This window comes from Monodon monoceros, unplaced genomic scaffold (assembly GCF_005190385.1).
Source record: "Monodon monoceros isolate NGI ecotype Baffin Bay Population unplaced genomic scaffold, NGI_Narwhal_1 Super_Scaffold_22, whole genome shotgun sequence".
Classification (NCBI taxonomy): domain Eukaryota; kingdom Metazoa; phylum Chordata; class Mammalia; order Artiodactyla; family Monodontidae; genus Monodon; species Monodon monoceros.
This window is the reverse complement of record NW_021703779.1, coordinates 10,758,170-11,011,892: the sequence shown is the minus strand read 5'-3', so window position 1 is coordinate 11,011,892 and position 253,723 is coordinate 10,758,170. Positions and strand designations below refer to the sequence as shown.

Here is a 253,723-nt window from a genome sequence, read left to right as displayed (position 1 = left end):
GTACATATATACAATGGAAGATTACTCAGCCATAAAAAGGAACGAAACTGAGTCATTTGTTGAGACGTGGATGGATCTAGAGACTGTCATACAGTGAAGTATGTCAGGAAAACAAAGATCGTATATTAACGCATGTATGTGGAACCTAGAAAAATGGTACAGATGAACCGGTTTGCAGGGCAGAAGGTGAGACACAGATGTAAAGAACAAACTTATGGACACCAAGGGGGGATAACCACGTGGGTTGGGGATGGTGGTGTGCTGAATTGGGCGATTGGGATTGACATGTATACACTGATGTGTATAAAATTGATGACTAATAAGAACCTGCAGTATTAAAAAACAAAGCAATACTAAACTTTCTTTAGGTTATTTGTATGGAAATACATTAATATAAATGTTTCAGACATTACATGAAATTTCTAAAAATCTTATAAGTTCTGGTATAATGTTATGTCACAATTCTAGTTATTAAAATGTGTATCTCAGAAATAACTAAATTTCCTTGTCAACTGCATTATTATGAACTTTCATCAAATCTTTAACCGTGGCCATTTTTAAGTCTTTTGTCATTTACAGAGCTCTGGGTGTACTCTGATGCTTTTGCAAAAATGTTCCTATAAAAGGGTTTCATCTTCAAGGAATTCATGGAAAAGACTCTGACAAGTACAGGTTTCTGGTAACTGACTATACTGCTGAACTGAATGAATGCGCATTTTCAGAACTCTAATAGAAAACTGATGAACTCATAAAAGTGGTAACAAAAGATCAAGATGGAAAAAAAATTAATTACATGGGACTGAGTGACATGATGAGGAAGATTATAATTTGTGACTTTGTTTGAATTTAAAAAACAAATCCCAACAGGGAAAAAAAGACACAACTTATCAAAATATGTGAGACAAATCTGAAGCACTTAGAATTTATTTTACTAAGTGTATATAGACAAAAAAGACTTCTAAATCAAACTGATTTAGTTACTTTAAGTAACTAAAAATAGCAAAACCGAAAGCAAAAAAAAGAGGAAACATAAGAAGAGAAACTGGATGCGCAAAATAATAACACAAAATTCTAGCTCTTAAAAAATAAAAGTTAGCAATATTTACAAAGACAATGCACACAAAATCACAGAACGCCAACAATAAATTAGACAGGGTATCTCTATACATCCTGTACCATTAAAAGGGTAATAATGAAAGTAGAAAAAAATTAACTTGTAAAACATGGAACAATTCCTCAAAAATGGTAGTCACTCTGGGGCAAAAAATTTTAACTAAATGTGCAAAGACTATACAACCTAGTAACTGCCCTTGAACATGATCCCAGAAAAATAAAAACGTATATCCACACAAAGACCTGTACATGAACACAGTGACTTTATTCATAACAGCCCCAATATGGAAACAAAGTTCTTTGATGGGTGAATTGCTAAATAAATTGTGGTACATCCATATCATGGACTGCTACTCACCAGTAAAAGCAAAAAAAAAGAAAAAAAAAATCCAGATACAAGCAACAACGGGGATACATCTCCAGGAATTATAGCACGTGAAAGAAGCCCTTCCCAAAATATGGCCTATTTTATGATTCCATTTGTAAAATATTCTTAAAATTTACTAAATTACAGAAATAGAGAACATTCAATGTTGCCAGTGGTCAAGTACAGGTAAAGGAGAAAATGAAGGTGGGTTTTAATATAAAACGGATCCATGTGGTGAAGTACAAATTCTATATATTTGCCATATCAATGTTAGTAACTTGTATATGATCCTACACTGTAGTTTTGTAGAATGTTACCACTGAGGGGACGTGAGTAAAAGTACATAGGTTCTTTGCATTATTTTCTTACAATTCCATTCCAATCTCCGATTAAGTGAAAATAGAAACTTTACTGAGGGGCTTCCCTGGTAGTACAGTGGTTGAGAATCTGCCTGCCAATGCAGGGGACACGGGCTCGAGCCCTGGTCTGGGAAGATCTCACATGCCGCGGAGCAACTAGGCCCGTGAGCCACAACTATTGAGCCTGCGCGTCTGGAGCCTGTGCTCAGCAACAAGAGAGGCCGCGATAGTGAGAGGCCCGCGCACTGCAATGAAGAGTGGCGCCCGCTTGCCACAACTAGAGAAAGCCCTCACACAGAAACGACCCAACACAGCCAAAAATAAATTTTAAAAAGCTTAACTGAAACAAAATACACATTGTTACCCTAGTTATAGGCTATCAAATTCAAAATCAGCATAATGAAAAGACTCCTCAAACACAAAAGCCTTGTAAACATTTAGCAATTCCAAATTTGCTATTGTGGGAGACAAAAGCACTTTACTCAGACAGCCAGAATGAGTTTCTACTCCTCCATCCCTTAGTCCCTTGTTAGGATGAAGATAGTTTCTACCTCAGAGGAACTGTGGGAGTCAGGTGGGAAAATGCATGGAAGTCCTTTGTACAATATTACCCACAAGTGCATAATAAACGGTAATTCTCTAGCATATACCAAATACCAACGTGCTCTCATAGGGGGATTTCTGGACATAACCGACCACACCACTCTCAATTTCATAGTATTTCCCCTAGAATGGCAGTCTTTACTACAATTACTTCACTAAGCAGCTCAGATTAATGTCACTTGCTATGCTAATGTCTTTTCACTTTATATCTTTTCAGGATAATGGGGACTCGGATGTTCCAAAAATTCTAACTTGACCAAAATTACCACTCGTTCTTTTAGTTTTTCTCCTCTTCTCTCATTTCTCCCTTCTGAGTTGTAGTTCCAAGGTACATTTGGTCTTTCTCTCAACTTTGTTACCCTAACTTGTAACTTCCAGCCCAAACCACTCAATTCCAGACCCACAAATCGTTTATTAACAAATTAAAATTACTTAGATGGTCTAATGACACTGTAACCGTGCTGTGCCGTCTGAATTTGTTAAAAGCACTCGAAGACAACCAAATGTGGCTTGTGGACTTTATTACCCCAAATGCTTCCCAAATCTGAGCCTTTGAACTCCATTCTCATCTGAACTCAAAATTTTGAGTTTAAGCCCAAAGCATTTCTTGATCTTCTATTTTTAGAAATATCCCTCCAGGAAGTGTGTAAACAACAAATGGAGCATGTTAAACAGGAAGAATACTGCAAATTTAATATTCTCTTGTTTAAAACCTGTCGAAAACTCCATTTCTTAACTGCAGCTGAGACTTTATATTATAGAAGTATTATACGGGCTTCCCTGGTGGCACAGTGGTTGAGAGTCCGCCTGCCGATGCAGAGGACACGGGTTCGTGCCCCAGTCCGGGAGGATCCCACATGCCGCAGAGCGGCTGGGCCCGTGATCTATGGCCGCTGAGCCTGCGCGTCCGGAGCCTGTGCTCCGCAACAGGGGAGGCCACAACAGTGAGAGGCCCACGTACCGCAAAATAATAAAAAATAGAAAAAATTAAAAAAAAAAAGTATTATACCTCTATTTTTTCCAGTAGTCTGTTAACTCCCTCAGTGCCTGAAGTCATGCCAAAATACTTGAAGTTCCCAAACATTCATGTTTTGTGAGGTATGAAAAAAGTAGATGACTTAAATCTGTCCTGAAATGCGAATCTTAAAAATACTTATTATTTGATATATTTACATGTATCTCCCAAATTAGTGATAAAACTCTTGTGTGTAAGGACAGCAGGAAAAGTCCACATCTTTTCCATACTTGTCTTTCAGGAAATGGTAAAGAGGCAGTCATTAATAAAAATATGTATCACAGAAACATAAAAGAGGAAAAAGAAAAAACCTTACAGCACAGATCCTACATTTATCTAAATTCACATTATGAGCTTAAACTTCAGCTGATCAAATACAACTATTTTAATATTTCATTTTATTTTAAAAAAACTACTTTATTAAGGTATGATTCACATATATAAAAATCCTAATTTTCAGTTTACACCTTTGGAAAAGTGACTTAGGTTTTATTCCAAAATGCAAAAGCCAGGATATTTTGTAAATGATAATTTAAGCAAGTTGAATTGCACATTCATGTTGGAAATGTAAACTAATTTTCACACCACCAAGAAAAGTTCTTATTAAATTGGCAACATAGAGAAAAGAATGACTTAGTTACTGCTTTCTGAATTAGTACCCTGTTTTATGCAACTTATGGATTAGGTTCTTTTTCTAAATAATGTGCTATTATACAAATCTGTTTAATTAAAAGGTACTAGGGAGAACTGTACAATTTGGCTAAGCATAAAGACCCTGAGCTCACCTCCTACTATGAGCACACCCAAATCACAAGTTTTTGCACAACTTTTTGCATCTTCTTCAACTAAACATACAAAGGAACAACAGGGAGAAGGGTAGGAGGGGCAGAATTGTGATACGGTCAAACCCCATAGCCCTGGGTGGTCTACCCACAAATGGGAGACAATTTACAAATGCACAGGTTCTTCCAAATGAATGAGAGGTCCAAACCACATGTTGGACTACCCAGTGTAAGAACCATGCACCAGGAAGACAAGACCCCAGAGCATCTGGCCAGTAGGAGTTACTTCCAAGAGATCCACAGGGCTGTGGGAAAGACTCCACTCTTAAAGTGTGCATAGAAAATCTCACAGTCTGTGATTCAGGGTAGAAGCAGTAATTTAATAAGAGCCTGGGCCAGAACTACCTGGTCACCTGGGAGTCTCCCAGAGAGGCAGGAAGCAAATGGAACTCACCCTGGGGACAAAGACACTGGTGGTTATAAAGCAGAAACTAACACACCATTGTAAAGCGATTATACTCCAATAAAGATGTAAAAAAAGTTGGGAGTCCTTTGGAGTCAACCCCCTAGTTTATCAGCCCCAGGACCCAGCCCTACCCAAGTCCAGCAGCCACTGGCACCAGTTACAGAGGTGTCTCAGGCCAAGCAACTAAGTGGGCATAGACACAGTTGACCCATCAACATTCAGGCTGCCTTAAGACCCCCTAAGCCCATAAGCCACCTTTGGACAGAGCCATACCATGGACCATGAACCTATGCAACAGTGGGAAGGCACCAGGCTCAAGACCTCCATGACCCTCCAGCCAGAGACCCTGGGAACCAGCTCTACCCATCAGAGGGCAGACACCAGCTTCAAGTAAACCACAGCCCTGCAGTCTGTGAACATGGTCTGCACATCAGTTGGCCAGACATTGCCTGGGACCAGCTGTATCCGGACCCCACCCACTAGCAGGCCAACACAAGCTTCAAGACACCCCGAGCCAGGCATCAAGTTATATAAGTAACCAGCCCCACCTACCATTTCACACCAGCTGCTCTTGGGACCCCTGGGCCCTGCAATCAAACCCCAGAACACAACTCTGCATACCAGTGAGCCAGTACTAGCCCAAAGGCTCCCTATGGTTCTGCAGTTAGCCATCCCCATGACCCGGTCCGGTCAAACAGTGGCTGGCACCTTCTGCAAGAGGCAGTGCCTGACAACCAATTGGACCCAGAGCCAATCAAACCTACCAGAACACCCACACAGTGTACCACAATGAATGCAGCCCTCCTAGGGGGCATCACTACAGCATACAGTTCTGGTAACCAAAGGCAAGTGTGCTGCTGGGACACAAAGGACATCTAGAAAAGGCCACGTCTCCAATGATGGTAAATGCAACCAACCTGCCAGATACATACAAATATGAACAGCAAGTTAGGCAACATGAGGCAACAGAGGAACATGCTCCAAATTAAAGGAGAAGATAAAACTTCAGAAAAAGTTAGTGAAGTGGAGATAGGCAATCTACCTGAGAATGAGATCAGACAAGTGATCACAGAAATGACCAAAGAACTCAGGAAAAGAATACAGGTACAGAGCAAGAAGACACAAGATTTAAACAAGTTTTAGAAAATATAAAGAACCAAACAGAGATTAAGAAATCAGTAAGTCAAACAAAAAATACACTTAAGACAATCAACAGTAGACTGATACAGAGGAACAGATGAAAGAGCAGGAAGACAGAGTAGCAGAAATCACTGATGCTGAACAGACACAATGAAAAGAAATGAGGACACTTTAAGAGACCTCTGGGACAACATCAAGCTCACTAATACCCACATTATACGAGTCCCAAAAGGAGGAGAGAGAAGGGCTGAGAACATAACTGAATAACAACTGAAAATTTCTCTAACCTGTGAGGGGAAACTGTCAGCCAAGAAACACAGCCCAAACTGGATTAACTCAAAGAGGAAAACTGTAATAAAAATGACAAAAACTAAAGCTAAAAAGAGAACATTTAAAGGTAAGGGTAAAAAAATTAATAAAAGTGAGGGTAACGTAATAAATGACATACAAGGGAACTCCCATAGGGCTATCAGCTGACCAAGAAGACTCTACCCAAAAAGGCTCTTGTTCAGATTTGGTGGAGAAACCAAAAGCTTTACAGACAAGCAAAAGCTAAAACAGTTTGGCACCACAAAGCCAGCTTTACAACAAATGTTAAAGGCACTCTTCTAGGTGAAAAATAAAAGGACACACGTGAAAATCACAAAAGGAAAAAACTCATCAGCAAAGACAAACACAGTAAAGATAGGAAATCATTAATGCACAAAACCAATGTTAAAATTAAAAGAGTATAAACTAGTAAAATCATCTATATCCACAATAAGCAGTTAAGGATACACAAAACAAACAAGATGTAAAATATGATATCAAAAACAGTAATCCAGGTTTCCCTGGTGGCACAGTGGTTAAGAATCTGCCTGCCAATGCAGGGGACACAGGTTCGATCCCTGGTCTGGGAAGATCCCACATACTGCAGACCACAACTACTAAGCCTGCGCTCTAGAGCCTGAAAACCACAACTACTGAGCCCACGTGCCACAACAACTGAAGACTGTGCATCTAGAGCCTGTGCTTCCCAAGAGAAGTCACGACAATGAGAAGCCTGCACACCGCAACGAAGAGTAGCCCCCCTCCACCACCACAACTAGAGAAAGTCCACACGCAGCAATGAAGACCCAACGCAGCAAAATAAATAAAATTTTATTAAATAAAAAAACAGTAATCCTGAGAGGGAGATGAAAATGAAGGACTGTAAAAATGCATTTTAAATTAAAAGATCAGAAACTTCAAACAATCATATGCATATGTATGCATCTGTGTGTACTTATATATAAACCTCAGGGTAACCAGAAGTCAACAATCTGTAACAGATACACACACACAAACGAAAAGAAATCCAAACATAAGTAATTAAGGGGCTTCCCTGGCGGTTCTGTGGTTAATACTCCATGCTTCCACTGCAGGGGGCGTGAGTTTGATCCCTGGTTGAGGAATTAATATCACATGGGCCACGCCATGCAGGCAAAAAAGAAAAAAGAAGTCATTAAATCACAAGAGATGAGAACAAAGAAGACCTATAAAAAACCCCACAAACGGGGCTTCCCTGGTGGTGCAGTGGTTGAGAGTCCGCCTGCTGATGCAGGGGACACGGGTTCATGCCCTGGTCTGGGAAGATCCCACGTGCCGCGGAGCGGCTTAGGCCCGTGAGCCATGGCCGCTGAGCCTGCATGTCCGGAGCCTGTGCTCTGCAACGGGAGACGCCACAACAGAGGCCCGCATACCGCAAAAAAAAAAAAAAAAAAAAGAAAAAGAAACCCACAAACAACAAAATGGCAATAATAACATACACTTCAGTGATCACTTTAAATGTAAATGGACTAAATCTTCCAATCAAGAGAGATAGGGTGGCTGAACTGATGTGGAAACAAGACCTACCCACAAGTTGCCTACAAGAGACTCACTTCAAATCTAAAAACACATGTAGATGGAAAGCATGGGGATGGAAATGGTATTCAAAACAAATGGAAATCAAAGGAAAGCTGGGGTAGCAAAACCTGTATCAGACAAAATAGACTTTAAAATAAAGATTGTTACAAGAGACAAAGAAGGACATTCATTACATAACGATTAAGGATTAATCCAAGATGATGTAACAGTTATAAATATACATGCACCCAACACAGAGCACCTAAATATAAAGCAAATATCAACAGACACAAAGAGAGAAATCAACAGTAACACAGTAATAGGAGAAGACTTTAACACTCCACTTACATCAGTGGACAGAGCACCCAGAGAAATCAGTAAGGGAACACTGGCCTTAAGTAACACGTTAGACAAAGTGGACTGCATAGATATATACAGAACATGTCATCCAAAAGCAGCAGAATATTCATTCTTCTGAAGTGCATATGGAACATTCTCCAGAATAGATCACAAGCTAGGCCCCAAGACAACTAGAAACCATAAAACCCCTAGAAGAAAACGGAGGTGGAATAGTCTTTGACATAAATCATAGCAATATTTTGGATCTGTCTCCTAAGGTAAAAAAAATACAACCAAAAAACCAAACAGAACCAGATTAAACAGAAATGCTTTAGCAGAGCATTCATTTTCATCAACAAAAAGATGACCCAATGAATGGGAGAGACTATTTACAAATGACATTGTTCATAAAGAATATACAAAATATATAGAGTTCTTACAAATCAATATCAAGCAACCCCCAAATAACCCAATCAAAAAATGAGCAGGGGGCTTCCCTGGTGGCGCGGTGGTTGAGAGTCTGCCTGCAGATGCAGGGGACATGGGTTTGTGCCCCGGTCCAGGAAGATCCCACATGCCGCGAGGCGGCTGGGCCCATGAGCCATGAACGCTGAGCCTGTGCATCCAGAGCCTGTGCTCAGCAACAGGAGAGGCCACAACAGTGAGAGGCCCGCGTACGGGAAAAAAAAAAAAAAAGGCAGAAGACACATTTTCCCAGATGAACAACAAACACAGGGGAAGATTGTTAACCACCACAGAAATGTAAATTAAAACCACAATGAGGTATCACTTCTTGCCTGTCAGAATGGCAGTCATCGAAGAGACCACAAGTCACCAATGTTTGTGAGGATGCAGAGAAAAGGGGACCTTCCTACACTGTTGGCCGGAATGTAAATTGGTGCAGCCACTATGGAAAATGGTTTGGAGGTTTTTCAAAAAACTAAAAAGAGAACTACCATATGATCCAGTAATTCCATTCCTGGTTATATATATGCAACAAACCCCAAAACACTAATTCAAAAAGATACATGCACCCCAATATTCATAGCATTATTTACAATAGCCAAGATAAGAAAGCGACCTAGGTATCCTTTAAGAGATACGTGTTTATAAAAAAGATGTGGTATACAGAAACAATGGAATACTACTCAGCTATACAAAAAAAATGTTGCAACAACATGGATGGGCTTGGAGGGTATTATACTAAGTGAAGTAAGGCAGACAGAGACAAACACTGTATATCGTTTATATGTAGAATCTAAAAAATAAAACTAGTAAAAATAACAAAACAGAAAGACTCACAGATACAGAGAATAAACGAGTGGTTACCAGTGGAAGAGGTGGGGGGAGGGCAAGATAGAGGTAGGGAACTAACAGGTACAACTTACTATGTACAGAATAAATAAGGTACAAGGATGAATACACAGGGCATAGCCAATATTTTATAGTAACTATAAATGGAATATAACCTTAAAAAACTGTGAATCATTATGCTGTACATCTAAAACTTACATAATATTGTACCTCAACTTTTCGAAAAAAGGTACACTGGAAAAAAAAAGGCTTGGGTGGAGTCTATGTTAATAAGTCTTACACCTCCTGCAGTAAAATAACAACCACCTCCAAAATCCAATTTATAAAGGATATTAAACTGATGAAAGAAAATAGGAAACAGAAGACTTCTTTCATGTAGATATACTTCTAAGTGATGGTGGTATATTTGATTTCATGTCCTGTTCTCTACTGCTTTAAAGACTGTAAAATTCTGTGAAGTAAAATTCTTGACAGGCAATCCAAATAGAACTAAGGATTTTTTATGTGCAGGTAAATACAGTAAGTTCAATTTATACGAACCTTGGCAATAAATCATCTCAAAAAGAGATGAAACAGTAAGATGCTATGTAAGAAATACAAAATAGAGCTAGTTAAAAAATTCAGATGTAGCACTAATACATTATAATATAAACGTAATACTTTATAAGTCTCCTGATGGTTAAATTTTGAACTTTCATTTCAAAATAGTCTGTCTTGAGTTCTATCATATTTTGACTTTTGGACAAAAACCATTTACATGAAAATCAGAAAATATAGTTGTTAAAATAATATGAGTGGCATTTGCTAGTTTTCTTAACTAAAATGGAATTATAATCACTTCCTTTTGAAATTATATATACATGTGTATACATATGTGTATCTATATGTATGTATATATATATATGATTACTGTTCAGATTTCAATTACTGAAAAACTGTTACCTAAATTTAATAAAATATGCACAACTTTTTGTCTTTAAATTATTTCTAGAAAGTTATTTGAAAAAAGTACTTCATTAATACAATCATAAAGGCATTTCACCAGATAGGATTATAAATTCTCTAGACATTTGCGTAACTTCATTTGTAGAACCTTACCAAAACTCCCTGGAACACTGTTATAAAGAAAACTGTGATAAAATGAGAATACAGGCCAAAAGCTTCAGCACGTACAGGTAGAAAACAAGGAATTCTTACAAAATGGTTAATAGTTATTAATTAAGAGTAGTTTGTTCATATGAAGTAAAAACCTTCACTTTGTTAAAATTTACTAGTGATACAGAATTTGAATATATTCCCCCCTCCCCTTGCTGAACCATGTTGTACAGGCAGAAAATCATGAAATTTTAAGTCATGTAATCCAGAAAATAAGTCACTTAATATATTTGTTCTTAGAGTGGAGACCATCATTCTGAATCTCCTCTTCATAATAAACAAGATTTATCAAACCTACATCATGTTCTCTTTAAAATCTTAACTTCACTATTCATTTTCTACACTACACTTTTCTGGTACTTTTTTATTGGCCATCACTGCAATAACTGAAACCTAACAAATCAGATGAAAGACATTTACTTTCAAAATAAACATACTTTTGCAAGTAATACTTTACAGTAGGCACCTCAGAAACTATCATATATGTGAAAATTCAAAAGTTTTCTTTATCTTTTTACAATTATATATTGTATTATATATGTTATACATGTGTGTGAATATATATGCACATATAAAATATATATAATCAGATTTGAAAATGAATAAAATCTGGGTCTTTACAGAAAGTCTTTCTACAACTCAAACAGTGGAAAACCTCTAAACATTAAACAACTTTAACAAAAGATTCTGTACAATGCTAAAGTTTTATTTACACATACAAAATGTAAAAGGAGTAGTGTTTAAAGTTACAGAACTCCTTAATATTTAACAGCAGGCAATCTCAAAAAAAAAAAATAACATTCCATTCACAAATATTTTCAAGCAATAAATATGTATTCATAAATAGTGTAAATCTGTATTAAGATTAGAAACAAAATCACAAATTTAAAGTTTATTCCTTAGTTTATGTGCAATCGATTATCTTTGTATCTTTTGTTATTAGGCTACTAAATTTTTTAAAAAGTTTTAATTTGGAACCATTATGGCCTCAAAACAATACAGAAAAACTTAATGCAGTTAAAAAATATTTTTCTCCTTTAATTTTTCACATTAAAAAAGTTAACCAAAGATTTAAATTTATTAACTATCTTCGCAAACAAATGGCCAGTGAGGACAGTGTATCTTCCCCAGGAAACTTCTGAAAGGATAAAATATAGATGAAAACTAATTTATCAGTCCAGAAACAGAGAAACAACAAAAAAGGTATCATCGAGTCAGTAGTCTGTTGGACAATGCCAGTTTTGTCAGATACCATAAAACATGTGATAATTATTACTAAGTAAAGCTGGATCATCTTGGAGCAGAAAAGTGCTCTCCTACATCCAGTTGTTTGACAATATTCTTGGAAGGTTGCATAGACATTAGCTTTTAGTCAGCACTCTTAAGAAGCAGCTACAAACCCAGTGGTGCAGAACTTTCCTGAAGATCAGAAAAGGTGTCATTTAATATTCATGGAACAATATCAAGAAGAGGAGGATGATACTGAAGGAGCCTAAAATTAAAAGTGAGGTGTATTAATTATTTTAGTATATCATTAATCCTTAAAAGTGTTCTCTAGTTCATGGCTATAAACAATATACAGCCTACTTATGAAGTGAGTTAGAAAGAAACACCAAGTCTTAAAAAAGTTCAATAGCCTGCTAATTGATGTGCTTTTATTGTGTCCTTTAGGACCATATTTCTAAGAGTTCTAAATTATTACCCTCATTTTTCTGTACATCATTTAGTCACAAAAACTTACAGGACATACCAAACTGACTGCTAAAACATAGAATTTGTGAAAAACTTTAAAAATTTTAATTAAAATTTCACTAGTTATTGGTTCATGAACATTTCTCAGCTAGAGTATATATTGCACATATTTCTCATAATTTTTCTCTTTTTTAAGCAATCCTAACCACCATTCAATTAAAAATACTACAAACTAAATTTCAATATTTAGAACAAAAGGCACTTGACCAGTATTAACAACTCATGAATAACTGTAATTCCCTTCATAAAGCCATTCTAAGTCAAAAGTAAAGGTTGGCAACCTGTCTTTGAAATTAAAACATGCAGAATTCACAAACCTCTGAATTTAGTTTCATGCATCTTATAAACTGTACCATTAGTCAAAATCCATCAAATATTTCCATGAGTTTAAAAGATAACAAGAACTAGGTCTTAAATAAATACAATTAAGCTCTGAAAATAGAAGAATATTAAAAACATAATGATTTTTCTTTAGATCATACCTACAGAATTAAGTAACCAACATTTGGTTTTATCAATTAAGCCAAGTAGCATAAAGACTATGATAATATTCTAAAAGTACACAAAGATTTTTAAATGTAATTATTGTTATTATTTAGGCCATTCCCACTGAAAAGGACAAACAGTAATATATATTAATTTGATAAAAGGCTTCCAAGTATGAAAAAGAGGAATATTTTCTTACACATCATCTATTGAACCAATGGAACCAATATACATCTTATTAACCAATATACATCTTATTAACCAATATATATCTTATTAATCCTTATTAACTAGTTAGCAAAAACAAACACTGCTGCTTCACAACCCAGCTAACTATGTACTCTCACATGATGAATTCACTTACTAATGTAAACTGGTCATATACTTGCATGAGGTCCTCCATTTTGTATTCTTCTAGCACCACAAAATTGTTCAGATTTCCACTTGTTTTTCGTGCACAGTCATGGCAATGTACTATGTATGTCTTTTGAGAATTGCTTTCATTAGTGACAAAAAGAAGATCAAAAACCTCCACCTATTTTATAAGAGAAAAAGCACTGAACAGAGACAGTTGAATTTATTTGCACAACTTATAAAACTATGGAATTCTACTTTACATGAAAATGTGGACAGTTATTTTTTGTCTAAATGCTGGGACTTAAAAAAGCCACAGGGTTGTATGTTTGAGATACCAGGTTTATTTTGTAGGACACCCAAAGACAAGGGTAATGTTATACACTTAGAGATTAAACTAACAGAATGAAATCCTTGTTATAATCACTAATTAAAGTTTAATCAAACATTTATAAGGATCAGCCTATTTTTATTTTCCCCAGAATATCAGAACAAAAATAGAAAAAAGTGATAATAATTTTTCTACTTCTTCATGATAGTATTCATAGTGTTCTGGTTTTGTTTGTCTCTCTCTCCTCATATTGAGCTCCACAAATGTTGTGACTAAACTATTTTATTCATTTTTGGACTCTTAGATGTCATAGTGCTTAGTCTGGAAGCAAACCAAACCAAAATAATAATAATAATAAAAGTAAAGGAAAAAAAGAAAAATGGAAAAGCAAAGGAAAAAAAGGAAACAAACACTTGAATGAACATGATGAGATTATTTTCAAGAGCCCAAAACTCATAGATGACTAATAAAGGGTGTTCACTTCTAAGCCTACTATATTAAGGAAGATAAGTACAGGGTGTATTCATGAACTTTACCATACGGAGAGACAATAAGTGCATCTTAGAAAGAATGTTGAGTTACAATGACTCCGCCAGGAAAATGGATAATAGACAGAATACTTGTTTTCATATACAGAATAGATTCTTATATATCTGAGGTATAATACCTAACCAGAATCTGTTTGGCCTTATAATAATATACTTCAATGAGGCTATACAATAGTAAAACAGCCAACAGATTTAATCAGTATATCTCATAAGTGTAACACAGTTTCAAGATCTAGTTCAGACCTTTCCAAGTTCTAGGCAAGTGATCTGACTTCTGCTTGACTTGTTCAGTGATTAGAAACTCATCACCTCAAATCGTCTTGGAACAACCTAATTAAACTTAAAAGCTTTTGCACAGCAAAAAAAACCCCATAAACGATACGAAAAGACAGCACTCAGAAGAAAATATTTGCAAATGAAGCAACTGACAAGGGATTAATCTCCAAAATACACAAATAGCTCATGCAGCTCAGTATCAAAAAAACAAACAACCCAAACAAAAAATAGGCAGAAGACCTAAACAGACATTTCTCCAAAGAAATGACCATACAGATGGCTAAGAGGCACATGAAAAGATGCTCAACATCACTAATTGTTAGGAAATGCAAATCAAAAGTACAATGAGGCATCACCTCACACCAGGTACAATGATCATCATTAAAAAATCTACAAACAATATATGCTAGCAAGGGTGTGGAGAAAAAGGAACCCTCTTGCACTGTTGGTGGGAACGTAAATGGATACAGCCACTGTGGAGAACAGTATGGAGGTTCCTTAAAAAACTAAAAATGGAACTACCATATGACCCAGCAATCACAGTACTGGGCGTATACCCTGAGAAAACCATAATTCAAAAAGACACATGCACCCCAATGTTCACTGCAGCACTATTTACAATAGTCAGGACATAGAAGCAAACTAAGTGTCCAATGACAGACGAATGGATAAAGAAGATGTGGTAAATACAGTGGAATATTATTGAGCCATAAAAAGGAATGAAACTGGGTCATTTGTAGAGACATGTATGGACCTAGAGTCTGTGACACAGAATGAAGTCAGAAAGAGAAAAACAAATATAGTATACTAACACATATACATGGAATCTAGAAAACTGGTACAGAAGAATTTATACACAGAACAGGAACAGAGATGCCACATAAAGAATGGGTATGTGGACACAGGGGAAAGCGGAGGGTATGACGAATTGGGAGATTAGGATTGACATAAATACACTACAATGTGTAAAACAAATAGCTAGTGGAAACCTGCTGTATAGCACAGGGAGCTCTGCTCAGTGCTCTGTGGTGACCTCCTAGCTGGGTGGGATGGCGGGGTAGAAGGGGGGTCCAAGAGGGAGGGGATATATGTATACATATAGCTGATTCACTTCATTGTACAGCAGAAACTAACACAACACTGTAAAGCAATTACAAAAAAAATACAGAGTTCATAAGGTTTTCTATTACTATGAACAGGCAGTAACATACTTTAGGGAGCCCAGTAAAAAGGTTGCGTTTCTTCAACTTGTCATCATTTGCCATTTGATCAACTATCCTGTTGATTTTATTTTCTAAACACTTCTCCCTTCCTTCTCCCTTTATTTTATATCCCTAACACTACCTATGAGTCTCAGCCCTCAGTTAACTTCTCTTAATACCATTCTAGGGATTTCCCTGGCAGTCCAGGTTAAGACTGTGCTTTCACTGCAGGAGGCATGGGTATGATCTGGGAACAAGATCCCACATGCCTTGTGATGCAGCCAAAGAAACAAACAAAAAAACAAATAAACCAAACACACTACCCATTCTGTAGTCTCCCAGCTAGGCTCTTCACTTTCTACCTCCATCCTCTTCAATGATCAACTACCACTCTCTGAAACACGTATCATGACTTGAGTCCCTTGCTCTAAAACTTTTAATGACCTTAGAATAAACATCAGATTCCTTAAATTCAAGATGCTCGCAAGCTACACACCATCTCTTACACATTCTGAAAATATGTGCTACATTTTCTAGCCACACTGAACTACTTAACCTCTTTATTATGTACACTACTTGTTTCCCCATCTGTAAAACCTAATGATGCTTTATTCTCCAATTCAAGCCATTTTGCGCCTGCTGAAATCAAATTCATCCTTCAAGGGGCTCCGATGGTAATGTTAGAAAGTCATTTTTCGTAAATATTTGTATAATAGTCTGTATATATGACCATAGTCATTACGGTTTCATATATATCACATTTAGTTGTTAACAAATTGTATTATCCAAGTAGAATATAAGCTCCTCCAGAACAGCTACCACATCTTTATCTTTGTACTTTTTAAAAGTCTTGGTCACAAGAGAAAAAAATTAAAATTTTATGAAATTAACTACAAAGGACTTAACACTTATCAGCCTAGACCTATACTGAAATAGAGCCAGTTTGCTGGCAACTGTGTACTTACTACGAATTGTTCCTGATTTAAAATCTGAGATGATAATCATCTGGTAAGAAGGTATAACACAAATACCACTGTTAGAAGATACTTCTGAGTTAATATTTGATGAAATATTATACCATCAAATGAAAATTTAATACAATTGCTATGATAGTCAATTTCAATAAAATACATTAAAGTATAGGTAAATTTATAATTAAAAAACAAAAGAAACCAAACCCTAGAGAAACCACAACAAAACTGTCAATAAGAAGTTACCTCGCAAATGCTACAGTAATGCGCTGGTTCATGATTTGTCCGCCCATGCCATATAACCTCTTTTCCTGCTGTAATAAGAGCTTCCCTCAGTGTCTGACATTGCTTTAGAATTTTCATAAGACAATACCTATTATGGAGAAAAATTATTGTGACAACTGAATACTGAGTATTCTTAGCACAAAAGAAACACCAAATAGAAATAACTTTGACATTCTTGGTTCTAAGGTCTATTCACATAATTTTCCTTTTTTCAATTTTTCATATCTAGTAGGCCTAACAATGATAATACTAAAGCACTGAAAGTTGAGAATATTTGAATATAAAAATACAATGCTGCCTACCAAAAAAAACCTCACATCTTATTTGAAGATATATTCTTACTTTTTACTTCGATTTAGACAACTGAGAGAGTTTCCCTAAGAGTCAATTTCTTCATCTTTGAAATGAACAGTCTGAACTGCAAGCTGACTCTTTTTTTTTGGGCTCCGGACGCACAGGCTCAGCAGCCATGGCATGTGGGATCCTCCCGGACCAGGTCACAAACCCGTGTCCCCTGCATCGGCAGGCAGACTCTCAACCACTGCACCACCAGGGAAGCCCAGGCTGACTCTTGATTATAGTAAGGTAAGAAGGTACATATTTACATCTAGATACAACAGAATTATTTTTATATAATTGATTTTAAAATTCTGGATTATGTAAAAAATTATCTATGAATTATGATATAAAATTAGTTTAACTATAGTACTAAAGGAAAAAAGGGTATTATTGTTTCAATTTTAATTTGAAGGTAGTAAAATGGAATCTTTATATTAACACAAACTTTTTTGTAATTTACACTTTCCTTACGTGCATACTTCTGATGCTAACAATATATTAAATTCTCACAAAAAGTGCTAATTTTTCTATAATTTGCTGTCACCGCTCAGAATTGTCTATTACAGTTGCCACAAATGTGTCTCAAAGTTCTCCTTTGAATGCACAGCTGGACTAGTTGATCTAGGAGGTACATTTCAACTCTAAAATTATCCTAAAAAGCACAAAATTGGTTTAGCAAAAATGATGTCACAACAATGTCTGTGAATAGTATAACCGCCTGGAATCATGATCAGATTAACTTGGACCTCTTTGATATACTGAATTGCTACTAACTTAGAATTTGGAATGTATTATTATTACATAAACCATTATTTGAAAGAAATGATATTACATTAACAGTATCTGAAACTATCTTCCTTATCTTTATAGGCTTTTAGTCTTTTTTTCCCATTAGAATGTAGGATTAATTAGAGCAAAGGCTTTGTCTATTTTGTTACCTGCAGTAGGACTGTGCCTGGCATAGAGTAGGTATATAACAAATATTTGATTACCAAGCAAGAAAGTAAATTCTACAATATGATAATAGCAGATTTAGATTCCCTTAATTTATATTTCTATGCTATTTGTTATTTACCAGGTTAAACTATTATTATCCATTTTTTAAAATCAAAGAATAAGTCTGGAATAAATTTAAGTAAAATCTTGTTCATTTATTTAAAAACACAAAAAGTATAATAATATTAAATCCAAACTTGCATGAAAATTTTCTTAAGTACCATATAAAATCATACCACTTTCAATTTGCCTAGACAAATTCTTTTCAGTTTTTAAGAAACAAAGCCATGCCTTACCTGTATTTGGATATCGAAATAAGAAAAGCTCTGTAGTGTGGTGTGGTGTGATTTTGCGTGTGTGTTTGAAAGAAGTGCTAGGACAAGCAAGAAGTAAAAATTCAGTTCTGGAAAGAAAATATATATCACGCTAGACATAGCGTTTCTTGATGTCCTCCTACTACCCTTCTCCACTATGGTTTAACCTCTGGGACCAGACACCTTTTCACATAAATACTGCTTCAAAATATTTATTTCACAGAAAAATGATGACTAAAACTCTGAAAATTTTTATTTGCACAGACAGCAATGCTCATAAACTTAACAATGCTATCATGTGGGAAAATAAAATGTTAATATTTTATTCATGAAGATAGCATTCATGAAGGGTTACATACATTAGGCCACCTAAGTTTTATGCTACCTAAGCCCACGGTCAGAGGCATTACTGTCTACCCCATTTTACAAACAAGGAAAATGGACAACAGAAGGGTGAAATTTCCCAAAATAAGATCCCACATGATGCAAATACTGGAATAGATGAAAGTTAGGCTGACTCAATATTAAAGTCTCTCTGACAACAATCTCAGACTGTCACCACAATTTTAGTAGATGGTATGGAAATTAAAAACCAAGAGATGCCTTGCCTTTTCCAGCCTACCTTACTGATAGAGGCATGTACAAAAAGTGAGCCTAATATATGGTGATAATTGTGGGCATACTACGAATCATTGTAACTGGCTTCATTTACCATTCAACTACATAAAGAACGCTTGATATTTATATTACAAAGTTGAATCAGTACCAAAAGATCTCATCTACTACATTATCGTTTAATTCCTTTCAAGGATTTTATCAAAAGGAATGCTCTAATATTAATGACCATATGAGTTGCATGAAAATGAAGAAAATCAAAGCACTGTAATAAATGTAATAAATTTCAAATATCTTCAAACATTAATTATAAATTGAAGAGTGAGGATTCCCTTAAACTTTCAATCAACTCATTTTTTAATTAAAACCAAGAAAGGAGAAATATTTATTTTGGAGACTACAGATAAAAATCAAGAATAAACAACACCTCCATTAACTGTATTTTAAGCTTTAAAGTACATATTTAGTGTCCCCTCATTATACAAAAATAATACTTAGAAATAGGGAAGGAAATTATTTTTCAGCTATCCAAGGAAAAATATACACACTCAACTTAACCCCAATCTCAAATAGTGACCAAAGAAACAGTATTGTATATCTCCTGATATGATACAAATAGAAAACACATTATCTCTTTTCAAAAATGTTTAACCTGAATCTAATATAAGGAAACAACCAGACAAACCCAAAATGTGAAACATTCTAAAACGCACCTGGCCTGGTTTCTTCAAATAAAAAGACAATGTCATTAAGAACGATTCTTAAAAGAGACCAAAAAGACATGACATGATTGAACGACTCCAAAAAGAACAGCCAAATACTATATTCAGTGTGAACTCTGAATGACTCTAAATTGGGAATAAGAGTGGACTAAAAAGAAGCAATAGCTTTTAAAGAACTTTTTGGACAGGTGATAAATTTTAACTACAGATAATATGATATTCTGATTTTAGTTATCTTAGGTGTGACAAAGCTACTATGGCTATGAAGGGTAAGGCCCTTATTTTTAAAAGATGTAGAATAAATTAGGCAGGCTTCCATAGATAGTAAGTAAATGTGGCAAAAACTTAAATGGTAAACTAAGATGAAAAATCTATCAGTATTCACTGTACTATTCTCCAACTTTTCTGCAGGGCTGAAAAAGTTTATACAATAATATAATTCAACTTGTGTAATTCAATTTTTGTAGTGCAGCTATGTTTTGTGGTAAAATTTACATTAAAAATATATATCTTAATATGGAAAGATACAGGAGTTGAGTAAATTAAAATATCAGTGGACTTAAACTTTAAGTACTATTAATGCAGTCTTTCTGTGATGTTTTAAAAATAGCTAATAGTTCAGAAACTTCAGCATCTCAAATCTTAGCAGGGATTATATATAACCTAGCTCCAGCTATCAGTCCTCTATACTAGGCAACAGAGCTATCTACCCCTCTGAGTGTTTATAGAAATTTTTCTTTAAACATTCTATGAAGACTTTAAATTCTGCATGTTGAAAAACCCAGGCTGTAACATCATTATCAATATCTAACTCATTCCTCTCCTTATTCTTTAGCCACAATCTCAGTGACAAGAGCAAATGCTGTGTTATAATCCCGAATCAAGCAAAACAGATTCCTCCCTTACCTCAACCATTCAACCATGAAATAGATCTTATTTTATTCTCTAAATTCTGGCTGCCTCTTGTCTGAACAGCAGTAATTACCTTTCAATTCATGCCTATATTCTTCCTATCTTCATCATACTGTGGCCAACTGATCTAACTTGCAAATTTGATTATTTTTACTTCCAAAATTAAAAACTTTTCTCATTAGCAACTGTTGCTGATGTGAAACATACCTGAAATTTTAAGCCAAACAGTTTATATATGTTCCAAAACTATTATGAATGAACAAGTTGAGCTTAACTGCAAAGACACAGTTTTAATTCTGATCCACATCAGGAGAAATTCAGTTCAGTTGTAACATACAGGATTTGTGAAAAAGTTTTGACAGTAATTTAAGTCAAAAGAGAAATTTATACACTGAGATCAGTTATTACAGTGATTCCTCAGGGTTTAGGATTAAAATCTTTGAAGTCAAGTCCATTGCATTCTAAACTGACAATGATAATCAACATAATGAATATGCTTTTCACTCATGATTCTCCTTGCTGCCTTTTTTAGGTGGTATCTGGAAGAATATGAAGTAAAGTACAAATGAAGATTAGTCCAATATAGTAAAATGGCTAAGTTGTAGAAATCTGAAAAGATGTACTAAATCACTAAGTCACACAACAGGCTTTCTGGCTTTAGAATGCACTGATACCAAACTTGAACTAACTACAAAGGAAAAAAAATTAAGCATCTTATAGAGTAGTTTAAGAAAAGAAAGATAATTCAGTCTTAAACCAACAAAAAAATCAGTAGTTGGAAAGTGGAAATACCCTTGCCATTTTAAAATCACACAGTGCAAATACAAGCTAAGTGGCAAAGCACTTATAGTTTAGTTACACCAAGTATTCCTGTTTGTAAAACTCATTTGGTGTTTAAATCAGGCTACTATAGTTATTACGTAGCTCATTTACAGTGCCCATTCACATTTCACTACAGAATTATTAATATGCTTAAGAATGCTGTCCTATACCCTGCTGGTATGGGTGGTAGGGAAAAATATGTATTTTTAAAAAAAATTTTTTGGCTGCATTGGGTCTTTGCTTCTGCGCCCATACTCCCTCTAGTTGCGGTGAGCAGGGGCCACTCCCCACTGCAATGCTCGGGCTTCGCCGGCTTCTCGGGCTTCTCATTGTGGTGGCCTCTTCTGCCGTGGAGCACAGGCTCCACGTGCGTGGGCTTCAGTAGTTGTGGCACACAGGCTCCAGAGCGCAGGCTCAGTAGTTGTGGCTTGCAGGCTCTAGAGCGCAGGCTCAGTAGTTGTGGTGCACAGGCCCAGCTGCTCTGCGGCATGTGGGATCTTCCCGGACCAGGGCTTGAACCCACATCCCCTGCATTGGCAGGCGGATTCTCAACCACTGCACCACCAGGGAAGCCTCAAAATATGTATCTTTTTAAAACCAAAGAAAATCTGAAATCTAAAAGACATCTGGCCCCAAGAATTCAGGATAAGGACTATAACCTAGAGTATTTCCTCTGTAAAGTCTTTCCTGAATTCTCTCTTGAAAGAGCCATCCTCTATGCTCCCCCATTATACCTTAGCAACAGTTCCATTAAAGCAAAGAGCACATTTTTCAATAGCTGTGCAAAGAGTACATTGTTTCTAATAGCACCCTAAAAATTGATCACACCTTTCAAAGCATCCTGCAAAGTACCTAGGCACCCAGTTGGTTCACAATAAACACTGACTGAATTAAAGAATAGAAAGACCTATTTATACCTCAGTAGATGATACTGGTAAGTATTCCTTATTTTCTTTTTGGTTGATTTGCTATACTTAAGCATACTGTATTTAGCTACGAACCAACTATAAAGAGGTTTAAAATAGTAAACATAGTGGTAAAAATAGAATATTTAAGCATACATCTAAAAGTAGTAGTGTGAGAAATGACTATCAAGACAGGTGGAGGTGGGGGAGTGTCAAATTCTTTCAGAAATTCATGTGCTAGGCTTAAAAATGTAGATTCTCAAGAATTCTACAATTGTGATGTCTTATATTTAAAATGGCTGGTCACTGGTTACCTCAACCAAGTAGTTTCAGGGATACATCAGAGTCAAAAGCCATACTGCTATGAATGGAGGAATGAAAAAGAAGCTCAAAGCTAACACACGAAATGACTCAAAGGGAAGAATTACAAGAAAGAAACTATTTAGGAATCAACACAGCACATAAAACAGGTTAAATTAATACCACCTCCTTTTGACAGGATTTGAGGACAAAAGCAATGATATGGATACAATAATTAAACAGCAAAAAATCTTCTGGGAAGACAACAAAAACGATAAATCTTTGTTATTTCTTTAACAACATATTCTAACTGCTCTTCTGCCTCTCTCCGTCATTCTCTTATTTAGTACCTCATTTTTCCTGTTCGTAAATACAACTACTCTTTGAAGCTCTATTCCTCATTGTTAGTTCTCTTCCTGTAAAGGTAATCATCACAAAATAGTAGGTAAAACACTCCACAGTTAGTTGGCTCCTGTTTTGCTCTCTAAAGTTATTTCCAATAGCTTTTTCTAAAATCTGTTTCCATTTTCTCAGTCTTGCTACTGTCCCACATGAAGTGATGTGTCACAATTACAAACAAAGACCTTCCTACTGAACCCATATAGGTGTTTTAAAATGCTGATTCTGCACCTAACTAGATAGGTGACCTAAGCCTGGTGTAACTGAAATAATTTTTGTTCAGCACTTAGAATAAAACTTAGTAAGATTACAAAGTACTACTGGACATCTAAAACCTACTTAATATGGAAACCCAAAGGGATATTTCATTCATTCTTTTCCCACATCAAGTTCTCTACTCATTCCTTCTCCTATACCTTTGTGCTTCACATAAATTACCTTGCTTTTCCAAAGAACAGCTCCCCCCAAACATCCCTGATTCTGTAAGATCCAAGATATATAACATTAACATTTTTAAAAATTAGGATATTATTTTTTTTTACTGAGTTGTAATTGATGTCATTGATACATTTTAAAATCTACAACTTTTAATCCACGTATTTACATGCTCTACAACTTTTGCCCTCCTACCTCCACTGTCTCTCCCCATCTTCCCTAAATGAAGACAGGAATTTGCACAGAATATTAATAAATCTTCAGGGCTCAGCCCAGTTCCATCTATTCAGCTAGTACTCAAATATTTATCTATTAAAGGAAAGACACTGCAAATAAGCATTGGTGGTGAATGAAAGTACATTTTGAGAGGTGGCTGAATGACCCTGGTCAACATTTTTTTCTTTTTGCGGTACGCAGGCCTCTCCCTGCTGTGGCCTCTCCCGTTGCGGAGCACAGGCTCCGGATGCGCAGGCTCAGAGGCCATGGCTCACGGGCCAAGCCGCTCCGCGGCATGTGGGACCTTCCCAGAACGGGGCACGAACCTGTGTCCCCGGCATCGGCAGGCGGACTCTCAACCACTGCGCCACGAGGGAACCCCCCTGATTAACATTTTTAATCAGAGTGATAACAAAAAGAGGAGCTAATTCAACATGAGACAACTAAAGTTGGAAGTAGAATTCTGAAATTATAATAAATGCAGTCAATATTCAAAATGATTCCATATTCTATAAGGAAGTATTAAAAAACTCTACAAGAAACACAGCACCAATAAGTAAATACATTCACTTAGGGTATTAAATATATTTTTTTAAATGTGTAAGGAAAATATGGATGAAAACTATATCCAGTAATTTAAATAGAAGGAAACCTGAATTTGTATATTCAAGTCCAATATTAAGAAAACTGCTACGACAAAGACAATGTAATTTAAAATGCCACTACAGAAAAATGGGAACATTTCCATTCATGGAAGGCAAGTTTTGGTGTCCTGCATTTTAAATACTGATAGAAACACTGACACACTGGAAGGGTTGAGAACAATGAGGGTAGAGAATGAAAATGACCGAAGTGAGAGAAGTTTTAAGTTTATGAACTAGAGATAACAAAAACACAAGATGATAATCATCTTTTCTTGCTTCCTTTTTCCTTATCTCACTATCCAATCTATGTGTAAACATCTGAAAATAGACTGCAGTGTGATACTTCTTTCCAGTTCCACTGCTACAATCACAATCCAGGTTAGTCTGGATTTCTGCCAATTGACTTATAACTGTTCTCTTTAGTTCTAATCCTTCATTCTCCAATCTTTTTCCACAAATAGATTCACATTTTTAAAACGTAAATCAAAATCTATCCCTCTCCTTCTTCTACACACATAGAATTAGTACCTAAACTATTTAACAGTGCCTACATCTATAATTTCGTACCTCACCATTTTCATGAACTCATTACCACAGCTATTGCCCTCCTTCATTCTGTTACAGCCATTTCTGTCCCATAAATACACCAAAGTTGTTCTCATTTAAGACTTTCACTTGTTTTGGGGGACTGAAATGCTTTATCCTAGCTCTTCTTTTTAGTTGTCTCCTTTTTATGATTCCGATCCAAGTATGGAAACCATGCTCTCAGAAGCCACTTGAACAAAAGTGCAACATTCTTCACCCCCTAACCAAAAAACAAACAAATTTGCAAAAATAAATTTTACTCATATTACTTAACAGTAACTTATTTATCTGCTTGGGAATCTGTCTGTCTGGCTTCACTACAGATTAAATCTCACAAAGGAAGAGATTTCGTTTTATACTCTGCAGTATCTATTTTATTGCCAAGAACAGCATCAAGCATAGTGTATGTGGTTCTGAAATACTAGTTGAATGTTATTTGTTTTGCATAAGTCCTAAAATAATCTGGGGCATTGAGACAAAAAGTACATTTTGGATCAGCCTTTGAATATATTCATGAATTAGAGCTGAGGTAATGACCATACTGAAGAAGTTACCAAATGACCACCCATAAATTGTGGATTTTTAATAGGAATTATTCTGTTAGTTAAGAATTTGAATAACATTCTTTCAAAATTTTCTAACTTTACTTCTCAAACATTTAACAAAAACAGAATGTGTCAATAAGTAAAACAGTGCATAGGCACATTACCCTGACCCTGCAATTTCTGTCTGGATATATTGGTTAGAACAAAATTTTGAAAATAAATTTGAAATTGTTTAAAATTAGCCAGCACTATTTTTAAAGATACTGGTTTGGGAGACACTGTACATCTTCCTCTCCCATTCACAAAGTTCATGAACATAATATACAGGCCCTGAAGGGACTTAAGAACAACTAAAAAAATTACTGGTTTAACTATTTAGCCTGTAATTTCCCAAATTCATTTCAGCAGTTATTTTTCATTAGTGATGGAGTTGGGGGAGGAGAAGGGCAAGAAAAGCATGTAAATTGAAATCTGGAGAAGCACTAAGTGGCACTGCCTGAAAAAATGTACAAGAAGAAACATCATGGTTCCATTCCATACCACTGCAATAAAGCAAATATTGCAATAAGGCAAGTCACAATTTTCTGGTTTCACAAAAGTTAGGTTTACTATGTATGGTAGTCTATTAAGTCTGCAATAGCAGTATATCAAAAATAACAATGCATACACCTTAATCAAAAATACTTCATTGCAAGAAAAATTGCTTATCAGCATGTGAACCTTCAGCAAGTCATAATCTTTTCACAACAGTAACATCGAAGAGCACTAATCATAGATCACTGCAGGAAATATAGTAATAAAGAAAAAATCTGAAGTATTGTGGGAATTACCAACATGAGACACAAAGAAAGAAAGTGGGCAAGTGCTCCTGAAAAGATGGTGCTGACAGACTTGTTCACAAACCCTCAATTTGTAGAAAACAATATCTGCAAAGAGCAATAAGGCAAAGAGCAATAAAATGAGGTATGCCTATATTCTAAATATACCTACAAAAGAAATGGAACAGAAACTAGGCTAATAAATCAGAAATTACTAGAATATATATATATTCAAATTGTTTATCTACTAAATTTGTAATGAGTTGTTCAAGAAGATAAGGGAATGATTTAATTATGGCAGAAAATTTAAATAGTTAAAACACTATTTTAAATGCTAATTTCTTTACGAGATATTTTTATTTTAGTATCATTCTCACTCCCTGTGCTGCAGGCAGACATCAAATGCTAAAACTAAAGATATCCCAGGACGTCACTTTGGTCAGAGGGTAAGGGAAAGCACAGATGTGTGAATTTACTGGTAAAGAATCATGTATGCCTTCACTCCTCTTTGTACCACAACAATCTATTTGGAAAGAAAAAATATTTTTTTACATGTGAATGCTTTTTGTCAAGATATCTGAACCACTTTATCATCTGATGTCAACTGATGTAATTCTTTGGGGTAAAAATAATCATTAGGAAACACTCTTCACCATATTCCCTATCCCTACCACCAACCCCACATGAGGAACTATAGCAATTTTGGAAAGTACTTACTTAATCATTTCAAAAAGCTTGGGATCTGAGACTTTGATATTTCGTGCCATATTCCAGGAGAGATGAACCATGGGTACCACTGACTTCACACTTTGCAATTTGTTCCACTCATACCGTTCTACTGCCAGTTTATACTGGCAGGCTAGGAGGAAAAAAAATTTTTTTAAGTTATAAAGCAAACTAACAAAATATATGAACATAATCATTATAACCTCTTAGGTGACCATTTTAACAGCAATTCTGAAAAACTAAAAGCACTAAAAAACTATTTTATAAGTTGCAGGATACATAATTAATGCACAGAAATCTCTTGCATTCTTATACACTAATGATGAAAAATCTGAAGGAGAAATTATGGAAACACTCCCATTTATTATTGCAACAAAAAGAATAAAATACCTAGGAATAAACCTACCTAGGGAAACAAAAGACCTGTATGCAGAAAACTATAAGACACTGATGAAAGAAATTAAGATGATACCAACAGGTGGAGAGATATAACATGTTCTTGGATTGGAAGAATCAATATTGTGAAAATGACTATACTACCCAAAGCAATCTACAGAATCAATGCAATTCCTATCAAATTACCGGTAGCATTTTTTACGGAAAAAGAACAAATCATCTCAAAATTTGTATGGAGACACAAAAGACCCCAAATAGCTACAGCAGTCTTGAGGGAAAAAAAAAGAGCTGAAGGAATCAGACTCCCTGACTCCAAACTGTACTACAAAGCCACAGTAATCAAGACAATACTGTACTGGCACAAAAACAGAAACACAGGTTAATGGAACAAGATAGAAAGCCCAGAGATAAACCCATGCACCTATGGTCACCTAATCTATGACAAAGGAGAAAAAGATATACAATGGAGAAAAGACAGTCTCTTCAATAAGTGGTGCTGGGAAAACTGGACAGCTACACGTAAAAGAATGAAATTAGAACACTCCCTAACACCACACACAAAAATAAACTCAAAATGGATTCGAGACCTAAATCTAAGACTGGACACTATAAAACTCTTAGAGGAAAACATAGGAAGAACACTCTTTGACATAAATCACAGCAAGATCTTTTTTGATGGACCTCCTAGAGTAATGGAAATAAAAACAAAAATAAACAAATGGGACCTAAACAAACTTAAAAGCTTTTGCACAGCAAAGGAAACCATAAACAAGACGAAAGACAACCCTCAGAACGGGATAAAATATTCACAAACAAATCAACCGACAAAGGATTAATCTCCAAAATATATAAACAGCTCATGCAGCTCAATATTAAAGAAACAAACAACCCAATCCAAAAATGGGCAGAAGACCTAAATAGACATTTCTCCAAAGAAGACATACGGATGGCCAAGAAGCACATGAAAAGCTGCTCAGCATCACTAATTATTAGAGAAATGCAAATCAAAACTACAATGAGGTATCACCTCACATCAGTTAGAATGGGCATCATCAGAAAATCTACAAACAACAAATGCTGGAGAGGGCGTGGAGAAAAGGGAACCCTCTTGCACCGCTGGTGGGAATGTAAATTGATACAGCCACTATGGAGAACAGTATGGAGGTTCCTTAAAAAACTAAAAATGGAAATACCATATGATCCAGCAATCCCACTACTGGGCATATACCCAGAGAAAACAGTAATTCAAAGAGACATGTGCCCCCAATGTTCATTGCAGCACTATTTACAATAACCAGGTCATGGAAGCAACCTAAATGCCCATCAACAGGGGAATAAAGAAGATGTGGTCCATATATACAATGGAATGTTACTCAGCCATAAAAAGGAACGAAACTGAGTAATCTGTTGAGACATGGATGGATCTAGAGACTGTCATACAGGGTGAAATAAGTCAGAAAGAGAAAAACAAACATCGTATATTAACACATGTATGTGGAACCTAGAAAAATGGTACAGATGAACCAATATGCAAGGCAGAAATTGAGAAAGAGATGTAGAGAACAAATGTATGGACACCAAGGGGGGAAAACGTGGGGTGGCAATGGTGGTGTGCTGAATTGAGAGACTGGGATTGACAAGTATACAGTGATGTGTATAAAACTGATGACTAAAGAACCTGCAGTATAAAAAAAGAAACAAACAAACAAAAAAAACAAATAATACTAAACTTTCTTTGGCTTATTTGTATGGAAATATATTAATATAAATGTTTCAGACATTACATGAAATTTCTTAAAATCTTATATGTTCTGGTGTAAGTCATAATTCTAGTTATTACTTTAAAATGTATATATCAGAAATAACTAAATTTCCTTGTCAATTGTATTATGAACTTTCATCAAATCTTTAACTGTGGTCACTTTTAAGTCTTTTGTCATTTACAGACTGTTCTGGGTGTATTCTGATGCTTTCGCAAAAATGTTCCTATTTTCATCTTCAAGGAATTCATGGAAAAGACTCTGACAAGTACAGGTTTGTGGTAACTTGACTATACTGCTGAACTGAATGAACAAGCATTTTCAGAATTCTAATGGAAAACTGATGAATTCATGAAAGTGCTAACAAAAGATCAAGATGAAAAAAAAAGGGACTGAGTGAACTAATGAGGATGATTATAATTTTTGTGACTTAGTTAATAAAAAATTAAAAAAAAAGTTTTATAAGAATTACAGTTAAAAATTATCATTAAAGAGCACTTACTATGTGGTAAGCATTGTGCGTGGCTCTTTTCACATCTCATTAAATTCTTTGAAACCCTCATTTTGTCAGACTAAAAGAATTTCTCATTTTTCAGATTAAAAGAATGAGGCACTGAGATTTCAAAACACTTATCCAAAGTCACAAAACTAACAAGGACCAGATTTTTCATCTTACATATATTAGACAGAGTTTGACATAAGACTGTTGATGTGATATATCAGAAGAAATAAAAGTCTAAAAAATAACTATTCTGCTTTGTTTTTCCCTATAAAAGATTTCCTTTATAAAAAAGACACACAACAGTCTAAAATATCAAAAGTATATCCTCTATGACTACAAAAGCATAATTTGTTACTTGCTACATCCATTTCTTAAGTTGAATTTACTCTCTGTACTAACCATTCAGATTTTTCCTTGGACACAATTTTTCAATTTTTGTGAGTTATTTTCTAATAGAAAAATAATACATATTAGAATTCTTTAAAATGTAAAACCTGTCATTATTTATAATACCTGTAAGTGGACCAACATTCCAAGCAATATTGTTGCACCAGCCAACAGCCTGAACCCAGTGCACAGTGCCTGCATTTATCCAAACCAAATCTCCAGGTCTTTGAATAAACCTATATACAGGAACATTAGCTTCATAAAGATCTTCAAGATTGGGCCACCAAGAACTCATTAAAAAATTCAAATTATTTCTGAAAAAAATAATGAATAATGTTAATGGATAAAGTTTTTTTAATGTCTCATCAAAAATGGAGAGATAATTTCAAAAGACTAAAAGATACTCTTACTGTATACTTCATTAAAACTTTACTGTAACAAGAACTATATATTTCAAAACTGAGAGCTCTAAAATATAAGAAGCAGTCCTGAAAAAAATTAATAGGAGATGAAAATAGGTATACTTTTTCAAAGATCTGTACCATATGCCTAAACTTACTTTTCAAAAGTATAAATGTTAAATTTTCAAGTTATACTTAAATATTAAATAAACTGATTTTTTGGTTTAATGTCAGTTTGATTTAGATATAATTCACATACAATAAAATTCACCCATTTATGAGTGTTGACAAGTGGGTAAGTACCAACACAAGACAGAATATTTTCTTTAAGATTTGGGGCACTATGATTTCAGTAGCAATTGTTCAACTGTGTCAGTAAGAAAGCAGCCATGTATACAATACATAAACAAACAGGTGTGGCTATGTACTAGTAAAAATTTACAAAAGAGTTGGCAGGCCGGAACAAACTAATTTTTAAATTTTCTTTCAATAAGGAATATTTTGATTTACTCCTTCTTCTTAAAGAACCTCTTTAATATCTAGGAATCTGTTAAACAGGAAATTTAGAGACTACTTCTTACCTAGAATCCTATGGCAGATATAAGAGCAAAGATCTTCCCTCAATACTTCTTACCTAGAATCCTATGGCAGATATAAGAGCAAAGATCTTCCCTCAATTCAACAATGGAAGAAGACTCCTGCCTCTTGTTTTCTCCCAAGAATTTGAGAGAAGGTCCTTGTTCTTACATGAATCAACACTACCAGCAACACCAAAGCAGGTAAACCAAATTATTAAGCTTTTATTTAAATTCTGGTTTTTTATTATTCTCCTTCATTACAGTATTAGTTTTTTTTTTTTTTTTTTGTGGTACACAGGCCTCTCACTGTTGTGGCCTCTCCCGTTGTGGAGCACAGGCTCCGGACACGCAGGCTCAGCAGCCATGGCTCACGGGCCCTGCCGCTCTGCGGTATGTGGGATCTTCCCGAACCGGGGCACGAACCCGTGTCCCTTGCATCAGCAGGGGGACTCAACCACTGCGCCACCAGGGAAGCCCACTATTAGGTATTTTAATGAAACTATGTTACCAATTTTTCTACTAGGAATACTAAGATTAACAATTTCAAATTAATTTTTTTCAATAGAAAAAATTCACATGGTAGGACTGTTCCTTTCTGAATATCCAAAAAAAGCTTTTGCTCTATTTCTATGTTTTCTCTGAAAAAATATGACAGAGGGTGCCTTTGAGTTGTCTCTAAGAATCCACCTTCTATTCCTCCTAAAATGGAAGGATTTTCTTGAGACAAGTCTGACTGACATTGACATTTAAGGGCTAAACACTGGTTCTTTTTTGGTATAAGGTTTCAAATACTGCGAGGAAGGGGAGGGAAGAGGGGAGGGGAGAGGAGGAAGGGAAAAATGATGAAAGAAAAGAAAAAAGTATAAGCACGGTACAAACCCTAGCCCTAATTCACCCAACACTGCCAACATGAAACTCTCCATAAAAATTTCTCCATAAAAATTTTAAAAACTCTCCATAAAAATAAAAAATAAAAAAATAATAAAAGAAAAAAAAAAATAATAGAAGAAAAAAAAAAGAAACGAAAGCCAACCATGGCATATAGATCAAGCATTTTTTTCAAAAGGTCTAAACAGGGATTGATTTTAACATAACATGTTATCTGGAATCATAAAATAAACTACAGAACTTACAGACATTAGAAGCAATATCCTTCTGCAAAACAATATTAGAGTAAAAAGCTGAGAGGACAAGTGGCATTCTGCAACTTAAGATAACCTGATTATTTTTATTACTCTGGAGTTTAAACTTTGGGGATATCACCTATCTTTTCCAACTATACTTGACCTAAGATATTTGAAAGCAAAGAAAGTTAAACCCTGAAAATAGTTTCTACTCAAAATAATAAGAATCACTATATTGTATGTGTAATAACTACCACACAATATAAGAAATAAATGCTTTCTGCAGCACAATGGAGATTTCCCATATGACAATTCTTCCCCCCTGCTTATTAAGTCACTAGTTTCCTGGTGGACAAAAGTTCAGATAGATGATTATACTATTTTCCTGGGGTGGGGTGTGGGGTGGGGGAGATAAACAACACAAAAAGAAACAAGAAAGATTATACTGTTTTCCTGATCAATTTTAAAATTTAAGAAATTTCACCTTCCTTATCATAAGGAAAACATACATAAGACATTAAAAACTGACTATATCTTGACAGTAATTAGGAGAAGTTTGGAGTATTGTTCTTGTTAACCACTATGACATACTTTTTACTAAATAAACTATGAATAAAGACCCTCTATAATGTTAAAGATTTTAGTATATGAAATACGTGTATTGATTTTAAAATAATCACACATGAAAATTTTGAGAATTATATCCAATTTTTAATTGTTTAAGTATATGATGTATAATATACACTATAGCAGTATCATTACCAACTCTGAAAACAGCAGGTAATTTGCTTGCTACTGGACACTGATAATTTTAGGCTGAATTTACAAAGATACACAATCTTGAGTTATAAGTAAGGTGATTAATTTTGGAATTCCTGCCACTTCTAAATTCAATTATAATGAGCCTAATTTTTCTTTAAAGCACAATTTTCAAATGAATGTATGTTTTAAAAATTAACATAAAAAACAATTCACTCCGTAGTCTCTGAATTCGTGGCATCTTTCATTTGATATAAGAAAATAGAAGAGGGCTTCCCTGGTGGCGCAGTGGTTAAGAATCTGCCTGCCAATGCAGGGGACATGGGTTCAATCCCTGGTCCCAGAAGATCCCACATGCCGTGGAGCAACTAAGCCCATGAGCCACAATTACTGAAGCCCGCAGGCCTAGAGCCCACCCTCCACAGTAGGAGAAGCCACCATAATGAGAAGGCCCCGCTCACCACGACTAGAGAAAGCCTGCGCGCAACAACGAAGATGCAATGCAGGCAAAAATAAATAAATAAGATAAATTTATTTAAAAAAAATTCAAGATCAGACTTTGTTCTTTACAATAACTGTTTTCTCATAATTACTTTAAAAGAAAATTTAGTTCAGAAACCTACTTTTCACAGAAGTCATTCAGAACACCCCAATAATCCTCAGGAACAACAAACCATTCACAATCACCTGGACCAATATTTATATTAACAGAACAAAAGTTGTTATTTTCTTGGTGACCTGAAATGTAAAAGGAAAAAAAAAATCATTATTACACTGTAAATTCAATGAGAGAAATGTGCCTTTAAATCACTGAGTTGTTTTGAGGATTAGGTGAAAAATAAATGCTTATAAATCAATGAAGAGCATATGAATAAGCAATAAATATTAGCTATTATCACTATTACTACATCCACCTCTAAACTATCCCAACTCACAAAGAGTACAGAAAATTAATGAATGAGGTATGGTTTTCAAAATGTTAACTGGCCCCTTAGCAACTTGGAACTACAATAAACATCCCAATTTGATGCTTATAACTCTCCCACCAGAGATAGAGAATGTGGGCTGAGAGCAAACTAAATTTTTCAGAACACATGTAAAGGCCATGTCAGAATGTAAACTGTTATAGCGCATACCATTTCTTTTACGTATCAATAAGTAAGAACAGTAACTTTACCAAACAGGAACTTAACACAATGTTTGTTTGAATTATACAGAGCAGACTAAAACATATCACAAATTTCTTCTAAGGAACTCCTTAGAGATCCATAGGATAATACTGCGGAACTAATGACATATGAACAAATGAAACACCCCAAGAACTTTTAGGCACAGAGGTAATATACTAAATTTGGCTTCTGCCCCTAGATTTTAAGTGAAAGAAGACATTTTCTATTTCCTTTGATTCATTTCATTTTCACATATTTACTTTTACAAAATATTCCAAACAGGATGAAATAATTTTCAAATACAAATGAATCTTAATAGATCTAGTCCAGCGACTTCCCTGGTGGTCCAGTGGTTAAGAATCCACCTTCCAATGCAGGGGATATGGTTCAATCCCTGGTTGGGGAACTAAGATCCCACATGCTGCAGAGCAACCAAGCCTGTGTACCACAACTAGAGAAAAGCCCACGAGCCACAACAAAAGATCCTGCATGTTGCAGCTAATACCCGACGCAGTCAAAAAAAAAAAAAAATCTAGTCCAATACTATACATACATTTAAAAATCTTGAAAGGTGAAATTCTTGCCTGGTATTATGAAGTTATTAGTGACAAAGAAGGCCAAGATATTAAATCTTTTTTCAATTATTAGTATTTTGCATATTTCTTTCCACCTGACCCAAATACTGACAAAACAGTATCATGTAAAGTGAATTTCCAATAACAGCCTAGGAATAAACATTCCAACCAGTGGGTTCTATGCCTGGCTGTATATCAGAATCCCTGAGGAGCTTTTAAAAAGTACTGACATCTCATCCTCAAAATGATTCAGTATTTCTTCTAAAAGCTTTCCAGCAGATTCCAATGAGCACACAAAGCGGGGCACCCTAACTCATTTACATAAAAGCAACAACCCATTTTAAAAAATTAGTTGGCCACTTTACAGTGAGAATGTGGTGAAGAAGAAAGAACTATAGCTGCTGCAAGAAGAAAACAGAAAAACAAGAAAATGGCATGTATCCTGTATATATCAGCATATAGCTGAACTGGTTGTTTCCTGCTAAAGTCTGAGCTAACTTCCAGAGACTGGAACTTACAAAATTACTAAGTATCTAGACTGTCACCTATGACTTAAGCAATGTCAACACAAAGGGAACAAAGATGATTTTATATTTGAGTTGAATGAAACTTTATGATTTTAAATCAGGAGATGACAAACTACAGCCTCTTGGCCAAATACCTGTTCTTATAAATAAAATTGTTGGGATGCAGATAAGTTTATTAGTTTATGCTCTGTCTACAGGTGTATTCATACTACAACATCAGAATTAAGCAGTTATAACAGAGACCTTGTGCACTCTCATAACTTCACACTGCTGTTGGCAAACTATATACAAATTGCCTTAACACAGTTATAACTCAATATAGCATCTTAACTGGAGAGCATATCATCATACTTCAACATTTCATTTCTTTTAATTACAAGTGCTTAACCATAATGTGAAGAGAAGAAAAACAAATGTCAAATGTAACACTTTTAAGGTATTTAGGAATGTGAATGATTTACTCCATTTAACAGGAAAGCACTGTACTTACCATGTAATGATGTTCTTTCTGTGCTAAAATATTACTATGTTCCTTGAAACTACCAAACCAAATGATCATTACATTATGTCTCATATGGAAACAGTGAAAGAAAAATTAGAAAACTTAAAATGCATTATATGATCATGGCAGAAATTTTCACCAAACAAACAAACAAAAAAACCCAAAAAAAACCAAAACCGAGGCTGAACCAAAGTTTGTCTCTGGGCAGGCAAGTAAAGCTGTTTACAGATAGCATGTTAATCAAATCATGTTTGGTTGTAGCAGTAAAAAAACATTTCTAGAGAAAATAAAATGTTTCCACATGATTAGCCTTTTGTTGAGAACAGCTACTCAATGAAGATGATGGAAGTCACATATATAATCAACTAAAAAATGTAGTAAATAACTTTTGAGGGAACATCAATGATCAATTAAAAACAAAGAAAATAATTTCAAGCAGTTTTTCTTGAAATAATTTCAAGCAGGCCCTTCATAAGTCAAGTATTACTACTACTACTCAATTGGTATTGTTTACTTGAGGAGTCAATGCCAAATGTGAAGTCACTGAAGATTTTGTCTCTAAAAGTGATCTTCACAGGACCAACTGTTAAGTGAGAATATTTTCAAAGTTGCAAAAATATTCAATCAAGTACTTCTGAATTGGAATCTGCTAAGAAAAATTACAACTAATGGTAGGGAAAATATGTCTAGGAGAAAAACGTGTACTTGGAAAATTAACAAAGTCTGTGAAAATGTTCAGGTACTAGATGCCTGTGGTTTTTCACTGTACTATTCACTGACAGATACTTTACGAAAATTGTGTGTGTGTGTGTGTGTGCGCACCACTCTAAAAGACTTAATACCAAATCTATGAATTTGTGACAGACACAGAAGCCAACTGTCCTTCCCCATCATGGCTTTGCAGTGGTGACACTGTGCTCTAATTTTTAGAAACTGGAAATTTTTTGAATGACGCCAACTGTCAGCCACTGATAAAGGTACATTATCTCTACTGTGGGATTTAAAATTAAATAAAATGCTACATATTCTTTCCCTTAAACATTTGTTGCAAACCCTAAAGCAAGTGAAGAGAACATTTCCATATTGCAAAAGCCTTCTACCTGACCTTCAACTGAAAAAACTGCATCTGAAATGCAATTAAATAAAAAACGAAAATGTAAAGTAAGACAAAAACAAAAACAACAAAAAACCCTAACAGAATTCTGTAAATGACTGCCAACTAGTTGAATGCAGTCAATAAAATATGCTCATAGATTAATAAGAATATCTGGCAGCATCTATTTACATGAAAAACATTTTTAAAGATGAAACATGTAAAAATCTCATTACATAAAGCTTTAACAGATGTATATTTGTAGCTGATTCTGAATACAGGGATATTGACTTTGAGCCCCAGTAAGGTAAAATGTTATTCCCCCTTTAGGGTTATTTGTATTTTGTCAATTATTTGTCTCAAGTTTGTCTCAACTATTAGGTATTTTGACTTTCATCAATGAACAGACATGGAAGTAAGTTTTTTCTATTTTTACATATGTATCTTCATAATATTCTCAATTTTACCTCTTGGCTTATAAAGCATAAAATACTTACTATTTAACTTTTTAAGTTACCTGACTTCCGCATTAGTTTCTGAATTACATTTTAAGAAATATAATGGGACAGTTTAGCAAATAGTAGTGCATCACAAATTTTAAGTATTTTCAGTGAAGCTTTTATTACATGTAGTATACATACTAGTTAATTATTAGTAAGAACTGTAACTGTGATGAACAAGAAGTGGAAAACTGACAATCTGCAGTCCATGGAATCAAGACAAAGCCTCTCAAGTGCTTTAAGTGCCTTTACTCAATGAGCAACTTAATGTCCCCTTGCTAGGTTAAATTTTTCTGATCGTATTAATGTTTACATATAAAAAGGATAAAAGTCACACTGACAGAACAAATTAATATTCTCAGCTTTAATTACAAATTATTTTTGCCTATTAGAAAGAATTTTAAAATCCTTTTGGCTTTATTAGTTATAAACAGGAAACTGATTGCAGGTGCATCTATCACATTTAACTAAATAACTCTTTTTTTCAACTCTACAAGGGAAGTTATTTCATAAAAATAACCTGGTGTCCGACTCCCTGGAACTTTCATGTACAGCTGAACTGTATTCATGCCCAGTACGGTATGACCGAGGTGGCTTAGAAGATTTCCTGCTGATACAACACGTACAAAAGCCGGAAGTTTAGTCAGTTCATGTAGCTGCAACTTCCACCTGAAATACAGTAACAGATTAGAAGTGTAATCCTGCAGCAAATATTTATGAGAATTAACCATGTCCTCAAAAATCTTGTGATCCAATTAGAAAACATTTAAATCTCTAAAATAATACTTTTAAGATCAAAAGAACTAGTATTTAACTTTTTCCAAAAAAAAAGTCCTAAAGCAGGTTTACTTAAAAAAAATCATAAAAATTTATGATAATCTTTATAAATGAAAGAAATAATTTTTATTTGTAAATCTGTAAAACTGTTTTGGCACTCTTTGGTAACAAAAATCTAAATTCATAATCTAGGGACTTCCCTGGTGGTCCAGTGGGTAACTCTGTGCTCCCAAATCAGGGGACCTGGGTTCAATCCCTGATCAGGGAACTAGATCCCAGATGCATGCCACAACTAAGAGTCCACATGCCACAACGAAGACCCGGTGAAGCCAAAATAAATAAATAATGTAACAAAAATGATTCTGTAACACTAGCATTTTTAGCTAGAACTTCTTTGTGAACACACACACACACACACACAGTATAACTACTGGATTAAAGAAAATATGAAAGTAGGCAGTTTCCAATCCTGCAATCCTATTTGTACTTCATGGAAATAGAACAGGAGGCCTTACTTTTTGCCATCAGAGAGGTCAATGTTAGTCCCAAATTTTATAGTTTTAAAAGGTCCTTTCCTTCTCTTTCCAGAACTTTAAAAAAAAAAAAAAATTAAATTAAATTCATGCCTTTTGGACAGAAATAGAGTGCACACTAAAATTTACTTACTTATCTGAACATGTGGATTCATTATCTGAATATTCTTTATGTTGCATTCTTTTCTCATTTTCTTCCTATAGATTAAGCAAATACATTCACACTTAGTATTGTGCTACAGACTATAGTTCCCGTTACACAACTGAATAAAAGTCATATCTACATGAGTGCTACTGGTTACGATCTGAAAACTAATTTGCTATAGGCACATTTCACCAAAAAGCAAAGTTTGTTTTTCCCTATATATACTCTCCAATAAGAATGAAATCTGCAGGTTCTTGTACTTGCCACAAATTCAAAATGATAAAAAAAAATTAAAGCAAGATTCTGTAATCTTGCTAAGTATCAAAATTACTTATGGGGCTTCCCTGGTGGCGCAGCGGTTGAGAGTCCGCCTGCCAATGCAGGGGACATGGGTTCGTGCCTCGGTCCGGGAAGATCCCACATGCCACGGAGCAGCTGGGCCCATGAGCCATGGCCGCTGAGCCTGCGCGTCTGGAGCCTGTGCTCCGCAAAGGGAGAGGCCACAACAGTGAGAGGCCCGCGTACCGCAAAAAAAAAATTACTTATGAATGCCAAGAATGAATGCTGAAGCACATATTCTAAATTGGCAGAAATGTGTGTGCCTATAAAAACAACAGTTATGAGATGTATAGGGTAAGAAATTCAAGACTGTCTATTATTAACTATAGATTTCTTTTGTTATTCTGACTTTGCCTGTGGGGAGAACACAAAGAAAATTAAGGGAATATAAAGAAGTTCTTCACAGACTAAATTACTGACACAACAAATTCCATATAAATAATAAAACACATAGCACTAGTAAGGAAATTAAATGCTGAATAAAAATGTGTTATTCTCTTGACAAAGGTGTTAATATAATTCTATGAGGAAATGGTACTATAACTGGAAATCCACATTTAAAAGAATGATGTTAGGCCCCTACCTTTTACCAAATAGAAAAATTAATGGATCAATGACCCAAATGTAAGAGCTACAACTATAAAACTCCTACAATAAAACATAAGAGTAAATCTGAATGACCATGTAATTAGGCAAAGATTCCTTAGCTCTGACACCAAAAGTAAAGCAACTGAAAAAAAAAAAAGTATTCACCTAAACTTTAAAATTCTGTACTTCAAAGGACACCATCAAGAAAAAGTGAAACGACAACTCATAGAATAGGGAAACGAATCGCAAATTAAATACTTTACAAAATGACTTTGTCAAACACGTAAGAAGCTTGGAAGTAGCCACCGCATCCTAACCACAAGTACAAACCGTGCAATCAGTAATTCTCAGATTACTTAAGAGAAGTGAGAACACATGGCAAACTGTTACCCACAAAACTGGAGAGAGGGATAAATAATGGAAATCAAAACTAATGGGAGCAGAAACCTCCATGGATACCTATGCTGAAAATATCAGAAAAAATCCCCTTCTGAAACATACCAGGGCATTATTTTCTTCTTAGCAAGATCTGCCCTCTGGAGAAACTACTTAACCAGAGCCTAATTTCTGGAATTTTATCAGACCTGCATCTCCAGAGAGGAGGGAAATACCCATCTCCAGCTCACTCTAGCCATCCAGTCTTACTCAAAGAATGGGGAAAACAAAAACCCAAAGATGAAGCACTACTGAAGTTCACAGTATAGAGGCACAGGCTCACAAAGACGGAGACCAAATCACAGGATAATAGAATATTTCCCCTACCCCAATATTTTTTACGAATAGGTTACTAAAGCTTATTTACAGCAGTTCTGTTTACACAGCACATCATGTCTGTCTTTCAACAAAAAATTACAAGGTATAATAGAAGTCAGAAAAATAGCATGAAGACACACAGCAAGCACTGGGAACAGTCTCTGACATGGCGCAAATGCTGGAATTTTAAGACTAATAATTTTAAATTGTAGTTTATTACGCAAAGAATTCTAAATGATAAGTAGAAATCATACTAAACACATGGGCAATGTAAGCAGGGAAATGGAAATTTTTAAAAAGAATCAGAAAGAAACGCCAGAAGTCAAAAACATGAACAGAACTGAAGAATGCTTTTCATGGGAGTATTAAAAATGGATACAGGTAAGGAAGAAATTTGAGTTTGAGGATATCTGAAATTTCCAAATCTGAAAAAGAAAAAAAAAATTCACAACCCTCCCCCCCCCCCAAAGAAGCAAAGACCGGAGGAAAATTATGAAGATGTAACGTATACAAACTGGCAATGTAGAAATAGAAGAAATATATGAACAAGCAGGAATTCCGAGTGGTACAGTATTTAGAACTCAGAACTTTCACTGCTGGGGCTGCGTTCAATCCCTAGCCTAGGAACTAAGATCCTGCATCCTGTGCAGTGCAGCAAAAATAAATAAATAAAAATAAAAAATAAGTAAATAAATAATCTCCTGCTCCGCCTCCCCAAATGAAGAGATATTAAACCACAGAACACAGAAGTTCTGAGTAAAATGAAGAAGGATAAATGTCCAAACCCTAAAGCTAGGTGTACAATACTCAAACTACAGAAAATCAAAGATATGGGAAGAGCTGAGAACTGGAGCCTGAGAAAATGAAAACATCTCATTTATACTGGATCAAACGCAAGGATTAATAACCAACTCTTCTTTAAAAACCATGCACGCAAGAAGACAGTGAAGCTGAAAAATAAAAAGAAAATCACACTAGAATTCTGTACCCTCAGAAATGACCCTTTAAGAGTAAAAGAGATGTAAAGGCTTTTTGGGTGAACAAAAATTTACAAACACTGCTGCCAGAAAAACTGCCTTTTAAGAATATTTAGTTCTTTAGAGAAGAAAAATGATACAGGTCAGAGTTTCTGATATACAAAAATAAAAGCAACCAAAAAAGGAGTAAATGAAAGAAAATAAAAATATTTCTTATTTTTGTTTTTATAATTGATATAAATAACATGTAACACTGTATCATGTTTAGGTATACAATAAATGATTTGATATATGTATGTATTTTAAAATGATTAAAATAAGTTTAGCTTTTATTGTCTACACACACACACACACACACACATTTTCTTTAATCTCTTCATCTGTGATGGACACTTAAGTTTCTGCCATTTTTTGGTCTTGTAACTAATGCTACAATGAACAAGGGGGCAGCAGATACCTTTTTGAGATAGTCATGATATTCTTCAGGTATTTGGCCAGCAGTCCAACTACTGCATCCATGGCAGGCCTATTTTTAGTTTATTTGAGGAACTTCCATATTTTTCTCCATAGTGACTGTGCCAGTTTACCTACCCACCAACAGTACACAAGCATTCCTTATTCTCTACATCCTCACATATCTCTAGATTTTTTGATGATAGCCATTCAAACAGGTGTGAAGGTAGTATTGCACTGTGGTTTTTATTTGCATTTCCCTGACGATTAGTAATGTTGAGAATTTTTAACATGAACCGGCTGGCCATTAGTCTAACTTCTTTGGAAAAATATCTATTGCAATCCGCTCCTCATTTTAAGTGGATAATTTCTTTGTTTTCTGTTGAGTTATATGAGTTCCGTATATACTTTAGATATTAATACCTTATAAGATATAAGATTTGCAAATATTTTCTCCCATTCTGTAGGTTACCTTCTTGTTTTGTTGATTGTTTCCTTTGCTATGCAGAAGTTTTTTAGTGTTGCCTTTGCTTTTAGTGTCAAATCTAAAAAGTCACTGCTGAGACCAATGTCAAGGAGCTTACTGCCTACTAGGAGGTTTATGATTTCAGGTCTTACATTCAAGTCTTTAATCCATTTTGATCGTCTAATATTCTTCTTATTCTTAACTAATCTAACAGTTTACACTTTGCTCAAAACAATAACAGAAACAGGTATTTTGATTATGTATGCAGATATATATATATATATATACACACACACACACACACATATATGAAATGAATGACACCAATGGTTCAAGGAGCAGGAGTGAAAACATTGGCATACTGTGTAATAAGATACTCATGCAGCCCCTGCAGCTGTACAGTGTTACTTGAAAGTAGAACTGAATTAGTTGTAAAGGTATATTGCAATCTCTATGGCAACCACTAAAAAAAAAATTTTAAGTATAACTGATGTGCTAAGAAAGCAGAGAAAAAGTATCATATACTATGCTCAATTAAAGTTTTTAAAAGGCAGAAACAGTGAAAGAAAAAAATAAAGCAAAATATTAGTACAGGGCTTCCCTGGTGGAGTAGTGGTTAAGAATCCGCCTGCCAGTGCAGGGGACACAGGTTCGAGCCCTGGTCCAAGAAGATCCCACATGCCACGGAGCAACTAAGCCCATGGGCCACAACAGTTGAGCCTGCGCTCTAGAGCCCATGAGCCACACCTACTGAGCCCGCATGCTGCAACTACTGAAGCCTGCGTGCCTAGAGCCCGAGCTCTGCAACAAGAGAAGCCACCACAACGAGAAGCCCGCACACCACAACGAAGATTAGCCCCTGCTTGCCGCAACTAAAGAAAGCCCTGCGCGCAGCAACGAAGACCCAACGCAGCCAAAAATTAAAAAAAAAAAAAAAGCAGCAGCCAACCCACAGCTGCAGCCAGTTAAAAAAAAACCAAAAAACCCCAAAATATTAGCACAAAAAAGTAACGGAATTGTAGGTATTAATCAAACTATACCAGTAAGCACTTTGAATGTCAATGGTCTAAACACACCAATTAAAAGACAGAGGTTGTCAGAGTGGATAAAAATTAAGACCAAATACAAGTGGTGTATGAGGAACCCACCATGTTACATATAAAGACACATACACATTAAAAAAGAAGTAGATGGCGAAATATATACCATGCTAACACTAATCAAAAGAATGTGGGAGTAGCTAAGATTAATTTCAGACAGGTTATACTTTGGAACAGAGACAAAGCACAGCAATACACAATGATAAATGGGTGAAGTCTTCAATAAGACAAAAATAATGCTTAATGTGTATAAGCCTAACAACAGCATCAAAATACATGTGGCAAATTTTCTTTTTCATGTGGTGAAAACTGATGGAATTGCAAGGAGAAACAGATGAATCCACTACTAGAGTTGGAGATTTTAATACCTTTCAATGAGGAATATCTTCAGCAGGCACACAACCAGTAAGGACACAATGGAACTCAACAGCTCTATCAATCAACTGAATGAAATGGACAATTATAGACTACTACATCAAAAACTACACATTCTTCTCAAGTTCACATGGAACGTTCTCTAAGACCACATTCCAGATCACTAAACGCACCATTGCAAATTCAAAAGACACAATACCTTCTGTCAGATTAATAGTGGAACTAAACTAGAAATCAGTAAAACAAAGGTAGACAGAAAATCCCAAAACACATGGATACTAAACAACACATGGTCAAAAAGAAAAATCTCAAAAGAAATCAAAAATTATTTTGAACCAAATTAAAATGAAAACACAAAAGTCATAAAATTTGTGAGATGCACCCAACCCAGTCGTTGGCGAGACATTTAGAGCAATCAGTACACATCCTTCTGAAAAGAATCTGAAATCAATCATCTAACTTTCCACTATACAACAAAATTAAATCCAAAAGAAGAGCATATTAAAACCAATGTAACAGGAAGTATTAAGAATTAAAAATGAAGGCAATAAAACTGAAAATAAAACTCAAAAGAGAAATACCAATGAAACTGAAAGTTGGCCCTTTGGAAAGATCAACAAAATTGATAAGGCTAGGATGAGGGAAAAAATGAAAAAAACCCAAAAAACAACAACAACAAACCACAGGACAAAAATTACTAATAACATAAATAAAAGGCAGAACATCATTACAAACCCCATGGTCATTAAAGCATAATAAAGGAATACTATGAACAACTGTACACCCACAAATTTGATAACCTAGATGAAATGGACCAACTGCCTGAAAGACACAATCTACCACAAATAACACTGGGAGAAAGAGATAATCTGAGTAAACCTGTAACTATTTAAGCTGAATAACAATAACTTTCCAGAACAGGAAGCACCACCATGCCCAGATAAATTCACTGATGAGTTCCACCAAAAATTTAGGAAGAAATTATGCTAGTGCTCTACAATCTATTCCAGAAAATAGAAACAGAGGCAGTATTTCAACTATACTATGAGGCCAGGAAAACGATTACCCTAATAGCAAAACATTACAAGACATTACAAGAGAACTACAGACTAATATTACCTCAACAAAAATCCTCAACAGTTATCAGCAAATCATATCCAACTATGTAGAAAAAGATTTATACACGATGTCAAACTGGGATTTATCTACTATATGCAAGGTTAACTCAACATAAGAAAATCAATTGTTACAATACATCACACACCCACAGACCTAAAAAGAAAAATCACATGATCATGATAACAGATGCAGCAAAAGAAGTGACCAAAAATTGAACACTTGGTGCATGATAAAATTACTGTCACTGAACTAGGAATAGAGAGGAACTCCCTTCATTTGATAAGAATATTTACAAAAAACCTGTAACTAACACCATATGTAGAGGGGAGAAATTCAAAGCATTCCCCAATAGGATCACAAACAAGGCAAGGCATATATTTTGAGATGTTTTTGTAAATTTCTGCTTCTTTTGTAATCTTCTTTAGAGACTATGAATGACACAGAAAGAGTACTAATGATTCCCTATGGATCTTTCAAATAAAACAAAAGGGAAACACCTTTTCATAGACCAAATAAACACAAGAGCACTACTCAGGTAATATTCTTCATATTAAAATCACTATGGAACTATTATGTAGACCTACTTACTTTACAATTTTAAATAAAAACATTTCAAAAACAGGGAAATCTTGTAAAACAGTACTTTCTCTATTAACAGTATGTATTTTTGCTAATTGTAACTTTGTTTAAACATTTAAAAGTTTAATAATTTGTACAGTTATAAAACCTAATTCTATTAACTGAATACACTGTTAGAAAAGTAATGTGCATTTAATTTAGCAAAATAATCTCCATGAAATAAACACTTACTCTCAATGATTCCTGGAAGGAGGAGGCCTGGTACTGTGCATACTTAGCAATTGTAGTATGAGATCTGTTACTTTCACAGTGCCAGATTTTCTTTGTTCCAGTGGGATCCCAGTTTTCATCTGCTGGTTGCAACAACTGTGTCCTCACCTCTACTTTGTGTTCATTGTTAGCTTCTACCAAAGTTTTGGTAGAGAAAAGTCCAAGATCTTCATGAATAAATAAATTTTGTTAATAAATAAAATTGTATTTGGTACAATGAATGTTTCAAAAGTACTTGAACAAACCTGCACAGCAGTCCCATGAAGCATTACATCTAACCATCATGACAGGGTATTAACAAGGGACTGAAGGAAATAGCAGGATCTAATTTTACCTACATTTTACATGCAAAAGGGCTTCTATTATCTAACCAAAATCACTCATGATGCCTAATAATACCAACTTAAAAACCCACCCAAAATTTGCCAATAGCCAATAGAGGCATCATGTTAAAAGTGTGCTAAGGAGACAGAAAGGAGGGGAGAACATTAAAATAAAAACTGAAAAAACTGGGAAAAAACGCATTTCTGCCAGTGTTTTAACAAATGCAAGACAGGAAAAGAAATGTTCCAAGTTTTTTTTTAAACCTTACCCAATTTAAGAACTCCAGCAAGGCCACGTATTACTGTAACAGGGTTTTTGGGATTTATACAAAATTGATGTAATGGAGGAAAGAAAGCATCACGCTTATTTTCCAACTGTAAAATTCAAATATTGTGTTAGATTTCAGAAAATGACTAAATATAATCCTGACAATATGTTTTCATTTTTTTGTCAGGCATTTTTACATTAACAATGTACCTTAAACATTGAATGCTACATATTACAGTATTTTATCATTAGTCCTTTCAGGAAAATCCTATTAGGAGAAAATCACCACATAAGTTTTTTTTTTTTAAAATGCATTTAAAAAATTCTGAAATGATGTTATTAACTTTTGATATTGCACTAGCATTCACAAAATGATTTAAATAGTTTAATAGTTCAAAGGTATTTCACAAGTTTACTTATCAAGTGTACTTCCTTAATTCCTGTATAGAAGAGGTAAAGAAGTAAAATTTTAAATTCAACATCATAAGTGTTTTAAAAACTATTATCAAAATAAAAAAATGATTTGATAAGATCCACAAAAGATAAATTGCCATTTTGCATTTCTTCCCACAAAGTTCAGTTTCAGAGGCTTAGTTTCATCTTTATATCTGGACCTTCCTTCACAGCAAGCTATCAGTAAAGTTTCATTTGGTAAAGGATTTACACAATGTCTGGTTAAAAAAAGGGCCAGATTTCCAAAATGCTCTCGTATCTATAACATCATTCTAAATACTTCAATTTTTTACTTCTGTCTTAGAAGGTGATTGGAAGGACTTTTTTTTTCAGAAACTCTAAAAAAAAAAATCATAGAAACCTTTGATTTAACTAATACCAACCACATTTCTTTACCAAATGCCTAAATTTCTGAAAAGTAAAAACACTTAGCTTCAAACTGAAAATTTATAATTAACTACTTATATTTAACCTTTTCACTAACATGCACTAAACATCATTTTTATACCCTCAACCACTTTTTTAGTTACAAAAAATTCTTTTTTAAATTGAACCATAACATCAAGGTCCATATTATCAGCAGACGGCAGAACAGAGATTTAGAAGCATGTTAACAAAAAACACATAAAACCAATTACCTATTGCTACTCAATTACCTATTGCTATATAATCCCAGTTCATAAGTGAGAAGACATTTTAAGTTTAAATATTCTCTTCAAAAAATCTTTCTTGAATACATCTGTGGTCAGTAACTTTTTCTACAAAAAGACAGATGGTAAATATCTTTTGTTCTATGAACTACCTATGCTCTTTTGCTACTAGTTAACTCTATCAGCCTAGTGCAAAGCAGTCAGACAACATGTAAATAAATGAACATGACTATGTAACAAGATTTCTATTCACAAAACCAGGCAGTGGACTGTATTTAGATTGAAAGATATCATTTGTGATCCTCTGGGATACAAACATCGTTTTCCAAAGTTTGCAACTTTTGAGAAAAAATTAAATTTTCCCTAAAAGGATCTATACTGGTTTAAAAATATTTCTATAAAGATAGACAAGTTCAGGCACTTGACATTTCTAGTTAGTTGATGAGACTCACATAAATACTAGGTGTGGGTGGATTCAACTTGTCCTTTGGCAAGGGTGGGTACGGTGAAGACGGTGGTCTTGGAGGTGGACATTTATCCAACAAAATGTGACCATTAGATAGGCCATTTTTATCTAGATTCCTAGAAAACAATTAGAAGAAAAATATCAGTTTTATTGTAATTTTAAAAACACAACATTAAAACAAGAGAAAATCTTAAGTTCTGTGTATACGGCATTTTAGTATATTCATATCCATTCAGAAAAAAAGTTAATTTCAAAGAATAACTAAATATACTATATCCACATAACATCAATCATTCACAAAATATTTTTCCTCATAGTTTTCCAATTTATTTCCTCATCTAAAGAATATGAACTCCATTTCTTTCATATTTCACCTTTCGATTTGTTTCATTTAATGTTAAAAAAACAACTTGAACCAAAATATTTTAACTACCAATAATTTCACAGTAATATTTATCTCTTTTCCTACATCATATTTCCAGATTACCTTTGTGACTACTTTCAAATCTAGGAAAACCATTTGTTTTTTATTATCAAAACTGATTTTCTGTGCAGCTCCCTAAGATTAAGCAAGAATCCAGTCTACTATAGTTACAGACTATAATTTTTAAAGTGATTTGTATAGTTGCTAAACATTCTCACATTATATATAATTATTACGTGATGGTATTTGGATTATTTTTTTCATTCATTGAAAGGTATCATATTTGGTAAGTTATAAATTCTTAAAATGTAAGAATATTGCTTCCAAACTCACTCTTTTTAATATAAACCCATTATGGGGATATTTTTAAATTCTTAAAATTTTAAACTCAGAAAACAAATACAGAAACCTGTTAAGCTTTTGAAATCATTCAAGTTGTCATATTCAAACACTTAAAGTAAAAACTAATCAATGAATTAAAATACATAAGGAAAATAGCACTTAAAAATATTAAATTTCAGATAAGAATCCAAAAGCTCTACTTTGGAAACTGAAATAACTATACACTATATTTCTTCAGAACAAATAACCGTATTTCTGAAAAACAAATTATATTTTAAATTTTCAAATTATACCATTACACAGCTGAAGCAAAATAACCATTCCTTGTTTAGCTTTACTTTAGCTAAAGGGAAGAAAAGCCTGAAAATCAGGATATTTTGATGGGACTAATGAAAACTAAAGTTTCAAATGGATTAGTTATCAACTTTGAGATGCCGTAATAAACAGCTTCCCGCGTGTATAACCTATTTTTTAGCAACAAAGAGTTGTGATTTTTTTTCCCCCTGGCTGAGCCCTGTGTGCCTGCGTCCTGGGTTGCTTCCCTGACCAGGGGTCAAACCCAGGACCTTGGCAGTGAAAGTGCGGTATCCTAACCATTGGACAGCCAGGGATTTCCCTTGGACGGGGTTTATAGTTATGAATTAGAATGAAAATGCAGATTTCTCTATTTTTAAAGAAAAGAATTTACAAATATGAATTACATTAAAATTTTATACTTAACCACCAATTAAGTTTAAATGCTAAATCAGCATCTAGGTTTCATTATCTGTCCACAAGGCATAATGACCCATGTGCTTAACGTTTTTAAATTTAAAAACAGAATTGATCCTAATTTATAAAATCCACAGAACTGTTGCTTACAACAAAAATACATATCTGAATCTAACAGAGAAAAAAATTCAAGTGTCCTCGTTAGGCCAATGCAGTAAGACTCAATTATCTCTGTATAATAAAAGGAATCAGTTTCAATGCTGAATTACTTATCTGTCACTCTGTGTATTTTCCATGAAATGATTCAGTTTGGTTACAAAAACTTGTTTTCCAGAGACAGAGATATGATACAATATAATATAAATATTTTATAATACCCTAATATATGGATCAAGTGTTTGTGCTTAAAAAAATTTTTATAAGCTTATTTAACATCCTCTATATGAAAAATGAGACACAGTGACAGGAAGTGACAGCTTGTATAATTCTGCCTGTATGGATTTTATGGTCCTGTAACAGAATAAAGTATGAATATATAGAAAAGTCAAGTAATGGAAAGTAAAAATAGATTTGAAAATTGGTATGGCGGGGGAGATGAAGCATGATCAAGGGAGCCAAAACTAACCAATCACTTGAAATGCTGAACTTACATTTTAAAATCTAAAATCTTAACAGAAGCAAAGATGCTACAAATGCAACCAAAAGGAATGAAACAACAGCAATTTAAAATTTTAACAATACTTAAAAAACTGGTGAGAAATGTAGACAGAGAAAACTGCTCAAATAGTTCAATGAAATAAAATCTAATGATTCCTTAGTATGACCCTATCAATGGGGGTCAAATCAGACTACACAGATATTTACCAAAAAGAACTAATAAATGTTTTTGAAAATAAAGGAACCATACGTTTTCTTCTCTGTTAAAATACCTATCAACACTAATGCATAAGGATAGGGCTGTGAATAACAGAAAACAGATTAACTTTTAAATAGGTATGACTGCTTTTTTTTTAATGTGGATTATTTTTTGAATTTATTGAATTTGTTACAATATTGATTCTGTTTTATGTTTTGGTTTTTTTTTGGCCAAGAGGGATGTGGGATCTTAGCTCCCCAACCAGGGCTGGAATCTGCACCCCCTGCATTGGAAGGGGAGGTCTTAACCACTGGACCATCAGAGAAGTCCCTGACTCCACTGCTCTTCAAGAGAAACTTTTTACCATAAAAATCCAACAAGGAAAGAAATGAAGTTGGGAAAAAAATGGAAGTGGGAAAGACTAAGGGTACCTCATTATTGCAGAAATGTATTACTACATAAAAATTATTTTTTAAATATCTTACTTTAAAATATCTTATTTTAAATTTACTTTTACTATTCTTTTTTTTTTTGGCGGTACGCAGGCCTCTCACTGTTGTGGCCTCTCCCAGTGTGGAGCACAGGCTCTGGACGCGCAGGCTCCGCGGCACGTGGGATCTTCCCGGACCGGGGCACGAACCCATGTCCCCTGCATTGGCAGGCGGACTCCCAACCACTGCGCCACCAGGGAAGCCCTAAATTTACTTTCAAATACAACATTTAAATACAAAAAAATGAAAGGTGCTCTACAGATAACTCATATACAATTTAGATTTTTTCCTCAATAAGCTTCTTAGATTACACTCTCACACTTATGATTCTTTGAACTAATCTGAATGCTGAGTCCTGAAAAGAACACACCACTATCATTTAATACAACTGGTCCCCATAGGACAGTTATCATTTGCTGTCTTGGCTCTTTCTCTAAGCTGGATAATAATTTTATCCTCAATTTTCAGAACCTGTCCTTTTATTCTCTTTCCTCCACCCTTTCTTTTCTTTTCTTTTCCTTGCTCTTAGCTTTACAATTGTTGGAGATGGTGAAAGGTTATATATACCTTCACTAGTAAGTTGGTAGGCATATCTACTGGAAAAACCAGGCATCCACAGGAATCTATGGCATTTTAAAGTTATTTGCAACTTATAAAAACAAATTTACACATCTGCAATAATAAGGCAAAAGTCCTTTTACTACTTTCTGAGCCAAAAATTAAGAATGTTACCCTGAATTAAATGTTTACATACATTTCATATATAAGGTGAGATTAAAATTTAATCCACAATGAAAGACAAAAACTTCTTAATTTTAATTATATTTTCACAAAATAATAATTATTTCCATTTCTCTATTACTCTACCCTAGGACACTGCAAGTACAAACTATATAAATATTTAAAAGTCTTTCAGTTTAGAATTTTGTCAGTAACACATACTCAATGGTTGACTGGTGATGCCTTCTAATAAAATCATTTAAGTTCCTCAAAAATCTCAACATGTGGGGCTTCCCTGGTGGCGCAGTGGTTGAGAGTCCGCCTGCCGATGCAGGGGACACGGGTTCGTGCCCCGGTCCGGGAAGATCCTACATGCCGCGAAGCGGCTGGTCTTGTGAGCCATGGCCGCTGGGCCTGCATGTCCGGAGACTGTGCTTCCGCAACAGGAGAGGCCACAACAGTGAGAGGCCCGTGTACCGCCAAAAAAAAAAAAAAAAAAAAATCTCAACATGTTTTAGTTTCAGCAATACATAAGACACATAAAACCTCCTAGTTTCAGGAAGAGATAGTTACTAATCAAGAATATTTTTTAGGGGCTTCCCTGGTGGCGCAGTGGTTGAGAGTCTGCCGTTGCAAGGGACACAGGTTCGTGCCCCGGTCCGGGAAGACCCCACATGCCGCAGAGCGGCTGGGCCCGTGAGCCATGGCCGCTGGGCCTCTGCGTACAGAGCCTGTGCTCTGCAACGGGAGAGGCCACAACAGTGAGAGGCCTGTGTACCGCCAAAAAAAAAAAAAAAGAATATTTTTTACATTTGACATTCAAAACCTGCATTAAAGAAAACAGTCAAGGTAGATTAAAAAATAATCTTTAGGTCACATAATAGTATATATTTTCTATTTTATTTCATTTCAACCTTAATTAGAAAGACCTTTTTAAAACTTAGTATATTATTATTCAAATTTCAAATGTTATGTTCTAGAATATTGTACAGAAGCATTACCTGTGGTATTCTAACAAACCTTCATACTGGTTTTATTCTCCTATACAGAACATTTATGAGTAACTGTGAGAAATAAAGTAATTTATTATTTAATTTTAGATTAGATTTTGTGTTTAATATGAACAGAATAAAAACACTACTTTAAAAATTGTATAACAGGTGCTGAAAAATTCACTGTGGTGATGGTTGGCACACATCTGAAAATACACTAAAAACCACTGCATTGTACATTTCAAAGGGACAAATTATGAGGTATATGAATTATCTCTCAATAAAGCTGTTTTCAAAAAAGGTGGATTTGAATCTACAGAATGTGGAAATCTACAGTTTCACAATATCCAAGAAAGTGTTCCTCATTCTTAGTCTTCTTTTTTGTGTGAAGGCAATAAAACCAATTAAAAATAAATTTTTGAGGTCCATTCTTCTAAGAGTAGCAGAATATGGCTTCTCTTCCCAGGTAGTCTATTAACATTTCTCAATCCTTTCTTCCTTTCTCTTGTCCCTCCTACTTATTAGTTTATAACCTCTTCTAGAGTCACACAAAATGTTACCAGAAAGAAAACAAATAGTAAGGTTTCCCAGGCTTTGCTGTTTTCTACCAAGTATCATTTAATCCATTCTCTGGTTTCAATCCCCAGAGTAAGGTCAATCACAGAGAAGCCAATAACAACTCCAATAACAGATCAGTAAGGCTACAGACATGCCTCTCAGAGAAAGCAGGTTGTAGAAAAATGTTTTTCACATGTAACACACTGATATAACCATAATACTGACGTACAACAAAGTTAGATATGAAAGTTATTTTAGACAAGTGACTATATTATCACCTTTTACATAATTTTTATTTCTTATAAAATCAAATATTATTTCAGTTTTCTGATCAAGTCAGGAGTCAACTATTTTCACTTTGTGATACACTTTTTCATACTAACCTGCATGCCTTCAGAACTTCTGTGGAATTTGAGTATATGGACACAGACACTGATGGTATGATCTGATGATCAGTTTTGTGGCTAATTGTAGGCAGGTCTGTTTTATTAGAGCTCCGTGAGTTCGCTAGCCCCTCTCCATTAATTGTTTGTAACCTAATGTGAGCACTGTTAAGGCTTGTAATACCATGTGTGGTTGTCTGCTCAGTGGATTTTGGAGAAGGTGTTGTGGGAATGACTGAAGAGGGTGAAGAGGCAACAGAAGTATTAGTCTTTGCATGACTTTCTGGGTGAATATTATTGACTTTGTCACAAGCTCCAGTCACCATACTGTCACTGCCTTTTCCAACCAACAAGGTAGAGATCTGAGGATTGTATGAAATTAAATTTGGTGATGTAGAATCTCCATGGTTTGGACTGCAAACAGGTTCTGCCATCAGCTGCTGAACATGATTAGAAAGTCCCTTGACACTAGCACAGCCATTCAGTGTGTCTCCAATGTGCCTGCTTATTTCAGGCACTGAAGATCTACTTCCTGAAGATGTGCTATCTTTGGTAAAGGTAATGCCTCGTTGTCCACCTGAGGTAGCAATATGAGAGTAGAGGTGATTGAAAGCAGTTCCCTGTGTTGAACTGCTAGGCAGCATTCTATGTCCAGTCTGTTTTTGAATACCAGTGCTAGCCGCCTGGAGATACTGGGCAGGACCAGTGGAAAGTGAAGGTTGTTCATCATTAGATCCTGCTAAATGTGAACTCTGATCTTTGTGAAGCCCCTAAAAAAAAGGAAATAAGACTTTAAAAACCCAATGCTGTGGGTTTCAAATGAATATTATGCAAACTCCCAATGCATACAAAAACAATATTGAGGGTTAAAAATTTTAAATAAAAGGAAAGCAAACAAAATTGTGAAACATAATATAACCAAAATCCTAACAATTATTTTTAAAAGTCTCCATAATCTGCTGACTGAAGTGGTTAGTAATCTTTAGGTAAAATTATATAACTGGGCTGCTTAACTGATTTCATTTATTAGTGTGGCAATATGTTTCTTCACATAAGCCTTTGAGAATTTTTATTATTCAATTCAGATACTTACATTTTCATCTTAAGAGAAATGTATCAGTAAATTTAGATATGGAAAACCATGCATATGGTCATTACCAATTAAAGCCATGAACACTAAATAAACCAATCTACAATGCATTATGTTAAACATAGAAAGTACAGGGGCTTCCCTGGTGGCGCAGTGGTTGAAAGTCTGCCTGCCGATGCAGGGGACGCGGGTTCATGCCCTGGTCCGCGAGGATCCCACATGCCGCGGAGCGGCTGGGCCCGTGAGCCATGGCTGCTGAGCCTGCGCGTCCGGAGCCTGTGCTCCGCAACGGGAGAGGCCACAGCAGTGAGAGGCCCGCATACCGCAAAAAAAAAAAAATCATAGAAAGTATATTTATTAATCCTTTAAAATTACCACTGAACCTATAATGTAGATCTAGGAGCTATCCTCAAAGAAGCAAAACTATAAAATTTATGAATTTATTCCAAGGAATAACTTATACAGATTTCCATCCTCATTCTCTGACACCCCACAATCTTAAAAGACATTCTAAGTGCAGTGTCCCCACTGCACTTGACTGGAGGATAGTACTTTTCCTGAAATTCACATAATTAGGAGAATATATTGATCCTATTAAAACATTTTGGTGAGACAGTTTTTCAAAATTAGAAGTTTGAAACCAGAGAAAAGATATTTCACAGAACAAAAATCATGCTATTTTTACCTGAAATTTGTCCTTGATGGCATAAACTGCCCTAAGAAGATTCTCATTATATTTTATTGACAAAGTAACTAAAAAAATAATTACCAGCAACACTAATTAAAGTCATGGGAACAGTAAAAGAATAATTTAATAGTTTCCAGACATGAAAACTAGTAACTTCTCTTAAGTTAGAAATATTATAATACACATATATTTCGTACTGAAAACTCCATATTAAGTGGTACCTCAGAGCCCTAGAGAAAATTTTAGAATTGCTACTTCCTGAGATAGTAATTAATTCCATAACAAGGCTAAAAGCCTTTTTCTTCATTGTGAAATGTGTCAGTAATAACGTGCAAATTAATAAAAAATGAACTCACAAGTTATAAATATACAAACGTCACTGTCAATCATCTACTTAAAATTTGACATCAGGCCGAGTTTGAAAATCCAGTATCAAGCTCTACCATTTAAAACACGTTGAACAAATTTTTAATCAGAAATATTATCTATACACTAACCATTTTCACATTGGACACATTAAAAATGGATGTCGGTAGGGAAATCCAAAGTTCATTCATGATCATCAAAACTGACAAATGAAATAATTAGAAAATAAGCAGCCAGGTTAAAAAGTAACAATTTTATTACTCCTCAACCTATAAATCAAAGTATTTTAAGCTGATAAATTCTTTTACAGGGAATCCATGGTACAGTAAAGCAAAGGGAAAACCTGAGAACTAACTGCAACTTTCAATGTATTCCTGAACTGACGGTCAATATTCAAATGAAGGACTGTAAACACAACACAGAACCTAATAATTAGCAGACCACTAATCTATTATGTACAAGGGGGAAAATCAGTAAAATTTAAAAATAAAAACAAAAGATAATGGCTACAAATTTCAGGGGACAGCCCTCAACAAGCAAGTTACTAAGATGGAGTTTTTAAAAGGTTAGAAAGAGAAAACAGAAAGGTTATTGATTAAAAATGACCAGTTATCAAATAAAAAATGGCTAAGTATAAAAGAACAGACTTCCAAACACAATATATGAAGAACCCAAAGCAGAACACTTCTCATACTGATGAAAAACATTGTTACAAAAAGTTCAGAAAAATGCTAAGTACCATAAACACAACTGTACCTAAAACATCATAATAAAATTGCTAAAATGCTACAAAGAGAAAATCCAGAGGCAGCAAAGAAAATGACATCATATTAAAAGGTAAAATGATCTCATAAACAAGACTCTCATAAAACATGAAATCTAGTAATCAGTGGAATAATATGTTCAAAATACTCGTAAGAAAATGAACGCTAAGTGAGAACTCTATGTAAAGTGAAAGTATACTTCAAAGATAATGGTGAAAGAAAGACACTTCTAAAAAAAAGGCACCAGCAAGCACAGAGTTAAAGGAACATTAAAAAAATATGAACAGAGGGCTTCCCTGGTGGCGCAGTGGTTGAGAGTCCGCCTGCCGACGCAGGGAACATGGGTTCAAGCCCCGGTCCGGGAAGATCCCACATGCCGCGGAGGGGCTGGGCCCGTGAGCCATGGCCACTGAGCCTGCGCGTCCGGAGCCTGTGCTCCTCAATGGGAGAGGCCACAACAGTGAGCAGCCTGAGTACAGCAAAAAAAAAAAAAAAAAAAAACTAACAAATAATTCAGCTGAAAGCAAATGACATTACATAATATCTCAGGAACACAAAAAAGGAACAGCAGAAGAAATTTTAAAATGCTGATAGATGTAAAAGACTGTGCGTGTGTATATTATTTTAAATTACTTTTCTTTTAAACATACAAATGTTAACGCAATCAAAACACTGCATTATTATCTTTATACACATTTAGTAATACACATGGCAATAAAATCATAAAGAAGGCAGACAAAATGAAAGCTGCTATTCTATATTTAAATAATTCAAAGATATACCAACAAATATTTGCCAAACACAAAAAAGGCAGTAAGTATGGAAGAGAAGATCAGAAAACAGATGGGACATAGCTAGAAAACAAAGAACAAAGAAGGCAGTAGAAATTAAGACAACGTTAACAACATTCAACATAAATAGACTGAACATTCTCCCCGCCAATGAGCAAAGACTGTCAGACTGGTTAAAAACATCAATATCCCACTATATGCAGTATGCAAGAGACATTTAACTTCAAAGATACAAAAATGCTGAAAGTAAAGGAATGACAAATGATATTTAGTGCAAACAGTAACCAATGCAAGTTGGTGTTAATAATACCAAAGAACACATTACTTTTAAGTTCACATGACAGTCTAGGAGAAAAAACAACTCTTACTAAAATTATAAGAATTAAAATCATACAAAATACATTTCCTGAACAAAATGGATCAAAAATAAAATCTCAGAAATAATGAAATTCTGATTAATACAGAATTCTAAATACCCCAAATTAGGAAATTACAACAGTAACTATAAAATACCTTGATTTGAACATAAATCAAGAATATAACTGTATTCATAATCACATAAAAACATGGCTGACAAATTAAAAGAGAACTAAGTAAATGGAAAGCTACTATGTTCATGGCTCAGAAAAATTAATAATTTGACTTATATATACAACACAATCCCTACTAAATGCCAGTAGGCACTTTTGGTACAAACCAACATGCTGAGCCAAAAAATTATATGAAGGTACCAAAAAGACAGCAAAATCAAATCAACTTTTAAAATAACTAAAATGTTAGAGCTATATCATCCAAATTCCAAAACATAAAGTTACAGTGATAAAGACAATATAGGATTATTAAGAAAAATAATATTGATTAGCAGAACAAAACAGTTAAAAAAACATTTAAAAACTTTTTAAGTTAGTTTCTGACTAAGTTGGCAAGGTGGAAAGAATAAAAGTTTTTCATAAATTATGCTGAAATAACTGGATATTCACAGACAAAATATACAAATACTAACTCAAAAAAAACCAGAAGTGTGAAATAGAACTGTAAATATTCTGTAACAGGATACAGCAGAAAAATTTTCAAACCTTGGTTTTGGCAAGGATTTCTTATATGTAATAATAAAAACATTAAATTTTAAAACCTTTGAAAAAAGATCTTCAGCAAAATTAAATATTTCCATTTTAAAAGACATTACTAACAAAGTGAAAATACAACTTAAACAACAGAAAGATATATTTGCAAAACCTATGTCTCTTGCAAAACCTATGTCTCAAACAAAACTTGCACTCAAAACATAATGAAATTTACATCATCATCATTTTTAAAAAGGCCTAAATACAAAAACTGCAAATAAGCACATGGAAATATTAGTTACTAGAAATATATAAATTAAACCTTATCAAGAACCATTATACAGCTAGAATAAAAAACTATCAATATCAGGTGTTGACAAGTATATGGAATAAGTGTGGCCTCATACATTTGCTATTACAAATGAAAATGGTTCAGTCACTTGGATATGAGTTCAGAAAATCCTTAAACAGTTTAAACATTTTATCATCTAACTCAGGGACTCCACTCATACAGACTCCAAGATATAGAAATGAAAACATATTCACAGGAAGATTTTTATACAAATGTTCATATCAGCACTGCTGATAATTTTTATGACTGAAAGCAGAAAAGACAAATACTAAGTTAATAAATAGATAAAAAAATAAAATATATTCATGCAATGCAATAATAAAGCACCACATACACGAAAAGGTAGGATTCTGTTCATTTTGATCCCCATAAAAGTAAATGTTAAAGACATAAAGCAAATTTTTGGTTCCCAAGGACAGGGACTGAAGAAGGAATGGATTGCAACTTACGAAGAAACTTTTTTAAACAGCATTACAGCAACAGACATACAACAATAACATTTACCAAATATATTTTGTTGTGTGTCTATTATTTGAATAGGTTTATTAAAGTGTACATAAACTGTACCTCAACAGACTATTAGAGAAAAATAAACACATATCATTCATCCATTCAAAGCTCTCATACATTTTTCCCCCTCACAAAAACTGAAACTCAGTATCTTTATAAACATGGATATAAGTAAAAAAGGTCTACCTAACCGTTCTTACTCAAAACTAATAAAGCTATTTATCCATCCCTAGGTCACAATACTCAGCCATACTGGCCATCTTGAATATGAAAACACAAACTCATAAAATTTGTGAGATGCACTCAAACCAGTTGCTGGCGGGAAATTTACAGAAATCAATACATATGACAGAAAAAGAAAAGAATCATTTAAGTTTCCACTATAAAACAAAATTAAATCCAAAATAGCAGCAAATTAAATCCATTGTAAGAGCATAAGAAGTGTTAAGAATTAAAAATAAAGTCAATAAAATTGAAAATAGAAGAGGGCAAATGGCAAAAGCAAGAATAAGTACAATCCTTCAGCTTGTGCAACAAAAACCACATTCAAAGAAAGGCAGACAAAATGAAAAGGCAGAAAACTATGCACCATATGAAGGAACGAGATAAAACCCCAGAAAAACAACTACATAAAATGGAGATAGGCAACCTTACAGAAAAACAATTCAGAATAATGATAGTGAAGATGATCCAGGACCTCGGGAAAAGAATGGAGGCAAAGGTTAAGAACATGCAAGAAATGTTTAACAAAGACCTAAAAGAATTAAAGAACAGAGATGAACAATAGAGTAACTGCAATGAAAAATACACTAGAAGGAATCAACAGCAGATTAACTGAGGCATAAGAACGGATAAGTGACCTGGAAGACAGAATGGTGGAAAACTCACTGCCAACAAACAGAATAAAGAAAAAAAAAGAAAAGAAATGAAGACAGCCTAAGAGACTTCTGGGACAACAATAAATGCACCAACATTCGCATTATAGGGGTCCCAAGGCAGAAGAGACACAGAAAGGGCCTGAGAAAATATTTGAAGAGATTATAGACGAAAACTTCCCTAACATGGGATAGGAAATGCCCACCCAAGACCAGGAAGTGCACAGAGTCCGAGGCAGGATAAACCCAAGAAGAAACACACCAAGACGAACAGTAATCAAACTGACAGAAATTAAAGACAAAATTATTAAAAGCAACAAGACAAAACTAACAACATACAAGGGAACTCCCATAGGTTAACAGTTGATTTCTCAGCAAAAACTCTACAAGCTGGAAGAGAGTGGCACAATATATTTAAAGTGATGAAAGGAAAGGACCTACAACAAAAATCACTCTACCCAGCAAGGATCTCTTTCAGATTTGACGGAGAAATCAAATGCTTTACAGACAAGCGAAAGCTAAGAGAATTCACCACCCCCAAAGAGCGCTACCACAAATGCTAAAGAAACTTCTCTAAGTGGAAAACACAAGAGAAGAAAAGGATCTACAAAAACAAACCCAAAACAATTAAGAAAATGATAATAGGAAAATACATATTGATAGTTACCTTATATGTGAGTGGATTAAATCTCCTAACGAAAAGACACAGGCTCACTGAATGGATACAAAAACAAGACACAAATATATGCTGTCTTCAAGAGATCCACTTCAGTCCTAGGTACGCATACAGACTGAAAGTGAGGGGATGGAAAAAAAGCTGTTCCATGCAAATGGAAATCAAAAGAAACCTGGAGAAGCAATACTCGTATCAGACGAAACAGACTTTCAAATAAAGAATGTTACAGGAGACAAATAAGGACACTACATAATGATCAAAGGAACACTCCAAGAAGAAGATATAACAATTATAGATATACATGCACCCAACATAGGAGCACCTCAATACACAAGGCAAATGCTAACAGCTTTAAAAGAGGAAATTGACAGTAACACAATAATAGTGGGGGAGTTTAACACCTCACTTTCACCAATGGACAGAACATCCAAAATGAAAATAAATAAGGAAACAGAAGCTTTAAATGACACAATAGGTCAGACAGATTTAATTGATATTTATAGGACATTCCATCCAAAAACAGCAGATTACAGTTTCTTCTCAAGTGTGCATGGAACATTCTCCAGGATAGATTACATCTTGGGTCACAAATCAAGCCTCAGTAAATTTTAAAAAACTGAAATCACATCAGGCATCTTTTCTGACCACAACGCTATGAGATTAGAAATAAATTACGGGAAAAAACGTAGAAAACACAAACACATGGAGGCTAAACAATATGTTACTAAATAACCAAGATAACGCTAAAGAAAACAAAGAGGAAATAAAAAATTACCTAGAGGGCTTCCCTGGTGGTGCAGTAGTTGAGAATACACCTGCCAAAGCCGGGGACACAGGTTCAAGCCCTGGTCCAGGAAGATTCCACATGCCGCGGAGCACCTAAGCCCGTGCCCCACAACTATTGAGCCTGTGCTCTAGAGCCTGTGAGCCACAACTACTGAACCCACATGCTGCAACTACTGAAGCCCGTGTGCCTAGAGCCCGTGCTATGCAGCAACAGAAGCCACCACAGTGAGAAGCCCACACACCGCCAAAAAGAGTAGCCTCCGCTCTCCACAACAGAGAATGGCCACACACAGGAATGAAGACAAAACACAGCCAAAAATAAATAAAGTAAATAAATTAAAAAAAAACAACCTAGAGACAAATGACAACAAAGACATGACCGTCCAAAATGTATGGGATGCAACAAATGCAGGTCTAAGAGGCAATTTTATAGCAATATAATACTACCTCAAGAAACTAAAAGAATCTCAAATAAACAGCCTTAAAGCTAAAGGAACTAGAGAAAGAAGAACGAACAAAACGCAAAGTTTGTAGAAGGAAAGAAATCCTAAAGATCACAGCAGAAATAAATGAAATAGAAACAAAACAACAGCAGAGAAAAGTAAAACTAAAAGCTGGTTCTTTGAGAAGATAAACAAAATTGATAATAAACCTTTAGCCAGACTCATCAAGAAAAAGAGGGAGAGGACTCAAATCAATATAATTAGAAGTGAAAAATAGAAGTTACAATGGACACCACAGAAATACAAAGCATCAAAAGAGACTACTAAGGGAGGAACACTCCCAAATTCCTTCTACGAGGCCACCATCACCTTGATACCAAAACCAGACAAGCATGTCACAAAGAAAGAAAACTACAGGCCAATATCACTGATGAACAGATGCAAAAATCCTCAACAAAATACTAGCAAACAGAATGCAACAGCACATTAAAAGGATCAAGTGGGGTTTATTCCAGGAATACAAGGATTCTCCAATATACACAAATCTATCAATGTGATAAACCATATTAACAAACTGAAGGAGAAAAACCATATGGTCATCTCAATAGATGCAGAGAAAGCTTTCGACAAAATTCAACACTCATTTATGATAAAAACCCTGCAGAAAGTAGGCATAGAGGGAACTTTCCTCAACATAATAAAAGCCATATATAACAAGCCCACAGCCAACATCATCCTCAATGGTGAAAAACTGAAAGCATTTCCACTAAGATCAGGAACAAGACAAGGTTGCCCACTCTCATCACTCTTATTCAACATAGTTTTGGAAGTTTTAGCCACAGCAATCAGAGAAGAAAAGGAAATAAAAGGAATTCAAGTCGGAAAAGAAGAAGTAAAGCTGTCGCTGTTTGCAGATGACATGATACTATACATAGAGAATCCTAAAGATGCTACCAGAAAACTACTGGAGCTAATCAATGAATTTGGTAAAGTAGCAGGATACAAAATTAAGGCACAGAAATCTCTGGCATTCCTATATACTAATGATGAAAAATCTGAAAGTGAAATCAAGAAAACACTCCCATTTACCACTGCAACAAAAAGAATAAAATATCTAGGAATAAACCTACCTAAGGAGACAAAAGACCTGTATGCAGAAAATTATAAGACACTGATGAAAGAAATTAAAGATGATACAAATAGATGGAGAGATATACCATGTTCTTGGATTGGAAGAATCAACACTGTGAAAATGAATCTACTACCCAAAGCAATCTATAGATTCAATGCAATCCCTATCAAACTACCACTGGCATTTTTCACAGAACTAGAACAAAAATTTTCACAGTTTGTATGGAAACACAAAAGACCCCAAAGAGCCAAAGCAATGTTGAGAACAAAAAACGGAGCTGGAGGAATCAGCCTCCCTGACTTCAGACTATACTACAAAGCCACAGTAATCAAGACAGTATGGTACTGGCACAAAAACAGATAGATCAATGGAACAGGATATAAAGCCCAGAGATAAACCCACGCACATATGGACACCTTTGATAAAGGTGGCAGGAATGTACAGTGGAGTAAGGACAGTCTCTTCAATAAGTGGTGCTGGGAAAACTGGACAGGTACATGTAAAAGTATGAGATTAGATCACTCCCTAACACCATACACAAAAATAAGCTCAAAATGGATTAAAGATCTAAATGTAAGGCCAGAAACTATCAAACTCTTAGAGGAAAACATAGGCAGAACGCTCTATGACATAAATCACAGCAAGATCCTTTCTGACTCACCTCCTAGAGAAATGGAAATAAAAACAAAAATAAACAAATGGGACCTAATGAAACTTCAAAGCTTTTCCTCAGCAAAGGAAACCATAAACAAGACCAAAAGACAACCCTCAGAATGGGAGAAAATATTTGCAAATGAAGCAACTGACAAAGGATTCATCTCCAAAATTTACAAGCAGCTCATGCAGCTCAATAACAAAAAAACAAACAACCCAATCCAAAAATGGGCAGAAGACCTAAGTAGACATTTCTCCAAAGAAGATATACAGACTGCCAACAAACACATGAAAGAATGCTCAACATCATTAATCATTAGAGAAATGCAAATCAAAACTACAATGAGATATCATCTCACACCAGTCAGAATGGCCATCATCAAAAAATCTAGAAACAATAAATGTTGGAGAGGGTGTGGAGAAAAGGGAACATTCTTGCACTGCTGGTGGGAATGTGAATTGGTTCAGCCACTATGGAGAACAGTATGGAGGTTCCTTAAAAAACTACAAATAGAATTACCATATGACCCAGCAATCCCACTACTGGGCATATACCCTGAGAAAACCAAAATTCAAAAAGAGTCATGTACCACAATGTTCATTGCAGCTCTATTTACAATAGCCCGGAGATGGAGACAACCTAAGTGCCCATCATCGGATGAATGGATATAGCAGATGTGGCACATATATGCAATGGAATATTACTCAGCCATAAAAAGAAATGAAATTGAGCTATTTGTAATGAGGTGGATAGACCTAGAGTCTGTCATACAGAGTGAAGTAAGTCAGAAAGAAAAAGACAAATACCGTATGCTAACACATATGTATGGAATTTAAGAAAAAAAAAATGTCATGAAGAACCTAGGGGTAAGACAGGAATAAAGACACAGACCTACTGGAGAACGGACTTGAGGATATGGGGAGGGGGAAGGGTGAGCTGTGACAGGGCGAGAGAGAGGCATGGACATATATACACCAACAAACGTAAGATAGATAGCTAGTGGGAAGCAGCCGCATGGCACAGGGATATCGGCTCGGTGCTCTGTGACCGCCTGGAGGGGTGGGATAGGGAGGGTGGGAGGGAGGGAGATGCAAGAGGGAAGAGATATAGGAACATATGTATATGTATAACTGATTCACTTTCTTATAAAGCAGAAACTAACACAGCATTTTAAAGCAATTATACCCCAATAAAGATGTTAAAAAAAAAAAAAAGGACTACTACAAGCAACTCTATGCCAGTCAAATGGACAAACTGGAGAAATGTGCAGATTGTTAGAAAGGTATAACCTTCCAAGATAGAACCAGGAAGAAATAGAAAATATGAACACGACAATCACAAGCAATGAAACTGAAACTGTGATTAAGTCTTCCAACAAACAAAAGTCCAGGACCAGATGGCTTCACACATGAATTCTATCCAACATTTAAAGAAGAGCTAACAACCCCGATCCTTCTCAAGCTCTTCCAAAAAACTGCATAGGAAGGAACACTCCCAAACTCATTCTGCAAAGCCACCATCACCCTGACCAAAACCAGACAAACATACAAAAAAAAAAAAATTACAGACCAATATCACTGATGAATATAGATGCAAAAATCCTCAACAAAATACTAACAAACTGAATCCAGCAACACATTAAAAGGATCATATACCATGATCAAGTGGGATATATCCCAGAGATGCAAGGATTCTTCAATATATGCAAATCAATCAATGTGATACACCATATTAACAAACGGAAGAATAAAAACCAAATGATCATCCCAATAGATGCAGAAAAAGCTTTTGCCAAAATTCAATACCCATTTATGATAAAAACTCTCCAGAAAGTGGGCATGGAGGGAACCTACCTCAACATAATAAAGGCCATTTAAGATAAACCCACAGCAAACACCATTCTCAATGGTGAAAAACTGAAAGCACTTCCTCTAAGATGAGGAACAAGATAAAGATGTCCACTCTCATCACTATTATTTAACATAGTTTTGGAAGTCCTGGCCATGGCAATCAGAGAAGAAAAAAATAAATAAAAGGAATACAAATTGGAAAAGAGTAAGTAAAACTATCCCTGTTTGCAGATGACATTATACTATACATAGAGTATCCTAAAGATGCCAGCAAAAAACTACTAGAGTTAATCAATGAATTTGGTAAAGTTGCAGTATACAAAATTAATGTACAGAATTCTCCTGCATTCTTATACAGTAACAATGAAAGATCAGACCCAGAAATTAAGGAAACAATCCCATTCACCACTGCAACAAAAAGAATAAAATACCTGGGAATAAATCTACCTAAGGAGGCAAAAGACCTGTGCTCAGAAAACTATAAGACACTGATGAAAGAAATCAAAGATGACAGAAACAGATGGAGAGATATACCATGTGCTTGGATTGGAATAATTAATATTGTGAACATAACTATACGATCCAAAGCAATCTACAGATTCAATGCAATCCCTATAAAATTAACAATGGTAAATTTTTTTTTTTTTTTTTTTTTGGCAGTACGCGGGGCTCTCACTGTCGTGACCTCTCCCGTTGTGGACCACAGGCTCCAGACGCGCAGGCTCAGTGGCCATGGCTCACAGGCCTAGCTGCTCCACAGCATGTGGGATCTTCCAGGACCAGGGCACGAACCTGTGTCCCCTGCATCGGCAGGCAGACTCTCAACCACTGCGCCACGAGGGAAGCCCAACAATGGCAATTTTTACAGAACTAGAACAACAAATCTTAAAATTTGTATGGAGACACAAAAGACCCCTAATAGCCAAAGCAATCTGGAGGGAAAAAAGCAGAGCTGGAGGAATCAAACTCCCTAACTTCAAACTATACTACAAAGCTACAGTAATCAAGACAATATGGTACTGGCACAAAAACAGAAATATGTATCGATGGAACCCAGATATGCACCTACACACCTATGGTCAAGTAAACTATCACAAGGAAGGCAAGGATATACAATGGAGAAATGACAGTCTCTTCAATAAGTGGTGCTGGGAAAATTGGACAGCTACATGTTAAAGAATGAAATTAGAACAATCCCTAACATCATACACAGAAATAAACTCAAAATGGGTTAAAGACCTAATGTAAGACCAGACACTGTTAAGACTCTTAGAGGAAAATATAGAAAGAACACTCTTTGACATAAATCACAGCAAGTTCTTTTTTGATCCACCAAACAGAGTAATGGAAATAAAAACAAAAATAAACAAATGGGATCTAATGAAACTTAAAAGTTTTGCACAGCAAAGGAAACTATAAACAAGACAAAAAGCCAACCTTCAGAACAGGAGAAAATATTTGCAAATGAATCAACAGACAAAAGGATTCATCTCCAGAATATATAAACAGCTCATGCAGCTCAATATTAAAAAAACAAACAACCCAATCAAAAAATGAGCAGAAGACCTAAATAGACATTTCTCCAAAGAAGACATACAGATGGCCAAAAGGCACATGAAAAGATGCTCAACATCACTAATTATTAGAGAAATGCAAATCAAAATTACGAGATATAACCTCACGCCAGTTAGAATGCACATCATAAGAAAATCTACAAACAACAAATGCTGGAGAGCATGGGGAGAAAAGGGAACACTCTTGCACTGTTGGTGGGAATGTAAATGAACATAGCCACTATGGAGAACAGTAAGGAAGTTCCTTAAAAAACTAAAAATAGAATTACCATGTGACCCAGCAATTCCACTACTGGGCATATACCCAGAGAAAACCATAATTCAAAAAGACACATGCACCCCAATGTTCACTGCAGCACTGTTTACAATAGCCAGGTCATGGTAGCAGCCTAAATATGCATCCACAGACAAATGGATAAAGAAGAGGTGGTACGTATATACAATGGAATATTAGCCATAAAAAGGAATGAAATTGGGTCGTTTGTAGAGATGTGGATGCATCTAGAGACTGTGATACAAAGTGAAGTAAGTCAGAAAGAGAAAAACAAATATCGTATATTAACGCATATATGTGGAACCTTGAAAAATGGTACAGGCGAACCAGTTTGCAGGGCAGAAGTTGAGACACAGATGTAAGAAAAAAACGTATGGACACCAAGGGGGGAAAGCAGCGGGGGGTTGTGGTGGTGGGATGAACTGGGAGATTGGGATTGACACGTATACACTGATGCGTATAAAGTGGATGACTAATAAGAACCTGCTGTATAAAAAATTAAATTAAATTTTAAAAAAAGATGTGGCACATATACACAATGGAATATTACTCAGTCATAAAAAGAAATGAAATTGAGTTATTTGTAGTGAGGTGGATAGACCTTGAGTCTGTCATACAGAGTGAAACAAATCAGAACGAGAAAAATATAGTATATTGGCGCATATATGTGGAACCTAGAAAAATGGTATACAGATGAACTGGTTTGCAGGGCAGAAATAGAGACACACATGTAGAGAACAAACATATGGACACCAAGTGGGGAAAGTGGCAGGGGGCTGGGGGTTGGTGGTGTGATAAATTGGGAGATTAAGACTGACATATACACACTAATATATATATAATAGGTAACTAATAAGAGCCTGCTGTATAAAAAAATGAAATTAAAAAAAAAATTGAAAACAGAAACTCAAAAGAGAAAAATCAATAAAACCAAATGTTGGCCCTTAAAAAAAAAAAAAAAAATTGAAGGGGGGGGGGGGGGGGGGGGGGGGGCGGGAAGAAAACCAAGCCCCTCAGGACAAAAATTACTAATAAGAGAAATAAAAGGCACAACATCATTACAAATCCAATGGTCGCTAAAGGAAAATAAAGGAGTACTATGAATAACTCTATACATACAGATCTGATAACCTAGATGAAATGGACCAATTCCTTAAAAGACACAATCTACCACAAATAGCACTGGGAGAAAGAGAGAATCTGAGTAAACCTGTAACTATTTAACCTGAATAACAATTAATATCTTTCCAGAAAAAGCACAACCCTGCCCAGATGAGTTCACTGATGAGCTCCACCAAAACTTTAGGAAGAAATTATGCCAGTGCTCTACAATCTATTCCAGAAAATAGAAGCAGAGGCAGTATTTCAACTATACTATGAGGCCAGGAAAACGATTACCCTAATAGCAAAACATTATAAAACATTACCAAAAACATTACAAGAAAACTATAGACCAATATAACCTCAACAAAAATCCCCAGCAAGTATCAATAAATCATACCCAACTATGTAGAAAAAGATTTATACACGATGTCAAACTGGGATTTATCCACTGTATGCAAGGTTTATTCAACATTAGAAAATCAATTGTTACAGTACATCACACATCCACAAACTAAAAAAGAAAAATCACATAATCATGATAATAGATGCAGCAAAAGAAGTGACAAAAATTGAACACTTGTGCATGATAAAATTACTGTCACAGGGCTTCCCTGGTGGCGCAGTGGTTGACAGTCCGCCTGCCGATGCAGGGAACACAGGTTCGTGCCCCAGACCGGGAAGATCCCACATGCCGCGGAGCGGCTGGGCCCGTGAGCCATGGCCGCTGAGCCTGCACATCCGGAGCCTGTGCTCTGCAATGGGAGAGGCCACAACAGTGAGAGGCCCGCGTACCGCAAAAAAAATAAATAAATAAAAAATAAATTAAAAAAAAAATTACTGTCACGGAGCTAGGAATAGAGAGGAACTTCCTCCACTTGATAAGAATATTTACAAGAAACCTATAGCTAACACCATATGTAGAGGTGAGAAACTCAAAGCATTCCCCAATAGGATCACGAAGCAAGAAAAGATGTTCCCTCTCACCAGTCCTTCAGCAGCACACTCAAAGTCAAATGACATGACAAAACAAGAAAATGATGTAAAACGCATACAGATTAAAAAGGAAGAAAAGAAACTCTCTTTGTTGAAAGGTGACATAATTGCCCATGCAGTAATTAGAAGAATGAAGAAAAATAATAAGAAAGGTTAATAAGAAATATACCAAGATTGCAAGACACATGGTTAATACACAAAAGTTAATCACTTTCCAATACCAGTAATTAACAAGTGGAATTTCAAATTAAAATCATAGTACCAATCTATATTAGCAATTGCCCCAAAATGAAATACCTAAGGAAAAATTAAATGAAATACATGCAAGACCTATGTGAAAAAAGTACAAAGCTTTGATGAAAAAAATAAATAAGTAAATAAAAGAACTAAATAATTGGAGAGAGTTTCCATGTTCATCAATAGGAAACTCAATATTAAGATATCAGTTCTTACAAACTCAGTTTATAGATTCAATGCACGCAAATTAAAATTCCACCATTATTTTTATAAATGTTAATTAAGTGATTCTCGAGTTTATATGAAGACACAAAAGACCAAAATATCCAACACGTTATTGAAGAAGAACAAATTTGGAGGACTGACACAACTTTATTTCATGATTTAGTATAAAGCTAAACTAATCATGCGAGAATGGTATTGGCAAAAAAAAAAAAAAAAAAAAAAAAGACAAATGATCAATGGAAAAAAACATACACCAGATAAATAAACCCACAGAAATACAGTCAACTGATCTTTGACAACGGAGCAGAGGCAACACAATGAATTAGAGATTGTCTTTTGAACAAGCGGTGCTGGAACAAATGAGAATCCACATTTGAAAAAATGAACCTTTGCACACATCTTACACCATTCACAAAAATTAACTCAAAGTGGGTCACAGACTTAAATGTAAAATGCAAAAGTATGAAACTACATAGGTAACATAAGGTAACATAGGGGAAAAGTCTAGATACCTTGGGCATGGCGATAACTTTTTAGATATACTTCTAACATATGGTCATGAAAAATAATTGATAAGCTGGACATTATTAAAATTTAAAACTTCTGCTCTATGAAAGACAGTATCATAGAGTGAGAAGACAAATGGAGATAGGGAAACTATATTTACAAAAGACATATCTTATTAAAAACTGTTACCCAAAATACAGCGGGGAAAGCTATTAATACCTAATAGTTAAATGAACCACCCAATAATAAAATGGGTGAAAGAAGTAAACAAACAGCTCCCCAAGGCACATATACAGATGGCAAATAAGCATATGTAAAGATGCTTCAAAAATTATTAGCGGGGCTTCCCTGGTGGTGCAGTGGTTGAGAGTCTGCCTGCCGATGCAGGGGACACGGGTTCGTGCCCCGGTCCAGGGAGACCCCACGTGCCGCGGAGCGGCTGGGCCCGTGAGCCATGGCTGCTGAGCCTGCGCTTCGCAACGGGAGAGGCCACCACAGTGAGAGGCCCCTGTACCGCAAAAAAAAAAAAAAATCATTAGCAATAGTAAATTTTAAAAATGAGATACCCCTACCTCTCTTTTAGTGTTACTAAAATCCAAAACACTAAGGCCATCAACTGAATGTGTCCCCAGAAATGTTATGTTGAAATTCTGTCTTGACAGTATCTGGAGGCAGGCCTTTAGGGGTGATGAGCTTTTATTAAAAGTGCAGAGGCTTTACAAAAGGAATCTGTGTGCCTTATAAAACAAACCACTGAGGTTGATCCTTTGCTATCTGTGAGAAATCTGACTATGAAAAAGGTTGAGGGCCCTCAAAAGACATTATAATTTGCTGATGGCTTGATCTTGGACTTCTCAGACTCCAGAAGTATAACAAATACATGTCTGTTGTTTATAAACCACCCAACCTATGGTACTTTGTATCTGCCTGAATTAAATAAGCAACTCTCAGTTGATGGGAGAAGCTAGAGCAAAAAGAAGCCTCAGTCACTGTGAGAGGCAAATGAACATCAAAGTCCCTTTAGAACAGCAGTCCCCAAACTTTTTGACACTTTTTCCACAGGGGAGGAGAGAAGGATGATTCCTACGCATCACATGTACTGTGCACTTTCTTTGTATTATTACATTATAATATATAATAAAATAATTATACAACTCACTATAATGCAGAATCAGTGGGAGCCCTGAGCTTGTTTTCACTTGCCACTCACTGATAGGGGTTTGGTATGTCTGCAAACGATTTATTATGGTCTCTGTGCAGTCAAACCTCTCTGCTAATGATAATCTGTATTTGCAGGTGCTCCCCAGCACTAACAACACTGCCTCAGCTTTACCTCAGATTATCAGGCATTAATTCTCATAAAGAACGTGAAATCTAGATCCTTCACATGCGCAGTTCACAGTAGGGTTCGCGCTCCTATGAGAATCTAATGCTGCCACTGATCTGACAGGAGGCAGAGCTCAGGTGGTAATGTAAGTGATGTGGAGCAGCTGTAAATACAGATGGAGCTTCGCTCACTTGCCCACTGCTCACCTCCTGCTATGCAGCCCAGTTCCTAACATGCCACGGACCAGTACCAGTCCGTGGCCTGGGGGTTGGGGACCCTGCTTTAGAAGACAGTTATCAGTTTCTTACAGAAGTATTGATAGTAGTCTAACAATATGATCCAATAATCATGCTCCTCAGTTTTTGCCTAGATAAGCTGAAAAGTTAGGTCCACACAAATCTGCATGTGAATTTTTATAATAGCTTTACACTATAACATTCTGGAGAAGGCAACTATATAGACAATAAGAGTATCTGTGGTTTCTACACATTTAAGGGAGGCAGGAGAAATAAAGAGATGGAGCACAGGATACATTTAGGACAGTGACTCTATTTTGTACTTCTGTGAAGGGGTTGCAAGTCATACACACCGGTGAAAACCTACACAATGTGCAACAGAGTGCATCAGAATGTAAATTATGGGGGTTAATTAACAATGAAGTATTAATATTGTCTTAGCACTTGTAATTAATGTACCACATTACTATGAGATGTTCAGGATAGCGGAAACCATGGATTGGGAACTTTGGGGGACTTTTTGTATTTTTGGCTCAATTTCCTATAAACCACTTAAGAAGTGCTCTAAAATGTAGTCAATTAATAAATTTAAAGAAGAGGGTGTTTAAGAAATTCCTATCTCTACATCAAAACTTTTAATAACTCCTATTTGCCCTTCACAAATTAAGCTGCATCCCTTGTGTTCCCTCTTCATAAACTACACTGTAGCCACATCTGTACTACCTTTCCGCTTTTAAATTCTGTTTTCTGTGACTGTAACATCTTGGTTCTCACCTAAGCTACTTTCTCTGCATAATGCAAGTCACATTTTATTGTAATTTATGGTTGGTGAAACCTTATTAGTCTTTTTACCACATTAAAATAAACACTTCACAACTGGCAGAGCACTTATTATATGCAGAAAATATTTCCAGTTATTAAATAACTGCAATTAAAAAACATGGTCATGATGCCTTAATTCATTAAGCAATAGGATTTAAAAAAATTATAAGACTGTGCTTTCTTCCTTCTTTGCCTTTATCTCCAATAACCTAATTTATGTATATTAATTTATACTGGATAAGGAAGTAACTCACGTGCACAGATGACCTGACAATGTAGTATTAATACTGTTAACAAAATTCTCAGATAATTGTGAATTATTTAAAATTAGTTTTTAAAGATACTATTTCTTATATTTTAATTTCTTCTCTTCAAAATGTATACAAGTTAAAGAAAAACCTACTATATAAGAACAAACAAAGCAGCTAATCTTTCTTTTACCTGAGTGGAGTTAGATAGCTGTTTTCTCCATGGCTCTTCTGTGCTGCTGGTCAGGTTTGTGCAGTTATGAGGTAGAGTGAGTGTGTTTTGCTGCAGATAAGGCACATTTCCATTACTCCCACTTCCTGTTATATAATTATCGCCTACCAAAATTGTGTCCGTACTCCCTAGCGTTTTTGATGTGCCGCAAGGAGTATCGCCTGCAGAAAAAGGTCCACTGGACAAAGGATTTTCAAAACAAGCAGAGCGTACTTCAAGCTGAGAGACACTAGGTACTCTGGGTAGAACAGCAGTTTGTCCTGTTTGTCTCATCTTCAAAAATAAAAACGAAAACCTGTTTGTATGACTTTGAAATGTATAATCAATATATTCCTAACTTTATCATAAAAATTAATCTTGCTAGATTAAACATACATTTTAGAAATAAAATGCTATGTTCATATGGGTAAAGCACAACCTTTTTCACTATATGCTAAAGAAAGCTCTCATTAGTGGTATAAGGGCAAAAGAAAGCAATGAAAATTATAACTTAGTAATTTATAGGCCTTATTTCCCATCATAAACTAGGGGATTTCAAACAGCCATCCCATCACATTTATACCAAATCCCTGATAACAATCCTTAAAACATCTCCACCTCAGTATGAATATTTTGTTCATTATAAAAAAAGTAAGCCTACAGAACACACCGGAAATATGCAAAAAACCGTAAAATACTAGCTGTTATTTTCTAAACTAATTTGTGGCTATTTAAAGAAAGTGAACTGTCCATTAGTGATATTTAAAGCTCAGATATATAAATTTTATTGACTACACATAGGAAGTAGAAATACGTATTAAACTCTAAAAATATATTGTATTCAAGAAAAATACTTAACATAATGATAAATATCGGAATGAAAATGGTATACATACTTGTTGCATTAAGACAAGTTGAGTTTCCAACTGTCCCAGAATCAGTTTCTGTGCCGGATTTAAACTGTCTCTATTTATGCGCAGCTGTTCCAAGTGCTGGAAAAATGAAAAAGTATTCAAAAAAATAAATAAGTCACTATCAGGCCAAGTGTCACTGAAAAGATTACAAACACAGAACTTTTGAAGTGAAACACAGTGATTTCTAACCAAAAGTAATCAGTCCCAAAATGAAGTCCTTACAAAAAGCTAAGAAAAAGTAAAAACGCAAGAATTCATCCAAAGAAGGTAATTTTTATGTTTTGAGTTAAATACATGGACAGGAAATCACAATCTTCAAAGAGAAAGCTGTTTAACTGTAAGATGTGTTATAACAACAATGCTTAAGAGCAACATCGTTTATAAAATACTGGAAATGATATAAAAGTCCAACAATAAAAAACCAGTTGAATAATATGTGGCTTCTGAGGAATTTTTAAATGTAGTATTATGTAGCCATAAAAGAACAAGGAAGTGATACAAAGACATGAAAAGTCTCAAAGATACATCTTTGGAGAAAGTGAGCCAGGAGGGAAGACAAGGTCCTGATACTTACACATAGCATTCTACCTACGTTTGAATAAAAGACAAAAGGCAATCTATGAGACCAGCATATTTTCTTGTACATGTACAATGTATCTCTAGTAACAAAACAAAAAAACAAACTTTTGATCATTTGGGAAATTAAGTGGATGGAGGCAGGAACTGGAAGGACTCTTTATACCTGTGCACCCTATATTCTAATAATTCGGGGTTTTTAAAATTATTTATTTATTTATTTTTGGCCAAGTTGGGTCTTTGTTGCCGTGCATGGGCTTTCTCCAGTTGCGGCGAGCGGGGGCCACTCTTCGCTGTGGTGCGCAGCCTGCTCATTGCAGTGGCTTTTCTTGTTGGGGAGCATGGGCTCTAGGCGTGCAGGCTTCAGTAGTTGTTGCATGCGGGTTCAGTAGTTGTGGCTCGTGGGCTCTAGGGCACAGGCTCAGTAGTTGTGGGGCATGGGCTTAGTTACCCTGTGTCATGTGGGATCCTCCTGGACCAGGACTCAAACCTGTGTCTGCTGCACTGGCAGGCAGATTCTTAACCACTGTGCTACCAGGGAAGCCCTCTAATAATTCTTAAATATCAAACATATGAATATATTGCTTGTTTTAAAAAGGTAAAAAACAAAAATGAATTATCATCTCTATTCCTCTGGAAAATGTAGATTCATTATACTTATGTACGTATTAATTTACGCCATGTTTGAATGGCTTACTGCCATTCAATTTTAAGAATACCCAGAAAAGCTTAAAGTTTACTACCTCGACTGCATTAAAACATGGTGTTAAAATCGTCAAAAGAATATTTCATACCTGTAATTTCTGTGGTGTCAGACACCATGAATGAACTTGTTGCTGTACTGAAGTATGTGAAACAGTATGGTCACTATTCCAGTTCTCAGAACTATTCTGAGGAAAATTTATTTGTAAAAATTAAAAAATACTTGGTTAAACTCATACACCAATAATTATGACTAGTGAGATACCAAATGACTAAGAATTGGAGTATTTACACATAAATAAAGCTTATCTTTTAAAATCATTTAAAAAAATTTTAATGCATAATCAATTTGGAAAATTATGAATTTGAATTGTCATTCATTCTTTAACTTCACCTTAAAAGGCTCATATCTAAAAATGACTCAAAACTCTAACAGGCTATCCATTATATCCAACACTTAATTTAACGTCTGAAGTGGTGATATAAAGTACATTAAATTCATAAAAGCAGGGAAATGAATAAAATGACTTGATGAACATAAAGTTATCACTATTTTCTATATTTCTATCACTACTTTCTATAAATGATGCTACAATTTCAGGGTAGGAAATACTGCTTATAATAGCAAAATAACAAAACCTTTTCAATCTCTGATGTACATAGTTTAAAATTTAAGACAGGCACAATTACAGACTTTTAGCTTCACTTCTGATTGGGATTTTCCATTTCTCTAAAATGTATATATACCTTTGTTGGACTAGATGTTCTTTTCCTCTTCGCAGGACTGGACAGGCCATCTACTTCGTTAGAAGTAATCATGCGTACTGGCAAGGGCTGTTGTGAAACTGGCATTTGACTGAGGCTTAATACAGGTTCAGTATTTGGATGATGAACTTTGTAAGCCTAAGGATCACAGAAGTAAAAGAAAAACATGGTTCTACATATTCTTAATTCATGCATTCAAATTACAAAACTTTATAAGCTTGCATACTTTCAAAACTATGTGGACATCATGAATTGCAACTGAAAATCAAAATCAAATGATTCGTCAATGGAGGAATGTGTATCTTCTTTTGAAAAACTTAGTTTTTAAAACATTAAATAAACCACTGTGTAACAGTCCCTTAAGAAATCCCTTTTGCGGCTTCCCTGGTGGCGCAGTGGTTGAGAGTCTGCCTGCTGATGCAGGGGACACGGGCTCGTGCCCCGGTTTGGGAGGATCCCACATGCTGCGGAGCAACTAGGCCCATGAGTCATGGCCGCTGAGCCTGCGCATCCAGAGCCTGTGCTCCACAACGGGAGAGGCCACAGCAGTGGGAGGCCCGCGTACCGCAAAAAATAAAAAGAAGAAATCCCTTTTAAAATCATTAAACTATACAAAAGTTTTAAATTGGTACCCCAAGTTTCTTCCCATATCAGAGGAAGTTCTATTTTGATCTAAAATCCCTTTATAATTAGATATGAAGGATTTAAATTTTTTAAAAAAGCCAATTCTACTGTAATTTAAGTCTGATCACTACCAACTGGAAAGAACCCTTAAAGCTGGGCACCTACAGAAGATAACCCAACTTCTCACCTGCTGTGCTGTGTTCATGGCACCCTGCCTGGAGGTAAGCTCTGCGGGTATTGGTAGGCTCCATGCCTCCTCAATACTAGGAAGTAATTTAGTTTTATTCTGTAGACTACCTTGTGGAAGGTTACACAACTGAGCCTAGGAAAAATTATGTAAAAAGCAAATTTAACACAGGACTACTTGAGTAATTAGCAAGTCCACCAAAACTTCCTCAATGTTACAGGTTTTTATTTTTTAAAGAAAGCAGATTATAAATTTGGGGTTTCAGATATATGCTAAGTATAAAGAGGGCAACTAGAATACACTAGCGAGAATCAGAACAAAGCTAAATTCTGTTTTTCAGAATTACCATGGATACCTTCTCATGAAATTTCAAGCAAGAGTGAAAAACAATGTGTTTTTTTCTCTAAAATGCTGTAACTTAAAAACATAGATAGCACACAAAATCATGCAAATTAACATGCATCAACAAAATAAAGATGCAAAAGAACATTTTCAATACAGTACATCTTAAAGTGAAAAATAATATCACAAAATATTAAAAAGTAAAGAAACAAGTTATTCACATCAAAACAAAAACAAACTTTCCAGCCACCCTGCTGTGCCAGTTATCATATGGAAATGTCTTTTAAAATATGCTATTTTAAAAATTTACCTGTAAAAACTTAATTCTTCCTGTGAGCATAGAGCTATTACTACAACTTTTGCTTCTAGCCGCATTTAAGTAGCATTTAATGGCATCCTGAGGTTGGTTGCAGGATTCATAGAGAGTGCCTAGGTCCATCCAGGCTGCTGCATGCCCATGGTCCAACTGTACAGCACAAATATAGGCCTGTAATGCATCCATAGGCTGATTTTGCTGCTGATAGAGCACACTGGAAAGAGAAATGAAGTTTTCTGAAACTGACTGGGTGTAAGATTATTACATAGTATATTAGATGTAGTTCAATAAACTTGTGTATCAATTAAAAATATTACAAATTTTACACACACAAGCCTTACCCTATTGAACACCAGGTATCTGCACTTGCTTCTGATTTATCAATAGACTGCCTGTAAGATATAAAGGCATCCTGAACTTTCCCAATACTTGAGTAGCACCTGAAAGAGGGGAGAAATAGATATATATATATTTATATGAAGTATTCATAAAAGCTTAAATTAACTATATTAGTTTACCAAAATTATATATATGGAAAGGAAAAATACTTATTAGCAACATGTTTACATATAGATTTAGACACTGATTTTAATCTGCATTATAATTTGCTGTTAAATGAACTTTCTCTCTTACGACTGCAAACACGTTATATAATGAACTCTTTTCAAACCATTATAGCCCAGATTTGTTCACTGCTAGAACATTCAGGTTTAAATACACAGAGCTCTTTTTATATGTACTTTATACTCAAGCTTCTTATGCTACAAGAATATAGAGCTAAAACACAAAGAGAAATTAAATGTTGATAATGATTTTAATTTCACTAGCACATCAGAATTTTCCTTTCTGAACTTACAATACTCATAACAAACATTCCTTAACTCATGAAACATACAAAACTGAGATACAGTTAATATCAAATTGCACATAAAAAAGCGGTAAAAGTAAGTTTAAAAAATGGCTATTTGTGGGTTAAGAGACATCAGAAATGCCAGTAAAAGAGAAAGAGATGCAATTTCAAAGAGTGCATACAACGTAAGAATCTAAGGCAGAATTAAAAAGGAAACAGTAATGCAAACATGCACAGATATTAGAGACTATATGAATAGTAACAGACAAAATATTTTTTAACAAAACCAAATTTCATATTATCAGACAAATGCCGTGTGTATGTATATGTATATATATACACATATATTTATAGATATTTATATATGTGTATGTGTGTGTGTGTGTATGTATGTATATATATATCCTTCCTAAATATTAGGAGAACTGGAAATATTTCCTGAAACCAGCATTTTCACATTCTGTTTTTGTTTGGGGTTTTTTTGCGGCACACGGGCCTCTCACTGTTGTGGCCTCTCCCGTTGTGGAGCACAGGCTCCGGACGCGCAGGCTCAGTGGCCATGGCTCACAGGCCCAGCCGCTCAGCGGAATGTGGGATCTTCCCGGACCGGGTCAAGAACCTGTGTCCCCCACATCGGCAGGCGGACTCTCAACCACTGCGCCACCAGGGAAGCCCTCACATTCCGTTTTTTAAAAATCAAAACAAAAATTCAATGTGTCCAAGTTTGTCTAGTCCACTGACCAGCGCTTTTCTCTCCAACACAAGTTGTCTAGGTTCCTCTGAGGTAGGCTGGTATAACAGAAGCAGCACTGAGTAAATCTGGGTTCTAGCTCTTTTTGTGACATTAATTAGCTATGTTACTTCAAAAAAACCACTTTACTTCTTTGAACTCATGTCCCCCATTTGTATTATAAGAGGGTGAACAGGGGCTTCCCTGGTGGCGCAGTGGTTGACAGTCCGCCTGCCCATGCAGGAGACACGGGTTCAAGCCACGGTCCGGGAAGATCCCATATGCTGCGGAGCAGCTGGGCCTGTGAGCCATGGCCGCTGAGCCTGCGTGTCCGGAGCCTGTGCTCCACAACGGGAGAGGCCACAGCAGTGAGAGGTCCGCGTACCGCAACACCAAAAAAAAAAAAAAAAAAAAGAGGGTGAACTAAGTTGCTGTCTGATCATTCCCAACTCTTAACAGTTTTCTGACTGTGTGAGACTATTTAACATTGTCATTACCAGTGTTATTACTGTATTACCCCATTCCTTTAACATACACATTCCAAACAAGCAGCAGCAATAATATGCAACACAGCCTTGAACACAGAGGTAACATATGGTCTCTGAAATACTAGGATCATCAAATCTCTGTAAATTTTACCAGCAGTGAGATGCCCATTCAGAGTGTCAATAAGTTTTAGAATATTTTTCACAAATTTGATTTTTCTATCAATAAAGCCAAGTAGAAGCAATATATCAAAAGGCAGAAGATAAGATAAACAAAGTTATAGAAAAAAATACTAAAAATAAACTGTCTAAAATGACAATCCTTAGCCCAAAAAGGTTAAGTATCTTCTAGTTGAGAAATCAAGACTGTTCTGTACTTGTAGAAACTTTTATCCAAAAAAGTTAAAAACAAAGCATATGTCAATGTTTTAAATTCAGATAACCTCTAATAAAGCCCTCTGTGGAATACTGCTGCTCTTAAACAGATGGGAAAGTACACCCTACTAAAATGCTGATTTTAAACATATTTCATTGTACATGGCTGTGATTAAACAGAAACAACAATAAGGATCCCTTATACTAAGAAGTCACACACAATGTAAACTACATCATGCTACAAATTTTTATCTTGGATAAAAAGGAAAAAAATATCCTGGGTCATATTCTTTTAATCTATACTAGCAAAGTGCTAATAAAAACCTAGTAGTATACGTCACACCTCTCCCTCTTTCTAAAGATAAGCCTCTTTTACAATCACTGTATGAATATTAGCTCCAAATGCCACTTATTTAGTTCACTTATTCAATTTATTAAATATTGGATCGATCTAGGCACATTGCAAGGCAATGGAAGATAGGAAAGATTCATTTCCTCCTGGAGGACCTTTAGTAGAGGAGAAAAAACTAAGTTGACAAGCAACTCAAAGTACACTCTTATATAAGCCTGGGGGAGACTACGAAAAACTCCACTGAAAGTAGCTAACTTTAATTCTTATTAAACATAGCAGAAAATCAAATATTTTAAAAAGGAACTATCCTAATACTGACACAAATATAAATATACTTTATTTTTTAAAATAGAAAGATATTAAAAACTAAAAATTAGGCGCTTCCCTGGTGGCGCAGTGGTTGAGAGTCCGCCTGTCGATGCAGGGGACACGGGTTCGTGCCCCAATCCAGGAAGACCCCACATGCCGCGGAGCGGCTGGGCCCGTGAGCCATGGCCGCTGAGGCTGCGTATCCGGAGCCTGTGCTCCGCAGCGGAAGAGGCCACAACAGTGAGAGGCCCGCGTACCGCAAAAACTAAAAAAAATTAAAATTAACACAAAACGTTAAGTTTGATTTAGACTTTATGTCAAACGTCCTAGAAAACAAAAAATTCAATGTGAAAAAGTATGGGGCAAAATTCACAGTCAAACCAAGAAGGACAACTAAATTTATAACCTTGAGAAAAGGTACCTGACATATCTAATCCAATCCATTCATTAATAGGTGGAATGAGAATTTAGACCTCAAACAATTTCAATAAATTTTTCCATAGGCTACTGGTGGTCCTCAGGTAAAATAAAAATGAATTTTCTGAAAATTCTTTAAAACTCTTCAAAACTCTCTGAAAACTAGTGATAATTCAAGTCACGTGAAGACAATGTGAAAATAAAATCTAATAAGCAAAATAAGAATTCCTCAGTAAAAGCACCTAACTCAGAGTGATCCACTTTTACCTCTCAAGAATCTCTATTATAATGTATTTAAAATAAAATGTCACTAAGCACATTATGTTATAAACATTTTAGATTATAAATCAACTCTAGGCAGCACAACCCAAGTGTCTGGTCTCACCTGCCAAGGAAATACCAAGACTGGCCAGAATTAGGATCTGCCTCCAATGACTTTTGGAGATACTGAATAGCATAGCTTTCCTTGGTGGCTTTGTCTCCTTGTAGATCCATGTTATGATGCATCCATCCTATAATTAAACAATTGCAAGCATTTATCCATAATTAAACTATTCTTCTAGTTTTGAGAATACCATGAAGCACACAAATAAATTAAAATACCCTTTTAGTACATTTGTTTATCTTGAATCAAAATTTCCCTAAATTTCAACCTACCAAAAGTAACTACTACAGAAAAATCCATTTTACTAAAAAGATATACTCAAAGCTATGAGGACTCTTAAAGAATAGAATGAAATTTGAAACATCAGGAGTACTGCATAGAAGCCATAGATAGATTCTCCTTTTCTAAATTTAATTTGGAAAAAAGTTTTCCAATTTATAAACCAAAAAATACAAAGATGATTAATTTACTTGTGCTTTAAAGGTTTATTCTGAAAATAATCTAGAAAGTCCATACTTATCTCACAGGAATCAATAAAAGTAAAAATATTCAAAGATAAATAATTAAAAACAAAAACACCTTCCCAAAGATCCTACACTTTAATTACACTAATTGTTCTCATATAATCCTAAATGTAACAACATTAGATCAAAAACAACAACAAAACACCTCCAGGGATATATGGATATCTAAATGAAAAACTGGTTCCAAAAGTTATAAAAGCAGTACAGTGCTTAATGAAGAGGTTTAGAGTTACAGCTACAGAGACAATGTTAAGACTGGATCATGAAAAAATGTTAAACATTTAAAACAAATAGAAATTAATGCTTCAGTTGTCAGTCAATTCACGTGTATAAGATTACCTTTGCAAAACTATCACTTAGGCAGAAGTATTACTAATTGCTTTTGACATTATAGGTAAAATACAGCCATTATAAAAATATTCACATTATCACAAACTTGATTAAAATTTAGAATTATTTACTCAAAACCAAAAACAGCGAAAGGAAAAACAAATTTAAAAAACCTAACCCATATATTAAATTATACATGATAAATAACCAACAAAATGAATTACTGAATATTCTTACTATCACCTGAGTAGTACTGACGCATTACTTATATTATTTTTGAACACCAAACCTTTGCTTTTAAAACATAAGAATATAACAAGTAGCTGGAGAAAATAATGAACTCTTCTATAATTTTTAGGTGAGATAGTTCCATTAAGTCATACAATGAAATATATTGTATTTCAAGCTCAATAGCACTAACCTAGCCGTTTGAATTATTTCAATTCAATTGACTTCAGAGTGCTAAGCACATGGAAATATTCAAACCTCCTCCAGAGGTCAGTTACTAAGGGGTAATTTTGAGAATTTAAAAGGCCTAGTTGCACTGGACCACTGTATTCAGATAAATTTTGAGATGAACTGTGCTAGATAGTAGGAATAAATATATTATCAACTCTTGACAAAAGAGAAGGAATACATTTACAATGGGAACATTTACAACATAAAATACTCATTTTAAATACCATCTCAAAATAATTTATGTCAAAATTAATCCTAAAACACAGAAGTTTAATGAAAACTTATTTTTAAGCAGATGAGTTACAATTGCTCCCACCCACCAGTGCCAAAATGTTTAAAATACTACAATATATAATAAAAAGTAAATTTTTATGTACCTAACTGTTGTAAAACAGTTGCTTTTACTTGTGCAGGTAGGTTTTCTGTCCCTAAAAGCTGTTCATAAGCTTCTTTTGCAGAGTGATATTTTCTCTAGAGAGTAGAAGATATTCAGACAAAAAAAAAAAAAAAAAGATAAATCATTAATACAACAAAATAAAACAGATTCATAATTATGGAGAACAGACTAGTGGTTACCAGTGGGGAAAAGGAAGGAGGAAGAGGCAAGATAGGGGGAATGGATTAAGAGGCACAAACTTCTATGTATCAAATAAATAATCTGAAAGAATATATTGCAGAACACAAGGAATATAGCCAATATTTTATAGTAACTACAAAGGCAACATGATCTTTAAAAACTGTGAATCTCTATGCTGCACAACTGAAACTTACATAATATTGTACATCAATTATACCTCAACTAAAAAAAAAAAAACCTTCAAACAGAAGGTTTTCAATATCACTGTAGATGTTAAAAAGAATTAATGGCAGGATTTAATTAACTTTTCCAGTAATAAAGTGGAATGAACACTGATGTATATGTGTATATCATAAAAACTTACTAGTATATGAAGATTTAGACAATAATATTTTATAAGTTTCAATTATTAAAAAGAATAAACGTAAAAGTTCTAATTTATTAACTGAGTATTTTACTGTAGACCACCATGTTTCAAAAAAACTAACCACCAATAAAACTACCCTTCAATATAACAAGGTATTAGTAAAATATGGCATTTATAACATTTGCTGTATCCCAAAAGTTACAAATAAAATAACTCCAACCTTAGACATTATTTAATAACATTCACAAGGGTGGAGAAATATTCTACCAGCAAATATATAATTAACCTAGAATGACTTTTGAAGATACGGACATCTTATAAAGCAAATGTAAGTGCTACTACTATCCTTTACAAAGTCTAAGACTGAGGAAAAGTAGTTATTGTCTTAATTTGCATTTTGAAATTTTTTACTTTTTTATACAAAATACTTTTGGAAAGTGTTCATAAATAAAAGTGTTTTTTAAAGACGTAACATTTCCCATAGATACGATATAATGCTCATATTAAAAGTACAGGCAGGGTTTCCCTGGTGGTGCAGTGGTTGAAGAGTCTGCCTGCCGATGCAGGGGACATGGGTTCAAGTCCCAGTCCAGGAATATCCCACATGCCGCTGAGTGGCTGGGCCCGTGAGCCATGGCTGCTGAGCCTGGGCATCTGCAGCCTGTGCTCCACAAAGGGAGAGGCCACAACAGTCAGAGGCCCACGTACCGCATAAAAAAAAAGTACAGGCAAATTTACAAATGAGACCATTGCCTACAGTTCTCCTTTAAAAATTATTAGTAAGACTAAAACCTATTATTGTTACTGTGATATTAAACACAACTCTTCCAAAATAACAGAAAAAATTAAAAAGAGAAAATCCAAAGTATGGTTTCTTTAAAACATACTTGGGAGTGGCATGGACATATATACACTACCAAATGTAAAACACTGAGTGGGAAGCAGCCACATAGCACAGGGAGATCAGCTTGGTGCTTTGTGACCATCTAGAGGGGTGGGATGGGGGGGGGGGGAGGGGACAGAGACGCAAGAGGGGAGAGATATGGGGACATATGTATATGTATAACTGATTCACTTTGTTATAAAGCAGAAACTAACACACCACTGTAAAGCAATTATACTGCAATAAAGGTGTTTAAAAAAAAAAAACTTCGAAAAACTGTTTTGGACATTTAAAAAGTGTTTGTAAAAGGGATGATAAAGTCATTTCCAGGACATTTTTATTAAATGAGCAGAGCAATATGATTCATTAAAATAAATGTATAAATTGGTGTTTAAAATATTGAGTTTTTACTTTAACCAAATGAGACAAGGAAAGAAGGAGGAAAAAAAAACCCATCTCTTTTTTTATCTCTATCATATACCCACATACATATGTACATACACACATATGTATACATAGGAAAGCCACGGCTTTAACGCAGACAGCAAACCAACATCCACAAAGAAGCCAACACTTACAAGGATAAACACTTCCCCAAGCATGAACATCCACAGTTAATAAATTCAGCAGGATACAAAATTACCAATCAAAAATCAGCTGCATTTCTATATACTAGCAGAGAATAATTAAAAAAGGAAATTACGAAAACAAGTCAACTTATCGCAACACTAAAAACAAAATTATATTTAAATTTACCGGGATTCCCTCGTGGCTCAGTAGTTAACAATCTGCCTGCCACGGGTTCAAGTCCTGGTCCGCGAAGATCCCACATGCCACAGAGCAACTAAGCCCGTGTGCCACAACTACTGAGCCTGCGCTCTAGAACCCGCAAGCCTCAACTACTGAAGCCTGTGCACCTAGAGCCTGTGCTCCACAATAAGAGAAGCCACCGCAACGAGAAGTCTGCGCACCACAACAAAGAGTAGCCCTCACTCGCAACAACTAGAGAAAGCCTGCGTGCAGCAACAAAGACCCAACACAGCCAAAAATAAATTTAAAAATTTAAAAATTACAATAAAATGAATTTACCAAATGTGTGACTTGTGTACAAAACACCACACTTTCTTTATCTACTCATCTGTTATTGATTGTTTCCACTTCTTGTCTATTGTTAGTGGTTCAACAAACACAGGACAATTCTTATTTTTTTAATGTTTTTATTTTTTATTTCTGGCTGCATTGGGTCTTTGTTGCTGCACGCGGGCTTTCTCTAGTTGCAGCGAGCAGGAGCTACTCTTGGTTGTGGTGTGCGGGCTTCTCATCGCAGTGGCTTCTCTTGTTGCTGAGCACGGACTCTAGGTGCGCAGGTTTCAGTAGTTGTAGCTCGCGGCTCTAGAGCGCAGGCTCGGTAGTTGTGGAGCATGGGCCTAGTTGCTCCGTGGCATGTGGGATCTCCCCAGACCAGAGCTCAAACCCGTGTCGCCTGCATTGGCAGGCGGATTCGTAACCACTGCACCACCAGGGAAGCCCAATCAATTTTTTTGAATAAATACTCAAAGGCTGGAAAACTGGTTGTATCCTATGATACTTCAATTTTTAATTTTTGAGGAATCTTCATACTCTGGCTGCACCATTCCCACCAACAATGTATGAGGGTCCCAATTTCTCTACATCCTCACCAACACTTGCTTTCTTTTGTTTTTTGATAATAGCATTTAGACAGATTTTAACTAATATGTGTATATATATAGTTTTTTTTAGACATGTTTTTGCACACTTAATAAACTGTAGTACAGGGTAAACATGACTTTTAAATGCATTGGGAAACCAAAAAATTCATGTGACTTGCTTTATTGCAATATTTACTTGATTGCAGTGGTCTGGAACTGAACCTGCAATATCTGTGAAGTATTCCTGCATTAAGATAACAACACTTCCTGAAGCGATTTAAAGATTCAATGTAATCTCTATCAAAATCCCACTGTATTTGCCAGAAATTTAAAAAATCATCCTAAAGTTCATATGGAATTTCAAAGGGCCTCATAGTCAAACAATCTTGAGGGGTAAAAAAGAACAAAAATTCAATTATTTACACATCCTGGGTTAAAAACTTTCATTTTTTCATCATATACTACACCTTTATCTTTTTCGTTCATCATTAATACAAAACTGCTGAAGGGAGAAATAATCCAAGTGTTTACTCACAGATGAACAGAAACTGAATTTGATATACATATATGGAGTCATCCCTGATATCTTCAGGGGATTAGTTCCAGGACCTTAGTGGATGCTCAAGTCACTTATATATGCAAAATGCAGTAGTAGATGCGTATAACCTATGCACATCCTTACATTTGTCTTCTTCATCTCTAAATTCCTTATAATACTCAGTTCAATGTAAATGCTATGTAAATAGTAGCTGGAACATAGTAAGTTCAAGTTTTGCTTTTTGGAACTTTCTGGAATTTTTTTCCCAAATATTTTTGATCTGAGGTTGGCTTAATATGAATATGCAGAACCCACAGACAGTGAGGGCTGACTGCACATATAATGGAATGTTATTTGGCCTTAAAAATAATAAAATTCTGATACATGCTACAACATGGAAAAACCTTGATGGTATTATGCTCAGTGAAATAAGTAATATACAAAAGACAAATACTGTAGGAGTCTATTTATATGAATCCGCCTGCCAGTGCAGGGGACATGGGTTCGAGCCCTGGTCCAGGAAATGCCGCGGAGCAACTAAGCCCATGCACCGCAACTACTGAGCCTGCACTCTAGAGCCTGCGAGCCACAACTACTGAAGCCCGTGAACCTAGGGCCCGTGCTCTGCAACAAGAGAAGCCACTGCAATGAGAAGCCCAAGTACTGCAACGAAGAGTAGGCCCCGCTCACCTCAACTAGAAAAAGCCGACACGTGGAAACAAAGAATCAACACAGCCAAAAAAATAAATAAATAAAATTAATTTTTTGCTTAAAAATAGAAAACTACAAACCAATATCCTTTATGCATATTTCTGCAAAAATTCTCAAAAGAATACTAACTTACTGAATTCAGCATCATATTAATAAAAAATGAGGTAGGACTTATTCCCACAATGAAAGGATGGTTCACTCAATGTAATATTGCACATTAAAAGAAAGAAGTCAAAAGAACATGTGATCAGCTCCACTGATGCAGAAAAAGAATTTCGCAAAATGTGACAAAATTCAGCATCTTTTCATGATAAAAAATATTCACCGGGACTTCCCTGGTGGTGTGTGGTTAAGAATCCACCTACCAATGCATGGGACACTGGTTTCAGCCCTGGTCTAGGAAGATCCCACATGCCATGGAGCAACTAAGCCTGTGCACAACTACTGAGCCTGTGCTCTAGCACCCATGAGCCACAACTACTGTGCCTGTGTGCCACAAGTACTGAAGCCTGTGTGCCTAGAGCCCGTGCTCTGCAACAAAAGAAGCCACCACAATGAGAACTGAGAACGCTGTGCACTGCAACGAAGAGTAGCCCCTGCTCACCACTAGAGAAAGCCCATGCACAGCAATGAAGACCCAATGCAGCCAAAAATAAATTAATTTATTTTTAAAAATACTCACCAAATTAGGAATATAGGGGAATTACTTCAATCTGATGAAGGGCACTTATGAAAAACCAAAGTGATTACATAGCAGCTTTATTCATAACTGCCACAATTTGGAAGAAACCATTATATCCTTCAGTAGATGAATGGATAAATAAACTCGGTTCATCCAGACAATGGAATATTATTCAGAGCTAAACAGAAATGAGGTATCAAGCCATAAAGGGATATGAAGGAAACTTAAATGCATATTACTAGGTCAAAGAACCCAACCTGAAAAGACCACAGTCTCTATGATGCCAACTCTCTGATATTCTGGAAAAGGCAAAACTATGAAGGCAATAAAAGATGTGTGATTGCCGGGCATTGGGGGAGGCAGAAGGGTTAACTGGAAGAGAACAGAGGATTTTCAGAGCTGTGAAAACACTCTGTATGATACCATAATGATAGATAAATGTAATTATAAATTTGTCCAAATCCACAGAATGTACAACACTAAGAATGAACCGTAATGTAAACTCTGAACTTTGGGTGATGATGGATTGTCAACACAAGTTATTAACTGCAATAAATGTACCACTCTGGTGGGGAATGTTAATAACATGGAAGGCTATGGGGCAATAAATATATACAAAGTCTCTGCAATTTTGCAGTGATCCTAAAAATGCATGGGAAAAAAGTATTAAAAAAATGGTGAACATAATACACAATGCTGAAAAAGTGAAAGACTACTCACTAAAACCAATAAAGAGACAAGGATATCTATTTTCACTACAGCATTCAAAATTTTATCCAGAGGACTTAGGCAAGAAAAATAAAAGATATCTGACTTGTAAATGAAGAAGTTAAATTATTGTATCTGCAGATGACATGACCATTTTAATGACTAATTCAATTACTTTGAAAGAGGGCTCTTCAGGCTATCAAATTCTCCTTCAGTGAATTTTGCTACTTTGTGTCTTTTAAGGAATTGATCCATTTTATCTAAGTTATAAAATTTCTTGGCATAGAGCTGTTCAGGCATTCCCTTACCGTACTGGTAATGTATGTGGACTGAGCTGTGATATGATGCTTGGTTTTATATGTCAGCTGACTGGGCTAAGGAATGCCCAGACTGCTAATGAAACATTATTGCTGGGTGTTATCTGTGTATTTCTGGAAGAGATTCCATTTGGATGGATAGACTGAGTAAAGAAGATTGCCCACCCTCCTCAATGTGGGTAGGCATCAGCCAATACAAACAAAAAAAAAGGCAATGGAAGTGTAACTTTGCTCACTGCCTGCTTGAGAATGGAACGTCATCTTCTGCTTTCAGATACTCGAACTCGCGGTTCTTGAACTAAAGAATTAGACAGATTTGGACTAAAGTTTCTTTGGCTTGCAGACACAATTCCATCAGCAAGTTCCTATAATAAATGTACACACACAAACAATATACACATACACACATACTATATATATTTATACATGCAAACATATACACACCCATACGCTCCTATTCGCTGTTTCTCTGGAAAATCCTGGCTAATACAAGTGACAACCCCTCTTTCTTCTTTTTCTTTTGTTTCTTTCCTTCTTATTTATCTGTTGAAAATTTTAAAATGTTTTTCATTGTGATGATTACCCCTCATCACATGAATGAAAGAGGATTTATCTTCTTTCATTCTTCATAATGGTAGTTGTGTCTTTTTTTCCTCCGATAGCTGAAACTGAGGTCTATCAAATCTGTTAACAAAGAACAAGTTTCCAATTTTGTTCATACTGTTTTTTCTTTTCAATTTCATTGATGTCTGATCTTATCTTTCTTAGTTTCTTCCTTCTGCTTGCCTTCAGCTTCATTTGCTCTAATTTCTCTCAAGGTAAAAGCTGAGGTTACTGACGTTAGATCTTTCTCATTTTCCGTACAAGCATTTAAGCTATACATTTCATTCTAACTCTCTAACCACAAGCCACAAATTCTGAGGCTGTATTTTCACTTTTATAATTAAAATTTTTTTTAGTTTTTCTTGTGACTTCTTTTAGACCCATAGTTTAGAACTATACTGTTAAATGTTCAACTATATGAGAATTTTTTGCTACCATACTGTCAGGAGCTTATAATTACACTGTGTTTTAAGAACGTACTTAGTATAATTTGTTATAAACTCTTTTAAAGTTTGTATATAAACTCTTTTAAACTTTCAAGGTGTAGTCCATGGGCCAGAAGGTTACCCATGTTAACGAATGCTCCATGTACCATGAAAGCTGTTAAGACGCTACTATTAACTGTGTGTTCTATATAAGTCAATCAGTTCATAACATGATTGATAATACTGTTATTTAGACTGACAAATTGATCATACACTGTTCAAGTTATCCTGAATATATTTTTTTTTCTGTAGTTGATTATTCATTTATTGACTAAGGCTTATTAAGATTCCAGGGAGAATAGCTGATTCATCCACCTCTCATAACCTGATTTATTTTGATGCTCTGTTGCCAGCTGTACCCATGTTAGGATCCTTATGTCCTTTTGGAGAATATATTTCTATATTCCTTTGCTGAAAAGGTATCTTTGTCATTAGATTTAACTGAGTTTATAAAATATACCCATAACAAATCTAACCCCATCACAAAGAATACTATACCATTTCCAAGTATAGTGAGTGTAGCTATCCTTTCTCAGAATATTCCCAATTTCTCCTTCCTGTCCCTATTAATATTGTTATTTCATTTTATATATCCATATGCTATAAACACCCAATATACTGTATATTGTCACTATTAATGTCTTAAAGAAGAAGATATTGAGGGACGTCCCTGGTGGTGCAGTGGTTAAGAATCTGCCTGCCAATACAGGGGACAGGGGTTTGAGCCCTGGTTCAGGAAGAGCTCACATGCCGCGGAGCAACTAAGCCCGTGCACCATGACTACTGAGCTCTAGAGCCCGCAAGCCGCAACTACTGAGCCCACGTGCCACAACTGCTGAGGCTGCATGACACAACTACTGAAACCTGCGTGCCTAGAGCCCATGCTCTGCATCAAGAGAAGCCACCGCAATGAGAAGCCCATGCACCACAACGAAGAATAGCCCCCACTTGCCACAACCAGAGAAAGCCCGTGCACAGCAACGAAGACCCAATGCAGCCAAAAATAAATAAATAAATTTATTTTTTAAAAGAGTATTTCTCCTACACATCACAAAATAAATTTCGATTTTAATTTTGTCTAATTTATAGAAAAAATGTAAACATACTACAGAGTTCTAATAGAGTTATACTAAATTTTCTGTATTATTGATGTTAGCATGACATACATCACAATGAATGAACCAATGTGGATATACAGTTATTACTGAAACTCATACTCTATCCAATGTCCCTTTTACCTAATATCATTTTGCTGTTTCAGGATACCACATTTTATTTAGTTGCCATGTCTCCTTCAGTTTCTTTTGACTATTATAGAGTCTCAGGTTTTGATTAGTTTAATAGAAGTTTTTAGTAGCACTGGCAAGTACTTTTTAAGAGTTCTGTGTATTTGGAGTTTGTGTGATATTTTCCTCCTGGTTAGAATGGGGAAATGTATTTTCAGAATGAAGACTATAGAGGTAAAGTACTCTTCCCATCATCTCCTATCAAGGATACATCATATCAAACATGACCTACTACTGATGCTGTTAACTATGTTCACCAGGCTAACATACAGTGTTTGTCAGTTAGCTCCACTGAAAAGTTCCCCACCACTAACTCTTTCCACAAATGTACTCTCTGAACAGAAGTAATTATTTTCAGTTCACAAGAGAGGCACCTCTTTGATGGGGTAGTCTATAAGTAATTTGTAATTCTTCTCTGAAAAGATAATGGCACCTGTCATAGAATTCTATGTAGGTAGATTATTCTTTCAACACCTGGAGGGGATATTTTACTCCTATACTCTTTGCGCCTGCATGGTTCTGATAAGAAGTCTTACAATGATTTTTACCCTGATTCATCTATAAGTAAGATGGTTTTTCTCATCATTTCTTTTTATTGTTAGAATAATGATAATCAAAAGTTTCATCCTTTGTCCTTTTTTTTTTGTGGTACGCGGGCCTCTCACTGTTGTGCCCTCTCCTGTTGCGGAGCACAGGCTCCAGACGCGCAGGCTCAGCGACCATGGCTCACGGGCCCAGCTCTCCGCAGCATGCGGGATCTTCCCAGACCGGGGCACGAAACTCGGCAGGCGGACTCTCAACCACTGCACCACCAGGGAAGCCCTGTCCTTTCATTTTTAAGCCCTTTTTTCTCCTTACAATTACTTATGTTCAATTGTCACTGAATTGATTGCATAAGGTCTACATAATCATTCATGGTATGATTACTTCTAAACAAAACCTGAATTACATTTATCTTTATGTACAATTTTCAATCCGTTTATAAAAATGAATTCTGGGTCTTCCCTGGTGGCGCAGTGGTTGAGAGTCCGCCTGCCGATGCAGGGGACACGGGTTCAAGCCACGGTCCGGGAAGATCCCACATGCCGCGGAGCGGCTGGGCCCATGAGCCATGGCCTCTGAGCCTGCACGTCCGGAGCCTGTGCTCCGCGGTGGGAGAGGCCACAACAGTGAGAGGCCTGCGTACCGCAAGAAAAAAACAAAAAAACAACATCAACAACAACAAAAAACTATTAAATCATTTCAATTACCCACATTTGATAATTTTGAAGCAAATCCTAGACATTATCATTGTTATATCCATAAATACATTAGTATATATCCTATAATATACATAACTATGTTTTCTATAACAAGTACATTGCCCTTAAAAAATGACAATAATTACTTAATATTAAATTTCCACTGTATATCAAAATTTCTCACACAACTTTCTCCTAGCTGCCTTTTTATGGCTGGTTTAACTCAGGACCCAAACAAGGTCCAACCATTGAATCTGGATAGATTTCTTAAAAATCTTTTAATTTATAGGATTTCCTTTGCCTTCCCTTAACCTCCCACCCACTCTAAAGTCTTAAAATTTTACTGCACAATCTACGTTGTTTATCCTGTACCCTACCCATTCCAAGTTTTTTCCTTTCTCCAGTCTTCTTAAACCAGTACATAGAAGAAAAAGAGTTGATTTCAGTTTCCCTTTTTTGCAAGAAATAACCACAAATGGTGGTATTTTTAAAATTCTACTATTGACTTTTTGGCCTTTTAAAAATTTCCTTCTGATAACGATATTAAAAAATCCACACACTCTAAAATCCACACACTCAAACCCACACAAATTTAAGCCCTTACAGATGGTTTTTCTTTTTTATAACACAAGTGCCTGATATAAGCTTTGCTCTGAAATATCCACTAGAAAGCTGGCTAATCTGAATAAATACAGTGCCAGCTATGTGACTAGATAAAGAACCAGGCTGCCCGCCACGCATGCACCACCACCCTCAACTTTGTATTAGAAATCATAGCTGACTTAGATAACTTATCCTTTAGGCTGCACGTTTTTCTCTTCCTGAGCTTTAAATTCCTGCTCACACGTTTTAAATTCACCAATAAAAAGTGAAATCTTGAAACCCTCCTTTGATTCCAATAAAAGCAGAACTCTACATGCTCTTCCTTCCCAAGGGCGACATGCAATCACAGTAAGAACTGGAAGGGCAGGTCCAGCCACAAGGGTTTTTACTGACTTAGAGCAGCACACAACAACAAAGTATAAGTTGAGAGAGGTACACTATATTAACTTCTATTTAATCATACTGTTTCTGTCATCTTCTTGTAGATAAGCAGTTATTAAAACTTCTAACGATTTATCCTTTGGCTTTTTCATATAATAACACACATATGTACAAATAAGTTATAGTTTACCTGACACATTGCTTCATTTTCCTCTATTCACTTAAAAATATATATGATATCCTCCCAAAGGATACACAAAAATGAATATTCCTCATTCCATTAACATATGAATGATTACACTAGATACTACAAAATACACCGTATTTTATTCAACTTCTTCCCAAGTGACAGATATCTGAGTTATCCTTGATATCTCCCTGTAAAGCACTTGATCTCATTGACCTATTTTATTTTCTGCATAATATTCAACACACTGAATGATTATTGTCTCTTTTCCCAAAAGAAAACAACTTTCTATTTTTACAGAAATTTATCCCACTTTTTTGGGATACCAAAAAAACTAACCATAAATTTAAGGAAATGTCCTCCATCTTCCTCATGGAGGGCTACTTACACAAGGATAGAAAGAAACCGAACAAAGAAGAGTATGACAAAGCACCCACCTTTCCCTTTACGGCACTGGGGAACCATAACATTTCTAGTTGAGCATGGCAACAGGTCCTGTCAAATACATCTCAAGTATGTAGGTATGTCTCAAAATTACTATAACCTTGATAAAGGGTGAACTAAAATCTAAAATCATACAAGGCCTTGTAAGAAGACCATTAAAAAAAATAATAAAACCATTTTTATTTTATTTTATTTTTTTTGCGGTACGCGGGCCTCTCACCGCTGTGGCCTCTCCCGCCGCGGGGCACAGTCTCCAAACGCGCAGGCTCAGCGGCCACGGCTCACAGGCCCAGTCGCTCCGCGGCACGTGGGATCCTCCCAGACCGGGGCATGAACCCGTGTCCCCTGCATTGGCAGGCGGACTCTCAACCACTGCGCCACCAGGGAAGCCCAAGAAGCCCATTTTTAGATCACATTATTGCCTCACTGGATTATGGTGATCTTTCCCCAATATAAGAATTGGCCAGGGGAAAAAAAGGAAAACTGAAACAAGCCCAGAAGTTAAAATGATCTCTGTATGTTTTCATACATGTAGTCTGGCATTCAGTAAATAATTCAAAGCAAATTGTAAAGAAGTAAAAATAAAGGAAAGAAAAATTAAGTAAAAACAAAGGCAACAGGAGATTCAGATACCAGAATTATCAATGACTTTCAAATAACTAGGATTAGTATGTTCAAGAAAATAAATGATGAATAATTTCAGCCCAGAATCAAGAACTATGTAAAAATCCATCAGAAATTTTAGGAAAAAAAGGGAATAATTAAGAACTCAGTGGGCTTAACTGCAGATTTGATATAGAAAATGAGAAGATAAGTGACCTGAAAAATAAACCAGAAGAAAATACAGATAAAGAGAGAGAAAAAGAAGTAAAAAATACAGGTAAAAATAGAAAAGACAGTGGAAATCTGTAATGTACAGGTACTTGGACCCTTAAAGGAAAAAAGATAATTGGGCAAAAGTAGTTTTTGAAGAAATAACCTCCCTGCAAAACATAAAAGGAGAACACGGTATAGATTCAAAAAATACAAGAAACCACAAACAGAAAACCATAAGGAATTAGGATCATGGTAGCAAAATGGCAGGAAACTAAATACAAATAAAAAATTTTAAGTAATCAGAAAATAAAAAACCAGCGTGAAGATAAGCTTCACCTTCTAAGAATCAACAAGGGAATCATGAGACTTCAAGAAACAATACAGCTTAACAACAGTGGAACATAAATTTCAAACTGTGGAAATAAAAACAGAATTCCATGCCCATTGAAAACATTCATAACAAAAAAAAAAAAGGAGGAAGAGTTGTAGTCGAAAATCAGGGCACACTAACACACATAATTATGTTTAATACTATTACCATACATACTTCTTCAAGAACGGATTTAATGGATAAGCAAGAATTTTTAAATTAAAAAGCTGAAAAGGATATAGAAAAACCTGAACACAACCAAGTCTACACAGCTATACCACAGTATACCCAAGAACAACTAAATACACGTTTCTTTCTAATAAAAACATGAATCATTAACCAACACCGATGATACCATGGCCCAAAAGCAATATAAAAAATTACAACTGATTTAAATAATAAAAGGGTAAACAACAAATTTAAGATGGAGATCAATACCAAAAACATAATCATAGAATTCTTTCATCGTTGTATATGTTATTCAACATATTACATAACCACAGGTCAAACAAAACAACAAATCACAGGTGAAATTAGAAAATATTCTGAAATAAGTACAAAACATAGCAAGTTTTTAAAATGCATCAAATCATGTTTGGAGAAAAAAATACTTTAATTCACATTGTTTTTAAAACTAGAGATCAATCACCTATGTATGTCAAAAATTAATAAAAAATAACGCTAAATTAAACCCAAAGAAAGTAGTAAGAGAGCAGCAATTAATAAAATAGAAAGCAATCACATAATAGAAGCATATGAAAGGTTATTACATTTGACAAACCCTGGCAAGACCAATCAATAAAAAAAGGTGCTCACCACAGATCTTTACACACTTTTTAAGAAAATATTATGAACCAATTCATGCCAATAATTAAGATGAAATCAAAAAAAAATTATCTTCCCTATAACAGAACTGAATCAAAATAAAGATCTACAACTCTCCAAAAGTAGTGACAAATACTGCCTTTCAAATGTAACCATAATCAAAACTCTTTCAATTATGAAAAATCCAGTCCTAAATGGCTTAGACACTAAATTTTTCAAAACATTATGAGAAGAAATATAGTAACAATCTGTAACACAAACTCTTCCAGAGAATACAAAAATAAGGTAGCATTTCCAAAGCACTTTTGTAAAACAGTATAATCATCATTCTAAAGTCTCCAAAGGGCAGTACAAAAAGGTGAAAACCAATCTCATGAACAAAGACACAGAAAACTTGTATGTAACATTAACAAACTAGAACTATAGTAATATTTAACAACAATAATACATCTCAATCTAGTATATTTACTTCAGGACTACAAGGCTGCATTATAATTTGAAAGATTGACATTAATTTCCAATTCCACACTAGGTGCAGAAAACAGACTTTTCTTTATTTCTCTCGCTAAATCCAGTTAAAAGCACTCCAAACTCTGTTTGCTTATTTTATATGTAATATCGGAAAAATATGGAAAAAAGTAAACCATTCACTGATCTGTGGACTGAAGGAAAAATACAGCAGTAAATATATATATTTTAAATTTGTTTAGTTGGGGTTTTGGGGTTTTTTTATTTCGTTTTTTGTTCGTTGGTTTGTTGTTTACTTTTGCCTCCTAAATTCCTTACTAAGTTCTGGAGAAGCCATACTTGGAAATACCAACAACTATAAAGAGCAAAATCTTCAAGAAAAGACTGATCTATACAGGTAAAAAAGATCAGTAAAAGTGGCAGCCAAAGAAGTCAGAAAACTTTAAGACAGTAAGTGCTCTACTCCAGCAAATACCAGGTAGTCTACTCTCACCCTCATCAGCAGTCTACATATACAATGAAACAGCATACAATTATATATACATAGTGTGCCAATGTCAATTTCCCATCTCAATATTGTATTACAATTACAGAAGATGTAAACACTTGAAGAAGAGATGAGGTGAAAGGTACACTGTATCTCCTGTGCATATTTGCTACTTCCTGTGAATTTGCAATTATTTCAAAACAAGGAGTTTGAAAAAAATCAGTAGAACTCATGAGAATACCAGAATAAGGGTAAACTTCTGTTTTCATTTAAAAACCCTCAGAAACCATCTAAATAAATAAATGATTTTAAAACAGTAAATAATAACCCTATCAAATTTCAGAAAACAAAATTATCATCTTTCAGGAAGATGAAACTGTAAGAATATGACAGAGTATTTATAAATAAGAACTTTTATGTGTAGGTTAAAATTAGAAAAATCAAGAAGACCTACATAGAAAATTATATTTTACTCAAATTATTTTATGAAACTATAATCAACTATAAGTAGAATTTTTTTTATAATGGGAGAACTATCTTGGATTAACAAGAAGAAGATATTCACTGAAATGAAGAATTCTTGTAGATACCAAATGAAAGTATACTACTCATACTTTCCTTTCTGAGAATATCTCAGTTTATATTTCATGCCCCCATTCTATTAAAGTGCCATCAACTATAAAATTTAATAACACCACAATCTAATTTTTTTAAATTCAAATGGGAAAGTTCTATAACTTAATTGATTACTTGGGTTTAATATTTATTCTTTTCCTTCTTTGAAAACTGCAATGAAATTAAGATAGTTTAACATCCGAAAATACCAAATGGTCATAACATAGTAATCCCTCCGTATTTGTGGCAGCTTGGTTCCATGACACCCGAGGATACCAAAATCCGCTCAAGATACCTTACATAGAACAGTTTAGTAGCCTCGGCTGTGTGAGTTCCCAGGTTCTGTATTGCAGATTCTTATCTTACCTGCAGTAAGGAACCTGCAGATTTGTTGGGCCAGCTAAAGATTGAATATACTGGGCTTCCCTGGTGGCGCAGTGGTTAAGAATCCGCCTGCCAATGCAGGGGACACGGGTTTGAGCCCTGGCCCGGGAAGATCCCAAATGCCGCGGAGCAGCGAAGCCCATGCACCACAACTACTGAGCCTGTGCTCTAGAGCCTGTGAGCCGCAACTACTGAAGCCCGTACACCTAGAACCTGTGCTCCGCAGCAAGAGAAGCCACTGCAATGGGAAGCCCACGCACCGCAACTAGAGAAAGTCCGCATGCAGCAACGAAGACACAACACAGCCAAAAATAAAATAAATAAATTTATTTAAAAAAAAAAAGATTGAATATACCTAAAATCACTTTGCCTACATCAACAGATTAAGGGGGAAAAAGAAAACACTCAATGAATAAAAACTCTATACTTAACAAAGACTCAGACGGAGGTAAGAATTTTTATCTATAACAATAGATATAAGAAGGCTGCCATTCCATGTTATAAAATAGAAATTAGCAGGTTACCAGAATATCCTACCTTGATACCAACTCTGATTCAGAAAATATGGAAATTTCAGGGGTGTTTTCTGGGGAGTAAGGGAAGATGGACAGGGTATAGAAACCTGACGTCAATTTTTTTAAAGCTCCCCAAAATGTCTAACCCATAAGCAGGGTTTGGGAACTTGACACTTAAATGATCTCAAACTATCTTACTACATCTATTTATAATATGAATAAAGGAAGATGCCAGCATCTTTCCTTGTTTGGTATAAATTTGCATAGTATCTACCCTCAACCCATTAATTTATACTTGGACTAAAAACAAAAGAATAGACCTCACAAATGTTTACTACATAACAAGTGCTTTTTCACCCCTGAAAAGCTGCTATTAAATGCATGTTATAACTCAACTGAAATACAATCTTAAATGTTCAACTACTCATACTATTGATAAACTCTATGTACTTTCTCCAGCCTCCTAGCAACTTCCTGATTTCTGATCACAGATTGTAAATTTATATGATACTACAGTTTTTAATCTAACAGCCAAACAAAATATGCTATGCACAAAATATTACAAAGTTAAACTGAAACAGTTTTTAAAGCCAATGTTGAAGTTATGACAGTACCATTAAAGGGTGACTATACTTTATGTTACAAATAAGATGTTTTAAAGACACTTCAATATTACAGAAACACAGAAGCAATTATTCTAAGACAATATCATTTCAAACAGGCAAAAATATTTTGGAAAAATACACATACTAACATCAGAATGGTAGAACACTTCCTAAGTAAAGTCATTTCCAACCACGCAGATGACTCAATTTAGAGGCAAACTGCATTAACTGACAATTCCTAGTGCACAGCCAGAGAATGTTTTGGAAATTTATTAAATCACAGTGAGTTGAAAATGGTTACCAAAACTATACTCATTCTCAATACAAACCTCAAATTCCTTCATGTCTCTTGTTTGGTTTTATCACTAACCTAAATTTCAAACACATTTAATGAGTTTGAAATATTAAATATATGCAGGAGTTTATGCTCAAAACTGAACTAAAATTTATCGATAATTATTTCATTTAAAGTATGAAAGTGTAAAATATGAAACCGTCTTATATAATTTTTATTTCACTTGAAGTATGGATAAGGATTTTGTTCTTGTTTTCAGTATAGTAAATTAAAACACTTACCTGGGTTTCATACAAGTGGGCAATATGAAACTGAACTACAAAGGATCATGGAAAAGAATTAATTACAATACAGCTGAGTTTAAAGTAATGAATGAAAATAGAGATTATACAACATTTAAAACATAAGGAAATGCGAAAGCAATGGAGCACAAATTTGATTTAGAAGTGCAACTTTTGTTTTTAATAGAACAATGTACAAATAAATCTATAAAGATCATGGGCATGCTAAGGAAACATAATTAAAAGCCATTATTAAATAAAAATTTAATCCACTTATTTTTAATTCTAAGAAGACACATTAAAATACATTAAAAACATTAAACATCAACAGTAAATAAGTATACTAAATTAAATCAGCAATATTAAATAAACATAGCCTTTCAAATGTATATATCCTAAAACATGATATTCAAAATGTTCACCTTAAAAATATAGTAAAGCTATTAAATAAAGACATGTTTTTAAACATACACGTTTTTCTTCAGAATAAATCTATTTAAGCATTTTTTTTTAAGTCATAGATCGAAACAGTATTAGTAAAAGCACACACAAGAAATGACTTTGTTCTGGATATTCAGAATTTAGTGACTTTTACTTAAAGAAAAAAGTCGTACCACCTAAAAAGCAAAATTATAAACTAAGTATATATGATAAATCAGATAAAGGTATATAACACATTTGCTCCTTCTTTTTTCCCCCCCAAGCTCTTCCTGTTACTTAGTTTGCAATTACCAGAACATGAAAGATTCAATGAAAACCGTAAGGATCAATAAAACAAAATTACAATAATTACAACTAAATTCTAGCTATTTAAATTCTGTGGGGTTTATGTGTCAATAACAAATCTCTTTTCATGTTTTCTTTTAGGCTGTAACTAGAAGAAGCTTTCAAAATTTTACAGAGAACATAAAATGTGGAATACTTTCCAGAAATGTCTTAAAGGAATCATGAAATTCTCATAAGTAACAAGATGTTTATTTTCATGTCCTTTCCTCGTCCTCCCACCCCATCCTTATCTTTCATTCTCTTTCAGCAAATGGCCCTGAAGATTATATTCTCTTTACGAAGCATTAAAAAACTACCAATTCTTAAGCTCAGCTCTTAAAAACTGTGATTTAGTGATCCTGTGGTATAAAGGCCTGAAAAGCTGTCTCCTTTAATAAACTCCCTAGCTTTCTAATAACTTCTCCACATCCAGATTAGCAAACACTGCACTAGATATCCATAATTTCCTGCACATAACAGAGAAAAATTATCTAAAATTTTGTAATTAACTCTAAAATCAAATAAATTTTGGGTACAAAGGCACTGCTCTCCCAAAGTGTTTACACATTACAAGTTAACAAACCTCCTATGAAAAACATCTTCTTCAGAGAAAAGGAAAATTCTATCACAATAACTAAATAAACAAAATACAATTCACACATTTTTTTCTAGTCTCATATATAAAAACAACCTCTTTATTTAATAGGTTAAGTGATTTTCTTCCTCTTCACTGCCCTTTCCCAACATAACCTCAAATCCAGTTAACAGAAATTTCATCTCCATTATTTGACAGAAATAAGGAGAAAGTTAGGGAACTTAAATCCCATTTTTCTCATCTTCATATCCATCTAATAAGTAACAAGAAAGAAAAGACTATCTAACTGGCACCCTAACACCATGTGAACTTCCTACCAATTCAGTCTCGGGTCCCATGTCTCTGGCCTCACAATCCCATAAGGTGACAGTGTCATCTTTCAAAAAGTGAAAATCTCCTATTCCATTCTTAAATATAATTTGAAAGAGGGCCATAAATATACAACTAGGAAAATACTCAACATGGAGATTTTCAAACATATGTACTAAAATACTAGCAACATTGCCAAAAAGGTCTTGAAATTTAAACTTAATTAGAAATGTTATTTTCAGAATATTAAGAATACATGCTATCATGAAGAACAATCATATAATGAAAGTTTTATATCATCTAACTGTTTTCAAAAATATTAATTGGATACATATCTCTTTCTAGCTTGAAAAACAATATGTATAAACAATGAAGAAACTGTACATGTGTAAGTTACTCATAAACAAAAATACATTTTCCATTCTTTTTTTTAACTTTACTTTGAATACTCTGATATTCCCAATTTCATAAGCACAGGTTAAGAGATTCAAAGACCAGTCATGGCCTGTGGAATATGTAAAGTCTCAAAGATATTAAAAGAAACAAGAGAAATAATTTATGGGTTAAAAACAGACACTACAAGATAGTAATGCCTGCCACCAATAATACCTAGCAAAAGGTAAGCAATCACTATATGTTATTGCTCTGTGAGAAACCAGGGATTTCTACAGTTACCAAGTGATTATGCTGATCAACTATCTTAAAGCCTCTGAATCAGGCTTGTGTTCTCCCATTCTTGTTCTCAAAAACCAACATAAACAAAGATATAGAGTATCTGAAAAGGTATTCATGATCGTAATTTGAAACGTTTCATGGACATTCTGTTCCTCAAAAAGACAAAAAACTATTGTATGTGGAAATACTTACTTTCAACACTGGACAAAGTACAGGGATTAGAGTCAATCAAAGCTAACTGAAAATGCTGTAAGAAAAAAGTGAAGACATTACTGTGCTAAATTTAGAGATGCATAAAGTCAACTTTTATATTTTAGTCTTTATCAGTCTAACATGTATAATGAAACCATGTTATATAACTAAAACATAATAGCCAACCAAATAAAATTACTATAATTCAAAATCTATTGTGGAAACAAAGTGTTATCAAAGTATTTCCATAGGATAGTTAAGAAGGGAGGATGTGGGGGGGAAAGCTACTACTATTACTAAAACCTACTACTTTACCTACTTACCCTGTGTCTATTTTTATTAGGTTAAAAAAAGAATATTTCAGTATTAAAGTAAAGAAAAAAATTAAGTTATAGAAATGTTTAAACTAGACGTGTTTCAATTCACCATACAAAAATCTATAAAGGGGAGGGAGGGAGACGCAAGAGGGAAGATATATGGGAACATATGTATATGTATAACTGATTCACTTTGTTATAAAGCAGAAACACACCATTGTAAAGCAATTATACTCCAATAAAGATGTTAACAAAAAAATCTGTAAAACCCAATGGTATCTTTTAAAACATCAGTGATTATCTTAAAATGAGATCTGGACTTTAGAAATGAAACAATACTATTAGATATCTCCTAAAGAATAAGTCATATAGGCTTATATTCCTTCTTCTATAGTAACCTTTCTAGCACTATATTTCAAGATATTTAAAAACCATAACCCATGTTGAAATTCATCTCTGAAATATAGTTGGTTCTTTTAAAAGGTATGTAAATTGTGTGTGAAGCATGTAGAATCATTCATGAAATATTAAAACATCCCACGTACATCAAATAAGTGTATGCAGAATGTAAATATATATAACTGTCTATACATAGATGTTATATATTTATATATAAAAACTAATAGATCATTACTAAGAAATTAGTTACTAACCAGTATTAGTTAATATGACAGTAAATAGAAAACATAATGTATAACTAATATATATATTAGATATTATATTTAATAACTCATGTGTCTGTCTACAGAGACTTATTACTAAAAACACAGATAACATTAAAACATGAAAACACTAGCTGTCATTGATAAACACTGAATAACAAATGACCTCTATTAATTATCAATATAAATGTCAGAGTTATAAACTACTTAAGCAGAGAAAACAGATAATAAATTTTTTTAACTTAAATGAAAGAGGAATAAGCAAGTCCCCATCAACTATTCTACAAACTATTCCCACAAATGTACATTAAATTTTCAGTCTCCATTAATTATTCAACAATTAAAATAATCAACTATAATACCATTAAGTAACCAAAGGACAAGTCATTAAACAATCAACTACATAAATGTCATTCCTATCTACAATTCATACATCTAAACTTGTGACAGACATACTGACACTTAAAATGCCAAGTTGGACATGTAGTCTAAACAATGTGGAATGATTGAGTACATAACTATGCTTCCTCAACTAGCTGTAACTAACAACAAAATTAATCCTTGCTATCACTGTTAACAAAAGAATGGCTATAAAAGAATCACTGGAAAGAACACTGTAGGTGGTACACACAGTCTATTATGCTCACACACCATACACAGGACAACCTTTTCAACAAATGGTAGCTGTGAAATAGCCACGCGGAAAATAATGCAGGTAGACTGTTATCTTCCACATAAACATGAAGAATTAAACTATAAAACTCTTAGAAGAAAATACAGGAAAAGATTTTCATGACAAAGGTTTTGGCAATGATTTCTTGGACACCAAAGGCACAGGCAACAAAAGAAAAAAGACTAGGATTCTTAAAAATTAAAAACTTCTATGCATCAAAAGACACTTACTGGGAGAAAATATTTGAAATTATGGCTCTCATAAGGAATTAATATCCAGAGTATATAAAGACACCTATAACTCAACAAGAAGAAATCAAAGAATGGAATTAAAATGTGGGCCAAGGACTTTGGTGTGCATTTCTCCAAAGAAGACAAATGCACAGGAGAAGATGCAAGTGAGAAAAACAAAGGTAATATCAATTCACTTCCATTAGGATGGTCATTACTTTTTTAAGAAATGGAAAAGAGGTTTTGGCAAGGAGGCAGATATTCTGCAATCCTAGTGCATTGCTAATAAGAATGTAAAATGTGCAGGCAGTGTGAAAAGTATAGCAATCCTCACAAAGTTAAATACATGATACAATTCAGCAATTAGATTTCTAGGTGTATTTCCAAAAGAACTGAAAAAACAGAGTCAAAAAAAGAGTTCAAAAAACACTCATATGTGAATGTTCATAGCAGTATTCTTCACAACTGCCAAAATATAGAAAACTCTGAAAGTACATCAACAGATGAATAAATGAAAAAATTGTGTTATATACATACAATTGAATATTATTTGCCATAAAAAGGAAGCCCTATATATGTTAGAACATGGATGAATTCTGGAAACATTAAGCTAAGTGCAATAAGCCAAACACAATAACATATGATTCCATTTGTATCAGGTACCTAAAACTGTCAAGTTCACAGAAACAGAAATTAGAACAGAAGGGTATCAGAAGCTAGAGGGGTAAAAGGAATGGAAATTATTGTTTAATGTGAACAGAAGTTTTTACATGAGTTACTGAAAATTCTGGGGAATGGATAGTGATGATGGTTATACAACACTGTGAATATTATCAATGCCACTAAATTGTATATTTTAACTGATACAGTTGAATGCTGAAAACAGTATCATGTAGTGTGTATTTCTGCACAATAAAATAATTAAAAAACAACACTAGAAAAAATTTATGCTAGTCTATATGAAGTACATTTTTAAAACTTATTTAAAACATATTCTGAAATGGATTAACTTATTAAAATGCATATGACCCTTAAATAGCAAATGCATTATTCTTTCTATAAACATAGAGTCAAAAATAAACACAATGATACAGAGGATACAATGCTACAAAAAACAACAGTTTTCGACTTTATCAATGTCCAATCCTGGTTGTAATAAGATATAGTTACGAAAAATATTACCACTGAATGAAATTGTCTGATGGGTATATGTGAATTCCTTGTACTTTTTTTGTTTGTTTGTTTTATTGGAGTATAGCTGATTTACAATGTTGTGTTAGTTTCAGGTATACAGCAAAATTAATTAGTTATACATATACATATATCCATTCTGTTTTAAATTATTTTCCCATATACGCCATTACAAAGTACTGCGTAGAGTTCCCTGTGCTATACAGTTGGTCCTTATTAGTTACCTATTTTATTTATAGTACTATGTATATGTCAATCCCAATCTCCCAATCCATCCCTTTCTCCCTTCCCCCTTGGTAACCATAGGTTTGTTTTCTAGATCTGTGACTCTATAGCTTTTTTTTTTAATTGCATGAAAATTTACTATGATCTGAAAATTTTAAGTTAATAATACAACCAAAACTGGGGGAAAAAACCTTTTTTACTCAGGAATATCTAACATTTGAACACTGAAAACTGCTTTAATTTTCATCTATTCTGCAAAGCCAAATACATATCCTTATTGTGCTATGAAAGCCAAGACAAAACTGTTTTAAAATATGTATATTATTTAGGGCTTCCCTGGTGGTGCAGTGGTTGAGAGTCCACCTGCTGATGCAGGGGACATGGGTTCATGCCCCAGTCCGGGAAGATCCCACATGCCGTGGAGCGGCTGGGCCCATGAGCCATGGCCGCTGAGCCTGCGTGTCTGGAGCGTGTGCTCCACAATGGGAGAGGCCACAGCAGTGAGAGGCCCGCGTACCGAAAAAAAAAATATGTATATTATTTTAAAAAATATATATTTAATAACAGCTTTCCTCTAACAGAAAGAGCAGCATAACAGTCCCACTTTGTATTGTAGTACATTTTTAAGTCTAACTGACCTTGAAAACATATTAAAATGTTATGTGAGAAAACAGACCTTTCCTAAATGAGTCATCAAAGGAAATAAACTGACCTTAAAAGAAATACATTTCCAAGATGACAGTATTTCAGTATTACTATTATACTAAAACTCTCAAAAAGCAGAGAGATTTGTATAATTCGAATTGCCCAGCCTACATTATCTCAGTATTCAAGATCCTAAAACAAAAAAAAGTCCACAAACTTTTGAAAGCAGCAGGAAAATTAACGCTTTTACTGTTTCAAACCCCACACGACACAAAATGTTAAGTATTTTCAAACAGCAATAATTCTGCAAATCTTGACACCAACTCCTGACAGCAAAATCAAAGGTAACAAAAGTGAAAAATAAGCAAGTGGGACTACATCCAACTAAAAAGCCTCTCCACAGCAAAGAAAACCATCAACAAAATTAAAAGGCAGTGTACTGAATGGGATACAGTTGCAAATCATGTATCCGATACACAGTTAATATCCAAAATATATAAAGAACTTATACAACTCAACAGCAAAAAAACCCCTATTCAGTTTGATTAAAAACTGGATGGAAGACGTGCACAGACACTTTTCTAAAAACATACATGGCCAACAGGCACATGAAAAGACACTGTACATCATGAATCATTAGGGAGATGCAAATCCAAATCACAATTATGTATCACCTGTCAGAATGTGTTCTATGAAAAAGGCAACAAATACCAAATGTTAGTGAGGATGTGGACAAAAGGGAACGCTTGGGCACTGTTGGTGGGAATGTAAACTGGCGTAGCCACTATGAAAAACAGTATGGAGATTCGTCAAAGAATTGAAAACAGAAATACCATATGACCCAGTATTTCCACTCCTAGATATATATACAAAAAAACCCAAAGCCATTAATTCAAAAAGATACATGCACCCCAATGTTCACAGCAGCATTATTTACAATAACCAAAATATGGAAGTGACCTAGTATCCATCAACAAATGAATGGTTAAAGAAGATGTGGTGTGCATGCATGTGTGTATGTGAGTGTATGTGTGTGTGTATGTGAGTGTATGTATATAAGTGTAATTACTCAGCCATAAAAAAAGAATGAAACTTTGCCATCTGCAGCAACATGCATACACTTAGAAGGTATTAGGCCAAGTGAAATACATCAGACAGAGAAAGCCAAATACCAAAGGATCTCACTTTTATGTGGAATTTTAAAAAGAAACAACTAAAAAATAATTTTAAAAAATCAAGCTAATAGATACAAAGAGCAGATTACTAAGTGCCAGAGATAGGGGTTGTGCGGTGGAAGACAACCTATGGATGGAATCTGCAAACAATATGACCAACAAGGGGTTAATATCCAGACTATATAAACAGCTCATATAACTGAACATCCCCCTAAAAAAAAAAAAAAAAAAAAGAAATTTAAAAATGGGCAGAAGACCTGAACAGACATTTTCCCAAAGAGGACATAAAGATGGCTACCAGGCACATGAAAAGATGCTCAACATCATTAATTATTGGAGAAATGCAAACTGAAACAACAAGGTATCACCTCACATCTGTCAAAATGATTATCATCAAAAAACTACAAATAGGGCTTCCCTGGTGGCGCAGTGGTTGAGAGTCCACCTGCCGATGCAGAGCACACGGGTTCGTGCCCCAGTCCGGGAATATCCCACATGCCGCGGAGCGACTGGGCCTGTGAGCCATGGCCGCTGAGCCTGCGCTCTGCAGCGGGAGAGGCCACAGCAGTGAGAGGTCCGCGTACCGCAAAAAAAAAAAAACCACTACAAATAACAAGTGTTGGTGAGGATATGAGAACAGGGAACTGTCCTACACTGTTGGTGGGAATGTAAACTGGTGAAACCACTGTATGGAGGTTCCTTCAAAAAACTAAAAACAGAGCTACCATATGACCCAGGCAGTCAATCTTACTCATGGACATATATCCTGAGAATACTCTAATTCAAAAAGATAAATGCACACCAATGTTCAGAGCAGCTCTATTTACAATAGCCAGGACATGGAAGCAACCTAAATGTCCATAGACAGATGAATGGATAAAAAAGATGTGGTACATATATACAATGGAATATTACTCAGCCATAAAAAGAATGAAATAATGCCAATTGCAGCAACATGGATGGACCTGGGGATTATATCATACTAAAGGAAGTTAAGTCAGAAAGAGAAAGACAAATTCCATATGATATCACTTCATATAGAATCTAAAAAATTATATAAACAAATGTATATATCAAAACAGAAAGAGACTCACAGATATAGGAAACAAACTAGTGGTTACCACTGGGAAGAGAGACTGGGGGCATCGGCGTATTAGGGGTGTGGGATTAAGAGATAAGCAACAAGGATATATTGCACAGCACAGGGAATTATAGCCATTATCTTTTAATGACTTTTAATGGAGTATAATCTGTAAAAATACTGTATCACTATGGTGTACATCTGAAACTAATAAAATATTGTATATTAACTATACTTCATTAAAAAAGAAATATTAATGCAAAAACATCCTAACATTCTTTCTGTTTTCATACAACAAAATCAGAGAGTTATCAGAGTTTAAAATAAGGGGGAAAATGGCACAAAGAAAGAAAAAGAAAATTGCATGCCCCCAGATTTTTTGCTAAAATCAACATCATTTGAAGGTCTGTTACACTTTACCTAAGCCTAAACAAATAAAAGTGGATACAACACTGTTTCCATTATGCCTGAGTAAGCCAAAACACTTTCAACAAACCACTGAATGTTATCTAACTCTGCTCTGCCTAATTAAAGGATATTTTATTACACATTGCCAATTTTCTTTTGCCCTCCAACATATTTTGAGAAAACACCTAAAATGTTGGTATATGATAACAAATACATTACAAAAAAATTATACCATATTTAACTTATTTTCTGCCATATGACATGTTAACATTTTTGATAGGCTAATTTATACCCTGTGAATGTATAAATGAAAGGGGTTAAAATCTACAAGGTGTCAGGGGCTTCCCTGGTGGCGCAGTGGTTGACAGTCCGCCTGCCGATGCAGGGGACACGGGTTCATGCCCCGGTCAGGGAAGGTCCCACATGCCGTGGAGCGACTGGGCCTGTGAGCCATGGCCGCTGAGCCTGCGCGTCCGGAGCCTGTGCTCCACAACGGGAGAGGCCACAACAGTGAGAGGCCCGCATACCTCAAAAAAAAAAAAAATCTACAAGGTGTCAAAACTGTACTTTCTTTACATTTTAAATCCACTGACACCTCACAGTATACAGTTTGATAAACTCTGTTCTAATCTTAACAAATAACTGATAAACCTAATCCCATTCTCTGCACCAAGTTCATTTAACTCTGGACTTATTCCTCAGCTACAACTGATCTCTGACCAGTGTGTGATCTAAATTCTTTACAGTCCACTTGCAATGGTTTTTAATGTTCTTGGTTGAGTTTCTATGTGCCCTCAGTATCACTCCTATATAAACCCATAAAATGCAGAGATAGTCTGAGGCACTTAATATTTTTCTTTTTTTTTGTGGTACGCGGGCCTCCCACCGCCACGGAGCACAGGCCCCGGACATGCAGGCCCAGCGGCCATGGCTCAAGGGCCCAGCCGCTCTGGCGGGCCCAGCCGCTCAGCGGCACGCGGGATCCTCCCAGACCAGGGCACGAACCTGCGTCCCCTGCATCAGCAGGCGGACCCCCAACCACTGCGCCACCAGGGAAGCCCGAGGCACCTAATATTTTAAAACCCAAGAGAATTAAAGAAGTGAATGAATACAGAGTGCAGTAAGGAATTAACTCAGCCGGTCTGGGTTGTTGAAACCCTGCCTATTCAAAAGAAAACAGCTCTAGCCTTGACCAACTCCTGAGAGAGAATCTCTAAACCTTTAGAATATCCTGCCTTGCAAGTGTACCTCTGTATACCTAGGACCTTGGATCATCAAGATAATTCATTCTAACAACATTACAGTTTGATGTCTAAAGCGGCTGGTGATTAAGCAACTAAAACTAAGGTCAGTCAGATGGCTCTCTCCCTTTCTGTATTACCAAACATCAATATTATACATATATACATATTTCATGGAAGAGAACAAAACCCTGGAAAGGCTTGGGAACGCTCCCTGCATGTAACTAAACATCATTTCAGGGAGAATTAAGTGCTATCAATATGACTGCAATGAGACAAGACAAGTGAAGTTTTGCACTTTTGACTCTGTTTTTGGTGTCTTTCTCCTTTGAAAATTTTTATCTATATTCTTTAACTGTAAATAAACCATAACCATAAATAAAACTGTTTTCTGAGTTCAATGACCTCTGCCAAATCACTAACCTTGAGGTTGGCAGTTTGGGGGACCTGTAATCACATCAGTTTTTAAGTAGACTTTATTTAGCATTTTCCTTGTTAATGAGTTCAGAGTATGTGACACACACATATGTACACCACCTCTGTAATCAATATACTCTACAATTCACATCTACAAGGAAAAGAGCAAACATTCTAAACAGTCATAAATTCTCAAAACCTTTTTTCTCCAGAAACTTGAATTCTTTCAAAGAACAATGCTTCTGATATATAGGGAAGTCTCATTCTCATTAAAAACCCTTGGAAAATATAAAATGATAGCACAAACCCAGAAACTCGAAAAAATGTTAAGTACTGACAAATCAAATTTCCATTAGAAGCAAAGTATTTAACAATAATGTACCATTCTTTTCCAATGATGTTTATGTCCACCAACTAGCAGCCCACAAACCTTAAAAGATAACAAATCTATTAAATAATTTTGCCATGACACATACCATGCTATTAAAAACTGGCAGATTTCTAATCAGACCCACAGGAAAGAACAGTCAATAATCAGATCACAGATATAGCATCACTAACCACCTCTTCATCTCTACAGTGCCAGTCACATATTGGAGAGTGTTTTACATACTCAAAAATGAAATAAAAACCTCCAGTGTCTCCTTATCACAAACATCAATATTTATATTTTGTTAAAAGACAAACCAAAAACAAAAATCTAAAGCACTTAAAAGTTCTTCTGCGTATCTTAGCACCATGTCTGCCTTGTACCCCGAAATCCAATCCTTTTTTCCTTTTTAAGTTCATATCCTAAATTCATTCAATAGCAGTAATATAACTTCCAGTATTTCTCTATACTCTTAACATTTAACCCCCACACTCTATACACACACACACACACACACACACGAAATAGTGTATATCTAGGAAAAGCCCCAACCACCTACCTTTAAACTAGATTCATAATCCGTGTTCACTTTGAACATAAGCCCAAGTCGTAAATGAATTTCCTTGGCTCGACAAAAGCTGGGATCAACATAAAGCACCTCTTGAAATGCTTTAATTGCCCTTGAAGAATACAGACATAAGAAACGATAAGATTAACTGTATGTGCTTTGGAAGTACAAAAAATACAATGGGTATACGACTTTAAAACAAATTATAACTTTATAAAAACACTATGAATGTAAAAAGGTAACTTTAACTTCCTCAAATTATTTGACAATATTTAAACATTTAGTAGTATTTTCAATGTAAATAAACAATTTAAAATTTTCTGAATCAACTTAGAGAAGACAGTAAGAAATCTTTTAAAATGGCAAAAAGGTAAGAGTGTTAACCTTGGTTCGCTACTGCTCCATATAAATCCACTGTTAGAAGCCTTACTCTTACCTACCACATTTTGGTTTACATTCAGCTTGGAACCTATTTTAAGTATGACGTGATTCAGATACAGGTTAATATTTATCTTTTCCATATGGGATTCCTACTGTACAGAAAGCAGTGCCACCTCTATCATAAATCAAGGACCCGTGTTTACAGGACTGCTTCTGACTTCTCTAATCTACTTCAGCCTTCATTTGCCTACTTTTGTCCTAATTCTATTCTGTCTTGATTATTGTCTTTTTAACAGGTCCTTATTATCAGTGGAGAAAATCCAGATACGCTGGATATACTCTGAATATATTTAAGTGCTTGGAAGAGACAGAAAAAAAAGAAAAAAAGTCTATTTTGAATTTCAATTATTCTATACTGTAAAAACCTCAGAGGTCACTATTTAGGACTGTAAATGTTTCCAAAGTCAATTCTCTTTTTATTATAGAAAGATGCAGATAACAGTCATATCACAATTTAGTACCAAGCAACACACCACATGTCTTTAGTAAGTTACTTCAGTTAAGATCCTACTTGTCAAATGCTGTGGTTATACACACATTTACTGCAAAAACAACTATTCTGAAAGGAAGATCTTCTCTGGGAAATATAGAGATATCATTTACAGATGAGTTATTAAAATTTAAAATCATCTTTCACACAACTAACTCAACACTGTCACACACATATCAAGCAATTAATATTTTCAATCTATAGACTTATCTCCTTCCTGATTTTACATTCCTACCTTCAATCTAAGGGGGCTCAAAAGTTATAACTACATGAAAACTGTTCAATATTAGTCACACTTCTCTGTATCTAAAATGTATAGTTCTTTGTTCCCAGCCTTATATTGGATTTCACCTAAATTTGTTCTGGCTAGCTGAAATGACTGTATCTATTTGCACAACAACTGCAAATAATGATTTTTAAATATCCACTTTTCCATCTTGACATAAGGCAAAGTACAATAAATTATTCCATTTAGAAAAACGTATAACCTTATTTCTAAATACATCTCCCTACAAACTTTATAACTCCTATTACTGGTTTCGGTAACCATCTGTCCTCTTCCCATTTGTAAGTGATCACAAGTCCATGACCCAATGCCAGTGATAGTTTCATTCAAAAAAAAAAGAAGAAAGAAAATCTTTCTTTTCTCTAACTATGGAATGTGATTTAAATTATTAGACTGCAGTCCTGAACATGAGGCCTGTTTCCACTACTAAATAGTTCACATAACACTAAATAAAAATGAACACATCTTATTTCCCCCATCAACAAAATTTTAAAATTAAAAGACATCTAAGACCTTTTCTAGTTCTAAAAGTTCAGAATAGTGAGTTCTGTGAATAGGATTTTTAGGAAATTCACAGGGACCTTAAAATTGTCCTCATTCAAGACAAAAGGTAAGTTGACTTAAGTTTAAAATCTCTCAAAGAAATACACAGTTCATAAAATGAAGCTGTAACATCTATAACCTACAAGTTCATGTAACAAACAATGCAGTACTTCTGAACATGGCATAAACAATTTCCCAGAAAGCCAAGGAGTAAGAAAAATAATATACACAAAAAGTCATACAACTAAAAGCTGAATATTCATTCACATTTGGGAAACCATATCAAATACTGGTCAGTAGATACCTAAGGACTCTATTAACATTCAGAATGACCTACAGGACATGGCTGCAAACACTGGTGGTGTACTCACTCGATTTCCTTTGAATTCTCATAGCACTCAAATGAAAAAAAAAAAGGACAAGACCAAAAAAGTTTCCTATACTTTACTGTTTATACAAAATCTTACACATTACTATCATTGTTAATCCTCAACACTGAAGGAGGTATCATTATTCCTATTGTGGGAAATTGAGAGTTTATAATCAAGTTACTAGTTACTGAGAGGTGTTTGCAAATGTGCTGAGTGGAGGGAATGAGGGCTGAACTTGATTTGAACCTACAAAGGTAATACACAACTAATGAAATGAGAGTTTACTGACATTTAAATATTTTATGTGTTTCTCCTACATACACATACACACACACACACACACACACACACACAAAGTGGGAAAACATCTGATGTAAGTCAACTTACCAGTGAAATGCATTGAAATAGAAGTAAACCAAACCAAGGCCATATAAAAAGGCAGCATTCTGTTTAAAAAAAAAAACAAAAACAAACAAACAAAAAAAAAGCGCCATTTAAAAGCTTTTATGTCTACTTTATGTTATTAAGTAGAAACATAATACATAAAATGTTCTTTAGTTCTAAAAATTCTATCCTATCTTACAATATGATTAAAAGAAACAATGAAGTCATGAGCCAACACGAAATGCAGAAGCCAAACAACTTGGAGAAATATTATCAGTTCATTTTAATCAAGCCCACAATGAAAATAATATTTTTAACTCCTACAATTTCTGTGAAACCACAAAGTTCCTAAATAGCCAAAGCAATCCAGAGAATGAAGAACAAAGGTGAAGGTATCACATTTCCTGACATCAAACTATACTACAAAGCTACACTAAGAAAAACAGTATGGTAACTGGTATAAAAATATTAGCACATAGACCAATGGAACAGAATAAAGAGATCAGAATTAAACCCCCACATTTATGGTCAACTAATGTTTCATAGGGAGCCAAGAATGCCCAACTGTAAGAGGACAGACTCTTCACCTCTTTAAAAATGATGCTGGGGAAAATGGATAAGCCCATGCAAAATACTAAAATTGTAGTCCTATCTTACTTGTAAATGTTAACTCAAAATGGATCAAATATTTAAACATAAGGTCTGATACCATAAAATTTCCTGGAAGAAAATACAGAAAAGAAGCTCCCTGACCTTGGTCTTGGCAATGTTTTTTGGATATGACACAAAAAACACAAATAGCAAAATCAGAAGTTAACAAATAGGACTATGTCAAACTTGAAAACTTCTACAAAGCAAACAATTAAAAACATGAAAAGACAGCCTACAGAAAAGAAGAAATTTTCCAGATGTCATAAAGAACATTGAACGTTCATGGAAAGAGCTCAAAACATTAACAGGAGTTTGGAAGAAACAGATTCCAACCCACATGGATGACTTTGAGAAGTTCAAGGCTTCAGTTCAGGAAATACCTGCAGATGAGTTGGAAACAGCAAGAGAACCAGAATTTAGAAGAAGAGCCTAAAGATGTGACTGAATTGTCATTCATGATAAAACTTGAACAGATGAGAAGTTGCTCCTTATGCCTGAACAAAAAATGCTGTTTCTTGAGATGGAAACTACTCTGGTGAAAATGCTGTGAAGACTGCTGAAGTAACAAAAAAGAATTTAGAATATTACATAAACTTAGTTGATAAAGCACTGGAAGAGTCTGAGAAAACTGACTGCAATTTTGAAAGTTCTACTGTGGGTAAAACATCATGCTATCAAACAGCATTACATATTACTGAGAAACTCCTTGTGAAAGGAAAGAGTCAATCAATGTGGCAAACTTCATTGTGGAGTTACTTTAAAAAACTGCCACACCCATCCTAACTTTAGCAACCGTCACCCTGATTGGTTAGCAGCCATCAACATCAAGGTAAGACCCTCCACCAACAAGAGGATTATGACTCACTGAAAGCTCAGATAATTTTCAGCAACTAAGTATTTTTTTTATTTTACTGTTAAACTATTTACCTTTATTTGATTTTATTTTTTGCTACACTGAATTGATTTATTTTTATTGAAGTATAGTTGATTTACAGTGTAAGTATTTTTAAGTAAAGGTATGTACATTGTCTTTTTAGACATAATGTTACTGCATACTCAATAAGACTACAGTACAGTGTAAATTCAACTTTTTTTAAGCATTAGGAAACAAGAAAAATTAGTGTGACTCAATTTACTGCAGTATTTGCTTGCTTGCAGTGGTCTGGGTGAACCCCTAATATCTCCGAAATATGCCTAGTCTGTGTCAGTGTCTATCACAAACCCTAATTAATAAATTATAGGACTTCCCTGGTGGCACGTGGTTAAGACCACCTGCCAGTGCAGGGGACACGGGTTCAAGCCCTGTTCCAGGAAGATCCCACATGCCGCGGAGCTACTAAGCCTGTGTGCCACAACCACTGAGCCTGTAATCTAGAGCCCGTGCGCCACAACCGCTGAGCGCTATCACGCCTAGAGCCTGTGCTCCGCAACAAGAGAAGCCGCCTCAGTGAGAAGTCCGCACATCACAACGAAGAGTAGCCCCCGCTCACTGCAACTAGAGAAAGCCCACGCACAGTAACAAAGACCCAACACAGCCAAAATTAAATAAATAAATGTTTTTTTTAAATGCCTTAAGAAAAAAGAAATTATAGTTTCATGTGGTTTACCATTAACCTATATACAATGTGTATTAACGGGGCAAGGGGCGGGGAACATGGCTGGGACTCTGTGCTTTCACTGCCAAAGGCCCAGATTCAATCCCTGATCGGGGAGCTAAGAACCTGCAAGATACACGGCTCAGCTAGAAGAGAAAAAAAAAGTGGCTGAATGTCACCAAGATGAAGGGATAGGAGGGCTGCTGGCTTATCCTACTGTTAGCATCAGAGCACATATAAAACCACACGGATTAACTCCATGAGCGAAATCCACAAACTGAGCATCTCCTACACACTGGGCAATGGAAAACACTGAAATGGGTGGGAAAGGCTAAGACACACTCCCGCAATAAGCCCCACTCCCACCATACCCCCTCTTAAAATCCTGAGATAACCTCCAACTCCAAGCTTCTACCTGGAAAGTGAAAACAAAGCATCTGTACCACACATCTAGTTTTTAAGGCTGACACCCCAAGGATCACCTAGCTCTGAGAATCAATGGAGTTTGACAATTATGTATCCCTTGGGATCTCTGTGAACAAGGAAGTGTCTATTACACAAGCACACAAGTACTACCTGTGGCACACCTACTCTCAAGATAAAATAACAAATTTCTTAAGGAAAAAGAGAAAGACACCAAGGAAATTTGCTAACTTTTCAAAGAAAAGGGAAACCAATGATGTATTTCTAAGTATATATACTGTAGCTAAGACCAGGAAACAATGGTACAGCATCCAAACCGGACTCACGGTCTTTTTAATGCATAGTTGCAGGGCTAACAACAGTTTTTACAAGTTTATTAAAAAAAAAAAGAAGGTCTTCCCTGGTGGGGCAGTGGCTGAGAGTCCACCTGCTGATGCAGGGGACATGGGTTTGTGCCCCGGTCCAGGAGGATCCCACGTGCCATGGAGTGGCTGGGCCCGTGGACCATGGCCGTTGAGCCTGCGCGTCTGGAGCCTGTGCTCCGCAACGGGAGAGGCCACAACAGTGAGAGGCCCACATACCGCAAAAAAAGAAGAAGAAGAAGAAGAAAGGAGAAGGAGAAGGAGAAGGAGAAAAGAAGAAGAAGAAGAAGAAGAGGAAGATGAAGAGGGGACTTCCCTGGTGGCGCAGTGGTTAAGAATCCACCTGCCAATGCAGGAGGCACGGGTTTGAGCCCTGGTCCAGGAGGATCCCACATGCCATGGAGCAACTAAGCCCATGCACCACAACTACCGAGCCTGCGCTCTAGCCCTCATGAGCTATAACTACTGATCCCACGTGAGACAACTAGTGAAGACTGCGTGCCTGGAGTCCCTGCTCCACAAGAAGAGAAGCCACTGCAATGAGAAGCCTGCGCACCACAACGAAGAGTAGCCCTCACTCGCTGCAACTAAAGTCCACACACAGCAATGAAGACCCAACGCAGCCAAAAATTAATTTTTGAAAAAGAAGAGTACCTGACAGAAATGAAATGTGGCCAATTAAACCTAAAATTTAGTCAAGTCCATTAAAAAAACTTTGCCAAACTCCATAATCACAACCATTGAACTTCAGTTCTTTATACAATATGTATGATGGTGGCAAGGAAAACCTATGAAATTGTCTGCTAATATGTAGATACAATGAAAACAAAGACATTTTTAAAAAGAGTAAAATTAAGTTATATTGGAATAAGATTTGTACATTACACTTGAAAGGGTAAAATACTGTCATACTTAAGGGATCTCCAGAAAAACAGAACTTCATGATAAGAGAGAAAGATCAGGGCAGGAGGGGAGGTGGGGTGACTTGTAAAGGAATTGATGAGCAAGTTCTTTAATTGGTCATAATTGTTTACCTGGTGATACAAACCTTCATTCCTGAAGGGTGTATTTACTACTTCTGTCTGGATTGTTTTTCCAGTTTCCCAGTGACCTTAATTACAAGGAGCAGTAGTACTAAGAGATGCCCTGAGGAATTTCCTGTATGGCCATTGTGCAGTCCCTCTACCTTATGGCCATTATGCAATAGTAGTCCAATTTCCCCTTTCTACTTGTCAGAATGAATCACCACAGCCAGAAAAGAAACTCTTTTCTTTGCCTGTTGATTCCAATTGAGGCATAAGGAGTCCAAATTACCAGGAAGCACTCTTAACTTTCAGCTTTCAGTTTAATGGAATCTTTGGTGTGTCTACTGGTGAAAGCATTCCTCGCTTTGAAACTAACACCTCATCTCTTTCCCAGGAAAGCATAAGGTCATGGGAAAAGGAAGCTAAATTTGCTAGCAGGTCACTAAGGGTAACAGTAAGTGGTGCTGAGGTGACATCACCAAGATGGCAACAACACAGGTTGTTCCCAACTTCAGTCCCCCTCACTAGAAGACCAACTAGCAAATACTCTGGACAACACTATGAAAATCCCAGAACGTGGGGCTAAGACTGACACACATCCCTGGACCTCAAACACCAAGAGGATGTCTTAGAAGGGTAAGAGGACCAGCTATACTCTGACTACACTGCCCCTCTCCCAAGCTAGCACAGCAACATACCAAGAGGGATCTATCAGGCCTATGGTCTCTCCAGTGGGCAAAGGAGAGTCCAAGGTGGACATCCAGCTCCCCCAGCATTATGAGTGACATCCAGAGCATGCACTGAAGTCTTGCCTCATGGGGATGGCGAGAAGACTATGCACTTCTTAACCAGCAGGGATCAGAATATGACTGAGGGATAGGGCTTAATAGCACTCAAATCGTGATAGAACAAGTTTCCCTTGTAGGGGTGCTAAGTAGAGAGCCCAGAAAATGACTCTTATTTTGCAAAGCCACTCCAATGGCCACACTTGAAGAGTGAACTCAGCGCACAGTTATGCCTGATTCAGGACCCCAAACAATTACCTTGCCAGCTTTGAAGACTTTTTTTTACCACCCAGCTGAGGCATGGCTAATTCAAAGAATGCCCTGCTCCGTCCCCAAGCCCCAACCATCAGCAAACCCAACCACATAATCTGGGAAACTGCACAGCCCATCCTACAACAGTACTTACAACAGCACTTGAGCAAAGAGGCCAGCAAGTAACTGTGCACTACTAGAAAAAGCTGGTGGCTCCAACTGGCCAAGGCACTTGGTGCACAGTTCTACCTGATTAAAGTCCCTAGCCAGCAAGCCATACCAGCCCTGTCTGAGCAGAAAGGCAGATTCATAGTTCCACTTACTGCTCAGTACAGCCCTAGTCTCATCTAATCAGGAATTCTAACCACAACATTTAGGAAGATGTGTCACCCATCTTACAGGCCACTTAGGACAGCGCCTGAGCACAGAACTCACCCAAAAGCACTGCGCATCTGGATAACCAATGCAGCAGTCCTGTCTGGCCAAGGAAGCTGGTAGGCAGCTCTGTCAGATTAGGGTGTCCAACCATCAAGCCCTAACGGCCAAGGAAACCATGCAGGGAAGCAAATTCGCAGACCTAACCAAAAACTGAGTACAGGACCATGACCCACACTATCGATAAGCCTGACCAGAGACTCCAGGCAACCAAGGAGCCCATTCTACAGTTACACACGTGCAGAAAATCAAGTGAGCACTCCTATCCAATGGTTCACAGACAGAGTGACCTCTTGACCTCAGAGCTTAGGCAATGTCTCAACACACACACAAAAACCTCATAGCAAGCCTCACCTGCCCAAGGAGGCTGTAAACTGACCTGTCTATAATCCCAAGCTGAGCTAACTGGTGAACTGCCTCTGACAAAGAAAATCAGATAAATCTGGAAAAGGAGACCATCACTCAAATGTGCAAAGTATAAAGATTATGAAGAATCAGGTAAAACTGACACCACCAAAGGAAACCATTAAAACTTCAATAACTGAGGCAAAAGAACCAGAGACTGTGAGCTGTTTGACAAAATAATTCAGAATAATCCTCTTACAGAAGTTTATTAAACGAAAAGAACACACAGAAAGACAACTAAATGAAACTAGGAAAGCAATAATGAAGAAAACAAAAAATTCAAGAAAGAAACTATTTTTTAAGGGTCTTCTAATGAAAAATACACTGGTTGAACTAAAGAACTAAATAGAGAATTTCACCATCACACTCAACCAAGCAGAAAACAGAATCTGTTAACCAGATGACTGTCATTTTGAAATTATCCAGCTGGAGGAGTAAAAAAGAAAAGTAAATGGAAAAAAAGTTTAAAAAGCCAAGAGGACTTATGAGACATCATCTAAAGGAAACAATATTCACATTTTGTGAATGCCAGAAACATAAAACAAAAAGAAAAGGCAAGAAAAGTACATGTAAAAGAAAAATGGCCCCAAACCTCCCATATCTTGGGGGAGAAATGGATATTCTAATTGCTTAGGTCCAAGAGACTCGTAAGGTGAACTCAAAAGAATCACACCAACACACATTACAACTGTTAAAGTCAAAGACAAAAAAGAATTCTGAAAGCAGCGTGAGAAAAGTGACACATCATAAACAAGACTATAAGCGGATGTATTATCAAAATCTTGGCAGGCCAGAAGAGAATGGGATAATATATTCAAAATACTTAAAGAAAAACTGTCAACCAAGAATACTATATGCAAAAATACTCTACCTGGGGGGAGAGGGGGAAACTGTCCTTTAGAAACAAAATAATACTCAAATAATGAGATAATTTCCCCAATCAAACAAAAACTAATAAAGCTCATCAACACTGCCTTACCAGAAATCCTAAAGCGAATTTTTAAGAGGAAATAAAAGGATGGTATTTAACACTGTAAAAACATATGGGTATATTTTAAAACTCACTGGTAAAGGTAAATATGTAGTCAAAATCCATGTATCTAACATTGTAATGGTGGTGTGTAACTAATTTATAAGTCTAATTTTAAGTTAAAAAACAATGACTAGGGAATTCCTGGCAGTCCAGTGGTTAGGACTTGGCACTTTCACTGCCGGGGCCTGGGTCCAATCCCTACTTGGGGAACTAAGATCCTGCAAGCCGTGTGGTATGACCAAAACAACAACAAAACACAATGACTATAATTTATTATTGGATATACAACCTAAAAATATGTAAAGTAACATCATCAACTTAAAACTTTAATGGAATAAGTAAAAGTGAAAAGTTTATATTACTATTAAAGTTATTATCAGTTAAAACAGAATGTTACAAATAAAAAATACTTTAAGACTCATGGTAAACACAAAGGAAAAATTTGTAGTAGTTATCTAAAAGATTGTCATAAAGGAATCCAAGCATATCTGAAGAAAAATTTATCAAATTGCAAAGGCCAACACCAACGTAGAAAAAAAGGAATAAAGAACTACAAAACATCAGAAAACATTAAAATGGAATTAGTAAATCTCACCTATCAATAAACACTTTATGTGGAAATGATTAAATTCTCGAATCAAAAGACAATAAATATTAAAAAAACAAGCAAACAAACCAAGATCCAACGACATACTGCCTAGAAGAATCTCAAGGGATAAAAAGAAATATTACTATGGCAACCAGAAGAAAGCAGCAGTAGCTATTTTTACATCAGACAAAACAGATTTTTCACTAAAATTGGAGCAAGTAATGTATTAAGCAAATCCCAAAAGACTTAATAGTAAAAATAAACATCAATACAAGTTAGAAACTTTAGTGCCCTACTCTCAACAACATTTAGATCATCCAGACAGAGACTCCATAGAGAAACAGTGAATGTGAATAACTGTATAAGCCAAATGAAAAAAGTCCCATCCAACAAAGGCATAATATATATATTTTTCTAAAGCACCTATGGAACATTTTCTAGGATAAATCACATATTAGGGAACAAACAATTATTTAATAAATTTAAGAACACTAAAGTCATACCAAGTATCTTTTCAGAACACAATGGTATGAAGTCAGTAACAGGAAGAAAACAAAATTCACAAGTGCATGGAAATTAAACACCACACTCCAAAACAACCAATGAATCAAAGAAGAAATTAAAAGAGAAATTTAGGGACTTCCCTGGTGGTCCAGTGGTAAAGAATCTGCCTTACAATGCAGGGGACGCGTGTTTGATCCCTGCTGGGGTAACTAAGATCCCACAAGCCACAGGTCAACTAAGCCCATGCACCACAACTATTGAGCTCGCACACGTCCACCAGAGACCCTCTGTGCTGCAAACTACAGAGCCCACGTGCTCTGGAGCCCCGGACGCCACAACTAGAGAGAAACCCACGCCCCGCAACAAAAGATCCTGCGTGCCTCAACTAAGACCCGCTGCAACCAAAAAACTATAAAACTAAATTATAAAATAAACATTTTTAAAAAAGAGAAACTTAAAAGTATCTTGAGACAACAAAAGCACACACAACATATAAAAAACCTGACACTGGAAAAGTAGTTCTAAGACATAAATTTATAGCTAATAAAGTCTCACATCGAGATGAAAGAAGAATCTCAAACAACTTACTTCACCCCTTAAGGAAACAGAAAAAGATCAACAACCTCAGTCCAAAGTTAGGAGAAGAATGAGAATAATGAAGATTAGAGAACAGATAAATACAATCTTCCAAGACTGAACAAGGAACAAATAAAAAATCTGAATAGATCAATAATAAGTACGGAAATTTAATTGGTAATAAAAAAATATGCCAAGACAGAAAACCCAGAAACAGGCTCCTGCATTAGTAAAGTCAACCAAAGATTTAAAGAATTAATAGCAACTCTTCTCAAACTCTTCCAAAAAACTGAAGATGAAAATATACTTCCAATCTTACTTTATGAATAACCCTGATACCAAAGCCAGAGGATACTACCAATAAAAGGAAACTATAGACTAAAATCCATGGTTGAATATAAATAACAAAATTCGGAACAAGGTATCAGCAAACTGATTTCAACAACACATTAAAAGAATTATACACCATACCCAAGTGGGATTTGACCGTGGGATGCAATGCTGATTCAACATATGCAAATCAATAAACGTGACATACCACATTCACAGAAGCAAGGAATAAAATGATATGATCAACTAAGCTGATGCAGAAACATAATTTGACAAAATTCAACATCCACTCAGGATGAAAACTCAAAAACTGGATACAGTGGGAACATATGTCAATGTAATAAAGGCCATATATGGCATAACAAGACCTAACATCATACTCAACTGTGAAATGTTGAAATCGTCTCCTCTAAGATCAGGAAAAGCATCTATTCAACATAAGTACTGAAAATCCTACCCAGAATATTCAAATAAGAAAAAAAAAAGGGCATGCAAATCAGAAAGGAAAATATAAAATACTCCCTGTTTGCAAATGACTTGATCTTATACATAGGGAGTCATAAAAACTCCACCAAAAGAAAGAAAATTCAATGAACTCAGTAAAGATGCAGCATACAATATCAACTGCAGATTTCAGTTGTTTTATACCTTAACAATTAGCTGTTAAAGAAAACAACTACATTCATAATAGTATCAAAGACAATTTAAAACCTTAAGAATAAATTTAACCAACGAGCTGAAAAATCTATACTCTGAAAACATACAAATCTCATGGAAGAAACTGAAAAGACACAAATTAAAGGAAAGATACCCATTTTCATATAAAGAACATGTTGAAATGTCCACACTACCCAAACCTTCTACAGATTCCTTTCAATCCTTATCAAGATTCTAGTGGCATTTTTTTGCATTAATAGAATCAATAAAATTCATATGAAACAAAAAAAGACCCTGAATCACCAAAACAATCCAAAATTAGAAGAACAAAGCTGGAGATACCAACTTTCCTGATTTCAATCTATATTACAAAACTACAGTAATCAATGAACATGATACTGGCATAAAACAGATACACAGGCTCATGAAACAGAATTAAGAGTCCAGAAATAAACCCATGCATATATGGTCAGGTAATATACTTTGACAAGGGAGCCATGAATCCTCAATGGAGAAAAGACACAACTTTTTAATAAGTGGTCCTAAGTAAATTAGAATTCACACACAAAACAATGAACACTAGAACGCTATCCTACACCATTCACAAAAACAAAGGAACAGATTAAAGATTAAAACAAAGACCTGAAACCATAAGACTCCTAGATTAAAACACAGGGGAAAAGCTCCCAGACAGCTGTCTTGGCAATGCTTTTTTTGGGTATGATACCTAAAGCACAAGCAACAAAAAATAAAGAAATGAGACTGCATCAAACAAACAAACAAAAAGCCTCTCCATAACAACAGAAATGATCAACAAAATGAAAAGGCAACCTATGGAATGGAAGAAAATTTTTGCAAACCACACGTGATAAGAGGCTAATATCCGGGCTTCCCTGGTGGCGCAGTGGTTGAGAGTCCGCCTGCCGATGCAGGGGACACGGGTTCGTGCCCCGGTCCGGGAAGGTCCCACATGCCGCGGAGCGGCTGGGCCTGTGAGCCATGGCCGCTGAGCCTGCGTGTCCGGAGCCTGTGCTCCGCAACGGGAGAGGCCACAGCAGTGAGAGGCCCGCGTACCGCAAAAAAAAAAAAAAAAAAAGTCTGTTGTTTATAAAAAAAAAATCAGGCAAAATTTAATGAAACTACTAATTCTGTAAACAAATTATTCTGACCTTGATCCTCTGATAAAATAGGTGGTGAGAAAAATATGTTTACAATGGAAAACTATAATGTGACCTTTGGATTCAGTCTTGCATATTTACCAGTCCTTGACAAATACCTCCAATTTACACCTCTCTAAATTGGTGCTTCCAAATTTTCTCCATTCTGACTTGGAATAATTACGAACTGAAAAGCCTTTTACCCAGAGCCCTGAAAGCTGATGCGACACAACATCATATAAACTTCAAGAATATTACCATAACAGATCACTAATGAACAAACAGACTGGTCCTCTCATAAAGTTTGTCATCACAATTCAAACCAGTAATTCTATGTATTGCCCCTGTTGTCCACACTCTACCATCTACTGATGCTTTGATCCCATCATCTACAAATCTTGACTGTCCTCTGGAATCAGAAATTGGGCTTTTAACATTTATTCTTTGTTTTTCTGTTATTTTCACATAAATTCGCCCCTCCTTAAATGCTTGCTGCCTAGCCCTGAACTTCTATTACCGTTACTCAACAGACTATTCAGTTGGTCCTAAATGTACAAAAGGCTATAGAACAAGAAATGAACTAACATTGTTCTAAGAAAGAAGAATGTCTCTTCACTCCTTTAAACAATAGTGGGAACTAACAAACTATAGGTCAGATTCCTGAACCTGTTCCTAAGCACATCTGCACATTTCCTTCTAAAATTGCAAGAACCACATTAAGTGGGTTTAGCAAAAGTGCCTCATCCTCTGTATGTGAAACACGCAGTATCTAATCAGGGTTCCTCATACTCCACTACTCACCTTGATGAGGAAGGCTTAGTGCAAACTGCCTTGTTATTTCTTTTAGTAATTTTCCAAAGGCTGACCCTTACAGGGCAATAAATTCCTACTTGCTCAGGCTATATTCAGAACTGACCCCGGTTCTACATTGAATATCATTTCCTCAACTGCAACAGTACTGAAAAACAATGTTTTTCCACTTTAATTCTTATCCTCCTTCGAAAAACTAACAAACAACAACTACAAAAACACCAGCAAGATAACTCCCTTGCTTGCCTGATGAGTCACAGGCATGAAAATGAAATGAAAAAAGGCTATTTAATAATCTTAATGTCCCCTTCAAGGGAATCATTATTTTTGTCTCCTTGTGGAAGAATTCCTTCCTCTGGAACTAACACCTCTCAGTCATTCTAGCATGAAGTTGTAGGTACAAAAAGCAAAAATGCTGCTATTGGATAACCAGGGTAATAGTGGGTGCCACTCCCAATTCCACTGTCTTGATTGCTGGACCCATGAATGCTAGCTATTAGAAAAACACCACCAATTCAGAGCATTATAAATCTCTTGGTGAACCCTGCCCCAGCTTCGCAACACACTGCCACATAACTGGCACTGTAACTGAGTCTTCAAAAGGCCCTTTCACTTCTCTATCAAGCCAGCTGCTGTTTCAGGATAATGGGGGACACGGTTAACGTCACTGAATTTCATAACATGGGAGTCCATTGCTGTATTTCTTTTCCTGTGAAGTTAGTTCCTTACTCTGAAGCAATTCTGTGTAAATTACCACAATATTAGATAAGGCAGTCTGTAAATCCACGGATGTCAGTTTTGACAGAAGCACTGTCTGCAGGAAAGGCAAACTGGTATGCCAGCAAATTTCTATTCCAGTGTCGATAAATTCCTGACGCTTTCATGATGTAAGCAGTCCACTGTAATCAACCTGGCACTGAGAAGCTACATGAACACCTTAGGGAATGATGCCATATCAGGAATTGAATGTTAATATCTGTTGCTGACAGACTGGGCACTGGCATTGGTGAGTGAAAGCCCATGGTGCTGAACACCCATGCAACACTTTGTCTCTGCCTCCATTAAAATTCTGTCATGTGCCTGTTGGACAATGACAGATGTGGCTGGGAAAGAGCCTGTGCTATGCGCTTTCCATTAAGTGTACCAACGTATGTAGGAATGCCAGAAAAGACAGGAAAAAAATATTTCAATAGTAAACAGCTAAAAACTTCCCAAATTTCAGAAAAAACTTTATCTGTATATCAGTAAGCACAACTAAAACTCAAGAAGAATAAACGAAAAGACATTCAGAGACAGATCACTGTAGAAAATGTTGAAGATCAAACACAAGGAGAAAATTCTGAAAGCAGCAAGAAAAAAAAACTCTCTTAAAAAACAAAACAGAAAACCAATCAGATTAAGCTGATTTCTCCTCAGATACTGTGATGGTGAAAGGCAGTGGGCTTGCATAATCAAAGTGCTCAAAGAAAACAAACTGCCAACAAAGAACCTTCTATCCTAGCAGAGTTTTCAACTATGAAAGCTACATATTTGTAGATTATAAGAGAGAAAGAATCCACTTCAAACACACCCACCTTACAATAAATATTACAACAAATTCTAGTGAAGTTCTTTAGGCTTAGAACAAGTGTCCATGTCAGGTTTTCAAAGCCAAAAAACGGGGGTACAGGGAGGGTGGTTTAACATCTAATTATACAGGTATGGGACACAGCAGACCATATACGTATTTCTTTTCTTTCCTTCCTTCTAACTGATTTAAAAACCAGCTCTCCATATAATTGTATTATTATGCCAATTAATATATAGTAATATAACTTAATGATAGAACAAATGAGTTAAGCTGGGAACAAAGCTATACTGGACTACAGAAAAGACTCAAGATGGTCAAGAACAAATGAAGACAAACAGATATGGGGATTTAAGGGCTAAAATACAAAAGCCAAACATACAATCTTTTTTTCTTAAACCTCAACAAATTACATAAATTAATACTATAACAACATACTACTACATAGTTCATACACACATACGTAACAATGTTAACTGTTGAAGGTCCAACAAATAAAAGAAGGCAAGTACATAATGTCATATTAAGAGTATCATTTCTATATCTCATAGGAACTAGTTTAGTATAAATCAAGGTAAAGTCATATAACTTGATATATACATGGTAAGCACTAGGGCAACCATTAAGAAAATAACTCAAAAACATACAATGAAAAAACTTGAAGAAATTAATTTTAAAAATCTGTTTCATGCAGTAAAGCAAAAATAGAAGAAAAAGAGACATACAAAAGAAGTACAATGGCAGATGTATATACAATATTTTAATAATAACATTAGACAAAATTGGATTAAATAATCAATGCACAAATTATCAGACTGGATAAAATTAAAAGATCCAACTGTATGCTGTCTTCAGGAGACATACTTTAGATTGAAAAACACAGACTGTAAATAAAAAGATGAAAAGCAATGAATCATGAAAACACTGATCATAAAAATTCTGGGGGGCTTCCCTGCTGGCACAGTGGTTGGGGGTCCGCCTGCTGAGGCAGGGTACGCGGGTTCGTGCCCCGGTCCGGGAGGATCCCGCATGCCGCGGAGTGGCTGGGCCCGTGAGCCATGGCTGCGGAGCCTGCGCGTCCGGAGCCTGTGCTCCGCAACAGGAGGGGCCACAGTGGTGAGAGGCCCACGTACCACAAAAAAAAAAAAAAAACTTCTGGGGACTTCACTGGTGATCCAGTGGTAAAGAATCCGCCTTCCAACGCAGGGGACACAGATTCAACCCCTGGTCAGGGAATGAAGATCCCACATGCCACGGGGCAAGTAAGCCCTCGCACCATAACTACTGGGCTCCTGCACCTCACCTAGGGAGCCTGCGTGCCGCAAACTACAGAGCCCATGCACTTTGGAACCCACACACCACAACTACAAAGCCCAGGCGCCCTGAAGCTTGCACACCACAACTAGAAAAGAGAAAACCCACACAGCACAACTAGAGAGAAGCCCCCCACTGCAACAAAGAGCCTGAGCGCCTCAACGAAAGATCATGTGTGCCTCAACGAAGATCCCATGTGCCGCAATTAAGACTCACAGCCAAAAATAAAATTAAACAAATAAATAAAAATTCTGGAATGGCTATACTACTACCAAACAAAATTCTTCAAAACCAAAAGAACGTGAGTAGAAATAAAGCAGGACAATAAAAATAATTATGTGACATGGAAATGTTGGCTAACGCTACAGTTTCAAATGCTTTGTGTATAAATGTATCACATCAACATGCTATATACACCTTAAAGACATAGTGATACATGCACAGGTCAATTATGTCTCCATAAAGTTGGAAGAAAAACAAATAAAATAATTTATCCATCAAAAATACATAGCAACTCTGATACATGCATCCAACAAAACATATGACACAAAACCTATAAAAATGACCCCCAAAATAAGCAATTCATCAGTAACTGGAGGCTCTATCTCATATTCAATATAGATGGAATCACCAGAGAGAAAGAACACAAAGAGGGAACAGATAGCTTAAACAAAACTTTAACCCACCAAACTTAACCAATATTTAGAGAATACTTCAAATAAAAACAAAATATACATATTCCTCTCATGCACATTAAACATTCTCCAAAATAGAACAAATATTATGCTGCAAAATAAATCTGAGTAAAAGATGAATTGAAATAATATGAAGTATGTTCTCTGGACAAAACAAAATGAAATTTTAAAAAGTAATATCAGAAAAAAATGTGGAAATTAAAGAATATATTCCTGGGCTTCCCTGCTGGCACAGTGGTTGACAATCTGCCTGCTAATGCAGGGGACACGGGTTCGAGCCCTGGTCTGGGAGGATCCCACGTGCCGCGGAGCAACTACGCCTGTGAGCCACAACTACTGGCCTGCTCGTCTGGAGCCTGTGCTCTGCAACAAGAGAGGCCGCGATAGTGAGAGGCCCGCGCACCGCGATAAAGAGTGGCCCCCACTTACCACAACTAGAGAAAGCCCTCGCACAGAAACGAAGACCCAACCCAGCAAAAATAAATAAATTAATTAATAAACACCTACCAGGGTTTCCCTGGTGGTGCAGTGGTTGAGAGTCCGCCTGCCGATGCAGGGGACACAGGCTCGTGCCCTGGTCCAGGAGGATTCCCACATGCTGTGGAGCGGCTGGGCCCGTGAGCCATGGCCGCTGAGCCTGCGCGTCCAGAGCCTGTGCTCCGCAACAGGAGAGGCCACAACAGTCAGAGGCCAGCGTACCGCAAAAAAAAAAAATAATAAAATAAAATAAAATAAACACCTACCAACAACATCTTAAAAAAAAAAAGAATACATTCCTGAATAACCAGTAAGTCAAACTAGGAATCAAATTCTCAATAGACACAGAAAAGAAATTTGACCAGCAGCTTCCCTGGTGGCGCACTGGTTGAGAGTCCGCCTGCTGATGCAGGGGACACGGGTTTGTGCCCCTGTCGGGGAAGATCCCACATGCCGCGGAGCGGCTGGGCCCGTGAGCCATAGCCACTGAGCCTGCGCGTCCGGAGCCTGTGCTCCGCAAAGGGAGAGGCCACAACAGTGAGACGCCCGCGTACCGCAAAAAAAAAAAAAAAAAAAGAAATTTGACCAAACACATCACCTTTTCATGATTAAAAAAACATAACTGAGTAAAATTAGAAAGAAACTTCAACTTGATAAAAGATAGCTAAGAGGGCTTCCCTGGTAGCGCAGCAGTTAAGAATCCACCTGCCGCTCTATTTACAATAGCCCAGAGATGGAAACAACCTAAGTGCCCATCATCGGATGAATGGATAAAGAAGATGTGGCACATATATACAATGGAATATTACTCAGCCATAAAAAGAAACGAAATTGATCTATTTGTAATGAGGTGGATAGACCTAGAGTCTGCCATACAGAGTGAAGTAAGTCAGAAAGAGAAAGACAAATACCGTATGCTAACACATATATATGGAAAGTAAGAAAAAAAAATGTCATGAAGAACCTAGGGGTAAGACAGGAATAAAGACACAGACCTACTAGAGAACGGACTTGAGGATATGGGGAGGGGGAAGGGTGAGCTGTGACAAAGCGAGAGAGAGGCATGGACATATATACACTACCAAACGTAAGGAAGAGAGCTAGTGGGAAGCAGCCGCATAGCACAGGGAGATCAGCTGGGTGCTTTGTGACCGCCTGGAGGGGTGGGATAGGGAGGGTGGAAGGGAGGGAGATGCAAGAGGGAAGAGATATGGGAACATATGTATATGTATAACTGATTCACTTTGTTATAAAGCAGAAACTAACACACCATTGTAAAGCAATTATACCCCAATAAAGATGTTAAAAAAAAAAAAAAAGACTCCACCTGCCAATGCCAGGGGACATGGGTTCAAGCCCTTGTCCGGGAAGATTCCACATGCAGCGGAACAACTAAGCCCATGTGCCACAACTACTGAGCCTGCGCTCTAGAGCCCGTAAGCCTCAACTACTGAGGCCCGCAAGCCTCAAGTCCCTGCTCCATAACAAGAGAAGCCACCGCAATGAGAAGCCCCGTGCACTGCAACGAGAGAGTAGCCCCTGCTCGCCGTAACTAGAGAAAGCCCGTGCGCAGCAACGAAGATAAATAAAATAAAATAAATAAGTTAAATAAATGTTTAAAAAGATAGAAATAAGTGTCAAGTGATGAACTTCCCTGGTGATCCAGTGGTTGGGAGTCTGCTTCCCAATGCAGGGGACACAGGATCGATCCCTAGTCGGGGAACTAAGATCCCACATTCTGCAGGGCAACTAAGCCTGCGTCCTGGAACTACTGAGCCCACACACTGTGAAGCCCACGTGATGCAACTAGGGAGCCCACGTGCTGCGACTACAGAGCCCACACGCTCTGGAGCCCACATTCCACAACCAAAGAGAAGCCTACACACCACAATGAAAGATCCCGCATGCCACAACTAAGACCTGACACAGCCAAATAATAAATAAATATTTTTTAAAAATTAAAAGTAAAGTGAAATTATGAAAATAATTCTATTTATAATAAAATATGGTTCAACTATATGTTATCCACAAGACAAAATTTACATTCAAAGATACAAGTAGTTTAAAAGAAATAGTTTGTAATGTGTGGTACCAACACAAAAACAGGCATAAAAGATCAACAGAACAGAAAGTTTAGAAATAAACTGTTTTCCGTTTCTTTGAACAGAAAGTCTAGAAATAAACCAACAGATTTGTGGCCAAGACTGGTGACAACAGTGTCAAGATCATCCAGTTGGGGAAAGAATTTTCTTTTCAACAAACACTGCTAGGACAACTACATATCCACATGCAAAACAATAAAGTTGAAACCTTACCTTACACCACACACAAAAAAATTAACTTAAAATGATCAAGAACATAAGAGTTAGAGCTAAAACTACAAAACCTTTAAAAGAAGAATGTGGATAAAACTTTATGACTTGGATTGGTACTGGATATACAGTACAAGCAACAAAAGAAAAAAAAGCTATATGGGAATTCATAACAAAACTTTTGTGCCTCAGAACTCTATTAAACATGAAAAAAAGACAACCTAGAGAATAAGAAAACATCAGCAAGTCAACTAGATATATAAATAATATTGCAACTCAATTTAAAAGGGGCAAAGAATCTGAATAGACATTTCTCAAAACAAACAAACACCAATGTCCAACAAACAAACAAGAAGATGTTCTAACACTGTTAGTCATAAGGGCAATGAAAATGAAAACTAAAGTGAGAAAACATGTTACACCCATTAGGATGGTGGAATTTAGAAAAGACAGAACAAATGTTGGCAAGAATATGGAGAAAATTAGGTCTTCCTACAATGAGTGTCAGTATGTAACATGGTGGAATCACTCTAGAAATTAGTTTAACAGATCATCAAAAAGTTAACAGCACAGCAAAATTCAACTCTGAGGTATACTTCCAAAAGGAATGAAAATATGTCTTCAAACAAAAACAGGGACACAAATGCTCAGATCAGCATGATTCATAGCCAAGGAGAAGAGACAGCAAATGTCCATCAACCGACGGAATAAATAAAATTAATATCCATAAATTGTAATTTATAGTTCTAAAAAGGAATGAAGTACTACTACTGATACATGCTACAGCAGACACAAACCTTGAAAACACTAAGTGAAAAAAGGAGTCCAGACTAGACAAACATACAGAAACACAAAGTAAATGAACACTTTCTTAAGAAATGGATCATGGGGGACTGAGAGAGAATACTTGTTCTCATTATTGTATGATAAAAATATTTTAAATAGTCTAAAATCAAAGGTGGTAAAGGATACACAAACTTTGTGAATATATTAAAAATCATTAAATTGTACCCTTCAAATGGGTGTATTCTATGGTAGATGAATCATACTTCTATAATATTGCTATAAAAAAAGAATAGTAGTAAATCTAAATAAACTTATGTGAATGTTTCTGGATTAAATAAACCTTCATACTTAACTGTTTCTTTCCACTCCAAGTACTTCACAAAAGCCAGCAACAATTTCAGTTACATTAGGGGTCAACACATGGGTTTTCAAACTCCTTGGGTAACCTAAAATTTCTTTGCAGGTAACATAACACTACCTATAACTAATTCTCATAGAAGTGATATATAGAACGGATATTATAGGTTATATCCTATTATAAGATAAATTTGTTTTGAAAAGCAATCTATTATTTAGCTATCTGTATCATACTTGAAAGCACATATGCATTGAAAGATTAATCTACTAGCTAGTTAAACTTTACTGCTTAAATTAAGATAACACAGTGGATAATTTATCCTTACACTCCATTCTTACTTAGATAGATTTTCTAACATGGATGACTTTAATTCTCCTCAGAGATACAACCATAGCCTTTTAGCCTGATTCACTCATCTTTAAAATCACCATTATGCATCCTTCATCTATTCCCAGCTACACACTTTTAAAAAAGGAACAGATTTTTTTTACTTGATTTTGTTATTAAAGTATCACAATTAGAATGTCTTTTTAATTAGAAAAATACTAATTACGAACAATATACTTCACAAAAAACAGCTGGCACAAAATACCTTTCTCCCCCTTTCCATGTTCCCTACTTAGAATTAGTATTTCATATAATTTGCCCCAAAATAACAAAATTGGTATTCAAAGGTGCACTAACCTTCCAGTAGTCGGACTGTAAACTGTAGTATCTCTGATAAGCAGATAATGCTGAAAAAGGGAAAACAGTTATTAGTCAAATTATGTCCTATTTAAAAATCCACAACACAGATTTTAATATTTTAATACAAGCTGCCCATCATTCCTGCCTTTCCACAAACAGTTATATAAACAGCAAACAATTTAAAGTTTATGCCCTACCAAGTTAATCACCCATGGAAATAATAATTATAATGGAAAAATAAATAACCTACAGCAGACCAGGTATATAAACCATCATCAAATCTCATCCTTGAACTTAGAAAAATGTAAAACCATGGCACTTAGCTTTAATTCACTTGGTCTCCCTCATCAACCAAATGTCATGAAAATTTTCTAAGTCTGTTTTTACACACTATAATGAATTTTCTCAAAATCCAACACTTTCCAGAAAGATAAAACCTGAGCTGTAATAAACCCTTGTTTCTGGTGCTTTCTTTCACATAATCAAATATCATCTTAGGCTACTAGCTTCAATATAATTCCAAGATGGTTATTCCCACACTCCCTAACCATCTAAAGGCAAAAAAGTCTGGAATCACATAAAGAAGTTCCTGTCAGCCTAAAAAAAAGGCACATAAGGCAAAAAGGTAAATAGGAAGTCACATAAGCCAGGGCTCCCCAACCCCCAGGCTGTGAACTAGTACAGTGCTTGGCCTGTTAGGAACTGGGCCATACAGCAGGAGGTGAGCGGCAGGAAAGCAAGCAAAGCTTCACGTGCCACTCCCCATCACTCACATTACCACATGAACCATCTGCAACCACTGCTACCCCACCATCCCACCCCCCATCCGTGGAAAAATCCACGAAACCGGTCCCTGGTGTCAAAAAGGTTGGAAACCGCTAAGATAAGCACATCAGAATTAGTGGGGACATTCTTTAAAACTAAGAACAACAGGAAACTCCATCGTGATTCCAAAGGAATAAGAATGTCTTTGAACTATTTGTTAAAGTTCCCAAGGGACAAGGTTTAGAATGAAATACACTTAGGAATGAACACTGCCTTAAAGTCAGAGTAAAATAAGAATATTACACTACACAAAAGGAAGAGCAGATTGTACACAAGTATTGTAACACTGAGGATTTTCATATCTTCAACAATCATTTTTATGAATTTCAGACATTTTCTCAATAAAGCCAAAAACATCTAATATCCTCTCATGAAAATAACTAGAGTTAAGAGAAAACAAGACTTAATAAGAAAAACTTGCTTTTTCAAGTATTATCATAAAATTATAATAATAATAATTTCAAGATAACCAAATGTGTGGTTAAAAGACACTACTATATATGAGAATCACTGCATACAATACATCTGAGAACTGACTAAAATATTTGTTTTTACAAAAAAATTTGAAGGAGCAAGGCTAACACAAGAAGCCACAGATTACCAAAGCAGACACTCACGGAGAGAATCAACCCAGAAACAAGTGTCAGGGTACAAAAGTTCATGGCAGACATGCCTGAGATTTAAACATCCAGGGCTCCCAGGTAAAGGAGGAGGCCCACAATACTCCAAGACTTTCTTCTAGGGGCCCAGTAATATTGCCACATGTTAACCTGAGAAAAAGCTCCACAAGCTTCTGGCCAAAGAATGGGAAAAAGAACAATTTTTAAATACCCCAGAGCATTCTGGTCGTAACAATCCGGAAAGTAAGAAAAATAATCAATTCCAGCCCACTCCAGTCATCCTATCCAACCTAGAAGGAAGAAAACTGAGAAATTCTGCTGCAATTCACTTTGCAAAGGCATAGGCTAACTAAAAAGACTGAAACCTAATCATAAGACTACAGAACACTTTTCCCTCCCCTAACACCTTGCTACCCCATTACTAAAGGCCTATTTACAACAGTTCTTTTTAACTCGACATGGTACATCATGTCGAGATACCAAGAAAAAATTACAAGGCACACCAAAATTAAAAAAAAAAGAGAGAGATAGAAAGAAGCAAGGGGCACAGCAAGCATCAGAAACAGATGTGGCACTGATGTTGGAATTATCACATCAGGAAATTTAAAACAAGTACAACTAATATGCTAAGGATATGTAATATATAAAGTAGAGAGCATACAAGAATGGAAAAACAATGTAAACAGAGATATAGAAGGCCAACAATTTCAAGTAGAAATGCTAAAGATCAAAAACACTATAACAAAAATTATGAGAGTCGCAGTAGATTAGATAGATACTGCTAAGGAAACGGTATCTAAGATAGAGGATTTATCAGAAAAATCCTCAAAAACCCCTAAAAAGGGAAGATTGGGGGAAAAAAGAACATAATATCCAAGGCTGTGGGACAACTAGCAAAGGTTTAACAAATGTATTACTATCCTAACAAAAGATAAAGAAATACTATACTATCAAAAGATAAAGGAAGAGAGCACAGGAATTATTTGGAACAATAATGAATGAGAATTTCCCCCAAATTAATGTGAGACAATAGACTATAGATTCAGGAAGCTGAGAGAACACCAAGCAGGGAAAATGACCAAAGCAAAAAAATACACTGAGGCATATTTTCAAACTGCAGAAAATGTTTATTAAAAAAAAAAAAAGACCATGGATACATGGATAGTAAGGTTAATGTATCTTTTGTTTTTTGACTGTAATAATAAGAACTGTATTGAATGATGTCTTGAGAGGGGAAAAGTAGTGGATAGGAATGATGACAACAGAAAGAGCTCGGAAAAGATAATTCAAACCTATCTTCAGTTAACAAAGCCAATTATTGACATATAAAGAAATGGGGAAAGTCAAGAAAATAGATGCTTCTAAATCTGTTGATGACGTTTTTGATGAAGCTGTGAAGATTTTTGACAAAGAAGGCTAACTCTAAACCTGAAAGCATCCTTTAAATAATGCTTGAAAATACTGCTTTGATAGCTGCTATCACAACCCGTTTTTTACATCTCAATTAATGTAATCGAGATGTATAATTACATCTCAATTAATGGCCGGAAAGTACGTAATAAGACAAATTAAATTTTTAATCTTTTTTTTGGAGGGGGAGGGTCACAGGAGTAGACAGTAAATTTGAGTCTAACTTCATCTTAGTTACGGTGCTCACAAAACAAAAAAGGGCATTAGCTAGTTTTTGCTGTTACTCAAAAAGAATATCCCTTTTATTAGTTTATAGTTTGTGCCTTCTGTGACCAAAACTTTTAGTATGTCTATCCCTTAGTAATTACAACATGCTTGGATTAGGGATTCCTCACGTCTTTTTCTCTTGAAGGTTTTAAATTCCCAGCATATTAAGTTGTAGGCCAAATTCCAAAAGAACTTTTCATGGGGTCAGTTCCAGCACAATGCGTTTGGTAAACTAACTCATGAAATGAATTCCCATAAGTGTTTGAGTATTTATCAAATAACTGACCATTTCCGATAGAAAAGTAAGAAAACTTAGGCTTCGTTTTACTGCAACTTGTACAAAGTTGTGTGACAGGGCACAGTCTTTGCTTCCAGGGATTGGGATGGAGGCACTGCGGGGACCTGGCAGAATTATCACCTTTATTCTGACATAAAATCTGAGGGTAAGGGGCAAGCATCACACCCTGGACATGTATTCCTTATGCTCTATTATATAGTGTTATTAATGATTAAACTGATCTTAACAAAATTCCTAGCAGTGGAACCTTGAAATGCATGTACTTAGATTTATGGTCAAATTTTTTAGTTAGCATTTTAGTTTTACTTCAAAGCTATTTTCTTTGTTTTCCAGACTAAGCATAGGGTTAGTACAAAGGAGACGAAATCTAATGGTTAAATTTCCCATTTGTATTTTATTTTCTTGAATTTTTTTTTCATAGCACTTTAAGAAGATTTAAAAATCAATGCACTTTGGTCAGAAAAACAATACATTTATCGTATTTAAAAAACACACAAAGAACTCTTGAAACTCAACCATGGGAAAACAGCCTGATACAAAATGCACCAGAGAACTTAACAAACACCCCACCAAAGAAGAGATACAGAGGGTAAAAAATCATAAGAAAAGATGCTTTACATAATGTCATCAGGGAAACGCAAATTAAAGCTATATACTTATTTAGAAAGGCCAAAATCAAAAACACTGACCATACCAAATAATGGCGAGGCTGTGGAACAGAAACTCTCATTCATTCCTAGGGAAAGCAAAAATGGTACAGCCAATGGAAAACAGTTTGGCAGTTTCTTACAAAACTTACACATACTGCTATCATATGATCCAGCAATCATACTTTTTACCCAAAGGAGATGAAAACTTTATGTCACTATGAAAATCTGCACATGGAGTTGCCTCTTGCCCAAGTTCCCATTTTAAAGTTTAGATATCTCCCTTTAAGGAGACAGGCTGTCAATCTTTCTCCAGCTCATCAACGTGTTGCAGAAGCTATATTCCAAGCAAGTGCAAATGACAGCCAGGGCTACTTTGCTCTACAAACTCACATTCATGGGATGGAAGCTCTAATGCACAAACAGCAGAGAAAACTATGTTCTCTAATTGCCCTTACCTATATCATACATGGAGGGAGACTCCATGTCACAAGAGGCAAGGTACCTGTCTAACACCTGCTACTATATCAGAGGATCATTCCAAAAGAACAAGGCCATTTATCCCACACTCCAGCCCTGGAAAAATGAGGCAGAGGTTCTATGTTATAGAACACAGAACTCAGTGGCTATCCCTAAATGACTGAATTTACAAGGAAAAGAGGTTAGAAAAGTTAAAAACTAACACTATTGTTGAAAACAATGTAAACTTTTTTATATTAAATAATTAAGAGGAGGTTGTTAGCTCTAAGAAAGCAAAAATCAAGTACCTGACAAATGAGTTGTATCCACAATACTATATAAATAGCTCTCAAAACTCAATAATAAAACATATAAAACAAAAAGTGTAATAATAAAAGAAAAACATCACAGACTAAGACAGCAAATAAGCACAGGAAAAGATGTTCATCATTATGGAAATGAATCATACTAACAATAACAAGTTCTGACAAAGATAAAGAGCAACCATGATTCTCATAAACTGCTATTGTAAACGCAAACTTGGAACAGCTATTATGGGAAATCATAAGCAATTTGTTGTAAAGTTATAATAAACTTACCAGCAATGCACTGACCCAGAAATTCACTCCTAAGTGAAATTAAAACTTAAATTCATACAAAAACCGGTATGTAAAAATTTTAGGCACTTTTTCCACAACTGCCAAACTTCCTTCAATGGGTGTTGGGGTACACAAACTGTCGAACATCCAGACTACAGAATGCTGTTCAGCAATACCAAGTAAATATCAATACACCCAATAACATGAAGAAATCTCAAGTGTGTCATGCTAAATTAACAAAGTTCAAACTCAAAACATTGTCTAAAATCATCCTAACAGAAAACAAAGCCCAGGTCTCTGATAATTCTGTGGCGTCAACATATCAGAACTGTACTACTTGCCTCCAAACTTCTTAGGTGAAAGAGAAAAATGCTAAATACACAGATCACTCATGGTACTTTTAATAAAGGATAGTTCATTAATTATTTTAAGTCTTTATTGAATTGGTTACAATATTGCTTCTGTTTCAGGCTTTCGCTTTTTTGGCCCCAAGACATATGGGAGCTTAGCTCCCAGACCAGGAATTGAACCCACACCCCGCTGCATTGAAAGGCAAAGTCTCAACCACCTGACTGCCAGGTAAGTCCCTTAAAGGATGGTTTAAAAAGAAGTAACTTTAGAGCTTCCGTGGTGGTGCAGTGGTTGAGAGTCTGCCTGCCGATGCAGGGGACACGGGTTCGTGCCCCGGTCCGGAAGATCCCACATGCCGCAGAGCGGCTGGGCCCGTGAGCCATGGCCGCTGAGCCTGCGTGTCTGGAGCCTGTGCTCCGCAACGGGAGAGGCCACAACAGTGAGAGGCCTGCAAGTAATTCTAAAAGACACAACTAACTTTTTTGTAAAACTATAAATGAAAAATGTAAATAAAAATCAAATCAAGCCAAAGTATCAAATACAGACCAAATTTTTGTATCTAATATTTAATGAGTAAGTTGACACATGATTCAAAACAATTATTAAAAATTATCCTTCTGAAAGAACATGTCTCTGTGCCCGTGGGCATACATAATCAATCAGTGTTCAACAGTTCTAGTCAGTGAAGCATATAAAGCTGAATATGAACTTAAAACCACTGCAGACACCAAAACAAATTATAAACAAAGTATATTACTGAGACAGGCTGGGAACTGGGACCATTTACTGCACTGCTTGCTCCTCTACCTGACAATAAGGGACTAAAAATAACTGTGCACATGTACAGTTGGGGCAAATTATGAACAAGTTACAAAAAGACCAAAAACCACCTACTACAAGGTGCCAGGAGAAAAAACGGTACTGTGCACAATTTCCTGCACACAGCACCAACAAAGGGAGTGAGCAGACCACCCAAGCCACCCCTCTGGCCTGACCCCTAGATCCGCCCCTACCCTCACCCCACTTAACGGACCAGCTTACCCCCCTTAGGGAGTAAGCCACGGAACCTGTTAACTTGTTTCTGCTCCCCCCACCGCTGCAGTACTGAGTCCCAATAAAACTTTGCCTTAATTTCTCTTCTAGCCTCTTAACAATTTCTATAGATAAAGTCCAAGAACTATGGTCAGTAACATCACCAGCATATTTTATACCTTTTTATGACAACATATTAATGTCAGTACTGAATTTCCCTAATATACTGCTTAGCTAAACTTAAAAAATTTTTGTTTTTAGTACAATTATCAATAGCAGAGAACCATGAAACATACTAAGTACAGACTTAAATGACAAAGAAAGGTATATACTATACTACTGCATAAAACTGTAATAGGAAAGAACAATTCTGACTCCATATTAGATGTTTTTTATTTTAATCTCTGTATTCTATTGCTTTTGCTTTGAGTTAAATTCAGGCCCATAGCCTGCAATATAGAGGATAGCCTATTCTCAAGGCTCTGACCTTTAAGAGTATAACACTTTTCCATTCACATAGAAATAAAAAGTTGCAGAACAGAGTATAACATATTTTTTGCTGGAGGTTTACAGGAACATCATGACCTGACCTGAGTGGACAACTATAAGAACAAAGGATTCCGATACCGAAAAGTATGCAACAAACAGCCACTCCCTTCCTCTTTTAGTATAAAAGAAGCCTGAATTCTGACTGGGGTAAGATGGTTCTCTAGGACAGTGGTGCCTAACCTTTTTGGCACCAGGGACCAGTTTCGTGGAAGACAATATTTTCATGGACAGGGCGGGGGTGGGTGGGGGTGGTCAGGCAGTAATGTGAGGGATGGTGAGCGGCAGATGAAGCGTCACTCCCTCTAGTGATCGGGGATTGGGGACCCCTGCTCTAGGATATTAGTCTACCATCTTCTTGGTCTTCTGGCTTTCCGAATAAAGTCATTACCCCTTGCCCTACCAGCTCATCTCCCAATTTAATGGCATGTTGTGTGGCAAGTAGAACAAGTTCGCACTCCGTAACAAAACTAGTACAGTATTATTAAAGCAAAGCATGGACAATAAGTATTCATTACTAAAAATAACCTAAGCTGAAGTAACATAATCAATTTTCTGATTTTAAAAAAGTTCAAAATTTAGAGAATTTTTAAGGGCCTAAAGGAAAGAAAGTATCAAGCTGAGAAATTAAGAGTTAAAGATACACTTTAAATGCTAAGCTAAAGGGATTCCCTGGTGGCACAGTGGTTAAGAATCTGCCTGCCAATGCAGGGGACACGGGTTCGAGCCCTGGTCCAGGAAGATCCCACATGCTGCGGAGCAACTAAGTCCGTGTGCCACAACTACTGAGCCTGCGTGCCCCAACTACTGAAGCCCGTGTGCGTAGAGCCCGTGCTCTGCAACAAGAGAAGCCACCGCAATGAGAAGCCCACGCACCGCAACGAAGAGTAGCCCCTGCTCGCCACAACTAGAGAGAGCCCACACGCAGAACGGAGACCCAGTGCAGCCAAAGATAAATAAATAAATTTATAAAAGAAAAAAAATGCTAAGCTAAAAATTTAACTTCTAGGACAAGGGTTCTCCAAGTTTAATCCCAGATGACTCAGTTACCAATTCCACTAGGAAATCCACATCCTCAGGCCCTATCTCAGACATCAGTGAGTGAGAAAATCTGGGGCTGGATCCCGTCAACTGGTGTTTAACACACTGTAGGTTTCTGATACACTCTGAAATTTGATAAGCATTGTTTTAGGGGCTCAGAAGTGAAACTTCTACAAAGGGAGTTTGGAGCAGCTGGGCCCGTGAGCCATGGCCGCTGAGCCTGTGCGTCCGGAGCCTGTGCTCCGCAACGAGAGAGGCCACAACAGTGAGAGGCCCAACGTACCACAAAAAAAAGAGAAAAAGAAAAATAACAAAAAAAATCAGACAAAGTATGTCACTGATCAAATAAAATTTATATTTTAAGGCAGGACAAGAGAATTTAAACATAAAATTCTCTCTGTGTGTCCATCTGGACCTCCTCCCTCTATCCCTAATGTGCAGGGTGCAACCTGCATTACACATTAACCAGACCTTCTTAAAGACTGGAGTGCCTGCTGAACCACAAGGTTAATTTTTTTCCAGTCTTCTAATGCTAGCAAATGTAACTTAAATAATAGTGCTCTTTCCAACTCTGTAGGGGTCCATGGTAACTTGCTGCTACCTTTATATGTGCTTACCTAGACTACACATCCTTGGTGAACTTTATGTAAAATGTCAGTATGTCATGTGATATATGATCCTTTGTCTCCTTTGTCTTGAAAATGTATTATGACTCTGCCTTCGACTTCTAATAGAACACTTCTCACAGTGTCTGTCTCCTGGGTTATAATCCTCGATTTGCCTCACATAAAATTATTTGTTTCTCTTCTTTATTTGGTTATTAATTAAAGTTTCATCAATATTTCCTTGGTGTAGCTGGCAAAATAACAGAGATGGGACACCTGGAGTCTACCCTGAACCAACGCTTGGTACCAGCACAGGCCCTATGCCCCACCCCCATTCTCAGTATTCCTTAGGTGCTTTAGTGAGTTCTCCTGATATCCAAACATCATTGCTTTAAATGATGTCCTGAATTTTATACGAATTGGTTTTCCTGGGACTTGGAGTCCTAAGGGGATACCAGTACATTTCCTGGGCAGGGACACAGGGGAAACTGTAAAGTGAGCTGGGTTGGCCAGCCTTTTTTTTTAATCTGTCTTAAATTGGAAAGATTATACATATGTGGTCTGAACTAACTGTTTGCTGGTGAAATGACAGACTGACCCTGCTCTGCTCAAAATAACAGAGACTTTTGCTCCTTCTGACCACAAGGAGTTCTCAGCTAACTGAGAATCTAGCAGAAGTGTCTGAGGATCAATCCTCTGCCATGTACTGGTCCTACAGGAGATCCAACTACAACCACTAAGTAAATTCGGGGAGGGGGTGGGGGGAGACACAGACACAAGGGCACATGTACAATAAGGGTGATCACCTAGTGCTCTGAGCACCCACAGCAGTTTTAGACTGTTGGAGAGAGAAACCAACACATATAGAACACTTGAACCACACCCAAGGGTACTCCTTGGGGAGCTAGACTCAGAAGGAGCTGATCCATCACACTGTCCTCAGAAAGTTGTTCACATCACATCTGATTTGGGCTCCCAAACAGAAACGGTGCCACAAAGGACAACCAGCTCACTGACGGACAGCTGCTCACTGGAACTCCAGCTCTCTTCATGTACAATGGAAATGGAGCCAGTGCTTGCGAGCACTTGTCTGAGCTATTAAATGGCCAGGATCAAGCGCTTTTGACATGCCAAAATTATAGAAAAAAACAAATTGATAAAACATCTTTTCAAACTTGTGACCTTGAGAGAAAAAAAATATTCCTAGAAGAAAGCTCTTAAGTAAACACAGCAAACATCACCTGACACTACAGTCTTAGTTCAATTATTAAAACCTAAAACTGATATTTCAGGGCCTCTCACCATCTGAGATGGCCCACACTGTCTGTGGAGTGTGTTTCTCCCAAGGCCATTCTTACCTTTTGAGAAGGACTGCATTCTGTCTACGGAATGTGTACCTCTCTAAATAAAACCATTGCTTCCTATCACTTTGTCTCTCACTGAATTCTTTCTATGATGAAACATAAAGAAGTTGAGCTTCATTAAGTCCTCAGGCCAGATGGTGGCGGAGAAGGACACACACACGCCCTCTTGCAAGAGCACTGGAATCACAACTAACTCCTTGAACAATCATCAACAAAAAGACACTGGAACTCAAAAAAAACATCAACCGCATCCAAAGACAAAGGAGAAGCCACAATGAGATGCTGGGAGGGGCGCAATCACAATAAAATCAAATCCCATAACCGCTGGGTGGGTGACTCACAGACTGGAGAACACTTATACCACAGAAGTCCACCCACTGGAGTGAAGGCTCTGATCCCCACGTCAGGGTTCCAAACCTGGGGGTCCAGCAACGGGAGGAGGAATTCCCAAAGAATCAGACTTTGAAGGTAGCGGGATATGACTGCAGGACTTCCACAGGACTGGGGGAAACAGAGACTCCACTCCTGGAGGGCACACACAAAGTAGAGTGTGCATCGGGACCCAGGGGAAGGAGCAGTGACCCCATAGGAGACTGAACCAGACCTACCTGCTAGTTTTGGAGGGTCTCCTGCAGAGGCGGGGGGGGGGGGGGAAGCTGTGGCTCACCACGGGGACAAGGACACTGGCAGCAGAAGTTCTGGAAAGTACTCCTTGGCGTGAGCCCTCCCAGAGTCTGTCATTAGCCCCACCAAAGAGCCCAGGTAGGCTCCAGTGTTGGGTTGCCTCAGGCCAACCAACCAACAGGGAGGGAACCCAGCCCCACCCATCAGCAGACAAGCGGATTAAGGTTTTACTGAGCTTTGCCCACCAGAGCAACAGTCAGCTCTACCCCTCACCAGTCCCTCCCATCAGGAAATTTACACAAGCCTCTTAGATAGCCTCATCCACCAGAGGGCAGACAGCAGAAGCAAGAAGAACTACAATCCTGCAGCCTGTGGAACAAAAACTACATTCACAGGAAGACAGACAAAATGAAAGGGCAGAGAACTATGTACCAGGTGAAGAAACAAGATAAGCCCCCAGAAAAACAACTAAATGAAGTGGACACAGGCAACCTTCCAGAAAAAGAATTCAGAATAATAACAGAAAGGACAATCCAGGATATCAGAAAAAGAATGGAGGAAAAGATCGAGAAGATGCAAGAAATGTTAGCAAAGACCTAGAAGGATTAAAGAACAAACACCTAGAACAATTAAAGAACAAACAAACAGAGATGAACAATACAATTACCGAAATGAAAAATACACTAGAAAGAATCAATAGCAGAATAACTGCCGCAGAAGAAGGGACAAGTGAACTGGAAGACAGAATGGTGGAATTCACTGCCATGGAACAGAACAAAAAAATAGAATGAGGAGGTGGCTGCTGTTGCAGGGCAGACTATGGCAACTCAGGGAGCCACTCCAGGAAGCCCGTCAGAGGAGACGAATGCTCTGGACATGCCATCAGATTATGTCATAACAGAGACCCAGCCAGGAGGCCAACACTGAGGCTTTTACTTCTGAGAAAGCACTTTCTATTCCTTTCTCCTTTGATGTGGATCCAGCCCTGTGACTGACAGGGTCTTGGTGCTCCAGCATGGTGTCAGGCTTTTGTTCTGGACATTCAGGACAGTGGACCACAAGAGACCTCCTGGCCCCACATAATGTCAATCAGCAAGAGCTGTCCCAAAGATCTCTGTCTCAATGCTAAGACCCAGCTCCACCCAACAGCCAGCAAACTCCTAGTGTTGGATGCCCCATGCCAAACAACTAGCAATACAAAAACACAACCCCACCCACTAGCAGAGAAGCTGCCTAAAATGATACGAAGTTCACAGACACCCCAAAACACATCACTGGACATGGCCCTGCACTCCAGAAAGACAAGATCCAGCCCCACTGACCAGAACACAGGCACCAGTCCCCTTCATCAGGAAGCCTACACAAGCCACTGAAAACAACCTCACCCACTGGGGGCAGACACCAAAAACAACGGGAACTACGAACCTGCAGACTGTGAAAAGGAGACCCCAAACACAGTAAGTTAAACAAAATGAGAAGAGAAATATGCGGCAGATGAAGGAGCAGGTAAAAACTCACCAGACCTAACAAATGAAGACAAAATACACGGCCTATCTTAAAAAGAATTCAGAGTAATGATAGTAAAGATAATCTAAAATCTTGTAAATAAAATGGAGAAAATACAAGAAATGTTTAACAAGAACCTAGAAGAACTAAATAGCAAACGAACAATGATAAAAAACACAGTAAATGAGATTAAAAATTCGCTAAAGGAGTCAACAGAATAACTGAGGCAGAAGGAGTAAGTGATCTGGAAGATAAAACAGTGGAAATAACTACTGCAGAGCAGAAAAAAGAATAAAAAGAACGGGGGACAGCCTAAGAGACCTCTGGAACAACATTAAACACACCAACATTCAAATTACAGGAGTCCCTGAAAAAGAAGAGAAAACAAAAGGGTCTGAGAAAATATTTGAAGGATTATAGTTGAAAACTTCCCAAACATGGGAAAGGAAATAGTCAATCCAGTCCAGGAAGCGCACAGAGTCCCATACAGGATATTACTATATGCAGCAAGGATCTCATTCAGACTTCATGGAGAAATTAAAACCTGTATAGACAAGCAAAAGTTAAGAGAATTCACCACCACCAAACCATCTTTAAACCAAATGCTAAAGGAACTTCTCAAGGCAAGAAACACACAAAGACCTACATAAACCAAACCCAAAACAATTAAGAAAATGGTAATAGGAACATACATATCGATAATTACCTTCAGTGTAAACGGATTAAATTCTCCAACCAAAACTAAAAGACTGGCTAAATGGATACAAGAACAAGACCCGTATATATGCTGTCTACAAGAGACCCACTTCAGACCTAGGGACACATACAGACTGAAAGTGAGGGGATGGAAAAAGGTATACCATGCAAGTGGAAATCAAAAGAAAGCTGGAGTACCAATTCTCATATCACACAAAATAGACTTTAAAATCAAGACTATTACAACAAAGAAGGACACTACATAATGATCAAAGAATCAATCCAAGAAGGTATAACAATTCTAAATACTTAGGCACACAAGATAGGCACACCTCAATACATAAGGCAAATGCTAACTAAGAGCCATAAAAGGGAAAATTGACAGTAACATAATGATGTTAGAGAACTTTAACACCCCATTTTCACAGAACATCCAAGATGAAAATAAATAAGGAACCACAAGCTTTAAATGACTCATTACACCAGAAGGACTTAACTGATATTTATGGGACATTCCATCCAAAACCAACAGAATATACTTTCTTCTCAAGCACTCATGGAACATTCTCCAGGATAGATCACACCTTGGGTCACAAATCAAGCCTTGATAAATTTAAGAAAACTCAAATTGTAACAAATATCTTTTCCAAAAACAATGCTGTGAAACTACATTTCAATTACAGGAAAAAAACTGTAAAAAATACACACACATGCAGGCCAAACAATACGCTACTAAATAAGCAACAGATCACTGAAGAAATCAAAGAGGAAATCAAAAAATACCTAGAAACAAATGATAATGAAAACACGACAACCCAAAACTTATGGGATGCAACAAAAGCAGTTCTAAGCAGGAAGTTTACAGCAATACAATCATACCTGAAGAAACAAGAAACATCTCAAATAAACAACCTAACCTTACACCTAAAGCAATTACAGAAAGAAGAACAAAACAAACCAAGTTAGCAGAAGGAAAGAAATCATAAAGATAACATCAAAAAAAATGAAAAAGAAATGAAAGGATCAATAGCAAAGATCAATAAAACTAGAATCTGGTTCTTTGAGAAGATAAACAAAATTGACAAACGATTAGCCAGACTCATCACTAATAAAAGGAGGGACTTCTCTGATGGCACAGTGGTTAAGAATGTGCCTGCCAATGCAGGAGACATCGGTTCGAGCCATGGTCCAAGAATATCCCACATGTCGAGGAGCAACTAAGCACGTGCACCACAACTACTGAGCCCACGTGCCACAACTACTGAAGCCCATGCACCTAGAGCCCATGATCCGCAACCAGAGAAGCCACCGCAATGTGAAGCCCGAGCACGGCAAAGAAGATTAGCTCCCGCTTGCCGCACCTAGAGAAAGTCCGCGGACAGCAACAAAAACCCAACGCAGCCGAAATTTAATTAATATTTTTAAAAAAGAAAAAAAAGAAGACTACTCAGGTCAACATAATTAGAAATGGAAAGGGAGAAGTAAAATTTGACACAGCAGAATTACAGACGATCGTGAGAGATTAATATAAGCAACCATATGCCAATAAAATGGACAACATGGAAGAAATGGAAAAATTCTTAGAAAACCACAACCTTCCAAAACTGAACCAAAAGAAATAGAAAATGTAAACACACCAATCACAAGCACTGAAATTGAAACTGATTAAAAGTCTTCCAACAAACAAAAGCCCAGGACCAGATGGCTTAACAGACGAATTCTATCAAACATTTGCAGAACAGCTAACAACTTTCCTCCTCAAACTCTTCCAAAATATAGCAGAGGGAGGAACACCCGAAAACTCATTGTACAAAGCCACCAACACCCTGATACCAAAACCCGACAAAGATGTCACAAAAACAGAAAATATAGGCCAATATCACTGACGAACATAGATGCAAAAATCCTCGATAAAATACGAGCAAACAGAATCCAAAAACACATTAAAAGGATTATACACCATGATCAAGTGGGGTTTATCCCAGGAATGCAAGGATTCTTCAATATATGCAAATCAATCAATGTGATACACCATATTAACAAACTGAAAGATGAAAATCATATGATCATCTCAATAGATGCAGAAAAAGCTTTTGACAAAATTCAAAACCCATTTATGATAAAAGTTCACCAGAAAGTAGCCATAGAGAACCTACCTCAACATAATAAAGGCCATATGTGACAAACCGACAGGCAACATAGTTCTCAGTAGTGAAAAACTGAAACCATTTCCTCTAAGATCAGGAACAAGAAAAGGTTGCCCACTCTCACCATTATTATTCAACAAACTTTTGGAAGTTTTAGCCACAGCAATCAGAGAAGAAAAAGTACAAAAAGGAATCCAAATCGGAAAAGTAGAGGTAAAATTGTCACTGTTCACAGATGACATAATACTATATACAAAGATGATCCTAAAGATGCTACCAGAAAACTACTAGAGCTCATCCATGAATTTGGTAAACTAGCAGGATACAAAATTGATGCAGAGAATTCTCTTGCATTCCTATACACTAATGATGAAAAATCTGAAAGAGAATTAAGGAAACACTCCCATTTACCACTGCAACAAAAAGAATAAAATACCTAGGAATAAACCTACCTAAAGAAACAAACTGCAGGGCTTCCCTGGTGGTGCAATGGTTGAGAGTCCGCCTGCCGATGTAGGGGACACGAGTTCGTGCCCGCTCCAGGAAGATCCCACATGCCGTGGAGCGGCTGCGTCCGTGAGCCATGGCCGCTGGGCCTGCGCGTCCGGAGCCTGTGCTCCACAACGGGAGAGGCCACAACAGTGAGAGGCCTGCGTATCGCAAAAAAAAAAAAAAGAAACAAACTGCATACAGTTTTCTGTATGCATAAAACTATAAGACCCTGATGAAAGAAATTAAAGATCATACAAACAAATGAAGCGATATACCATGTTCCTGGATAGGAAGAATCAACATTGTGAAAATGACTATACTACCCAAAGCAACCTACCGATTCAATGCAATCCCTATCAAACTACCAGTGGCATTTTTCACAGAACTAGAACAAAAAATTTCACAATTTGTATGGAAACACAAAAGACCCCAAATAGCCAAAAAAATCTTGAGAAAGACAAACGGAGCCGGAGGAATCAGGTTCCCTGACTTCAGATTATACTACAAAGATACAGTAATGAAGACAGTATGGTACTGGCACAAAAACAGAAATACAGATCAATAGAACAGTGTTGAAAGCCCAGAGATAAAACCACGCAATTATGTTCTCCTTACCTTTGAAAAAGGAGGCAAGAGTATACAATGGAGAAAAGACAGTCTCTTCAATAAGTGGTGCTGGGAAAACTGGACAACTACATGTAAAACAATTAAATTAGAACACTTCCTAACACCATTCAAAAAGTAAACTCAAAATGAATTAAAGACCTAAATATAAGGCCAAACACTGTAAAACTCTTAAGAGGAAAACAAAGACAGAACACTATGACGTAAATCACAGCAAGGTCCTTTTTGACCCATCTCCTAGAGAAATGGACATTAAAACAAAAATAAACAAGTGGGACCTAATGAAACTTAAAGTTGTGCACAGCAACGGAAACCACTCCATTGCCAACAAAATGAAAAGAATTCTCAGAATGGGAGAAAATATTTGCATATGAAGCAACTGACAAAGGACTAATCTCCAAAATATAGAAGCAGCTCATGCAGCTCAATAACAAAAAAACAAAAAACCCAATTCATAAATAGGTGGAAGACCTAAATAGACGTTTTTTCAAAGAACATATACAGATTGCCAACAAACACATGAAAAGATGCTCAACATCAGTAATTATTAGAGAATGCAAATCAACCCTACAATGAGGTATAACCTCACACTGGTTATAATGGCCATCATCAAAAAATCTACAAATAGGGGCTTCCCCGGTGGCGCTGTGGTTGAGAGTCTGCCTGCCGATGCAGGGGACACGGGTTCGTGCCCCGGTCCGGGAAGATCCCACATGCCGCGGAGCGGCTGGGCCTGTGAGCCATGGCCGCTGAGCCTGCGCGTCCGGAGCCTGTGCTCTGCAACAGGAGAGGCCACAACAGTGAGAGGCCCACGTACCGCAAAAAAAAAAAAAAAATCTACAAACAGTAAATGCAGGAGAGGGTGTGGAGAAAAGGGAACACTCTTGCACTGTGGGTGGGAATGTAAATTGATATAGCCACTATGGAGAACAGTATGGAGGTTCCTTAGAAAACTAAAAATAGAACTAACATACGACCCAGCAATCACACTATAGGGCATATACCCTGAGAACACCATAATTCAAAAAGGGTCATGTACCACAATGTTCACCGCACACCTACAGCATGTGCTCCACAATGAGAGAAGTCACCACAATGAGAAGCCCACGCACCGCAAGTAAGAGTAGCCCCCCCTCTTTCCACAACTAGAGAAAGCCCGTGCACAGCCAAAAAACAACAAAAAATAAAGAAAGAAAATATATGTTATCCGTATTTAAAAAAAACAAAAAAAAATCAGTAATCTTTTGATGTTCCGACTACCTGTTCTTTGCTGCAGAAACTCCTATACACCTGGGCTCCCCACCTTTTCTCTGTGGAGCAATCTCTCAGAGTTATCTGAGATGCTGTGTCCCAGGCTTAAGTCCTCAGTTTCTTCAACCAAATAAAACATAACTTTCAACGTTTTGGTTGTACATTTTTTCAGTCAACAGCTCAAATTTAGAGAAGATTATCAGTATTACCATCCAATGCCATGAATAAATGTCAGATTTTCAAATATTTCCTAACTTAAATGGAAAATTTTTTAAAACTCAAGAACAAAAATGAGAAATGCTGTTTGTGTTTTAGAACAATAAAAAGTATATTTGGCCTAAGGTCTCGTGATAGAGAGCTCCTAAAATACTTGGAATGTCCTGAGTGAAGAGTGGCTCTTAAGAGCCACTTTTGATTCACTTAATGCTAATGAGATGACTTAACAGCGAGCCCTTAGGTATCCTCAGGATGAGGCAGGTAGGTGGGAGAAAGCCTGCAGATTAAGCTCAATAATAAATTCCTGGAAACTGAGATTTGATGCATCCAATTCCTCAGGGAAATAAGTTCCTGAGCTCAGGAAACTTCCAGACCTTATCTATGTACCTCTTCATTTAGCTGTTCATTTGTATCCTTTACAATATCCCTTATAGTAAATTGGTAAATGTTTCCCTGAGCTCTATGAGTCACTTTAACAAATAATTCAAATTCAAGGAGGGGGTTTGGGAAACTCTGATTTACAGCTGGATCATCACTAGGACACGTGACAACCCTGACACAACTGGCTTCTAAAGAGGGGCAGTCACATGGGACTGAGTCCTTTACCTGTGGGATCTGTTTTACCTCCAGATAAATAGTGTCAAAATTGAGTAAAATTTATAGGAGAACAGTGACAACTGGAAAATTGCTTGATGGTGTTGGAAAACACGCGAGGGTTACTCTTCCGAAAAGTTCCACATTTGTATTTATAGATGAAAATATCAAATGACATCTCTTTCTGTGATAAGGTTTTAAACACAGGTTTTCACAAAGGCAAGCACAGCAGCAACGCACGTGTATGTTGTTATGAATTTTACAGAATGATCAAATTTATTGAATATTTACATGGAATTACATAAAATTTTCACATTTCCATCTACTCTATTTTGTTTCTCATTGCTTGTTTTATTTGAGCTTAGAAGAAACTAAACAACAGTTCTAAGTGCCTTGATAAAAAGTAAAAGAAGTAAAAGCAATTACATTTTTATATGAGACAAACATAAATTAAGCAGAAATTTTAAAATAGAAAAAGATTACCTTTTGGATAATCTTCCAATAAGAGGTTGAAGTGACCTAACTGACAAAAGAATTCAGACTCCATTTTTCCTTCAGCTTTTAAGATTAAAGATTCGTAGCAGCGAACAGCCTAGAAATGAAAAATATAAGTATTAAGAAAAAGGTAAAATCCTAACTGTATCCTTTCTGAGAATGCATATACACCCCATGAGATTACCTGAGAAATCAAAACAATCAGTGTCAGCTCTACCACAGACACAGGACTCAATTTTTCTCATAAATTAGAAGAAACAGCTTTCTAATTACATATTAATGGAGCCCTGCTGATGATCAAAGTGCTCTCCCTTATGAAAAAAAGGGGACTAAAACCTGCCAAATAAGATAACTTAGGAGCTCCCTTTGATTTTTGTTCACATAACAAAACTACTCTCAAACAAACACAAAGAACTTTCTTGAATTTAGGGAGCTAATAACTATATGTGATTTTTGAACATTTGAAATGTAGCAAGTCCAAATTGAGATGAGCTGTAATTGTAAACTATACAACAGATTACAAAGACTGCACACAAAAGAGTAAAATATTCACTAACAATTTTATGTTAACCATTAAATAAAATATATTATTTAATTTCATGTTTCTTTTTACTATTTCTAATACAGTTGTTATAAAATTTAAAAATCACAAAAGACATTAAAATTTTGTGCTTCACAACATGTCTATTGAACCAAGTTGCTCAACAGTAGCTACCGTCAGTACTAATCAGCTATCTTTGCAAAGAAACGCTAGCTTTTAGACCACCATACACAATTTAGTGTATTCTTTCTGGAATATATGTCAATTGTTTTCTTACTAATGCTCCTCATATATTTCAAACATACTAACTTGAATATTATCCCACCCCAATACCTACAGACACCTTTCACACTTTTATAAGAGAAAAAAGTAACACTTAAAGAATCCCTCTTTTTTTTTAACTTCAAAAGTCTGCAAAATAAGAAATGATTTATTAAAAACATCATAAAGAACAGTGTTCTGCAAAGTTGTCACTAATGATGGGAAACTTTTTCATGTATTAAGATATGGAGGGGAGTTCCCTGGTGGTCTAGTGGTTAGGTTTCCACACTTTCACTGCCATGTCCCGGGTTCAATCCCTTGTCAGGGAACTGAGATCCTGCAAAGTTGAGTGGCATAGACAAAAAAAAAAAAGATATGGGGAAGTCATTCTGGCTTTTAGATGGTTCGGCCTAAACTTTGTGTGAACTAAAACAGCCTGACCTACTACCTATCAAACACACATAGCACATCTGGTTTAACCATTAACATAAAGAACTTTATGTTCAAAGATAAGGATAAAAAACTCCCTTCTTACACTGTCCATATTAACACTCCTTGGAAGAAAAGGTTCACTTCCCAAGGTCATGCTGTCCAGCTGTATCCATCCCTTTTGAAATCTGGAAGGAATGTAACCCTGTCATGTTTGATATATGTTCCGTGTTCTGATACGGTGTAAGACTGTGCTGAAAACCATGCTTCAAGGAACAGTTCCTCAGACCTACTGAGAGGCTACCCTGGCACCTGTGCTAGAGTTCTCAGTTTGGCTTGAATAAAACTCTTTTCTAGGGCTTCCCTGGTGGCGCAGTGGTTGAGAGTCCGCCTGCCGATGCGGGGGACACGGGTTCGTGCCCCGGTCCGGGAAGATCCCACATGCCGCGGAGCGTCTGGGCCCGTGAGCCATGGCCGCTGAGCCTGCGCGTCCGGAGCCTGTGCTCCGCAGTGGGAGAGGCCACAACAGTGAGAGGCCCGCGTACCGCAAAAAAAAAAAACAAACAAAACAAAAGTATACTATACATAATTAGCTATTTAAAACAAAACTCAAGCAAATTTCCATCCTTTTTGTCTGTCTGACCTTAAACATGTACATGGTTTGTTGGTGGTAAAAAATGATGCTGACAGAATAAAATATCAAAGCAGATGAAGGTGAACAAGGTGACAGCAGTGGTTTTACAAGAAGAATGGAGTTGCGGGTAGGGACTTGCTTCTTTCCAAGGGGCATGTGGCAAAGTGTGGAGATATTCTGATTAACCTCCTACAATGCACAGACAGGTCAGCTTCCCACAATCCAATCAAAAATGTCACCAGTGATGGTGAACAGACAGCAGAGTGAGCCTGGACTCTGAAACATTCCCTGGTAATTCAGCGGGTATGACTCCGTGCTCCCAATGCAGGGGGGGTGGGTTCGATTCCTGGTCAGGTAACTAGATCCTGCATGAATGCAGCAACTAAGAGTTCATCTGCTGCAACTAAGAAGTAGGCATGCCACAACTAAGACCCAAAGTATGCAAAATGAATAAATAAACATTAAAAAAAGAAAGAAAATACAGGATACTGGCCCCAGAGAGCTGAGGTGCACATGAAAAGAATGAATCCAGTGAGCGCAGTGTATGTATTTTCTGAAAGCGCTGAATTCCTTAACTTGGGATATCTGGTTTTCTTTAATTAACAGTAACCTTTTGATGTTCCAGCTACCCGTGTTACCAAGTCGAAGCTCGCTCTGCTGGCCAGATGACAGGCCAATAAAACGGGAGACCAGGTGTTGAGGCAAGGAATACAACTTTATTCGGAAAGCCAGCAGACCAAGATGGCAGACTAGAGTCCTCAAAAAACCATCTTGTCAGGGTCTGTTTGCCAGCTTCTTTTATAGAACAGAGAAGGGAAGGACATGAGGAAGTAAAGTAAAAAGGCCATTAGTATTGCCTGGCTTGGCCAGCATGGGGAGGGAATGTATTATTAATTTCTTCTTTTCTGTAGCCATTCACAGGTGCGCAGGGTCAGACTGTCTCCCTATAAACTGAACAAAGGCACTTTAGTTTAACATTCAGGCAGAGAGGCAGGGTTCCCTGAGGCAGGCCATTATGTATGATTATGTTAAAAAAGTAACAAAAAGCAAAGGTTAATGTCAAAGAAATATCCGAAATAGAGTCTGATTTTGCTCTTCCCTGTTACAATTCCCCAATGTCAATGTCCATTCCACAATATTGTGGAAAAAGGGGTGACAACCGTTTTAACTGCTTCATCAGATGGATCTTTCTGAAAGTGCCCACCATTGGTGCCAGTTGTTCCAAATGTTGGGATTTGTCTTCTTTTGTTCCTCTTTGGAAAATGTCTACTTAATCAATATTCACAACCTGGAAGTTGAGATTTATGTTTTATTCAGCAGGAATATTTTTAGGACTTCAAACCCAGGAGGCAGCATCTCAAGTTATGAAATTTAGCACTTTTCTACGTATGGGAATATGCAAGAGTCTGGGCTCACTGAAATCATTCCTTTGATATACACCTCAGCTATCTGGGGCTTGTATCCTATATTTTCACATCCTGAGTTTCCTCACAGCTCAACTGAGGGAATGGCTTCAGTCTGATGGCTGCTAGATGGCAGGTATTCTTCCTGAGTTTCCTCAGGGTTCATGGGCTCACGATGGAGGGCTGCAATCGCTGATGACTGATATGGCAGGGAGCATTCCATTCCTCAGATCTTCCCCGCTTGGTTAGGAATTTGACCAATATTTGGAAGACATTTCATGACGAAATTCTGTCCCACAACTGGCAGGCTCATCCAAGGTCATGCAAAAATTGTTGATATGCCACTCCAGGTGCTAATTTTCGGATTAGGCCCTATCAATATTTAAAGATTCTCTGGATCCTCTAAATAGTCTAAAATGATCCAGGAGATATTTTCCCTTGTTGCTTCTTCCCATACCTAGAAATCACACTATTACAATTATTTTACATTGTAAATGTAATCTATTTAAGCTATTTCCTCAAGATGTTAGCCATCATCTATTTTGTATGGAGGCCTGGTTACACACTACATACTGTAAGAGACAACAATCTTATAAAATAAACAAGATAAAAGTAATGCAGCTAGGGACTTTCCCTTAAGGTGCAGTGGATAAGAATCCACCTGCCAATGCAGGGGACACAGGTTCGAGCTCTGGTCCAGGAAGATCCCACATGCCGCAGAGCAATTAAGACTGTGCACCACAACTACTGAGCCCATGAGCCACAACTACTGAAGCCCGCGCGCCTACAGCCCATGTGCTCCACAAGAGAAGCCACCACAATGAGAAGCCCGCACACCACAACGAAGAGTAGAGCCCCCCTCCTCGCTGCAAGTAGAGAAAGTCTGCACAAAAAAAAATAAATAAAGCAACTAGTAACATTAATAAAGTCATAGTGCATCAGGGAGACACAAACCACAAACAATTTGGAAACAAAGAACAAATTAAAGCAATGATTAGCATAACTAGTTGTAATCCAGTTCCAATAAAATATCAAGTCAGGAGAGCCAGCTGGAGAGGCCAAATTCTGGCAGGATCAGGTAGAGAAAAAGATAAATGTTTAATCTTTGTTCACAAAGAAATACTTTATAAGAGGAAATGTTTTCTGGAAAATAAAGATTAAAGTTAGTATATTTCTCAAAGTCATAAAGTTATACATCATATTCATCAGTTCATTTATTCCCATGTAATTAATTCCCATTAATGTGGATAAAATTATCAGGTTTCCTACTAGTTTTGTCATTTGTTAGCCAGTCCAGTGGTATTATCTAAAGGCTATAAGACACTTTTATATGTTAAAGTTTCCTTTTTACCAGTCTTCTTGAACATGTGGCAGTTTTTTGCAAAGCATTACCTTAGATGCCTATGAATGATGAAGGTCTTAAAGAGGCAAGGTTAAAAATGATTATAATTTTTCTTGGCAAAGAAGTTTATCCAAATTGCTGTAACTTACAACATTTTAAGATAAAGATTAAAATTATAACATTATACCAGAACATATATTAATTTCAGGAACTTTACATAATTTCTAGAAGGTCTATATTAGTGACATTTACCATACAGTATAACCTATGAAGATTTATTACTCATTTGACAATTCTTCCCATGTAATTTAACATACTGAACAAACCTATCTTTCTTTGGGATGTTACAGGAGCCCTTTGAAGCATACTAAAGTTAGCCAGAGGCCGAAAGAACTTCATTAGAATCTGATTTAGGAAGTTTTGTCAAAAAACAAAAACAAAGAAATTTTATATATGTATATATATATAAAAAGGGTCTAGAACACTCAGTCAGATAGGATCATAGGTCACTGAGAAACAATAGTTACTTAGCAACAGTAAAACATTTCAAAGGCAAATACAGAACTAATCACTTCAAAGGTAAAGAAACTTAAAACCTGTTATCAAAGGCAGTTCAACATTTTAAGAAAACTTGTCCTCTTAACAGAGAGAAAAGCCAAATTCAAGTTTTGCATCAGCTTACTTTTAAAAATTCATTTACTCAATTACGTTAATCTCAGCCTGACCATGCATAAAACTCCTTTTACTCAAAACATATACCTCGCTTACATACTCTACACTGAAATGTTTTATTATTTTCAGTAGCTTTAAATATATATTTAAATTAGAATCCCCAACTCTTAAAAATCTTACTTTCCAGTGAAGACCAAGAGGCAAGTAACAGTTACCGAAATCTGGAGAGACTTTTAGATCATTTTCAGAACATAATTATTCCTATAGAGTTTACCTAAAGGCTCTTATCTCGTTTACATTTACTTTCGTTAAATCACATCAAGCGATTTTTCTTGCTGACAAATCTGCAACAGATATAACAAGATTTCATTTAAGTTCTATTAAACCTAGGTGCACTGAAAGTATTATACTTGATGCCTCTAAAGACATGTCTATATTAATTGCATCAACAAACGTAAACATCAATACCAGGTATTAATTTAATACTAAATATTTCCTAGTTCACATGAACCTGAAACTCATTTAGCTTAATTTCTCTTGTATTTAGAATTGTTTGGTTTGTAAGCGCTTACTTTCCTTTAAGCCAGTTTAACAGAGCTCATCCACAAATCAACGTCAACAACGTAATCCAAAGACAAAGACACATTCAAACATACAAACGAACAGACAGACCTCATAGTTCTCATTTCAGAATTTCAGCCCTGAGTCAGGTAATGCAATGTAAAACCCATCAATTTACAAAAGACGTTGCATTAAAGCTGGGTTTCTGGTAGATGGAACAAATCAAGCTTACTTGTTAAATCTTTTTGTTTACAGAAAAGACACTTAGGATTTCTATTTACCCTTCACAAGTCAATTTCTAAATTACTTTACCTTCTTTTCAAAATTTGCATTTTAAAAAGATGGCAGAGATGAGAGTTCCTGAGAAGACCAGATAGGGTATTTCCATCTCAAAGACACAGACAAGTTTCTTCTAGGAAGATTCTGTTTCCTTCTCTGGGGTTTCCATGAGTAGCATGTATACGCTTAAAGCATGCTCCGGTGGGACTCTGATGTCAAGCTGTCCTGGTGAAAAAGTGACTTAAGCGTTTAATTTACAAAGGAAATCTCTTCTCAAAAAGGGGGATTGGACACTCTGGCATATACAAGAAGCTGTATTTCAGGGTGAGGTCTCCTAGTTGGCATTCTAGAGGTTGTAAGAATGAACGGTTTTGTACTTCTCCAGAAACTCCTATGACTGGGATAGACTGAGGTGTTTTCTGTGCCACCTTGGTGTTTGTGTTTATCACAGATCATGTGGCACCCTTATCTGTTAGAAAGTCAATCAAATTGTTCCCCGCTGTCAAAGTTACCCAGAGCTCCTGTGGGGAAATTAGAATTGGACACCTCAAGTCTAAGGGAGTCCCCTGGCCTCCTAACAGGATATCAGTGCAAGGGAGATTGTCCTGCTACAGAAGTAGATCCTGGTCCAAACTGGGTGCCCTGTCGGGTCTTTGACGGTGATACTAAACGATGTCCCTGTGCCTTGGCGGTTATCACAGAAACTTCTGTTTGATCCCCATGGGTAGGGGAAACAGGAGGCGGTGAAAGGAGTGAATATGTTGGCAGCATGGGGGAGCAGCTGGAAGAACTGCCAGTGCAGGCTTCTTGGCCAGTGGAGGAGCTGGATAGGCCAGAGGGGGGTTTGGGTTTTGGAGTAACATGTTCCCACTCTCATTTCCTCCCTCTTTGCCCTGTAGAACAGGTTCCCCCTTGGATTTCCTTTCAGATTACTACACCATAAGGTGGCAGCCCTCTGAGTCCTTTTCCTCCTGGTGCAATGGCTTCTACAACATATGGAATCTCATCCTTTCCCTGCTCTTTTGCAAAATACTTTTAACTGTGAGATCAGATAATAATTGAGTAAGTCACTCAGGGGCCATCGCCCTTCTGATCCTAACATATATTGGGGTCCACACCCTATTATGATAGTATATCAGGTCTTTCTTAGGCATAGGCTCATGGCTATGTTTTGCCCATTTATCTACTATACACCCCAAAGGGCTTCCCTTCAGGATAGATGGAGTAGTTCCCATTTTTATAAGTTTGATAACACCAAAACACAGAAGACGCAGACAAATTCCAACACAAAAAGCACAAATTCCAATAGTGATGCACACAAAACCAAAACCAACGGCACCAGTTCCAAGTCAGGTAGAGTCCAAGAGCAACTCCCCTCTCCAACAGGATACCCCAACCAAATTGGCTTGTCCCATAAAAGAAACACCCAAATTGAGGGGGGAACCTGTTCCCTGTATGCACACCGGAGCGACTTACCCTCCAGATGCGAGTCCATCGACTCGCAGAAGTTTGCCGATTCCTTGCTCCAACTGCCAAGGGCTGGGGTAGCCAGTGCTGCTTCAGGGAATTTTGAAGAGAAGATCCTCAGGACACATGGTCCCGGCAGCTGCTAGGGACTTGCCCCAATATCGCCTGACCAGGACCAGTTAGCCACAGGCAGCGAGGCTCCTGGCTGGCTAAGCCAAATTTGTTACAGGCCAATAAATCAGGAGACAAGGTGTTGAGCCAAAGAATGCGACTTTATTTGGAAAGCCGGCAGACCAAGAACATGGAGAACTAGGGTCCCTGAAACACCATCTTACTGGACTCTGTTTGCCAGTTTCTTTTACAGAACAGAGATGCGGAGGAAGTGAGAAAGTAAAGTAAAAGCTCATTGGTTTTGCCTGGCTTGGCCAGCATCGGGAAGGGATGTGTTAATTTCTTCTTTTCTGCAGCCATTCACAGGTGGGCAGGGTCAGAGTGTCTCCCCGTGAACTGAACAAAGGCACTTCAACATTCAGGCAGAGGGGCAGGGTTCCCTTAGGCAGGCCATTAGTATGATTATATTAGCAAAAGCAACGAAAAGCAAAGGTTAAAGTCAATGAAACAGATGCAAAGTGGAGTCTGATTTTGCTCTTCCCTGCTACACCTGCTCTTTGTTGCAAAACATCTGGCTCCCCACTCGCCTCCTCAAGCAGTTCTCTCAGGGCTACTTGAGATGCTGCTTCCCAGGCCTGAAGTCCTAAAAATTCCCACTGAATAAAACATAACTCTCAACTTTTAGGTTGTGAGTATTTTTTAAACCAACAAAACTAAAGCTTAAATTCTAACAACATTTGCCCGACTCTCTTTTGTCAAGCCCCTTCAAGAATATGCGTGTACCTTTAACTTAAAATTTCCCCAATTCTGCAGTCACTGCTTTGGGAAAGATCCCAGGTATTCTCCTTACTTGCTGCAAGTAATAAACCCTTCCATCAGTCTTTGGCTTTGTTGCGCCTTTTGGCTTGATATCCACCAAGAGGCAAACCCAGTTTTCAGGTAACACTTTCATTTCAAAATAAAGACTATAACCAAGATAAAGAGAGTAATTTAATAATGATGAAAAGATCTGATACCAGGAGGACATAACAGTCCTGAACTTCCATGCAACTAAAAATGGTGCCCAAAATACACGGAGCAAAAGAAAAAGAAATATGAGGTGAATCAGAAAAGCCAACAATTATAGCCAGACAATATAACATCTTTCTGTCTAAATGATGGACTGAAAAAGACCACCCTCCAAAAAAAGGAATTGTTAAGACTTGAAAATACTGTCAACCAACTTGACCTAATTCATATCCATTGACCACTCCACCCAGCAACAGTAATACACATTCCTCTCCAGTGCAGGCAAAACATGGACCAAAAAAGATCATAAAATAAATTTCAATACATGTAAAAGAATTCAATTCATATGAAGAATATTCTCTAACAACAAAGGAATTAAATTAAAAACCAGTAATGATGAAACAAAATTACTTTAAAGGTAAGAAAAATTTAACATAAAATCTTCTCTGCCACTAGAGCCAATACCCCTTCCCCTTTAATGTGCTTGTGCATCTATACTATATGTTAACTAGATCCCCTTAGAGGCACAGGGATACCTGCTCACCAAAAAGAAAGGAATTTTCTCCTGGCACTAGCAAGTAATTTCTTGGGTAATACACTTTCCTCAATCCTGTAAAGGGTTACAATAACCCACTACTTGCATTGTTGGGCTATGTAAACTGTCAAAATGTTACTCTGATGTATAACTTTTGTCATGAAAACTTAGATAACTGTGCCTTGACTTCTATCAGGTGAAATGATCCTAAGAGCTTTCTGAAAGACTGTCTCCCAAGTTATAATCCTCAGGTTGCCTTGAAGATTTTCCTTTTCTTTCTTAGACTACTAATTTTTTTGTTGACATTACATAAAGGTTTCTGGAAACACCATAATATTTGGAGACTGAATGGCAAATTTATAAATAACCTGGGTCAAAAAAGAAATCAAAAGGAAAATTAGACAGTATTTTAAATTGCATGAAAATGAAAACAGAGCATATTTAGGAATAAGCTTAACCAATCCATTGGAAAAGGAGTAATCCTTTCAACAAATGGTGCTGGGACAATTGAAAATCCATTTATTGGGGACTTCCCTGGGGGTCCAATGGTTAAGAATGAAACTGAGCAGGGCCCTGTGGGGTTCCTTGGTACGGGCAACAAGGAGGCCTTTTTGTCCCCCGTTTCTTGTAGGCAAGACTCCAGCCTCGAGACCTCCCATGAGTCCCAAAGGGCAGATTCAAACAGTTGCTAATCAAGGGAGGAGCAGCCAAGAAACCACCTGAGGCAAGATTAAAGGGACCAAAAAAGCTCATCAAAATTATATCACCTGAGACCCTGCACATACCCTAAACTTCTCAGCAACTCCACCCTTGGGAAGCATTATCATAAAACGCCTCAACAAATTCTGGGTTTGAGACACATAGTTTTTCGAGGCAAGAGCGTGCTGTGTCCCCCTTTGCCTGGCAAAGTAACAAAACTATCCTTTTCTACTTCATCCAAAACTCTGTCTCTGAGATTTGATTCAGCACCAGTGAACAAGAGGCTGAGCTTTCGGTATCAAGACTCTGCCTGCCAATGCAGGGGGTGCAGGTTTGATCCCTGTCGGGGAGCTAAGATCCCACATGCCTCAGGGCCAAAAAAACCAGAGTATTGGGATTTCCCTGGTGGTGCAATGGTTAAGAATCCGTCTACCAATGCAGGGGACACGGGTTCGAGTACTGGTCCGGGAAGACCCCACATGCCAAGGAGCAACTAAGCCCATGCACTGCAACTACTGAGCCTGCGCTCTAGAGCCTGCGAGCCACAACTACTGAGCCCATGCACCACAACTACTGAAGCCCGGGAGCCCTAGAGCCCGTACTCTGCAACAAGAGAAGCCACTGCAATGAGAAGCCCTCACACAATGTCTTCCACCCACACTACAACCAGAGAAAGGCCACACGTGGCAATGAAGCCCCAGCGCAGTCCAAAAAACAAAAACTAAAACATAAAACAGAAACAACGCTGCAACAAATTCAATAAAGACTTTAAAAATGGTCCACATCATCAAAATAAAAAAAAAAATTTTAAAAAGAAAATCCATTTATTAAAAATGAGAATTTTGACATACTACATGCATAAAATTACTAACAGATCACACATCTAGGTAAAATATAAAATAAGACATTCATGAGAAAACAAAGACAACCTCTTTTACCTTAACTTAGGTAAAGACATCCTTAATAAAGCAAGAAAAGCACAATCCACAGAATAAAAAAGACAAAGTGAACTTTATGAAAACTGCAAACTTCTGCTCTTCAAAACACACTAATATAAGGAGAACAAATACACAAAATGGGAGAGATGTTTTACAGATTACTTATCAGATAAAGAATCCAAACCAAAATATATGTATTTTTTTAACTCCTAAATCTGAGTAAAAAAAAAAGTAACTTTCAAAAATGGAAAGACTTGAACAAGCACTTCAAAGAACATATACAGAGAAGCAAGCAATAAGATGCTCAAGTTTTCCAAAGAATAAACTACTGACAGAACAAAATCAAAAAACCTGAAAAGAAGCTGAGGGAGAGAAGAAATACTGGAACGGTTTACTTTGTATAATTCCATTTATAGAAAGTTCTATAAACTGCAAAACTAATCTTTAGTGACAAAAAGCAGATCAGTGACTATATAATGACAAATGGGGCAGCAGTGGTAAAAAGAGAATGATTACAAAAGGCACAGGAAAATTGAGAGGCTGATGGCTATATTCACTATGTTGCTTTCAGTGGTGGCTTCATATTTATATACATACCAAATTGCACATTAACAAATTGCAACAAATTGCACATTTTAAATATATATCATTTGGTTTATATTATCAAACATAATCTAATGAGGAAGGAAAGGAGTAAATCTGCAAACGACACTCAAGTGTACACAGAAATGAAGTCAATGCAAGTAGTATATTTAAAAAACCAAAAGAAAGTGTGTTTCAAGAAATCTCTTAAAATTGTCCCCTTCGTTTCTAAACCACTGCCTGAGTTCAAATTAAAATGTCTTTTCCAAAATAATATATTTTTAAAAATTTATGTATTTTATTTATTTTGGCTGCACTGGGTCTTTGTTGCTGTGTGCGGTTTTTCTCTAGTTGCGTCAAGCAGGGGTTACTCTTCGTTGCGTTGCATGGGCTTCTCATTGACGTGGTTTCTCTTGTTCTGGAGCACAGGCTCTAGGCACACAGGCTTCAGTAGCTGTGGCACACGTGCTCAGTAGTTGTGGCTTGCGGGCTCTAAAGCGCAGGCTCAATAGTTGTGGTGCATGGGCTTAGTTGCTCCTTGGCATGTGGGATCTTCCCAGACCGGGCTCAAACCTGTGTCCCTCAAACTGGGAGGCAGATTCTCAAGCACTGTGCCACCAGGAAGCGCCCAATATAACATTTAACTTGTAATAAACTGCCACTGTGTCAGGCCCAATGCCAAGAACTACATATAAATTTTCTTCCCCATCACAAAATGCAGTATCCTAAAAAAGTACTCCAGTAAGGGCACCATTTAACAGGATAATTAATACCCTCTTAAAAAAAAAAAAAAAAAAAAGGAAGAAAAGGAAAAAATTTTAAATACAATCTTGAAAGTTACAAAAACATTAATTTCAGGACACTGGAAAGAGATTAAAGAAAAACAACTAAGAACCTTTTCTTCTGGAGAAGCTGCTAAAGCTTCAACTATAGAATGTATACTTACCAGATATGAAGTCAGCAGCTTTGCTACATAAAATGTCAAATGTGAATGGGAAGTTAGTGAAAACCCATAGTCATACAAGGTAAAAGTAACAAATATGACAGTGGGTGACAAAAACACATGGCTTTTCTAGCTTTAGTTTGCAGCCTCAGTGTGAGTTGAGCAGCACATAAGCACATCATGGCTGGTAAGAAAGTACACATGTAAGGGAAAGATCCAAGACAGCCTCAAGTGAAAGTCAAGGGAGATTTAAAAACTGCAACTTTTGGGGACTTCCCTGGTGGCGCAGTGGTTAAAAATCTGCCTGCCAATGCAGGGGTCACAGGTTCGATTCCTGATCTGGGAATATCCCACATGCCATGGAGCAACTAAGCACGTGCAACACAACTACTGAGCCTGCGCTCTAGAGCCCACAAGCCACAACTACTGAGCCCGTGTGCCCCAACTACTGAAGCCTGCGCACCTACAGCCCATGCTCTGCAATAAGAAGCCACCGCAATGAGAAGCACTCACACCGCAACCAAGAGTAGCCCCCACTCACCACGAGAAAAAACCCGCTTGCAGCAACAAAGACCCAACGCAACCAAAATTAAAATAAATTTTAAAAACTGCAACTTTTAATGTGTTCTGCAAGCCACACATAATTATCCTGCACAGAACAGAAGGTTCATGGGTTTGAGGTGTCTTAAAATTTCTGCGCCAACCATGGACTATGAAGACAGTAAGACAACTTCTACAGAGCTAAAACAGAAAAACAAAATTTTTTAATATCGTGCAAACATTCACAGAGAAGACAGTTCCACATTGTAAATCCAGCCCCCCTCAAAGAAAGTTGCTATAATACTTATCTAAAATGTCCTATTTTTACTCAAAAATTAGTAAACACATAAAGAGAGAGGAAAGTATTACCTGTATTAATCAAAAGGAAAAAAAAAAAGGTCAACAGAAACTGACCCCAAATGAATCTATATATTGTATTCACAAAAACTTCAAAAGAGCTATTACAAACATATTCATAAATTAAAGAAAATTGTGTTCAAAAAAATAAAAGAAAACGTGCTCAAATTAATAAACACATGCAGAATCTAAACACAAAAGTCATAAGAAAGCAGACAGAAATTAGAGCTAAAAATATTATTTTTATGAAAAGCTAAAGTTGATACGCTCAACAGAAAGTATGAAATAAGCAAAAGAACCATTAAAATACATTTCATACAGCAATATAACTGTCCAATCCAAAACAATTACAATACTTAACTTTAAAAAAAGAGCTTCTGACCCCTGTGGAGATAATGTCGAGCATTACAACCTAGCTGTAATGAGAATCCCAGTGGAGAGAAAAAGGGTATAGAAAAATATTTCAAGTAATTACCACAGAAACTTCCCAACTTTTATTTCTTTTTTTAAAGATTTATTTATTGTTTATTATGTTTTTTTATTTTGGCTGTGTCAGGTCTTAGTTGCAGCACACAGGATCTTTCGTGTGGCACACAGGCTGTTCACTGTGGCCCACGGGCTTCTCTCTAGTTGTAGCATGTGGGTTTTCTCTTCCCTAGTTATGGCGCACAGGCTCCAGGGTGTGTGCTCTGTAACTGTGGCACGCGGGTTCCAAAGAACGTCGGCTCTGCAGTTTGCAGCATGGGGGCTCTAGTTGAGGCACACAAGCTCAGTAGTTGTGGCACTCAGGTGTGGGACCTTACCCCCTGACCAGGGACCAAACCCTCATCCCCTGCATTGGAAGGTGGATGCTTTACCACTGGACCACCAAGGAACCCCGCAACTTTGATTTTTGAAAAATTAAGTACAGATCCAAGAAGCTAAAGAAAGTCCAGAGACTAAAACTAAACAGAACTAGACGTAGGTATATCCACAGGCAAACTGTTAACAGCCAAAAACAAATCAAACATCTTTAAACCAACAACAGAAAAATGACTTACTGTGTTGAGAGGCAGAAAATGATCTCATTACTGCCTGGCTTTTCATCATTAAAACCGGAGATCAGAAGGCAGTGCAATGACATATTCCATGTTTAGAACTGATACCTACCACACAAGTAATGTGTTATAAAGGCGGGAGGAACATCAACAAAATGTACTACAGTAGTCCACCCTTACAATTGGGGGATATGTTCCAAGACCCCAGTGGATGTCTGAAGCCTATATACACAACTGACCCTTGAACAATGCAGGGGTCAGGGGCACCAACACCCAAGTAGTCAAAAATCCAAGTATGAGTTCACCATCAGTTGGCCCTTCCTATCACCAGTTCTGTACTCAAGGATTCAACCAACTTCCATTCATGTACCACTATAGTATTATACATATTAACTGTGTAAAAAAGAATTAAGTGGACTCTGTAGTTCAAACCTATGTTTTTCAAAGGTTTACTGTACTATGGTTTTTTTCCCAATACCATACATAACAAACATTGCAATCTGGATATTTTCTTACTGTGCCTAATTTATAAACTGCTGGAGTCACTACTTTTCTACTTTGGGGCCATTAATAAGTAAAATAAGGGTTACTTGAACATAATTACTAGGACAGTCAATCTGATAACTGAGAGAGCTACTAAGTGACTATGGGGTGGGTGGCATTTACAGCATGGATACATTGGACAAGGGATGATTCACATCCTGGACAGGAGGTAGCAAGACAGGGAGAGATTTCATTGTGCCACTCAAAACAGCACACAATTTAACACTGATGAATTATTTCTGGAATTTCTCATTTATTTTTGGATTGCAGCTGACTGGGGGTAACTTGAGACCAGAGAAGCAAAACCAGGAATAAGCAAGGGGTTACTGTATTCATAACAGGTAAAAACTGAAAATAACCCAATGTTCATCAAAGGATAAATAAATAACCAGAATGTGGCATATCCACATAATGTAATATTAGCCACAAACAAGAATGAAGTACTGATACATGATACACAACATAGATGAACCTTGCAAACCTTATGCTAACTGAAAAAAACCAGACACAAAAGGCCATATATTGTTTGTTTCTTAAGGGGTGAGCAGAGAAGGGCCATGGGTAGCAATTGATGGGATTGTTTGGTGGGTGATGATGAAAATGTCCAAAATCAGGTAACAGTACAACCACACATTTTGAATGTACTAATATTAAGCACTAAACTGTACAGATTTAAAGTATTAAAGTGGTGAATTTTATACTATATGAATTTAACTTCAATAAATTTTAAAAGATACAACTAAGAAAAAAAAAACAAGGAGGGGGGCTTCCCTGGTGGCACAGTGGTTGAAAGTCCGCCTGCCGATGCAGGGGATGCAGGTTCGTGCCCCGGTCTGTAAGATCCCACATGCCGCGGAGCGGATGGGCCCGTGAGCCATGGCCGCTGAGCCTGCACGTCCGGAGCCTGTGCTCCACAATGGAAGAGGCGACAGTGGTGAGAGGCCCACGTACCACCAAAAAAACAAAAACAAAAACAAAAAAAACAACAACAACAAGGAGGGACTTCCCTGGTAGCACAGTGGGTAAGACACGGCATTCCCAATGCAGTGGGGCTCGGGTATGATCCCTTGTCAGGGAACTAGATCCCACATGCATGCCGCAACTGAGGGTTCACATGCCACAATTAAGGAGCCCACGTGCTACAACTAAGGAGCCAGTGAGCCACAACTAAGGAGTTCGCCTTCTGCAACTAAGACCCAGTGCAACCAAATAATTAATTAATTAATTAATTATTTACAGGAATAAAAAATGAGAGAGACAGGAAGCAAATAAAGGAGTAGGTATCCTTAAGTTGAGACTAAATGTGAATGGTATACACATTCCAAACAAATGTCAGAGATGCCAGACTGGACCTGGGAAAGAGCCAACTACAGCATGTCTATAAAAGATAACTCTGAATCCAAGCAAAAAGCTGGGAAATGGTAAACTATGAAAACAAAAGCGCTTAAGACTATGTGCTTCCACTGCAGGGGGCGCAGGTTTGATCCCTGGTCCAGGAAGTTCCACATGCCAAGCAGTGCAGCCAAAAAAAGGAAAAAAAGATGTGGAAAAAAACTGGTTCCTCAAGATTTAACTCAGAATTACCGTATGACTCAGCAAATCCACTTCTAGGTATATATAAAATCTGTATGCCTGGGTATTGACTAACACAGTCTTTAAGGTGTATTTTAAGTTATATACGGCCATGTTAAAAAAGGGGAGATGGGGTGGGAACATAATGTAAATCAGCCCTGGAATATGAGTCCAAGATGACCATTATTAAATATTCCCAAGTATCCTTCCAAAAATCTGTCAGAGAACTTCTTAAACTGATCAATGAATACTCGTTAAAAAGTCTCAAGATAAAAAACTATAGCATAAGTAAATATTACTACAAAATGACCCCAGAGAGGAACAGAGCCTAGAACAGATTATCCTTTAAGTTTCTAAGCGCTAAAATCTTAATTTTAAACTACGCTTTTTAAAATAATATTAGAAAGTGCTTCGATATGCTCTAAATCAAGAAAACAATTACCAAGAAACTCCTACTGAGAAAGAGCTATTCAAACTTTAATTTGTTAAACTGATCTTTACTGTGAACTTTTAAAGCACTTTATACTCTCCTTCTCCACTGACATTCTGGGGTCTTTGTCTTACAACACTTAAGGGGTAACAAGCTCAACATAATGAAAGGTAGCAGAATACGCCACCCCAAAAAAGCCTCTTTGGCATAGATAGGATTATTCTGAAGTGTTTACTCTTGAGAAGCCACGGACCCAAGAGTATCTCTAAAAATGGAGTAGAGTTTCCAGTTGTAAACATAAGGAACATTTACATTTATAAGGGAAAACAACACTCTAAGGATGTCTCCCTTTTGGTACCAGGAAGAGACAGAAGACTCTAAATCACAAGAAACTATCATCAACAGACAGAACCCAGATTTAAATCTACGTAACAACCCTAACCTCAGTTTCCATGCTTTTCCCTCTTAACTTGCCTCCCACCCCCAACATCTTTCTTGCCTTAATCTGTAAATGGTATTTAAGATGGTGGCTTGGGCCATTTTGGAGTTATTCAATTTTCCTGGGTATCTGTCATGTATACAGGAGGTACACATGTTATCAAACTCCTTTTTTTCTCCTGTTAATTTACCTTTTATTACAAAGGGATTTCAGCCAACAACCTAGAAGAGTAGAGAGAAAAGGATTTTTCCTCTGCTACAGCAGGCAGAAATATCTATTATCTCTATAGATTAAAAAAATCTTGCACTTATCACACTTTAGTTTTTATTGCTCTGACTTATTATCTCAATTTATAAGCGAATCATTTGAAGATTCAATGTAAGTTCACAGATGGCAATCATTAAATAACCTACATTAACAACAGTCTGTAGGGAAATCCCTTGTAGTCCAGCGGTAGGACTCGGCAGTAGTTAGGACTGCTGTGGCCCGATTTCAATCCCTGGTCAGGGGACTAAGATACTGCAAGCCATGTGGCATTGCCAAAAAAAACAAACCCCACAGCCTGTAAACATGTGCAGGTAGGCCTTAATTTGTCGACTCAATGTTATAAGTTTTCTTAATGTAAATTAGCCCTCTGGACACCTCACTGCAAAAATATTAGTACCGTTTATTTAGCATGAGTTGCAAATAGCTCAAAGCATCACAAGATGCGATGCAAAAACAAACTTTAAAATAAAAAAATCATGTAACCAATGTAAAAAAAAAGTCTGCACTGATTCCATAATTGGCCAAGCACTAAAACTTCATTTTTGTTTAATGAGTGAAGGCTTACAAATTTTATGACCCAAGTCACAACAATTCCTATCAGACAGAACAGTTTTATTCATACCTTAACAAGAGTGTCAAATATTCCCCACTTTATTCAATTCTAAAGATCTACTTCGGGAATTCCCTGGTGCCACAGTGGTTAAAAATTAGCCTGCCAGTGCAGGGGTAAGGGTTCCATCCCTGCTCCTGGAAGATCTCACATGCCTTGGAGCAACTAAACCTGTGCACCAAAACTACTGAGCCTGTACTCTAGAACCCGTGAGCCACACCTACTGAGACCGTGTGCTGCAACTACTGAAGCCCTAGTGCCCAGAGCCCACACTCTGCCACAAGAGGAGCCACCACAATGAGAAGCCCTTGCACCTCAGCGAAGAGTAGCCCCTACTCGCTGCAACTAGAGAAAGCCCACACATAACAACAAAAACCCAAAAGCAGCCGAAATAAATAGAGCAATTTCATTTTTAAAAAGAAAAGCTGAAACTAAGGAAGTTTCCATTGGGACCTCCCTGGTGGCACAGTGGTTAAGAATCCACCTGCCGGGCTTCCCTGGTTGTGCAGTGGTTGAGAGTCCGCCTGCCGATGCAGGGGACGCGGGTTCGTGCCCCGGTCCAGGAAGATCCCACATGCCGCGGAGCGGCTGGGCCCGTGAGCCATGCGAGTCATAGCCGCTGAGCCTGCGCTCCGCAGCAGGAGAGGCCGCAACAGTGAGAGGCCCGCGTAACGAAAAAAAAAAAAAAAAAAATTATCCACCTGCCAAAGCAGGGGACACGAGTTCGAGCCCCACTCCAGGAAGATCCCACATGTCACGGAGCAACTAAGCCCATGCGCCACAACTACTGAGCCTGCTCTCTAGAGCCTGCGAGCCACAACTACTGACCCCGAGTGCCACAACTATCGAAGCCTGTGTGCCTAGAGCCTGTGCTCCGCAACAAGGGAAGCCACCGCTATAAGAAGTCCGCGCACTGCAACAAAGAGTAGCCCCTGCTCGCCGCAATTACAGAAAGCCCGTGCACAGCAATGAAAACCCAACGCAGCCAAAAATAAATTCATTAATTAATTTTTTTTAAAAAAAGAAAGTTTCCATTTATAACCTGCCAGTTCTAAATTGTGCCCAAATATGAAAACACTTCCTATAATCTCTTCTGGTCTTTACGACTAGTGTTATACCAAAATTTTATACTCACATTCCTACATAATGCCTAGGCAAAACTTTGTCTAGTAACGTGCACTGAAACTATAATGGTTTAGAATACAACTTTCCTAACAAGAAAATAATTTTTAATGCCTCAAATTAAAGACAATTTCTAAATAGCAAAACATGACGTTTCTATTGTCACTTTTTTTAACCCAAACAACTTTCTTAAAATGGAAATGAATATAGGGAATTCCCTGGTGGTCCAGTGGTTAGGATTTGGCACTTTCACTGCTGTGGGACGCCCCACTTCCATCCCTCACTTGCTGAGTTCAATCCCTAGTCAGGGAACTAAGATTCCAAAAGACACAAGACTTGGCCAAAAAAAAAAAAAAAAAGGAAATTAATATATGCTTAAATGTCAACAAACAGAAAATACATATAATGTAAGGGTACCTTAAATATCACCACTGAAATATTACTGTATAAAAAGCCACTTCTGAAATCATTTTAGTAAATTTTTCTCCATGCATTAAGATCAAATCTAGAAAAATGAATGCTTCAATTTTTTTTTATAAATTTATTTATTTTACGTATTTATTTTTGGCTGCGTTGGGTCTTCTTTGTGGTGCGTGGGTTTCTCATTGTGGTGGCTTCTCTTGTTGCAGAGCACGGGCTCCAGGCCCACGGGCTTCATTAGTTGTGGCTTGCAGGCTCTAGAGTCCAGGCTCAGTAGTTGTGGCTCACAGGCTCACTAATTGTGGCTCCCAAGATCTAGAGAGCAGGCTCAGTAGTTGTGGCACATGGGCTTAGTTGCTCCGCAGCATGTGGGATCTTCCCTGACCAGGGCTCAAACCCATGTCCCCTGCACTGGCAGGTGGATTCTTAACCACTGCACCACCAGGGAAGCCCTTCAATCAATTTTAAACCACTTCCATTATGCAAAAACTTTTAAATGCCAACTCTTCTAAAACTATCCTTCAGGGCAAAAAGCACACATTGTTTTTGGTGGTGGTGTTTAAATATGTATGTATGAATGATTTATTTATTTGGCTGTGCCAGGTCTTAGTTGCGGCATGCAGGATCTTTGTGGTGGCATGCAGGCGTGAGGGCTCTTAGTTGTAGCATGTGGGATGCGGGATCTAGTTCCCTGACCAGGGATGGAACCCGGGTCCTCTGCATTGGGAGCATGGAGTCTTAACTCTACTGGACCACCAGGGAAGTTCCACACACATTGTTGAATACTAAACGAACTACAACTTCCCTACTAATCCTTTTACTGGTTAACATAATTACTCCAAAAAAGCAAAATTTCAATAACACGATGTAGATCAGGGGTCCCCAACACCCAGGCCGCAGACCAGTACTAGTCCTGGGCCTGTTAGGAACCAGGCCGCAGAGCAGGAGGTGAGCTGCGGGCAAGTCTGAACCATCCTCCCACCCCAACCCCGTGGAAAAACTGTCTTCCACAAAACCAGTGCTTCATGCCAAAAAGGCTGGGGACTGCTGCTGGAGATAAGACTAAAAACTGAGAAAGATACTTCTAAACAAACAACAGTAGCAATGGGTAACTCAGCAATAATCAGACTACATTCCCCCAGCATTCTTTTAAAGCAACACTATATTAGTAATATTCTGCCAACTAAAGAATGTCATTTGTCATCTGCCTCTACAAAGACTGAGCCACTAGCCATGGCAGCTGCTGACCTTCAACATCATGGAAAAGAGCTAAGGGTGGAGAAGAGGCATGAGGCACTCTGTGCTCTAGAAAAAGCTGGCAAAGCAGGGCTTCAGATAGTTCAGATACTTTCAGGAGAAAATTTTATAAACCCAATTTCTTGAATCTTCCCATACTTAGAAAAGCACTTAAATCATTAAGATATTTATCTTCTTTCCTCATACAGGCTGTGCATTTTTTATTTCAGTGGACAATTCTATTTCAACTCTATCCAAAACATTTTCTAAACTGCAAGGAAAGTCACTGTTAATTTCTGTTAAAAGGCCTGGTTAATTAAAATACATCCATTTAAAAATAAGTTGAAATATGGGTATTCCCTGACAGTCCAGTGGTTAGAACTTCATGCTTTGACTGCAGGGAGCCCGGGTTTACTAAGATCCTGCAAGCCACATGTTGCAGCCAAAAAAAAAAAAATGTTGAAATATACGTTACCATAAGATTAAATGTTAGCACTGGTTAAACTGCAACCTAGTTAAGGTCATGTGACAGTTCAAAAATTTTGATTAAATAATGACTAGCTGTTTACAGCTTATTTTTAAAGTATTACTAAAAGCAATACATTACTAATTTATTTTTCAATCTAAAATCCTGAACACTGTATATTATGGCAATCCTTCAAAAATTCTTATATTTCACAGTTTTAAGCGTCTATTATTAAACAATTCTAATGGTACGTAACAACATTTACACTTAAAAATTTTTTTTCAAAGACAGAGAAGCGAACCATTGGGAGAAAGCACCCTTGACTAGGGAAGTTGAGAGAAAAGAGCCTAATTTAAACACAGGCTTTGAGGAAATATGTCCAACTTGTCAAGCTGTGCACATTAAATACCAGCAGTTTTAGTTTATGCCAATTATAACTCAATAAAGCTAGAAAGGGAGGGAGAGATGGATCCATGAGTTTGCTCACATAGCCCAGAATATTTCGCTGCACTTAAGTTACTTTTCTTTTTTCGGTACTCGGGCCTCTCACTGTTGTGGCCTCTCCCCTCGCGGAGCACAGGCTCAGCAGCCATGGCTCACGGGCCCAGCCACTCCGCGGCATGTGGGATCTTCCCAGACCGGGACACAAACCCGCGTCCCCTGCATCGGCAGACGGACTCTCAACCACTGTGCCACTAGGGAAGCCCCTGCACTTAAGTTACTTTAATATTAAGGTTAATGAGTCTTCATTAAAAAGAGGTAGGAATTCACAAGTCATAAAACTAAATGTTAATCGAGTTAATTTTTTAGTCCTATTTCACTCAAAACATTTACAGTAGTTTAACAAAATGAAACATTACTCATGCATTTTATGAAGCTACAAATCTTCCAGACACAATGAAAGTTCAAGCCTTCTCACTATTAAAATGTTACTGTAATTTGAGAAAGACATGCTCACCTTCACAATAATTGAAGACAGTTCCTTAAAATTTAAATCCAATACTGCACAGTATCTTAACAGTTCATACCAAATTCCTATCCAACATTTGAGAATTTATCTGAACTCATGCATATGGATATTTAAAGTTCTGAACACATAAAACATCACAATACTTTTTTTCTTCATTATCATAACCAAAGTAATAGATTTGCCCATTCTTTTCCAAATTACCATCAGTATACTCAACTTGACCAACCTTAAGTTAAACGATCAAGTCACACTGCTATAAAATAACATTCTGGGAGGGTGGGAGGGAGCAAGACTCAAGAGGGAAGAGATATGGAGATATCCGTATATGTATAACTGATTCACTTTGTTATAAAGCAGAAACTAACACACCATTGTAAAGCAATTATACTCCAATAAAGATGTTTTTTAAAAAAAAAGAAATTTAAATTAAACCACAATGAAATACCACAGCACTCTCACTAGAATGAGTTAAATAAAATGCCTGAAAAAAAAATAAATAACATCCCCCTAAGGTCAGAATTTTTTGTCTTGCAATAACTTTGAAAATAAAATACATACTCAATTTTTTTAAAAAACAACAATCACTGCTGCTTAAATCGTATCAGAGCTAATCAATATTTATTTTGCCAGTGATCATTTTAATGGAGCAACTATTACCTACATGATGGAAGTTTAATTCAAGTTTTATCAAATGGACTAGATTTAGTGAAAAAAATATTACAGTTCAGTTCGTGGTCATTTTTTGCCTTCAAAACAAATACAAAAGCAAGATTACAGGTAAAAGAAAGTTGATTACACAAATTCAAAGTAAAGATAAGAATCATGGCAGGAAAAACATCTTAAAATGAAAATTACTTAATATTTCCTTTTCAATTGCATTACAAACTATGAGAAATCCACAGCTATCGATTTCAGGTAGAAAAAAATATCTAATGGAAGCAATATTTGTTGCACAATTACCAACTTTTATGAACCGACAACAGAAAATATTTTAACCAAATTTTGCTCAGGAGACAAAATGCCAGAGACTGAAAACCAGAGGGCCTTTTGTGCAATCATTTACATAAGATTAACTAAATGGGCTACAGCACAGTCAATGTTTATGTATGCTGCTGTAAAGCTTGGTAACGATACAAGAACTCTACTTTTAAACAATAGTGCTTAGTTTATATTCAGCACCATCGAGCTACACAAGCCGACGCGAAAGCCTACTCATTGCTACTCTTTCCCTGTTTTCATCTCCTCCCTCCCTCAAAGCTCGCCTCGTCATTTCTCCACCCACTATTTCCCGCCATCTTGGCCGACAGGAGCAGCCATTAACTAAATGACAATCTCAACAACTTTTCACACAAATAAACAGGGAAAGCTCCCTGGTCTCTGTCAGGCACAAGTAACAAGGTTCCAGAAACAACACGATCATAAAATGGCATTCACAGCAATATTCTCTGCAGCTACACCCAAACAAGTAAACAAATCACTTAACTTCAGATCAAACACGTATCAATCAGTATATTGTTCAAATACCCAATTTAAACTCCTGACCGCTCTAAAGTACTGCAAGTTACACATTCTGAGAACAAGGATATAAGAAAGCTTAAAATGCTAAGCTAAAATTAGACGTCACAGAAAAAACTGCAAAAGAAAAATACACCGCAAATGATATAACACTCTTAAAATTTTTAAACTGCACACATTCAGGATCTTGTGATGCTAAAATTCAGACATAATTTGAATTTTCTAACGGAAATGCCCCCAAACAACTGCTACGCCTAGTCACAAAGCGCGGCCCTCTGTGCTTCTCAGGCTACGACTCAGAATTTCGCAAGGCAGTAAGCGAAGTATTTTTTGCAAAAATAATTTTTCACTTGCGACCACAGCGAGGTCTGACCCGCCTCAGGAGCCGCGGGAGCCAAAGCCCACAAAGAGTGAACGAAGAACACTGTAGGTCCGAGGATGCCTTACCTTGACCAATAGGGTCTTAGTCCTGGCGCCATCTTCGTGAAGGCTCACGAACCCAAAGAGTCGACTACGGGAAGAAATACACGCGACTTGTTAACACTCGGGTAAAGCCACTGACCCGTCCCTTCCTGACCCCAGGGCTCCGACAGCAGCGACCGCTGCCTGGGGGCCGCCACCGGAGGCAACCCGAGCTCAGGTCTCCCAGAACAGAGGCTCCAGCCCGTGCGGAGGCAGCTGGGTGAATGACTGCGGTCTGTACCTGTCCAGTCCACTGAGTGTCTCGCTCTCTTCGGCTGTCAAGCTGAGGGACCCCTCCTTGGTCTCGCTGCTCGGTTTTACCGCCGCCATTTTCTTTCCCTCATCACCAAAAGCAGCGACGGCAGTAGCTACCGACACTCCGCAAGATTTCATGTAAACGCAATAAATGTAAAACTACCAACGCTGAAACGTACCAACCCCCAGTCCAGAGCTCGAAAAGACGCCCTAACCTCGAGAGACTGGCAAACTAACTTTACCACCACCACCTTCTCCAATACAGGTGGCGGCGACGAAAAATCCCAAGGTGACAGCAAAAGCAGGGAATGCGGAGCTAGGCTCCGGGAGTCACATCGCGGGGTTCGCGGTGACAGCAGAAAAAGCGGAACCTCGCTGTAATGGAAGAATTTCTTAGAATCACAAACTTCGCCAGCACCAGCACAAAGTTGTTTTTAACCGTATCACAGGGCGAAAGCCAAGTCGCCGTCACGTCAGCACCCCCAAAGCCGGGCGCCGCCAATTGACGCGAACGGTTCTTTTCACATGACCTTTGTTGACTTACGTCAGTTGTAGCTCCACAGAACTTGCTAGATACCAGAGGCCGCCCCAACCAGGGACCGGAAGGGGAGGAAATTCCCGCTGGTAATTGGTTAGCTGACGCGTCAGTTGCGAAAAGAGTAGTCACCGGATTTAGCAAAACGTTCGGGTGATTAAATTACGCTCTTGTTGAAAAGGGAGGGCCCATGCTTTGCTACTCTGTAGCCCAGATGACCGAGGAAGGCAGTGGTGGCGAATGATGAGATCAGGGAGTGCGTCCTCGAGGCGGACTTAAGTGCGCCTCGAGTACGGATAGATCTCCTTTACCTGTCCCTTAGCACGAGGTATTACATGGCGGTGGGACTCCTCAGGGGCTGGTTCACATTATTTGCAACTAGTGTATGGCACTGATCTCTGCTCCCAGAACCGGAGACTTTTGTCATCTCTGGGAAATAACGACCCCGCGGCCCGGACTCTCCCTGCCCCGTTTCCTTTCAACCTTGTGGTAACAGAAGAGGTTAAGGACCTTAAGATTTCAGCCCACGTGCCAGTCGGGAGGGAATGAATAGTCTTCCCTGCGGTCTCCTGGGCCCACCCAATGGCACTCCACACACTATTGCTGTTTACTGCGCCTATCCCAAAGTGGGGCGTTAATCCGAGCTGCTATAAATAAATACTATAGTTGTGAGAAAAACTAGGCCTCTGTAAAAATTACTCTTTTCCAAAGGAAAGTTGCATAATAATATTTCATGTAACAGATCTTTTACAGCTGTACCTCCACTCGTTAAGGGTAGAAAAATGCTAATTTTTAATAGGTATCTTAAGAAATACCTGATTTTATTTGTTTGTGTAAATAAATTTCCCTTGGTCTAAAATAGACTGCGCCACCAGGGAATTGCTGAAGCTTGTGTCATTGACATAAATAAGCATCAATAAGAGAACTAAATACTGATTTGTAATTGAAAAGTGGTAGAGGGCGTCCCTGGTAGCACAGTGGTTAAGAATCCACCTGCTAAGCAGGGGACACTGGTTCAAAGCCCTGGTCAGCAAAGATCCCACGTGCCATGGAACAACTCCACCTGTGTGCCACAGCTACTGAGCCTGAGGTCTAGAGCCTGTGAGCCACAACTAATGAAACCCATGCGCCTAGAGCCCATGCTCTGCAACAACAGAAGCCACCACAATGAGAAGCCCACGCACCGCAACGAAGAGTAGATCCCCGCTCACTGCAACTAGAGAAAGCCCACGCACAGCAACAAAGACCCAAAGCAGCCAAAAATAAAGTAAATAAATTTATTTTTTTAAGTGATAAAGAGCGAAGAGTGAGCAGACTTTCAGTTTGAAATTTTTGCTGTAAAAACAATTTGTTTTTTGTTCTAAGCTAGAATCTTTTGAGGTGCAGGTTTATGGACAATAATAAATGGTGTGATCACTTTATTTCTGGTAGCTAGAAAGATAGTCAATTATGGGTTGCCCTGTGTTACTGGGGTTATGGGTTGGTCCCATTTTTTATGGTTCCTTTCCATTTTTACTCCAATTCCTTGAAGGATTGGTCAAGTATCCTATTATACTTCTCTTTTAAAAAAGGGGGTGGGGGAGTGAAGAGGAAAGAAAGGAAGGGTAACCTTTAATATAAACGGTATTCCAGTAAGTAATACCAAATAGATGATTACTGCTCTTCTCAGCTTTTGGTTTTCCTTTTTCTTCTCTGTCCGACAAGCACACTTTTCTCTAATTACATGTCTTCTAACCTTCTCTGCCTTCTTTTCATTATTGTTAACCTTTGTCTACCTGCTTTTGTTTATGGAATGGAGACTGCTGGTAACCCTAGCCCTTGAAGAGTTTCATACATGAACTCATTGACAAAGTTCCAGGAGATGGCAGCGTAATCTCCAAAAATGCTTTTGAGCAGCAGACAGTGACTTCCTATGCTCAGCGTTAAGGTACTAAGCTTTACAGTTGACAGCCAGCTGACATGCTTAGGCATCACTAACTGCTCCCTAACAGACCTGAATCTCTTCACCTCTTCAGGAGCAAAGTGTGTATGGTATCATCTCTAAATAAATCATGCTGCGAGAGTGAGACACTGATAGGCCTTTCAAAACCATAGAAGCAAGCATAGAAAATGAGCAAGTAGAAAACCATCTACAAATTTGGGGATTGTAGCCATCATTTCATTGGAGATGGAAGAAGTGCTCACGGAATTTTGTTAGCTGCCAGCAATAAAACAGGAAATGTTCAAGATAAATAGGTAATAATTTTTAAAATGCTTTCCAAAATTTTACTGTTTAATTCCATGATTTACTGAACATTTACCGAAAATAAATCTCCTATAGGCCACCCTGCTCCCATGTCACCCTTTCTTGGGAAGCTGTATAAGTAAAGTCTGCAATACAGAGGATGATTGCTATGAAATTTACCCAAATTTTTGCAGAGCTTACCAAGAGGCATTTGAGGCAGCCTAAAGGAACCCAGGAAGCCTCTTGCAAAAGAGGAGGTGGATAGGCAGGAGCTGTGGGTGGGCGTATGTGTTGCAGGCAGAGGCAAAAACATACCTGTAAAAACACAGAAGCCAGAGAATGTCGGGGTTCTGTTAAATTCAAGAATTTACTCAAAGGCTTACCTGGTGGCGCAGTGGTTGAGAGTCCGCCTGACGATGCAGGGGACGCTGGTTCGTGCCCCGGTCCGGGAAGATCCCACATGCCGCGGAGCGGCTGGGCCCGCGAGCCATGGCCGCTGAGCCTGCGCGTCCGGAGCCAGTGCTCCGCAATGGGAGAGGCCACAACAGTGAGAGGCCCGCATACCGCAAAAAAAAAAAAGAATTTACTCAAGAACTTGAGTATGGCTGTAACCAAGAGAATGAAGAATCTTGATTTTGTAAATTAGGCAAGACCACGAAGAGTCTAGAATGGAACACTAAAGAATTATACCAGAGTTTACAGTGAGCTACTAATGGCTCTCAACCATTCTTTTAGTACTAAAAGGCAACTTGCACTGGAAAAATATAATGATGTGGTTATTGTTTCTTTTTTAAACAGAGGTTTCTTTTCAATGAGCTCAGAGCTGTCTCAGAGCTGGTACCATGCTCAGTAAGTATTGGCAAGTTGGCTGACAGATATTGCTAGATACCAAAACACTTTTTTTTTTTGCCTCAAAAAAATAGATACTCAGTTCTTTAAATATTAGGTTTGTCCCAAAATAATGTAAGGGCAATTCTCAGTGAACAAGAAAAAAACATACTGACATCATCTTTGTTACTGCCTTGCAGAGTCTGCAACAAAGAGCAAGGGAGAGTAGGGGCAGCTGTCCCAAAATCTAAGGAGTGTTATTTTAATAACAAGACGAGAAGAAACAAAGATCCTTAAAAAAAAAAAAAAAAAAAAGGCCTTTAAAATTCAGTTAGTTAGTTAGTTATATGTATATTTAGTAGAAAAAAATGACTGGAAGAAGGAAAGATAAGAGACCAGGTTGGTGATGAGGAAACTTATTATAGCATTTTCTTTGGGAAAATAAGTGTTGCATGAGAAGATTTGTAACCTATGTTTGTCCTTACAAAGTCAATAAAAATTAGTCCTGGCCTTCTTACTGGAATGACTTCAAAAATCAAAGGTAAATTGCTCTGATACATACAGAAAATGAGTTTATGCAAAAGTATATAAAACACAAGGAAACAATCCCATTACAGTAAGCAAACAGTAAACTTAAATCCAATAGCCTAAAATTTAAAGTTGTAAATGAAAAAATATTGCCTGCCATATTAGTAAGCAAAGGATGTTGCTGCCATTTAGCCACTGCAGCTGCCCCCAGCAGTTTACTGCGATGGGAATCATGATGGGAAAGAACAGGATACTGGCTCTATATAGTTAAGCTGCGTATCAAAGGAATGATTTCAGTGAGCCTAGACCCTCGCATCTTCTCGTACATAAAAAAGTGCTAACTTTGTTAACTTGAGATATTGCTTTTCTTTAATTAACACCAATCTTTTGATGTTCTCACTACTTGGTATCCTGGCTCTTCCCTTACCTCTTCAGAGCAGTCTCTTCAGAGGCTGCCTCCTGGGCTTGAGTCCTCAGAAAGTCTGCCCAATAAAACATAATTTTCAACTCTTAGGTTGTGCATTTTTTTTCAGTCAGCAAAGAGATAGAACTTTCTGCTAAAAAAGAAACGACAGCCCCAAAATGGAATCCCTTGTGCTAAAACCCAGTCTTAAACCAAGACTTAATTGAGCTTCACACTCTCTCAGGAATGTGACCTTTCATCATTCAGTCTGGAATTGCCTGGCCAGCACTAGTAAGATAATCAACCTGTTAGACTCCCGCCTTCACCCACAGGAAGACAACCTTGCCTGAAATAATTCTTTTGTTTGTGACTTTCTTGTCCCACCCACTTCTGTCTTAAATAGCTTTCCTTTGTATTTGCTAGGTGGGATGCTGCTCAGTTAATGAATCCTTGAGTAAAGCCACTAGGATCTTCAAGTTTTCTCAGTGAAATTTTCTGTTATTGGTTTAACATTTCCAAAGTGCTAACCAGATTCTAAAACAAGTATGTTTAAAATAAAGAAATATTTAAAATAAAGAAATTTTAAACATCAAAAAGACTTTAGATTGGATACGATTTCTTTTTTTTTTTTTGGCGGTACACGGGCCTCTCACTGTTGTGGCCTCTCCCGTTGCGGAGCACAGGCTCAGCAGCCATGGCTCACGGGCCCAGCCGCTCCACGGCATGTGGGATCCTCCCGGACCTCCCGAACCCATGTCCCCTGCATCGGCAGGCGGACTCTCAACCACTGCACCACCAGGGAAGCCCGAAAGTCCTCATTTTTTGAATACCGTTTTCCAGTCGTGTGAATCAAATGCAACTCAAAAAGGGTTTTAACTGTCAGATGCACATGGAGAAAATGTGTGTGCTCTCACCAGGGAAGCCCATGATTACTTTTTTAAAAGAGAGTAAGATATTTTTAGAATGAGAATTTCACCCAAAGGAAATTATAGTCACAAAATTTAAGAAATGTGCAAGTTATAAACAAGATTCTAGTTAATAATCTTAGTTAACTAAAGATTTTTAGTTAACTAAATAATTTTAGTTAACTAAAAAGTAAATTTAGGGATTAAAAGTAAATTTAGTAAATTTAGTAAAAAGTAAATTTAGTTAACTAATTTTAGTTAACTAAAAAGTAAATTTAGGGATTCCAAAGGCAGAAAAATAACCTAGACACAGAAATGAACCTGAATGGATCATTGATCTAAAGTTAAAAATGCAAAAGTATAAAAATTCTAGAAGGAATCATAGATGAAATTCTATGTGATCCTTGGTTTCATGATGAATTTTTAGATACAACACCAAAAAGTATAATGCATGAAATTAAAAAACTGATAAATTGATAAAAGTCCACACAAAATACCTCCAAGTGAATGTTTATAATAGCCTTATTCATAAGCACTGAAAACTGGAATCAACTAAGATGCACTTTAATAAGTGAATGAATGAACCAGAAAGCTATAGGACATGTATACAATGGAATATTATTCAGCACTTAAAAAGGAATGAGTGGGCTTCCCTGGTGGCGCAGTGGTTAAGAATCCGCCTGCCAATGCATGGGACACGGGTTCGAGCCCTGGTCTGGGAAGATCCCACATGCTGTGGAGCAACTAAGCCCGTGCACCACAACTACTGAGCCTGCGCTCTAGAGCCCATGAGCCACAACTACTGAGCCCTCATGCCACAACTACTGAAGCCTGCACGCCTAGAGTCTGTGCTCTGCAACAAGAGAAGCCACTGCAATTAGAAGCTCATGCACTGCAACGAAGGATAGACCCTACTCCCCGCAACTAGAGAAAGCCTGCACAGCAACCAAGACCCAACGCAGCCAAAGGTTAATTAATTATTAAAAAAATTTTGAAAAGGAATACGCTATCAAGCAATGCATACATAGATGAGTCTTAAATTTCTATGGTAAAAGAATTCAGTATGGAAGGGCAACTTACTATATGATTGCACTTATATGACATTCTGGAAAAGACAAAACTACTCCCCAGGGGTTTGGAATGGGGAGAAGGTTGAACAGAGAAAACAGTTGGGTTATTTTTGGAGGTGAAACTATTCTGTATAATTCTGTAATGGTAGATAATGACACTATACATTTGTCAAAACTTACAGAATTTTGCAGCACAAAAGGAGAATCTTTATGTTCATATATACACACACACAAATATTTAGGTGTCAGAAGAGGCTTGTGTGGAATGCAAAGTGCCAGGAAAGACTCTAACTGTATTGTAAAAGTATGAAACAGCCACACTGAAGAGAGAAGACGGAATTGCTTCCTAAGTAACTTTGGAAATGAGGTGGGGTCTGTAAAAGTAAAGGCAAAAGGAACTGTACAGAAACAATGTACTGTAGTTGATAAAGTTGCTGCCCATCGGGATACGGGTTAACAATTTTGAAACCACTATATGGGTATACTGAAAATAAACAATTAAGCAAACAGATGGTGAAATAGTAGGCACCAGGGTCACTACTGGAGTGAGAGGTTACAGATAAGCAAAACGAGGCTTGAATGATCTCTATGATAATTGATTAGAGCTGGACACACAATTATGAACTTTTAGCTTAATTCAAGGTATCTTAATAGGGATATAAAGTAATTGTAGATACAGGTATATGCACAACATAATTTTCACATATATATTTCCTTGCTGTATAAGGATAGGGCGACTACAAACCGTGACTAGTAGCTATATCACCCCCAGTACCTGGATCTTGGTTTCTAATATTATTCTCTCGTAAAAGGATATTTGACTCCTTGGAAAACTGGGTGATTGAAGACTGGGGCAGGAAATATATGAGACAATGAGATGAGTCTTGAATATCTAGCAGTAGCAAAAAGTAAAGAAGTGCTAAAATCAAAGATGAAAATATGTCAAACAGACACAGGAGCCAGCATAAAAAGTTGCCAATACTCTAAGCATGAACAATTTAAGCAATGAAGTAAATATAGTAGTATGGATTAAAACTCAAAATATTAAGTAAATACGAATCCATATTAATATAAATAAAAGATTAAATAAATAAATGTGGAAAAATAGACAAATCTCTGCAGATGAATTTTAAATAATGTATTGGAAATACTCTGACTTCAGGAACCTGGAATATTAACTCCATATTCTACTCTTTACTTGAACTGGTAACATGTCAACACAAGTAGACTGTGACAGGTATGCATGTCAAATGTAGTACCTACAGCAACACCAAAAAAAACCAAAAAACACTACATAAATCTACAAACTTATTTATAAGTAAACCAAAATACAAGTCTAAGCAAAGTTCAAATCACATACTGTATAAATTGGTGTATATAACTTCTTGCAATGACAAATTTTAGAAATAAGGACAGATTAGTAGGTACTGGGATGAGAAGTATGGTGGGTGTTCCTGTTTGGGAGTTGTGAGATGAAGATCTTTGTGGTGATAGAATACATTTTAAAAATATATATATATACTTTTTTTATACTTCTGTATCTTGATTGCTGTCCTGGTTACACAAATCTACATGTGTGATAAAATGGCATAGGGCTCTGTGCACATCAGTTTCCCAGTTTTGATATTGTTCTATAATGTATGTAAAATGTATTCACTGGAAAACAGAATAAAGGGTACATCTATATCATGTTTATAACTTCCTGTACATTTATAATTATTTCAAAATAAAAAGTTTTAGAAATGAAACAAAAGGCCAGTACAAATTGTATTAAAACCTGAATTGAACATTCTTGCTATGTTTACAGTAGTATAATTTTGGGAGGAGGTACCACAAAGTTGTTCTATGTTTTAGTACTAGAAGTGTCAAATATGGTACTGTCAGTTGATAGGTACTCAAATAGGTCTTCTATTAGTTCATAACTCTCAATTTTTCCTGATGTGATTTCTCTATAACTCTAAAGAATCATATTAACAAATGTATTTATCCCAAATATGGGTCAATGTTTGTTACCTCCTACAAGGCTAAGCAGTGAGATCCAAAAGATTCAGGTGTACCACTACAGAATGGGGTATTACAGGGAACACCCCATTATAAAGGGAAAGCCACCTCCTTTCCCTTTATAAACCTTTCATATCCTCTACCTCACAATTGTTATTATCACACTTAGGGTTTATTAAACTCAAAACAGTGTCAATATTCTAAAAACAAATACTATGTGGAATCCTCTTACTGTCTTCGTTAAAGACGGCAGTGTTAATGCAGTTTCGTTTTATTTATTCTAGAAAAGTATGTCAAAGACTAGGAAAGGTTTAGAGAATAGCAACAGTGTTCAATAGAATATACAGTAGAGATTTTTTTCCTTGGTGGGGGGTGGGGGTGGAACCAGATTATAGAATGCAAACAGCACATTTCTGGTAGTATGACATATTAGAAGCCCTGACTGAATATGCCAATTGAAAAAAGTAAAACACTGGAGAAAGTATTTTTAAAATCCTCTAAAAACATTTTTGTGCTGCTCTGATAGGAGTAGTAGGAATGTGCAGATCTCCAGCTTATCTGAAAAGTATCTCAAATTTAATAAAAGAGTATTTACCAGCAAATGTGCATCATGTGGAGAATTCCACATCTCTATCAAGGACAAATACAACCTTAATTGTTTAAGGAAATACGCTTGGAGATATCCTCAACAGTCTATCACACTTCATATTCAGTCAGGAGATACTGCTGTCTCTACCTTCAATCTATCTGAATGTGGAGTGTTCCTATGAAACGTTTACTAGGCTGAAAACTGGAAAGAAAAGAAACAATTACATTAGGACATATGTTTTTAAAGGAGGCACAGTACAAATACAGACAAAGCATAGACGCTCACAGCACAGTTCAAAATTATAGCAGTTTGAGGACTTCTCTGGTGGTGCAGTGGTTGAGAGTCCACCTGCCGATGCAGGGGATGCGAGTTCGTGCCCTGGTCCGCGAAGATCCCACATGCCGCGGAGCAGCTGGGCCCGTGAGCCACGGCCGCTGAGCCTGCGCATCCGGAGCCTGTGCTCCGCAACGGGAGAGGCCACAACAGTGAGAGGCCCGCGTACCGCCAAAAAAAAAAAGCATCTGAGACCTGAAGGAGACAAATACAATCCACATTGGACAGACCAAAAGCAAGACTGGCCTAGGCGAGAGGAAGGGCATCGGGAAAGTTTTTTCACTAGAAGGAAAAGTTACCTTTAATTATTATCAGCTTCACTGAATCCCCACATTATTCATCTGTAATTTATTATTTACTAATTTTTAATATGAAAAACAACCTTACATCAGTTCAACTCGGGTGCTCTGTGGTGACCCAGATGGATGGGATGGCGGGGGGTGGGAGGGAGGTCCAAGAGGGAGGGGATATCTGTATATGTATAGCTGATTCACTTTGTTGTACAGCAGAAAGTAACAACATGGTAAAGCAATTATACCCCAATTAAAAACAAACAGACTTGTATAACTGAACCTCTATGTTCCCATCACCCAACTTCAACAATTATCAGTATCTTGCTAAATCCAACTTCACCTACATTTTTCTGTAAAAAGAAATCCCAGATTTCTTTTAGCTTTTTGTATGTCAGCATGTTCCTAAACTGATAAGGTCAAATTATTTGCTTACATTAACCTCAAGAAAATGGCTCAAATGTGAAGCACTAGTCATCAGGAAAATATCAATTAAAACAATTATCAATACACACCCACCTGAGTATCTAAAATTTAAACATTAAGGCAAAATATGGTGAGGGCATGGAGCAACGAGATCCCTAATACAACTGTGGAAGAAGTGTAAAACAAGAATAATTGCTTTAGTAAACTGTGGAAAGATGGAGGTCATGCAATCCAATTCTAGTTTAGAATGTGTCCAGGAGATATGAACATGTCTTTCATAAAAGCTGACACATTCTATCCTGGACCAAACTCTACTTGTGCTCCTCTGAGCATTTTACAACTAGGCCTCAACTTTTGGACGTCTCTGTATTGTCCAATTTTAACAAGAATCCTAAATCAGTTTAGCCGAATCCAATCCTCAGTATCTGGTCACTCTCGATCAACAGGGTTATTTCCCCAACACCACCCCACCCCCCCGGTGTTATCTAATTATTACCCTAAATCCACCTTCAGCAAGTCCTGTTTGGTCAGTTAAGAAAAATACACGCCCCTCCCTTTGTTTCTTTCCTCTATTCCCCCCCACCCTGCCGGCCTTGCTCCTTGGGTGTATTACATTCCCATTTGCACATGCATTCAAAGTAACTGAATTCAGTCTCTCTTCCACACTGCAAGACCCCACATAGACCCTCTTAAATAGTCTTCTTTACTCTAACAAATGTCATGAATAATTTAACATAACCACAACCTGGAAAAAACCCAGGTGTGTTCAGCACACAACAGAATTCAATATAGCAGTTAGACCAAGACAGCTCAGACAATATTTTATCTCAAACATGTAATGCTGAGTGTAAAAAACTGTACAAGAATTTAAACTGATCTCATTTACAGGATGTTTAGTAACAGTCAAAAGCCAGTCTACAGCGTTAGAATTAAGGATACATGTGAGGTTAGATCTAAAGCTTAAAAAAAAAAAAAATTTCATAAAGCTATTGCAATGTTATATTAAACTGGTTTGGTTCTTTAACAGTATCTCTTACTTGGCAGTGGCTGCAAGCATCAGTGTGTGGTAATACCGATTTATCAGCCAACAGAAGGAACCAAAGTTGGACATTGGGAACCTCTGCCATCTCTGTTATCTGTTCCAGTTAATTCTTGATCCTTAAATAGATCAGTGGGATTTATAATAAAAATCCTGTTTCTCTATATCCCTACCTTACACCACCTTCATTTATTCAAATACTTAAAACACAGGAATACTACTTGTTTCATGAAGAAGTATTTCACAAATGGGTTTGGCAGATAACCAAAGAATATCACTTTCAAACTCTTCAGGTTGAGAGCACAGATTCATTTCTACCTCTCATTAAGTCACAACTGACAACAAAGATTGTATTCAACTCTTTATTTTAGTAAAATCAGAAAAAACACAGCACATGCAGTGCTAGCATCTAAAACTAATACTTTAAGCAGTTAATAAACTTACAGTGACTTGAGCTTCGATATTTACATTCATTCAGCAAATTTAATTCTATTCTTATTTACTGAAAATATTGCTGGCTGACAATGTAAAAGTCACTGATTATGGCAATACACAAAGATAACCACACGTTTGAGAACTACAATTTGCCAGAGACTGAAAACCAAAGCAAACAAAGTATGTACTAAATAAAACTCTGAGAACCTTTGAAAAGGTGGACACTTCATATCAGTGTTTAGAAGTGTTTCGTTAATATTTTAAGACAAAGGTATCAAAACCTTGGCATGTTGTAATTTCAAGTTGCCAATTTTGCCTTAAATTTTGTCAGAAAGTTACAGCTACCTATATTGCCAATGCTGGGTCTGCTTAATTTGACTCAAGTTTAATAGGACTTAACATTAAAAGCTCACACTACCCTGAAATATTTTATTTCACATACGATGACATTCAACATTCAAGTGCCAGTGTTTTTGTATTTTTGGTCAAGTTTCTTTAAACTTCCAAAGAATCACTTTTAGGCTTACAAAAATAAACATTTGTCAAAATGTTCAATAAATATTACACAAACTAGCAGCAAAAAGTATCTAAAATCTGTCGTGCGCAAATAGTTTTCTTCTCAACTATCATTCCATGGTCCCAAATAAAATTTTAGAATCTAGTTCTTACCACGCTGCGTTCAACAATTTCCAAGAGACAAAAATAAGACTGGAAATTTAAGGACACGCACACAGACATATATATAAAATTCTCTGAACGTGCAATAAAATAAGTATTCTGTAAAAATGTATGGGCAAAATGTACAAGAGTCTAAATCTATACTAGTTGAAATAGCACCGTAACAAATGACCTCAATACTGTCAAGTGCACCTACAATAAAGTTTTAGAACAAGGCACAATACACTTGAAAATCTATTGCACTTTAAGAAATTTTTGCCTTCTGAAGCCATTGTAAAGATTTGCCTGTAAAGATCACTGCATTCCAACCACAAAATCAGCACAGAATTCCAAGTGGCAGAGGCATTTTTAGTTGGTGAACAATCATCTTTGGCCAAATTTAGCAGAAAGTGACTATAAATACAATGGAAACCTATGCAACTAAAATACATTAAAACTGCACTATATAGAAATAACACCTTGCACAGTTTAGTACATATTTCCAACCTGTGTGATCTCAAGGATTTCAGTGTTTGTTGTTACTCTGATTTACAAACTCTACAAATGTAAGTCATTTTAACATTTCAATGCAGCCTAAACAGAATAAAGAGAACCTGCATTAAAATAAAAGCCTGCTGCACAATCCCTCCTGCTCATATCCTCTTTACCAAAAAACATCAACACTAGCATGCATTAAAGACCAAAATCCAAGCAGGCCCTTAAAAGGACTGGTCACTGGCATGGTCAGCCATTTTACCATCTCAATTTTATTTATGGCAGGCATTAAAAACATCTAATTAGATAAAATTTCTGCTAAACACTTTTGTTATCCAAACTTTTAAACTTTTCCTATAATATGCCCACATTTGCCTAGCTTAGAATAACCTAAACATTAATAGAGCAACTGCTGTATTTACTTGCATTAACTTCGAAGAGTGCTTTGAAAAACATATGGATGTATTCATACATGCCACCTCATCATGACTGTAACGGCTTATTTAAAGACTGCAAGTGCCCATCCAGGATAGAGTGAGCAAGTCAGAACTTCAACTTAGTACAGGCTGCCACATTAGAAACTAATTCTGCTGTAAGATGTTTCCCTCCCCACTCTGTAAGTTATCAAAAAGTCCTAATGCAGGATACCATCCAAGATTTTTTCTTTTTAATATCTACGGATAAATTGATGATCCCTGTTAAGTTGTATCACACCTGTGCGCCAAGGTTTGATTTTAGACCAAGTTGAGTGGATTTACTTTGTCAAAACAATTGAAAACTCGAGCATTACTGAGACAACAGGACATCAAAATAATAAGTTGCCTAAAGTTTAAGTCACAGTATATTAACAAACAAATGATCCTCAGTCACAAAATTATAAATGCAGTTTGGGATGGAAATAAGCAGGAGGGGAGTTAATCCAAACTACAGCAATTAAGTTTTCAAACCAACTTTTAATAGGGTTGTTGACTGTTCCTTTCTTTTCTTCCTTTGGCTTTGAGCTCCCTTGAATTTTCAGGAGAATCACAGTTGGTAATGTACTGCTAGTTCTTGAAGCTACACGGTATAGTCTGGCTAAGTTACATGTGGTTTCCATATTAGCTTTTTCAAAAGGATGACTTTGCTGTGAAGCGGATTCAGTTGCCCCACCAGTCAACCCCCTGAGAACTGCAATTTCCTCCGTATCCATCACTACTGTAGAAGCCTCCATAGCCACCTATCAAGAAATGTTAAAACAGACAAATTAGGTCAGCCATTTTAAGTATCTTTTCTCTTGCTTCTCAACTACTTTAATATAAGCCTAATAAAAAAGGATTAACTCTTAGTGTTGGTTTTTGTGTTCTTTGAAATAAAATTTCTCCAATAAATTACACTTTGAAAAACAAGGAGAGGGCGGGGAGAAAGCCCTTGCCAAAAAATAAAAGGGGAAAAAAATTAACATTACCTCCACCAAATCCTCTGCTGCTGCCATGACCACCTCCACCACTGCGGCTGCTGCTTGCATTACTACTAAAGCTAGAACTGCCAGAACCGCTACTTTGTCGATAGTCTCGGGCACCAAATCCTCCACTGAATCTATTATTACAAGGAAAAAGGTTATGTGGTGGTTTTACAAATACCCAAGCCTAAACTTCCCAATTCTCAGTTTCAACTCAACTTCCTCTGATAGTGGTTCTAACATCTAACTACTCCATGTCAACCTTTCTAAAAATATCCCATGCCCAAAGTATGTAAGTAGTGGTAGTGTTTTAGTTATTTAACTTGGACTAACTTCCTGCCCCAAACAAATAATATTAATAATGAAGGTTCAAAACAATCTGTACCTCTTAGAACGCCCACGATTGCTACCCTTATACTGGTGTTCATAAGCCATATTTTCTAACCAAGATGGGACTTCTTGTTTAGCTTCAACAAGAAGATCCAACAAATCCTTTGTGATATTTATATTTCTTTCATTGAAAAATGACGTGGCAAGACCTACAAGAGTCCAAAAAAAGTACAATAAGTCTAGGCTTCCATAGTCATATAGAACATTAATTACAACACAAAAATATAACATTATAATTTGCAATATAATCAAATTACAAACTAAAACAAAAACTTCTAGATGTCTAACATCTGATGTCAGCTTTCCCTTTAAAGTAATGTTCTAATGTTTAAATTTCTGTGTTAAACCATCAAGCAACTGAACACTTTACCAAGGTTTCCTACACGTCCTGTACGGCCAATCCGATGTACATACTCCTCAATATCACTTGGCAAATTAAAATTGATAACATGTTTCACATTTGAAATGTCTAGTCCTCTTGCTGCCACCTAAAAAAATAATTTTTGTTAAAATACAGCAATACTCAAACATGTTTAACTGAAAAAAAAAATTAAAATATACACACAGCAGTAGCCACTAGAATCGGGCTTTTTCCTGAGCGGAACTGGTGAAGGGCTTCCTCTCTATCTCTCTGTGATCGGTCCCCATGGATACTGGTACAAGCATATCCTTCATGGTATAAGAAATCCTCCAGAGAATCAGCACCCTTTTTGGTCTCCACAAAAACTAAAGTCAGTGAATTCTTCCCTGAAAAATTATATAAAATGTTTTCTTTACTAATAGCAACTTTGCATCACAAGTATTAACTGGTTTGTTAGTTCTCTTTGCACTCAGTAAGGATGCACATGGAGATAGTTAAAAATAAGCTTGGTTTTAATGATTAGAAAAGTGGGCAAAGGAAGGGTAGGGTACAGGCTCAAGAAATCCAAACAGAGTCTCTTCTTTACACCTAACAATATTATTATTCATAATTTTACCTGTTGCATTTAAGAGGTCAAGCAGAAATGACCGTTTATCTGACTCTTCTACCCAAACTACTTTCTGTGTGATGTTCTCAGAGGTAGAGCCAACTCTACCTACGGCCAGAAATATATATTCATCCAAGAAATCACGAGCAAGCATCTGGAAGAGGGAAGAAGGCGTTATTTTCTACTTTGTTGAAAACTGTCTGTTAATTTATCACTTACAAACACAAATGTTCTGTAAAAAAAGAACTACCTGAATTTCCTTAGGAAAAGTAGCACTAAACATCATGGTGTGGCGGACACCCTTGGGTGGCATAGTATCTTCTTCAACTATACGACGTATTTGAGGTTCGAACCCCATATCCAGCATCCTATCAGCTTCATCCAACACTAAGTATCTGTTATGAAAAAGACTCAGTTAAGAATTTGATAAGAAACTGTTGACTATAGTTGTGTATGTAATTAATTATGCTAATATATTCATTTTAACATTCTAGCTTCATAATTTAATACATGTGAAACACAGAACATGTAACCAAATTAGCTGTTATTTGATTCTGTTCCAATGAATCCACAGGTTAACTCTAATACTAATAAAATACTACGAAACTGACGCTCACTAATGTAAACATTAGTTACAAACCATATATAAAAATTCACTTACTTGCAGAAATCTAATCCAATCTTTCCTCTTTCCATCATATCCACCAGGCGACCTGGAGTGGCGACTAACAAGTGACATCCACGTTCTAAGTCTCGAATCTGCTGACCAATATCAGCACCACCATATACCACACAAGGACGAACTCGAGACCGGTATGAAAACTACAAGCAATAATTTATTGTTTATAAAAACATCACTAGAATCAATGAAAAAGGCAATAATCAGTAAAAATGCATATTTACTTTTCTGGCTTCCTCATAGATCTGTACAGCCAATTCTCTAGTTGGGGCTAAAACCAAGGAGATTGGATATTGTTTACGGCGTCCATACCTTCCATTTTCCTAAGAAGTAAGGACAATTTATACATTAAGCTCAAAGACTCAAAACTTTTTTATTCATTGCTGAAGTTCATGAGAGCAAAATCCCCTCTGTAATTTAAGGATTACACCCAAACAGGTGTTTTCCTTGAGTAAATAGATTGAAAAGGAAATAAAGTATATTTGGCTTCATTTAGAAAGAACGGTGCCAACAGATATCTACAAAAATTTTTCTAAGCAAAAACTATTTATTTCATAAAGGAACGGAATCTTTACCTTCACAGCCTTCAAAGCCTCGCCTGGACCATCTGTATAAATTTGACTCAAGATGGGCAAAAGGAATGCTGCAGTTTTTCCAGACCCTGTTAGAAAATACTGCCTTATTACATTTGAATAGTAATTAAAGTATTCTAAATGCCCTTTTAGTGAAAAAAAAAGAATTATTTTCTGCCTAATTTTCTGAAATATATAGCATATTTATACAGCTAAGCAAAGAATGCCAAATGATTTCTGTTCTCCATTTATAACAATGCAATCAACATACACTTCTCTGCAATTTAATCTGTACAACACAAGAATTTTTCTTCTAAAATGGCATCAACTTCTATTTCAATACTTCCTTGTGTTATTCGGTAACTGTGAGAATGTCAGCAAACTTTCTGAAGAGTCTAATAACAGAGGACTTTGCAGGTCATTCTGTTACTTTGCAAAATAAAAACCATGGGTACTAATTTCTGTACTAGAACTTCGTTTTAAAAAACAGGTAACAGTGTTGGCCCAAAGGTCACAGATATAAATGACATAATTTATTTCTTAAAAAAGTATTAAAAATAACAAATGACTGAAGTTTATATATTTATATACACATACCACTATATAAAAAGAAACTCAATATATTAAGTTTAAGATTTGCCATCTTTTACCTACGCCAAATTCTGATAGAGGAGTAAACACTACCTCAGCCCTCTTATTTCCTAATTCATGAAGTACTAGGGGATGGGAGGCACCTCCTCCTTTCCCTGTCCACATTTTTATGAATCATAGACTCTTGGCTCTTTCCTTATTTTGGATTTCCTATTCCAATTATTGTTAACTTTCCCTGCAGTGAATTCACAGGAGGGGAAAATTATGAACTCAGTGGAGAGAATGCTAGCAATATTAATTGGCTGATAATGTGCTATAGAATTCCCAAGATGCCCCGATAAAAATACAAGTTTCACCCAAAGGATCCAAAGACATAAGAGACATCCCCAGCTAATCTTTACCTGACTCTAAATCAGACTAAATATGGGACTCAGGCCTCCCTACATAATGTACTGTTTTTAAAGCTAGTCAAGTTATTCTTCATTAATGAGCTTACCTGTTTGGGCACAAGCCATCAAGTCTCTTTTTCCTTTAATAATAGGAATGGCATGTTTTTGCACTGGAGTAGGACGAGTGTAATGAGTAAGCTCAATGTTACCCATGATAATTTCTCCCATCTCAACATCACTGAACTGTCAATGAAATTTAACCAGGTTAATCAAATACATATAAAACTAGAAATGCTTTATGTTCTGCTGCAGTTTATGTGTTTTATGTTAACATTAGAACATAAGTAACCAGCCAAATGTCTATTTGTGGTTAAATGTATAGTTACTTTGGATTTTACGTTAAAGTATCAAGGTATTTTTAAGAAAGTGGACTCCTGAGGGATCTAATCTACAACAAAGCAGTTTTGATTTTTTTTTTTATATTTGACACATTTTCTGTTTTAGGATTACTCAAAATGGTGACATTAATCTCAGTCTCTCCTTTTTCATAACCCAATGAAATTTTTAGCAATAATTTTAAAGAACAGTTAAAAAGTGAAACAAAACAACTTACACTTTCAATATGTGGAGGACAGTTATTGCCGGTTGCCTCTACTGGTATGTCATCATATTTCTCAAAGTTAATCCCAGTGTTTCCTCCAGAAAAGAGTTCCCTGAAACCAAATCATTACTACATATATCATACTATGTGGTAAATTTCATATCAACAACTTACTGCTCCAGGGACTTCCCTGGTGGTGCAGTGGTTAAGAATCCGCCTGACAATGCAGAGGACATGGGTTCAAGCCCTGATCCAGGAAGATGCCATGTGCCGCAGAACAACTAAGCCCATGCACAACTACTGAGCCTGCGCTCTAGGGCCCGCGAGACGCAACTACTACAGCCTGCACACCTAGAGCCCGTGCTCCGCAACAAGAGAAGCCACTGCAATGAGAAGCCCGCGCACTGCAACAAAGAGCAGCCCCCGCTTGCTGCAACTAGAGAAAGCCCGCGCACAGCGACGGAGACCCAATGCAGCCAAAAATAAATAAATAAAATAAAATAAGATAAAAAACCGAAACAAAAATCTTACTGCTCCAAGCGTTCACTTGGTGGAAGTGGTTTTGACCAATCGTCTTCATCTGACTTGTGACACCAACGACTGCGTCCACTACGTTCAAATTTGCCAAAGCCAGTTCTGTCACCACGACTGCCAATACCATCATTCCGTTCACGATCATCAAACCTAAACAGCACAAGCAATTGATCAGAAGTCATTTGGCCAATATCATATTATCATCTCTCCAGAAACATACTTGCACATTAGTAATTGAATTGTTGGTCACAAGTAACTTTCAAAGATGTCAACAATTCAATACTGGGTAACTCATTTGTGAAATAAGACTCTCTAATTAACCTGTGGTTATGTATAATTTATACATCTTTAATTAAAAAGCAGAGGAATAGGGCTTCCCTGGTGGCGCAGTGGTTGAGAGTCCGCCTGCCAATGCAGGGGACACGGGTTCGTGCCCCGGTCCGGGAAGATCCCACATGCCGCGGAGCGGCTGGGCCCGTGAGCCATGGCCACTGAGCCTGCGCGTCCGGAGCCTGTGCTCCGCAACGGGAGAGGCCACAAGAGTGAGAGGCCCATGTACCGCAAAAAAACAAAAAAAGCGGCGGAATAACATATTAATGTCAACTAAGTTGTATCTGGCTATATACAAGTGACAAGACTAAGGTTTTTGGGGTTTTTTTTGTGGTATGAGGGCCTCTCACTGTTGTGGCCTCTCCCGCTGCGGAGCACAGGCTTCGGAAGCGCAGGCTCAGCTGCCATGGCTCACGGGCCCAGCCACTCCGCGACATGTGGGATCTTCCCGGACCGGGGCATGAACCCGTGTCCCCTGTGTCGGCAGGCAGACTCTCAACCAGTGTGCCACCAGGGAAGCCCAAGACTAAGGTTTTTAAGAGTTTTAGTCCTATTTGCATAAAACAATATAGGACTAACTGGATATTAAGTTCTTAAGATCAATATATCACACTTGTGCAATGATTATGATTAAACTACAATAAACAAAACTAAAACTGAGTAAACTACTATAGAGAAGCCATTAAAAAAATAAAATCAACATTCATTACATCAAGTAAGCATACTCTTACTGCCTATAATTCCTGTTTAACAGATTAAACTTAGTAAACTTTTGTTTAAAATCTCATCTATAGCAGGACTTCCCTTGCAGTCCAGCAGTGGTTAAGACTGCACTTCCACTGCAGGGGGCGTGGGTTTGATCCCTGGTCAGGGAACTAAGAAAATCTTATAATAGGATGGTCTGTTAATGAAAAGAATGAGAATACATCAAACTAAGAACTGATTCCTCAATTGCTACTATATACACACTCACAAGCTGAGAATAACTTACCTTCCCCTTGATCCACTTCCTCGATCACTGAAGTAACTGGACTTTCCTCTTGAATCTCGAGACCCGAAACTGCTGTAGGCATCCTTGTCTTTACTACAACTCCACTCTGAACTGTCCTTATCATAAAATCCTTCCAAAACAAGTAAAAATTAGAGAAGGTGACAATACTTTTACAAGATTCCAGTCTTTTCAAAGACATAGCCTTCCTTTATCTTATCCTTGGGGGGCCAAGGGTCATTGGAATTATTATCAAAACACTGGAAAAGAGAACCAAGATTGAGATAATTATTTTGATTAACAAACAGAGTTTTCCTATCTTTCTCTTTTCCATTAAGAAATTATTATATTAAGCAAAGTAACCTCATGGAATAAGAGCAATGTACTGAATGAATACCACCCCTAAGAGGGTAATAGTTTACATGAAACACAAGTATACTACTGATACGTTACATACCATTATCATACTAATAATTTAAGATTCATTCTTTTTAAATGTCAATGTTTGCTGTCTACCAAAACCAATAAAATAGCTTACTCTAAAGTGATTATTTTAACAAAACTGTGTGACAAGCCCCTTTTAAAGATATGACTGCTCTCAAAGGAATGCCAAATCCACCCCCTCCCCCAATTTTTAACCTCAATGGCAGTAGTTAGATCAGCTCTAAGTTAGTTTTTTAGTTATGTCCCATCCCTAAATATTAATCTCACAAACGGTGAATACAAAAGTAGGTCAATTTAAAATATACACTATATGGCATATATAAATTTCAGAATTCCCAACTAAATAAAACGTTATTCTGTTTCAGGTTAACCACCAAAATAACAGTTCGTATAACTGTTACTGTGCCCTGCATTTATGTATACTATTACCAAATCCTAAGAATCCAACAATATTTTCCCAACTATAAGTTTAGTGAGAACCAAGTACACCAAGGAAAAAAGAAAGCTCCCGTCCTTGCCTGTTTTCCCTCTGGACATGTCTCCAGGCACATCACAGATAAATAAAAGGAAGGTGACAAAAAGTTAACTCACTCAACAAATGATTAAGTTGAGAATTTAACTAGATTCATACGTTTCTTTAAATATTCTGAAGTTTACAAGTTAATGAAGTTACTTTCCCTCTGCTTTATAGCTCCATCATGAGCCAGCCAAGTGACGAATGGTCTTTGCTAAGTGGAAAAAAAGACTGTTAGATTTTTAAGGTCTCTTCCATTTAACTTCCTAAGATGCTGGTAGTACTCCCCCTTTGAAGCAATTACACCTTAGATGCAATTCCAGCCAAATATTCTGAGGAATACCCATGATGAAAGAAACTGCAATTACACTGAAAAAAGAATACTCTTATTACCCAACCGATGTTCCAGTAGACATATACAGACTTAAAAGTCTGCAGCTGGCAACAACAGACTACATAATGGAGGCACCATACCCAACCACAAGCTAGTTTATTTACACCCTTCCCACCCCTGCACCCCACCCCTTCTTTATCCACCACCTTTTGGCTTCAAATGACTTTTCCTTCTCTTGAAAATTTCAGGACACCCGTGTTGGTTAATATACAGCACGCAAATCATCATCACAACAGTATGTTCCTAGTAACTTAATCACTCATTAAAAACTTAATACTGAAAGACACCAGGTGTTTTAATAACATTTCAAACAAAATCTTTCAAATGAAGGAGTTCAGCAAAAAGGTGAAACCAGACTTCTCTAACCTACTGAGTGTGCACAAAGATGCAATCCTGCAATTCCCAACTACTCCGCAATAACCCCATTTTCACTGAGGCAACATTTTAAGAGCAAAAAGGACTTGTTTTGTGGTCTGTTTTACATAATAAGGCATCCCCAGATATACAAACACACCTCTTTCAGACTGAAATCAGGCTATCAACGTTTACAAAGAGATGAAAAGCACTAGTAAAACTAACAGTTTGGGCTCAAAACTAGTTAAAAGAAATAAGAATTACACATTATGCAATATTAGATGAACTCTTTCAAAGTTAGGAAGTGCTAGTTCTTAAAAACAGAAAGCAGCACTGGGTGGGCAGGGGGAGGCATGTGTATACACTTCCCAAAGTTCTCATTTCTCCTTCTTTGACTAACTTTCAAAACACAGAAAAAGTTGAATACTAAGTTGCCATAACCACTTACCTTTAGATGCTTCCCTGTTCCTTAAGTGAGGAGGTATATAGCGCCCTTCTGTAAGAAAATATAAAATTAAAAGTTTATCATATCCTTTAAGACACAGTTTTGCAAAAATGTCTATTAAAAAACTAGTCCTAGGGCTTCCCTGGTGGCACAGACCTAATCCTAAAACCAAATATATTTCAGTAGCTACTAGCGGTTACTCAAAATTTTTAAAAAAGCTCTGCTCTTTCAGGAAATTATTACATGAATTATAACCTTTAACTAACAAATATAACCATTAATATATACAATAAAACTGGATACTAAGAGAAAAAGGATATGTACTAAACCACCTGACCAATTTTAACTAACCAACAAGAGGCTTTGTTTCCATTTCAATAATATGAATACTAAACAATAAACACTTGACAGCTGTAAAGGGAAAAGGATTCTGAAAAGGAACTGATAGAAAATCCAAATTGCTAACTTAATTAAGTATTCGAAACTGTCTACTGGTGGAATTAAATCCTTTAGATATTCATACAATGGCAAATAAGATGTGATATAAATTAACCAGTCTTGAAGAGGCTTTTCAGGGTGCACCAACTACTCTCTTGGAAATCTGGGTCCAAGGTGAAATCTGCTGCCACATAACAGAACACCAACTTCCTGTCACTATCCACCTAACTGTGACACTAATATCTAACAAGTAGCAAGTAAATAAAAACAATCCAGAAACCCCACTCTCCTCCAAAGATTTAACTTCTTTTCAAAAAAATTTAATAACATGGCTAACATAGAATTTAACATTTTAAATTCTAATTACCACCCAAGAATCAGTAGAGCCAGGTTCCATCTGTTCTCCAGAACCAGGCTCAGGTTCTCCAGGGGGAATGAACAATACCTATAGCACACAAGTCTACAGGTTCCCTTTATCAGGTTTAACACATTTCAGGCCAATTCACAAGAGGGACTGACATATCCCCACCTCCGTATTTGGCCAGGATTCATACTGGGCATAATTGGTTTCCTAAAAGTGTGACTATTACGTTAACTTTCTTCTGAATGATTATGTTTCCACTGGAAAACAACCAGTGTCATCTTATCCAAACATGCCAAAATACTTTATAAATTCATAGGGCAACAGAACATTTATTTATCTATTTATTTATTTATTTAGCGGTACGCGGGCCTCTCACTGTTGTGGCCTCTCCCGTTGCGAAACACAGGCTCCGGACGCACCGGCTCAAAGGCCATGGCTCACGGGCCCAGCTGCTGCACGGCATGTGGGATCACCCCGGACTGGGGCACAAACCCGCGTCCCCTTCATCAGCAGGTGGACTCTCAACCACTGTGCCACCAGGGAAGCCCCCGGAACATTTTTTTTAATTTAGACTTAGTAAGTTCAATGAAATATTAACATTAAGCTCTAATAAAGATTCTAAATAAACAAAAATTTTACTTACTGCTTGCTGTACTTCCTCCTCCACTCCGATTATCAGGGGAGTTCAGGTCTAGACCAGAAAACTAGGAGAACAGAGATATTAATAGCTCTTACATGCTGACACACTACATACACTAAGGGAAAAATCAAGCACAGACAGCATTACAAAAGACAAATCAGAAGTCCTAAATTCTAGTCCCACCCTCTAGCATTTACTAGCCAGCTGCTCCGTCTGCTTTGTTTTTAAGAACACAAGTCTATAAATTATGGCAAATGCAAAAGGTAGGACTTGGGTGCCAAGTAGTACACCAGTATAGATAATTTAAATACATTCACTCAAAACAAGCTGTCCCTCTAACAGTCTTCCATAGTAAAATCTCATCAGTTACCAAAACAAATTTTGTTACCATTTTCTCAGAGCCACTGGTTTCCTCAGTGGCATTATTTTAAGCCTGAAAAGTACACCTGAAAAATGTTACAGCAACCTTAAGATTCTTTGATTTCTTTATTCCCTAAAGACTGTAAATTAAAAAAAAATTTTTTATTTATATTGAAGTATAGTAACTGTTTTCAACTCCAACAAATACAAATTCCTAAGCAGCAACAGCACCACTCATCATTTAGTGAGCACTGTGTCACTTATCACTGAATCATTTAATGCTTGCCACATCATTAAGACAATATTTGTATCTCCCATTTTAGAGATAAATTCAAAGAGACTGATGGTCAGTTGGCCCAAATGACAATGTTTTTACAAGATAAGTATCTTTAATCTCAATTCCTACCTGTTCCTTTACACTGATGGGTTTCAATACTGTAGAAAAAAGGTTATTTCACTTAACTGCATTTCATAAGAACTAACCAAGAAATAACCCGAAGTAGTGAAAAATTATATATGCCAAAATAAATCTTAAAAGGTACAAAAGATCAAGGAGCAATACTGACACCTGTTTGCAAAGGAAATCTGCTATACAATAATGTTTATAAATACTACGTTAAAAGTTCAAAATTAATATTACCAAATTTACATGCGTCTTCAATCAAGATACTACTTTTCCACCTCGAATTTGGTTATTACTAAATTCTAACGGTCCAAAGGGTATAGTTTATGAAAAATTAAATGGATCCCATCTACACAGAAAATACTACAAATGTGATTGCCTGTACTCTTGGTATCAGATTTTCACCTTTCACGCTCTCTTTAACCTATCAAGTTTCAGCTCAGAATACTGCAGGCGTTGATAACCATATCTTTAGGGGAAAAATACCCTCAAAGAAGAATGCTGTGAAATCCCTCAAATTATACTACTTATAACAAAAATAAAATTTGAGATAAAGTACTGCCATTAGGCTTTAACGACAATTTACGAGTTCATAAAATATTAAAGGTTTTTGCCCTAAGTCAATTCTCACTATTAAACGTGGAAAACAGAAGCTGAGATAAGGTGTTCACTTAAGAGTCGAAGCGACTGATGAAGAGTTTCCCAGGACCTAACACCGCAAAAATGAAATGGGGCTCTCCTGGTTGCGCAGTGGTTGAGAGTCCGCCTGCCGATGCAGGGGACACGGGTTCGTGCCCCGGTCCGGGAAGATCCCACATGCCGCGGAGCAGCTAGGCTCGTGAGGCACGGCCGCTGAGCCTCCGCGTCCGGAGCCTGTGCTCCGCAACAGGAGAGGCCACAACAGTGAGAGGCCCGCGTACCTCAAAAAAAAAAAAAATAAATGGAGATTTCCCGGAAATGGAAAACAAACCTCTAAGAAGAGCCTCACTCTTCTTAGATCCTGTATTCTCTTCCGAATTCCCAGCACCTCAAAGGAAAGCACTGTATTTAAAAAGAACAGGTCCATGGCCCTGCCATATTTGAATGTAAAGTCAGGAAGAAGAAGGCAGTAACAGAAAGTTAATCTTTGCTGCGAATCCCCTTTTCTAGTTCCCCCCCCCCTTTTTTCAAAGTCAAACGCATAACCTGAGAAGACGTACAATACAGTACGCCTCACGACGGAAGAGCGTACCACCCTCGGGTTAACGGCCATTCTGTGACTCTTTTTTAATTAAGTAAATGGAATACAGCAAATCCTGATCCCTAACCTCCCAGAAGCCTCCCCGCCGGTGTCCAGTTTCCATTACATCCAGACAGCAGTCAACGGAAAAAGCGGCGGCCATTCTTCACCCCCTTCCCACTACCCTTGCCAGCTCCTGTGTCACAAAACTTCCCATTCAGGGAACACGGCCTCGTCATACAGAGCACTCACATCCGCAGTACAGAGGCAGAAGGACCGCGGCGGAAACAGCAACAAAACAGCTGTTTTTTTTTTTTTCTCTAGTGAAATCGTCCGCCAGGGTCCCGCAGGCACAAATTACGGAGCTTGGGCCTTCTGTGAGCGGAGACCCCAGCGCCGCATGGTCGTGGGAACCAAACAAAGGAGGCCGCCGCCATAACCCCTAGAGCAGGCCACGTTCCCCCCCGCCCCCACTCAGTGTCCGCAATCCACCCTTCACCTATACACCAACGACACCTTTGGGCCTGAAATCAGTGCCGTCCATTGAGAGCCGAACGCCCTTGACACAAAAACAGTGGTCCAATTTCGCTCACCTCCCTCCATCACTAACCAGTCGGTACTGGCACATGCGCCTCTGCTACAATCGCAAGCACATACAAAAGCCGCCATTATGCGCGGCCCAGGTTTAACAGCTAGACCAAACCAGAGTGCTACCAATTCGTTTTTTTCTCCACGCCGCCTCTACATGCTTTAATTCAGTCTTCTCCCCCGTTTGCCCACAGTCCAACCACGGCCAAAGGAACCCAGTAAGAGTAAGATGAAGGTGGCTAGTTAGCACTGCACCATAGGCCACGTTAAGCCAAGGAAGAGCCCCAAGTATGAAGGCCTAGATAGAAACATTTCGGCTCACCTGCTGGTCCAGCCCGCGCTCATTTCCCGGCACGTGACTCATGCCTGAAGAGAAGCGAGAACTCCCGGTCTCCTACTGCAGGTCTAGCGTATCCTGCCAGGCCGAAAGAGACCCAACGTGAGTACTTAAGCGGTGCGTCCTCCTCCTCCGTTCCCCACCCCCGCCACCAACCGCTTTAACGCTACATTCACTTCTCTACGGAAAACCCGTGTTCCTTTACTCGTAACCTCGCGAGATCTTCTAATCAATCCCGTTCCCGCAACGCTCTCAAAATTCGCGAGAGCTTTATTTCCCCCGCCCTCGCCCAGTGTCTTGGAATCTGGGAACTAGCGAAAACTCGCGGAGTACCTCTTTCAATCACTGTGTGTGGGGGGGGTTAAACATGACGCCAGTACACCGCAATCTTTCTCACCCTCCTCCTAGCTCTTTTCCCTGCTCCTTTCTCTAGCGCTCTGCCTTTCCCTTCTCTTACAGTTTGAGGAATCTGAACTTGTGTAAAATGTCTCCGTTCCACCTGGCCCTCTCCCGCCTTTGGGAAGCTTCCCCAAAGTCGAAACTAGTCAGATATACCTGCATCTAAGAAGGTTGAGGGTCACTTGATCCCAGGTGTCGAGCGAGTTGTAGAGCAGTCAGCGATGGCTTGAGTAGAATCGTCTGGCTGGGTGGGCGAAAACAGAGACTGGCAGACGAGCTAGGGGAGGGTAGATAGGAGTAGGAGAACCGGGAGGGGGAGGTAAGCGGAGAGGGAATTCGTAGCGCGGGCAGGCGGACGCTACTCCGCCACCGTGGCTTGGCCAGGAACCCGAGGCACCTCCGCTTTGCAGGCAGCGACTGTGCCCTTCAAGCTCGTAGGTCCTCCGGGTGACGGAACAATGAAACAATTGTACGGTGAATGACGTCGGTGATGACTTTCCCGGAGGGCCTCTCTTCACCCCTCCCCCACCGCGCAGGTACTCACTTTGCAGCAAGTATTTGGTTTTACCCACTGGTTTAGGTACGGTGGCCGCTAGTAGTGCACCTCTCCAAAACCACAGGGCCCTGGGGGGTTCAGAGCTACACTGTTGAAACCCAACAGGCCCAGGGCTATTTGTGGATAGAGTTGCTATCAGCCTTCTGAACAAATTTTTAAGTGATTGGACGTAGGCTCGTTATGACCCTCAGGCCACAGCATTGGTTGTGATTTAGAAGGAAATGGGCTACTTTCACAGCAGGAATCGCTTCCTGTTGGAAGATTCAGTGCCATAGTCCTCTTAAATGGAAGAAAACGTTGACTACTGGGTCCCTGGTTTGAAGTGCAGGCTAGCTTATACTTAGTTCCTTAAAAAAAACGCTATTCCATTCTTCTTACTGAAAAAAGAATAACTGCATGGTAGGGTCTCCTCCTTCTAGGGTTCAAAAAGCTGTATTGTCAAAAAACACTGCCACAGAAAACGCTTTTTACTTTTTCAATTAGAAAATGTAAATATTCAAAGGTGGTTGGAACAAGTTGCTTTACTGCTTTGTAAACTTGTAGGTGTAAGCTAAGTTAGCCCTTTTTATAGCAAACATTTTGTGACAACACTTCTACCATTCTAAAATTAAATTCATAGATAATATAAATTAAACCCACAAATGAAGTTTCTCTGCAAAATGACCTAACTGTACTACAGAGAAATGTAAGGAAAATAATATATAATAAAATATTTAGTATGTAAATATCCTGCACTACTGAAACAGGAGGTAAGGGGGCAGGGCACAACTTCTAAAAAAAATGACATAGCCATTGTGGATATAACACAAACTAATTAGGCCCAAGATGGTAGAAGATTGACTTCCAGTGGACCTAGAGCCTAATTATAGGCTCATTGTAATACCTTAGCATCTAAATGATATACCTACTGGCACCTTGACAGTTCAGAGGCTAACCATAAAAGGCCAAAAAGTGTGCAGTGGCCCAATTCTTGGAAATCCCCACCCCTTCCCCCCAAATAGCTGGAATACTCCTCCCACTAATTAACCTATGAAATTACCCAGCCTGTGAAAACTAACCACCCTGTATTTTGGTGCCTTTCGCATTCTGAGACAGCCCACACTCTATCTGTGGAGTGTGTTTCTCTCTAAATAAATCCACTTCTTACCTATCACTCTGTCTCTCACTGAATTCTTTCTGTGATGAGATATCAAGAACCTGAGCTTCAGGGGGACTTCCCTGGTGGTCCAGGGGTTATGACTCCATGCTTCCACTGCAAGGGGTGAAGGTTCAGTCCCTGGTCGGGGAACTAAGATCCTGTGTGCCTTGAGGCTCGGTCAAAAACAAACAGAAAAACCCGAGCTTCATTAAGTCCTGAGACCAGGTGTGTGATCTCAATTAAAAGACAGTAGGGGACTTCCCTGGTGGCACAGTAGTTAAGAATCCGCCTGCCAATGCAGGGGACATGAGTTTGAGCCCTCTTCCAGGAAGATCCCACATGCTGCAGAGCAACTAAGCCCGTGCACCACAACTACTGAGCCTGCATGCCACAACTACAGAAGCCCGCACGCCTACAGCCCGTGCTTTGCAGCGAGAAGCCACCACAATGAGAAGCCCCCGCACCGCAACAAAGAGTAGCCCCCGCTTGCCACAATTAGAGAAAGCCTGCGCGCAGCAACTAACACCCAATGCAGCCAAAAAATAAAAAGACAGTAGGGACTTCCCTGATGGCGCAATGGATAGGACTCCAAGCTCCCGGTGCAGGGGGCCTGGGTTCTATCCCTGGTCAGGGAACTAGGTCCCACAGTTATGCCACAACTAAGACTTTGCATGCCACAACTAAGGAGCCCTCCTGCTGCAACTAAGGTCCAGTGCAACCAAATAAATATTTAATAAATAAATAAAAAATAAAAGACAATAGGTTCTGGCTGGTTTTGAGTCAGCTGTGGGTTCAAGTCCCAATCTGGGTTTAGGATGGGTTGAGTCCTGGTATGTGGGTTCAAGTCCCATCTGAGTTGTGCAGTTTCACTACCACAATAAGGATAGTCAAGCACTTCTCCAATTCTGCCATGAAAACAAATAAAATGTGTTCAGAACTCAGGTACATAAACAGTGTTGCCATTGGTGATATTATTTTCCAAAATGGTGAAAACAATAGAAATTTACCCTTTAATTATAATAGTAGCATTCCTGAAAACAAATCCCAATATGTTGAGACTAGACAAAAATACTTTGTGTTTACAATCCAATAACCTACCCACATACTCATTTTAAATTATTTAAAGGTTACTTATAATGCCTAAGACAATGTAAATACTATGTAAATAGTTGCTAGTGTGCCACAGATTCAACTTTTGCTTTTTGGAACTTTCTGGAAAAAAATTGTTTTTTCCAAATATTTTTGATCTGTGATTGAATCAGAGGATGCAGAACCCAAGGATATGAAGGTGTGACTGTATATGAAAGGAAGTGTTCTGACAACAGGATTTTCACCATGTGAAAGAACTGTTCATTGCATTGCAGGACAGCTAACATGCCTGGCCCCCATGCCTACTAAAATACCAGTACCCTTTGCCAGTCACTGCTCACATAAATTTGCACAATCCCCTCTTGAGAAACATTAGGTTTGATGATCTTTAGGGTCTTGTCCAACTCTGAGATTTGTGAATTCATATTATGGAGCACTTTATGAGTTGTATCCTTTTAGTTTTTTGTTTCATGTAGACCAGGGCAAGTATGAAGCTGAGAGTCAGAAGCCATGAGTTCTGGCAGCTCTTCTATCTGTATGTTCAAATTAGCGATAACAGAATTTAATGACTACTGGGCCTGGGATTGATTTACTTTTGAGTAATCCTGGAGTGCAGGTACTGTCACTGATGCACCTAAAAGTGATTTGAAAAATAGCGGTTTTCAGGACTTCCCTGGTGGTCCAGGGTAAAGAATCTACCTTCCAATGCAGGGGATGCGGGTTCAATCCTTGGCCGAGGAACAAAGATCCCACATGCCGCAGGGCAACTAAGCCAACGTGCCTCAAGTAAAGAGCCTGAATGCTGCAAACTACAGAGAGAAAACACGCACTCCAGAACTAGAGAAAAGCCCACGCTGCCGCGAAGAGCCCACGCCCACAATGAAAGATCCTGCATGCCTCAATGAAGATCCCGAGTGCTGCAACTAAGACCCAACGCGGCCAAAAAAAAAGAAAAATAGCAGTTTTCCATTTTCAATTAATTATAACTCACAGACATACTCAGTTCCAAACAATTAGGATTTGCTAATCAATGTATTAGTAGTATCAAAATGAGAAGCAAAAGAGAAATCTTTGTGTTAAAATATATTCACTTTGCAAAAGAGAATACACCTGAGACAGCTAAATGAACCACCTTTTCATAGCCTCTCAAGTGACTTTACCATTAGGCAATATTTTCCACTCTAACATTTTACCATGTTCTACTGTAACTGCCTTTTCTCCTGGAAGAGTCTACCAAAGGAAGAAACCCGTCACTGTCAAATAAAAATTGGCACTTGCCATCTGCCTATATAAGGATTAAATCACAATCTATTGTAGCTGCTGACCTTCAACACCCCCTGAAAGGAGTTCAGGGTGGACATCAGGAATGAAGCACTCTGTGCTCTAGAAAATAACTAGGATAGCAGACCTTCAGATAGTTATTTTCAGAAGACGATTTTATGAGCCCAATTCTTGTATCTCCTCATATCTAGAAAATCACTAAAATCCTTCATGGTGACCTCTGCTCCTCGTGACTAGCAGTAACCCTCATGAGACTAGCAGCAAACTTCCGCAAAAATATGTGCTTGATTGCATATACTCCCCCTTCACCAAAATCACACATATACTGAGCATCCCCCCTACCTCCTTGGAGCAGTTTCTCAGAGCTATCTGAGATGCTGTCTCCTGGGCTATAGTCGTCATTTTGCCCCCCAAAAACTTAATTCACAACTCTCACATTTACTTTTTTTTTTCATATCACAATTCTAGCACTCCCCAGATGTGGCAGCCAATGAATTTTTGATTTCAAAAGTATACCATGTCTTATGCAGTCACAATAAGGAGTCTGATAAAGCATCTGTCTATACTCAAAATTCTGCAATTTTTTTTTTTTTTACTACGCTGTGATTCCAATCTCTTAAGATAGACGTGATATTGGGACATGAAAGATAGGAATAACAAATAATTATAAAGATTATAAGGATTGATAATGATGCAAATAATGTACACAAACGACTCAAGCAACCAAAAACCATGCAGAATATTAGCTATAATAAAATGCATAGTAAAAGGTATCCCAAGAAGAAATCTGTCTTTAATGAAATTCACTATTGCCCCACAGACTGACACTTCTTTTAAGTATGTTAATTACAATCAAAAAAGGAAGGAACTCCCCGGTAAACAGAAGCATAGTAATAGGTATGCAAACAAAAAACAGATTCCTGTTGAGACTCACTTTAAAGTGTAACTGACCTTTGGGTGCTGTCTTCTTGTATTTTGTGGGAAGGTGTAGTGACTTCAGATTAAAGCAAATTACATACAAATGCCTGATAAGACAATTAGAAAAATATGAGAATGGGCAGTGATTATAGATATTTGACCTGCAATATTGCTATAAACCCTTATCCTCAGAGAGTGAAATCTGAAACCGGTAACACTGGAAGTATTTTAAGCAATTATACCTAATTATATTCTCAAATAGTAGGACCTGGCATGGAATTCACTTTTCATAAAGATGGAAAAATCAAAACTGAAATTATATCACAGGGCATTTTCTCCACTGTTAGTATTGTTGAAAATATTTTAAAACATAAGACCCAGTGAATTCTTGACTTCGCTTATGCAAATAAGTAATTAAGAGAAATGAATAACAGGGAAACACTCTAAACTGGAGAGAAAGGGGCAAGGAAACTGTTTTGGCTTGATAAAGAAGATGGGAAATCTTCAGAGTACTGTGAAGGGAGGTTACACATCTAGCCTCCAGGATTCCAGGCTACATCATAGGCAACAGGGACATTTGATGTAGAACTTGAAGACAGGCTATAACCTCACAAATGAGGGCTATCACTCCTATCTTATTTTATATTTATTCATTTGGCTGTGTCAGATCTTAGTTGCAGCAAGTGGGATCTTTCATTGTGGTGCTTGGCCTCTCTAGTTGTGGCCTGCAGGCTCAGCAGCTGTGGTGCAAGGGCTTAGTTGCCCTGTGGCATTTGTGATCTTAATTCCCTGACCAGGGATTGAACCCGCATCCCCTGCGCTGGAAGGCGGATTCTTAAACACTGGACCACCAGGGAAGTCCCCACTTGTATTTTAGAATCAGATGCTCTATACGTCATAAAAACAATTCACTCCTTTACTACACCTTTTTACTTCGTTATTAGGAATTTACAGGGTTTTAAAATTTTTTTCAAGTTTTTGAAAATGTCTATAGACATCTTAAGATTATCCAGCACAGCATTTTCTATTAAGAAATACAGAAGTGTATACTTAGGCAGGACTGAATCTTTCTTCTGTGAATTCTTCCCATATGCTGACAATACTAATGTTCTGAACAAATAACCAGGAAATATATATTAGGGAAATACAATTATGGACTGTCCATGAATAGCACAACTCACAGAATAGATGAAAGCCAGAAGGAAAGCCAGAAGGGAAGGTGTTTGGAAGTCATATTTATTTTTTCTGGGAAGGTAAATTTTCAACTACTTGCTGAATGTGGTTAACTTTATATAAAAATAGCAGCAGCATTAAGTGTTGCCAGGCACTGTTCTAAATGTTTCACATGTATATGCTCATCTCATTCTCATAATATATCTGTAAAGAAGATACTGTAAAGATCTGTAAAGAAGATTCCCCATTTTGCAGGTAAGGAAACAAATGGACAGAAAGGTTACCAAAACATTTTCTACATCACAGAGCAAATTGGTGGTTTTGTTACTGAAGAAAGTTCCTGTGCCCAACGCACAGTGAGACCAAATAAACCGAAACACTGCAGTTTGGAGCAGAGAGTCTTCCTGCAGGGCCAAGAAAGGAGAACAGGCAGCTTGTGCTCAAAAATGCCAAACTCCCTGATGGTTTTAAGGAAAAGTTTTAGGCAAAATTTGAGGTGAGGGCTGCAGGGTGTGTGACTTTCTTCTGATTGGTGGTAAAAGTTAACAAGGTGATGTTCCAGGAATATTGTGCTCAGTGTGAAGTTACCATCCACCATCTGGGTGAAGAACTCCTCAGAGATATTGTTACATATGTCCCTTGAGGAGGAGCCAGGGCGCTGCCCTATCCTGTACCTTTCTTTTTGCACTTACTCCTTTCCCTGATTACCAAGTATTTCAATCTATGCCCTGGAGCTCAGGAAAGGTCTAGGAGGCTGAATGAGGCCTATTTTCTACAAACAAGAAACAGACATGGAAAGGATTTGTATCCAGGAGTTACATACAGTCCTGCTTGATTTCAGCTGAGCAGAGGAATTCAAGCACAGGCAGAATAATTTCAGGACTTTTACAGTTTATCATTTAGCCTTGTGCCCAGTGTTGCTCAAACACTTTCAGTTCAACAGTGCCAGCAAAATTTATCATTTTCTCCAAAGCTACTTCCTCTTTTAGTCCTTATCTCAGATGATAGCTTCATCTTCACCAATACCCAGCCTCAGAACCATGTACTGATTTTTTTTAAACTATGCTTATTTCATATCCACTAGCCACAAATAATTTCCTTTACCATCATATGAATATCAAGTTAGTCTCCTTGTCTCATTGTTTAGCTCAGGCCTTTATTTAAACTCGACATTTATAATGAGCAGCTTCCCTCCCACCCCCATATACTGTTTTAAAACAGTATAAATGTTTATGAGTTCCTTTTGTGTATATTCTTAAAATAGTTCCATCACTACTCAACAGTGTTCTTGATTTCCTGAGAACCTCCTTATTGCTCTTTCTGACTCATATCTACCTCCTTTATCTCACTCTTTACATTTCTGGCAGAGTTTTTTCTTAACACAAAGCTCATTGTGAAACCACACAGCTCAGATGGGACTCAAATCCAGCCAAAAGTCAGATTGGGACTTAAAACCAAGGTCTTTTAATTAGAATCACTCACCTGGTGTCAATATTTACTGAAGCTTAGGTCCTTTATGTCTCATCACAGAAGGAATTCAGAGAAGCAAAGTGATAAGCAAGAAGATTTGTTAGCATAGGACGATTGTGAGACATAGGTGCGGGCAGGCAAGGGGGCTCTGCCCTGAGAACTATGTGGAAAAGCAGCTTTATTTAGGGAGATACACACTCTGTACGCAGAGTCCGTGGCATCTGAGAAGGTGAGAAATCCTGGGAGATAACACATTTCATAAGCAGAATGCAAAATATCTCAAAAGGCGAGAGAGGCCCCAAATCATGCAATGGTTAGTTTTTATGGGCTGGGTAATTTCATAGCCTAAGGAGTGGGAGGATTATCCCAACTATTTTGGGGAAGGGGTAGGGATTTCCAGGAATTGGGCCACCTCCTACTTTTTGGCCTTTTATGGTTGGCCTCAGAACTATCCTGGTGCCTGTGGGTGTGTCATTTAAACGTTGATATATTACAATGAGTGTATGATGAGGCTCAAGGTCCACTGTAAGTCGAATCCTCCACCATCTTGGGCCTAATCTGTTCTAACCAGTTATGTAGTATCCTCAAGGGCTGTATCAGTCTTTAAGCGTTGTGCCCTGCCCCCTTCCCTTCTGTTTCATTTGTACCACATTACTACTAGAAAACCTTTGATATCTCCCACAACATTCAAGATAATTCAAGATCTGGCTCCAAAGGAGCTCTCTGATTAAATTTTTTTCTATACTCTGATCATTTCCCATCCCTCTTGTCCACCTTGTCGCCAACTGGTACATCTACTACCATCGTTGCTGTTTCACATCATCTGTTCTGGACTGTTCAGTTTTTCTTGGAACACTCAGCATTTTCCTACCTGTATACTTTGTTCTCCTCCACAAAAGATACTATGTTCTTGCCTCTCAAATTCCTACGAAGTCTTCAACATTCACACACACTTTCCCTTCCCTGTGCTCCCACAGCCCTTCTGTATTTTTGTTTTTTTAAAAAATAAATTTATTTATTTATGGCTGTGTTGGGTCTTTGTTGCTGCGTGCGGGCTTTCTCTAGTTGTGGCAAGCAGGGGCTGCTCTTGTTTGTGGTGCGCGGGCTTCTAATTGCAGTGGCTTCTCTTGCTGTGGAGCATGGGCTCTAGGTGCACAGGCTCAGTAGTTGTGGCTCACAGATTCTACGTGCCAAAAGTACAGAAGCCCGCGTACCTAGAGCCCGTGCTCCGCAACAAGATAAGCCACCGCAATGAGAAGCCCGCGCACCACAACAAAGAGTAGAGCCCGGTTGCCACAACTGCAAAAAGCCCACACACAGCAACGAAGACACAACGCAGCCAAAAATAAAGAAATAAAATAAATTTAAAAATAAAAAGAAAGAAGAGAATAGAGTCCTGCAAAAAATTTAAACTACAACTACCATACCATATAGCAATTTCAGTTCTGGGTATATATTCAAGAGATTTTTCAGAGACTTGAACAGAAATTCAGGTATTTACACACCCATGTTCATAGCAGCACTATTCACAGTAGCCAAAAGGTGGAAGGCAACTCAACCGTTCATCAACAAATAAATGGGTAATATGTTCACACAATGGGATATATTCATACAATGGAATATTTTTCATCTCTGAAAAGGAAATCCTATAATTTGCTACAGCATGGATGAACCTTGAAGACATTATGTAAGTGAAATAAGGCCTTCACAAAAAGACAAATAATGTAGGATTCCACTTATATGAGGTGACTAGAGTAGTCAAATTCATAGACAGAAAGTAGAAAAAAGTTCCCAGGGTATCGCCTGTGGGGTAAAGGGGAGTTGGTTATTTTGGAGAAAAAGAGATGGATCAATGATGTACCCAGAACTGCATGTCCACAATAGATAGAATTTAAACACTGGATTACTGATAAATTGAGGAAAGAAAATGTGACACTGGAATATGAGGAAGAGTAAAAAGAAGGGAATGGGAGAGGGAAGACCAGAAAGCTGGGAGATGAAGAGCGAGCTGAGAAGAGGCACAGAGTAGAATGTAGACAGACTCTTGACTGTGGGAGGGCCTCAATTCCATGAGAAACTTACTTTTATCCCCACGCCTAAGATACTCCTAACACACGGCCCAATCCTTGGCAGTTGAGTCCAGAGGATCCTCATCTGATGACATGTTTCTAGCCTCTCACTATTTTCTTGCATCTTCCTCTGGATCCATCTCAGCTTACCCCTTTCTCTAACAGTGAAATGTGCATTTCTCCACGTGGCATTAAAGAACTCTGCAGGAAATTTCCTGGTGGTCCTGTGGTTAGGACTCCGTGCTCCCAATGCAGGGGGCCAGGATTCAATCCCTGGTCAGGGAACTAGATCCTGCATGCATGCCTCAACCAAGAGTCCACATGGCACAACTGAGACCCAGCGCAGCCAAAACAAACACACTGCAGAGACCTGGATATTCTGTCCCTAATTTTACCCCCCAAATTCTATGTGGTATATTGAAAATTTAACTCATACTTTACCTCTGGTGGGAGACTGAAAGGATACTTTGTGAAGCCTCCCTTAGATCTCCTGGGATAGCTTTTACTGGTTTGCAGTGCTTGTACACAGAAGCTGAAGGCTCTGCTAATCAGTTACATCTGTAAATTTCTAGAGGATTGCACTTGGTGATTACACTCACTAAGCTGAAAGTTTCTGGGAACTATATAACCCTGATCCCCTATATCCTCTAAGCAATGATTAAGTATGTAGGAGTATTCAAGTTCTTATCCCTTGAAGCAAGGCAAGACAGTTTGTGAGGTATAATTTACACTTCAAAGCTCCTCCTGGATCAAGCTGAGGCTAGCCTTCTGAAGCCATGTCCCAACTGGCTTTTTCTAGTTTCCCCTTTCTGCTTCTTTCATTCTCTTTCAGGTTCCTCTTGAGAGTCATTTGCTTAAGAATTGCATGTTGACCTCTGCATTTAGATAATGCTGTCTGTGGCAGGGGTCTTCCCCACCTCTGCAAACCTAAGCACTTGAGTCCTGCATGTACGTATACACACAAAATAAATAATTTGTTTAGCTCTCAATTTTCACTCTCAGAAAACAGTGCAGTGATTACAGGTTTACTTCTCCCTGAGAGCAACCTAATGAATGTTTTCTTCACTCAACATAAAATGACTGAGACCAAGGACACCTTATCTTGAAGTTCCAGTGGAAAGGAGTCACACGTGCTATAGCAAAGGGCTACAGAGAAAGGCTTTTGGGACCTTACACTAACTTGCATAGCAGGAAAAATGTTTTAAAATAGCACACTGTCTATGGATCGTCACACTGAAGCTAAACTAGCAGAATATATATTCTGGTGATCTCTCTGCCAGATAACAGCTGTCTTAGTTCAACCTACTATGACACAGAATGCATTACTTAACGATAGACATTTATTTCTCACAGTTTTTGAGGCTGGAACTCTGAGATCACAGTGCCAGCATGGTCTGCATTGGTGAAGGCCATATTCTTGATTTACAGATGGATGCCTTCTTGCCATCCTGTGCCCACATAGTGGAGAGGGACCTGACTCTTCCACATTTCTTCTTACGTTTCTTCTCCCATTCAAGAGGGCTCTACTCTCATCACCTAATCACCTCCCAAAGATACTACCTGCTAATACCATATCATTAGGGGAGCACTGTACATCTTTAAATCTGGCTATGGATCTTTTAAATGGGGGCCAAAAGAATCCTCTCTGGCACAGTTTGACGCGAAAAGAAAGTGCCAGGGAGTTAATAACCCAGGGCTGATACTTGCCCAATTCACAATGGAATCCAGTGGACAAATACTTTTCTCTTCCTTGTACGCTGACAATCATGAGGCCCATTCTACAAGCTTCTCAGAAAGATCACAGGGACACCAAACACTAGTTACCCATAGTAACTAGTAATGGATTGAATTTTCCTCTTGTCTCTTAAATACCATTCTAGGACTTCCCTATTGGCACAGTGGTTAAGAATCCGCCTGCCAACGCCGAGGACATGGGTTCGAGCCCTGGTCTGGGAAGATCCCACATACCGCGGAGCAATTAATCCCGTGCACCACAACTACTGAGGCTGCACTAGAGCCCACAAGCCACAACTACTGAGCCTGTGTGCTGCAACAACTGAAGCCTGTGTGCCTAGAGCCCATGCTCTGCAACAAGAGAAGCCACCGCGATGAGAAGCCCGCGCACCACAATGAAGAGTAGCCCCTGCTTGCCATAACTAGAGAAAGCCTGTGCGCAGCAACGAAGATCCAACACAGTAAAAATAAATAAATAAAAATAAATTTATATAAAAAATATGCTTCTACAATGTCAATGACTAAAATGGTCTCATAATGAACAGGTTAATTTGAGGATGATTAGAGATCATGCCCCAATTTTAAGCATCAAATGAGCAAGTCTGAAAGAATTCGTTTATAATAAACTTCCACATGGAGGCATGTTTTATTCTATATCATGAACATGTTAGGAATTCCAGAAGTTATGTATAATTCCAATCCTAATTTTGATTTCCCTAGGACTGTCTTTTGAGAAACTCTCACGGTGATCCTAACTGTAATGTTCCATATGTATTTAATTCATTACTGATGTCCTGATGTACAAAAACACAGCAGCTACTGTAACAGGGAAGAGTCAATTCTGACTCCATGTTGGATCTGTTTCTTTTACTTTTCGTTTGCTTTTGTTATAATCACTGTCTATAGCTGTAAGCATCCTGCCTTAGGGATCTCTATCCCTCTGCCTGAATATTAAAGTGCCTTCGTTCAGCTCACAGAGAGACACTTTGACCCTGCTCACCTGTGAATGGCTGCAGAAAAGAAGAAATTAACACATCCCCTCTTATTTTGCGGGCGTCTCACTATTGGGGCCTCTCCCTTTGCGGAGCACAGGCTCCACACAGGCTCCGACGGGCAGGCCCAGCGGCCATGGCTCACGGGCCCAGCCGCTCTGCGGCATGTGGGATCTTCCCAGACTGGGGCACGAACCCGCATCCCCTGCATCGGCAGGCGGACTCTCAACCACTGCGCCACCAGGGAAGCCCGACAAATGGCTTTTTTACTTTACTTCCTCACCTCCTCTCCCTCTCTGTGCTATAGAAGAAACTGGCATCCAGATCCCAATATGGTATTTCAGGAACCCTAGTTCTCCATGTTCTTGGTCTGCTGGCTTTCTGTCATATTCTTTGCCTCAACAACTTGTCTCCTGATTTATTGGGCTGTAACAAATTTGGCTTAGCCAGCCAGGAGACTCACTGCCTGTGGCTAGCTGGTCCTGGTCAGGAGATATTGGGGCAAGTCCCTAGCAGCTGCCAGGACCATGTGTCCTGAGGATCTTCCCTTCAAAATTCCCTGAAGCAGCACTGGCTACCCCAGCCCTTGGCAGTTGGAGCAAGTAACCAACAAACTTACCTGATAAAAGGCAGATGTATTATAATTAAAAAGTTAAAAGTAGGATCTCTCTCGCTATCTTAAATTTCCTAAGGTTACAGAAAACCTAGAATACACTGATTATATATATATAATGGTACCTATATGGAGTAGTGGAAATAAGTACCTTCTCTTTTAATCACATTTTTTCTTCTTTGTACAATTCCAGTTAGAGGCCTCTTGTAAAAAAAATTTCCTATCAATTCAATTAAAGTACCATCAAACTTGTTTTGTTAATTCTTACAAATACACTCAACTTTCCTTATTTGTAGATTCTATATTTCAAATTAATAATTTGCCTAATCAATAAAATTTATTTATAACCTCAAAATCAATGGTAGCACAGTGGTTGGGAATCCACCTGCCACTGCAGGGGACACGGGTTTGAGCCCTGGTCCGGAAGATCCCACATGCTGCAGAGCAGCTAAGTCCATGCACCACAACTACTGAAGCCTGCGCGCCTAGGCCCATGCTCCAAAACAAGAGAAGCCACAGCAATGAGAAGCCCATGCACCGCAACGAAGAGTAGCCCCCGCTCGCCACAACTAGAGAAAGCCTACACACAGCAGCGAAGACCCATAGCAGCCAAATAAAATAAAAAAATTAAAAAAAAAAATCAATAGTCCTGTGGCTATTCACAGTCATCACAGAGCAGCAAAAATGTTTATGCATCTGTTATTAATGTTCCCAGATAAAGGCGGGTCACGATTTGCCTTTATATTTCCCCTGCCATACTATAAAAAAGGAGTCATTTTCGGGGTACTGAGTGGCATATTCTATTCTTTTTTTCTGATTTTTGGTTATGATTTTGCTATTTAAAATAGACCCCAAGTGTTTTAAGTGCTGTGTAGTGTTCTTAAACACAACAGGTCCGTGTCACTTTGAGAACTTACGTTTTCAATAAGCATCATTCAGATGTGAATCTTATAGTTCTGCTGCCCTTGAGTTCAATATCAAAAATATATATTAAATAAAGTATCTTTGAACAGAAACACACATAAAAGAAGATTATGTATTGATGGGTTCAAAAGTACAACCAGAGGCTTGCAGGGTCCTAACCCAGTACTTCCCATACATCAGTATTTGTTAACTCAGTGCTCATGGCAACTCTTTCTAACATAATTACTGTAAATAACAAAGACTGACCACAGAAATATGCCCAAAGCACAAGACTACTTACTTTAGGAAATTTAAAAATTAACAATACTTGTTTTTCTTTTCTGTAATTCCTGTATGGTAAAGGGCAAAAAGCAAACCATTTTAAAAACAAAAACTCAACGTGTCTGAAATGCTGAATTCAGTGCATGTCAAGGCATGCTATACAAAAAATTAATTTTATTGTAGTCTGTAAAAAGAAAACAAAAGAGGAACAAGAAACAAAAACACAACACAGGACAAAAGTCTTCTTAAATCAAATTCTATTTGTGTGAATTCAGCAAAATAATTTCTATAAAACAAAACAGCAAAATATTTAAATAGTATCGGATGGGCTGTATTTGCTTGCAGGGATATTTGGTTTTTAGATAGGTTCCAAAATATTATGCACATTCAAAAGTTACCAATTCTTTTTTTTTTTTGCGGTATGCGGGCCTCTCACCATTGTGGCCTCTCCTGCTGTGGAGCACAGGCTCGGGATGCGCAGGCTCAGCGACCATGGCTCACGGGCCCAGCCGCTCCGCGGCATGGGGGATCCTCCCGGACCGGAGGCACGAACCCGAGTCCCCTGCATTGGCAGGCGGTCTCTCAACCACTGTGCCACCAGGGAAGCCCACCAATTCTTTTTTAAATATAATGTTTACTCACAAGTTGCCTGGAATCCTGAAACAAATTTTTATTCTAAAATAGTACTTCAGAATTATATTAACTAACTTGAAATTTATTATTTAATTAAACTCACAACAATAAGAGTTTTGGAATGGAAAAGAAAGTGGGATAATTTTGCTCTCAAGTAAAATAGTGATTGACAAGAAAATCATCCAGACATCTTGGTACAATGGTATTTCAAACTACTGTGGAACCCTGATGATGTCCACTTCATCAGGCTGCAGTTGAAGCAAAATTTTAGAAGGTTCACCTAATAAACTATATCAAAAAACAAAACAAATGCACCAAATACAGTCTTCTCTTATGCTCCCCACATTCTGGTATGGCAAAATTTTACGTATTTGTTTTAAAATCTTAAAATTCTTATCATCAGTATTTTCACATTCTGTATACCACCAAGAAGACTGAACTGTCAAACATTAAATATGAAGAAAATATATGTAACCAAAAACTGCTTGTTTGTCACATCTCCCCTTGTTTTATTTATTCTTGGTATAAGAAATAAAAGCTCTGGGCAATACAGCTGTCACTTTGAGGAAACTGCTGTCATTGAGGTAAATTTGTCCTCACTGGCTACACAAACTTAGTGTGAAGCCAAGCTAAATGTTATAGCATTACTACAGCTGTAAAGTGATTAATGTTTTACCAGAATAAAAAGGTAATGAAAAATATGCAGAAACAGTGTTATTACATCATCAATTTTCAGGTATCTTCCATGTAATTCAAAGCCTTACATGGCTCCAGTAACAAGAGTTAACAAAAAGCTACTGGTGTGATTGACATGAATGGCCTCTTTCAATGTTACCTTTTTTCTTCTTTATTTTGGTAAAGGATTTGATCCAATTGCCACAAAGCTGAACATACTGGTTGCCAAATGCAGCAAACAGAAAAAATTATTTTTTTGTAGAACTCTGACATTCATCAAAAAAATTTTCTTGCCTAAGAATGAACAGTCAAACATTAATATATTATATAAACCTCTGCCATTTACATACTGCTATCAGCCATTTATTACAAAACATTATACACTTTCTCCTGCAGGTGGCTCACATACTGACAGCAAATATCTGCAGATGAGACAATGAATCAACTCTCCACTCCATGCTGAACAATTTCTCTAGTTTTAAATACTAGCCAAATATAGAAGTTTGGACTGTAAGGCCTAAGTGCCTGGTCTTAAAGGAACCAGTTAATTATGGGAATTTCACTGATCCTTCATTTGAGATGAGGATACTTCTTCATTGCCTTCATAATTTTCTTGTGGTCGTTGGCTAGTTTTCTGATGGTTGTTCAAGTGATGTGCTGCCGGCCCTGTATACGGCTGTCCATGCACGTGATTATTCTGAGAAGGTGAAACAGATCAGCATGTCAGACTTTTCAAATTAAAATGAAAAATCATGGTGTAAAGTCTGTCTAAAAGTAGACATGAGTCTTTTTTCCTTGGGGTGGGACTCAGCAATCTCTGATTTTAACAAGTGCCTTCAGGTGATCTGAGGGACGTTAAATTTTGGAACCACTGCCTTAAGATGTGAATTAGTCTCGTTTATGGTTTAATTGAGGACAATCTTTCCAGAAACTTGTTTTTGAATGAAAGTTTCTTCAGATAAAACTTTTTCATCAGTTATCATTCTTTCTTTCCAACTACTGAAGTCAATCAAACTGTTAATTTTACAAGACATTCTTATTGCAACTAAACATTGCATAGAAGTAACCAAGACACTTCTATTCTTAATATTATTTCAATAGTTATTAATTTTATGTTAATAAATCACACATTTTTATTAAACACTCCAGCTTTTAGTTCAAGAGGGCTGCCTAGTAGAGAAAGAAAATACTACCAGGTTAGTCAAAACATGCTATTACATGACCCCACTCCAGCCACTCTTCTTCTTGTCAAAGTTATTCTAGATAGTCCCTTTACTACTTTACAGTCACAGGTAGTAAGTTACAGAATATGTAAGAAAAATAAGTAAATAATTTTTAAGTAAAGCACAAAAATTTGGGGGATAATGAAAACAAGTAAACTCCTGTTCACCTGTTGATAGTGAGATCCAGATGAATGAGGATATAATGGCGCATCTTCTGGTGGAGATGATTCATGCTCATCTGGGGCATCTTGGTCATCTGGCTCCTAATATTAAAATATTTAAAAGAGATTAAGAATGTGATTATAAAGCAACTTTAAATTTATTTTTAATCTTTAGGAATAAATTTTTTCAAATCCGTAAAGCTGACCTGTTTAACATGTTTTCATTTACTGCAGATAAAATAATTCACAATTAGAGAAAAAGTTTGATTTACCTAGATATATGAGTTTCAGACAATTTCACAGAAATTTCTCCAAATTAACTCTAACAAAGGAGTCAGCATGCTTCTTTGATTACTTGAGAACAACCAACACTAAACGTTAAAGCCAATAAAACTGCATGACAAAATTTTTTACACAATAAACACTGGCCTATAAAAAGTTACTTCTCTTTCTTCCATTTTTATCTGCTGCCCATTAGTGGTTTTTTTTTTTACCTCTTCTGGACAGAGTTCACAAGCTTTTGCCAGTGTCATCCTAGCACTATGTGATCTCTCTAAGAAATAACCATTTGATGTTTCATTGCTTTGCACTGGAGGAGACCAATTATTGTAAGTGTATTGAGGATTGCCAGTGTATGGTCTTCTTTCAAGTTCATCTCCAAGCCATTCCACTGCCCAGGTCCACTTTCTTTTAAGATCTCCATTACCCTTGAAAAGAAAATAGAATTGTTTATGAAAGAATTTGGAATAATTTTTATGTTAGCTTAAAATGCTGACTCCAAACTTTCATGATTCTTTTCTTACAAAGCACCCCTTATTATGATTCAGATTGTTTCAAAATTATAAGAAAAAATTCTCACCTGTAATATTTGGTAAGCAACTGGACAACTGCTAAAGAGAGCTACCATACATTTTATACACTGGTATGCTCTTTTTTGATAGTGATTCTTAGAGCGCTGGATAGTATCGAACAACCCATCTCGATCATCTGGGATTCCTTTAAGTGCATTATGAATTCTAGAAAAGAACCAGATACATAAATTTGCGGTATCTCTTAGCTAACATTCTGGAGCCTACTGACTGCCATTCAATACACAATTTTTATTTTATTTTCTTATTTTATTTTTTTTTATGTGGTACATGGGCCTCTCCCGTTGCGGAGCACAGGCTCCGGACGCGCAGGCTCAGCGGCCATGGCTCACGGGCCCAGCCGCTCCGCGGCACACGGGATCCCCCTGGACTGGGGCACGAACCCGTGTCCTTTGCATCGGCAGGCGGACCATCAACCACTGAGCCACCAGGGAAGCCCTCAATACACATTTTTGATGTAATTATCTGATCTATTTAACTCTATAGTTAAATTACTAAGAAGGTACCATTAGTAAACCCACTTCATGGATGAGAAAACGAGTACAGAATTCAAACAACTAATGTCACATAGCTAGCAAGCTGGGGAGCTAAGTATGACTCAAGAGTCTGAAGTCCTATGAAATTATTATCAATTTGAAATGATTTCCCTACACTGTAATTTAAACGAACAATTAAGGATACTACTACTAAATTGTTCTCATTAAAATTAACTATAAACTATGTCTTCATGAATGCCTCAGCTGAGAACATATTTACTTGTAGTTAGAGCATTACTTCAAGGCTGCACTTCAGAGTATAAAGTCTAGTTTCTATGAAAGTGATATAATCTGGCAGTACAAAATTAACTTGAATTCTAATCAACATGGTGGGTAAAGCCATTTTCACTGCCAAGAACTGGCTGAATTGGTAATGATCAATGATTTCATTTCACCTCTAGCCAAAGCTCAACATAACATTTTATATAGCCAATGGAGTCCTATTCTCCTTAGTAGCCAATTAAATTTATAGGTAAAAATGTGCCTTCTGTAGTATCAGTAACTGAACATGAAGTATCTAGAAAAAATTCTCTTGCATACCATTTGTTTTACTTAACAGAATATCATTATATTCCAAACCAAAAGCAGGGCTTTTTCTTTTGTTTACATGTTTCTGTTTTGCAGTACATACATTCATATAAATCTTGTTCAGAAAATATTTCAGTAGTTTTTCTTTTTTTTGGCTGTCACACTTGGCATGTGGGATCATAGTTCCCGGACCAGGGACTGAATCCACACCCCCTAGCATTGGAAGCGTGGAGTCTTAACCACTGGACCTCCACAGACATCTGAGTAATTTTTCGAAGTCTAATCATTCCAGACAAAAAATAACATGCATAGGCACTGTTTAGCTGGAAACACTTGTAGTATATATTCTATTTTTACTCTTTAGTTTTAATTGATAACAAAGTGATACTCAGTATTTCTGCCACATCACCATTAATATCAACTACTTTTTTAAGCCATTATAATCGATATTGTTTTTGCCCACTTTGTTCTGTTGCCAATGACAGTGCTTGGCACAAAGTACACACTTTGTAAATAACTCTTAAGTACTGTTTATTAAATAAACCAAATGGTCATTTTACAAAACACTTCACATTTAAGCTAATAACAATCCCATACTAATTTGTTCACAAAAGCTCACTATTGTGCACATTAATGCAATATTTATACCTTTACTATTATCACTTCCTTGAGTGAAACTAGAAGGCTAGGATGAGACTGATGAGTTTAATGCATCTGTAAGAAGTCACACGGGACTTCCCTGGTGGCACAGTGGTTAAGAATCTGCCCACCAATGCAGGGGACATGGGTTTGAGCCCTGGTCCAGGAAGATTCCACATGCTGCAGAGCAACTAAGCCTGTGCACCACAACTGCTGAGCCTGCACGCCCAAACTACTGAAGCCCGCGTGCCCTAGAGCCTGTGCTCCCCAACGAGAAGCCTGCGCACCACAACAAAGAGTAGCCCCTGCTCTCTGCAAACAGAGAAAGCCCACACACAGCAACAAAGACCCAACACAGCCAAAAATAAATTAATGAATTAAAAAAAAAGTCACACAGTAAATAACATATGCTTAAGTTCTTTAGAAAAATAATTGAGTAAAAATTAGATCCTATTAAAACAGACTCTAAAAGTATCCAATTCTGTCAAGATACTGAAATAGGTACTAAATAATAAATGAATATAGGTTGTAACATTTTTGTTTCATGGTAATTTGTTTCTGGTTAATAATATTTTGAAAACACTGATTTTGATTTTCTGGAAATTTAAGATGCTAAATTAGTTGAGAATTTGAAAATATTAATTTAAGAAGTCTAATGTATTTCCAGTCCCCCTTAAATACCTGATTAAAGTGATTTATCATTAAACACTGTGTTCTACAAATTTATTAAAAACTTAAAGTCATTTAAATTTTTTCATTTCTATTATTTATTCAAAAATTAAGATTTTACTGGTTGTTTTGAGGATCAATACACAGACATTTCAATTTGTACACAATTCTTAACATTATGTACCAAAAATCTAAAATATCATGTAGTTGTGATTCTTTTAACAGTTATTCCAGTGACCTTCCAGCTTAAAATTTGGAGGCAAATTTTCCTTAATAGAATATCAAGTACCAATAGCTTCATATTATATTTATTTATTTATTTATTTATTTATTTTTGTGTGTGTTGGGTCTTCATTGCTGCGTGCAGGCTTTTCTAGTTGCAGTGAGCGGGGGCTTCTCTTTATTGTGGTGCATGGGCTTCTCACTACAGTGGCTTCTTTTGTTGTGGAGAATGGATCTAGGTGAGTGGGCTTTAGTAGTTGTGGCACGTGGGCTCTAGAGCACAGGCTCAGTAGTTGTGGTGCATGGGCTTAGTTCCTTTGCAGCATGTGGGATCTCCCCACACCAGGGATGGAACTTGTGTCCCCTGCACTGGCAGGTGGATTCTTAATGACTGCGCCACCAGGAAGTCCCCAATATCTTGAAATACTGACATGTTGTTATATCATAAGTCCCACTAATTCACAATTTAATATCATACACACTACATACTCAAATTGTCAATTGTTCACAGCACATTAACAAAGTTACTAGGAAAACTGGACTACCATGACCAAAGATGTTACAGAGTGCCCAAAATTCTGAAGGTCATTTTCACAATTTTCTTTTGCTTATTAGAATGACTAATAGGTGGCAATATGTATACATATAAGTCCCTGTGGGGAGATAAGTGAGGGTCAAGTGGTAAATTTGAGCCACTAATTCTATATCAGTATTCTTAGGCTGAGTTTTACTGCAAAGAACACAGCAGAATTTTGGGAAGAACTCTGAAGGTCTGCTGGTAGGTAGGATAACCTTAGGTCAAAAAAGTTACTGCTGACTCCTCATATACTAATAAAACTTCTAACAGGCTAAGGATTATTCTTAAATATCTAAATGTTACTTAGTGTAATGAATTAAAAAACAAGCATATGTAGTCCTAAATTACTATTAATGGAACTTAAAAACTTATCAAAAGCCTACGTTAGTCTTAAGTTAAAAAAAGTGAAAAACGTTAAGTACAAGGAAAAAGAATAGTAATAAGCACGAAACTGCAGTTTTAAGAAAAAATAAAACCGATAGGGAAAACATTCATTTTTTATGTTATATTTTTAAGATTAAGCATTTAATAGAGATTCAAGAAGTAAAAATATATTCGGCTACTAGAAATGTCAGTTATTTCTAGAACCTAGAAAAATGTAATTATTCTGGTAGCAAAAAGTGTATCCACCTGTGAGTCTGCCAAGAATCCTCTATTAGTAAAATCTGCAGAAGTAGATCCAAATATGGCCGTAGTTCATAGGTGTATGAATACGCAACCTAAAGACAGGTAAAACATAACTGAATTTCTTATTTAAAGGAATAGTTAAATTACAGGCATATGAATGTTTATTTTCCTTTAACCTGCCAGAGAAGTTCACTGAGGACAGTAGACGAGAACTGAGGATTCTCCCAGCAGCAAAACCGAAGCAATTTGATGGTTTCCTCTGAGTTACTGCAGTCTTCAATAATTTTCTTCACATAACTTGTTCTCACAAATAAAATGTCTGCCACATTTTGCTGAATTGGCATTATAGGCTGTGATAAATTAGGGTCACCAAAAGGACTGGGAAGAGGGGGATTACCTAGAATAGATTTGTCATCAATGAAAAGACAATACACTTCTTTGCAAAACTGCAATACTAAATTTTTTATTAAAAACAAAATTATAAATTAAGTGTCCTAAGCACAATAAAACATTCATTAAAATGATCAGATATACTAAGATAAGATGCAAAAATATAAATGCTGACATTGAAGACAAAAAAAAAATAAAGTTAAAATTCTTACACCATTTCATAAATAAGGGATTTATCATAGTAGGTGGTAAATTTTGAAAAAGGTCTCTTGTAAACATGTAAAAAAGTTAACGGTTTAAAAACATAATAAAGCATATAGTCTTTTACTTCATTTTTATAAATGTCAGGATTTTAATTTAGTACAAAAGCCTAGCATTCATTTTAAAGTACTATAAATAATGGAACATTCTACTTTACCACTGATTGAAGACTGCATTCTTGATGAGACATTGCAACAGCGGATCAGCTGAGACACTACTGAGTATAACTTGCCTAATTCAGCATACTGATATTTGATTGGAGGACCTGGACCTTCATCTAAAGACACAAGCATAAAGGTAGCAGGTACACTCAATTTCAGAAGCTGTGTCTTTTCTGCCACACCTGTAAAAAAGGGACAAGAATAATGTTTAGGAAAAACAAGCAAAAATAGTAAGAATGGAAGGTTCTGCTTTAATAAAAAAGTAACTATGTATGGCTGCTTACAATTTTTATGATTAAAGCTCATCTCCTTTGATTAGACTGCACAAATACAGATAAAACAAAAAATACATTGATTTAGTTAAAGTAAATTAAAAACAAATGTTTTTATTTTTAGCTGCATTGGGTCTTTGTTACTGCACACGGGCTTTCTCTAGTTGTGGAGAGTGGGGGCTACTCTTGGTTGTGGTGCACGGGCTTCTCATTGAGGTGGCTTCTCTTGTTGCGGAGCGCAGGCTCTAGGCATGCAGGCTTCAGTAGTCGTAGCATGCGGGATCAGTAGTTGTGGCTCACAGGCTTAGTTGCTCTGCAGCATGTGGGATCTTCCTAGACCAGGACTCGAACCCTGCTTTGGCAGGTGGATTCTTAACCACTGCACAACCAGGGAAGTTCCTAGTTAAAGTAAATTTAATTATTCTAACTGTGAAGTAGTGATCATGACTCTGGCATTCCAATTATACTAAGCCCTAGAGAAAAGTACACTTTGTAGGGCCTAGAGAGACCAGAGGAGCCTAGATATTGTCTCTCAACAAAATAAGGGAAGATGACAAAGACAGAAACTACGCTAAACAAGAAACAAGGTAATCTACCATCTTCTCTTTTTCCCCTCTCTAGAGAAAAATTTTTTGGGAAAAAAAGCCTAAATTTCCTGTTGCTTTGTTTTCTAATTTTTCCATTCCTAATTCTCATTTTAGTTTCTCTCCCAAACTTGGTTTGAAGCTAAAAAACAGTTCTCAAATTTAACTATTTCCTTGTTCTTGAATCTTTTACTTGGGATTCTGTCTCTTCCATTTTCTATTTCCTCTCTCCTTCTGTCCGTCCTTTCTTATTTCCTCCCTTTTCTATTTCTTACTCTTAACTGTGGATTCTTTTTTTCTAGCTCTTAGAAGATATTTTCCCCCGAAGTTCTCATTCTACACTATCTCTTAATACTGCTTACTTTCCTGTGACTAAATATATAGTCATTATAGAATCTATAATCATTCATATAGATGACTCCAAATTTTGGATGTATGTATCTCACTGTTTATTGGAGTTCTTTTCTAAGGTGTACAACATACTTTTAAAATTTAATCTGCCTAGATAGGTTCCTATTCCTAGGTTTCCTCTCAGTAAATGGCAACACAGTTCTCTTAGTTCCTCAAGTCATACCTTGGACATACGTCTTTCCCCTGCTCCATTCATTCAAATATCCAATCACCAAGGTCTGCTGATTCTCTCATAAAAGCTCCTAAATCTTTCAAGTGTTATCTTCCTTATTGCCCACTCCATAACATAAGGCAATAATTCTATCTGTCTATAGATAATACTACAATCTCTAGCCTTGTACAACTGTAATCCATTCTACACTATAGCAATTGTAATCTTATTTTTACTGTAATCTTTCTAAGGTAAACCTTGCTAAAAATGTTATAATGGCTCTCAGTGCCCGCACAAGACCTGCAAAAAGAGCAGGTCCATCACCTATCTCATATCTTTCACCAGATCATGTCACACAGAAAAACGTTCATGTTGTCCAGTGAGCCAAGTCATGTAATGCCAAGTCTTTGCATCTACCGTTCACTCTGTTTACAAATTCCCTGCAACACTTTCTCTAACAAATTTACTCTGTTTTTAACAGTCTCTTCAAAAAGTGGTGCTGGGAAAACTGAACAGCTACATAGAGAAGAACGAAATTAGGACATTCTTTAAAACCATTATACAAAAATAAACTGAAAATAGATTAAAGGCCTAAATGTAAGACAGGATATTACAAAACTGCTAGAGGAAACGAAGGCAGAACATTCTGACATAAACCATACCAATATTCTTTTGGATCAGTCTCCTAAAACAAAGGCAATAAAAGCAAAAATAAACTAACGGGACCTAATTAAATTCAAAAGCTTTTGCATAGCAAAGGAAATCATCCACAAAACAAAGACAACCTCCTGAATGGGAGAAAATATTTCCAAATAATGTGACCAATAAGGGGTTAATACCCAACATATACAAATAGTTAACACAACTCAACATCTAAAAAACAAGTCGATTCAAAAATGGACAGAATTGAATAGACATTTTTCCAAAGGGGACATTCAGGATGCTAAAAGGCCACAGGAAAAAATGCTCAACATCGCTAATCATCAGGGAAATGCAAATTAAAACCACAATGAGATATCACCTCACACCTGTCAGTATGGCTATTGACAGAAAGATAGCAAATAACAAATGTCTGCAAGAATGTGGAGAAAAGGGAACCCTCCTACACTGTTGGGAATGCAGATTGCTGCAACCACTATGGAAAAGTTTGGAGGTTCCTTAGAAAACTAAAAACAGAAATACCATATGATCCAGCAATCCCACCCTTGGGCATGTATCTGGAGAAAACCATAATGCAAAAAGATACATGCAGCCCAGTGTTCATAACAGCTCTATTTACAACAGCCAAGGTACGGAAACAACATAGATGTCCATCAGCAGAGGAATGGATAAAGAAGATATGCTATGTGTATACAATGGAATAATACTCAGCCATAAAAAGAATGAAATAATGCCATTTGCAGCAACATGGATGGACCTAGAGATTATCATACTAAGTGAAGTCAGACAGAGAAAGAAAAATACTGCAAGCCACAACTGCTGGGCCCACGTGCCACAACTACTGAGCCCACGTGCCACAACTACTGAAGCTCGTGCACCCAGAGCCCATGCTCCACTAGAGAATCCACCACAGTGAAAATCCCGTGCACCACAACGAAGAGTAGCCCCTGCTCACCGCAACTAGAGAAAGCCTGCGTGCAGCAACGAAGACCCAATGCAGCCAAAGATAAACGAAAAAAAAAAAAAGAAAAAAAAAGTTATACAGATAATCTGCAGTGGATTTCAAAGGTAAGTATGGAATAACTGCTTCTACTTTAGAAGAGATTAGTTCCCAACACTGCAATAAATGCTTTCATCATTTATTATGTAAATACAAAGCAACACATTAAAAAGAATATGAAAAGTCTTACCTAAATTGGCATACATTACAAACAGATTGAAATACTGCTGTAAATGACGGCCATGTTCCGAAACTTCCCTTCTCAGGAGATTTAATACTGCTCTTAGTAAGTGATCGCTCAAGCTTAAGTTATCACATGCCTGTGAACCATAATTTATTATTTTATCAGCAATAAGATATAGAAAAGTATACTTCTATTTGCATTAAAAGGGTATGTTTACACAGAGGTTATTAGGCAGAAGTATCAGGTAGGAAATTATTAAATACATTTGCTTTTTGGGAAATGAAATACACAGCTTGGGTAGATTTCATTGCACATGTTTTATACTGTTTTTGAGTGTCAGATAATAATAATAAAATAAAAACCACTTGGAGTTTTATGCTAAAAATGCTACTCAACGAAAGATTTAAATTCAGCCATTATAAAATTAAACCTTAACTGAACATACAGAATCTGAAGACTCAGTACACAGCTGCAAGTAACCGAATAAATAGAAATAATTTTCCTTATATTTTAAAGTGCCCAATAATCAAACATTACTGTGAAGAAATTTTAACGAACTCGATGTGTGCAACCATTTCATATATGTCAAACAAATGCATATGTTTACTGATTTCACCTGGCAGAAAACAGAATTTACATTTAAGTATTTCATAATTAAAGAAAAGCTTTTGATTACCTGACTAGAAGGTCCTGGAGATGTGAAAGATGAAGGACAAGGCCCATCTTGCAAAGAAAAATGTGCAATAAATACTATAAGTTTTGCAAATGCACCCCTCACTTCTGCACTAGGGCACTCAAGAAGGTATTCAGAGAAACGATTTGAAACATTGAAAAGGACATTATGAGCAAACCAAAAACGTACGTTCTTGCTGTGACGGAGTAGAATGCACAATACATCATACCTAAAACAGAAAAATATATGATTTTTCATATATTTTCATTTTAGGTGCTTCCATTTTAACTGCTACAGTGAACCAACAGGTTTCTGTGAATCAAATAAAGCGGAAAGAGCTCTACAATTAATGTTCTTAGTTGTTGCTGTTTTTTTTTTTTGGCTGAGCCACATGGCTTGTGGGGTCTTAGTTCCCTGACCAGGGCTTGAATCCGGGCCCTTGGCAATAAAAGCGGGAGTCCTAACCACTGGGCCAAGGGGGAATTCCCGATTATAGTTGGTTTCAATACAAACTTCAGCCCTGTGACCTGATCTAGTCCCATAGTCACAAAATGAATTAAATGAGAACTGTATATTTAGGTAGATACAAATCTATTAATAAACTCTTTCTGATCCAGTGATAACTCTTTAACATCTTCTAATCTGAGAGATGCTAAGAACAGTTGTTACATTAAGGTATTAAAATGTCTTCCATACTTTTACAATTATAAACTTAAGACTATAATCATTTAAAAATCCTCTACCTTTTTAAACGTAAGCAGATTCCATGTAGTAAAGATATAGAATATAAGTAATAGAAACAGGAGCCAAACGTTGAATAATAAAAGGCACACTAAAATTAAGCATTTTAAATACAATTTCTCTCAACATTACTACCAAGATTTTTATACTATATTTAAAATTTGAAGTAAGATTCCCACAGTTAGGGGTAAATAAAGCAACATAATAATGAACCATACCAACTCTAAGTACAAAGTAAATAAAATTCAAAGCCATATACCAGTCACTGGCAGGGCCACGAACTATTTTCTTGGTGTGAAATCCAGTGGTAAAGAGGAATCTAGCTGCAAGCTGAATACTAATCATAGTGATTTCTTCTGCTTCAGGCAACAAGTGATCTTGTCCTTAAATAAAAAGCACATGAACAGTCAAACACACTTTTGTTTAAATGTGTTTAAATAAATGCTCCATGTTTAAAAAAAACTTTTAGTCAAAAAGTGAACTTCAGCACTTACCTTAGCACTTAACCAATCCATGTTTCAAACTAATGCTTAGTGAAAACTCCCATAAGTTAACAGCTCTTCTATGTTTCTAGATACTGACTATTCAAAGGTATGGGTATATTAAATACATGACTTTAAAATAACTGGCACTGAATATGCTGACACATTTAAAACAAAATGAGTCTAAATAATTTTATGAAAAAAAAGAAGGTAAAAGAATGCTGAAGTAAAGCACTAAATACATATTGATACTTGATAAACTTCTAAGTTAAATTCCAGAAACTTACCTGGAGCAGGGCTTAAGTAAACTCCGTTACATGTAAGCAGTTTTTTCACAAATTGAAAATATTCTAAACTGTACTGCATTCGGTTGTGCATGAACTGCACATTTTGTTTCCACACACTTCTCTCAATGGCTGGTGACATCTGATAGGGTTTTGTGATAGTTAGCTCTGATACATATCTTATCATTTCATCATCTTGGTCTATTGTGTCCATTCGTTCATAAAGGAGTATATAAGCATTCCACCACCTTTTCTGCCTCCTGTATGACATGCGCTTCATCATATGATCAAATACTTCTCCCATGTACTCTCCACCAAAACACTGATTTTTCATTTCTTCATCATCATCCATTTTACACTCTGTTACATCTCCATCATCAAATTTATACCAGCGATTTCTCTCACCATCTTTACCATTCCTCTGAATGATGTAGGAATAATAATGTCCACCACTTGCTTGACCACTGTGTACAAGCACCCCCACAAGTCTGTATTTTGTGCTACCTGCTGTCTCACATTCAGATTGCTCATTCTGTTGTATCAACTGCATCTCTGGGTTTACATCATCTCCCTCCAGCTTTTCAACACCTGATACTGTGTAAGGTTCCATGTCCAGCTCTCGTGGAAATTCAAAATAATCATTGAATTTAATTGCACATTCTCTTTCCCAGTCATAGTCAAATCGTTTCAATTGAATAGCAAGAACGGGAGGCAATTTTTTAATTAGCAACCGCTTTACTGTATCAACCTACAATAAATGGTAAATATTAAGTGAATGTTCTTCTATAACCCAAATAAAACAGAAGAATTTTAATAATACAATTTAAAACTTTATGATCATCTAAATGTATTTACAAACAGATAAATTATAACATAATCAAGATCATTCATCACTACTTTTTCAAAATACTTATAACCAAGCCTAAAAATAGGTAATCACTCATCTGTTGCAAACTATAAAAATCAGTGATATAAAAACTAATAACTGGGCTTCCCTGGTGGTGCAGTGGTTGGGAGTCCACCTGCCGATGCAGGGGACGTGGGTTCGTGCCCCGGTCCGGGGGGATCCCACATGCCACAGAGCGGCTGGGCCCGTGAGGCGTGGCCGCTCCACGATGGGAGAGGCCACAGCAGTGAGAGGCCCGCATACCGCAAAACAAACAAACAAAAAAACCTAATACCTGGCTCCACACTCCCACTGCTAACTGATGTTACTTTTCTGACCTTTAGCTTTATGTTAATGAATAAAATCTGCCATAAGCAAACTGAAGAAATACTGTAAGCAATAATATGCTAATATATATAGCACTTAGTGACAGATAACATGCTAAATGCTGCATTTAATCCATACTACCTTCTGAAAAAGTGCTACCAAGGTTTCTTCTTTAAAATGCATGGATTAAGAGTGGCAAGTTGTATACGAAGAAACTGCCCTAGCAGAAACTGTGTCAGAGCTGTAGGTATGGCTTTAGATGCCACAATCTAAATGGTGTTTAAAATCAAAACAGTTCAGGTAATAACTTGGAGATGAGAGGGTATGGTGGGCCCAGAAAAATATTTACTACTTATCATATATTATGTATTTTCAAAGACATGTTATAGTTCCATCTCACAAAACTGCTTAAGTGACCACAGATAAATTAGTTGGGGGGATCTAAAAATTAGATCTGATCTTTAAAACTGCAAGTAGTTCTGAAAATCTGCTGTAACCAAATAAAATTGGCACACAGTTGTTCTAAAGTTTAAGAATAAGCTAGAGTATGAAAGGGGAAAAATATTTTGTTAGCAACTCTTCAGGTTTGAAGAATTCAATGGCAATGTGTTTGAGGGCAGAAATGGAAAGTAACTGTGCAACTTTTAAACTACAAGAAAAAGTGATGTTAAGTTATTGTGATTTCTAAAATTAACCACCCAATTAAAAGGACTTTTCCTAATTTATTATTGTTATTAGTTTATTTCAATATTGTTTCCTTGACAAATCTTTTAATCAGTTATCATCTTGACTGCCACTGTAGCAAAGCACAGGTAAAATTTGAGATTGAAAACAATTTTGATGTCTTCCAGCTATGTTAAAAACAATCATATTTACTAAAAAACAAACAATACATACCTTTTTATCACATTTTTCACAACGATACGCATTTGCACCTTCCAATAAATCTCCTTTGATATACTGTTCCAAAGAATCAAGAAGGTTTTGGTGATTTCTAATATCTACATTCAGAGTTGTAAAAGATTCTTCACACTCGTATCTAAAGACATTATTTAAGAAACATTAAAACGATTTATTCCTCAGGTTTCTAAACACTGTCATAAGTTGTGAACTTGACAAAAAACACATTTGCAGTATTTACTGTACCATGTCAAATGCATCAGTCACAGTGTTATTTGTAAGTAACAGTTGTCTTTTCCTGGTCATTTACTTTGTACTGGGCAATGTATCAGAGTCTTTAAACACAGTATTGCTTACCTTCACCTTCAGAAAAAAACCTGCTAGAGATGTGTTATCTGTCCCTCTTTTACAGATACAGAAACTGGAGTGGGGGTGGGGGTGACTGTGAAAGAGGTGACAAACAGATTGATATGGTCCAGTTTACTACACAGAGTGTGATTTGAAGCCAAGCTTGTCTGGCCTCACTGCTTAAGTTCTTTACATTCTTTCACACAGCTACCTTTGTTATTTAAGTAGTAGTAATTCATGGCAAGGTAAAGGTAAACATTCATCAAGTTTAGAAAAAAGGCTATTTATGAACTGAATTTTTAAATGTTCCTCCACTTGTGTAATACAGAATAGCAACTAATATTTTGGCACTTAGATGACAAGTTCTAGCCTAATGCACAAGTTCAACTATCCAACATACTTGTATGTCTCTAGTATTCGGTTCTACAGAGTCATAAAAAAATTTGTAAAAAGAGTTAAGTGATGTGGGATGGAGTGAGCAACCCACATTGTGATGATTTTCTACAAAAGGGGCTTTCAGGAATTTCTGATGACACACTAATAAACTCAGAAAACGTTTCAACCATTAAATCTACTGATCCAACCAATATATCAAGAGTACCTGGGAATCCCCTGGCAGTCCAGTGGTTAGGAATCTGCATTTTTGCTGCCACAGACCCGGGTTCAATCCTGGTCAGGGAATTAAGATCCCACAAGCCCCATGGCATGGTCAAAAAAAAAAAAAGAGTGCCCACCATGTGTAGAGCACAAGGGATATTATGTTTTAGACAGTCCTTCATATTTAGAAACTTGTAATTCAGAAAGACAAAACACAAAAGTATTTATGAATGGCTTATTACACGTTTCTACTGTGATAAAAACCTGTCCACAGAGGAGAAAAAGGTCTTAGGAGATAAATTGAGATTAACAGTTTCTTTTGCAATTTGGGACACCCTAAAAAAACAATGTTCTATAATACTAGAAAGACTTGAGACTCTTACATACTCCTAAAATGTCTAGGAAGACTAATTTTGTTGGAATGTGTACTTCATTTCCACAGGACACTTCCATTTGGCAGAGCAAAAGAATTCACAAGTAACTCTGACTAAAGAGGACTGATAAGAACACATGACGAAGAGTTGGATTTTTATTGTTCACCTAATGTAAAGTATCTTTCATAAGAATACAAAGTTGGCCAAGCTAGGTGAATAAATGACTCCCCATCTTCCAAATTAATGGCGCTGTAACATGGTTAAGAGTTTTTCATTTATGTGAGATTACCTTTCCCCAACTCATTTCCCTAATTTCAAAGAAATCTGCTTTATCCACTACACCAAACTAATGTTTACAGAATAACAGAGTGACTTTTATTTTAATTAAATTAATTAATTAACTTTTGGCTGCACTGGGTCTTTGTTGCTGCGCATGGGCTCTCTCTAGTTGCAGCGAGTGGAGGCTACTCTTCATTGTGGTGCATGGGCACCTCATTGAGGTAGCTTCTCTTGTTGTGGAGCATGGGCTCTAGGCACTTGGGCTTCAATAGCTGTGGCACGCGGGCTCTAGAGCAGGCTCAGCGGTTGTGGCACATGGGTTTAGTTTCTCCATGGCATGTGGGATCTTCCCAGACCAGGAATCGAACCTGTGTCCCCTGAAATGGCTGGTGGATTCTTAACCACTGTGCTACCAGGAAAGTCCCTAGAGTAGCTTTTAGAAAATACTATCTTATTTTGATTATTTGGGTGAGAAAGAATTTCCTTTCTGTGTTATGTGAATGTGTAACAAGAAGTCCCACACAATAGGCATGATATGAGTGTCCATCGTTAAACCTTCTGAACTATTAATACTAATAACCAAGAACTCTTTAATTATTTTCATTAGGAACCCATAATAAATCAATCTCTTCTAATTTGCTCCAAAACACAGAAAAATGTCTTGTCAACTCTTGGAAATGATCTGATGTGCAAACATACCTAACATAACTCATGAATGGTAATCGATGGTAATTTTAAATTTCTACAGAAAATTCCAGACCTACCAGTTATCTTCTAAAGTTACTGTTTGTTTGCTTGTTTATTTATATATATTTTTAAAAGGTGTTGGGTAACTAACTGAACTCCAAACACCCAGGGAAGTGTACTATAGATAACTAACATTTAATTAGTGCTTACTATATGCCAGGTTTCACTCACGAGGGTTTTTTTTTTCTTTGCCGCTCCGCCCAGCTTGCAGCATCTTAGCTCTCCAACCAGGGATCAAACCTGTGCCCCCTGCATTGGAAGTGCCGAGTCTTAACCACTGAACTACCGGAGAATTCCCTAAAGTTACTGTATTGTAGACATTTCAATGATTATTTTCACTATAACAGCCAGGTAAATATCTTTATAATAACTGTAGATTTATGAAAAAAATTCCATTTTATTTCCTCGGATATGAAAAAATATAAGAATGTAAGAGAAAAATAATGAGATACTGAGAGTAACAAGAACTAAATGCTACTGAAAAAAAAACAACCCACAGAACAGTGGGGTATAGCATAAGAATGTAATATTTGGTACTCTCTGCTTTCATACATATGTATTGGTAAAAATTTTATTTATACTATTAAAAAAAGAAAGACCCATATAAAGTACATATTAAAAACATCAATTAGCATTTACCTATGTGGGCAGCCTTGGCAAATCTTCTGATCAGCAAAGGAACCTCCCAGGACTTGACTTAGCACAGCTGGATGTCCTAAAGCTTTTAAAGCTTCATCTAAACTATCCACCAAAGAATTAAAAAACTCTAAGGCATCGTGTTGTTCACGAAGATTAACAGGTTCACCCCAAAGCCTAAGAGAAAAAAACGGAACAAATTGTAGTCTCCATCCCCAGAATATCTGTATTTTATTTTTCTAAACAACAAAAATGACAATGACATTAGAAATGTAAGTTGAGGCTTTATCCATTTACACAGGAAGCAGAGGTAAACCAATGCATGTTATGTATTGGGTGGCTATAGTAATGGAAGTGAAGCTCATAGTAAAATTGGTACTACAGTGCCAGGCACTCAGAATGGTGCTTCCTTTATGAAGCAGTATAGTCATGTATTTTGAATTCAAGTAAAGAGAGCATTAACATGAGAAGGAAAACAGTCTTATATAGTTGTAACGACTACTTTGTTATTTAATTCTGCTTAAATTTGGGGGGCTATATTGCAAAGTTCACAACCATTTATTCCTAACTAAAGTGATTTTTCCAAATGAAAAGAGAAACATTTGCTCTGTTCTAGAGTGAATGTATTTTCTGTAATCTGAATGGACTTAAAACTTAAGTCAACCAAGCCTTTCAATTGTGTACACAAGATGAGAACCACTGCTGTAAAAGCCAAGTCATGCTAGGAGATCTAAAACAACATCTAATTTAATATTTACAGAATAATATACCTATTATTAATAATATACCTATTATTAATAATAGGTATAATAATAGGTATAAATAATAGAAATACATTCATTTTTAGCAAGAGACAAGGCAAAATTTTAAACCTGCTAAGGAGGTTTATTTTCTTTTGTGTGTGTGGTGTGCTTTTACAATTTAAAAAATTGGCTACTGATTTAAAAAAATTAATTTTAAATTTACATAGAGTAACATTCAATCTTTTTGGAGCACGCTATGTGATCTTTACAAATCACAGGCAGTTGTGTAACCACCACCACTATCAATATACTAAACCGTACCTCAATTCCCCACCAAATTTTGCAATGCTACTATGTCAGTAGTCAAACCCTTCTGGACCCCTATTTCCTTGAAACCAACTTTTTAAAGCTTCACAGTAACCCAATCAAAATACTCTTTTTTGAAGTTACATGAATTTGTTTTCTTAACTTTTGGTTTTTTTTGCCGTACTCGGGCCTCTCACTGTTGTGGCCTCTCCTGTTGCGGAGCATAGGCTCCGGACACGCAGGCTCAGCGACCATGGCTCACGGGCCCAGCCACTCTGTGGCATGTGGGAACTTCCCGGACCGGGGCATGAACCCGTGTCCCCTGAGTTGGCAGGTAGACTCCCAACCACTGTGCCACCAGGGAAGCCCCTCTTTTAACTTTCTTTGTATTAGTGATTATAGTTTACTTTTTCCTACCATTTTATATTTTTTAAAAATTAGTTTTGAGATAATTGGAGAAATCACCTATTTTATTGCTTTACACTCACATCAGCAATAGGTGACCCATATTCTTTGCATCCTGGTCAGCACTGAATGATCTCATTCTTTAACCTTTTTTTTTTTTAAATAAATTTATTTATTTATTTATAGCTGTGTTGGGTCTTTGTTGTTGCTTGTGGGCTTTCTCTAGTTGTGGCGAGCAGGGGCCACTCTTCATTGCAGTGTGTGGGCCTCCCAGTGCAGTGGCCTCTCCTGTTGAGGAGCACGGGCTCTAGGCGCATAGGCTTCAGTTTGTGGCACGTGGACTCAGTAGTTTAGGCTTGTGGGCTTAGTTGCTCCGTGGCACGTGGGATCTTCCTGGACCAGGGCTCGAACCCGTGTCCCCTGCATGGGCAGGCAGATTCTTAACCACTGCACCACCAGGGAAGTCCAACCTTTTTGTTTTTTGGTCGTACCACTATGACTTTAGTGTTAGCCCAAGAAACCACTGCCAAATCCAGTGTCATGAAGCTTTTTCCCCCACTTTTTCTTTTAAAAGTCTTACAGCTTATCTCTTATGTTTAGGTATTTGGTCCATTTAGTAAAGGTGTAATGATGAAAGACTCAAACCTACCCTCCAAGATCAGGAATAAGGGTAAGGATGCCTGTTTTCTTCACTTTTATCAATACAGCACTACAAGTTCTAGTCAGACCAAACTAGGCAAGAGTAAGAAATAAAGGCATCCAAATGGGAAAGCCTCAAGATTCAACCAAAATCTGCTAGAATTTGGCAAATTCAGTGAAGTTGAGAGATTTAAAAATCAACACCTAAAAATCAGTATGGAGGGTTATTAATGCATACAGAATTTCAACTTAGGAAGATGAAAAAAGTTCTTAAGATGGATGGCGGTACACACAGTATGAAAGTACATACCTAGTGCCACTGAACTATAAACTTGAAAACATTTAAAATGGTACATTTTTGTTTCATATATTTTACCACAGTAAAACAATTAGTAAACAGGAGTAGAAAGAAAAAATAGGTAAAAACAATTTCATCAAAATTTAAAGTGAAAAGACAAGATGGGAAGAAAATATTTGTAAATCATTTATAATAAAAACCTAGTATGTATAGAAAGAACTGTTATAAAACAACAAAAAGACAATGTACTTGAATATACATGTTCCTCAACAAAATACACAAATTGTCAAAGCCCAATAGACATATGACAAGATGCTCAACATTACTAGTCATTAGGGAAATACATATTAAAACCACAATGATAAACCACTTCATACCCACTTGAAAGGCTGTAATTAAAAATAAAAAACAAAAACAAAAAAACAACATATACCAAAAAACCAAAACCTAAACAACACAAAACCCCCACATATATTAGCATGCATGTTGAAAACCTGTAACCCTCATACTCTGCTGGTGGGAAAGTAAAATGGTATAAGGGATGTGGAAGAGTTCAGTGATTCCTCAAAAGGTTAAACACATAATTGCCATATGATCCAACAACTGCACTGCTAGATATATATTAAAAGAAATTAAAAAAATTAAGTCCACACAAAAACTTATACAGTATGACTGCTCATGGAAGTACTGTACTATTCACAATAGCTAAAAGATGGAGACCATCCAAAGATCCATCAATTGATGAGTGCATCACCAAAAATATGGAGTATTCATAAACAATGGATTATCAATCAGCCATGAAACGAAGTTCTGATACATACTAGAATATGGATGCACCTTAAATATATGCTTAAAGAAACTATACCCCATATACCATACTGTGTGATTGAATTTATTTAAAATACTAAAAACAGGCAAATCAGTACGCAGAATGCTATATTTTTTTTGGTTGCAAGAAGGGGAGACAGGGAATGACTCTTTAATAGGCATGGGAGTTTCTTTCTGGATGATGAGAATATTCTGGAAAAAGATAGTGGGATGATGGTACTAGTGATCATACAAACATTCTGAATGTAATATGTGTCACTGAACTGTATACTTTTAAATGGTTACAATGGTGAATTTTATATAAACTTTGCCAAAAAGAAAAAACACATTAAGACCACACTGTGTGTCTCTTAATGATTATAGGTAGTACAAAAGTGCTGTGAGCTTTCCACCATCGTATGGAGGGAGTGAGTGTGAAGACAAAAATCATAAACATATCATATTTAAGTACACATTATGATTTAGAACATTTAAATACAAACATTGTAATTTTGTATTATGAGGAAAACTATACACACCTATATATCTAGCTATATCTATAGGTAGAAATATGTAGATACAGATACATACATGTATGTTATACAGTTTTGCTATTTAATTATATATACATGCACACATACAAATAATTGAGTGAAAGATGTTAAGATAAACGCTCATAGTATAGTAATCTGGAAGAACAAGAACACAAACGTTGACTAGAATACAAAAGAAAATCTTGAGTCAGGATAAAGGTATGAAAAAAATTGGTACAGTAACAGGTAGAGAAAAGAGAGAGGTATTTGCTAGGTGACAGAACTGAAAGAGCAAAGGTACATATCTGGTAGGAAATGTTATAAACGCAAATCGCTCTTATGACCGAGGTTGAGAGTTTAATTTGTAGAATACATAAAGTTATGCTGAAAGATAATGGGGGTTACCATACTATAAATCTGTGAGTTTCAAAAGAAATCTAAGTGATATCCTAATATATATAAAAAGGGTACTACCCTGACTGAAACAGAGGTGACCCAGAAGTCAGGTGATCCCTTTGCTTACCCACCTCAAGTTTACATAGGAGTTACTCTGCTGATGTAATTCTAAACTCCTATAAAAGACTGGAGCCTTGTTCTAGACAATAGAGCTGTGTAGTTACAGCTGTAGTGGGAATGACAAAAAATAGGTCTCGATAAAATTTGTGAAAAAAAAAGAAATGACATCAAAATGTAATTGAACTTTTAAAATATAAAAATAGAACAAACTTTATTGGTCACTTGAGTAGGATGCTAAGAAGCTGTATGATTACTTTATAAACATAAAAGGAAAAATAAAATAGTATCTATCCTAGTTTTCATGTAGATATGTATGTTAAGGTTAGTTATCTAACTCATGAGGGACACTTCTATTTATGACGACTAAGTGGCTCTTTCATATCACAAACAGAAATATACACATTTTATATCTTCCCGAAGGAAATTAAATCACCATCTATTAAACAGTATTACCCACTGCAAATGGGGAATAACATACTTGAATCTGCTCAAGCCTCTTAATCATGGTTAAGTATAGCCCATGAGTTGAGTCCAGTCCATTGCCTACATTGCATCCCAGAGCTAAGAACGGTTTTATATATACTAAATAACTGAAAAAAAAAGTCAAAATAGTATTTCATGACAAGTGAAAACAATATGAATTTCAAATTGCAGTGTCCATAAACAGAGCTTTATTGTAACAGAGCCACACCTTATTCATTTATGTATTTGTTTATGGTTGCTTTCTTGTTGTAACAGTAGAGTTGAGTAGGTGTGACAGACCATATGACCTGCAAACCTAAAAAATACAGGGATGGAGACAAAGAGAATACTGAAAAACAACACCAGAACGCAATTAGGAAAATCCAGACTGTGGGACATTTTCCAGGGCAAAGTACCTAGCTTCTTTATTGGCAACAGCAGACAAGCAAACAAAAATGCAAACAAAATAACCCCCACCCTGACTCAGTATACTGAGATTTTTATAAAACTGAAATCATCATTCACCCATAATTTACCTGAACTGTTTCCAAAATCCTCTGGGCACATAGTATTGCAGCCGGGAAGCAGCTAAATGACCAAAGATGACCTGAAGGTGTCTCAAAACACCAATATTGTACTCTTTCCTATCTTCTGTTTTACTTAATGCTGTTTTGTCTTCAAACTGATGAGGGTATCCAAATACATCATCTCGGGGATCAACATTACTCTGAAGGTGAAAAAAATATCATCGATGATCTAATTTAACTTTAAAGGTATAGTGAAATAAGTTGAGACAAATGCATATAAATGAAAAATGGTTTGTGTTATTTTATACTCCAAATATCTAAAGCACTTAACATTCATTTTGTTAATATTAGTGCTTACCCTCACAAATTCACAGGAGGGTTACCATTGAAAAAAGCATTAAAAACCATAATATTTTTTGGAGACAGTGTAAGAGACAAAGGTTTAGTTGAGTAGACTAGACTGGAGACAACTGAGTGCTTTATACAAAAAACTCTGGGGAAATAAGCTACTTAGCCTTTCTAGGATTCAGTATTTTCTTGTGAGATAACGCATTCTTCACAGATTATATGAGATAAATTATGTGACATGATGTGAATTATTAATACTCAGTAAGTACAGAAAGAACCATAGACAGAGCTCTAAAAGCCTTAATCACTCTACAAAGAAGAATTTAGTTTACAGAAAACTGAGTATCTTTTTATATTCTTTGCTCTGCATCTGAGGCTTATGGTAGGAAAGTAAATACCCAGTTCCTGCCCTTGAAAAACTCACAGTGCAGGAAAAGAAACTGGTAAACAGGCAGATAACCACACTATCGTGGTGAGACAACATATAGCACATGGATCAAAGAGTAAAGGTAGATGCATAATTTGAAATTCTAGTGTTTTTTTCTGCCTTACTTTCTTTTTTAGAGTATGACTAGTCATGTATATTTTTTTAAAGACTGATTATTTATTTATGCCCGTGTCAGATCTTTTGTTGTGGCAAGCGGGGTCTTTGTTGTGGTGCTTGGGCTTCTCTCTAGTTGTGACATATGTGTTTTCTCTTCTCTAGTTGTGGCGCGCAGCCTCCAGGGCACGTGGACTTAGGTGCCCTGCGGCATGTGGGATCTTAGTTCCCTGAACAGGGATCAAACCTGTGTCCCGTGCATTGCAAGGCGGATTCTTTTACCACTGGACCACCTGGGAAGTCCCTCATGTTCATGTTTAACTTGGCATCCTAGCAGTAACATGGGCTACAGAACTAGGTATTTAAAATTCCAATTTTCTTTCCAACAGTGGTTGTTAATCAAGTATTGGTGTGTGTACCCCATATGGCGATTCTAAGAAAAGTAGAATATCTCTAAGTGATGGACCACTACTCTAGAGCCAATCTAGTCTTGGAGAGAGAAGGAAAGAAACATAGGAATGAGAGGAAAAGCATTCACATTTGGAATATTCTGTCTTTTCAATTAATTCCTAGAAACTTATGTGAATGAAAAAGTGAAAGATTTAAAAAAAAAAGTTTCTGTATAAACATAACCAAAAGTCCTCTGTATTTATGTACTTAAGAGTTACATTTTAATTACATGTACTCTGACCTGCCACTGAAACCCAGCTTTTCTGTTACTTTGTTCTGCACTGGACACTTTTTTTTTTTTTTTGCTGTACGCAGGCTTCTCACTGTTGTGGCCTCTCCTGTTGCAGAGCACAGGCTCCGGACGCGCAGGCTCAGCGGCCATGGCTCATGGGCTTAGCCGCTCCGCGGCATGTGGGATCTTCCCGGACCGGGGCACGAACCTGTGTCTCCTGCATCGGCAGGTGGACTCTCAACCACTGCACCACCAGGGAAGCCCTGCACTGGTTACTCTTGATAGGGAGCCTGATTATCTACTCTTGTTATGTAATACTATTAATAACACTATGTAGCATTAAACTAGCAGACAAATTTTGTTTCCTTATCAGAAGAAAACATTATCTGAGAAAAATATTTAAAGTAGCCCAAGAATAAGCACAGATTATAAAAATGGTAAATGATACAAGATGTGGAATCAATTAAATGGAATCATTACTTTGAAAAGTTAAAGGATGAAAACATCATTTCATTACTTTAAATGAAGATATTTATCACTTTATAAACACCAAATTATACTTACCATGTCCCACAAAACATGACTACATTAACTGCTGCTTTTAAAAAACAGAAAATGTGTGACAAAGATTATCAACTTGCAGTTTAAAGTCCATTATATAATGAGTACTATAACGTGCCAGAGACAGTAGCTCAGAGATTTTTGTTCTATCATCAAATGTACTTCAAAAAAATCCTATGATAAGTACAGTATTCTAAGACAGAAAAACAGTATCTGTTATGAATATCTTGCAACACACACAAAAAGAATTTATACTTAAAACTTACCTCACTGTCCTGCTTCTCATCACTGAACATATCATCATCTGTATCACTACCTGGTCCTTCGATTGCAAGAATACTGTTCCTGATGGAAGGAATCATGTACAGCTGCTGGATCACAGAATTCATGTAACAAGTAGCACCAGCATTTTTAAGTCCCACAAATCCTTTTGGTGGGCGGGGCCCAACAGGTGGTAGATATTCCCACTCAGTAAGTGCTTCACAAGCTAAGAGAAGACAAAAAGATCCTCATAACATGAAAATAATGATTCTGTCCACTGGCAGCTCTGTTCTACTGACAAACTAAAATCAGCACATTGAAAGAGAGTACACCAAGAGAGTACATTATTTTAATAATATACGCCACTATACAGATCTTTAATATAGAAGTACTGAGTTGCTTTTATGATAGTCTTCTTAGAGAGACATATAAGATGGTATTACAAATTTCTTGGGATAACCATTGTCTTTGCTTTAAGTACTTTCAATACACTGTGATCAAAACTTTAAATAAAAACATTACAATTTCACACCCACCAGAATAATTTTAAAAGTTAAAAAAATAGGGCTTCCCTGGTGGCACAGTGGTTGAGAGTCCGCCTGCTGATGCAGGGGACACGGGTTTGTGCCCTGGTCCAGGAAGATCCCATATGCCGCGAAGCGGCTGGGCCCGTGAGCCATGGCCGCTGAGCCTGAGCGTCCGGAGCCTGTGCTCCACAACGGGAAGGGCCACAACATTGAGAGGCCCGTGTACCACAAAAAAAATAATAATAAAATAATAAAAACAGACAATAAAAAGCATTGGGATTCTCCAACATGTTGGTGGGGTATGTAAAATGAAGATGAGACATGCAACATGCAAAAAAGTTTGGCAGCTCTCCATGCAGTTACCATATGATTCAGCAATTTTACTCCAATGTATGTATTCAAAAGAAATGAAAAAATATATCTACACGAAACATGCACATGGATGTTCATAGCAGCGTTCTTCACAATAGTAAAAAAGGTGGATTTAAAAAAAAACCCACATGTTCATCAGCTGATAAATGGATAAATTAAACTCAGTATATATCTATACAATGTACTATTATTCAGCAACAAAAAGGAACAAGAATACAATTCTGACATATACTACAACATGGATGAACACTGAAAACATTATGCTAGGTGAAAGAAGGGAGTCATGAACGACTACATATTTTATGACTCTGCTTATATGGAATATCCAGAATAAGCTAATTTATAGGGGAAAAAACTAGTACTGCGTAAGGCTGAGGTGGAAGGAACAGGTAGCAGAAGAAGATTAGAGTGATTGGTAAAGGGCACAAAAATTCTTTTGGGGATAATGAAAATGTTCTGAAATTAGATTAAGTGATGGTTGCAAAACTCCAGAAGTAGACTAAAAACCACTGAAGTTGTACGCTTACATACAAAAAAGTGAACTTTATTGTAGGTAAATTATATCTCAATAAAGTCATTCAAAACAACAACAAAAAGCCATGTGACTTTATACATTAGAAATTTTTAGTTTTAATTACCTATTTTATATATTAAATTATAAAATAATTAATGATATATTAAAGTGATTTAAGATCACTTAAGGTTCAAGCCATAGTTCCACATCACAAAAACTTTAACTTTTGCATGAATATGTTTCCTTCCTTATAACACGGTAACATTAAAAACTACTTTGCCTATACCCAGTTTTATAATATTTTCAGGAGCCAATGAGACAGTATATTTGAAAGGTCTGTGAGAACTGTAAATCACTTTATAAGCCTTGCCACCTACCATGTAACCAAAAATAACCTAAACATTAATCACTAACTTGGAGATGGATTACATAAAGTATACTGAACTGCAAATTATACAGCCAATAACTGAATTACATAGATCTTTATTATGGTGATAGATATATTACTAAATGTAAAACAAATAAAACAAAATGAAGAACCCTGTGTTCAGCATATTCCTTTTTATGTTAAAAGGAAAAAAACTAAGCAAAGAGCTATCCATAGGTACAACTTGCATGTACAGACAATCTCTGAACCAGGACTGGGTAGGGAGTTAATATGTTTAGTTATACACCTTCTTTTATATGTGAATAATATAACCATGAAATTCTTAATCTAAATAAGTTATTTAAAAAAAAGTTTTCAAGAATCTCCTCTCTTTATGTAGATTCCACACTACAAATAAGTAAGTTCAGTTAGAAACTCCTAAAATGTGACTGAAAACTTATTTACACTCTAAAAGACGGCATAAGAAAGATAATTTCAGATGTTCTTAAAGGATTAGTATTGGATACTGTACATTACATTGCCATGCCTTGGTTTTCTCTTCAAATTAATTTGATTTTATGATCTTATTTTCTGTTATTTTTACTTACACTCCTCCCTTTTGAGTTTCAGTTCTTACAAGATCTAAAGACAGCTTCCTACTTCATGGGACTGATGTTGGCATTAATTAAGAAAAAAATAAAAAGCACAAAAATGTTATCTTCTCACATTCTGATCTTCAAAACTACAGCTTTCTTAAAAGTCAGATCAAAGTATCATTAAGGAACCTCTAAGTGAGACGCTGAAAATCTTTCCAATGCATGTCACGCATTTTAAGTTTTAAGTATAAAAGCCTGTAGCATCAAATCTGGCTTATTATCCTGGAATTTGGATTTTATTTCATATATGATGAAATAAAGCATTTTGTCAAGTTACCTGAATCATCTACAGGAAGACATTTAAATGTACATTTGGAAATTTTTCTGTATAGAGGTTCTGTGGTCACAATGGTCTCAATTATATATGATTATAAAAATCATTATACCAGTTGCTAAACACAAACACAGGTTAAACGTTTTCCTAAAGAAAAAACCCAAAATTTTAAACACAGAAATATTATTAACCAACAGAAACAGCTTTCCAAGTTAAAATACTTACTAGTTATTGCTGTGCCTATGTAATACATTTCAGTCAAACAGTCTACTATCTGTTTGAGATTCCTTACACAGCCAACAGCTAATGCTACAAGTAGTTCAAACCCAGCACTGATGGTAGCTGGTGAACTACAGACTGGGATAGCCTGCTCAGCTGGTAGTTCTCCACTTCTCATACAATGCAGGTAAACTTTGGAGGCAGGAAAGATGAAATCATCAATTAATTCCTAAAGAGTTGAAAAAAACAGATCACATATTGTTAGCAATAATATTTACTTTAGGAAAAAATGTCCCTTGGAAGGAAATAGTCTTCTACTTATTTGTTTGATACAATTAAATATCTTATTATCTCAAATACAATTTTGGATTTTCAAATAAAATAAAATTATATTTCAAAAAACTACTGACCATAATTAATAAACATACTCAATTTTCTGAATATTAAAATATTTTAAAAAGCTATTATTTAAGAAAAAATATATTCCAAATAAATCTACTCCTCTAATCAAATATGAACTGAAATTAATGCATTTTAAATAAAAAACATCAAATGACACTCTTTTCCTTGAATTATAAGACATACTTGAAGAAATTCACTTAACAAATATATGTAAAAAATAAACAGTCTTGTAAGATAGTTTTCACTTTAAAGTCTGATCAAATAAAAATTCAGATTTACTAAACAGCAAAGTCAATTTAATGCTGCTTGTTAACTTTCTGAAACATTTCATCTGAACTTTCTTCCCTGAACTTTGATTAAATTAATTAAACAAACTCTTGAATAAAGGGAGGTACACATTTACTTAAAAATTACCGTAACTTTCACAGATATAAAGGTTTTTATGAGACAACAATTAAGAAAAAAGGCCAAGATATCTTAAAGATGAAATAGTATAGAACTTAATCAGATAGATCTGCTAATAGACATTCAAAAGTTCATGATAACTAGTTAGTACTAAATAGGACTTACTTTAATGAGATTAGCACCTCCTTTCTCACAACCAACATGATACTTTTTCTCAGGCGTTAGAAAGGCCAGCAACTCTTTTGTTACCCCAAGGTGGCCTTCCAAGATCGGCTCTTCAACACCTGTTTCACCTGTGTTTTTAACATTATCCTGTCAAAGGAAAAATATTATAGGCCTAACTTACAGAAAAGAGGACAAAAAAGATCAGAACAAAACAGAGCTGTAGGACAGTGATGACTCAGATACAATGTTGCCAAACCTTTTCATTCAGGTAGTTTCTTATTTCTTCTATAGAACTCTATCTCATTAAATGAGAGCAATTTTGCCCTAGAGTACATGCATTGTCTCTTGAGATATTTCTGGTTTTCACAACTTGGAAGAAAGTGGAATTATTAAAACACAGTCTACTGATCAGAAGCTGGGAGTACTGCTCAACATCCTGTAAGACATAGCACAGTTCCTCAAAACAAGAATACCTGGTCCAGGGCTTCCCTGGTGGCGCAGTGGTTGACAGTCTTCCTGCCGATACAGGGTACGTGGGTTCGTGCCCCGGTCTGGGAAGATCCCACGTGCCGCAGAGCAGCTGGGCCCGTGAGCCGTGGCCACTGAGCCTGCACTCCGCAGCAGGAGAGGCCATAACAGTGGGAGGCCCGCGTACCGCAAAAAAAAAAAAAAAAAAAAAAAAAAAAGAATACCTGGTCCAAAATATTAATGGTGCCAAGGTTGAGAAATTCTAGAAGTAGGTTTTAGGAGAATGCTAATCTGAAGGCCAAAAACTACATATTTCAGAAATGTATTCTCATAGAACTCTGTATATATAAAAAGCAAATCATGAAATGTAAATACTAACCTATCGGATACTTATTTAAAAAGTTTTATAGAATCCTTATTAAATATGATTATAATTTGCAAAAAATTTTAAAAAATACCGATTTGGAGGAAAGCGAACATCAGCATTCTAAGTCCCAACTATAAAGTAAGGCATTTATACAAATCTAGTTGTACCTTCTTTCTATGAATCATGAGTTATTAGTTCACCGATGAAAAGTATATATTTTGTTTGTTCTATTACCTCCCAGGTTTTTTTTTTCCAGCTTAACATAAATACTCAAAACAATAAACCCGCTTTTAATAAGAAAAATAATTTAATAGTGTAATAAATGGAATATTATAAAACTTACCCTAATTCTTTTGAGCCAATCAATTTCATTGTTGAGAAGAACTTCAGCATTGGGTACATTAATATTACTGTTGAAAGCATAATTAAGAAGGTGTTGTAGAAGAGTGAAATAGTCACCTGAATGTTTACCTCTCTGTCGTGCTGTGCTCTGAAAAAGAATAATTGAAACAATATGAATCCACAAGTCCATGCTCAAATTCATATTAACTTAAAATTTTTATTTATTTATTTATTTTTGGCTGCGTTGGGTCTTCATTGCTGTGCATGGGCTTTCTCTAGTTGCAGTGAGCAGGGTCTACTCTTTGTTGCAGGGTGCAGACTTCTCACTGCAGTGGCTTCTCTTGTTGCGGAGCATGGGCTCTGGGTGCACGAGCTTCAGTAGTTGTGGCACACGGGCTCAGAAGTTGTGGCTCACGGGCTCTAGAGCGCAGGCTCAGTAGTTGTGGCGCATGGGCTTAGTTGCTCCCTGGCATGTAGGATCTTCCTGGACCAGGGCTTGAACCCATGTCCCCTGCATTGGCAGGCGGATTCTTAACCACTATGCCACCAGGGAATCCCCATATTAATTTTTTTAAAATCTCAGAGAACTGGTAAATTACCTTATACAATGTGGCAATAACTTATACAATGATATTAAAAGAATAAGACCTTTGATTTCTATTTTTCAAAGAAGGTGGTGTATTTTTCCCTTAAGGATTTATAAAAAAACAAATAGAAACCAATCTATAAACAGTAAAGAAAATAATGGGAAAGATTCATTATTAAACATAACCTAATTTTTAAATAAAATCTAAAACCAGTTTCCTGAATTTTCCTCATTTAAGAATGAATCATACTGATAAGTTCATTAAAAAATGTCTCACCCCCAAAATGGTAAAGAGCAGAGTAATGAAGAAAAGCAGAGGCCTGTGTCCCATGCAACATCTGGTGCACATTAGAAAAAACTGCTCCTGTGCCAACTGACGAACAGTTCTGAAATAAAAACATTTTCTATTTAATGAGTTGTTCTCATGAATAAAAACAACAATAAATTATTCCAACATTGGTTTTACCTTTAACAGAGGAGATAAATTAATGGTAAAACTACAAGGTAATCCACCATTAGCAGTTAGTCAGCAACACAACAGATACATAAGTTAAGTTACTTTTCTTAGAGTAAAACCTCACATTATACCTAAATAAGCTGGAAATTACCGAGTTAAAATTTCTTAATAACCGATTTCTCAGAGTCTTTGCAAAGAGCAAACACAGATGAACAAAATATGTCTATATTTGCAGGACACCTTTCAAACCTCTCTTGGAACAATACAGAAATACCCCAACAGATATGATACAAGATGCCATGCAGTAAGCTGTATACGTCTTTTGTGGTTTTCCACAGAATTGTTTTCAATGAACAGTGCTTTGTGGCAAAGAACTTGTGGAAATTCAATATAGATGAAGCTAAACCCGACAGCTGTCAGACTAGCAGCATTACCTAAGAACTTGGGAACTTCTTAGAAATAAAAATTCTTGGGCCCACTCTATGCTTACTAATTCAGAAATTCGGGGAGAGAGGCCCAGCAACCTGCATTTTAATAAGCAATCCCAATGACTCTGACAGAAGTTTGAGCACAACCAGAACATTATATTGTATAATATCATCTATTTGAGAAGTAGTAATAACCCAGTCTCACCTGAATAACCTGGATCTACAAATAATGTCAACCCACTGACACCTATGCAAAACTGCTTATGCTTAAAACCACACTGCTTTGCTCAGAGAATGTGCTCTACTGTTATAGCTTTCCCTTACTATTACAAGTAATAAACTAAACTTTATTTTTTCCATTTCACTGAATAGTGATATCATTAATTTTTGACCTAAATGAATTCTTTCAGTCTTTGTTAATGAGAGTCACTGACACCAGAACAGAGCTTAACACATGTCTGATGTTAAATGGTGACTGAGTGAGCATTTTGATGGATAAATACCGTATTTCTGTCTTCTTGCTAGGGGATAAAGCTCTGAAATAAATTTGTGGTGCAAATCTGAAGGATTTTAAGTTCTATGTATTAAGCTCCCTCTTGGCCTCACTTTAACTTTTCTACCTTTAATTTTTCAAGTTCTCATTCTTTTACTTTCATTATCTTATGGTCCACATTCATTTTCCTGTGCATGTTTTTTTTTTTTTTAACCTTGTGGAACAAGACAAAGCATAACTAAAACAAACCCAAGATGATCAATTTATAACTCACTTTCAAATATTTTTCCAAACAATGTTACTTGCCTACTAATTCTACTTAAAAATTTAAGAGCAAAAATTCAAAAATTCTGCCAACACCAACCATAATGCTTAAGAAACCACTTTCCTTTGGATTGTTTTTTTGGAAAATCATTAGTAACTTTTGTGTCAACAATTTCATATTAGGAAAAACAAAATTAAAGAGCATAAATACTGTGGTATGTAAATGTACTTGTATGCTTTGCATTTATAGTCCAAATTAGTTACTCAAATGTCAAAAATCCAGTTCTTCTGTTCCTCTCCCTTCATTACCTTAGAAAGTTGTATGAGGTTTTATTCACCAACACTGTTTCACATAAGTATTAATAAGTGATGAAGGAGGAAAAAGAGAAGAAGAAATAATAAATGGCTCTATTAAAGTATATCACATATTACTGGTTTGACCTCAGTTCACTTAGATTTGCCTAAACATAATAAGCCTACAGTATTTCTGAGGCTTTAAGAGTCCTTCTGACTTATAAAAAACAAAGATGGGCATTAAAAACCTCCAAAATATTACCTAAAAAGTTCCACACGTATGGTGGCTTTCTTCACAATTTTCTGCAAGGATGACTGAATACTTATAACAAATTTTCAAAGGTGTCTGAGAGTGCATTGCTCAACCTCACTATAAAAATGAGTTACTGCCCAAATTCCTGATACTTATTTAATGATAAAAGCACCCTCCTGAAAGGTTAAGTCAAACATATAACACCCATATTCTAAACCCTACAATGACTTCCTATTTCACTTAAGTCAGGGTATAAGGAAGCAGCTCTGTGAACTGTAGATATTTAGTGGCATTCACCTCAACTACTAGAGGCCAGTAACAACTTTCCCAATCTCACCTCCAGTTATGAATCACTGACTTAAAGAATAAAATCAGAAGCCTTACAAGGACTTATAAAATCCTACATAACTAGACATACTATTTGTCATCTCTCTTACGTCATCTCTAGAAATTCCCTTTACTCAGCTCCAGTAACAATGACCTTCTTCATATTGTCTAAGAGGTTAGGAAGACTTGTGCACAGAACTTTTACATATACTGACCCTTCTATATACCTACACAATGATTCATTTAGACTTTCAGCATTTAATTAAAGGTA

At 36.9% G+C, this 253,723-nt stretch overlaps 3 protein-coding genes and 1 pseudogene across 10 annotated transcripts in view; 1 reads left to right on the top strand and 3 right to left on the bottom strand.

Moving 5' to 3' along the window:
* Positions 1-10,699: 10,699 nt before the first annotated feature.
* LOC114906524 (lysine-specific demethylase 6A-like) lies at positions 10,700-178,043 on the bottom strand. Of its 8 annotated transcripts, none has more exons than XM_029241351.1 (30): positions 177,568-178,043; positions 177,312-177,375; positions 152,924-153,032; positions 134,224-134,273; positions 114,445-114,503; positions 111,918-112,038; positions 102,724-102,778; positions 100,188-100,222; positions 83,221-83,314; positions 81,531-81,657; positions 77,969-78,067; positions 77,622-77,841; positions 76,970-77,104; positions 76,141-76,296; positions 75,486-75,581; positions 74,098-74,193; positions 73,184-73,495; positions 53,402-54,171; positions 47,911-48,040; positions 46,357-46,462; positions 45,726-45,931; positions 38,734-38,798; positions 38,583-38,657; positions 37,811-37,959; positions 33,548-33,662; positions 30,189-30,376; positions 27,009-27,150; positions 16,686-16,812; positions 13,122-13,292; positions 10,700-12,011 (listed from the first exon to the last, which is right to left on the bottom strand). In XM_029241351.1, the coding sequence occupies exons 1-30, from the start codon at positions 177,717-177,719 to the stop codon at positions 11,982-11,984; spliced, it is 4,254 nt and encodes a 1,417-aa protein (XP_029097184.1). In that variant the 5' UTR covers positions 177,720-178,043; the 3' UTR covers positions 10,700-11,981. The 8 variants fall into 8 exon arrangements, 6 of the variants coding, with proteins under 6 accessions (XP_029097184.1, XP_029097187.1, XP_029097188.1 ...); XM_029241354.1 differs by having other exon boundaries at positions 73,184-73,273; XR_003796444.1 differs by lacking the exon at positions 16,686-16,812.
* Positions 145,648-145,905, top strand: LOC114906525 (annotated as a pseudogene).
* Positions 178,044-189,106: 11,063 nt separating the features above from the next.
* LOC114906225 (ATP-dependent RNA helicase DDX3X-like) lies at positions 189,107-205,074 on the bottom strand. Its single transcript, XM_029240890.1, has 18 exons — positions 204,875-205,074; positions 204,305-204,397; positions 201,416-201,476; positions 199,974-200,021; positions 197,823-197,952; positions 196,499-196,651; positions 195,980-196,079; positions 195,474-195,609; positions 194,390-194,475; positions 194,039-194,137; positions 193,797-193,957; positions 193,386-193,530; positions 193,145-193,289; positions 192,733-192,914; positions 192,538-192,655; positions 192,163-192,316; positions 191,784-191,914; positions 189,107-191,555 (listed from the first exon to the last, which is right to left on the bottom strand). The coding sequence occupies exons 2-18, from the start codon at positions 204,344-204,346 to the stop codon at positions 191,476-191,478; spliced, it is 1,971 nt and encodes a 656-aa protein (XP_029096723.1). The 5' UTR covers positions 204,347-204,397; positions 204,875-205,074; the 3' UTR covers positions 189,107-191,475.
* A 13,196-nt stretch (positions 205,075-218,270) lies between these two features.
* LOC114906433 (probable ubiquitin carboxyl-terminal hydrolase FAF-X) overlaps positions 218,271-253,723 on the bottom strand; it is a 140,464-nt gene continuing 105,011 nt past the window's right edge. The window contains exons 26-44 of the mRNA XM_029241229.1: positions 251,214-251,322; positions 250,352-250,498; positions 249,174-249,320; positions 248,208-248,430; positions 245,278-245,498; positions 242,889-243,079; positions 237,647-237,820; positions 234,660-234,801; positions 232,553-233,297; positions 232,043-232,166; positions 231,046-231,271; positions 230,376-230,505; positions 227,104-227,289; positions 226,472-226,692; positions 226,299-226,387; positions 222,488-222,644; positions 222,123-222,335; positions 221,635-221,730; positions 218,271-220,941 (exon numbers count right to left, since the gene is read on the bottom strand). Of these exons, the coding sequence (XP_029097062.1) occupies positions 220,804-220,941; positions 221,635-221,730; positions 222,123-222,335; positions 222,488-222,644; positions 226,299-226,387; positions 226,472-226,692; positions 227,104-227,289; positions 230,376-230,505; positions 231,046-231,271; positions 232,043-232,166; positions 232,553-233,297; positions 234,660-234,801; positions 237,647-237,820; positions 242,889-243,079; positions 245,278-245,498; positions 248,208-248,430; positions 249,174-249,320; positions 250,352-250,498; positions 251,214-251,322 (3,679 nt within the window). The 3' untranslated portion in view covers positions 218,271-220,803. The remainder of the gene's footprint in view (positions 220,942-221,634; positions 221,731-222,122; positions 222,336-222,487; positions 222,645-226,298; positions 226,388-226,471; positions 226,693-227,103; positions 227,290-230,375; positions 230,506-231,045; positions 231,272-232,042; positions 232,167-232,552; positions 233,298-234,659; positions 234,802-237,646; positions 237,821-242,888; positions 243,080-245,277; positions 245,499-248,207; positions 248,431-249,173; positions 249,321-250,351; positions 250,499-251,213; positions 251,323-253,723) is intronic.

Excerpts from the sequence above, each read along its gene's own strand:
- LOC114906225 (XM_029240890.1), bottom strand. The coding sequence starts at position 204,346 with ATGAGTCACGTGCCGGGAAATGAGCGCGGGCTGGACCAGCAG. Across the intron at positions 200,022-201,415 it reads AGGAGGAAGTACAGCAAGCA|AAGGGCGCTATATACCTCCT; the intron begins GTAAGTAAAATT and ends ATTTTCTTACAG. Across the intron at positions 194,138-194,389 it reads AGGCTTTGAAGGCTGTGAAG|GAAAATGGAAGGTATGGACG; the intron begins GTAAAGATTCCG and ends CTTACTTCTTAG.
- LOC114906524 (XM_029241351.1), bottom strand. The coding sequence starts at position 177,719 with ATGAAATCTTGCGGAGTGTCGGTAGCTACTGCCGTCGCTGCTTTTGGT. Across the intron at positions 81,658-83,220 it reads AACTGTTTTACAACAGTTAG|GATGGATGCATCATAACATG; the intron begins GTACATAAAAAT and ends GTTTAATTATAG. Across the intron at positions 33,663-37,810 it reads TCCAGGGAGTCGGACACCAG|GTCACCAAGAAAATAACAAC; the intron begins GTTATTTTTATG and ends TTTACATTTCAG.